This window comes from Thamnophis elegans, chromosome 1 (assembly GCF_009769535.1).
Source record: "Thamnophis elegans isolate rThaEle1 chromosome 1, rThaEle1.pri, whole genome shotgun sequence".
NCBI classification, from domain to species: domain Eukaryota; kingdom Metazoa; phylum Chordata; class Lepidosauria; order Squamata; family Colubridae; genus Thamnophis; species Thamnophis elegans.
Genome location: NC_045541.1, coordinates 63,054,077 through 63,297,390, shown reverse-complemented (window position 1 = coordinate 63,297,390; position 243,314 = coordinate 63,054,077). Strand labels below are relative to the sequence as shown.

Here is a 243,314-nt window from a genome sequence, read left to right as displayed (position 1 = left end):
CAACTCCCAGAATTCCCCAGCCAGCATGGCTAGCTCTGGAATTCTGGTAGTTGAAGTCCACAAGTCTTAAAGTTACCAAGGTTGGACATCCCTGATCTATTCTAGAGCATTATTGTGCTGGTGTGATTTGCTTGGGAGGAGGAAGCCTCCTTTCATCAAGATGGCTGCATTGGTGCAGTCAAAATGTGGCATGCTTTTTATGAGGCACATTAAATACATGTTGCTTTAATTGTCACCATCCAGGCTGTTTTGATCACACCCTGTGGACCAGGGGTGGGATTCAGCCTGTTCAGACTGGTTCGGGCGCACCAGATGCTAATTTTGCATCCAGTTCGCTGAACCGGTAGTTGGAAGGACTGGCTGGCCCCGCCCATCCCTCTACTCCCAGGAGTCGCCACGTGGCTCCTTCATCATGCCATGTTAGTGGAGAGCCCACGTGGAGGCTCTGGGAGGGCAAAAAACGGGTCTCCTGAAAGTTCTGGGAGTTTGGAAACAGGCCGTTTTCTGGCCTTTGGAGGGCCTTCGGAGCCCAGTAGAGGTCATTTTTGCCTTCCCGGAGGCTCGAGGAAAGACTCCAGAGCCTGGGGAGGGCAAAAATGTCCTCCCTGCTGTGGTGCAGGAGGCTGAGTAGGCCATGACCCCCATGGCCATGCCCACCCAGCAAACGGGCAGAGAAACGCTTGCTAACATTTTTCAATCCCACCCCTGCTGTGTACCCCTCTTCCATGGTATTTTTTATATGTGGAACACTTTAAAAAAAGAAAACCAAGATAACCAGCAAAGCCATCACTCAGAGCAGCTAGAAAGCCACAGAATATGGCAAGGAGACAAGGAGTGTGGACAAAGTGGGTGTACTGAACATTAACCAACTGTCGACTGTACAGACATGGGGGAAAAAAAAAACCCTTGAAAATCAACCTCCACTGAACAGGTAGTCCTCAACATACCATTCATTAACGACCATTCAAAATTACAATGGTAGTGAAAAAGGTGATTTACAGTCAGTTGTCCCAGTGACAACTGTTGCAGTAGCCCCATGGTCACATGATCAAAATCATGTATGTATTTATGGGATTTCCTGGGGTCATGTGACTACCATTAGCTACCTTCCCAGACAGCTTCCAATGAGCAAAGTCAATGGGTAAGCTGGATTCTCTTAACAATCACATGATTACTTAATTGCAGTGATTGACTTGACCATGACAAAAAAACTTGTTAAATTGGGTATGCCTTGCCTGGTAATGTTAAATTATGGTCTCAATTGTGGTAGAAAGTCCAGGATTACCTGTACATTCTCAGCAGCACAAGCCCCACCTATCCTAGAAACACGAAAGGGCATTAAATGGTTAAATCTTAGATTGCTTGTGGTCAGGTCAGGAAATGAACTTGGTTTCTGATTTACCTGACATAAAAGGTAAAAGGTAAAGGCTCCCCTACATATGTGTACTAGTCGTTCCCGACTCTAGGTGGGGTGCTCATCTCTGTTTCAAAGCCGAAGAGCCAGCGCTGTCCAAAGATGTCTCCATGATCATGTGTCCAGCATGACTACATTCTGAAGGCGCAAGAACCACTGTTACCTTCCCACCAAAGGTGGTTCCTATTTTCTACTTGCATTTTTACATGCTTTCGAACTGCTAGGTTGGCAGAAGCTGGGACAAGTCCAGCGTGGCACTAGGGATTTGAACCACCGAACTGCCGACCTTTCTGATTGACAAGATCAGTGGCTTAGACATTGAGCCACCACGTCCCTCTTACCTGACATACTGACCCATAAAAGGACAATGACTGAGATCATTGCTCACTGAAGCACAAATCACGCCACTGCAACTTACCCTTGCATGCTGTATGACTTATTCTTAAAATGTCATTGTGGCCCTTGATGACGTCTCCAGATGTGTGATGGCATAAGCATTTCTGGAGGTCTTCTATGTAGAATATTCTTCAAAGTTGTTAAACAAAGATCGGGAGTCCTATTTTGAAACATGTCTTTGCTTTGGCAATGTGTATTCCACATTCTGATTCTTACCTGCACATCTTTGGGACTTGGGAACGATCAAGCTATATTTTTGCAAGAATGCATAAGAGCATATTATTGATCAAGGGAAAAAGGAAAAAAAATAGCACAAGTTCTTGTTATGCCAGTCTAAACCGAATACTGGGCTATTCCACAGCCATCATTAATTCTTGCAAGTTTAGGTAAATATTGTCAGTTTGTACTCTGCTCTAAATTGAAGTCAAGCAGTTGAGATTCTGTTGGCCCATTTGCATAAACACACATGCACACATATGTACAGAGTCATCTACCACACAGAGAGAAGCTGGAAGTTGATCTTTGCTCCAGCCCAGGAAAGGATTAGAGGAGCTACTGAATTTCCCCTCTGTAATGCTTGTCTCTCTTTTGTCGGACTTCGCATCTCTTCACTGCTTCCAGAGTATCTGGAATGTGAGGAATTTCCTTAGAAATCTCCCATTTCCCCTCACAGATGTGAAAAAGTTTCCCCAGTCTGTTCTTTTTGTCTGCCTCATTTTCATTCCCACTTGTCTTTCAAGGAGTACCAGACTCTTGATGTGGAAAGGTGCAGAGTTCACACATTACTTGACTCATATTTTATTTTACTTATGTCCATTTCTTCACCTGCCTATCTCAGCAATACAAGCCTTGTTCTGTACTGACTGAAAAAGAATGTTATGCATTTGATGGATGTATTATAATACCCCATTTCCCTGAAAATAAGACCTTCCCAGATAATAAACCCAACTGGGCTTTTGAGCGCATGCGCTAAAATAATCCCTTCCCCGAAAATATTGCAACACAGCAACAGCCATAAAGTGATCATGCTCGCCACCACCTGCACCTCAAAAAAGGCCAAGGGCTTTTTTCGGGGGTCAAAAGAAAACAAGATCCTCTTTTCTTTTCGGGGAAACGCCTTTCCTTTTTTTCTCAAAGGTGCTTTTTCAAGAGACAACTAGACTTTCTGATTTTTCTTTGAAGATGTTTCACTTCTCATCCCAGAAGCTCCTTGGACTGGAAGCAAAACGTCTTCAAAGAAAAACCAGAAAGTCCAGTTGCCTCTTGAAAAAGCACCCTTGCGACAGCCATGACCTGGATGTCTGAGAATCTCCATGGACACACTGTCTGTTTTCTTAGTGGTTAAATTTTCTTTCTCTTTTGATTAATAGCAACGAACTACATGGAGGTAGATAGTTTATCTTGGCAGTAAAATAAAGACATGATATGGAGACTGTAGGAAAAAAACCCTGCCAGATTAAGCTCATCCACTGCCTTCCCCATAGGAAGCCACAGAGGTAAATTTTGCTCAATCATAGCTTGTTGAGTGACCCATAAAAGACTGGGTTATACTCATCAAGTGAAACCATAAGGTTTATGACCGCATCAAGTGACTGAATTAACCCAAGATCCTATGCGTCACAAACAAGAAAACCATGTGATGATGGTCAATGGAGATTCTCCGTCATCCAGGTCATGGTGATTGTAATCATGTGATGATGGCTTAGCATGAGCCCAATCTTGTCACTAGTCTAAGCACTTTGGTCAATCTGTTTCTGTGTTCTCTTTTGAGGCAGAGACTTTTGGGGGGAAAAGAGACATTTCCAGGTTGGCCAAAATGGCCAAGGATTAACCCACCCCACCCCATCCCGAGCCATTGGATATGCACAATAAGCCTGCACTTTCCTTCAGTGCTAGAATTGCATCCCAACCACAGATAGGGAAGCAAAACACTTCTGCCTGGTTTCCTTAAAAGGAAGGAAGACACACAAAAATGAGAAGAGAATCAGGCAGGGTTAAAAGAAGTCATATTAGCAGTTCTAGCTGGACAAGCAGCAGTTCTACAGGGCGGAGAACTGACCAGCATATCCAGCCCTCCCCACAGGAGTATGACTGGATCATCTCAGTGCAGATTCAGAGCCAAGCAGCACCTCAATTTCTATGTACTCACTGCCCAATAACATTTACTTAAAAAAAAAATCAGAACCGTAGATCATAATAAAGGAAAAGCAGATAGAGATCCAGTCCTGTCCTCTTATTTCCCTGCAGGCAGCAGTGCCTAAAATACCTAAAGGGGGAAAAAAACCTGCAGATGATGACATCATTATGCAAATGACATACCATTACAGAGTAAGTGACACATAGTTGTAAGCCACAACATTTGTGTAGTTGTGTCATCACAAATGCCATTTGCCTTCTCCCTCGTAGCTTGTGCTTAGAAAAGAAAATATTAGAGACAATTGCACAGAAAAGGAAGGAAGGAAAGAAGGAAGGAAGGAAGGATCATAGGAAGGAAAAAAAGGAACAGGAAAAAGACCACCAAGATGTTGATTGCGTTTGTGTGTATGTGTGTGATTCCTCCAAAGAACATATTACATTATATTTTTGTTTCCTAAGTTTGTAATCAGTTTTAGCAGCATGGTTATGATACAAAAGCAAAATGTTTTCTGTGATCTTAGCCAAATGCAGGTACCTCGTACACTTGGGAGGAGCAGTCTTTGAAGTAGGTAAGTTGTATACAGAGCTTATTTCCCAGTTTGCAAGGATTTAAAGAAGGAAAGATTCCTTTCCAGGTTAAGATGCACTATAGATGGAACACTTATAAGGTGGGAAACTGAACAGGGCCGCTCAAAACGAAGGCTTCTGTATCTTAAGAGGAGCCTTGCCCCAAAGGAATTTCCAAGTACATATGAATATAAACAGGGCAAAGATGAGAGACGGAGGGAGAGAGAGAGAAAGAAAGAGAGAAAGAAAGAGAGGAGGCAGAAATAATCTCACACAAGATGCTGACTGTAAAGGTTATGGTATATTTGAAGGGAGGATTAAGATTGTGGAAGGGAAAAATTCTGTAAATATGTAACATAGACACATCCATTTCTGATGTTGCACAGGGCAATAGATCTTGGATACCTTTGGCTGATTTGCAGCCCAATTAACCAAGTTGAATAGCAAACAGAAGGAGGACTCAATATTTCAAAAATGTAAGTTTTCCCCTCAGAAAATGAGTGCAAATATTATATTCCCAGTAAGCAGAACCAATTAGTAGAAATATAGCTTGGAGTGTAATGTAAAAGGTAGGATCCAACCATCTAAGAAGTCCTCTCTCGGATCAGACCATGGCTCATCCATGGTAGTATCCCTTTCTGTTTCTCACATGGGTAAATGGGAACCCTCTGGTATGTTGGGGCATCTTTTTCTCCTGTCGGGTTCCCCTGCACCCATATTTAGACGCAGGCTGGACACTGGGGAAGGCCGCCTCATAGTGTTTATGGTTTGGCTTCTAAACTAAACATTGTAGCAGTAAGATTTGTTTTTCTTTCCAATGCCATCACTCTGCTTAACAACTAATTCCCATAACATTGTCAACTAATTTACTAAGACTATATTACTATTATTCTACTCTTCCTTCCACTATAGTATCTCTCTCTTCCCTGTAACCATGTTGCTTGTATCTTTCAATTTATATTGTTTTTATTTGTTTATTTGTTTCCTAGTATGATTTGATGATTATTAGCATATTAGTAATCTTGCCTATCATTAACACTAAGTATTGTATCTTTTTATTTTGATGAATGTATTTTTTATTCTCCTTATGTACACTGAGAGCCTATGCACCAAAGACAAATTCCTTTTGTGTCTAATCACACTTGGCCAATAAAGAATTCTATTCTATTCTATTCTATTCTGTTCTATTCTATTCCTTGTTTTAATTCAGCCTGCTTTCAAAGTATCCTACAAAATTGTCAATATGTTTTGATTGTTCACTGGCTAACAGAACAGTCAGCTTCCTAGTCATACATCAACAGTGAAGGATATTATATATACATTCTCTATGAAATTTTATCCCGAGGAATTATCATTGGTACAGTATCTTCCAAAGCACACTGACGGATGTGGTAGCAACAGAAGGCGAAATGGAGTTCCTATTTGTTTTTCTAACTGTAAGCACATTTCTCGTTTTTCAATGTCCACGGAACAGCTTGGAACAAGGAGCGATTGCTCACCCTCAATTTTATAATCCTAAAGACTCGTCTATGCGATAGAATACAGTACGCGCGGTTGTCGCTCAGGAAATTACTTTCCTAATGGCTGTAACTGAGCTGGTTGCTACGTTGAATCCAACGCCCGAACCACATTTGCCTCTCTTTTTTTCGTCTTTTTCTATCTCCGCTGCCATCGGGTGCAACCTATACGCATGTTCAACCAGCACTTGATTGGGAACTGGGAGGGAAGTGGGGTTGTGTCATTCCTAAATCTATAATTTTTTTCTGTGTGTGCGCGTGTGTGCGCGCGCCCCCGCGCGCAAACACGAAACAGCTTCTGGCGGGTCCCTAGTGCAATCCAGCCATTGCCCTTTTAAGGGAGAAGAAATTCTTCGCATAAACAAGCTTTTGGGCCTGGAAGCTGGACTTGGGAAGATTCGACAGGAACGGGCGGGAAACAAGAGGCGAGGGAGTCGCTGCCTGCTAAACCTTTGTTGGGGGGGAAAGGGATGCCCATTCTCCCCGAAACGGTTTGCTTTTCGCAGCGAAAGCGGCCATCAAATCCGGGACGCAGCGGACTGGGAGGCACCGAACGGCGCTTTTGGAAAGGCGGGAGGGGAGGGGAGACTTGAAACGGTCAAGGGAGCGTCTTTCAAGAAGGATCCGCAGTCGCGGGCGAAAGGAAAAGAGGGAGGGGAGTATAAAGACGCGAGCTGAGGAAGTGGGGCGCCCTGGGTGCACATTTTTTTTTTAACAAAGCCTAATCCACAGCTTCGTAACAACCTGCAACATTTTGTTCCTTTGAAGCTGGCATACCCACATTCCTCCCAATTTAAATATAAGGAATCGTATAAAAAGCCTCTAAGGAGGCACTGGGGGAGGTGGGCAGACGGGGGGGGGGGAAGAGTAGGAGAGGAAAAGAAGGAGGTGGAGGGAGAAGGAGAAGAAGAGGGGGAGAAGGAGAGGGAGGGAGACAAGGAGAGATGGAGGGAGCAAGAGAAAGAAGGGGTGGAAAAGTGGTGGGAGAAGGAAAGGGAAAGGGAGGGAGAAGGAGAGGAAGAGAGAGGGAGAGAGAAGGTGAGAGGGGGAAGGAGAGGAAAAGAGGGCGGGAGGAGAGGAAGAGAGAGAGGAAAAGAAGGAGGGAAAGGGAGGTAGGAGAGGAAGAGATGGAGGGAGGGAGAAGAAGAGGGAGGGGGAGAAGGAGAGGAAAAGAGGGTGGGAGAAGAAAGGGAGAGGAAGAGGAGGAGGGAAAGGGAGGGAGAAGGAGAGAAAGGGAGGGAGAGGGAGAGCAGGAGCGGGAGCGAGAGAAAGAGGAAGGGGGGAGAAGGAGAGGAAGAGGGGGGAGGGAGAGAGAGAGAAAGAGGGAGAAGGAGAGGAGGTGTGTGGGAGGGAGGGACAGAAAACTCTTTCAAACGACGAAGGACGCAAAGCCCTCTTTTTCAAGAGTGGAGAAGCGCCGGAATCTTAACTAAGTTTGCTGCGACGCTTCATTAGCGCCGCGGTCGGCGAAGCTGGAGAGAAGCGAGTCAGTCCCTGCGGGAAGAACATATTCCCCCCCCCCACTCCCCCGGACTGCTTTCCTTGATTCCCACTCGCCTGGACGTAGAGTCGGTCCTACAGTAAGGGATCGATTGCAAATTCTTTCCCTTTCCTTGAGACGCACAGGGCCAAATTCTCGACTTGGACCTCGCTGCTCCACCCATGGCGTCTGTGTGTGTGTGTGTGTGAGAGAGAGAGAGAGAGAGAAGGGAAGTTGTCCTTTTCCTACTTTCAGGATCTCGGTTCCTCCGGCCCAGATCGACGGAAGGGTGGCCAGTGGCATGAACTCCATCCCACTTAACTTCATGGATAGATTTCTTCTTGTATTATATTACCAGATCGCGCCGGAAGTGCTGGAGGATAGAAGAAGGCCTAAAAATAGACCCACAAGGACGCCTGTGGTCCTGGATAGCGGAGTGTAGATTTTCTATTCTTTATAATTCGAGGGAGAACGGAACAGGCCCTTGGGTGTGACATAATAACTGCTGTTGCTTATATCCCCGGGGGATCTGCCTCTCTAATTGCTGCATAATTAATTCCGGCGCTATAGCGTTCAACTTTGTGACTGTCTCTTGTATCAGGCAGTTCCACCAGCTAAACTGCACCACACATACAGCTAGTCCTCAACTTACCACCATTGAGCCCAACATTTCTGTCGCTAAGCGAGACAGTCTTTAAGTGCACTTTGCCCCAATTTTATGACTTTTCAAGCCACAGTTGTTAAGTGAGTCTTTGCAGTCATTGCTAAATTAGTAATAGGGTGGTTAAAATGAATCCTGGTCCCCCACCCCACTTGACTTTGCTTGTCAGAAGGATGCAAAAATGGGATTGCAGTGACCCTGGATTACTGCATATGACGTAAATCTGAGTCGGTTGCCAAGTATCTGAATTTTGATCACGGGGATGTTGCAACAGTTCTAAGTGTGAGGGTGAAGATTTGTTCTCTGAGCTTGTGGGTTGCTTTCTGAACGTTTTGTTACCAGGCTAGGTAACATCTTCAGCGAAGTTTAGGGAATGTCGGTGTCAATGTTCTTCTGTTTATAAGGGCTTCAGGTGTGGGTGTGTCAAGTGAGGGTCTTGTGATGGGTCAGATGTGAGTCAGTCTTGTGATGAGGTTACATCAGGTCAGGGTAATTGAGAGTTGAACTTCTGGTACGGCTTGCGTGAGTTGGTTGAGGTCGGTGCTGTCTCTAGTTGGCTGTGCGGTTGATTTGGATTCGGGGGGGGGGGGTCGTAGGCTAGGTTGTAGTCAATGTTTCTGTTGATGGAATTGCTTGTGGAGTGCCAGGCTTCGCTGAACTCATGGGCATGGCAGGTGGGTAGCGTGTCCGATGATTTTTTTGTGTGTTGCTATAATCGAACTGCTACTGGTTTGGTATCGGTTGGTGTGGGTAACGATTAAGGATTTGGGATCGTGGCATTTGACCGCCAGCCGATGTTCGTGGATCCTGGTTTTTTTAATTGACGTGATGCTTGTCCCACGTAGAAGTGGTTACAGTTGATTTTGTAGATTGTATTGTTTCTTTCGGCCCTCTGCATTTTGTCTTTTAGTTGTAGGTGTGAAAAACAGTCATAGCTCAGTGCTATTGTAATTTCAAACAGTCACTAAGTGAGTTGTTATACGTCGAGGACTCCCTGTATTTGAAATACTGTAGCCTCTGCTCCAATCTTGACTCCTGATGACTGGACAAGTCCATGCAATTTTCTTGGCAAGATTTCACAAATGATTTGCCATTGCCACCTCCTTCCCAGAACTGACTGGCCCAAAGTTGCCCAACTGGCTTTGCACATAAGGCAGGATTAGAACTTGGGACCTTCTCCCAGTTTCTTGCGTGGTGCTTTAAGTGCTACTGCTTGTCCTTGCTCTTTTTTGTTATTTATATACTACAATCCAGGTATGTAGTATTTGAAAGATGTTGGGCTTGCCAGGCTCCTATCCCAATTGCAATCTCAAAATAAAAATAAATGGCAGAAAGAGGAGGGAGATGATGAATGAATAAAAAGAGAAAATGTAATTGTTTTAGATAGACATATTTGGGATTATTGTAGTCACAATGAAGTGTCATCAGTATAAACTCTGGATATCAATGCAAAGATATATGCATAATGGCAAATTACTTTAAAAAAAAAACCAAGTAGGTTTAGACTATCCAAAGGCTTTTGAATCTTGCATTATCTCCCTGTCTCTTTGTAATCTGAAAGATGTTCAGTTTTTGCTTTCCTATTTTCTAAACATATATTCAGAGACCAAGGATGCCATTCATGGGTACTTAGTATACAATATAAGATAAAACAACCCTGAGGATTCCTTCCAAATGCTTCCTAAATTGTCTTTTTATGCATTGTAAGAGCTGCCCCTCTGTATTCTCTCTAAGGTTTAACCAATTCACTTAATTAGAGTAACATTAACCCTTGCGATCTATTTAAAATGGATCTCTAAAATGCCACTGTGGCATCAGTGATAGCCTATTAATGGCAGCTCTCACAGGAGAGTATGTTGAATTCATTTTGCACATTCTGACTCCACCTCGAATGCAATAACTGTGGAACTTTCAAGATATATTCAGAATATATAGTGTTTATGGAGATTCTCAACCATCATGGTAGCTGTCCCAAATGTCTTTTTCCAAAAGGCAACTAATGTCTTTTTAAAAAAACAAAAACGTTTTGCTTCTCATCCAAGAAAAACTGAATTGAAGAAGCTTCTTGAATGAGAAGCAAAAAAAAAAAAAAAAAAAAATCCAAGGAAAAAAAGAAGAAACTTCAGTTGCCTTTTGGAAAAAGCACCTTCGGAAGAGAGTATATAGTAATCCCCTTCAAACAGATTTTTGGGATCCTGTTATCTATTTCCCATTAGGCAGGCCAGAACTGTAGGGCTTCTTCTGAACCTGTTTCACTGCAAGGAACAAAATAAACCAGGAAAGCAGGGAGGAATCCAGCAACATTGTGGGACATAGCAGAAAAAGGAAATTGCCAAACTATGTTTTTGTCTGGTTAGGTACAAGTTGGAAATGGTGCTATTTAGTTTGGGGGATTTCAAACATCCCCTTAGTTCAGGGGATTTCACAGATTTTCAGGCCACAAAACGTTTTTTTAAAAATATTGTGGAACAAGAAACAGAGATGTAATAAGATCAATGAACTTTTTTTTTCTGTTATTGCTCTTAATCTCTTTTCAGAACCAAATCAAATTCAATCAAATTCTCATGAAATTCCTCAGAGGATTCCACAGAGCCTTGATGTAGTGAACTATGAAATTTCAACCACCACAGGGATCGTCAATTCAGCATGGCATTTTGGATGCAGTGTTCTCATTCAGGACTGCTAGTTCTTGGGTTACCAACTTTTGAACACCAACAATGGACTGGTAGTCTTCACTTAATGACCATAATTGGGTCATTAGCAACTCTGTTGGTAGTTAAGTGAGACATCATGTGACTTCAACTTCACTTCTGCCATGTTGTTAAGACAGTCCCACATGATTGTTAAGTGACATTATGTGATGGCAACTTGTGATTGTACAATTCAGTTGACTTCTCCATCTACAACATATGTTGTAAGAACTGTAATAGCCACTATATAACACAGACAAGTAGAAGACTAGGAGAGCGAATCCATGAACACCAACTAGCAATCAGAAGACATGATGAAAACTCCTTATTTCACAACACATGGTCAGAATTAATCATAATTTCAACTGGGAAATTGGGCATTCTAGCTCAGCTAAATCCAAAGATATTAGGGAATTTCTGGAAGGGTTGGCATCCAGAGAATTCAGCCATCAACAGACGCATAGAAATAAATCAGATTTCCACCATTTAAAAGAAATAATTAAAAAACCAAGAAGGAAACAAAAGCACATCCTCTCCAGCAGCCTCTCCAGTCCAGACAAGCAGGGATGAACACTAGACAAACCAGAAGAAAACAATCCCCTTATCAAAAACTTCTAAAGATAAAACAAACCACACCAACAGGCATGACAAACTGCTGCATATAAATGGGGAAAATCTGTTTGCTCACTTTCTTGCACTGATGACATTACCTAGTTGAGCATTAAAAACATCTGTAAGCAAACAGGACTTCACAAAAGATGAAAAGAAGGGAAAAAAAGAAATAGTCATCATACCTTCCTGTTTCTTTATCTTGAGTAATTATTAATCTTTGCCCCGTCCTCTTTGGTTTTTTTATATGTTCCTTAAATGCGATAAACCAAACCTTTTTTTAAAAAAAGCTCTTTAATTCACCAGGCTTAAAATGGAAGACTATGAGTTCTAGTGTGCCTTAGGGATGAAAGCTAACTGGGTGATTTTGGGTACTCACTCTTAGCCCAACCTACCTTACAGGATTGTTTGTAAGGAAATAGAAGGAAGATGATATTAGGTATGTTTGCCAACTTGGGTTACTTATAAAAAAAATAATGAAGGCAAAGGCCTCATTTTGCAATTTTTTTTTTTTTTTGCTATAGTTGTTCAGCAAATCACTGCAGTTGTTAAGTGACTCATACAGTCATGAAGTGAATCTAGATCCTCCCACTAACCTTTTTGGAAACCAGCGCCTGTTGCCATGTGCCCAAATTTTGATCACAAGAGTAGGTAGTAACTCGGCTGCCCACGTACATAAACCGGTTCTATTGTTAGCAGCACCATCTTGATTTTTGGTTCTGCGCATGTGCAATACAATCTCCTTTGCACAAATGTAATCCCCACGCCTTTTCTAACATTCTGCACATGCCCAGACCTTTTTTGGTGTAAATGCGCACACGGCAGAGTGTGCGTTTGGCATGTGTGTGAGTGAAGTACGTGCATGCGTACAAAGTTTTTTGCGCCCCGAACTGTTAGTAATGCCAGTAGTAGCAACCCACCCCTGCACAAGACCCTGGGGATCCTGCAATGGTTGCGTGCAAAACTATCACACATTACTTCTTTCAGTGCCCTTGTGACTTCAAATGGTCACTAAACAAAACGAATGGTTGTAAATCGAGGGCTACCTGTACTGTAGTTGCATATACCCGGTGGATGTCCCTTGATTTTCTGGGGATTAGAGCCCAGCAGCAAAACTTGCTAACTCTGCTGAGAAAATCCCATTCATTTCCTCAGGTTGTTTTTCTGAGGCCAGCGGGAGCTGCTGCACCCTCATCACTTCCTGTTTCTTGCCTATTCCCACTAACGGGGTGGGGGTGGGGGGCTCTGAACTGGTTGCATTTCATCAACCGCTTCTTTCTTCCCTCTCCAGGCTTGTGAGTGAAAGAGCGAATCAATGGCTCCTGCATGCTTAGCAATTCCTGGCTTTTCTTTCCCTCCCTCTTCATTCAGTTCCTGACTCTCCTTACAATACCCGCATTGATGGCCTGACTCTTTCAGGGTAAACAGTAGTGCTATGTGGATGTGGAGGGCTTTGGAAAGGGGGGGAAAAAAATCAGGGCATCAGCAAAATTGTCCTGTGTCAGGGGGAAAAAATCAGAGCCCGAGGTTTCAATGTCCAGGGAGACGCAAATGGCAAAGTGTCGTTGTGAATGGTATTTAGTTTTAAGTTGTAAATGTAGGGATTATTTTTATGAAATGCTTCTCCAGTGGCAAAGGTCAAGAGGAAGAACCCAGTACAATACATACAATAACATAAAAGGAAAAAACTAGGCCGAAGCATGATTCCTCTGATATGCTACTTTTTTTTTAACATATAAAGAACATGTTTCACGGGTGAACACGGGGGTATGTGGAGAATGTAATCTTTTCCTTTTTTCCCCTTTGATTCTAGGGAACATTTGCACAAGCCTCCCCCCCACCCCCGGAAACAGAAATCTATGATGGCCTGTTTCATCTTTCTTAGGGTAGCCTGTTTTTGCCCCATTTTTTGTGGCGCTGTTAACTTTTCTGGCTTCCTGCAGTTGAAGCTGTTTAAGCATCTGGATGGAGTCCTCAAATAGACCATTTTAGTAAGTGGGAGAAAAAGGCTAGAACTTCGTGCTCTTGAATCCGAGAACTCTCAGATTCTGAAATTAGAATATGCTGTGAAAATGGAATGCTTAATTTATTCCAGCTGTACAAATGTTGACTCCCCACATAGAATTTGGAAATATTTGGGTTTGGATATGTGACTAAAACTTTTTTTTTTTAGTTTGCAGAGAAGTTTTAGATCCCTCAGGTTAGGTTGAAGCTATATCTACAAGGAGGTGGAACATTGATTGTGTGGGTTATAAATGCTATTACTTTTTGTGACGTCTCCTCTGGAGTGGATGCAGCCCTGCTCATGTTAAAATATCAGCAAAGGGGTATAAAAGGCTTTTCTGTATAGGCAGTCCTTGATTCATAACCACGATTGACACTGAAAAGTTTGTCATTAAGCATTGCAGTTGGCACGTGTGCCACAGGTGGCAAATGGAGCCCTCTCTGCGGCCATACCAGCTGTCGCCCCAGCCCAGCTCCACCGCACATGTGCGCACACCTCCCACCAGCCAGCTATCCTTCAGGTCTACTGCGGGGGGCGGGGGCATGTAGGGGATGCATGCACGCATGCACAGGGAGCAGAGCAGGGTGCATGCACGGGGGGAACTTGCATTGCATTTTGGGGCCTTGCGCAGCACCCCCGTGCTCCATTTTGGGCCTGGAAAGCTTTCTGCACCAACCTGGAAGCCAAAACAAGATGTGGGGGTGTCACATGAGCCCCGCACACCGTTTTGGGCCTGGAAGGCCTCCTGGAAACCAAAAATGGGTGAATGCATGGGGGAAGGGGAACACAGGGTCACGCATGCGGCGGGTGTGTGTGTCAGGCGTGCATTGCATTCGGGATGCGACTACAAAAAGGTTAGCCATCACTGTGTTCAGCAAACCATCACAGAACTGTACCCAGTTTTACAATCCCCCCCCTCTGCAATTGTTAAGCAAGACATTGTGTGATGATGAGTCCTGTCCTTCCCTGATGGCTTCCTCATTGATTTTGCCTGTGGCAAGTCACCTGGAAAGTGAATAGGTAGTCCTTGACTTACAACCATGGCTGAGCCCAAAATTTCTGCTGCTAAGTGAAACATTTTGAATTTTGCCCCATTTTACGATCTTCCAAGCCACAGTGAATCACTGCAGCTGTTAAATTAGTTAAGTGAAACTGGCTTCTCCATTGACTTTGTTTGTCTGAGGATCGCAGAAGGTGATTACATGATCCTGGGCACAGCAAAGACCATAAAGATGGTATGAACCAGTCTCCAAACATCCAAATTTTTGTCACATGACCATAGGGATGCTGCAAAGGTTGGAACTGAAAATTGATGATAAGTCACTTTCACTAACTTTGAATGGTCACTAAATGAACCGTTGTAAATCAAGCACTACCTGTATTTAATCCCAAAATCATATGTATTTTAATATGGTTTAGATGAACACTTCTCTCATTTTAATTCATGGGAAACTTACTCTTTATTCCACATGGCTATAAGCATTTTTCAAGTGGTAACTGGACTTTCTGGTTTTTCGTTGGAGACGTTTCACTTCTCATCTAAGAAACTTCTTCAAATCAGAGCTGAAGAAGCCTCTTGAATGAGAAGCAAAATGTCTTCAAAGAAAAACCAGAAAGTCCAGTTGCCTCTTGAAAAAGCCCCTTTGGGACAACCATGGCCTGAGGTGAGTGAGAATCTCCATAGACATGGCTATAAGCACATTCCAGCCAGCTAAAGCGGAAGGTGGCCAAATGTCCAATAATAACCTTTGGTTAACTTCCTTGCCTTGTATAAAAGCTGCTTTTCAGTATATGCAAGGCAAGCATTCCCGTCAATTTCACCATCAAAAGGCTGTATCAGTAGATTTTAAAAAGTCGATCTAGAAAGTTCCAGTTTGATCACCTTTGTGAAAAGTATGTTGTGGTTCTGGCTGGAGAGACGTTGATGTTACATGCTCAGAGTGCATTTGTCAGTTGGAGCCGGTGAGCATGCTAAAGCAGGGGTCTCCAACCTGGGCAATGTTAAGAATTGTGGAGTTCAGCTCCCAGAATTCCTCAGCCAGCTTTGCAGCCAGCAAAGCTGGCTGAGGAATTCTAGAAGCTGAAGTCCATAAGTTGCCAGGATTGGAGAGCCCTGTGCTAAAGAATTCCAAAACTACGCAGTGGGCATTCTTGTGAAATGACCACTGGAATAATGGTTTGTCCATTCATGAAATGGTAGCAAGCTCCCAGAATTCTACTTGTCACTCCCACCCTTAAGAACTCACTACCAGTCTTGTTACCTTTATTCTGGGCAGGTGGATGCCCGTCATAAAATTCTAGTTTGTAGCTATCCATATTTTCTAAGAAACTTTGTGAGACTCTCTATGGAGCATAGAGGCTTTCCTGGGGCTAAATATAATGCTGGACGCTCTGCTCTGAATGCCAGCTTATTATTTTTTTAATTAAAGAAAACAAGGAGAAAACCCAGGAGCCTTTTGCCATTTTGATGCCATGTTGGAGACTGTGGGTTTAAAGGGTTCTTCAGGGTTAGTGTTAGGGACCATGCTGGTTTCCACCAGCTTTATTTGGCTCACAGGCCAATCCCCCCAATTGTGGGAGGCTCAGTTGTCACTATCTATTCCCCCTGAAGTCCCAGATCTATAAGGTGGAAATAGTAATTAGGAGCCACATTGGCTAAGTGGAAAAGACCCATAGGTCTGGTTCTCAGATAGAAAGCTTAGTCCCTGCAGAAGGCACTAATTGGATAGAAGCATCTCTAGGGGCTCCTGATTCACCTAGGCTGATGCTGGAAATGCTGTAAGAAACATGAAGGATTTTAGCTTGCACGCCAGAGCATGCAAAAGAACATTTCTCCTCATCGGGAAATGCCAGCTGAGGGACCCTCCTGGGAACCAGACCACACATGATGGATCAGAATGGGAAAGCTATATGGCACTCTTGAATGACTTTGGAGTAGATGTCCCATCCTTCTTGATCATTAGCTATTGCCAAATGGGGCTGATGGGGAATGACTTAATGACACATGGTGGAACATTGATCAGGGGAATGTAATGTAATGAAAGAAAGATATGCAAGCAATACAGGAGGTAAATAGTGGAGTTGCTTACTTGGCTGTGTGTAAAGAAGAAAGCTTGATTTTGCATAACATTAATAATTGTCAGTGCCAATTAAAGTGCTGATTGTTGATTGTGCCACAATGGATGGAATGTTTTAGTTGGATCTGAGATGTGCCAGGTCCAAATCTCTACTCGGTTCTGAGGATTTGATTGCTGTGGTAACAGTGGGTTTGCATACTGTGTTAAATCATGTTTATTTTAACCATGGTTCGTAGAGTACAACAGTCAGGCGAACAAGCAGACTCCACATTGCATAGTCCTGATTCTCCCCTTAACCTAATCTTCTTCTACAAAATCCCAAATGTGCTTTTTCAGGAGGCAACTAGACTTTCTTGTTTTTCTTTGAAGACTTTTCGCTTCTCATTCAAGAAGCTTCTTCAGTTCTGACGGGACAGTGGGGAATGGAAGGCATTGATGAGACAGGTCCAAATCTGGAAGGGTGAGAGATATGACAAAATCTATTCACCACTGTCCTGTCAGAGCTGAAGAAGCTTCTTGGATGAGAAGCGAAACATCTTCAAAGAAAAAACAGGAAAGTCCTGTTGCCTCCTGAAAAAGCCCCTTTGGGACAATCATGACCTGCATGACTGAGAATTTCTACAGACTACTTCTACAAAGATAAATCCGGTAGCAATATGGCATGCCATTCCTTGCCAATTTCAAAAGGTTTATGTTTTATTTTAACGATGTAGAAGAATATTTACTTGATTTGAACATCTTCGGCTATCATATTAATACCATGCAGTTCACGTCTTTTGATTCTTGGAAATCTTTTTTACTGGAGAAAAAAAAAGTCCTTTAAAATAGTGGTGGGGTGGAATGATACAAAGGACCCCCAAACATTAGTGTTAATATAGATGGTCCCAATTATTTCCATGCCGTAACTAATCAGTTTAATGGAATAAAAAGTCAATTAACTGAATTTAGAAGATACAATCGGTTTATAAGGCAGATATTAAAAATAGGCCAATTCTTCCTGCCTGCAAATAAGACTGCTTTCAGAAGGATTCAGACGCTACTCTTGCTACTGGTTGCAAGTCAATTAAAATAAGATGAACATAATCTGCTGCACATATCAAATCTGGCACCTATCAATTTCTGTACTTCATCAAGTTACCTTTTTGGAGAGAGGAACAGGCAACTGACAACCATTCTCTCTGATGAAAGTAATCAGATATCAAGAAAGCTTGGGCTCCTAGAGCTTTGCTAGGCCTGCAGGTTGAAAAAGTGCAGCAGGAAATCCTCCTTTTTTAATGTATCAAGGATAGAGGTCTCCAGCTTCTGGGAGAACTTGAACATATTTGGAAAATTGAACAAGCTGGCTGAGTACTGTGCTACCACAGATTGGCAGCCAAGAAGGGCAGGGCCAGCCACAAAATGTTGGGATGGCCTTTCCCTGTGTATATAAAGGCTCTCTGTTTGTATGTTGAAGTATGTGGTTTTTTTCATCTGCTCTGGATATCCTCTTCATTCCCTCTGCTGATTTCTGCCCTCCAGCTTTTCCAGACATTTTTTGTTTCTCCTCTGGAATTTATTGAATTCCTTCCTATCTTCTCTCTGACCATTCTCCTGGTCCTCTAAGCATAAATCAAGAGTAATTTAAAAACACAAGCATCACTTTGGGGCTAGTTGGCCCAACAGTTCATTTTCTTTTCTTTGGGTCAAAACCCAACTGGGGGAATATATGAAAATGAGAATGTTGCAATGTTTTGGGAAGCTATCTAAGGGCTTAGTCTTTATTTCATTGCCAAACTCAGATTTAAGATATGGGAACTTCATCCTTTTTTACATCTAATACTTCTTACAGAACAGCACTTCATGGTACACAGAATACACAGTTTTTGCAAAAAAATGAAAAATGAAATTCGTATTTAATTTTCAGTTTTCGTCATTCCATCTACAGATAGACCTACAATAACATTTAATAAGTGTTTTCAATCATGATAATCTCGGGGGGGAAATGCTTTACAGCGTATAAAGTAGTTTCGGCCATCATAAAACATTGTGTTGGCACCTCCAAAGTCACATAATAACATTTTGGGCGCTTGACTGTTCAAATTTATGACTGGTCACTAAGTATGATCATGTGATCACCATTTACAATCTTCTTTGTCGGCTTCTCCAGAAAGTCAATGGGGAAACAACTGAGAAGGTTGCAAGTAGAGAGAGAGGATAATGGATTTGGAAGTCCTCTCCGCTGGCATGATAAGTGATTTCCCCTTCCCTCCATGTGGGAGGAGGGAGGGGAAATCCTCATGTGCTGGAGGAACGAGCTTCAAATTTGGTGAGAATTTGGTGAGAATACAAACAAATGGGAACATTCTGAGCCTTCCAGTTTTTGCCAGACTTGAGGTCCATTCCTCCAAAGTGACAAGGGATTTGCCCTCTAGAACTCCATTGTTCTTGCAATCGTTCTCCTTGGTGAGGCAGAGAGAGAGTCTGGGCTTCCCCTTCCTGGTCGTGGTGGGAGACCTGGGTCCTTTTCCCTGCCCCACCATGCACTGGAGGTCGGGGCTTCTCCCTGGTGTTCTACTTAATGACCTGAACAGTTGCTTAACAACCACAACAAATGGTTACATAGCAACTTGTTTAACCACTTTACTTAAGATTCCAGCCTCAATTGTATTTGTAAGTTGAGGACTACGTCTATGTTGTAGTGCCATGGCCACATAGGAGTTTAAACACTGCAGGGTCTGAAAGATGCTGATTTGAAAAGGAACTGCTAGAATTAGTGTTTTAAGATGATGAGAAAATCCAAATTATGTTAATAGCATTTGTTATATAGGCTTTGAGAATCCTATACCTTCTCCAGTCCCTTACACTAAACCATAAAGTAGTTGTTTTGCTTTGCTTTGGTGTACTGTGTAAGCCCAACATTTGCAATTTGTAAATCCCACATCATGTTATGTCAAAAAGCCATTTCATATTAGTCAATAAACCATAGTTAAATAAGTCATGGCTTAGCATAATGCATGAATTCACACATTGATGGGCCCCCTTGTTCTAATTCAGATGACTCATTACTCCAGCTGTCATTCCCATTACTGCTTTCATCCTGAGGGCAGAAGCCAAGCAGCAACAGCGTGGAGAAGGTAAGGTGAGATGGTTGATCTACATAGTGGATCCTCTAGATAGTAGCCTTTAGATTAAAATTGGGGGGGGGGGGGAGAAGGAGTAGCTACCAGATCCTGCAGTATGAATATTAGGTATATATTACTTTGAGGGATTTCTCACAGAGAGTCACAGGCCAGAGTATGCAACTTGAAGGACAAAGTCTAAAGCAATGGTTCTCAACCATCTCAATGCTGCGACCCTTTAATACAGTTCCTCATGTTGTGGTGACCCCCAACCATAAAATTATTTTCGTTGCTACTTCATAACTGTAATTTTTCTACTGTTATGAATCGTAATGTAAATATCTGATATGCAGGATGTATTTGCATTATTACAAATTGAACATAATTAAAGCATAGTGATTAATCTGCCAATCTTGGTTTGGGAGAAGATCAGCCAGGCTGGGATTTTCCAGGATAAAATGACCTCACTGCCTGCTTCCAGCAGCAGTTTGTGGTTTACATGAGTTTCATTTTACTAAATTTACTTTTTTTACATTCTATTCCCCCCCCCACCCAGATTTCTTTTTCTTTCTTTCTTTCTTTCTTTCTTTCTTTCTTTCTTTCTTTCTTTCTTATTTTCTTTCTTTCTTTCTTATTTTCTTTCATATTTTCTTTCTTTCTTTCTTTCTTTCTTTCTTTTTCTCTTTCATATTTTCTTTCTTTCTTTCCATTCCTCCCTCAACCGATTTAACACAGATTAAGATGCTGCTCTTTAAATGGGATTTTAAACAGAGGCTTCAGTTACATCGAACTGTGCTTCTGTCCTGAGTGGAATTCCTCGGGACGGAAGGAATGGGTGGGTGGGGCCTGTCCTCCCCTCCGACCTCTCCTGCCAGCCCTTCCTGGGGGCCAAAAAGCCTACGAGCTCAGTTTAGCCCACAGGACAGGAACGACGGCGGGGGCGGCAAAGGCAGCGTCCAGGCCCAAGGCGGCTTTAATCTTGGCATGTGCCTGCTTGGGCGAGAGCCCATCCCGCCAGCTGAAGCGGATGGCCCGACTGCCCCGCCGGTCTCCTGTTCTCCAGACGCCTTCGAGCCCCTGTGCAGGCATTGGACATCCGTTGGAGCCAAGGCTGATCCAGAATAACCCGTCTCTCTCCCCCTTCAGTGGCTCGGCCTTTCCCTGGCGTGGAGACTGGGCGGGGCGGCATCTGGGTTGCGCCCAGAGCCAGGAGGAGGCTGCTTCGCCACCCAGCACTCTTCATGCACCTGCTGCTTCAGGACGTGCTCCTGAGCATGGGCGATGCTGGTGGAGGTGGATGGTCTTAGGTGACCCCTGTGAAAGGGTCATTCGACCCCCAAAGGGGTCATGACCCACAGGTTGAGAACCGCTGGTCTAAAGCAATGGTGCAAAAGTAGAACCAAAGGGATGTGTGCATTCTTCCATCATTCCTTTGTGTGGCCCCCACCAATGGTGGAACCAAACCCTCATTCCTTAAGCTCCTAAACCCACCTCTCCCCCCCAAAAAAAGACTGTTCCCCGCCCACTACTAAAGTGGATGCCTTGATGTTCCACACAAAGCCGATCTAGGTCTGAAGCTGGTGGACCGTGTGCACATTTGGTCATGAGTATCTAGAATACTTTATAGTTCTTTCTTTACACTCCCCCCTCCCCCCAACTTGCTACATGTCATCAGGATTAAAAAACAAGAATGCATCAAGTCTTAAACCCTCTTTGGAAGTCACACCACAGCCATTCCAAGTCTGAAGGTTCTTTAGGAATGCCAGAAATTTTCTCTGGAACTTTTGGCCTGCAAGGCAGGCGCTGTGCTGAGTGATCACTACTGATGCTGGAGTTCATCCTTTGCCAACAGAAACTCTGCTTCTGACACCTTTGCTTCCTGGCAGATCCCCAAGAGCAGCTGCTTCCTGTTTTGTTGGGGAGACATAGTGATGATTCATCAGCTTCCAGTGGCGATGAGTGGGATGTACTATCATTGTAGTCCATAACTGAACCGAGTATGGGGCCCACGAGTTAGGAAGACAGCTCCATGTGAAATGAGACAGGTCCAAATCTGGAATAGTGAGAGAGATGACAAAAATCCAAGAAAAAGTTGCATGCATTTGTACACTAGAGTCATGGAGTATATGAGATGGGTGGCTATATATGTATATTAAATAAATAAATGGGGGAGAGTTTTGACTGTCAAGCCAAAGAACCTTCCTTATATACTCCATCTGCCTGCAATAGTAAGGAAGCTTCTGTGTCCCTGTGTGACTAACCTTTAACAATTCTTTTACATTCTTAAGTTACTTCAAGCTTTTGCCCTTCAGATACATTGGAGTGACCATTCTCAGAATTCTCAGCCAACATGTTTGCCCAAGAGATACTGTATGTCTGAGTTACTTTCCTTTCACAAAGTACTTATTTATCGTTTCCCTAGGACCAGTAGATCTGTTCCAGAAATTCTGCTAAGTTGAAATTTGCTTAAAAGTGGCAAGTTGAATTTGGCATGACATACTGTCCTAAAGTCAAACAACGTTATATAGCTTAGCAAGTTATACAATTTCAGACCATTTCTGTTCCCTCTCCCGAAATGTCATTCTATTGCTTCATAAACACCTATCTTTATATAACATCATTTTTAGTTATGATAAGGAATGGGGGAAGAGAAAGAGCTGAGCTGACTGAATATTCAGGATAAACTGGCATCGCTATTTCATCACTACGACTCAGGTTACTGATTATCTTCTCTGGAGATTTTGCATTAGGAACATCTTAATGCAATAGATTCCACAATCTTATCTGTTTGAATAGGTAATCCCCAGAACTGTTAAATCCAATTTGGGGATAAACAACTGATATGGATGATGCCCAATTTGCATACAAGGTTCCTACCAGGTAGCAGACGAAAGCAACGTAAGCAAGGAGCACGAAAGATATGCCAATATAGTAGGCCAGGTAGTTCAAACTTATGATGCTTGTCACCACGAAGTATAAATTGATTGCACAGATTAATCCGGTGATCAGGATCATTATAAATTTTCCAATGCTAAGAAAATAGGAGGAGAGAGAGAAGCAAGTGGGGGGGAAAAATACATGGATTGAGGTTATTGAAGCAATTCCATCTCAACCAGAGAGAGCTACATCTGCCAAATCGCCTAAAGTGAAAAAGATTAATCTCTGTGGGGAGTAGAAGACTTCCTCTTCTTAGAACACTTCATACCTTGATTTCTTTCATTTTTGTCTTTAAAGAAAAGGAAACCACGCAATCCTCTAAATACTATAATTAGCGTAAATAATGCCTATGCGTATTGAGATTTATTATTGCCAAAAAAGGAAGGACGTATCCACAATAGTCACCAGAGGTTGAGCTTGACATGACAGGGACACCTCCTGAGCATCTTCTATTTATGGAACAACCTAATGAAAAAGCTGTTTATATGGAAGAACAAGCAAGTCTGGCTAAGTTGAAATTGGATGGAAGATAGAGATCTGGGTGATGTGGTTCTGTGAGAGGTTCAACAGTACAAATTTAAGATGGAAACGGTCTTCGGATTCACCAAAGAGTCCCCATCCAAATTGAGCTACTTACATCCCATTGACAAAATCCTTCATAAGAGGCTCCATGCTGGTGAAGGTGAGAACAGGTATGACTGCAAAAGGTAGCTAGAATTAGGTAGAAAAAAACAGATTGAGCATGCAGGCAGATAAAAGTGAGCACTATGTTTTCTTTCTGTATTCCTTCTCAGAATTTTTTATATGGGCGAACAACCAACACATTTTTAAGGGACTACTGATTGATTAGTTTGTTTATTTATTTATTAGATTTGCTTGCTTCCCATCTCTCCTACAGGAATTCTGGGTGGCTTACAAACATTAAAGGGTAATAAGCCATGGACCAAAGGTGGTACTCAGCCACTTCTCTCAGTTTTGGGCAAACTGGTAGCGGTGGCTGCGGGAGGCTCTGCCCACCCTCCCTGACATAATGTGCGAGCACTGCACATGCACAGAAGCTGGTGCGTATGTGCAGACGAGGTGTGTGCTCTCACATTTGCGAACTGGTAGGGAAGGTAAGTGAAGCCCACCTCTACCATGGACATCTACAATTAATCTACAATTAAAAAGATGGAGAGAAAAGGAGCAGGATACACACAGTAGGGTGGAAGGAGGTGGGGTCTTGCCTTAGTCACTTCCAGCGTGATGCACCCTCCAAAGGGGCCCCAGGTTAACTGGCAGAACCAGGTCTTCAGGCCCTTACAGAAGGGTGGGTGCAGATCTCACTTTGGGGGGAGGGAGTCAGGGGCCACATGAGAAAAAATTGTCCTGGATCCCACCAGCCGAAATTCCATGATCGTTGGAGTCTGCACCATGCCCCTTCTGCTGGCATGGGTAAGGCAGACCAGTTCCATTATGGTAAGATAGTTACTCTCATAGCTTGAACCCATGCTATGAAGAGCTTTAATGGGGATAACCAGCACCTTGAATTGCACCCCAGAAGCAAAGCTGCAGCCATGCAGTTTGTAGAACAGCAATATAACATGGGCCACCTAAGAGCCCCATGAACCACCTGCACTGCCACATTCTGTATCACTTCCCACCTGTGGTGGGATTCAATTTTTTTTACTACTGGTTCTGTGGGCGTGGCTTGGTGGGCATAGCATGGCTTGGTGGATGTGGCAGGGGAAGATTACGGCAAAATCCAATTTCTTCCCGATCAGCCGGGACTCGGGAGGCAGAGAATAAATGGGGGCGGGCCCAGTCAGAGGTGGTATTTACCGGTTCTCCGAACTACTCAAAATTTTCGCTACTGGTTCTTCAGAACTGGTCAGAACCTGCTGAATACCACCTTTGCTTCCCACTGTTCACAGACTCATGATACCATAGTTTCTTAAAAGTCTCAGAGGGTTGTTAGCAAACTAGCATTTCATCGTAGCAATAGTAGAAAAGGTTGTGCTTTCGAGATATTTTAGAACAGCTTCTATAATTCCTAACCAATGTTAATGTTGGATTTAATCTAAAAGGCATTTTGGTTATTTACAATTCTTATAGGAACATATAATCACGATGCTGGTTTGTAGTCCATCCCTTATCCGATGAAAAATATCCACAGCTAGCAGATTAGTGCCAGGCGTCAGCCTAAAAAGCCCTGACTGTGTTTTTACTGTAACTTGAGCTCTAGCCTTGACCTATAGAATATCAGAAAAAAATGTTTTTGCTTTATATTCAGGAGTGAAAAATATGGTATTTTCCAGATGTTGGACCATCTTCCAGCAGCCCTGCTCTCCATGCCAATGGAGTGGAATGCTGGCAATTGTAATCAACAACATTTGCTGGTTGTGGGATGCTGGTTGTCACAGTACTTTAAGCATTTGATACAAGTTCTAGAATATATATATTTTGAAATCTTTTCTTTATATCCCTATCAGATAAAGATCATTGTCACTATTTTTAATTTTTTAATTTTGCAAATGTGGTTAAATAAACTAGTTTATTGCAAACAGATCAGCAATGTTTATAGAGGTGGTCCTCAACTTACGACAAAAAATGGCACTCAAAAAAGTGGCATGACTATTTTTCACACTTACGACTGTTGCAGCATCCCCATGGTCATGTGACTTACATCCGGGTGCTTGACAATTGACTCACATTTATGATGGTTACAGTGTCACGGGGTCACCTTTTGTGACTTTCTGACAAGCAAAGTCAAGGGGGAAGTCAAATTAACATAGCAATTATGTTATTAATTTAACAACTGCGGTGATCCGCTTGACAAATGTGACAAGTCATAAAAATGGAACAAAACTCACTTGAGAAATTTCTAACTTAGCAACATAAATTTTGGGCTCAATTGTGGTTGTAAATTGAAGACTACCTGTATCTGCATTTCCACTGGGAGTCTACATTCACAAAATCCTCTTAACCTGGTTACTGAATTAGCTCATTTTCTGCATTGGCACAGTAAACTAAACCTTAAATTAAGCAAACAAGCTTGCACTTCAGGACACATTAAGCCACAAAAGCAAACAAATAAACAAATTAAGCATGTTGTACAATCTGTTTAATCTTCTGACCTGGCATGCCATGTGAATGTAGTCGTGGCTATTGAAGCTATTAAAGATGGATATTTTATCTGGCTCTGAATTTGCAGAATTGAAAGAAAAATGTGCCGGGAGTTCCTTCCTCGAAAGAAACATTGGCAGGAAGAGGTCAATAGCAGTCATCCCAGATGAACAACCTCTAGGTATGTTGGATTACAAATTCCACTATTACTAGGATGGCCAAAAAGAAAGGAAATAATGGCAGTTTTAATGGGAGTTATAGTCCTAGAAATCTGAATGAATTTGAGCACATACCAGAATAATAGATTTCAGCACTCAGAATTCCCTATTTAGATGGCACTGCAGAGAATTCTGGGACCTGAACTCTCTATATCTGCAGGATGCCAGATTCAGAAAGTGGCTGTATGGGATTAGAGGATTTATATGAAAGTCTACAGCTAATCAGATCTTTGAGAATCTACAGTAAGGCTGTACTTGACTTACAACCACAATTGCGACCAGAATTTCCATTGCTGAGCACACTGGTTGTTAAGTGAATCACACCCTTTTCTGCTACAGTTGTCAAGCAAGTCACTGCAATGTTAAATGAATCATATGGTCCTTAAAGAAATCCGGCTTCTTTTATTGACTTTGCTTATTGGAAACTGAAAGTCAGAAATGTTGATCACATGACCCCAGGATGCTGTAACCCAGTGGTGGATTGCCATTTTTTTTTACCACCAATCCGGGTGCATGTGCAAAAGTGTCCAGGCAGTTAGGTGGAGCCTCCTGCCACTGCTATTACTGGTTTGCCGGATCCGGGTACAACCGGGAGCAACCCACCTCTGCTGCAACCATTATAAGTACCTGCCAAGTGCCTGGATTTTTATCATGTGACTGAAAATGCTGCAATGGTCATAAGTGCAAGGATCAGTCCCAAATCGCTTTGTTTAGTGTTGTTGTAAATTCCAACTGTTGCTAAATGGATGGTTACAAGTCGAGGACTATCTGTACTGCATCTTGAGAGAAGAATGCTACTGGATTAGAAACTCACCAGAATGCTCTGGAGTACATTTAGAAGGTCGTTGAGGCCTGTTAAATCTCCTACATTCCTAAAGGCAGCGACAAAGACAGTGGGAAGAATGGCGAAGGAACGAGTGAAAACCACACGGGCAAAGCGCGACCAGCGCATTTGTAAGAAACCCTGCAGGAAATAAAAAGAGAGTTTGTAAAGATCAAGCTACTACCAGTCATTAGTCGGTCTTCTATATTTATCCATCCTCCCCTTCTCCCTTGGTCATCTGAAAAAAATCCAAGTTTAACCCCCTTTGCATAACTTGAGGCTCTCTTTGGATGGTGTCAGATAAAAGATGGAGTGCATAACTGCACCAGCGTGCCTTCCACTGGTGGAATATGACCGGTATGCCCCAGTACGGGCGTATAGGTGCCTGCTGGGAGCACCAGGTACTGTTCCGGTATGGTGCTCCAGAGGGCCCACCCACCTGCTCGCTCTCCTGCTATTTGAGCTGATCAGGACTTTGGCGCATGCGCACAGAGCTTACAGCACCTGTGCGATGCTCCGCCGAGCAGCTGGAGTGTCGTGGATGGTAAGTATGCATGCCCGCGCTGTTCATGTGCTGTGCACGTTCACATGGTGGATGCCGGGTCCTGTTGCAGCGTACCGGTTGCGACAGGATACGGAACCCACCACTGGTGCCTTCCGTCCCTGTCCTACGGTGTCCATTTATTTGTACTCATTTCCCTTGTTCATGTCCATGTTTATACTTCTACCTGTTATCTTGTACATGTTTGACAAACTAAATAAAATAAAAATAAATAAAATAGAATAAGAAGGAAAACACTTCTTTAAGTCACAGATGCAGCTAACAACTACTTAAGCCAGTCTCAGCTATGGGCTGGGGTTGAAATGGAAGCAGCATCACGGGTGCCAAACAGAAAAATGATACTTCCTGGGCATTTTTTTAAAATCACGATTATGAGCGAGTAGGTGAAAGCCAGTGGAAGGAACAGCAACTTCAAGAACAGTTCATCTCTAACCGAATGGCAACTATTTTGAAAAAAGATTGCAACCTAGTGGTCAATTGAAATTATTGCAAAAAATATTTGTTTAAAAAACAGCAAAATGTTGAATTATTTGACTATATTTGGAATGTAGACAGAGTAACAGAGCATTTCTAAGAGATCAAATTGGTGCTCTAAAAGAACAAGCCATTTGCTAATTGCCTAAGAAGCAGAAAAGATGAGCATTTCACAAAAGGCCTCTTTTGAACTTCTGTTTCAATTTTTTTTAAAAAATGAAGAAATGGACAGCCTGTTGTTGAATCATACCCACGCCCCCCATGGAGGAATAGGCTCAGAACAGAACACTGGAAAAGCACCACTGGCTAGAGGCTGAGAGAACAATCAAAACAATGGGAGAGATTAGTTTTGGTTCTTGATGCTTTTAATAGTCACAAGAATCCTTGGAACCATTCTCTGTCCTTCAACTTTCACTTGAATCCACACCTTCCCACACATCACTCTTCTGCCAAAAGAGGATCTGCTATAAATGCATTGAAATCTATGCAGTATTGAAATGTGGACAAGAATAAAGTTTTGCTTAAATTACAGCTGTTGACCCCAAACGGCCCCAAATCAGTTATGGGTTCGCCCCATTGGGTTCGCCATCACTAAGGGTTCACCTGCTTGCCCCAGTGCAGAAACACTTCGCTAATTAATTAGTTTACTTTAATTAGTTTACTTTATTGTCACTGCACTTTGTACAACGAAATGAAATGGCATCTTCTGTGTACATGATAATTATAAAAATGAAACACAAACACACATCCTTCACTTTCTATACAATTGAAAACTCCTGATATTGCATTAATATTGCACTATACAGTAGAATTCAATATAGTTACTTCTCTGGGATAGAAGCTGTTTTTCAGCCTATTTGTCCATGTTTTTATTATCCTGTACCGTCTGCCAGAGGGTAATAGTTTTTAAAAAAGGGTGCCCAGGATGAGATGGATCTTTAAGAATGTTTTGAACTTTCTTAAGGTAGTGGCAGCTATAAAGCTCTTCCAAAGAGGGGAGAGGGTAATCAATGATCCACTGGGCAATGATGTTAACCCTCTGGAGCGCTGTCCTACCTGCCACTGTGCAATTGGCAAACCATACTTAGGTGCAGTAAGTTAAAATACTCTCTATGGTGCAGCGGTAGAAGGTTACCAGCAGTTTTTCATTCAGTTGTTGTTTCCTGAGAAGCCTCAGGTAGTATAATCTCTGCTGCGTGGCACGACATAACCGCGGTAGACAACACCGCGGCGCTAAAACCGCGATGTCAAAAGCGCGCCCACAACAGCGCGCCAACAACAGCGCATGGACAGAAGCGCGATTTAACTTAAGATAAGGTTTAGGGTTAGGTTTTGGGTTAGGTTTAGGGTTAGGTTTAGGGTACGTTTAGGGTTATTTTTAGGGTTATGTTACAGCGCGCTTCTGTCAGCACGCTGTTGTCGGCGCGCTGTTGTCACGCGGTTTTGACGGTGCGGTTTTGACACCGCGCTTTAGTCACACGCGCTTTAGTCTACCGCGGTTTTGTGGTGGAACCCTCTGCTGGGCCCTTTTAGGTTGAAAACTGTTTTATTTCATTTTCATTTTCATTTTATACAATCACTTATATACTGTGCATTTTAAAAAAGCAATAAACACAACACATCTTCCACCATGGAAAACCAACATAACACTTCAATCCTCCATACACCCTTTCTTCTCCCCCTCCAACTTTCATTTCTCCCCTCCAACATTCCCCTCTTCTACTTCCCTTCCCCCTCAGACATTCCTTTCTCCCCTTCCCTCCATCTCACCCTCCTTACATTCCCCTCTCACTCCCTCTTTACTTCTCCCTCTTCTTTCCCTCTACTCCTCACTTTGGTGTATTTCTACTATTCATTAATCTATTCAATTTATATTTTACACTCAAATTGAAAAAAAAGAAAAAAAAGGAAAATAAAAGGAAAAAAGAAAAAAAAGAAAAAAGAGCAACAGTATATAAGTGCGTTCTTATTGTTCTGAAAATTGAAACTATATTTCCACCCTCCTCCCCTCCCCCCATAAACCCCCCTCCCTAACCCCCTTCCGACTTCCCAGGTCCCATACCCGGCATAACTCTTTATCAAGCACAGCCTGGAGTATATTAAAACCAAATAGATTAAAAATTAAAAGATAAAAGATAAAGGAAAAAAAAGGGAATTAAAAAAAAATGAGAAAATCAATAAACTCTCTACATTGAGCTCAGCTTCCCATCATTATTAAAACTTAAACAATGTACATCATTCCTAATCTCAGTTAATTTATTACTTGCAGGATTTCAAACTATGTTGAAACCAAGTAAGTTAATCAAATGGAATTCTCTAGCTGGGGGCCTTATCTCTTTATCTAAATATCCAAACCTTTAATTTGTCCCTTTTACCTCCTTCTCTATAAAGCAATTTAAACACATCTCAAATGCTTCTCTCGGTTTCCTTTTCCAACTCCTCTCGTCCTGCCTCTACCCATGTCCATATATATATTTTATTTTCATCCGTACTCCTCACATATTTGCTCCGCCTTCCTGCAGACTCTCTGGGTATATCCTTCCAAACATTATATTCAAATAACAGTTTATACAAAAATCAACTTACTTTCTGGCTCAAAATAAGCTCTAATTAAACCTTCACTACCCTCCCATCTACACCCCACTTCCCAACTCCATTCATCCTAAACCACAATCCAAGAACATCACGATCCCCGCCCTCCTCACCCTAGAGAATAAATCATAAACAATTTAAATAAAAGTTCAAAGTTATCCATCAAGTCTTTTTTAAGTCCCATACAATATATTTTCCGAGGAAATCAGCATCACTTCTTTCAGCCTTAATGTCTCTTCATCAGTATACAACTATACCATTTTAAAGTATTATTCAAGTTAAAAATTAAGCAAATGTTTTGGAAGCATAGCTAAATCCTTGTTCTCTGCTCTTCTGCCCTTCCGGAGGGGGAAAGCGATACCTCCCGCCTTGTGGTTGTGTGTTTTGTTGTTTCTCTTCTACTTCTGCTTGTCTTTCTCCAAGTCCGGGTGATTCAGGAAGTCCCGCCTTCAGGATCCTGTAATAAAAATCTCGGGCTTCCCAAACAGAGTTGAGGCGATGTTTTTGGTCATTAAATGTAACTGTAATACCAAATGGCACTTCCCATCTATACTGTATCTGAGAATTTCTGAGTTCTTTAGTTAGAAAAGCATAGTCTCTCCTGGCTCTTAACATTTGAGATGGTATTTCTTTGGAAACAATCAGGTCCTGTCCATCAATTCGCAGCCTGTTATTATAAAACTCTTGTATTATCGCGTTTCTGGATTCTCTTGTAGCAAAATATATAATTATATCTCTCGGAAGCTGTCTCTGTTTTGCTATGCACGAATTATGGCGGTAAATATTTTGGATCTGCCAATCAAAGTTGAGTCCCGGACTTCCCACCGAACGACTAAAAGCCTCAAAAAAGGTCTGTTTCAAATTCTCCTGTTCATTTTCACGCAATCCCCTAACTCTTATTGCAAACGCAGTCTTCTTATAATTTGTCATAACAAGTTGTTTTTGTGCGTTTTCAACTTCCTGTTGTAACATTTCAATTTTAGATGTCAGGTTAGAATTAGCTTCTTCCAAAATCTCAAGTTTATCCTCCATTCCAGCAATATAATCTGTCATTACAGTTATAATCCCGATCATATCCTCCTTTGTTTGAGCAATCTTGGCATCAAGTTTGTCACATAAGTCCGAAATAAGTTGCTTCATTTCCTCTCTAAATTCTTTAAGGGTTTCAAAAAGAAATTCTTTCGTTAACAAATCTCCAGTAGAGGGCGTAGAAGGCAAGAGCTGCAGCTTTATCGCAATTGCTTGGGATGTATTGTTAAAAAAATGTTTAGATTGCTTTGACTTCGGAGCCATTATAAAAAGGAAACAAACAAAGTCTCTGCTCACCTTGATTTAGGATAAGATACTTTCAATAAGCTTTGGCAGTTCGTAAAAAGAAGTCTTCAAGAAAACAAGGCTGGTTAAATATATCATATATCAAATGCGGAAGCTATAAAATCGCCATTTGGAAAAGCAGTTAGACAAAGGAGTTTTTTATAAAATTGAAGCTGGTATTTTGAATAATAATAATAAAAAAGGGTTCTCAGGAATGGTCGCTGCTCGGATTGATTTTAAATAGCTTAATTTTGTCCTGAGAGGGGGGGGGGGGACCTGCCTTGAGCTGAAAAAAAACAGCTGAGAAGATCTGGCTGGAGTAAAAAACAACTCAGCTTTTGTTGAACCTCTTCTCCGTTCACAGCGAAAAACAAAAAGCTGTGAACTACAAAGAGAGTTCTAACGACTGAGTTCCTCCCTGCTCCTTTCTTGCCTGAAAGGAGAGATATCTATAGATCTTTTAGATATACAGACCAGGACTCTGAGGGCAGCTCCGTTGAGCCACTGACAACAGCAGGCCCCTCCCCCGGAAGCCTCTGCTGGGCCCTTTTGACCAGTGCTGCAATGTGAGCACCCCTCTTTTATGATAATACCCAGAAACTTAAAACTGGCCATTTGCGCCACTCGGTTTCCATTAATAAGCAAGGGCTGAATATCTGATCTATTCCTTCTATAATTATAATTATTTCCTGAGGACATGAATGCACAACATTATATTCCACCAGTCCTTGCTCCATTTGTATGGCAACCATCCTCCCTTGTTCTCTTCCTTGTGACATTTTCCAACTTCTGCTGGCACAAGCTGCACTGCGGTGAATCCTTCTGAGGTAAATTTGGGTGGATGGGGGACTCCCCAGCTGATTCCTGATCCCTGATTTCAAGGCCACTTCTGACTAGACAAAGTCATCTTCCCCACGTCTCTTGGCAACCATGAGCAAAAGTAAAGCAGGAGGTAAGAATGGAAATCTGGTCTTTTGAAGTGCCAGTTCTCTAGGCCCCCAAAGATCCACTTCCCCCTACAGAGAGGAACAAGGCTGAAATCAAGCCTTCGGTCAGTTCTCCAGTGCCCAGAGGATCAGGAAACTGGCAGCAAGGAGGCATTACTCCAGACACTTATTCCACTTTCTGGTGATTCATGGTGGAGAAGCAGAAGGATATTTTCTTATATATCACCCACCTTGTGGCTTAGGTTCTCCAGCATCCAAACTGCAGGTGAGTGGGTGGGTGGGAGGGAAACTTCAATGGAAGACTACTGGCTGCCAAACTGGATCCACCCCACTTTTTCTTCCTGTGGAGGGAAATTGGCTCTTCCTAAATTTCCCTTTCTTTCCTTCAGGGGGAAAGGCAGAAATAGGGGGGGGGGGACCATCAACCTGTTGCCAGTTCTTTGATCCCAGAGCAGTCAGATTGCAGCGCAGACAGCAGAAGACCAGTTACTGGCATCCAAAGAGGCTTTTCCTGCTTCCCCGCTTCTTCCTCCCACTTCTCATGCAGACAGAACTCCTAGTCTTTTTCACGGTTCAGCAGATAGTGAGTGGAAATTTGATTAGCACTTCTTTAAGGCAGCAGATGTCTATGGAGATTCTCAGTCATCCCAAGTCATGGTTGTCCCAAAGGTGCTTTTTTCAAGAGGCAACTGACTTTCTGGTTTTTCTTTGAAGACATTTTGCTTCTTGGATGAGAAGTGAAACGTCTTCAAAGAAAAACCAGAAAGTCCAGTTGCCTCTTGAAAAAAGCACCTTTGGTTTAAGGTGGCAGAGTTTTTTACCGGGGTGGAATTCAGTCGGTTCGGACCAGTTTGGATGAACAGGTAGCTCCAATGATCAGCTGGGAGTGAACCAGTTCGCTTCGACGATCAGGTTAACCCGCCCCTGCGCTTTAATTACCCATATCCTCTCAGTTGATTCGCGTGGCAGAGCTGATTGCCACGCCTCAGCTGTGTTACTCCCCAGAAGTAATGTGGGAGGTAAGTCTTGCTAAAACTGCGCACGTGCGTGCAGCGCAAAACACACAATCACCGAACTGGTTGTTAAACCAACAGGATCCCACCACTGGCTCCCACCCTGCATAGCAGCAGTTAGGTTTGCCACATGGAAGAGCCATACAAATGGAAAGATCCCACTTCATCTATGGAAGCTTAGTGGCCAAGCCACTATCTCTCAGCTCAGCCTCTTCCCCACTCCCCACTTCTTCTGGGAAAAAGAGAAGATAGACTTTGTATGCGTGCCTTGTCTTCCTGAAGAAAAGGCAAGTGCAGGTAGTCCTCAATTTACAACAGTTCATTTAGTGACCATTCAAAGTTACTGAAAAAACGGATTTATGACCATTGTTCACAATTTAAAACCATGGCAGTATCCCTATGGTCACGTGATCAAAATGCAGACGCTTGGCAACTGACTCATATTTATGACGGTTGCCACGCCCTGGATTCATGTGTTCCCCTTTGGCGACCTTCTGGCAAACAAAGTCAGTAGGGAAGCCAGATTCACCTAACAATTGTGTTACTAACTTAACCATTGCAATGATTCGCTTAACCACGGTGGCAAGACAGGTCATAAAACGGGGCAAAACTCATTTACTCGTTGTGTTTCCCTCCCAAAAATTTGGCCAATGTTCCAACACTTAGGCTGGGGGGTCAAATTTTATACCCCTCAGATAGGGTCCGCAACTTAGGAGTCCTCCTGGACCCACAGCTGACTTTTGACCACCAGTTGTCGGCTGTGACCAGGGGGGCATTTGCCCAGGTTCGCCTGGTCCGTCAGTTGCGGCCCTACCTAAACCGGGAGGCCCTCGCAACAGTCACTCGAGCCCTTGTGATCTCTAGGCTGGAATACTGCAATGGGCTCTACATGGGGTTGCCCTTAAAGTGCATCCGGCGACTGCAGTTAGTCCAGAATGCAGCCGCACGAGTGATAGTGGGCGCACCGCGGTTCGCCCACGTTACACCCATCCTCCGCGAGCTGCACTGGCTACCTGTTGATCTCCGGGTGCGCTTCAGGGTATTGATGACCACCTTTAAAGCCCTCCATGGTAGTGGATCTGGGTACTTGAGAGACCGCCTTCTGCCGATCACTTCCCTTTGACCGATTAGATCGCACAGACTGGGCCTCCTCCGCACTCCATCTGCCAGTCAATGTCGACTGGCGACTACACGGAGGAGAGCCTTTTCTGTTGCAGCTCCGACCCTGTGGAACGACCTCCCCGTTGAGATTCGTACCCTCACCACCATCCAGACCTTCCGCACAGCCCTCAAGACCTGGCTCTCCCATCAGGTCTGGGGATAGGTTTCCAATTTACCCGCCCGAGTGTTGACTGTTGAATGCAAGTTGTGTTTTTATTATTTTCTTTCTTTTGTTCACATATTGTTTGTCTTTGATAGTGCACCCCCTTCCCTTTGATTGTAAGCCGCCCTGAGTCCCCTCAGGGAAAAGGGCGGCCTATAAATCTTAATAAAATGACTAAATGACTAAAAATTTAACAAATGTCTCACTCAGCAACATGAATTTTGGGCTCCATTGCGGTCGTAAGTTGAGGACTGTGTGTAAATCTAACAAATGAAGCTCTCTTTCTCAGTGACCTTTGGCTAATCTATTTCTAAACTGGGTTGGGGCCTGCATTCCTTCACTTGCATTCTCAAGTCATCCTGGCTAGGGATGAAAATCTCAGGGCCCAAGATAACTGAAGGGAAGACCATCTTAAAATTAGGCCCAGAGCATCCTGTAGCCTGAGACAGCATGTGAATCAAATTAGGGGGAATCAGATAAGTGTGCACAAACAGTATGTTTGTGTGGGTGTAGTACAGCATAAGAATGGTTTTGGGAGGGAGCCCATTTTAAAGATTTTATCCAGAGGAAATGTATCCAGTGTTAATCATGATAAAGCTTACAGAGAACATATGCCTTCCCAATGCTGGTTGTTATGGAATCAAGTGGGATAATATTGCATTCCTCTTCCTCCATTTACAAGGTTTCTGGAGACATTTGGTGGCCTCCTGTGGAACACAAAGTTGCTTTGATCCATCTGGTCACTTCTGAATAGCAGACTAGCAATTATTAGACCATAGATGGCAGCATTGCAATTTCTTGTAGTTGAGGTTTACCACAAGTGTTTGCCCCAAGTCCCGTTAAATGTCTTCAGCTAGCTTTAATTGGGATTAGACCAAGGGTGTCCAAACTTGGGAACTTTAAGTCTTATGGACTTCAACTCCCAGAATTCCCCAGCAGGCTGGGAATTCTGGGAGTTGAAGTCCACAAGTCTTAAAGTTCCCGTTTGGACACTCCTGGATTAGATCATAGAGACTAATAAATTATAGTTGTCCTGTCTTGAAAAAGACACATTTTAACTAACTGCCTTTAATGATTTATAGATATATTTTCATTGCTTTTCTGGATTTGTTTTGAAGTTTGATGCAACAGACGCCATCTAAAAAAACTAACATCTATAACAAAACTCCTCTGACCGAGGACAAGCTGTGGTCTAACCTTACCTCCCCAAAACATCTTCATATAACAGTAGAAACAAATAAAAGCAAAGAGAGACTTAGACTGTAAGCAGGAAAACACCTTCTATGCCTGCGCCACAGACTCTGTTTTGCTGTATCTTCCTGCATAAAAATATAAAATCATCAACCGGCCCTGGAATGGAATTCAGGGGAGACCTGGCTCATGTTAAGCCCTTACATATGGCACCAGCAATAGTCTTGGTCTGCTGCTGTGGTATCAATCATACTGCACTTCCACTCAGTAATTTTTTTGGCATTGTGCACTCAATCTACCCATGCATATTAATTTTTTCCAATAGTTATAATGTAGCTCTGTTGTGGAGCATTGTGGGAAATTAAAATGATAGTTAGACTAGTTATGTGGGAATGGCTCAAGTGCTATTACCTGTGACCATGTTCAAATAATCTCAAATAATCAGAGAGCCAAGGTGGGCAGTGGTTAGAGTGCAGTACTGCAGGCTACTTCAGCTGACTGCTAGTTGCAGTTTGGCAGTTCAAATCTCACCAGGCTCAAGGTTGACTCAGCCTTCCAGCCTTTCGAGGTGGGTAAAATGAGGATCCAGATTGTTGGGAGCAATGTACTGAACTCTGTAAATCGCTTAGAGAGGGCTGTAAAAGCACTGTGAAGCAGTACTATTACTATCTCATTGGGAACACAAGTTCTCCTTACTGGATTAAAGTCTAATGAGTTACAAATCCCCAATGCCAATTTTGCACATCTAGCTGTCAAAACTTGCTCCATCTTTGCCCATGAAAGCACTTTGATCTGACTTGTCTAGGCAAAGAAGATCATTGGATTAGTCATCCGAAAAACTGCTAGCATTGATGGTAGATTGTATCACACTGTCTGGTGTGATCCCGAAAAGGGGAAGAGAAAGAAAGCTATAGGTCTTAACTAACAGTTTTGCTTGACATGCTAAGCAAACCCAAAATTCAGGGTACCACTTTAACTAGTAAGACAGAGCAGAGAGCATTGGGGCAGGAAAAAAGAGACAGCAGTAGTATGGAAGCAAACCTTAGACCAGTGGTAGTCAACCTGGTCCCTACCGCCTACTAGTGGGCGTTCCAGCTTTCATGGTGGGCGGTAGGGGTTTGCTGTACCTCTGCTTTATAAATTTTATAAAGTTACTTCCCTACTTTATAAATCACCATTACTGTGGAACCGGTGTGGGTGGTTAGAAAATTTTACTACTAACAGAGCAGTGGTGGGATTCAGCCAGTTCGTACCACTTCGGGAGAACCGGTTGGTAACTTTCGGAGTAGTTTGGCAAACTGGTTGTTGGAAGAAATCATGAGGGCAGAGAACCGGTTGTTAAATGATTTGAATCCCACCACTGTAACAGAGATACAAAAGTCGGCATAAAAAGGTTGACTATCCCTGCCTTAGACGAATAGTTTTCAACCACCCGAAGGACAGCATATGAACTGTGCCATGGGAAAAAAGATGTTCCAACAAGATAAAATGAGTCTGGACTTAAAAGGACATACGGACCTGGAAAAAAATGGGAGAAAATATGAGAAGAGGGACTATTTCAGCTGCAGGAGAGGTCAGGAAAGATGATGAGAGAAATGGGAATATTGGAATTCCAGCAGCTATTAAATGAAATAATAGCGACCAAGACCATATATGAACATGGAAACTTCTGGTTTCACACATATTTTGACAAAGGCATATCAAGACATAGTGATACCATTATGCATTGGAGATATATGTAAGGAAAGGAAGAAAGACAAAGTCTAGAATTTTGAGATTTCTTTCCTTCATTTGCATTTTGTAACTTAAAAGAAAACTATAGTTACCATACATTGCTTTATATTTAATGGCTTTTATAACTATTTTAGAGGCAGGCAGGCAGACATCATTATCTCATCCTTTACCAGAACTGAATGTCAGCCCTTCACGCTCCCCAATTTACTATACATCTCCAGGTATTTTCTCACCTCCATAACAAACTGTCCTGCATAGGTTCCTGTCATGGTTGAACTTTGACCTGCTGCAAGGATTCCAACAGCCCAGATATAGAGAGCAATGGGCCCAAAGTAGCATCCTAGGATAATTCCCTGCATAGAAAAAGGCAAACATTCATCGCTTGTATTCCACAATGCACATGCTCATTGTACTATATAAAAATGCATTAAATCATTTTGACTTCATCCTGCAAAGGTCCACACAGCTGCTCAACATCTCATTTGTCCAAGCCTAACATTATAGTGGCAATGGCAACAACCTAAGGAAGTAAAAATAGAAAGTAATTACATAACTCTAATTAAAGTAAAAATGATGGAGTGGAGGAGAGGGAATTTTAAATCAATCACAAGGCTTCCAGATAAGGAAATTTAAAAAGCAATAGAAGTGACAACCATGGGTCTTGGACCTCCTCTCCCTATTGTTTAACATCTTCATGAACCTGCTAGGAGAGGCCATCTATTTAAATGCATATCTCCATCCTTGATTAGAAAGGCAACTAGTGGAATTTGATATATTTGGAAGGTGGGGAGCAGAGGTGGTGTTCAGCCAGTTCTGACAGGTTCTGGAGAACTGGTAGCAGAAATTTTTAGTAGTTTGGAGAACTGGCAAATAGGCTGGCCCCACCCCCACCCCCTCCCATCCTCCTATCTGATCTTCTTTTGTTGCCCTGAACAGGAGAACCGAGCTGGAAAGCAGGTTAGTGGAGTGGGGAGGGAATGGGGATTTTGCAGAACCTTCTCCCAGGAGTGGGGAGGGAATGGGGATTTTGCAGTATCCTTCTGTCCTGCCCACAAAGCCATGCCCACAGAATCGGTAGTAAAAAATGTTGAATCCCATCACTGGTGGGGGGGTACAGACTTGGATTCAACCCCAGCAAGATGGAGTGACTTGCAGCATCAGAGTTAAAAGACAACTGATTCTAAAAACAGCTGAACAGCTCTAGTTCCTGAGAAAACGTTGGCTCAAAATCTGGGGGCACTTCTGAATAGCAGGTGGGGAGGCCATGGCTAGAAAGCCCTTTGTGCGATTATATCTTATATGCCATTTAAAACCATTTCTGGAAAAAGGAAGCTTTGTTAATGATTGCTCATGCCCTTGTCAACGGATGTCTGGACAACTACAATGCAAATCCACCCTTGCACACCGATTGGGAGCTTCACCTGGCTCAGCATGTGGTGACAAAGTAATTATGGACATTCCTAGGTTTGCCCATAAAACATAATTATGTGAGCTGCATTGCCTGTGAGTTGCTTCTCAGTGCAAGTCCTTAGAAGAACAGAAGCAGTTGAGCGTTCATCTGAAGCAGGGGTGTCAAACTCAAAACTTGCAGGCCACATCCAGCCCATGGAGTGCTTAATCTGGCCCACAGGGCCACCCTGGAAACAGTGAAGGACCAGCCTGCGGTGCCTCTGCCAGTGAAAATGGAGCTCAGGCGGGCCGCACGCAGCCCACCCAAGCTCTGTTTTTGGCTGCCACAGCCTCTGCAACCCTCTGTTAGGGAAAATGGAGCTTGGAAGAGTTGTGCTTTCGCTGACAGAGCACTCGGGGCACCACAGGTGCCCCCAACATGAGTGATGTTCAGCTGGCCCTGCCTATGCTGGCCATGCTGCTTGGCCCTCCTGAGGTCAAACACAATCCTGATGTGGCCCTCAATGAAATCAAGTTTGACACCCCTGATCTGAAGGTTCTATGCTGTTCATCTGTTTTGTATTGGCACCAATTTGGTTGATAGCCATCATTTTGCTGGATACTTACCCCTTGGAAAATATCTACAGTCACAGTCTCATTATTTTCAGGAAAGTTGGGGAAAATGCTCTGATTCAAGAATAAACTCTGATTGGCACAGACATCATGCTGGATTATATAAAACAAAAGAAAAAGAAAACCAAAACTGTTTCATTAGAAATCAGAAACAGGTCTATTACAAGCACCTTGGAGCAGCAAATTCCTGCACTCTTTGCTCTGCCATAGAAAGACCAGCCTGCTGTTTGAGAAATTGTAGGATAACTCTACCTTAAATCTTTTTAGTGCTATTAACATCTTCCAATATTCCTTGTCATCCCATTTTGTATCACTGTGTATCTGTGTAAATTCTCTAGAACAAATTACAACTCTCACACAAATAGGTGGGATCCGCAGGTCTGTCGTTATGCTCCTTACCATCACTTGTACCCCATTTTTCCAGGCTTTGTTGCCTATAAGGGCAAGCTTCCTGTATTTAATGGTAGGAGCACTTCTGTTATATGGCAATGCTGTAAAAAATTGCTTCAGTTTTCTTCCTTTTTCACAACTGGTAAAAGGAAGCTTTTACTACATTGGTTTGCATGAATGGGTTCCTGTTTCTTTGACTATATCACTGATACATAGTATAGGACATTCTACCAGATGGGCTAGGATAGGCAAATAGGACAAGTATGGCCAATTCCTATTTGGCTGAAGAAATAACTCTGGGTCACAGCGAGAGAGAGAGAGAAAGAGCGAGGGAGGGAGGGAGGGAGGGAGAGGGGGGAGGGAGGGAGGAAGAGAGAGAGAAAAAGAGAGAGAGGGAGAAATATGACTTTAATTGCCACTGTCTAAGTGCTTCTCCCATGGGGATGCAGTGGGTGATTTTCTTTCCTGGTTTTAAAAACAATTTTCTATATCCTCCCAGCTTAATCTGACTGTTTCCTAATTGCTTGATTGATTCATATCTATCTATATTTTGCTTTTCCCTCCAAATTTGACCCTCTTTAGTTCCCTTTGGGAAAGCTCTTAGGCTTATGGACAGACAGGATCCCCAAGTCCATTTCTATCATTTTCTATGGTCAAAAGAATAAAAGGCTATATGTAGGGGGAAAGATATTATAGGTGTTAATGTCAGAATGGGCTTTAAGGGAAAATGGGTGTGTGTGTGTTTCCCTCACTTACCGCTTCCTGGTTGCTGCGTTGAAAAAAAGCCTGGCCAAACACAGACATGACAAAGAGATTGATGAGGAAGGAAACAAAGAGTGCAATGGTGGATTCAATCAGAAAGTACATATTGGCTTCTTTCACTGCTTTCTGGTTGGCGCGATCTACTTCTCGGGTCTGTTGGGAAAACAATACAATGTTGTTAGTTGCGAAGTTGTGTCCAACCCTTTGCAACCCCATTGACAACATTCTTCCAAGACTTCCTGTCCTCTAACATCCTCTGGAGTCGATTTAAACTCATGCCTCATGCTTCAATGACTCCATCCAGCCACCTCATTCTCTGCCGTCCCTTCTTCTTTGGCCCTCAATCTTTCCCAGCATTAGGCTCTTCTCCAGTGAATCCTTCCTTCTCATTGGATAGCCAAAGTATTTGAGTTTCATCTTCAGGATCTGGCCTTCTAAAGAGCAGTCAGGGTTGATCTCCTCTATGACAGACCAGTTTGATGTCTTGCAGTCCAAGGAACTTGCAGGAGTCTTCTCCAGCACCATAGTTCAAAGGCCTCAATTCTTTGGTGCTCAACAATGCAATAGCTTCTACTTTTATGTATGCCACAGGATGTTCCAGTGGTCTTGCCCCCTCCCCATAGGACACAGGTTGTTAGGGCAGAGAGGACTGCTGCATTAACAATATGGGTTGTCTTTGGGCATTTCCAAACAGAGCTTTGGAGTTAAGTCATTTTGATGTCAAACTGCATTGACTTGGAGTAGCAGAGACAACTATCTTCCACTATCTATCCCCAAATATCAAATTGCAAGAATTCTGTTTTCCAGTTGAAGGTGGTGCCTGGGTGGTGACAGCTGTGGCCAAAAAAAAGGCATAATGCTTGTTAGCATTATGCCCCCCCCCACCACCACTGACAGTGGTTTCCACCAAGGTCCTCTGTTCCAGCGGGAACAGAGGTTTAATCCCATTGGTCAAAGGGTCTGACAGACTCCTTTAAAAGGGGCTGCTGTCCGACTCATCTCTCCTGGACTTTTGCTGTTTGCTTACTTGCAATAAAAATCTAACACTGGCGACGAAGGTGGGATTGGAAGGCAACTAGGCGAACAAAAAGAGCAAAAGAGATTCTGCAAGTACATCCAACCTGGAGTCCTGGAGGGCATCGAGCAGCCATCGCTGAGTGGCAAAATTGAATCACCCTCTCTTCGTAGGATGGCTATGCACGCCCCACCAACTCCGTATGATCCAGTCACCGAGCACTGGGAATAGTACAAAATTGACAAACTCGTGAGCCAGGGCATCCTAGAGCCAGTCGATCACACACAATGGGAGATTCCTATTGTGATACCCGTCAAATCTGACGGGTATGTCAGCATCTGCACGGACTACAAGTGCACAATAAATAAAGTGTTACAACAAAGCGCCTACCCTGTACCCATTGTACACCACCTACTACATTCGCTAGGCCCAGGGAAAGTCTTTGCAAAATTGGACATGGTGCAGGCATACCAACAACTGCCAGTAGATGGCACTACAGCAGAGGCCCAAACCACTGTGACGCACAGGGGTGCATTCAAATGCCACCACCTGCAATTTGGAGTTAGTATTGCCCTGGGACTGTTCCAAAGTGTCATGGAACGGCTTTTGCAGGGGATTCCAGGAGTCATCCCCTATTTCGACAACATCTTGGTATTGGCTGCAAACGAGGTGCAACTTTTAAAACACATATGAACAGTTTTGGCCAGAATTAGAGACAAGGATTAGAGAATTAGAGCCTCAAAAAAGAAAAATGCCAAATTAATGTATCAAAGGTTGAATTCCTAGGGTACCTGATTGATGGGTCTGGAATTCACCCGACCTCACAAAAAATTAAAGCCATTCAGGATACCCCCACACCTTGCAATCAAACCGAACTGCAGGTGTTCCTCGGGCTCCTTAATTTCTACAGCATCTTTCTCAAACAGAAAGCCATCATTGCTGAACCATTACATCACCCCCTGGCCAAGAAAACGAAGTGGTCCTGGGGCAAAGCTGAGACTACTCTATTTGCTGCAGTAAAAGGACTCCTGTCAGCAGATTCCTTCCTAGTCCAATACAGCCAGACCTTGCCGTTGGTGCTAACCTGTGACGCTTCTCCTTTTGGCGTTAGTGCTATCCTCAGCCACCTCATGCCTAACGGAACCGAAGCCCCTATTGCATTTTACTCCAGGACCTTGTCTGCTGTGGGGCGGAACTACAGCCAATTGGACTGTGAGGCTTTGGCTGCAGTGGCCGGAGTTACGAGGTTCCACGAATATCTCTACAGTCGGGACTTTGAACTGGTTACGGGCCACAAGCCATTGTTGGGTTTACTGGCTGGGGACCGCCCTACCCCGGTATCATTATCTCTCCGCATGACCAGGTGAACTATTCTCTTGGCTGCCTACTCCTACTGTCTCATTCACTGACCCAGCTCCACTTTGGGGGCACGCTGATGCCTTGAGCCGCTGCCCATTGCCTGAAGTTCTCGCTGACCCCATCCCCGAGACGCCGGTCCTTCTCATTAACTGCCTGGAGACCGGGCCCGTCTTGTCTAGTGACGTTGCACATCATTCTGCGAAGGACTCCACAATAAAGCAAATTTTGAACTGGGTGTGGAGGGGGTGGCCCAAGGGGCCTGTTGGGGCTGATTTCAAAATGTATTTTGCTAAACGCGATGAGTTGGTGGTGGTTAACAGGTGTTTACTGTGGGGAGACCGGGTAATTATTCCCACCAAACTGCACATTGCAGTATTAGAAGCTTTATATGTAGGGCATCCTGGAATCATCAAGATGAAGTCTCTGGCTAGGAATTACGTATGGTGGCCTAACATGGACAGGGAGATTGAAGAATGGGTGGCTACCTACACGCCGTGCCAGGAATCCAGACCGTCTCCCCCAGGGGCGCCCGCTAAGGAGTGGGAGCAACCACAAGCACCATAGTCCAGGGTACACATTTACTTCACTGGCCCCGTATATGGCCAGACATTCTTCATAGTTGTGGACGCTTACTTGAAATGGTTAGAAGTAGTCCTGATGACCTCCACTACGGCATCAAGGTGCTATGGAGACTTTTCTCCACACACGGCCTGCCCGACGTCTTGGTCTCTGACAACAGGCCCCAATTTACGGCCATGCAATTTGAGACCTTCCTAGCATCTCAGGGAATCAGGCATGCCCTGGTCGCGCCATTCCATCCGGCCTCCAATGGTCAGGTGGAGAGAATGGTGAGAGCTGCAAAACAGGCCCTCGCTAGGATGGGCCCAGGTGATTGGCAAACATGGGTTGACCACTATTTACTGATCCAGCACATCACACCCAGTGCCACCACGGGGAGAAGCCCCTCCAAACTTCTCATGAGGCGCTAGTTAAGGTTACACTTAGACTGGTTACACCCCAATTATTCTGCCTCATCACCCCCAGACTCCACAAGTAAGATTCAGTCTTTTAGCATAGGGGATTCAGTATACGCCCATAACTATGCCAGGGGAACTCTGTGGATTCCTGCCACAGTAATAGGTATTACCGGCCCTCGATCATATCTGGTAGAGCTCGAGGACAGTAGAAATTGGAGAAGGCATATTGACCAACTCTGTAGCCACATTTCCAACTCCACTCTTAGACAACTAGTGGTAACTCCTACACAAGTTAGCCAAAGCCCTACCCAAAAAGAATGAAATAGCAGTCCTTCAACGACCAACTCAAGCCCGAGAGTACCGGAAGACTTATCTGATTTTGATGCAGGCCTGCAGCGAGCTCCGAGCGAGCCAACTCCAGAAGCTCCAGCTGCGGCCTGTGAAAAGTTCCAGGAGTTTCCACCAAGCGGGGCTGCGGAGCAAACAAGTCCGTCCAACTTGTTCAAGGAAACCACTCCTATTGAACTGTGCAGGTCAAGCAGAGCTACCCAAAGGCCCACCTACCTGTGTGACTATCTTAACAGTTGGATTGTTCTATCCTAGAGGGGAGGGGTGTTAGATATCCCCCCCCCACTGGCAGTGGTTTCCACCAAGGTCCTCTGCTCCAGTGGGAACAGAGGTTTAATCCCATTGGTCAAAGGGTCTGACAGACCCCTTTAAAAGGGGCTGCTGTCCGACCCATCTCTGCCGGATGTTTGCTGTTTGCTTACTTGCAATAAAGAGCTGTTGTTACTGTAGCCTTTGTGTGCCTATCCATTGCCCGATCTAACAATGCTGACTGGTAGCCATGTTGCCGCTCTGCTCCTTCTCTCATTGTTCAAGGCTAGGTGAGGAAGAGCTGGATGGCTCAGCTTGAGTTGTTGGAACCCGTGCAAGACAATCATGAGCTGTTCGGAGATGGGTTTGGAGGAAGACGGGAGTATTAAGAGCATTTGTGAGGGATAAAAGTGCCCCAAACCTGACAATGTGTAGGGGGACAATTGAAATCGATCCAACCATTTGAGAGTGTAGGTGAGGTCATCTATCAGACAAATCTAGGGATGGGTTGATGCTTCACAATAACCTCTGTTTAGAAGCCCCAACACACTATCCCAAACCGTGAGAAGTCAAGGACAAGGTTTAGCTAGGTTTTTATTCCAAATAAGTCATCCTAGTATTGACAAAAATCTACTGAGTTTAAGAATCTTGTTATATATTTGTGTGTGTGGCCTCAGGGTTTAAACCCTGGATTCCTTTCTCCTGCCGTCATCAAAGATTTTTTGTAGTCTGTTTCCCAGGCGTCATGTTAATGGCACTGCGCTGTGTTTACACAATCATCTGGTGTATTCTCGGGCTTCTTGTTTCCTGCCTTGTCAGCTTCAGTCCCATGAAGCTATCACATGCTTTGCTTTTCGCCCAGCATGACATATAAATGGCTTTGGGCTATGTGCAACCATTAAGGCTTCTCCAATAAAACATGCTTTAAAATAATATTGGCCGAGCATTACCCAGACTGCTTTCACATATACAGTACTTATATCGCGAATGCCATTTTCAAATAATTTCTTAATATCTGGGCATTATGTATTGTTTTAGTGATAAAGAATTTAGTGATAATTAAACTTTTGAGTTTGAATACGGTAGTTAATTATTTTAACTGAAAATACTGCAGTAATATGTCAGATTTACTATATTATAATTTTGTTCATATTCTAGGTTTTAAAAATAATTATAACTACACTAACGAAGGATTTTTCAACGTAGTAAGCCAGGAAAAGGGAAAAGTTTGAAACTAATAAAATTTTGGGACATCTAGTTTAATGGTGGCTATTCTAACAAGAAAACATCTATTTCAATTTACCACAAAATATTATAATTTTAAAACTGGTATCAACATTTTCTAATAACTACTCCTAAATATCTAAATCCATCTTAAGTTAATATGCAGACTAGTGGGTTTCCAAAGGCATTTTTTGCAACACCCCGATCAACATTAATTAGCACACAAATGATTTATGAAACTTTATATCTAGTTATGCCACTGTGGGAAATGTATTTAAGTTGCAATCAGAGAATATCTTGGTCAGAATTTGCAAAAAAATAATAATGTCATCTGCAAATAGGTTTATTACATGATACATCCTTTTTTATATTAAGACTTTGAATATTCTTATTCCACTTAATACTCTGTTGATTTGATGGTTTGGTTCTGCAACCCAACAAGACAGACACGGACTTCAGAGGATAATTAGAATTGCAGAAAAAACAATTACAACCTGCCTTCCAATGAGGACCTGTATACTGCTCAAGTCAAAAAGAGGGCTGTGAAAATATTTACACACCCCTCACATCCTGGACATACATTATTTCAACTTCTACCTTCAAAACGACACTATAGAACACTGCACACCAGAAAAAACTGGATACAAGAACAGTTTTCCCCAAATGCCATCACTCTGCTAAACAAATAATTCTCTCAATACTGTCAAACTATTTACTAAATCTGCATTACTATTAATCTTTTCATTGTTCCCATCACCCATCTCCTCCCACTTATGACTGTATGACTGTAACTTTGTTGCTTGTATCCTTATGACTTATATTGATTTTTCCTAGAATTATTTGATTGCTTATTTGTACCCTATGACTATCATTAAGTGTTGTATCTTATGATTTATGACGAATGTATCAACTTTTATGTACACTGAGAGCATATGCACCAAAGACAAATTCCTTGTGTGTCCAATCACACTTGGCCAATAAAGAATTCTATTCTATTCTATTAGCACTTACATAGTCATGTCTGACCATATGTTCAAATCCAGATTGATATGTAATATGTAATAAGGCTGTGCATTTGATGAGGGACTTTAGTTGTGAAGGAAGCATTTATGTGGCTTCAAGCTATGAAGCAACTTCTCTGAATTTCAGAATAGTTACTTCAAAGGTCTCTCAAAGCTTCTTTGCATGCATAGCAAATCTCATGACATCAAATAGATGTCCTTTGTATTTTTGCAGTGTGGATCCAAAGGGATGCTTGATTCATACATGAAGTGACTTTGTCAACTGTTCTGTAGAGGCTAATTACTTAAACTTTCTTATGCCTATTGTATAGTAGAGCAGTCAATACTGGTTTGTTATGATGTAAATGTGCAACTGGAAAGTATTCTGACACCGTTAGGACTCTTATTAGATTAAAACAGTTTCTCAGCCTTGGCAAATTTAAGATGTATAGACTTCAATTTCCAGAATTCCTCAGCTGATTATAGATAACTAGAAACCCAATTGGTTTCCAGTCAGAAATTTTTGCTTCTGCAAATACCCTGCTGCATACCTAGATTTGATTTTTTTGGGGGGAAAAATCTAGTCCAACAGCATCGATTCATGAAATCTAGCCATTTTAAAATTCATTACATTAATAGTCTTCAGTTTCTATTATTGTTTAATTAAGATATTCTGCATGTTTCTCAATTAATTTAATAATGTAAGTGTTTATTAGTCCTTTAGTTAATGGTTTTAGCATTGTCTGGACTGACTTATACACAGAATAATATTTTCTAAAAGTATTGTTACTTACTGTATAATTTGCTTCCCACAAATGCTTTCTAATACATTTTCATGTCATCCATTTTCAGCCTGAATGTTAACTTGAAAGTAATTTTGTATCCCCTTAGATATAATTATCTTTGGTCCAATTAATTAAAGATCCATTACTTAATAATTAAGAATCTGATTTTTATATAAGTGTAAAGGAATAGTAGAGCTCAGATTAAAATAATCTAATACGACATGGCAGGATCAGAAATGGTTGCTCTTCAAATGTACGTTTTAAGAAGACTTCCTGCCTAAATACTAAGATGCGAGCAAAGTTACCCAAACCTTTCTTTGACATTATGGATGACTTTGAATTGAGAGATATTTGGCGAGAAAGAAATGCAGAGGAATATGACTTCACTTTCTTCTCGGACAGGCATCAATCCCTTTCAAGGATTGATTTTATACTAACCACTAATGATTTGCTTTCTAGGGTCAAGAAGACAAAGATTGCGGCTAGGGTCCTTTCGGACCATAACCCAGTTTGGATGGAGTTGGGAAGGGTAGCGCAGGCAAGAAGGTCTTGGAGATTGAATGAAAACTTATTTAGATATGAAAAGTATATTAATGATTGTAAAAAATTACTATCTGAATATTTTGTTTTGAATATGAATAAGGGTACATCTATGGAATTTGTATGGGATGCAAGCAAAGCGTATATGAGAGGAGTGCTGATGAATATAAATAAAACACATAGAAATAAACAAGGGTTAAAACGAACAGAACTGGAAGAGGAAATTAAGAGAAAAGAGTTGGAGTTAACAATGAACCCAGACAATACAAAGGTTAAGGAAGCTATTAATATATTAAAATCTCAATTTGACATGTTGATCTCTGACCAGGTAGCCACTAATTTATTATATGCAAAACACAATACTTTTTGTAATGCAAACAAACCTGGCAGATGGTTAGTTTATCAGATTAGGAAAAAAGGAAAACTCGAAATATATCTAAACTGATTTACAGAGGGAAGGAGGTGTTTCAACAGGAAGAGATTCAAAAGGCTTTTCGGGAATTTTTTACAGAACTGTATAAAGGGGATAAAATTAATGGTTTAGACATAGACAAATATTTAGATAAAGAGAAAATACCTTCAGTTAGAGAAGAGCACAGGCAAAAATTGAATCAACCAATAACCTTGGGGGAAATCTTGCAGGTAATTAAGCAATTAAAGTCAGGGAAAGCACCAGGTACAGATGGCTTGACAGCGGTTTACTATAAAAACTTACAGTTAGAAATGGTAGAACCTCTTAGAGAATTATTTAATATGATTCAAATGGAAGGTAAAGTGCCTCCATCTTGGAAGACAGCGTTTATATCTTTGATACCCAAAGAAGATCAAGATACTACTCAACCCAAAAATTATAGACCTATTTCATTACTGAATGTAGATTATAAAATTTTTACTAAAATATTAGCAAATAGGTTAATGTTGGTTATTCAACAATTGATACACACTGACCAAACAGGTTTTCTACAGGGGAGACAGATGAAAAGTAATGTCAGATTAATTATTAATGCATTAGAATATTTGGGAAAGAACAATCAGATCCCTGCTGCGTTTATATTTTTGGATGCTGAGAAGGCTTTTGATCGAGTTAACTGGCAATTTCTGCTGAAGATATTGCAAAAAATGCAGATAGGAGATAATTTTTTACAGTCAATTAAAGCAATATACCAACAGCAAACAGCACAAATCATAGTCAATGGAAGTTTAACAGACTCTTTTCAAATTGGAAAAGGTACAAGACAGGGCTGTCCTTTGTCCCCATTATTGTTTATTATAACTTTGGAAGTATTGTTGAATAAAATATGGGGCTTGGATGGTTTAAAAGGGATCAAGATTAGGCAGCAAGAATATAGAGTCCACGCTTTTGCGGATGATTTGGTCATAATATTGGAACAACCACAGGAATCCAGTATGGTTTTAATGAATACGATTAATCAATATGGTCAAGTGTCTGGCTTTAAAATAAATTTAGGAAAAACCAAAATATTAGCTATAAATATGAATATTAAACAAAAGGAAGAATTAGGAGTGATGCTAAGATGTGAGGTAGTTAAAAAAGTCAAATATCTTGGAGTTAACATTTTAATTTCAAATGGGAAATTATATAAGCATAATTATGAACCACTTTGGCATAATATACAGACGGAGATGAAAAAATGGGAGAAATTGCACTTACCTTTGCTGGGTAGGATAGCGGCAGTGAAAATGAACATTTTACCAAAATTTCTTTTCCAAATGTTACCTATACTTAAAAAAGATGTGAACCTTTTAGAATGGCAGAAGGGTATCAACAAATTTGTGTGGGCAGGAAAGAAGCCGAGGGTAAAGATGAAAATAATGCAAGATGTACGTGAGAGAGGAGGATTGAAACTACCTAATTTAAAAATATATTATGATGCAGTGGCATTATCTGTAATTAGTGATTGGACTCATTTAACCAATGATAGAATATTGAATATTGAGGGACATGATCTGGTATTTGGTTGGCATGCTTACCTGTTATTCAACAAAAAATTGGATAAGAATTTTAAAAGTCATATTTTAAGAAATGCTTTACTGCAGGTTTGGAAAAAATACCAATATAAATTAAATGACAAGATACCCATGTGGGCAATTCCTAGACACGCAATTGAAAATATGAATATAGCACAAAAACAGGACAGAATTACTTACAGACAGCTTCTTACCTCGGAAAGGGGGGTATTACAATTAAAATCTTTAGAGGTATTAAAAGAGGAGAAGGTAGTTCAAACATGGTTCCAGTATGGGCAATTACAGGCGAGGTGGAAAATAGATCAAAAAATTGGTTTTATCCAAGTTGAGGATAACTTGTTTAAACAAATAAGAGATCAAAGCTTAATGCATATAAAGAGGATATATAATGTATTAATACAGATGGATTCGGAAACAGAATTAGTTAAAGATTGTATGATAAAATGGGCTCAAAATATTGAAGAACCAATAATGTTGGATACATGGGAAAGAATCTGGGTAAGAAATGTGAAATTTACACAAGCTCAAAATCTGAGAGAAATTTTTTACAAGATGTTCTATAGATGGCATTTAGATCCTAAAAAGTTGGCTTCTATGTATCCAAATGTACAGCCTAAATGTTGGAGGTGTGGTTCTCTTGATGCTACATATTATCATATATGGTGGACCTGCCAAAAGGTTAAGGCATTCTGGATAAAAATATGGTGGGTTATGCAAAATATTTTTAAAAGAAGGATAAAGTTTACTCCTCAGTTATTTTTATTAGGTATATGTACTGACTTTACAGTGGTAGAGACTAACTTGATTCTGCACCTAATAACTGCAGCAAGACTGTTGGTGACGCAATACTGGAAGAAGGAAGACTTGCCTACAATCCAAGAATGGACATTGAAAGTCACAAACTTAGCCGAGATGGCTAAAATATCGGCATATCTTAAAGATCACTCAAATGAGAGATATAAACGAGACTGGAAAAAATGGATTGACTATATACAAAATAAATATGGGACCAAGAAATTCCAGTTAGCCTATGCTTAAGATCAGAAATGATTTAAACTGTTTAAAGTTAGTTCAGTAAGAAGAAGCTAAGGTCAATGTAGAATGTCATTAATTTCTTTATTTCTTTTTTCTCAATAGATTTTAGACTGTGTTAGTTAAAAATCCATACTGTGTACGGGTTCTGGGAAGTCGGGGGGGGGGGGAAGGAGGAGGGGGGCTGGGGGGGTGGAGGGGTGGAGGGGCATACACCAAAAAATTGTACTTCAATGTTTTAATGATTTACGAATGATGAAATATTTGTGTTTTTTAAAAGAAATAAAACCTTTTTATTTGTAAAATAAAATAAAATAAAATAAAAAACTACAAATGTACGCTTACTAATCAAATCAAATTAAAGTGCTAGCTAATCATAATTAAGTTTCATAGTTTAGTGCTGTATTATGTATAATATTTAACTGCTGAATTACTCCTCCTCCAGACATTAGCCCTGATAAACTTTGAGCAACTCTGTTCATTTCCATAGATAAAACATGCAACTGAATGCTTTATCTACCTGTTAAGAATTCCCTGCTAATACAAATTTCAACTTTTATTTATTTATTTAAAATAAATAAAACCAATTCAATCAAAGTCACTCTTCATGACTTAACAGAAAAAATCAACAGAACCTAACAGAATTCAGAACCACAATACATAAACCAGACATCCATAATGAAATCCCAAAATGGTAGTCCAAATACACCATCATCCGAGCAGGGCCCTAGCTCAGCACAACTGCAAAGACGAAGGAAAGAACTAGGTTTTGTAGTTTTAACACATTGTACTTTTAAACCAGTTGTGCTTTAGAAGTACAGGTAGTCCTTGACTTACAACCACAATTGAGCCCCAAATTTCTGTTGCTAAGTGAGGCATTTGTGAAGTGAGTTTTGCCCTGTTTTCTTGCCACCGTTGTTTTGTAAATCACTGCAGTTGTTAAGTTAGTAACATGGTTGTTAAGTGAATCTGGATTCCCAATTGACTTTGTTAGTCAGAAGGTCGCATGACCCCGGGACACTGCAACCGTCATAAATATGAGTCAGTTGCCAAGCATCTGAATTTTGATCACATGACCATGGGGAAGCTGCAACGATCATAAGTATGAAAAATGGTCATAAGTCTTGATTTTCAGTGCTGTTGTAACTTCAAACAGTCACACAATGAATTGTTGTAAGTCAAGGACTGTCTGTAGTACTTTAAAGATGTTTAGACAACAACAAAACACAAAACAAAACTCAAGAGAAGAAGACTGAAAGATCTTGAATGGCACATCACCTCTAGCCTATGTAAAGTGAGAGGGTTGGCTAACTGAAATTACAGGCAGTCCTCGATTTACAACAGTTCACTTAGCAACTGTTCAAAGCAGTGGTGGATTGCAGATGGTACGCCCCAATACAGGCGTACCGGAGCCTGCCCGGAGCACCAGATACCGTTCCAGTATGGTGCTCCAGAGGGCCCACCTGCCCGCCCGAGCTTCCTTTAAGTTTTCGGTACTTTTGTGCACAGCGCGTACAGCGCCTGCACTCCGCTCTGCTGAGCAGCTGGAACGCTGAGGAGGCTTGCGGAGGCACTAAGAGGCATGCGTGCACTGCGTGTGTGTGCATGCATGCTGCGCACGTACATGGGGACGCCGCTGGGCCCATTCCACCCATACCGGTTGGAACAGGATCCGGAAATCACCACTGGTTCAAAGTTACAATGTCACTGAAAAAAGTGACAGGACCATTTTTCGCACTTATAACCATTACATCATGCCCATAGTCAGGTGATCGAAAATGAGACACTTGGCAACTAGTTCATATTTATGACGGTTGCAGTGTCCCCAGATCATGTGATCACCTTTTGTGATCTTTTAACAAACAAATTCAATGGGAAAGCCAGATTCACTTAACAACCACATTGCTAATTTAACAACTGCAGTGATTCACTTAACAAATCTGGCAAGGAAAGTTGTAAAAATGAGGCAAAATTCACTTAACAACTATCTCAGGAACAGAAATTTTGGGCTCAGTTGTGGTTGTAGGTTGAGGACTACCTGCATGGAGCAGCAGTATTTTATGTTCATTTTTACAACGACTATAGTTAGGCATTTTACAATAAATATCAAATTCTTCCGTCAGCAAATTATTTAGCTGGATCTGTACAACACATAGTTTATAAACAATAGTGGGTTAGGGTTAGGATTACTTTGCAAATCCCAAAACAAGTCATGTGATTTAGCCCAATGTTTGAACCAAGCTTTATCAGCCTAAAATCTATCCTCAACCAAGTTGTTTCCCTACCTACAGAAAGAAGTAAAAAAAACCTATCCTTTTCTCTGCAGCCTAAAGAAAAAATCAAGTATATATTTGGTTCTCTGTTAATTCATAACCTTTACGAGTAGTCCTCATTTAGCAATCATAATTGTAAATGTCAACTTGGTCATTAAGTGAGGCAGTTGCTAAGTGAAACCACAAATGTGCTTTCGACCTTACTTCAGCTTTCCTTTGCTTTACAGGTCTGTGAAGACTATCAATACAAGGACTGGTTGCAAAGTTACATTTTCATGATTGTCATAACTATGAACTATGTCGCTAAACAAGGCAGTTCCTAAACCAGGACTAGTTGTATTATCTTAAATCTTGAAACATTGCAAAATCTGCATATCCCATCTCACACTGATTAGGTAGGAGGTGCTAAAAACAAGGAATTTGACTTACAGAGAAGGTACAGGGTCTATGCAAGACACATGGCCTAAATCTGGCCAGCAGGTGGCTAGCCTGGTTAGCTTTGCTGGTGTTGCAAAATGCAGCCCCCTCCCCCCCAACAAATATAACATAAATTGAAATAATGCTTTAGATTAGTTACAAGATAGTACAAGATAATCTTGTACATAATCTTGTACAAGATTATATACAACATAGTATATATTGATAATGTTTTTTTTCTCTTTGCCTTCGCCCCCTTTACAAGTGCATCACACTGTCATAAACCATCAGATACAGATATGAGTATCTTTGAAGATATAGATAACATCTTCTTATCCAATACACAAGGAACTGTTGATCTATGCCTCAAAGTATCTACGTGTTAGACACTGACCTTGACGAGGGAAGAATGTAAATAGATGTTATGGGGCATAATGATGGCTCCAACCAACCCCACAGCCTGCAGAAGCTGCTCGTGTCCACAGTTCTTGCAGTAAGGAATAAATATCCCTTTCAGCACCTCTTTTTGGTCAGGTTTTACAACCACATACTGCAGAAAGAAGAAAGGAAAATTAGGTATTACACAGAAAGGCAAGGCACCTATTGCTTTCTTTTGGAATGGGATCATACCGCACCCCACATTTCCTCTACCTTGTATGCATCTTCTGAATGCCAGACACTATAAAAAGGAAGATGGACTTACAAAGAACCTTGGAAGAAAGGTTAAGAGGGATTAAAATAAACAGTTGTTTACTAGAGGTTGGGGAAGGTGTGTGCAACTAAGAAGAGATGAGACACCCCCAACCAATGCGGCTGTATTATGAAGCGAATTAAAATGTCAGTATAGTTGCTTATCTTGATTTGTCTGAAAGATGCAGAAATGTGCTGCAGCCTAATTCATTTGTGAGTCCTGGTGGCAAAACTGTATTTAAAGTAAGAAATTCTTAATACACGGAACAAACCACAAGCAATTATGTTGGCCAAAATTAGCTCCCATGATTAACTATTGCTTTGATGACAGAATACACAGAAATCTTTTCTCCCAATTCAATTTCCTTCTGGCATTCATTGTCACCAGATGTGATCAGGGGCATCTCCCTGGATGTTTTTAAGTAATAGACAAATTCATAAAGCACTGGTTATTGCAGGCTACTTGAAACTTCATCCTCCAAATAAAGTGGACCAAAATATCTTTTAAAAATCAGGTAGCTGGGTACAAATAAGAAGGAAGAAACAGCACACACATTTTTGTTATGAGTTTTCCTGACAGCATTGCCACGGTTATCCACTGAATATTGACCTAAAATAGTTTGATCAGATATTCCCACCCAATATTTCTCAGTCATAGGTCCCTTCCCCAGATTACATTACTGGGGATTATTTTACAATAATACATGTCGGGTATCAGGTTGGAGAAGACCACTCTGCTGGATGCTTGAGACTGTGTGGAGTTTAGGTTCTAATCTAGGGGACTGGAGGCTAAAACATATGAAGAACGGCTGCAGGAACTGGGTATGTCTAGTCTTATGAAAAGAAGGGCTAGGGGAGACATGATAGCAATGTTCCAATATCTCAGGGGTTGCCACAAAGAAGAGGGAGTCAAGCTATTCTCCAAAGCACCTGAGAGTAGAACAAGAAGCAATGGGTGGAAACTAATCAAGGAGAGAAGCAACTTAGAAGTGAGGAGAAATTTCCTGACAGTTAGAACAATTAATCAGTGGAACAATTTGCCTCCAGAAGTTGTGAATGCCCCAACACTGGAAGTCTTTAAGAAGATGTTGGATAGCCATGTGTCTGAAATGGTATAGGGTTTCCTGCCTAGGCAGGGGATTGTGTGATGATTTAATACAAATAAGACAGACAGCAAGGAGCTGGAACCAGAGGCTTGTCTTTACTCAGCAGCAGCCATCTTACAACAACTTACTGCCCCCCAGATCACATGACTAGAAATGTTAACTGTTTCCTACCATGCATAAAGAACTGGGTGTAACAATTGAGATATAACATAAAACATACACATCATTACAGATTGGACTAGAAGACCTCCAAGGTCCTTTCCAACTCTGCTATTTCATTATTGTATTGTATAAGCCTCAGACTTCTAGCCTGTCTAGGGAAGCATGGTTGAGGTTCTTACATGTGGGAGGAGAGAACATGTTTTACCTCATAGCCAAACGTTACTGCCATGATAGTAATGAGGAGGGCGAAAAAGGCTTCTAACTTCCTGAGACCTGCCAGGGAAGACAAAAGAGAAAGAGGTTTATTGTCCATAGGAGGCCTTGGGATTCTCAATTAGATTATTTTCAATCCGGTGCTCTCCTGAAATATTTTTGAGCAAAATTCTGAGAGCTTCCAGCAGGAAAGACTGCATTAATGGCTATTTCAAACAGTAGTTAACATTTTGCTTGGTGCTCCTTATTGTGGCAAGTAAATACCATGTTTCCCCAATAATAAGACAGGGTCTTATTTTCTTTTGACTCCCAAAATAAGCATTTGGTCTTATTTTTGGGAAGGTCTTATTTTTGAGGTGCATGAGGTGGCGAGCATGGTCAACTCATGGCTGCTGCTGTGTTGCAATATCTTCAGGGAGGGCTTATTTTCAAGGGAGGGCTTATTTTAGTGCATGCGCTCAAAAGCCCAACTGGACTTATTATCCGGGGAGGTCTTATTTTCAGGGAAACAGGGTATATTAGGTGTTATTTTCATGAAATCACTCTGAATATTTATATGTTTATAATACTTTGAGTGTTCCTTACCGTTCTGGTATAGCCAAAGATTCTGGGCTCACAGAAACAAATGCAGATTTACCATACAGACTTACTTTCTGAAATAAAAAACTTTATTTGCTTACATCTATACCCACTGATGTCTACCTACCAACTCAAAGTTGGCTAGTCAGGTAAAGCTCGAGTTCCAGAAGAATCAAAGTGGAATGCCCACCATCAGAATGCCTTGTTTTGTGACGCAAAACACAACTAATACAATTTTCTATCAAAGATTGGCCAGTCTTGGTTTGGCCAATGCTGGTTTGGCCTTCTTTTCATGTTTTTTGTTTAGTTTTTTTCATTCGGAGCCACTGCCTCATCTGGGTCACATTTGCACCATCTATTTTGGAGGTAGGGGACTATATTATATTTTGAGAAGAGTCTCTTGTGCCTTCAGAGAAAATTTCATTCTGGTACTGTACTGTAGGGTTAGAAGCATAAATGTACCTTGATAACCTTATACCTTATATGGGTGACATGTACTCTGACTTACATACAGGTCCATTATACTTGCTGACAAGTACATAGCAAAAAATTCCATAGCATTCATAACTACACAGCTCAAATCCTCTAATATACAGGCAATACACGATAGTGATATTAGTTTTGGCATGACAACATATGAGTATATCATTAGTAACACAGTAACCAAACTCTCATAAACTTGAACATCTCACTAGATGACTCAACCATGTATACCTCCCTTCTCTCTGGCCTAGTATTTACCATATTTATCTAAGAAGAGGAAGAAGAAGGTGTCCACAATTGTGATCAAGACTCCAGCCCACAAAGGGATACTGCAAAAAGAAAAGTAAAATTTTATCATTCAAATAGAATTGCACACATCTGACTGTTTCTCAGAGTACTATGAAGACTCAGTGTCCTGCTATCATAAGCCCATGTCTGATTAAAATGGAAGCACCCATAAATACAGGAGGGTTGGTGCTTTCTATGCCAAGTTGAATTGCAAAACTTTAGTCTTGTAGGATTTTTCTAATGATATAGATGGGTAGCTAAGGGATAGACTAGGTACATGAACCATGGTGGTGCAATGGTTAGAGTGCAGTATTGTACTCTACTTCTGCTGACTGTCGGCTGACTGCAATTGGGCAGTTCAAATCTCACCAGGTTCAAGCTTGACTCATCCTTCTGAAGTGAGTAAAATGAGGACCCAGGTTGTTGGGGGCAATATGCTGATTCCATAAACCTCATAGAGAGGGCTGTAAAGCACTGTAAATCAGTATGTAAGTCTAAGTGCTATCGCTGCTATTGTTGCTATTGCTATATAGTTGTGAAAACAAAATATTTCTTGAAGGGCTTTAAGTTTGCTAAAGCTCTATCTGTAGTGTCTTTAATTCAAAGAATTATAGAAAACAGCTTTCTGCTAGGCATAGTCAGACTTTTGGCATTGTCTTTTACTGGTTTATAATCAGCACTGGATCTGTACTATGTCATGCCATCAGACCTTTTCTAAGAGTGGTGTCAATGCACTGCTGGCTCAGTTACACTTATCTGCTTTTGGAACAAAGCTGGGTTGTTGTTTTCTACTTGAAAATGGTGCAGTTCTGCAGAGTTTATTGACTGTCCATTTTCCCATAGGTGCTTCCCATTTTCCTCTTGGCACTCACCACCAATGTCTTTTTCTGCCAATCCTTGCTTTAGAGACTAAAAGGCCATAACATCTCAAGAAGGGTGAAAGTGAAGTGCACTAGCTTTTGAGAAATTGGGAGTGCAATCAGTGATTGTCAGAATCTCTTCAAGTTTTAGATCGGAAACTTTCCCAGTACTATCTAGAGAGGTTAGGACCTGGGACTGTGCTGTGCCACTGGATTATAGCTCTTCCCCAACCCTCACCCTCCAATGATCCTTTACAGTACTTTGGCTTAACCTCTGATAGCCATCAAATTGGAGAAGGCTGTTCTATATCCTGCAACTTTGAAGTGCAACATTCTTTGCTTCCATAATTGCATGTCTTGGCCAATCTGAAATATATCATTAGGCAATATATGACAAAGGTTTCAGTGCCATGCACTGGCAATTCCTCACCCCAATCATTCTGCAGGAGGATATTTAAAATGGGAAGGAATTATGCCTGATGTGCAAAGAGCAGAGAAATGATAGCATTGGTTTCACCTTATATTTAGTCCAATCTTTCCTGATTCTAGGAATCTGTAGAGACCCAATGGTAGAGTCTAGTGTTTGGTAGTCCCATAGCACTCAGAGCACTTGTCTCTGAAACCTGTCCATTGCTTTGTCTTCTGCCTATAGAAAATCAGGGATCTTACCGTCCAGCTGAAAGGAGGTTGAAAGCAATTGCTGTTCCAATAACTTCCTGCATATCAGAGCCAATTATAGCAATTTCGATCATAATCCAGAGCAGCACCCGTGGGACCTATAGTGGAAAAGACAACAGTTGGACTGTTAGAAGGTACAGAGGAAAAGTTGATAATCTAAGATCTCTCAACGCCTCTTTCTAATTTTGGCTATAACATATTAGGAACTCAGTGATCATCATTCACACACGACACTAATCTAAGGATGGGATATAACTGCAGCAACCATATGTATTATAAAGGACAGCCCTTTATTTCAGAGAGCAGTCCTTTTGATTTAATCTTCAAAAACTCACTTCTCTCCTTCATTTTGGTCATATAACCTTTACTATACAATCAGTAGCAGCTAACACAAAAGTATTTCATATTCATGTGGAAAATGTGGAAAAGTGAATTGCTCTTTAAAAAACAATTTATATGTACTGTTTGATGTTATAGATTTTTATTATTGTTTTTGTAAGGTTTTAGTTTTGTTGTTGAATTTTCCTTTGTAAACAAACCAATGTTTTTATCCTTATGAACCCCTTTCATATTTGCCTCCTTTTCAGGTTTGTCCTTTATCCTCCCACCCACCCCAAATAATGAGGCATTACTTGAAAGTCTGTGACCAAGCATTTTTGGCTCATTTTTAACTTTGCTTGTGTATGTTGCGTGTTAAGAGTAGGCATGTGAGTGGGAAGCCTTTCAAGGGTTGGAAAACTCCCATCCTACCCTAAAATAAGAGAAAATGCCATACTATTCTTAGACACATGTTTAATATACAGAAGATCACTAGATACATGCTCAGAAATAGCCTGAGAGGGGTTGGACTAGAAGACCTCCCAGGCTGGACTAGAAGACCTCCAAGGTCCCTTCCAACTCTGTTATTCTCTTCTCTTCTGTTCCATTCCGTTCCATTCCATTCTAATTCTGAGCCGCGGTGGTGCAGTGGTTAGAATGAAGTACTGCAGGCTACTTCTGCTGACTGCTGGCTGCCTGCAATTTGGCAGATCGAATCTCACCAGGCTCAAGGTTGACTCAGCCTTCTAACTTTCTGAGGTGGGTAAAATGAGGACCCAGATTGTTGTGGGCAATATATGCTGACTCTGTAAACCGCTTAGGGAGGACTGTAAAACACTGTGAAGTGGTATATAAGTCTAAGTGCTTTTGCTATTGATATTCTTCTTGGGTGTAAAGCATCTCCATGCAGGTCTATTACTTGGGCCAATTTAAAGGTGTAAAATTATCATGAGGGGTGATCTAAATCTTCTCCAACTGCCCACTGCACATTAAAGAGACTGTGGTTGCTTTTCTTCTAGCTGCTGATACTCCTGGAGGGGAAATGCAGCCAAAGGAATCCACCAATTTCTGCCCTTAAATTGTCCCATGTTAAAGCTGAAAAGAACAGCTCTATTCATTGACCTTCTTAATGAAGCATAAAACAGCTAGGTTGTGGGAGCAGTGCCGATGATGTTGGTGTCCTTCTAGGCCAACTCAAAGCCTGGAGGAATCCACACTATTGCAGCAATAAAGGAAGAGTCATAGGATTAGTTTGTCATCTGTCATCATGCCTCAGCAACTCAGATTTAGCAACAGTTACCCAGAAATTAATCACCTCCCTTCTTAACAATTACAGCATTCTTTGGAAAAAAAGTAAACATTTCTGGAACTGGCAATTAGTGTAAAAAAAAAAGAAAAAGCAGGTAGGTTGATACAAAACACAATACAACAAACACAACAACCACAACCACAACCACAACAACAACAAAAGGGCCCAGGAATCACAAGATACCAATGGACAAACATCTGAGCAATTACCAGTTATTTGCTAAGCACATGGTGTTAATTCCAAAGCCTTAAACCTTTAAGGCCTGATCATCTGAGGGAACAAGAATACTGTACAATCTGTACGACAGATCTTTCTGAAAATGCTCCTGTTCTCAGATTAGAATAGAATAGAATAAGAGAGTTGGAAGGGACCTTGGGGGGTCTTCTAGTCCAACCCCTACTAGACAGGAAACCCTACACTATTTCAGACAAATGATTATCCAACATCTTCTTAAAAACTTCCAGTGTTGGAGCATTTACAACTTCTGGAGGCAAATTGTTCCACTGATTAATTATTCTAACTGTCAGGAAATTTCTCCTCAGTTCGAAGTTGCTTCTCTCCTTGATTAGTTTCCACCCATTGCTTCTTGTCTTGCCTTCAGCTGCTTTGGAGAATAGCTTGACTCCCTCTTCTTTGTGACAGCACCTGAGATATTGGAACACTGCTATCATGTCTCCCCTAGTCCTTCTTTTCATTAAACCAGACATACTCAGTTCCTGCAACCGTCCTTCATATGTTTTAGTCTCCAGTCCCCTAAACATCTTTGTTGCTCTTCTCTACACTTTCTAGAGTCTCCACATCTTTTTTACATCATGGCGACCAAAACTGAATGCAATATTCCAAGTGTAGCCTTATTATGTGGGATAATATTTTTTCCCATCATTCCCAGCTATGACTTGCATTTCCTTGGAAGCTGAATCCCACTTTCTCTGTTTTTAGAAAAGGGACGACATCTTTACAAGATTAACAGTGAATGATTTTGCTATTTTTTAAAAAATGGGAATCTTATTTAGAATATGTATTTACTGAGCATAGTTTCAAACAGAAAGGCAACATATAACTCAAGTAAAATTTTTAAAAATGCTATTGTTTATGACCGATATATTAACATTTTGCATAAAACAAGCAATAAACCATGATCATAAACTACTGTGGCTTAATTTGGCAAACACATGAAATCAAATCATGCTTTGTTTACCCATGGTTTATTGTGTAAACCACAGTTATTTGATTCATAGAACCATCAAACTACATTGTGGCTTAGGGGTCAAGTGCAAAGCCAGAGAAAGAAAGGCAGATGGAGATCAATTTAGTTCCATTTGCAATTATCACTGTGCCACTGCAGTCACCGAATAAACCAGAATTTGGAGCCAATGTTGCCTTATTGACTGCTACACATTCATACTCACCTTGGGATAGTAGTGATAACATATCTCTCCCAAGTCCTTGCCTGTAACTACTCCAAGCCGTATAGCCAACCTTTGGCAGAGTAGACCCAAAATTGTGCTCCAAAGCAGGACCCAGAGCAGCTGTGTAGGGAGCAGAGGCACATGGTCACAGAGCACATAGGAGGTTCTGTATCAATACAACAATAACTAAACAGGACTGAGACCCACGTAGCTTTAGGATATTGGGAGAGAAACTCAGAAACACATGTCTATACTGAGTCCACCCACAGCAACTTTTGATCAGATGAGCAGAAGTACAAATATGATAAACAAATAAATAAATACAGCATGGAGGGTCAGTTACAGAGAGTAGAAGGAATGGGGACAACTTTGTAAAGTCCCTGTGAATCTAGAACAGGAGTGTCAAACTCATGTCATCACGGCAGTGTCATGTGACGTATTGGGACTCCCCCACCCTTTGCTAAACCGGGCAGGAGCATATGTCACATCCAGGCCATGGGCTGTGAGTTTGATAGTCCTGATCTAGAGGCTGAGCAATGAAAACTGGAAGTATGCAGGAATTTTCCTGTTTCCAGCCTTGAGATGGGCTTCAATAATTGGGAAAGATGAATAAGAATTAATTTCAAAGTAAGTCACTGCAGGCTGTTTGTTTGGTTGGCCTTCTCCATTTCCTCACATACTCACTTGGAAGCCAGCAACAGCGCCACATTGTAAGTCTGACTCAATATTTCCTGGATCTAGGTAGGCAATACTCATGAGGAATCCTGGCCCGGTGAAAGCCCAAAGCTTTCTGAAACTGAAACCGTACTGGAGAACAAAGATATGGAAAATTTAACTAGCGCTAGAGAAGAAAAGTCACAGTAATGTTATTATACTTGAATAGCTTATTCTACTGAATCAGACCTACAAGGCCACTTTTCTTGTCAACCAACAAAAGTATCACTTAGAAAAACCTGACATAAGACGTACCACTTTGATCCCAATTAAAGAATTTGCTCCTCTCTCTCATGCAGATCAATGCTCTTATGTGTGTGTGTGTGTGTGTGTGTGTCCGTCCGTCCGTCTGTCCGTCTGTCCTTATATATCCATCTGTCTTATCTGTATGCATGTATCCTGCTTCTAAATTGCTCCTAGCTTTTTGGGGGGCCAAGGGTGGGCAGCTGTGGTTTAGAAGCTGTACATGGTCTGGGCCACAACAGCATGGCCCATGAAGAGTCAACATCTCATATTGGCCAGCCTTTGGCGGGAAAGGAAATTGCATGGCTCCTGCCAACCAGATGCTTCCATAGTGACAGCAGAAGCAAAGGAGGGGAGGACAGGACTCAGAAATTGGCAGAAGAGGTGAGGCAGGGATCCATTCCTTCCAGAGAGCAGCTGCCTGCCCTGCAAAACTATCCTTGTGGCATTATTTTTTCTGAAGCAGCATGCAAGCCAAAAATTGATTAGCCCCACCTGCAAAGATCAATAGCTCAGGGACACAGCCTTGATCTTGGATTGGTTCACTCCTTGCAAATGAAAATCACCTTGGCCTGCTATGCCATGATCTGTTTACATCTCCCATACTTTCCAATAAGCTTTTTATTTCCCTGTGTTTCAAACAAAGCCTACCTTTTCCTGGTTCCTCACAAGCCAGGTACTGTGTTAATTCTATGCAAACAATTTCAGTTTCAGTTAAGCTCCATTCCTGGGGACTGTGCATATATCTGTGGGATTTTCTTAACAATAGTATGAAAGGAATTTGCCATGGCACTTATAACTGTTGAAGCATCCCCACAGTCATGTAGTTAATAGAATAGAATAGAATAGAATAGAATTCTTTATTGGTCAAGTGTGACTGGACACACAAAAAATTTGTCTTTGGTGCATATTCTCTTAGTGTACATAAAGAAAAATAAAATAGAATATATTCATTAAGAATCATAAGATACAACACTTAGAGATAGTCATAGGATACTAATAAGCAATCAAATCATACTAGGAAACAAATAAAACAATATAAATTGAAAGATACAAGCAATATTTTTATAGTCATAAGTGGGAAGAGATAGGTACTAGGAAGAAGGAGAAAAATAATAGTAATACAGCCTTAGTAAATTCATTAACATGCTGTGTGAGCCCAATTATGCTGTGGAGCTGATAGTTCCAAAAGGACTTTTCAGTCAAGAGAAAAATCCCAGGAAAACAATCCATGTGCAAACTCGTAACCAAGGCTTACCCCACCAACATCTGGAATAGCGATCCTTTCATCCAAGTAGGTTTGATCCTGGTCCTCCTGGTGATCATGTAGGTTTGGTGACTCGGTAGCACCATACTGACTTTTCCTTCTAATTTTGTTCCCTAGGAAAGTTCAAAAGTAAGGAGGGATCAATATAAAGAAGCACAAATGAATGGAACCTTAAAAAATATTCTGTACTGTAACGACTGAAGCCTATGGAGATTCTCAGACATCTAGGTCATGGTTGTCCCAAAGTTGTTGTTTTTTCAAAAAGCAACTGGGCTTTGTTTTTCCTTGAAGATGTTTCACTTCTCATCCAAGACGCTTCTTCAGTTCTGATTGTAGTTTGGAATAATGACTGAAGCAATATCATTATATTTCTGCTACAATCACAGCACCTAACATTTTCTTGTAGTACAAACATTCCTTCCGTCCCCAGTTTCGAGCTCTTCAGTTGGAACACTTTTGATACAAGATGAAATATCAATACCTTGCAACTATTTAAAATCTCAACAGCAGCAGCCAGTAATGGAAGGAATGGGGAAGTTCATGTGTTATTAAACAAACACCCCCTGGATCAAAAACAAAAGTACACCAACATCTTTTCCTAGACTTAGTAGAACTTGAAAAAATAAAACTAACTGCATAGTAAAAGATATGTCTCTAGGCAGCTATAGAATGACTTCCAAGAAAATGAGAAGTATTTTGCCAACTCATACTTCATCTTGCGAAAAAAGATGAAATATGTTCAACAAATGTAAATGCATCTTTACATCAGTTCTGAGCCTATTAAAGAAAGATTAACTTTACCTTACCCTGTTCCTGCATATCTCTTCGCACTTAGTTCCTGCACAGTCCAAGTAACTTTAACAACCATCTGTTTTACAAGCAAAATTTATTTTTGATGAGTCTCAAAGTCTGGAAAAACCTGTTTGGTAAGTCCATGATGATACCTCCTAGCCAGTGAAATCTTGTTTGCATATTCAGCTGGGGATCAGCAGTTCATTTCAAGATCTGAAAATATTCTGACCACGAAGGGGTTTACGTAAAACTCATATGCTGGATATCTGCATAAAGTGTGTTCTGTTGCTTACAGATGTTCTGAGCCAGCCATCAAGGGATATATTTAAAATAACTATGTGCGATCTTCTGCATTTCAAAAGATGTAATAATGTATTGGCAAACAAGTTAGATAAAGAAAAGTTATTTATTTATTTTCAGGTACAAGCAAATTATTCTTAAGAAAACTTGGGCAACTAATTTTTTCTAGTTCCAAAAATTACAAAATCTATTTTCCAGCATCCTATCTGTTCGTTCTACTTTTCCTCATATTTAAAGATATTTCTTTTGTTACCTAACTTTTGGAGATTAAAAACACTTCGGTATATTTTTATTTACCTAAAGAAAACCATCTGATGCAGAGGTGGGTTGCTACCAGTTTGCACTGGTTCAGGCGAACTAGTAGTGGAAATTGGGACTGGGTCGCTGAACCAGAAGGAATGACAGGCTGGCCATGCCCCCAAACCAGTTCCCTGATCACCTCTGCCATTGCTGGCTTGTTTTTTAGTCATTTTTTCATGTTCTGTGCATGCACAGAATAATTTACAGGCAACTGCGCATGGGCGCAAAGCACACACAAAGCGAAGCAGCAGTAACCCACTCTTGATCTGATGCCAAAAATAAATAACAATGGATTCTTATATACTCAACTTATGAAGCACAAGGTGTGAATTCTTAGTTTAGTATAGCTCTGTGTTAGCACAGTCTACCAAATACAAATAATGCTAGGAAGTATGACCAAGGCATACATGCATGCATATCCTTTATGACTTCCCTTAATGGAACCATTATATTAAACAGGTTTTACAGCACACCTTAGCACAAAGAAAATAAGTTCCCTAGTGGCCATCTTATTTAAAAAAGCCCATCTATTGTGTCCCACATTTGGTGGGGCTTCATTATCTGTAATTGTTGGAAAGTGGTACAGAGGCATTGTGATGTAGTGGTTAAGTTACTGGTCTAAGACTGGGTTCAAGTCCAACTTCAGCTGCAGAAACTCATTAGGGGACCCTGAGTCATTTTGGTGTCTTGGTTCCTAAGACCATCAAAAATATGTGTTTTCCGATGATCATAGGCGACCCAAAGGGGTCCCAACCCACTGGTTTAGAGATTTGTAAGCAGGGTCTTGGAATAGGTCGGACTACCAAGCCAAACTATCCAACCTACTCCAAGACCCCGCTTACAAACCTCTAAACACAGAAGCCACCACCTACCTAGAAAAAACTACCAAATCCAAAATAAAAGCCTCTCCCACCAGTGAAGAGATCCAGCAAAGAATCATCCCCAGAGAGAAATCTTCCAGATGCCCCAAACTCTATGGCCTCCCCAAGATACACAAAGAAGGAACACCACTCAGACCCAGTCAGCTCACCTCTACGGAATCTTGCCAAATAACTCCAACCCTATGCAGAATCCATCACCTCACATGTACAAAACTCACTCCACTTCATAGAAACAATAAAGAAACAAAACCTACAACCCAGTGACCTACCCGTGAGCTTCGATGTCATATCCGTCTTCACCCAAGTGCCTATAAAAGAAGCCTTGACAGCTATCCAGAACAAACACAACGCTCCTAAACACATCCTGGGCCTGACCAACCACTGCCTAACCAACACGTACTTAATCCATAATGGACAAAGATACAAACAGATAGAAGGAGCACCCATGGGATCACCCCTCTCACCCGTCATCGCAAACTTATACATGGAACATTTTGAAACTAATGCCTTAGATAAATCTGAACACAAACCCAAACTCTGGCTTAGATATGTTGATGACACTTTCGTGATTTGGCCACATGGGAAAGAAAAACTGGACAACTTCCTCGCACATCTCAACAGCCTACACCTCAAAATACAATTCACTATGGAATTAGAAGCAACCAACTTCCCTTTCTGGACATCCTAATCTACAAAAAACCCAATGGCTCCCTAGGACACAATCTACCACCGGGAAAAAAAAACACACCAACCACTACTTAAACGCAAAATCCCATCACCACCCTGCACAGATCAACTCCGTAGCCAAGACCCTCATCTCCAGAACCAAACGCCTAGCCAACAAAGATCACCTGAAAACTGAATTGCACACTCTCACAAACGTATTAATCTCCAACGGATTCCAAAGAAAAACAATTCCAACCTAATCCAAAGGGAGACTCCCCCCAAGAACTGAGACACAGAACAGGACAATGGCATCGCCCTCCTCCCTTACATCAAAGGCACCACAGATAAAATCAGCAAAATTCTCCACAAAAATAATATCAAGACAGCCTTTGGGACTGACCAAAAAATAGCCAACATCTTAAAAAAAACCAAAGACAAAATCCAGCTAGAAAACCAAGAAGTCTATGAAAAACCATACAAAATCTGCCCTGCAACATACATAGGACAAACGAACAGGAGAATAAATGCACGCATTGCAGAACACAAGAACACAGTAAGAAAAAAAGACGGCAGTTCCGACCACGCTTTAAGCTGAAAACACCAGCCTGAAGATGGCGAGTGAGAACTCGCCGAAATGTTGCCAAGACAATCTCATCTCAATCTTACACTGGAAAAGTCCCGAATATAACAATACCAGCATACCTACACCTGTGAAAATCTACATGTATGTATGTATGTATATGTACATATGTCTTTCCTTGGGGTCTTGAGGATATATATATATATACATACATACATACATACATACATACATACATATACACACACACACACACACACACACATACACACACATATATACATATACATATACATATACATATACATATACATATACATATACATATACATATACATATACATATACATATACATATACATATACATATACATATACATATACATATACATATACATATACATATACATATAATATACATATACATATACATATACATATACATATACATATACATATACATATACATATACATATACATATACATATACATATACATATACATACATCCTAAGCAGGCTTGGCTCTGGGAGAAGGAAGGCAGATTTGCTTGATGGGAAATAAAAATCAAGTTACATTCAGGTTGCTCTAGAGCAGGCATATCCAACCCATCACCAATGAGCCACATGAGGTCCTGGACAACTAGTAAAGTGCCTTACAAGATCATAAACTTTTAAATATTGATTTTATATTCATTAACTATACTATATAGTTTGTATGTGGTCCAAGACAATTCCTCTTTACTCCATGTGGCCCAGGTTGGACATGTTGTTGTGGCCTGCCAGCAGATTTGGACAGTGAGGAGGTTGGGGAGGAGCATGGGCCAGTCCTTGTGTCTGGGGAAGGCTCTGATGAGGGCTCTGCGTCAGAGGCAGAAAGGGGGCGAGGGCTGTCTGACAGTTAGCGGCTGCCTTAGGAGTCAGACATTGGTGAGACAGATAAACAGCTGGAGCCTGTTCCCAGTGTGTGCGCTTGTGCAGAGTTGCCAGATGAACGAAACAGCTAAGGAATAAAGGTCGACTTGGAAGTAAAGCCACAGGTGGATGGTGAATGGCCCCTCCCATAGGGAATAAAAGAGGAGCGAAAGGGGAAGGGAGGGGAGTTTGCAGGAGACAATTAAGTTGCTTAATTGGTTTGTGAGTCTCTGAGATGTCTTGCCAAGTGCTGAAGACATTGGCCTGGCAGCTCTCCAAGCCAGATAAGGTCTGTGACTGTAAATTCACCCCTGAAAGACTTGGATGTGAGTGAGAGGAATTCACAGTAACTTAATAAAAAGGGGTTTTTGTCAGGATAAGGAGTCTACTTCGTGGTTTGGGGAAACCTAGGTCAGAACACAACCATACTCTAGAGCAGGGGTGTCAAACTCAAGGCCCGGGGGTCGGATCTGGCCTACTTAGATCTGGCCTGTGGACCCGCCCTAGAAACAGCAAAGGACCGGCCCATGGTGCCTCTGCCAGTGAAAATGGAGCTCTGGAGGGCCTCATGCAGCCCACCCAGGCTCCGTTTTTGGCTATGACGGCCTCCTGCAGCCCTCTGCCAGTGAAAACAGAGCCAGGGCAGGCCTACATGCGGCCTCCCCGAGCTCCGTTTTGGCTGACAGAGGGCTGCAGGAGGCCGTCGAGGCCAAAAATGGAGCCTTGAGGAGTGACGTCAAGCTGGCCATGCCCCCATGCCCTCCCACAAGGTCAAACACAACCCTGATGCAGTCCTCAGTGAAATCAAGTGTGATACCCCTGCTCTAGAGAGTTGTATATCTATGCTTGCTTTCTCGGCATAATATACAAGAATGCTAATCAGTGACATAGTCATGTTGCAATCTTGATAGCCTCGTCTACAGCATACTGTAGGAAGTTATCACCCAGCCCTCTCCCAGAAAAATGAAATATCCTAGGAAATATTGAAAAGGCAGAATATTTCTCTGGATGTGAAAAGGGAGAAACATGTTTTAAAGACAGAATAACTCCATGTAGCTTCCTGCCCACCCCACTTTGTCAATGGGCCATTAAGATCCCCAAGCAAGTATCTTTACATAATAAAGAGTTCTCCCCTTCAGCTCCAGAGTGATGTGATTAAGGCATGATTAGCCTTTACCCACTCACCACATGGCATCTGAGAACTCAACCAAACTTGGATTCAAAACACAGCCTAGACAGTTGCCCCTGCATGGCCCCATTGGATTCTGACAACCAATCAGAATACAAGCTCAAGATCAAAGGCCAGAGAGGGCATAAAACCAGGGACTTTCAGCATCTCACTCCTTTCCTTCTCTTCTTCTGCACCCAACATTGAAGCATGTGATCACTTCTTCTGTTCAGGACTCAAGCCATGTGGTCCTGTCCACCATTAAACCATCTTTCCAAGCAGCCCCCATGTCTCCAGTGTCTTTTTCCTGACTTGGAGCCGAACCCAGAAGGACATTTTTTCCAACAATACCAAAAATGGCTTGGTAACACAAATATTATCCTTTAGTCCTTGTCAACGCCTTGATCTTGACTTCAACTACAGTCTACAAAATCACTTCCTTCTGTCCCATAAAACAAACCAGACTGGAGAAAGTTAGAGCAAGACAGTGTTACACCACATAGTCTTAATATTGTTCTAACAAGGCTTGGCTGCTAAGTGAGGAAAGACCATCTCCCTCCCTCCCTTTGATGAATTAGAACCAGAGCCTTTGATCCTCTTTAAGGGAATGATGAGAGCTAGTTGACTGCAGTTCAATGTTGTGGCTGTGAGATCTATGAGCATGGACTTATCTTCATACTTCATACTTATCTGAGCTTACCGCTACGTTTTTCAAGGAAATTGTTGAATATAAGTTTTTGGATTTTGAAATCACTGTTGGGGTGAGAGGTTCTGAGCAACACATAATGGTTTCAATTTGGTTCCTTGGCTTGGAACTTCAGAGATTAAAAAGAGAAGTCCTTCTACTGCCATCTTCTGGTTTGGGCATGAAAACATACATTGCGTTAACCAAGCATGACTTAAGAAGATGGGTAAACTTAGTCACTGAGTCACAAGATTTGGAGATGTTTCCTTGGTTTAACTGAATTGTAATTCTTAAAACAACCATTGAAGTGATGCAACTTCCCATCTCTCTAGGGTGAAGCTTTGGACTTGTATAAAAGGCATGGTGTTTTGACAGAAGGAAAAGGGAAAGTGCATCTCCTCCTGCCTGTAATTTAGCAAAGGAAGTTTTGAGCGTGTGGTCCTCTTTTCTTCTGTTAGGAAACAAAGGAAACGCACTGGAATGGAATCCAAGAAAAGGATGAAAATAATCAGCTTTCCGACATCCTGGTTGCCTCTTCTCTTCTGTAAGTATCATTTAAAAATCAATATAGGTACCAGCAGTTGGTTGCTGCCGGTTTCGCGCATCTGACGTGCACTGCAAGTGCGGGGACTGTTCAATGTAAGTTGTTCTTCGCACATGCACAGAACAATTTACAGTGACCTGTGCACAAGCAGTCACTAAAATCCAAAATGGTGGCGGCTCAGCGCAGCAAGGGAACCATTTCAGGGGCGTGGCAGGCCTGGGTCACTGCTTGTTCTGGGATCCAGGCCTGAATTCCACTACTGGTTCTGCCAAACCGGGCCAAACTGCAAGCAACCCACCTCTGATTGGTACTATCCAAAACAAGAGATATTAACCAACACACACTTACGGCTGCTGCTGATTAGAAACATAGAATGTTTCAAGATTTCAGATTTCAGAATTTAATCACTTCCAAAGAACTAAATTCTGTTTCTGCAACTCATGTGGTTACTGTATTGAAAAATGCACAATTATAGCATAGTTCAAAGTTATGGGACCTTTACAAATCTGTATTTATATGTTAGGCAGAAATTCTCTCACAGTCTTATTGTTACATTTCTTGTTTGTTCATTTTCTTAGCATGCTTTGGTGATTTTAACAGCTGGGTAATAAGCAGACTTTTAAAAGCTACAGAATTACATAAAAATGGGTTTTGCAAAGTTGAGTGATCCCAATAAAATAAATCCTACATCCCAGAATTAAGTTCCATTGAATTAAATAAGGCTTATTCACAGCAACTGTATAACGATTACAACCTGTAAAGTTACTTGGTATAAATCAACCAAAAGAACAGAAAAGTACAGTAGATGAAATTGAAAATGTAAACTGTTTTCTAGAAATCATTCTAATGCTGCAGTGATTTATATTTTCCTTCTTCTGAATAAATAAACAAATCAAATACATGTCTATGGAAGAAATGAATATCAATTTTTAAAAAAAGTACAAGAGGAACAGAAGATGTAATTTTTATCACTGAAAAAATGAGTACGATTTGGTGAATCTACCTGCATCTTGTGATCCCATTTAAAAGTTTGTTCTGTCAAAAGTTATCTTCAGATCAGAAGCAGTGCAAGATCTTCACAAATGATGAAAGCTGAAGAGAAGTCATCACATGCCCTAGAATTCAGCAACAGAGAAAAGCCATGAAGAGGAAGGAACTCATTTTGGTTACTCTTGGATTTCACAATAACATAAAAGGAGAAGTGCATCCAAAAAGAAATCAATAGCGTGATTTTTCTCTTATACACAGTGTTTGGCACTGAGAAGCAGTGCCTCAGCAGAACAACTCAAGCATCATGACCGAATTGTAATCTATCTTGTTTTGTTTTGTTTTGTTTTAGGGAAAATTTTAGTCTCTGGCATTTAAAGTGATATCTTTGTGATTTTCTATGTCAGGTGCTAAAATAACATGACCAGCGACATGTGCCTCAAACTGCTAAGCATTTAGGGAAAGATAAAACTTTGTCAAGGAAGTAAGCTTGAAATCCAGCTATCAAAAAGGAACCCTGCACACACATCCTTCTATTTGTTCAGTGAAATCTTCAGAGGAGACCTACCATAAATAGAAGAAATTCATTTTGGATTTTAAAAAACAGAGCCTTTGCTATGAAGATTATTCTGATCTTGGAACATCTGAAGAAGAAATGCTTGGAAAGCATACCTGAGGGAAACCCCAAGAATTCAGAGAGCCCAAATACGTTTCATTGATTGACCATGATTATAATTGTAATTTTGTGTAAACTGACCTCATGGGCACATACAGCAGTGGTGGGATTCAGCCAGTTCGCACCAGTTCAGGAGAAACGGTTGTTAACTTACTGAGCGGTTTGGTGAACTGGTTGTTGGAAGAAATCATTAGGGCAGAGAACCAGTTGTTAAATTATTTGAATCCCACAACTGACAGTATAACTATAACTATCTTTATGCTGGCAGGAAGTGTAGACCTTTAATAACTGTACAATAACTACTGTGGATTGCCCCCTAGATGAAGCGTTAGTAAATCACAGGCAGAAGCTGGCCCTGATTTATGAATTGCCTTTCTCTGACCCATTCCTGTCTTAACTTACCTAATCCTTTGCTGTATTGAATTGCTTTAAGAAGTGGCTTGCCAGCACCTTCTTTCCAAAGCTAGAGAGAGAATGGCTGGCCCCAAATCACCAGGATTTTTGTGTTTAAGGCAGGACTAGTACTTACAGTATTGCGGCTTCTATTCAGCATCTTTAACTGTTACACCAATCTGGCTGTTGTATATATAAGAATAGCACACATTAATTTTATATATAACATTAATTTATGCTGCTATTCTTATATATAAAATTATATATAACATTAATTTATGCTGCTATTCTTATATATAAAATTATATATAACATTAATTTATGCTGCTATTCTTATATATACGACAGTCACTTTGGTGTTTTATTTTCTGTCATTGTTATATCTCAACGTAACAATGATGGGAAACAAAACACCATAATTGCCAAAAGAGCTGCAATAACACCTTCACATTTGGTTAAGTAGATGATCTTGGTTCACCTAGAGTTTTCCTAAAGGCCTGCTATGCATTTTATGGTTTTTCATGGCAGTGGCTTACTGAATAGCTTCAGTGATTCCTTTGGGGAAACTTGCAGTAAAGGGATAGCGTCCTGCTCCAAGGAACCCTTCCAGGATTTCTGAAGACACAAACAGATCAAGCCAGTTCAGTCATGCTTAGGGCATCTGCAAGAAAGGAGAAATATTCAAGGTGTTTCCTTGCCTTTTCTGTCCCCCGGTGACAAGAAATCGAACCCAGAATGATTTACCACTTTTCCTAGCATATGATTGCGAACTTAAAGCATGCGTTCCATAGGGGGCATGTGGAGTCTTCTCTGTGGGCACATGAGCTTTCGCCCAGCTCAGCTCCACCGTGCATGCGCACGGGCCTCCCACCAGTCAGCTGATTTGGGGTCTCTGCCATGCATGCGGGAGACACACGTGCATGTGCAGGGGTGGGAGGATCCTGCCCCCCCCCCCCCGTGCCCCATTTTTGGTCCCAGGAGGCTTTCAATTAATTTTTTACTAGCAAAACATGAGAGAACTTCCAGCAAAGCAAGGGATATTAAACAGTTTTAGAACCTTTGAGGAAGTGGGGGAGGGAAAAGAAAAGGTTTCCCTTTGTCCTATTTGTTTTATTACCGCTTTTCTCAGAACTTGAACACCTTCAGTTTCTGCTTTTGGTTCTTGTTATCTTGGACTGAAAGTGTAGTGATTAGGCAAGTATTCCTGCAGGCAGAAATGAACTACAGTAGGTTTTGTGCATTAACATGGATCAGTCCTGAAAATGATGGAAAAACACCCCACCATAAAATTCACTTGAGCTAACAACGGTCTGTTGTTAGAGGAAGTGTTTACAAGAAATGTAAACTGGGCTGCCTCTGAAAAACTTTACTCCTGCCCAGTGGTGGGCTGCTGCTAGTTCGGACTGGTTTGTCCGAACCAGTAGTTCCGAGCACTGGTTGCCCACCTCCCATTGCCCTGATGCTATTCACCCCTAGATATCTCATTTTCCAGCTTGCTCGCCCCACCCTGCAGCCAAGCTGATTTGAGTGCCTCTCATGTTCTACTAACCATGGCTGACCTAGTAGGTGTGCAGGAAGCCCCATAAAAAAAACCTTGTTTTAGGTGTTACGCACTAGTGTAGAAAATGTGAGCACACATGCACATTTTTGGTGAACTGGTTGTTAAAGTATGTGCAGCCCACTTCTGCTCCAGCCTAAATATGGGATTTCTTTCGGCTAATTGGCCAGTAGCCTTCAGGTGGTGCAACCAATGGGCAGGGTGTTCCTCATACAGACATTTAGAGTTACTCTGCTCTTTGGTCCAGTCAACCTCCTAACTTGCTCTGATATGGGGCAGTACTTTTCTGATTTATCTCAAAAACCTAAAGAGAATCAGACCACAAAGTCATCAGAAGCTGATCTGGAGTCAAAGGAGGATCTATCGGGGGCTCTTGGTCTATCATGAGCTCTATAAGCAGACAATGATTCTACAATGATCAGTCATTACATTTAGTTACATTAGTTAGAAAACCTTTCTTCACTATCATGGTCACTCCATCAGACTCACATAAGTCTTTGGTTTATTTAGAATTGTTGGAAATCTTAGCTAGAAACTGTACATGTTTATTATTATGGTTCGTTGTACAGTCAGCCAGACGTTCAGATGGGATTTGGCATTTTTATTCACCTATCTAGTGTTAAAGGTATTCTTGCATGATGTAATAATAAAATATAATTATTTTATTGAAGACTATAATTGCAGTAGTAAAAACAAATGCAAACTAAAAAAATGTGTGCAAAGAAGAAAGAAATGTTGAGAATAGAAAAAAGAAACAAAAGTAAGAATACAATAAGGAAAAAAAGAAATATATATAAAGGGTTCCACCACAAAACCACGGACGACAAAATCGCGGTCAACGAAAGCGCGTATGTGACGTCATCACAGTGTGACGAAAAAGATGGAAAAATGTAAAAATAAAGGGAAAACCTTACCCTAACCCCCCCAAACCTAACCCTAAAGCTAACCCTAAACCTAACCCTTAACCTAACCCTAAAGCTAACCCTAACCCTAACCCTTAACCTAACGAAAAACCTAACGCTAACCCTTAACCTAACGCTAAACGTAACGCTAACGCTCTAAACCTAACCCTAACCCTTAACCTAACCCTAACCCTAACCCTAACCCTAACCCTAACCCTAACCCTTAACCTTTATGTGAATCGGCTTGCTGTAATTTAATTTTTATTTCAATTTTTCGATCTTTTTCGTCGCGTTGTGATGACGTCACATACGCGATTTCGTCAACCGCGCTTTTGTGGAACGCGGTTTTGATGGGTCACGATATAAAGAAGTGACATTCATCACAAGTATAAACAGTTTTAGTAACTTTTCACTTCTAAATGTACAGCTAAACATCTCTTCGTGCCATGTCTCATCTCTTATCTATAAACAAATGACAAAGCATTGTCATTTCAGTCCTGATCTCAGCAAATTGTTTAAGGTTGCCAGAAATAACAAATATCTATTTTAACCTTGTTCAGATAAACAAATTTCATATTCCTTCCTTTTAGTCTTAATCCATTCAAATGACTTCTTTTCATTTCTTTTTCACCCCTTCTCACAAGATTTGTCCAAGCTTTAGCAAACGTTTTTGTATGTTCAATATACAAAAGAATTATCTAGGTCACTCTCTTGTGTATTATTTGTAATTCCCTTTCAATTTTCAAGCATCAACTGTTTTCTTTTGTAAGTCCAATGAAACATTTTTTCCATGTTACATAAAAATGCTGCCAGCTACTTTTAGATCCACTTTCTGCAACAATTATGTTTCTTTTCTGCTATCTTTTCCAAAATATCTTTTGGACACAGTCTATTATAGAAGCCATTATCACTGTTGACATATTGGATATTAACATTTGATTCTCAATTTTTCAAAAGTATCCTTCAATATTTCAAATTTTATTTATTTATTTGCTTATTTACATATCAAACTTCTTAACCGCCATCTCCTTCATACACAATCCTCTGATTTGGATGATCATAAAAGGGGAAATGAAGCATAATCAGAATTGTAAGATTCTGTTACAATAGTCATCTTAATAAAAACAGTTTCAGACTTCCATTGAATTTGTTTCTTGGCCTGATCTATGTCACAGAGCTGACAAATACAGACTTTGAACAAGAATACCTTAATAATATGGTTTTAGGTTTCTCTGTGACAAAGGTCTAGCATCTAATTTTCTTTCTCAGTCTGATCTGAAATCTCTTCTTAGACTATATGCAAGCCAGGAATTGAGATTGCAATAGACCAGTTAACCATTTACAATGAATTCTGATACAGTATAGAAGGCTAATCTTACAATGTCTATAGCAAATTTCTTTAGAGAACAATAGTCATATGTATCTCTCACCTTTCACAATTTTATACCTCATTAATTACAACAGGATATTTGAGCTACCTAGAATGGACAAGTTGTAGGAAGAGGAATGACGTTATCCCAACATTTAATATTTTTGTAATGATCATTTGGTTAACAGAAGTGGGCTTGTTAAGATTCAGCTTTTTTAAATATCCAGAATCATGTCTTATTAATGCTAATCCAAAAGCAAAGTACTATTGGTTTGTATTGTTTGAAAAATAGCTGAAATACAAACACAGCTCTTGAAAATAAATCATTAACAATTATCAAAGTGCTATAACATGGACAATGTCTATGGATTCAGAGAACTGGAATCTATATGCTTTCTCTTTAAATGATTAAATATTCTAAATCGATTGCATGTGTAATGAATGAATCAGCAAATTAAGTTCCTTGACCTTTGTGCCTCAACATTTGACTGTCACAGCAAATTTGGAAATTCCGTGAGTCATGAAACTGTTGATAAGGCCCATAAACAGAGAGCTAAATAAAGATACATGGTAAAGCACTGGGTGCTAAAATGTTGATGCATAGTTTCCGTCACTTGTCTCTCTAGTAAGTTTGTGCGTGTATCAAAACTATACATTTCTTAAAACAGAAAAAAGAATGACTCTGCAGTGTTGCAAACCTTTCAACATAACCCAGACTAGGAAACCAAACCAAGAATATTGTTACTAACTTTATTGTAAGGTCAGAGAAGCAAAATCCTGCAAGTCTAAAATGGCTTCCACCTCCCCTGTCTTTACATGCCAGAGAACTAGAGAGAGTCAATCATGTTTGAGATGGAGTCTCCCACACCATTCCTGCTTCAGATAGATTTCTCTTAGCAGACCATTTTCTATGGGTTTATTCCTGCCTCCTATGATTATTCTCACAACCCATCACAAGTTGCTTTATTATTTTTAATGTATTATTATTGCTGTTGTTATTGTTTTTGTTATCATCATCTCTTTTATTCATTAAACATGAAATTCAAACAACTGGACATTTAAAAATGTATCACAAATATCATTTATTATTAAATTAAAGTTTAATTAAACATGAAACTCAGTCAATTGAACATTTAAAGTTGTGTCACAAATACCATTGACTGGTGCTAATGGTTGATACGGATTGGCTGCCAGTGTCCTAGGTATTAACCAAGTATCTTCTTAAAATATAGGCTGTTCCTAGTAGCCCAGTTTTTGCAGTTCCGCCGGCGTTATTGCAGGAAGCTGCAATTTCTTGATGTGTTTTATTATATAGTTTATTCATTAAACGTGAAAGTCAACTGAAAATTAAAAAATGCATTACAAATACCATTGACTGGTACTAATGGTTGATGCCAGTGTCCTAGGCACTGTTCCCTCTAAGGTGCGCGGGTGCGCGGCCGCACACGTGGCAACAAAACACAGCGCAGCAGTTTCCAACTGCTGCCCAGTGGTTTTTGTGAGACGCCTTCCACGATAATAGGAAAGCCAGCCTGGAGACAGCAATCACAAGGCAGGAAGTAGCTGAGAGAAGGAGTGTGGGGGTTGGGAGAAGGCATGGGATCGGCTCCCAGCAGGGGCTGCTCAGATTTGCCATTTGAGAGAGAGGAAGGGAGGGAGGAGGAGGGGAGTGAGTGAGTGAGGGAGAGCATGAGCGTGTGTATCCCTCCTTCCTTCAGCCCAACACTCTCGCTGGCATCCCGGCCAGATAAGAAGGACTGCAGAGGGTCTCCTTGAGTCTAGGGCAGCGAGTCATTCGATGGGAAACGTGCCTCTTGGAAGGAATGAACTGGCTTGGCTCTTGCTTCGTCTCTCCTGTCTCTTCGCTTCTCCGTTCGGTCGTTGGATGGCAGATTCCTTCCAAGAGGCAACTTTTCCACCAGATGACTCGCTGCCCTAGACTCGAGGAGACCCTCTGCAGTCCCTGTCATCCGTCCGGGATGCCAGCAAGAGTGTTGGGCTGAAGGAAGGAGGGATTCTCTCTCTCCCTCTCTCTCCCTCTCTTTAAGAGAGAGAGAGGGAGAGAGAGAGAAAGAAAGAGAGTTAGTTAGTTAGTTAGTTAGTTAGTTGATGGGCAGACTTAGCACTTTGTTAAGTTTGTTTCTCTGTGTGTTGTGTATATACATGTCTCAATGGGCGCAATTGTGCAAGCATTTTTTTTCCTCTTTAAAATAATTTTTGGATTTCTCCTCACCAACCTTTAAGACTGAAAGAGTTAGAGTTGAAATATAAAGAGATTGTCAATTGCCATACTGTTAGATTGATAGGCAATTATGGACTATCTTGATTATATCCTCCTTAGAAAGAATATGCTGCTGTAGGTTGAGAAAAAGATCAAACTTCATTCCATGGAAACCATCAAAGTTCATAGGGAGGGTTTCTTTCTATGATGGGCTTCTTGGGTCAACGTGAAATATCAATTATCAAAAATGTAGGTAGAAAATTAAGCAGGCAATAGCAATTACAAAAAGGGAAGCCAACTTTCTGAATCTGTTTCTTTGCATTTAGTGACTTATAATAGACTAATCTTCTGAAAACCTGACCTAAATTATTATATATTTTAAATAGCTGTAAAGCTATGCTGAAAAAGTTGTTCTCACGATATTATGATAAATTCAATAAAAAGAAGGGAATTCTTGATGAACTTAAGGAGAAATGAGAGTATTATAGTAAATGGACAAATAAAATTACCAATCAAAGAGAATATTTGCATCTCAGGGTTGAAATGAGATGTTCTCTCTTACTCTTTCCTCTTCCTCTCTCCTGTCTCTGTCTCTCTCATCCTCTTTTTCTTTCTCTTTGTCTCTCTTCTCTTTCTCTCTCCCTCTTTTCCATTCTTCTGTCACTTTCTCTCTCCTTCTCCCTTCTGTCTCCTCTTTGTCTCTTTCTGTCTCTTTCACCCTCTTTCTCTTTGTCTTGTTTCTCTCTCCTTCTTTCCCACTCTTCTGTCACTTTCTCTGTCCTTCTCTGTCTCTTTCTGTCTCTCTTCCCTCTTTTTTCTTCCTCTCTCCTACTCTTTTATCACTTTCTCTCTACTGCTCAACCTGTCCCCATATGTATCTTCGATTGATCATGTTTGCAATAATTTATCTTCTTTCCTAAATGGGTGCAGTTCCCTTACTGGATCCCTCGCTCACTCAAACACACACACACACACACACACTCACACACAAAACCATTTTTCTCCATTCCAATTCGGATCCTATGAATCAATTGCTTTGTGAAACATCTGTGAAATGGTGCTCAGGCATGAAAATGTGCTGCTCAAATACTATACTTTTCCGCACACACTGAAAAAAAATTAGAGGGAACATTGGTCCTAGGTATCAACCGTTATTATTGTTGTTGTTGTTGCTGTTGTTGAATTATTATTGGTGAGAGAAAACCTCATCTAGAAAACTCAAAAGGTAAAAAGGAAAAGAAACCAAGAACCAAGACAAAGACAAACAAAAACGATACTTTTGAGTATAGATATGAATGTGCATATAATATTAAGCAAAAGTAACCTGTAATATTTAGCAGAAGTAACGTTTCCAATTTCCACATTTATTATTTCTTCCCAGAACAAATGAAGGTAATTTTTGAGAAGAAGCAGTGCTAACATAAGAAATGACCAATTTGAATGAATGTTTCCAGAAAAGATGTTGGCTGGCCCCTGGGATGAGTTATTGGGGAAAATGGATGTGCTTCTCATAAGGTACTTCAAGTCAGGGGTTCCTAACCCTGGTCTGAGGACTGGTACTGGTCTGCGGCCTGCTGGGAACTGCCCCACGCAAGCTGTGGGCGAATGTGCAAAGCTCCATATGCACAAGCAATAAATGCATGCATGAAACCATCCTTCCCCCCTCTGTCACTGCCAGTCCTCGGAGTGGAAAGGTTGGAGACCACTGCTCCAATTTATCAGGAGTTTTCAGCAGGTGTCATAATTTGGCAAGCCTTGGAATGCACAGTCACATGCCTATTTGCAGATGTATTGGGTCTATTGCCAAGTCTAGCACAAAGCAAGTCATAACAGCAACCTCTTTGTTCCTATAATAGCTTGTCTAATTACATATACCCCACCTTATCAGTTCCTGTCTTCTTTGGGTGTGCATAATAATAAGTAAATTGCTAGCCTTCAATAAGGACTTATTTTATCTCAAGGAACTGAGCAGAACCTATCCCCAAACTGCATCACTGACCATTTTGTCATTCTGGCAACAAGACTTGTGAGAAAGAGAGGGGAAACATCTCAATTTTAACACCAGAACAGCAAAAGATGAATGCAAGTTGTTTCTTCAGTGATCTATGAACAAGATGAAAGTTTCGTTGTGAGAGCATGACTGACAAAACAGTTATCGGGTAATAATTGAGCTATGGGTTGGGGACATGAGGTCATTCCTTAAAGCTCCATAAAACCTATCAAAACTTATCTAGCAATAGCAATAGCATTAGACTATATACCGCTTCATAGGGCTTTCAGCCCTCTCTAAGCGGTTTACAGAGTCAGCATATCGCCCCCACAGTCTGGGTCCTCATTTCACCCACCTTAGAGGATCTTCCCTCTAAGGTTGGCTGAGTCCAACCTTGAGCCGGTGAGATTAGAACCGCTGAACTGCAGATACAGTCAGCTGAAGTGGCCTGCAGTACTGCACCCTAGCCACTGCGCCACCTTAGCTTCTAGTCACTTTCTTGTTTATTACCATGGACTGTTTTCTCAGTGGGAACTCTTGCCTCCTTCTACTATGCTTTTTATGCTCCAGCCAGTCCTATAGATATTCAACTGCATGCCATCAGCCTAAGATGTTATGAATTTCACAGTTCTCTGAATTTCACACTGAAATTGTACTTGGCGAGTTTTGCTGGAAGGTGGGAGGAGGCCATGCCTGAAACTAAAAGCAGATTCAAATAGACATTTTTTGCCAATGGTGGTTTCTGATCTAGAAACATTCATGAGGAACCTGAGACAATGAAAATGAGAACAAGAAAAATACAATAGGAAATGCTACTGGGAAATGTGCCTTGGCTTGAAAAATGTATCCTAAGTATTCTTAATCTCTGCAAACGAAAGAGTTGCTTGGTGTGCTTCTTTGGGGCAATCTTAGTGTATAGTTAGTCAAATGACCAGGAATTTCATAGAAGGATGGAGAGGTATTGTTTTCAGGGGTGAAATTCAGCCGGTTCGAACCAATTTGGGCAAACTGGATGCTAACTTTACATCTTGTTCACCAAACCAGTAGTTGCAAGGACTGGCTCGCCCTGCCCACCCCATCCCCACCCTTCCCTGTTCCCTCCCAGGAGTCTCCATGTGGCCCATTTTAGATGCCAGGTAAGTGCAGGGCCCGCACAGAGGCTCTGGAAGGGCAAAAAACAGCCCCCCAGAAGTTCCAGAAGTCCAGAAATGGGTCAATAAGTAGTATTATAATGAAGAAAGGCAGTAACTCCCAGCAGGTTTAGAGAAGCCAGACCAAAGTTTGTTTATAAGATTCAAGCAAGTGATGAAATATGCCACTAGGAGTGTAGAGTCTCTCCAAGAGCAAGATTTCTTAAACAAGAATAATTCAGGAACAACGAAAAAGCTTTAAATACGATGTCATTTTTAGCAACCAGGACCTAGAATTGAAAGCAATTGAGTCCTATCAGGATTAGGAAGGATCAACTTGGGTATGTCTAGTTTAAGGAAAAGAAGGACTAGGGGTAATAGGATAGCAGCATTCCAGTGTCTAAGGGGCTGCCACAAAGAAGACGGGGTCAACCTATTGTCCAAAGCACCTGAAGGCAAGACAAGAAGCAATGGATGGAAACTAATCCAAGAGAGAAGCAACCTAGAATTAAGCAGAAATTTCCTGACAGTTACAACAATTAATCAGTGGACTTACCTCAACTTACCTCAGAAGTTGTGGGTGCTCTAACACTGGAGGTTTTTAAGAAGAGATTGGTCAACTGCTTGTCTGAAATGATATAGGGTTTCCTGCTGGAGCAGGGGGTTGGACTAGAAGACCTCTGAAGTTCCTTCCAACTCTGTTATTCTGTAACTTTAAGCGCTTTCAAAGCCCCATTTCTTGTAAAATTCCTACTCATGACCTGAATCTTTCTCTTGGGGCTTCTTTGTTTACAAGAAATCCTGCCTTTTACTCTTCAAATATTTGGCAACTGTTTTCTGGACTAGGTAAGAATTAAGCTTCCTTCTGGAAGTTATTTTCCACACCTTGAGGAAGAGACTCACTCTCCTCCAAGAACTAAGATTCCATGGTCATTTTTAAGGAGTACAGTGTTCCTCAGAAAGCTCAAAGTGTTCCTCCAAACAGAATCCTGAATTTTGGTTATGATTTACAGTAGGAAATAAGCTGTTAAACAATAATAGTTAATTATTGGCATTCTGGAATTACCAGATTCAGATTCAAGCAGAATGTCCTGTACTTTGGGGAGTGATATAAAAAAATGGCTTCTGTCAAATGCATAAACCTTAAAAAGGTTTTTCAATACATTACTTAACTTTTTAATACATGACACACGGACATCCTTAAAAAGAAACGTGTACATGTGTAATGTATTGAGAAGTTATCCTGAGAATTCTGGTCAATAGAGAAATAGATACAGGACCCAATATTAAGTAGTGGAAGATTCAGGCAAAATTAAACTCCTCCTCATGTAAGATCACAGAATTCACAACAAGCAAGTTAGATGGCTGTAATAGGGCATGCTCTTGGAAAATTAAGCTGTCAACAACTATCAATCATAATTAATGCTGTACATGAAATGTTCCTGTCTCCTTGTAATCTTTCCATCATTTCTTGTTATCCATTATGAGAAATAGCATATCAAAGATAAATCTGTGGTCTGATTCAGCAATGAAAGTTTGAAAAAAGGCAGAGTGTCTCTGTGGTTGTGAAAGTTCCAAAGCACTTTTTCAAACCAGACACAGTCTTAACAGAGAGAGAGAGAGACAGAGAGAGAAAGAGACGTCTCAGGAACTGAATGATATGCTAAATTTAAAAAAAGTATTAAAAAGCATTCATCTGAATTGTGCTTCCAATGTTGTATATGATGGAGAGTACTGTATGTACTCTCCCGGATGAAGTTTTTTTTTAGCTTAATATTCATGCAAATGTGAGTCTTAATTCACATAATTTCATACAGTGCCCAAGGTGTAGAATTTCAATTGAACTTGAGAGTAAATATTTAGGGAACTTATTTACAGCAGCTTTGGCATTGGAAGAAAAGCCCCTGATTACAGATTTTCCGTTGTGCTTGTGTTGCATGTCAAAGCCTGGCCTCACAATAATGCAGCATTGTCCTTGTCTAGTTTTACCAAATCACCTTCATAGCATCAAACCTAAAACCAAGCACAGATGCAGCACAAAATGTTCATTCTATTTTGATCACAAATGACTGGTGAGAAACACACCCATCTCTGTCCTTGCATGAAAATATCTAAAAGACTTAAAACAATCATGATGAAGAAATGGCTTATCACAATACAGTACAGTACAGTACATTTGTTATCTCAAGGCTAGGCCAAGATTACACATTTTTGTCATACTTCTGATTAAAGAGCTTGCAATAGACATTGATCATGAATAAACCAATCCCGCTTAAAGGGACATAAACCAGACAACAGGATAGCAATCAATTCTATTAGCTACATACTCTGTGAAGTAATTCTCCTGGGAGTTTCTTTTTATCCTTTCTGAATTGATTTCTGTTCCCTTTAAAAGAAAAACAGAGTTCCCCACAAAATCCCATTGTTTTTTCCTCATCCTACTTCATCTCCCCCCTCGTAATTTGGTTAGCTTCCTTCCCACCCACCCAGGAACATCAATCATAATTTAATTTAACCAAACATAATGTAATTGAGAAGCAACCATCTGAGGATGTTCTATTACTGACAATCTCCTTCCAGCCACAGCAAAAGAGAGGAGAGGGCAGATTTATTAGGAATTTACCTCTTTCCCGAATCTTTATTTTTCGAAAGGCTATTTTCTAATAAAGCCAATGAGGAGAACTAGCTGTGTCAGCTCTATTACTGACAAAGCTGATCGGCTTGATCCTGGGGCCTCTGTTGGGGGGAAAAAAGCAGCTTTGCCTATAAAAGGCATCTTCCTGTTCTTTTGTAAAAACCACAGAGTGGGGCTTCTCCAGCCACTTCATGCCCATAAAGCTTTCATCAGGTATATGCAAAGCTCCCAGCCTGAACATGCCTCCACCTCTGCTGACAGAGCTCCTGTACATCACTTCCTCATTCAGTTCCCCTGAAGCCACCAGGTTGAGAAATTCGGACTGTCATTTTGTCTGAAAATTAGAAATCCAACTAAAAGACGTAAAATCCTTTTTGCCTTCCATTATAAAGGAGGGATTTCCAACCTCTTTGCTTCCTCTCTCCAATACTGCATCCGAGTTTTATTAACCAGAAAAACTTTGGGAATGGGCAGCATAGCCCCCTCCTCCTCAAGCGAATACACGCTTGAAGTCCCACACAATCAGTGGCAGGAATGTCCAATGCAAAGCATGAGAAATGAGATTTGTGAAACAAATTCACATGATCAGGGGCAGAAGGAAGTTTCAGAAAGGACATATGGTTTTACTTCCAGGCCCATTAGTATTTTCAATTGTTTTGATACAATTTTCTGCTACACTGCTCCTGTGTACAATCTGGGAGCCCTCCTGGACTCGTGACTTCTTCATGAAGAACAGGTGACAGGGGTGGCTAGGAGGCTAGGTGCACCCTGGTGTGCCCATTCCTGGATCAAGATGCTCTGCTTAAGAGTCACTCATGCTCTGGTCGCCTCCTGATTGGACTATTGCAATGCACTCTGTGTGGAGCTGCCCTTAAAGAGTATCTGAAAACAAATGCCATGGCTTAAGCACCTGTTTCTGGTAAACCACACATCACACGTCTGCTGTATGAGCTGCCTTGGTTACATTTGCTTTGGGGTCCAATACAAGGTGGCGGTGTTTATCTTTAAAATCCTTCATGATATGTGACGGTTTATTTCAGGGCCCTCCTCTTCCTGATGTCACCCTGCCTATCCTACCAGATCCAACAGAAATGGGTATCCTACAAGTTCCACTGTCTAGGGCCATGATGGCAAACCTATGGCACACAGTGCCCTCTCTGTGGGCACGCAAGCTGTTGGCTTAGTTCAGCTCTACCACGCATGCATGCATGCCTCCCACCAGCCAGCTGGACTTTGGGACTCTACCGCACAAGTGTGACAGTCGGGAGCCATGTGTGGGCCATGTGCACATACACGGGGCGCATGTAGGGGCACTCATGCATGCACAGGGGGCACAGGTGGGGAGGACACACGTGCCTGTGCTGGGGAGGCGTGCTGCATGCGGGGGCTGCATGTGCCTGCACGGGGAAGAGCCGCATGCGGGGTGTGTGTGCATGCACGGGGACCGCATGCACATTGCATTTTGGGGGTTTGGGGGTGCACGTGTGCACTTTGTCTGGAAAAGATTAGCCATCACTGGTCTAGGAAGCTATGTTAGGCAGACTAATGATGATGGCTCTTTTCTGCTATGGTGCTCATATTGTGGATCTCCCCCTCCCCAGAGATTAAGTCAGCCCCATCAATCCTAAACTTACGAAGGTCCATCAAGACCTAATTCTTTCAGCAAGATGGGGGAGCCAGGTGAACTCGTGAGCTGGCTCCATTATTATTACATCCCTCCATCTATTATTCTCTTTTCCTGTTTTAGGTCTGCTTTTATATTCTTAATGCTCTTTTAATAATGCTATAATGGTTTTAGATAATGATTGTTTTATTTAGTTTTATTGGATAGTTGTATACCACCGAAGTTACTTTAATGTGACTAATGTGCTTTAATGTGCTAATATTTCTAAATATTATACTATGTCTAAGTGGTCAAAATAATACATCAGATGTCCTTAAATATTGACTGAAGGATGTTTCTAGACAAAGCACTCCAACAACTTCAAGAAATAGCTTTCCCAAATTCCCAAGTTATTCCCGGATCTCATTATTTTTATCAGTCTCATCTTAGACATGGCTGCGAAAGGGGCTGGGCTTGTCAGATGACTGAAATGATCTGCATGGCGGTTGTTGGGCAGAAAAAGGGAGCGAAGAATTCAGCGGCAAAGGTGACCACATCATCGGGTTTGCGAAGGAGAAGCAGTTGCATGAAATCTGCCAGCAAGGTGTTGAGTTCTGGATGGCGACGCACGTAGGTGGCATGGCTTGCTTGTAGCTCTTCCTGTGGAAAGCAAAGCAGCCCACTCTCTTTTTAGGACTGTAGCTCATCAATGGCAGTAAATGAGGATCAAAATAAGATGTTCATTTGCCCCCTACCCCTGCAGTGCCATTTTAAAAACTCTCCTGTCTTGTCCTAAGAAATGTATAGCCTAATCAGCTATGTGTTTTGTTATGAGCCATAATCCCGAATTGTTGGCTATGCTACTAGCAATTGCTTTCAAAACATCTCAGGTTGCCTAATGTCTATGGATATTCTCAGTCATTCAGATCATGGTTGTCCCAAAGATGCTTTTTCAAGAGGCAACTGGGCTTTCTGGTTTTCTTCGAAGGCATTTCACTTCTCCTCCAAGAAGCTTCTTTAGCTCTGTCTGGATGGTGGAGAACGGAGGGATTTATACTCCTTGCAGACAGCTGGTCATTTGCATTCTTTTAGCGAGTCATTAAGACCACTGGAGGTTTATCTGTGTCATCAGGTCACCTGAGTGATGCTAATAGGTGTGGAGCCTTCTTGGACCTGTTGAAAGGCTTGTGTTGTAGACTTTCAACAGTTCCAAGAAGGCTCCACAACCATTTGCACCATTCAGGTGAACCTGATACAGCTAAACCTCCAGGTGGTCTTAATGACTCGCTAAAGAGACCAACTGTATGCAAGGAGTATAAATTCCTCCATTCTCCACCATCCAGACAGAGATGCAGAAGTTTCTTAGATAAGAAGTGCTTTTTTGAAAAAGCATCTCAGGTTGTTTGTTATCATCTTCAACATACACTATATTGCCAAAAGTATTCGCTCACCTGCCTTTACTCGCATATGAACTTACTGTTAAGTGACATCCCATTCCTAATCCATAGGGTTCAATATGACGTTGGTCCACCCTTTGCAGCTATACCAGCTTCAACTCTTCTGGGAAGGCCGTCCACAAGGTTTAGGAGTGTGTTTATGGGAATTTTTGACCATTCTTCCAGAAGCGCATTTGTGATGTCACACACTGATGTTGAATGAATTTACATGGCCTACTACTTCGTGGCTGAGTTCCTGTCGTTCCCAAACACTTACACGTTCTTATAATGCAGCTGACAGTTGACTGTGGAATATTTAGGAGCGAGGAAATTTCACGACTGGATTTGTTGCACAGATGGCATCCTTTCACAGTTCCACGCTGGAATTCACTGAGCTCCTGAAAGGGACCCATTCTTTCACAAATGTTTGCAAAAACAGTCTGCATGCCTAGGTACTTGATTTTATACATCTGTGGCCATGGAAGTGATTGGAACCCCTGATTCTGATTATTTGGATGGGTGAGCGAATACTTTTGGCAATATAGTGTAAGTATGAACAGATGCTCTTGTCTATTTCTTGTGTTTCTATCCCACTGGCATTTTGGTCATACAACCACACCACTCTGTCAGCCCCATAATGCTCACTAGGACTTTCCTCCAGGACTAGATTATGTATTACTGGAGATTTGTGATACTGGGTGCCAAAGTAAATTTATTGAAATCAATGGCATTTGTTAGTTATGAAAGTCCCATTGATTTCATGAGAATGAAGTATAATTAATTTATTTTACATTCAACTGTTGTAGCTTTTTAGCATTACCTCCATATCAAGGCAGCACATATTGACATTTTTATTCAGTACAAGTTCCAAACAAGTCAGCCTTCCATTTACTAAATAAGCCAATTGTGAAATAGTTATCTATAAGCCTCAACTCCTTCAATGCTGGGCAAAATCAGCCTCCCTCCCTCATTATTCTTATCTCTACAGCATTTGTTTTTAAATAAAAATGTTGTAAAATTTAGAAGTGATTGCACCTTGTCACAGTGGGGAACATAAGTACCTCAGGTTTGACTTGTTGGATTCTTGGTGTTTTCTGAACTTACTTTGGTTCCTGCAGACTTTTGTGACCAGGCTAGAAACATCATCAGTTCATGCAGGAGTACAGTTTGCTGGTTGTTTATATGATAAATTGTCTTGGGGAATTGTTTCTTCCTTGATTGTCTTGTCCGGGTATTGATTAATAGGTGTGTGGTGGGAAGATGTGTATTTGAGTCTTTGACCTTTGGTTGTTTCCTCTCTTGAATGATTTGCAGACAACGCTTATCTCAATGTGTCTGTTAATGGATGATTCATCAGAACCATGGTCCTAGGAATACTTTGCACTTTTGGAACTGGCTTGGTTTAGTATGTCTGTAATTTTACAATTGCAGTGTGTTGTAAATGACTCCTTTGTGTTCAATGGCTGTTGGTTTTGGTTAGGATAGTTTGGCTGTATTTTGTTGGTTTATGGACTACCAGGATGCCTAGAGATTGTAGCAGTTTGCTGATCATTTCAGGGAGGTTTTTGATATATAGTAGTTATCCTATTAGTAGGTTGTGCAGCTTGTGTAATTGTTGGATGTACGGTTAGACATTTTTTGTTGAAGTTGCTTAGCAATAGCACTTAGACTTAATACCGCTTCATAATGCTTTACAGCCCTCTTTAAGTGGTTTATAGAGTCAGCATATTGCCCACAACAATCTGGCTCCTCATTTTACCCACCTTGGAAGGATGGAAAGCTGAGTCAACCTTAAGCCTAGTGAGATTTGAACTGCCAAATTGCCTGCAATATTGCACTTTAACCACTGCGCCACTGTGGCTCATTCATTGCATTGTAACATGGAATAGAATAGAATAACAGAGTTGGAAGGGTCCTTGTAGGTCATCTAGTCCAAATTCCTGCTCAAGCAGGTGACCCTATATCAGGACTTTCAAACTTGTGGCCTGCGTGGTGGATGCATCATGTGTTGGCCTCTCCCACATCTGGTTTAGCAAAGGGAAAATAGTCACAATATGTCATGTGACGCTGCTGTGATGACACAAGTTTGACACCTCTGCCCTATACCATTTCTGATAGATGGCTGTCTGTTGTGGCCCAGCAGGAGCCGTTGGAGCTGCAAAGAGACTCCGACAGTGAGGGGCCCTATGAGTCGGCTCTGGAAGATGTGGAGGACCCTGGATAGGGTTCCGACTCCGGACAGGGACCAGAGAGGCTGGTTGGCCACCAGGAGGCGCCTGAGGCATGGAGCAGCGGTGAAAGCCAAAGGGAGTGTGCCCATGACGTCAGGGCTTGGAGCAGTGGGGAGGATACAAGGGAGTTGGTCCTGGATGCCAGGCAAGGGCGGGCAGATAGATGCAGAGAACAACTACGCAGATACAGAAGATAATTGGACCCAGGTGGTTGTAATTAGGCTCCTCTCAAGAGAGTATATAAGGAGAGACTTTGGGAGGAGACTGTTTGCAGGATTCAACTTCATTACCATCGCTGGAGAAGCTCTTGTGTATATTTCTTATCTTGGAAGTCTGGATTGCTGCCAAGTCTGGTCAGTTCAGTGTGTTGATTTACTGTTGCCTTGGTGTACGGAGAGGGGGGGTCAGAACAGCTGTCCAATATCTTTTTGAAAGTCTCCAGTGACGTTGTCGTCTCCCACAACTTCAGAAAGGCAAACGGTTCCACTGGTTGGTTGTTCTCACTGTCAGAACATTTCTCTTTATTTCTAGGTTGAATCTCTCGTTGATCAGATTCCATCCATTATTCCTTGTCTGGCCTAAAGACATGTATACATAGTATATTTCAGGTTTTGGAATTCTAGGTTATTGCAGAATATCATGCCTCTAGCAATTCTTACCCAACTTCTTTTCTGTGTCATTGGGTTGTTGCTAGGATAGTTCAGTGAACTTGACTGTTGTTTTATGGCACACCAAGAGCCAAACACATAATTGGAGTCATTTACAGCACATAATAAGCAAGGTCTGTGAAAATTACTATGTGGGGCAAAGAGGAAGAAAACCCAAAGAATGCATTCACAAACATCTTCTAGAAGTCAGAAGACTTGAAAACTCCTTAATTTCACAACATGCAGACAAGTTCAACCACAAATTCAATTGGAAAACTATAGGCATGTAAGCCAGATGTAAAAATGCAGAAGAATTCTTAGAGACATAACAGTAACAGACATTTCTTTAATTATCTAATTTTTATCCTGCCTTCATTACTTTATAAGTAACTCAAGGCTGCAAACATACATCATACTCTTTTCCTCCTCTTATATTTTCCAAAACAGTGACTTCATGAAGTGAGATGGTTTAAGAGAGAATGACTGGACAGAAGTGACCAGCCGACTTTCAGAGTAACACTAAGGAAATGTCTGCAGGAAGCAAAGCAAGCTTCGAGGGCGCTAAGAAATCAATGACCAGACACTACTCAGAGGTTTTATGATATTACAGGTAGTCCTCGACTTACCACCGTTCGTTTAGTGACCATTCAAAGTTACGATACTGAAAAAAGTGACTTATGCCTGTTTTTCATACTCTTGATTGTTGTAGCATCCTCATGGTCATGTGATCAGAATTAAGATGCGTGGCAACTGCTTCATGTTTATGACGGTTGCAGTGTCCCGGGGTCATAAGATCACTATTTCTGACAAACAAAGTCAACGGGGAAGCCAGATTCACTTAACAACCGTGCTACTAACAACATCTGCAGCAATTCACTTAACAACTGTGGCAAGAAATGTTGTAAAATGGGGCTAACCTCACTGAACTGCTTTTGGTTGTAAGTTGAGGACTACCTGTAGATTATGCAGAAGTAAAATGAGTTAATTATCCCATGAACTTAGAAGTCTATCATATGATGATCCATACTTCAGATATTACCCATATTTCTCCAAAAATAAGACTGGGTTTTATATTAATTTTGCTCCAAAAGATGCATTTAGGGCTTATTTTCCAGTTAGGGCTTATTTTAGGTAGATATGGTACTAAATGCATCCATCTGGCTGACAATCTTAACTGGGGCTTATTTGGGGGGAAACAGGGTACTCTGCCCTTAATCCCTGAACAATTCACCTTTCTGTCTAAGAACTTGGAATATAATTCAGCATCCTCTTCCCAGTCCAAAAGGACTTTTTCAAAGACAGGACGAGGGTCTGGTTCATCTGGAAAAATAATGGAAAATGAATGAGAATGATTCAGGATATATAGGAATGTGGAATATATAGACAGTGTATTGTACATATTTTGTAGTAAAAATTTGAAATTTTCTTGTTTTTAAAGACAAGGTGTTCCTGTTGTTTTCCTGAAACAGATGATCTACTCCAACAGTTATCTATTTCAGACAAAAAGATCACCTTATTCAAAAGCAATCCCAGTTCAATACTGGCAACAATTCCTATTTACAACACTGCGGGAACGCTTGTGAGGATATTACCTATGTCAATCAAAATGGGCATCTGCAGGATCACCATGATGGCTGGAGATCCAACTTGTATACGGCGAGATAAATGCCTGGATGGAAGAAGAAGGAAGGGAAACAAATTAATGGGAGTTTCTGCATTTGTTTGTGGGACTGCGTGAGAGAGGCAGTAGCCCATGGCAGAGCTGGGCTAAGAACCAAATTGTGATATATTGAATTGCAGCAGATCAAAGTAATTTATGATTCCCAAATATCAACATCAGAAGCAATAAGAGCTTATGTTCTAACTTATAACACCACTGAAAATAACAAGACTTGGCGTTACAAGGGAGGATGGAATATCTCAGGATAGGACTAAAGCCATATATGACTTCCATAGGTTCACTGTGAAATGTGGATAGTTTATTATTGTCATGCATACTTGCCAAATTCCTTTGGCTTTAAATATAGTGGATTCAGGTGAAATCATAAATCAAATTAAATTTGGTCTCTAGTAATTGATCCACTGACATGTTTTTCAGTACAAAAATTAAAAAAACTTCCCTTTTAGTTTTCTTATCCAGGTTGCCAAGACTTAAATTACCAAGCAAGGACTAACCTACAACCTGCTTATGAAGCTAACTGGTTTTAGAAAATATGGCAAGCCAAACCTAGACACTTTATGACAGCAGAATGTATACCCCCCCCCCCCCCCCCCAATGCTTGCTATGTGTTTAGCTATTGGTGTGCCACAAAACAACCCCCATCATGTTTTCTGGAAAAAAAGAAAGAAAAGAGATAGCTAGTGAGTCTCTTGCTACAGTATATTCCTCGAAAACATTTCCTCAGTTTACTAAAATTACTGCTTTCTGTCCCTAAAACATGGTAATGGACAGTTTGCCTTGTGGGAAGTACGAACTCAATGGCACTGACTCTTTAACACTTCGTGACTTACTGACCACAAGAGGGCAGTGGGGCATAGAGTGTTAAGGATTTACTCTGGGTCATTTCTTTAGTACATTGTGTGATCTTTGTCTAACAAACTGCCAGGCTCTGATCCACTTCTTCCCAAACACTTATAGTGTTTGACTGTCTTCCTAGTAGTGCTAGACTGTCTATTCCTATCACATATTTCTGGTAAATAAATCTTACTCCTATAATACAATAGTTATTACCCTGTTTCCCCCCAAATAAGACCTCCCCGGATAATAAGCCCAATCGGGCTTTTGAGCGCATGCACTAAAATAAGCCCTTCCCTGAAAATATGACCTCCCCAAAAAATATTGCCTCACAGCAGCAGCCATGAGGTGACCATGCTTGTCGTCTCCTGCACCTCAAAAATAAGACAACCCTGAAAATAAGGCCAAGTGCTTATTTCAGGGGGGGGGGGGCAAAAGAAAATAAGACCCTGTCTTATTTTGGGGGAAACACGGTGGACCTGCTCCACTAATCATTATTGATATCAGGAATACTGTTTTTCTCTCATGCACAGACAGAATGCTTCCATCTCCAACAAGGCAAAGGAAACATGGCTAAATGTATTGTAGCTTTATTCTCTTTACCGCCTGCTGGAAACCGTCAACATACTGCCTGCTAGAAGCTGTTAACCCAAGCCTCAGACTATCTTACTCAACCAAAGAGTTATAGAAGATCTAGGGCAGATACACAACATTCAAAATCAGCCTTTGGATTGAAAAGCATCCCAAACTGCAAAAGTACTGTAGATGAGGTGTGAATTATCTGGATGTTGTCAGATTATAATTCTATTCTCTCCAATCATTGGCTATGTAAGCAGAGATGGACGCAGAAAACATCTAGAGGGTCATATGTTATCCTTGGAATATTTAGAGAAATATTCTTTAAATACTTCTAAGAGTGGCAAAAGGAAGAGGAGACTCATCACAGCTATCAGTGTGGAGTGTCATCAAATGCTTTGGAACATCTTGCCTTTGGAAGTAAAAGTGGGATCCTATCTACTAGCACTCTGTAAGGTATTTTGTAAGGTAATTAAGATCATCGTATTGGAATTGACATTTGGGAGTTGTCACTGTAGGATTATTTGATAACTGAACAGCCAAGTATTTGGTTGACTGTTTACATGTCCGATTTTGATGCCCAACTGCTCTAATTTTTAACTTTGTAAATCCCTTAAAGGTTATTTTGATCTAGGTAGTATAAAATATACATATAATAAATAAAATATTACTATGCATTAACTCAAGCCATTTTTATTGGAAAAAGTAGTTTGAGTTAATTGGTAGTACTTGAAAAATTGTAAATGCTTTAAAGAAAACTAAGCTTCAACAGCAGGAGGCATCGGTGGGCCTTACCATGTGGCAATAGCAAAGGCTGAATATACTGAATATACAGAGGAAAAGTCTGATGATCACATTGAATGCAGGAAAAGTCTGAACAGGAATGGTTACAGGTAGTCCTCGACTTATGGCCACCACTGAGCCCAAAATTTCCATTGTTAAGAAAGTCAGTTGTGCCCCATTTTATGATAATTTTTGCCATGCTTATTAAGCAAATCACTACAGCTGTTAAGTGAAACATGCAGTTGTTAAGCAACTCTGGGGTACCCCATTGACTTTGCTCATCAGACGTTCCCTAAGAAGGTTGCAAATGACAATCCTACAACCCCAGGAGCCTGCAACAATCGTAAATACATGCCGTTTGTCAAGCACCCCAAATCTGATCACACAACCGTGGGGATGCTACAGTAGCCGTAAGTGTGAAAACTGGCGATAAGTCACTTTTTCCCCCCAGTGCTGTTGTAATTTTGAACTGTCATTAAATGAATGGTTGTAAGTCGGAGACTACGCATATACCAGAGCTTTCTTACCCATCTGGCAGGAAGTAGTACTGCCAATTCAGTGGGAGCGCTTCCACGGAGTGTACAGTCCTCTCCATCACAAACACATCCACTTCCTCTTTTTTCACTCTCTGCTTCTGGAAGCCGAGGCTATTCTAGAAAGAGATTGGCATAAATGGGAAAGAGAGATGCACAAGGATGGCTGTTCAGACCACGTCTTAGTTGCTCCACTGAATAAGTAGTTGATGTCAACATTTCATCCACGTATTGCACTTTAGTCTGGACAGCTGGTAATCTTTCTTCCCTGCCTTAAATATTCTAGAGACATTCAGGGTTTATTTTAGGTAAGCAGAAACTTTGGGCGGAGGTGTCTGGACTTCATTTTTATCCACCAACATCAACACAGGCTACATCCTTTATCCCCTGCCCTTTCATCCTCTGCCTCAACATATACAGATAGTCCTCGACTTAACAACAGTTCGTCCAGTGACTGTTCAAAGTTACATCATCACTGAAAAAGTGACTTATGAGCATTTCTCACACTTACGACTGTTGCAGCATGCCCCTTGATCACGTGATCATACTTCAGATTCTTGGCCACTGACTCATATTTATGACGGTTGCCGAATCCTGGGATCATGTGATCATCTTTTGCGACCCTTTGCCAAGCAAAGTCAATGGGTAAACAGGGCTCACTTAACAACTATGACACTAATCTAACAATTGCAATGATACGCTTGACAACTGTGGCAAGAAAGGTCATAAAATGGGGCAAAACTCACTTAACACATGTCTCACTTAGCAACATAAATTTTGGGCTCAATTGTGATTGTAGATTAAGGACTTCCTGAACTTTTTTTTTGTTACCAATTATAAATACAGAAGAAGAAAAAGATACTGTATTTTCAGAGTATAAGACGCACCAAGATTTTGAAGAGGAAATTAAAAAAAAAGTGTTTGCACTCTACAGTTCTCCCAAAAATGGCACATTTTTCATGAAAACAGGCCCATTTTTGTAAAAAGAAAAGGGGAGGGGGCATGCATAGCCTTTAGGGGGTTTGTAGAGTGCTCCTGGGGGCTGGGGAGGGCAAAAATTAGGAAAAAACAGCCCGTTTTTTAATGAAAACAGGCCCATTTTTTTGTCAGAAAAAAAGGGCATGCAGAATGCTCCTGGAGGCTGGGAGGGCAAAAATGAGCAGAAAACAGCTTGTTTTTCACTCATTTTTGCCCTCCCCAGCTCCCAGGAGCACTCTGGAAGCTTCCTAAAGGCTATGCATGGCCATTTTTTGGAAAGGGGACAGGGTTTCAGGAGGCCAAAAATGCTGTATTCAGTGTATAAGACGCACCCAGAATTTCACCCTTTTGGGTGAAAGGTTCGTCTTATTCTCCGAAAAATACGGTAAGTCAAAGTACAACAAGAGAGCTACAAGATACTGCTTTATAATGAGGGACACTGTAAATCCAAATAACTTTCTACTGTCTTAAGTTGATTGGTGGTCATTTGAGATTCAGACAGATTTCCCCAGTTTTTATCCAGGGATGTCAAGGCTAACATTGGCATCTTTTGTGGACAAAACATGTGCTCTACTGCTCATCTATAGTTGTTTTCCAAGACAGAATTCCCACTATATTTCTGGATATCCAGTGGTTCCATTATAATATACCCACAACCTGAGCTTACATAGGTAGAGGTACAGACATGTTGGTCAGAGTCGAATGAGAGGAAAACAGCATTTTCTGGTAAGGATTGCCTCCTGGCCATCACCCGTAGTATCAAGAAGTTGGCAGATTCTGAGATGAGGCCCTCAAGTTGTGCACATCTATAAGAGAATGTGCTGACGTTGATCTTTTCCTGAGGAAGACAGAAAAGGTTAGACATCCTTCACAAAAGCTCAGACAACAACCAGAAAAGCACACCATCTTGAAGAAAAATGTTTGGGGTTTATAGATGGCATACCCAAGACCAAGCTACCATTTTTGGCAAGACAGAGGAAGAGGAATACAAGATCATAATTCTCCTTCCCTCTTCACCCAAACTGATTCAGACTAGGAGTTTTAGTGTTCTCATTTCTGAAAAAAGCAATCTGTTTATAATTTGACATTAAATCTACATGCTCCCTTCCAAGCACATCCTTATTTATATCCCCTAAACCTTCAGAATTAGTTTCAAGTTGGCTTGTAGCCATCCCCCCTGCCTCAGAAAATAAGAAATGCCATATAAGACAATATTCTCTTCAGCAAGCCAAGAGGACAGTGGAAGGAATGATGTCCAAGCAGGAATTCCCACCCACATGCCATTTTTTTTCCACACTGGGTGTTTATCTCAGAAGGCCAATAAAGAACCAAGAATAGTCCGGCCATCAGTATTTGATTTCTGCCATATGAGCTTCCATGCCTTTGTTTTCAATGAAAAGGAGCCTTTAAAAAATGAAATGGGATAGGGCAGCAAGCTAGCAAGTCCCAAGAAAGGTGTGAAAAGGCACATATTTGCTCAAGGCCCTTCGGAGAATAAGTGTTAAAGAGATGCTTTAATATGCTCTGAAGACCCTTCAGCAAATTTGACAGGATTAGGGATAGTCACCTGGTATCAAGCACCAGGGAAATCAGGAGATCTAGACAGTTCAAAGGAGTATAAAGATTTATTACAAGCTTAAGCTCTCTACAAGAATCTGAACTACTAACAGTCAAGGGAAATTAGCGGGAGTTAAGAATAGAAAGGAATTTAAGGACTTAGATCTCTTATGGGCGTGCAGGGACTCCTGACTGATGATGCGTTTGACCCCTCCCTCGGGCTCAGGCTGCTCATCCCCTACACCTGGCTGAAAATAGCCTGGCTGGGAATACCAGTTATGTTGTCTTAAGGGTACCATCAAGAATTAGAAGAGAGATTATATAGTCCAATTGTTCAGGTGTTCACTACTGCAACAGCATGGAAGCGAAGGTGAAGCACAGACACAGAAGGGAAATAAAATACCATTTGTCACTCTGCCCAGGATGCAAAGTGCTTTTGCAGTCCTTAGCTCCAAGGTCTCTCCACCTGTGCCACCACATTAGCTTTCATAAGGCAGTTAAATAAAAGATCAACTAGGGCAGCCTTCCCTAATCTATCTTACTGTGGTTAATTTGATTTAACAGGATTCATAGCAACAAGTTAGGCAAGTTTCATAGGCTGGCGACACTCTCACAGACGTCTGGAGTTTTCAGCCTGGCTGGCTGGGTGTGGGGATCTTGATGTAACTGAAGGATGGGTGAAGGAAGAAGGGTTAGTCCTGTCTTCATATCTTGGTACAGCTATAGATATTATAATCAACTAATTCTCATGAATTGTGAGGACAAGGGAACTGGGCTAATATTCCAGGTTCTTTAGGCACAGCTCATTTTACTCACATCTTTTTCCACTATAGTTTTGGTCACATAAAGCTGGCCGTGCCGCTTTACCACTTTGGTCCTGGTTTCCACTGGATGATCTCTAAGCTGCAGGAAAAGCAAAAAAAAAAGGAACAGGAAAAGGTGGCACAGCTATGCTAGGATTGGCCTCAACTATGCAGGCATTTGCTTTCCTGAAAAGGTGGAAGCTTCACCACTAGTTGAGCTGTGAGTTAACTTTCCCTTATGACCGTGATGGTGAACCTATGGCACGTGTGCCAGTGGCATGCAGTGCCCTCTCTGTGGGCACGTGAGCCGTCGCCCTAGCTCAGCTCCACCGCGTGCAACTCCTGCAAGCCACCTGGCCTTTGGGTCTCTGCTGTGCATGTGTGGGGGACATGGTGTACATGGGCGGGGGGGAGGCACATGCACATGCGGGGGCCACACACACATGCAGGGATGAGCACATACTGGGGGCTGCACAAGCATGCATGTGGGCCCGAGCATGCATGTACAGGGGTCTGAGACCATGCATGGGGTTGTATGCATGAATGGGGGGGTCAGGGGGCATGCGCGGGGGCCAAATGTACATTGCATTTTGGGGGTTAGGAAGCGTATGTGTGCATTTGTATGTTCACACACGTGTTTTAGGCACTCGGTCCAGAAAAGTTTAGCTATCTCTGCCCTATGACCTTCCTGAAAGCATTTCTTACTTACTTGTTATATCCTGCTTTTCCTCCGAGAGCTCAAGGTGACACAGCAGAGCACTCCTTCCTATTTTATCCCTGACCATGAGAACAGCCTTTGAGAGGCCAGTTGTCCACGAGCATCCTCCCATCCAAATCCCTCTTTGAAGCCCTTCAAGTCAGTGGTCACTATTACGTCTTTTGATAATGACTTCATTATTTGGAAGGAAAGGTGATCCTTCTCTATTTTTATACCTATAATTTTTCTTCATTAGATGTCTCTAATTTTATTGTTCTAACAGAAGCTTCGCCTGGTACACTTTTCTCATGCCATGCATTATTTTATATCCTTGGATCATGACCCTCTCTCAAGCTGCCTTTTTTTTCAAACAAAAGAACCCGAACATTCACAATAACTTTTTCCTTGTGTGGAAAATGCTCATGGCCCCAATCATTTCAATGCCCACTTTTAAATGTTTTTCTTGCTCTATTATGCCAACTAAAATTGTACATGATATTTCAGTTGTAGATGCAGCACAAATCTAATGATCTCTATCGGTACATTGGTCCTTTTCCCAGCTGCTGCAGAGTAGATCTCGTCACTGAGCAATCTACTCCAGCTTCAAACTCTTTTTCCTGATTAGCTGCAGATACGTCAAACTTAATTAGTGTATATGTGAAGTGCGTCCCAATTTATCAACATATATTTATGATTAAATTACGTATATTTAAATAAATTGCATTTGCAGTTTGGTTGACCAGTTTCTCAGTTTAAACAGATCTCTCTTGAACCTTTCAGGATCACTTTTTGATTTTCCCACTCTAATAATTTAGTAAAAACTCCACAGACTTAGCCATCTCATTGAGTCTCTTACTCTTGAATCAAAATCATTTATGAGCAAATCTAGAAAACTTTATAAAACCCTACTGTTGTAAAACCACACCTGGAATAGTGTAACCAATTTTGGTCACCATGCTACCAAAAAAAGATGTTGAGACTTTGGAAAAAGTTCAGAAAAGAGCAGCTAAGATGATCAAAGACTTGGAGACTAAAACATATGAAGAATAGCTGCAGGATTTGGGTTTGGCTAGTCTAAAGAAGAATTTGGGGTGACATGATAGCAGTATTCCAGGATTTGAGGGATTGCCACAAAGAGGGGGTCAAATTATTCTCCAAAGCACCAGAGGGCAGGACAAGAAACAATGGTTGGAAACTAAGCAAAGAGAGAAGCAAGCTGGAATTAAGGAGAAGTTTCCTAATAGTGAGGACAATTAACCAGTGGAACAGCTTATCTTCAGAAATTGTGGGTGCTCCATCACTGGAGATTTTTAAGAAGAAACTAGAGCAGTCACTTATCTGAAGTAGTATAGGTTCTCCTGCTTGAGCAGGTGGCTGGACTAGAAGACCTCCAAGATCCCTTCCAGCTCTATTCTATTCTTATAAATTCAAATTAAAAAGCTTGTTAATAAACTACCCTTTTATTGTTATTCATGATTTTTAAACTATTTAGTAAACCATACAGGACAAGCCATCTTTTTCCACGATTTTGCTGTTTATTCATGAAACTATGAGAAACTTTTTTGAAAGGCTTTAAAAAAATGTTAATTGGGTTATCTCTAGCCACGTGCCTGCTGACACTCTAAAATAGCTTTAAGGGAATGGCCTCTGCAAAACTCCTAAATCTTTACTGCCATCTAGCAGCTATTCAGAATTTTGCAACCCAGATCCGGTGGCCCTCTTCTTGTCCCTTGTACTTTAATATAATACAAGACAGGTTTAAAAAATGATAAAAATATGTCCCTGCAGGTTTTTACTCTGCTAGTGGTAGCTGACCTAAGAGGATGATGCTCATCTCTGTTTCTTTAAATTATTGGGCCAGCACTGTCCAAAAATGTTTCCAAAGATCTGGTCATTAGACTAACATGATATCATGCCACAGCACAGAGTGTGTGGCAAAACAAGGAATGCTGTTACATTTCTATCAAAATTGTGTCTATTTATCTACTTGCATTTACATGCTTTCCAACTGCTACGTTGGCAGGAGCTGAGGCAAGTGATGGGAGCATCATGTGGTGGTGAGACTCAAACTGCAGGAGCACAAACCTTCTCCAATGTATTTTATGTTGGAGCCTCTTTAATACAAGACAGAGGTTGAAGGGATCTGGATCCATCCTCCCATCCTCTTTTTCTGAAAAGCAACCAGCATTTTTTGCTACTGAAATTTACCGGTAGCTCTTCTCCTACTCTACCCAATGATTTTTCCCATTTCACTTTGCTACTCCTCTCGCCTGCCAACTTATTTAAGCTTTTAAAGGGTTGGGTTTTGTTTTTTGTTTTTTTGCACATTTTAGCTCTTTGGGGAGGGGAGTAGAATTTGGAGGAGGCTGCAGATGTTCTAGCACTGCCAGATCCCTGCTGGATAAGGAAGCCAGAAGTTAGGGGAAAGTAAAATACATAAGATACTCACCCTCATACTTTCCTGAATATGCTGCTCCAAAATCTCCAGTTTCTTCGATACATATCCTGATGGAAAAAAAGGACATTTATAGGAAATCAAGGCAGCGACACAGTTGTTTTATTTCCTGTTGGGCAGCTTTTCCCAATTTAATGCCCCTCAGATGTGTGCAATTATGACTCTGAATGGCCGCATTGGTCCAAATAATGGGAATTTTAATCTGTTAGAGAAAACTGTTCTGGGATATTTTGGCATGTTGGTGCTACATGGAAATTTCTTACGATTCTTGGAAATGTTTCGTCTTTCACCAGCAGGTTATGAGTGTGTCTAATCTTCTGGTGTGAACTGCTTGTAATGACAGCTTAACCAACCCTGCCCAACAAAGTCTTATTTGTGCATTTGTGCAGAAATGAAACTTAGTTTTAAACCACATTCCTTGTTTTGTCCTATTGACTGTCCAATAAGAAAAGCAGCTAAATTGGGATGCTTGGGGAAAAGAAGACATAAATTGTTTCAACTTTTACCCTCAAAACGACGCTATAGGGCACTGCACACCAGAACAACTAGATACAAGGACAGTTTCCCCCCGAATGCCATCACTCTGCTAAACAACTAATCCCCACAACACTGTCATATTATCTACTAAGACTCTATTACTATTATTCTTCTCTTCCTTCCTAGTGCCTATCTCTTTCCACTTATGACTATAACCATGTTGTTTGTATCTTTAAATTGTATATTGTTTTATTTTCCTAGTATAATTTGATTGTTTATTAGTAACCTATGACTATCACTAGGTGTTATATTATGATTCTTGATGAATATAATCTATTTTATTTTTCTTTATGTACACTAAAATTTTAAATTTATTTAAAAAATGTCATTGCAATAATAAAAAATATTTAACCACATTCTCCTAATCAGAAAGGAATAGGAAATAATTAAAGAGATGATTGCTGCAAGGAACACACATCACACAAAATGTGTAGACCACTAAGGAATGCAATTCTAAACTTAACTTTTTTGCTACATGTGTAAGTTCCATGAAAATTAATGCTAGCCGCTTCTAGTATCTATTGTATAAATATTTACTTAGTTTTTATTTATATTATATAGTATTTACATTACATGATAAAGCAATTAAAACCAAAAAGCATTCAAGAAAATTTAATGGGACTTATTTCTAAATAAATCTGATGTGATCCACCAATTAGGACAGGAATTAAAATGTTTTAATTGGTCTAGTGAAATATTAAAAGTGTAAGTAGTGCAGTAGATCAAACTTTCTGTGCACTTCAGAAGACCTATGCTCCAGATGCATAAAGGAACCCTATGCAATCTTAGATCAAGTATCGGGATCAGAGTATGAGAGAAGAGTATCAAACTGAATAATTCTAACACCATTATTATCTCTTATGTTTGGAAGACTGCATTTAGGCATAGCAATGTGTCCAGTCCTTCTCTTCTTCCTACCATCCTCATTATGTTAGTTTGAGGTTATGTGTGTGGCTTCAAGTCAGCGTTGGCAAGATTTCAGAAGTGGTTTGCCACTGCATCCTTCCTAGGGCTGGAAAAGAGCAACTGGCTCGAGGTCACCTAGGTGGGACTAGAATTCATAGTCTCCTGATTTCTAATTTGGTGCCTTACCCACTAGACCAAACTGGCTTATGTCGAATTAGTGCACTAAATTTACCTGTAAGGGAGATTTTGCAAGATACCCCGTCGATGGTCGCTTTGCTGTTTGCACAGACCAGGAAACAGTCTTCTTCTTGCCAGCCATCCAGCGAATAGCAGGCCCACTTCACCGAGATGGAAAATGTCCCTATAGTTTCTCCAGACTCTGAAATAGCCACCAGTGATTCTTCAAAAAGGCAGGGCTGAATTTCTTTTATTTCTGAGAAACGAGATGTAGCAATTTCAACCTCAGGAAGACAGGAAGAAAATTTTACTCACTCTCAGATGGACAAACTGGGATGACCCAGTTGGGTTAGAACCTCTTTTTAGCACTTTCTTGTCCTTGTTTCATCCTCAATTTACCCATGTAGGGTATTCCCTGTGTTAAAGCAAATGGGGGCGGGGGGAGAGAATGCAACCCACTTTTTGCTTCCTTCCTCTTTGTCTACAGATCAGATGAGGACTTAACTTCAAATAACCCTCTCTTCTCAGAACTCAGGGAATTGAATTACACAATAATAACTATGTGTAAAAACTGCGCTTAAGGCATATTATGTCTGCTTAGTATCATGGAAACATAGTCAAACATCTGGCCATCTTTTATGGAACTGGACAGCTCATAAGTTATGTAAATAATTTAAGTCTCTTGTCTTTCAACCAGCATTTGGACTACAAATGGCTCACAAAAGCTCTTATTTAGGAGAATATATTTTCAACAGACTTTTCTGTTCAAAGACAGAGTTGTCTCAAGGAGCCAATGAAAAACCGGAATTGTTAAAACCTGGATTGATGCCAGCATGGATTAATGCCAAAATACAAGTTTGGAAAACTATTAGATCAAAATCTGGGCGTAAAAGAGGAACTTGAACGTGCGTGGAATCTGGATGGGAAGGAACCAACTCAACCTTGGTAAGATGGAGTGATTTTGGATTTTTGACTCCCATATTGCAGTGATATGCCATCTTTGACTCTGGATGGGGTAGCATTCCCCTGGACAGAGCTAGTGCCCAATTTGGGGGTCTTCTTAGACTCATAGCTAACACTCAAGGAGTAGATGGCAGCTGTGGCTAGGGAGGCCTTCCCGTATATTGGGAGGCCTTGATCACACCACTCATGCCTTGATCACTTCCTATTGGCAGTGAGTTCTACATGAGGTTACCTTTGAAAACTATCCAGAAACTACAACTGGTGCAGAATGCAGTGAATTGTGCAGTGTTGGGTACTGTTGGTTACTTCTAGGTTCACCCATTTTACACTCATGCTGCTCAAGCTGCACTGGATTCCAGTCCCCTTCCGGATGTAATTCCAGGTGTTGGTTATTATCTTTAGAACCATATGGCATAAGACCAGGTTATCTGTAGGACACCCTCTCCCACCAGAATAGGTACACTCTATGTCCCTTCCCATCAGCATTATGGATTCTTGGAAGCCTGTATTTTCCATGGTAGTCCTTGCCTTATGGAACACTGTCTTCCTAGAGACCTGACAACCCCTCTCCCTCTCCTTTCAATCTTCTTGGGAGCACACAGAACCTGGCTGTTCCCATAGGCCATGGGTGTCAAACTTGCTGCATCACGTGACGTATCATAATATTTTCTCCCTTCACGGAGCTGGGATGGGCCTGGCCTGTGCATGACCCATTTGGCCCACGGGCCATCAGTTTGACACGCCTGCCATAGGGGCTGTGATGGCTAAGATCATAGGAAGCAAGTATGGTTGCGACACCAGGTTTTTTTTCTGTTTTATTTCTTTTTGGGTTTTATTGTTGAGTATAAGCCTCTCAAAGCTTGGTTTTAAGATGGGTAGCTGTACTAATGTTTTAAATAAAAGTAATTAACAAATTAATGTGGATTGGCAGTTGGAGACTGGAATGTTAACCTTGGTAAACTCATACTTCATGCTGATTGAAAACATTCCTTAGCTGTTTGGAATGAAGGGCTAAACTAGACCAGCCTAGTCTCAAAGATCTTAGGTCTTAATAGGTATTTCGGTGAAAGAATTCCCTCCTCTAACTACAGTTGGATAGGAGAAGGTGACTAGTTCTCTTCTTGTGCATTTTGTTCCTAATATAAATCTCTCGCTTTACTGCATCTATTATGATTTTGAAAACCCAGGTTTCGTAGTACTGCATTTTGGGCATCCTTCTCTAGCATAACAACTTCCAGCTGTGTTAGGATGACAACTTCTAGGCCAATGTGGCCCATTCTCATCATAGCTATGAATTCGGGGAATTGTAGTTCCAGCAGAACTAGAAGGTGTCTGGTGTGAAAAAATCTGGTTTAAGCACCCTACCTACATTTCTCCAAGATACCTATTTTGTAAAATTCAGCATAGCAAAATATTCATGTCGACTATAGCTTTTGCTTAAAAGACACTTCTGAAATAAACAAGAGTACAGGTCGACCTCGACTTACAACCACAATCAAGCCCAAAATTTTGTTGTTAAGTGAAATATCTGTTAAGTGAGTTTTGCCCCATTTTACGACCTTTCTGGCCAGTTGTTAAGCGAATCGCTGCAGTTGTTCAGTTAGCCACACGTTTGTTAATTGAATCTGGCTTCCCCATCGACTTTGCTTGTCAGAAGGTTGCAAAAGGGGATCACATAACCCTGGAACACTGCAGCTGTCATAAATGTGAGTCAGATGCCAAGCATCTGACTTTTGATCATGTGACTGCAGGGATGTCATAACAGTCTTAAGTTTGAAAAACTGTCATTACTCCAGTGCTGTTGTAACTTTGAATAGTCACTAAATGAATGGTTATAAGTTGAGGACTACCTGTGTATGTCATACATTAAAGGGCCGCTCACCAACGAGTGAAAGGAAACGCACTGCTTCCTTGCTGGCAGCTGGGATTTTTTCTGTTAGTTCAACTTCTTTTGCCTCTTCTGAGGCCTTTTTTTGCATCCTGGAGAAATAGGAGCTTCAAGACCTGGAACTGATGGAAATATGCAGTTTTCAGTAATGACAAGTCTGTGAAAAGAGGTGGGTATTGTTAGTAGTGGCAAATTGTAATAATACTCTTTATCCGAGTAATAAGATTCCTAAACGGTAATATCATAACTTGGGTTGGTTGCAATTATAGTCATATGCTATGTGAGGAAGTGGGATAATTCAGTTTACTCTATTTCTGCTCACAGAAGTCCTTTTACAAAAAAGTCATTATGATGTTGAGATGATATAGGCTTATATGCTGAAGACTGGGATAACTGAGACTGCATGAATACAACTTATGGAAAAGAAGGTGACGGGGATAGGATCGTATTGTGAAATTATACAGAATTTTGTTTCAAACAAGACTTAGATCTTCCCCACAACATTTGCACAAGGTTGCTATATTCTGCAATACAAATTCTGACAAACGTGTGCATTATGCTATTAGTTTTGTGGCTGCACAATTGAGATAAAATTCTTGGCCAAATGTGCATCCTGAAATTTTATACGCATGTATGGCTTACATACATGTGTGCAGACAGATAGACAGACTCAGAAATGCTAGTGTCACAGTCACCAATTAAATAAAATGCATAATATCAGAAAAAAATAACCAGAAAAGTTGGTTACTTAGCAGGTGGTTAGGTAGGCAGGCAGGCAGACAGACAATTGAGTTTTGGCATTAGTTGTGTAGAGTATTAAACAATAGAAGAGCATAAGTCAGAATGTACATATTTTTCCCTTTGTGCTTACTTCTCCCCATCTAACAATTATGAAAATCTAAATTGTGTGTGTATGTGTAAAAGAAAGACTTTGAAGACTTTTGACTCCTGCTGACTGCCCGGATTAATCCCTGAAGTGTTCTTGGCATTATTTTTAGAAGTAGGTTGTCCTTGCCTTCTTCTTTGGGGTGGGAGTGTGACTAGCCCAGTTGGTCACCCAGTTGGCTTCCATGCCTAAGGAAGGACTAGAACTCCCAATTTAGACTGTCAGCTTAATGACTACATCACATTGGGTCAGCAAACTAGAGGAAGTAAATCCAGAAATTCAGAAAACACTATTCACACCATTTTAATCATGTTATATAATGAATGGATATTAGTTTTTCTGGACCTTCCTATAAGAGTTTGGCAGACTCCTCCATGAACATTTAAGAATGCTCAATATATCCACATTACAAATTTTAACAGCCACTGCCTAGGGAATTCTGAAAATGGAAAGCTTTCTTCCAAAATTTTCAAAAAGCTACCATGTTTTTCCGAAAATAAGACAGGGTCTTATTTTCTTTGGATCCCTGAAATAAGCGCTTGGCCTTATTTTTGGGGAGGTCTTATTATTTTTGAGGTGCAGAAGGCGGCGAGCGTAGTCACCTCATGGCTGCTGCTGTGTTGCAATATTTTCAGGGAGATCTTATTTTCGGGGGGGGGTATTTTAGCACATGCGCTCAAAAGCAATTGGGCTTATTATCCAGGGAGGTCTTATTTTCAGGGAAACAGGGTACTTATTCTCAGGATTATTTGAAAAAAATAATAATCTGCCAGTTAAACCAGCCTAATGGTGGCTTTCTATCTTTAGTCCCTTAATATTATCTACTTTTTTCTCCATCTCACAGACACAAGATTACATCATGAATCTCCATGAGGAACTCTGGAGAAAATATAAACGATAAATGACTTTCTATACATAGAATTGAGATCCCGGGAAAATGAAAAGAGCCCTGTGAAATAATCAAATGAAGACTTGACTCTCAACAAACACAACATTTAAATCCATATAAGAAATGCAAAACAAAACAAAACAGACCGGCCAACTGAGAAATGGAGTGTCATAGCCAAGGCGCAAAAGAAAAAAAAAAAAAAAAGGTACAAGGATAGAAAAGTCTGAAATATTTTATGGTATAAATAACTGAAAATAATACAGAGGTAAAGAAAGTCCACATTAATCAAGCAACCCATCCCATCAACCTACATAGAAAACAAGCCAAACCTGACTCCAATCCAGAGATGATTCTAGGAGTGAAATAAATCCAGGGAGAAGAATTAAGAAGCTGTAATTACTTTAAAACTGGTGGAACTGGCGGTTCTTGGTGGACAATCTCTTTGTGCCCTAAGTAGAGATGGAAGAGTTACCATCAATCAGAAATTGTTTGATAATAGACAGCGAGTGTCAGCTTGATAACAGGTTTAACAATGAATATGTGAATTCAGGTGTACAGAAAGAATGGCTCCAAAATTCAGATGTTTCCTGTCCCCCGTGCTTACGTTCACAGTTCTTGTTCTCACCTGTTACACTCAACAGTGGTCCCCATGCGATGGAAGACCACACAATTCTTTTAAACATATAAATAAATAAATTGTTTACAACACCCATTATATCTCTTTCCCAAAAGCCTTGAAAGAAATGAGGAAAAACTACCCCACTGCAAGCAAATCACCTTCTCTCATCTGCGTTTTCTTTCTTTTTAACAAGAGGTTGCAATGCATGTACTGGTTTCTATAGCAACATACTACTCTCTTCCCTCACCCCCCCCTCTTAAAGAAACATACCTTGTTAAGAGTTGACAATATTGACCATGTTTTTTTCATAAAAGAGTAAATAAAGCTAAATCTTTGAAAAGAGGAATAAACATTTTGGCAGGCACACTACTAAGAATCCCAAAAGTGTATTTTAATTTTTCTTACTTTGCTATAACTTTCAGTACAAACAAGACATGTCTCTACAAGTGGTTCCTTGATTAATTTTCAAGAGTTCTAATTTAGAAACAATAGAATAAGAAAGAACAGCAGATGAACCTGAACTTTCAATAATAGAATAATAGAATAGAATTCTTTATTGGCCAAGTGTGATTGGACACACAAGGAATTTGTCTTTGGTGTATATAAGGAGAATAAAAATACATTTCTCAAGGATAAAAAGATACAATACTTAGTGATAGTAAAGGTTACAAGAGCAATTGCTTTGGAAGCAATGCCTGATTGTGTAATGAAGTGTGGGAACAATTAAATAAATTGTATTTAATACAATTGTATTCACAATTAATCCCAATAATATTCCATTTGCAAACTGTGGCTTCTACAGTACCTCTGCAGACAGCTTCAGGCATATGATCAGGATTTCCAACACTCCCTGCCTGATTTCTGTAAGAAAACTCAGGAAGTTTTAGATAAAATCCTGACAGGTACCAATGAAAAGGTGATTTAAAAACTATATGGATACTTACTAGAGGTTAAACTAGAGGAAGAATAAGTTAAAGAAACAATGATTGCTTGGAGGGGAAATGGTGGTCTCAAAATTATAAAATGACAACATCAACAGCATACAAAGAAAATTTGTATACGATGTTTTACAGGTAGCACTTACCCCCGACAAGAATAGCAAGAATGTTTGAGAATAAATCCGAAAAATGTTGGAAATGTCATCAGATACTGGGCTCATATTACCATATGTGGCGGATATGTGTAAAGAAGCTAAAAGATACTGAACTAAAATTCACATGTGGTTGGAAAAAAATGATAGAAAAACATATAGACTTTAAACCAGGGATATTTTTATTGGGGATTTTACTGGAAACATATAGTAGAGAATTGAAATATTTGATTGTAAATGTGTTAACAGTGGCTAGAATTGTATTTGCAAAAAATTGGAAAAACAAGAAAATACCAACGCAGGAAGAAGTTATTCAGAAAATAATGGAATGTGCCGAAATGAGCAAATTGACATTTGAAATTAGAGAACAAGAAGATAAACAATTTTATAAGATATGGGATTTATTTTATCAATGGTTAGACAAAAAGTGTAGAAATGAAATATGCTAGAGAATTCTACAATTGTCAGCCTCTGCTTCCCTGGTGCTTTTCGGCTGCCATTGAAACAGGGAGGGGGGCATGGTATTTGGGAGGGGAATCATTATGTACTGGAGGATTGTTATTAGGAGCTGTCCTGACTATCTATCTGCGCATGTGGAAGAAGGGAGTTTCCCGCCAAGGCCAACTGTCCAGCATTCCACCCTGATGATGTTTTTTGAAGACATCTCCCACCTGACGATTGGGTGAATTATTATTGGGCTATGAAATGGGGTGCCAAGGGGAGGGGATTGAATTATACATGATATTCATTGTTTTCGCGACAATTTACTCAGACTCAGATTTGCTTTGCTACTCATCGTTTGTAATTAGTAAAAGTACACTTAATTCTAAGCATGGAGTTGAGTGGTTTCTTTTTTGATTATTAAATGAAGGAGCACCTGACAACAATACAAAAATAATGGAATAATACAGAATATAATATAAAGATGTACTACTACTAGATGGAGTTAGGATGATTTAATGAAATGCCATAATATAAATGAATTCAAAATTTAGAATATCTTGCATAAAATGAAGTAATTTTTTTTTCCTATACATTTTATTTATTTCATTTTCATTTTCATTTTATACAATCACTTATATACTGTGCGTAAAAAAAAGAGAAAAAAAAAAAACCCAACATGACACTTCATTCCCCCATACACCCTCTCTTCTCCCCCTCCAACTTTCATTTCACCCCTCCAGCATTCCCCTCTTCTACTTCCCTTCCCCCTCAGACATCTCCCTCTCCCTCCATCTCACCCTCCTTACATTCCCTCTCACTCCCTCTTTACTTCTCCCTCCTCTTTCCCTCTTCTCCTCGCTTTGGTGTATCCATACATTTCAGTTTGTTTTTTTTTTTTTTTTTTTTAAAAAAAAAGAAAGGAGAAAAAGAAAAAAAGAAAAAAGAAAAACGAGCCGCAGTATACAAGTGAATTCTTATTGTTCTAAGAATTGAAACTGTAATTCCACCCTCCCCCCTCCCCCCTATAATCCCCCCTCCCTAACCCCCTTACGGCTTCGCAGGTCCCATACCCGGCATAATTCTTTAACAAGCATTTGAGTATAATAAGGCCAGCTAACTTTAAAATTAAAAAAATAAAATAAAAGTAAAGCCAAAGAAAGAAAAAAAAAAAAAGAGAGAATAGTAAAAAATACAAAATAAAAAAAAAACACACACACACACAAAAAGAAAGGAGAAACAAGAAGGGTCAATAAACCCACTACGTTAACACAGCTTCCCATTATCTGTAAATCTTAAACAATGTTGCTCATTCCAAATTTCGGTTATTTTACTACTTGCAGGGTTTCAAACTGTATTAGAGCCAGGTAAGTTGATCAATTAGGATTCCCCAACTAAAAGTCTCATTGCTTTGTCTATCTATTCAGACCTTTAATTTATCTCTTTTTTATCCGAATATCCAAACCTTTCTATAAAACCATTAAACTCAAGTACTTCTTTCATTTTTCATTTCCAACACCTCCCTTTCTATCCTTACCCACCTCCACATATAAATTTTTTTACCTTCCACCCTGCCTTTATCCATATCCACATATATATTTTATCCGCATCCATTGCTCCTCCCATATTTACTCCACTTTCCTGAAGACTCTCCGACCAATCTTTCTTGACCTTATATTGAAATAGCAACTCAAACAAACATCAGCTTGCATTCTAGCCCCAGGTAGTCTAATTAAGCTTTTGCTACCCTTCCCTCTCCCACGCGCCTCCCAACTCCGTTCGTCCCAGACCACAACTCAAAAAGATCGCAATCTCCGCTCTCCTCGCCTAGAAAAATAATTCATGCGCAATTTGAGTTAGAGTTCAGACAAATCTTATATACAATATGTGTCCACAATCAGCAACGCTTCTTTCAGTCTCCATGTCTCATCATCGATATACAACTTTTCCATTTTATCCCAGACGGAAATCATAAAGCTTTAAGAACATCGCTAAGTCTTTATTCTTTAGTCTTCTGCCCTTCCGGAAGAGGAAAGCAACACCCTCCGCCTTGTAGCCACGTGTCTCGCTGTTTGTCTTCTCCTTCTCCTTGTCTCTCTCCAGGTCCGGATGAATCAGGAAGTCCCGCCTTCAGGGTCTCGTAGTAAAATTCTCGGGCTTCACAGACAGAATTAATGCGGTGTTTTTGGTTGCCAAATGTAACTGTAATACCAGCTGGGACTTCCCATTTGTATGGAATCTGAGAATTTCTGAGTTCTTCGGTTAAGAAAGCGTACTCTCTCCTTGTTCTTAATATTTGAGATGGTATCTCTTTAAAAACAATCAAGTCCTGTCTATCAATTCTCAACCTCTTGCTGTAAAGCCTCTGTATTATCTCATTTCTGGATTCCCTTGTGGTAAAGTATATAATTATGTCCCTCGGAAGCTGTCGCTGTTTTGCTACCCACGAATTCTGGCGGTAAATTCTTTGAATCTGCCAATCAAAGTTAAATCCCGGACTTCCCACCAAGCGGCTGAAAGCCTCAAAGAAGATCTGTTTCAAATTCTCCTGTTGGTTTTCACGCAATCCTCTAACTCTTATGGCAAAGGCAGTCTTATTATAATTTATCATGACAAGTTGTTTTTGAGCATTTTCAATTTCCTGTTGTAACGTTTGAATTTTGGATATCAAATTAAGATTAGTTTCTTCCAAAAGTTCCAATTTGTCCTCCGTTTCAGCAATATAATCTGTCATGACTGTCATTACTCCGATCATATCCTTCTTTGCCTGAGCAATTTTAGCATCAAATTGATCATATAAATCCGATATCAGTTGATTAATTTCCTGTCTGAAATCATTAAGCGTTTTGAGAAGAAATTCTTGTGTTAACAAATCTCCCGTGGAGGGTGTAGGAGGCAAGGGTAGCGGCTTCATAGCAGTTTTTGGAGATATGTTATTAAGGAAGCGCTTCTGTTTAGATTTGGGAGCCATTCCAGAGTAAAAATAAAAGACAAGCAATCAAGCGAGCCAAAAATCAAAGTCTCTGCTCCCCTCAGTTAATCTTTTAGCAATTAGTACGGAGAAGCCTTCAGGAGGGTAGGGCTGACTAAGTACGTCACATCAAACACAAAAGCTACGAGATCGCCATCTTGTGACGCAGCTAAAAAAGAAAGGGAGCCTTTTGCGAAATTGAAGCTGGTATTTTAGATAGTAATAGAAGAAATTCCTCAGGAATGGTCCCCGCCCGGATTGACTTTTAAATAGCTTAGCTTTGTCCTGGGGGGGGGGCAATCTGCCTAGGGCTGCAAAAAAGGCAGCGCGGAAAACTGGCCGGAGTAAAGGCTCAGCTAATGTTGAACCTCTTCTCCATTCACAGCAAAAAAAAGCTATGAATTACAAAGAGATCCTAACGACTGACCTTCTCCCTGCCCCTTTCTGCCAGAAAGGGGAGATATCTATAGATCTTATAAGATATACAAACCAGAATCCTGACAGGAGCTTCGTTGAGCTCCCGACGGCGGCAGGCTCCTCCCCCCGAAGCCAAAATGAAGTAATAATGGTTATAGTCAAATAAATGATTAACAATGATAATAACTTATACATATATACTAGATTGATAATATGAGATTTCATACAAATTGTAAGTGAGGACTATGGAGAGGATGCACAAATGTTTTGTAACCAACCGACACAATGTATGCAACTGGAAGATGGTTTTATGTTTTATGTTTTGTCTGTTTGTTCGCCTAAAAATTAAAAATTAAAAAAAAAAGAAAACTCAGGAAGTTGAAAATTGCTCTTACTCCCACTATTGTTTTGCCCATATGTGGTCATTCTGTTTATTTCTTTAGGGAAGTAAATATTGACAGAGGAAGATCCAACCGATCAGAAGTTGTCTGCTATTATACACAACTTGCAGACTACCATTTCAAATGTAGTTCAGTTGTTCAAGATTTCTGTGGATTATATTTACTCAAACCATATTTATTATAGCAGTGTTGCCATTGGTAATGGAAGGACAACTCGGAGAGAATGTCTGCCCCAGTACTATTATTACAATAATAAAAAAGAAGAAAATACTATAGAAAGTGGAATGTGAGAAAATAAGGTACTTTTTTTTGCTGAGAGGCATCTTCAAAGTAGAAACATCAAATCTTTGGAGAAATACTATCAGTGGAGCCTGAGTTTTAGGCTTAAAAGTATGGGTTTTTAATTGTGGATTTTTAATGTTGTATGCTGCCTGGAACTGTGAACAAATATCTCTCAATCGTTTCAAGAAAGCAATGCACCAGACAAATAAACCAAGGCATTCAAGCATTCTTTAAAAATAAACAAATCGTGTAGGCTTTGTTCACTGATTCTGGGAGGTGAGAGTTTCAATATTAGTTTAGGAGTTGGTATACCATCTGGTGATCCCGCACAGAAAGATAGCTCCATCAGAGTATCACAATAATTCCAGAAGAAAGTCTTGGATATGCCTTTGGTTTGGACAAAGGACACAAGGAGGAATTAAATGGGAATTGGCTCAGTTATATTTCCTGGAAGGAATCCCTCAAGAGCATGAAATAAAGGTGATTTAAACTGCTTAGGCCTTAGGCTTTACCTAAAAGGAGGAAATCGTTCCTGTTGTTGATTCTTCCCCTCAGCTGTTCCTATGGTAAATGAGAAAGAATTCCTAGCATTTGGCTAAGCTTGGGGGAACTGTCATGAAAGGATGGCAAAAATAACCCAGAAAATAGAAAGAGAAGAGGAAGAAAGGACAGAAGTGTGAAAGATCAGCAGGGAGGGTATCAAAAAAGTGAAAGTGATGCCTGCAATCATATGATTGAAGCCAACCTTCTTCTTTAGATGTATCACATGCCTGATATATGCAAAAACATGGGAAATTGCCAGCAGTCACCAGCTTGATTTTTTTGCCTCCCCCTCTAGAGAAATATAAAACAGAATTAAAATACTGATGACTCCAGGATGAAATGTGCAAAACTCAATGGACTTCTATTTTTAATGTGGCTTTTGTGGAGGCTAACGCAGGGGTGAAATCTACTTACCTTCGCTACCGGTTCGCAAATGTGAGCGTACGCACCACCTCTGTGCATGGCCAGGACCTTCAGTCAAAAACAGATGTGATGGCGCCTGGGCAGGTGGGCAGAGCCTGCTATCGAGCATGCCTGAAAGGTAAGTAGAACAGCAGGTGGGGGAGGAGATCCTTCTTTCTAGCTAATATAAATTGCACGTCCCAGCTGATCGTCAGAAATACCAATTCACCAGAACCAGTAGCATTTTTTTACTACTGGTTCGGGTGAACCGGTAGCTTTTTTTACTACTGGTTTTGGCGAACCGGTCCAAATCAGTAGCATTTCACCCCTGGGCTAACGAAGTCTGAATTCCTATGATTTCCATAAAGAAGGGGAAGCCCAGTCATCTGCAACATGCTTGGAAATTCAGATTTTTAGCAAGCTAGTAAAAAGAAGCTGTTAGATCCAGTAATGGATAGGCACACAAAGGCTAGCAGTAACAACAGCTCTTTATTGAAAGTGAGAAACATCTGGCAAAGATGAGTCGGACAGCAGCCCTTTTAAAGGGGGCTTTCAGACCCTTCCACCAAGGACCAGAGGACCTTGTTGGGAACCACTGTTGCTGGGGTGAATATCTAACAGAAGCCCTGTTAGTGTAGGATACTGGCGGAAGAAGAATGAAGGGGCGATCCACTAGCCTACAATTAAATTCTGCACTACCCAGAAAACTTCTTTTTTTGTGGTCAACAAGTTAACTAAGATGGGAGGTAGCAGAGCAGTCCTACTTTGCTCACCACCATGGAATTTGTTCTCTCTTAAAGTCTGATGATTTCTTGAGTAATTCAAAGGATGACAATGAAGAACATCATCTCCATGGACCCTACTGAGTATTGAGGGGATGGGAGGGAAGGAGGGAGAACAATTAACAGAAATATGCATTGTATTCTTAAAAAGAGCTGAAGAAAAAAAGGCTGTGGGTATCAGACTCACTCAGGAATCTCCAAGTTAATGCAACAATCATCATCACACAACTCCTCTGCTTCTAACATTTTGTGACTCATATAGCACAGCTTTCCATTCAGCTTTCTCCGTTATATAGAAGCAGGATACTTTTGCACTAGGGAATGGCTGGAATGTTTTTCATGCCAACTCTCAATCATTTATAAACCGATTCAAACCATAGATCCCTCTTTTGCAATAGAGAGATACTTATTGATATTACCAAATTCAATGACTCGCTGTGGAAATCTATATGGATTGAATATGTTGTGTAATATAGTATACTACACAGTATTATTAGTAATTCATATTGAAATAAAGCTGAAATGGTTCCCATCATTACAGTGGCTCTTTGTTACCCCAAGATAGTTCCATTTCTGTAGTTTAGAAAAGTGCAGTAGCAATCAGGTAACCATATTCAATAATACAGCAATAATGAAAAGACCAATGTAAAAATGTTAGCTCTAATCCGCCATCAACTAATTAGTTCATATTGAGCTGTTATGAGCACTGTCTGTATATAGAACAGAAATTTTGCATTTATGTGCAAGCGTGACAAAGCTAAACATGAATATCAGCATTTGGAGATAAAAGAATATGTGGGGAAAATAATCAGACAAGTAATCTACAAACAATTTGGAAATAAATCCAATTTAGAAAGCCTTACTTCACAATAGGTATGTAGGTGACTTGGAAAATTACAATACAAGCTGTATCTTTAAAGGTATTTGGCAAGGTTAATGTATATGCAAGTGCAATTTTACCTTCCAATAATTACTTTTCTTTGGGTTCCTTAATATTCATACTTCTTCTTTCCACCAGGTAGGATCCCACAATGCAGCTTCCTATAACAAAACTGTAAAATGCCCTAAGACAAAGTGCATAAGAAGATAGAGGTATGAATACAGATACACACACACAAACACACACACACACACACAAACTTCATAAATAAATCCAGTTGATTGAATAACTTAAAATTAGCCAAAAGCACAACTATGAAACAAATTGTATATATTTAAAAGACCTTTTAACATGCTCTTAAACAAGACTTTACATGTCAGATGTTTGCAATATCCACCAGACACCATTCATACATGCATTATCAAAATTAAAATACCCCAAATGAGGCCGAATGCACTTGTATGCTTGTTTGAGAGTTAAGAAAATGAAAGTTGCCTGAATGAGATGAAACTACTCAAAAGCCTCTGACAAAAGCTTAATGCTGAATTCAGTGGGGCTTAATAAAGGAGAATATTTGTAGTTCAGGGTTGATATGAGGGAGTCCTTGGTGCTCTCTCGAGCTTGGTTGTTTTATTGCAGGCATTTCATTACTAAAACTAGATTACCTAGTTTGAGTAACATCTCCAAGTAAACCAAGCAAAAACCAAGGATCCTTCAAATGGGGCTTATTTCTAAGGGAAGATCAAGTATACTGTGGTGAATTTGTGCAATGAATTGGTCCTATAAGGTAAAGGTTCCCCCAGCACATCCGTACTATTCATTCCCGACTCTAGGGGGCAGTACTTATCTCCGTTTCTAAGCTGAAGAGCCAGGGCTTCCAAAGATGTCTCTGTGGTCATGTGGCCTATTTTTCTACTTGCATTTTTACATGCTTTCGAACTGCTAGGTTGGCAGAAGCTGGGACAAGTAATGGGAGCTCACTCCGTTAGGGATTCAAACCGCCGAACTGCCCACCTTTCTGATCGACAAGCTCAGCCTTTTAGCCACTGGTTCTATAGACCCCTGCTTTAATCCAAATTCGAAATTGCTGAAACGAACGCCTTTTACAAGGGCATAAAATATGCATTTTCCAGATACCATAGTCTCATGGCCTGGAAGTCTGAGAGTGTTCAGAAAGTCTGGACTTCAATTCCCATCAGTCCAACCAGGAGTTGGCATTGGCTCACGGTATCAAAACAACCCGCTTCTTTGCCTGCTACAGCATACGCGCACCCATCACCCCCTACTACTCTCCCGTGGATCTGACTCCATAGTAAAGGCAGCTTCAAGCCAGCGAAAGCCACGCTCGATCGTGGGCTACCTATGCTGCAGATAACCGGGCGGGGCGGTGTTGAGAGTGGATTCTCCGCAATCGCGGCGCCTGGGGGTGGCGAAAGGAAAGCGGCGGCCACGCGCTTCGGCTTCAAAATCCACGGTGATCCGAGGGGGCGGATCCCGAGGATTCAGTGCGTGAGATAGGAGGGCTGCTAAGCCAGCGGGGCGGGTTGGAGGCTTTTCGTGCCCCCTCCGCGGAGCATGGCTTGGCTGCCTTGGTTGCTGTGGATTTGGGCTCTGGTAACCGCACTCGCCGTTTGGGGTCGCCGGGCCTTGAGTTACGCCTTTCACCGCTGCGGGAACAGCCAGCATTCCCCGCTGATGCCCATGGCTGTGGCAGGTCCCCTGCTGCTCCGCATTGGGTAAGTCGAGGGGGAACCGGAGCGTAACCGGAGAAGGGTGTGTGTGTATCTTTTTCGTAGTGGCTACTACAAGAACGTGCTCTGGGACTTAAGCACATTCTTGGGCTGACAAGGTGCATCCGCCGGTCCGCTGCAACTGGAAAGGATTTGGCTTGGATGGTCGGGGAGCTTGAGACGAAGATCTACCAGATCTGAATCGCAAAAACCAGGGCGGCCGCTAAATGGCAACCAAGAGTTCTTTCTGCGGATTTTTTTTGCAGCCTGGCTAGAATAGCCGGGATATATGCGGGTCGAATTTTGTCTGCTTCTTTTCAGGCTGCAACGAGACAGCTGAAGTCATTGTTCCAAGGGCTTCGTTCGTGTTTGGGGTTCAGCGGGGTTACATCTGCTTCGATCCTAAAAGGATGCGTACCGGTAGCATTTGCTTCAGTCTCGGGGAGAGGACAATCTGTTTAATTGTGGTTGTGGCGCGCAAGAGTTTGTGTGCGCCTGCGCGCGGGGGGGATTAACTGGTTTTTGCAAAAGAAACGCGGAGGAAGGAATTCGGCGGGTCTCGTAGTGGGCGAAAGGAAGGATAGGTCAATAGGGACGAGGCTGCTTGCAAGGGTTCACGGAGATCGGGTTGTGGGATTGGAACAGCAACCTTGTCCAGGGGCGTCGCAGCACCCAGAAGCGGAGACGAGGCCGACCGCGACGCTCTTGCAAGGCAGAGATTAGATTTTAAGCCGGTGTAAGAAACTGCCGGCGTTTGCTTTGCGGCCGGGAAAGACGCGCTTGTACCGCAGGCGTGGGTACTTCTGGAGCAAGCCTAGTGCGGGGGCTGGGTTGGTTGGGCATGATGGATGCCTGCGCATCAAAGGAACACCTGAATCCGAGCCTCTGCATGCGTAATCGGTGGCTTTGCGCAGGTAGCTCGCTCCTAAAAGGGTCGCGGGGCGGCCTGGGTGTCTGTTCCCCTCCTCCCAAATCGAAAGTTAAAAAGGACGAGATTCTGCTGTGCGCAACTTTTGTGGGAATTTTTTTTTTGCCTACGGCGGTTTGATAGTTTTTTTTCTGAAAGAGCTGGAGCATGACTAGCGTGTTTTCTGGAAATGCCTGTCATTGAAAAGAAAGAATAACAGAAGCATTACTGTGCTGTTCTCCCTTCTTTGCCATTTAGCATAAACGCATTTCCTTCTCTTCCAGGAATCTCCGTGAAGAAGAGTCTAAGTATGTATGTATGTATGTATGTATGTATGTATGTATGTATGTATGTATGGCCCGACCTCTTAGTACTTCCAGGTGGAGCCCTGGAAACCGGCTTTAAAATGCCAGAAAATCATTGTGTGAATCATACAGATAGTAAATGGTTCATCAGTGACTTTAATCTCTAAACCGGCCTATGCTTTATTAAACATTTAGCTCCAAATTCTGATCCTTGTAGTCATTCTATGTCAAAAATAAACAAATGGGGAGTAAAGGTTAATGCTGAATTTAGAGCTGCATGGAATACATTTAAGTCACAGTTTGAAAGAGGGAGAAGAGATGGTGAGTAAGCACGAACTGTCAAGATAAGACTGATATTCCAAGGAGTATCAAGTGAGCAGAATGCTTGCTTACATAAAACAAAAAGGGCACAGCCTCTGCGGAGGAAAAAGCATTGCAAACTATGCTGCATCCGATGTATTGTGCATGTGATATAGAGAAACACGCATGTTTTGTAATAATAGTTCTTCAAACTCCATTCCCCCATCTTTTGTGATTAAAAAGGCCTTGAGTAGATGGTTACAGATTAGGTTTCAGAACAATAACCATTTTCCAATAGGTGGAAGTAATAAGACACACACGAGCCATCAGGAACTTGGAATACTGTCCCCAAATCCTCTAACCTCTAACTGCTTTCTTACCCATCCATTACCAGAGACACTTGAAAATGGAGGTGGTTGGAGATACATACCAGTAACTCACTAAAAACTGAAGGCAACTTTTAGCTTTCATGGGAGAATGCCAGATCCTGCTGGGAACAAAGAAGAGGAAGTCAGAAATTATGACTTCCAGAAATTCGCTTAAATTCCTAATACAGAATTATCTTTTGTCCCTGGCTCTTCCAACATAGGCAAATACATTTACAATATCTTTTTGAGAATCCGTGAAGGAAAAACCTCTCAAACATTTTCCAGCCATATTTCATCTTCTCTCAAAAGTCCCCACTCTTGAGATTGGATGCAGATCTTACAGAAGCAAATCTGCGAAGAAGAAATTTCCTGTGTTCTAATTATTCAGTGAAATTTTATGTTACTGTATGGGTAGTTCGCTTATATGTTGGCATTCTGTGTTTGTGTCTGTCCTCCTTTCTGAAATATGTCCCAAAAGTGCTTTTGCCAAAAGGCAATTGGACTTCATTGATTTTTTCCTTTGAAAAAGTTTTGCTTTTCATCCAAGAAGCTTCTTCAATTCTAGCTAACTGGAGCGGAATGGTAATATTTATATTCTTTGCAGTCATCTGGTCATTAGCACTCTGAGAATGGGTAGTTAGCTCTCTGAGAGTAGTTGAGGCCACTTGGTGTTTTATCTGTGCCCTCAAAGTCACCCGAATCAGAGTGTAAACAGGTGTGAAACCTTCTTGGGACTTCTGAAATATGTGCTAGTCGTTCCCGACTCTAAGGGGGGTGCTCATCTCCTCAGTCCAAAGACATCACTGGGGTCATGTGGCCAGCATGACTAAACGTCGGAGGCGCATGGAATGCTGTTACCTTCCCACCAAGGTAAGTGGAGGAAGTGGACAAGGCCATGGGAGCTATGAGTGCCTCCACATGTGTGCTGGACCCGTTCCCCTCCTGGCTGGTTGCTAACAGCAGGGAGGTGACACGGGGCTGGATCCAGGCGGTAGTTATCGCCTCCCTTCGGGAGGGGTTCTTTCCCCCCGCTTTTAAGGCAGTGGTGGTGAGACCCCTCCTGAAGAAGTCATCCTTGGACCCAGCCGTTCTAAATAACTACCATCCAGTCTCCAACCTCCCCTATGTGGGGAAGGTTGTTGAGAAAGTGGTGGCCTCTCAGCTCCGGCAGTCCTTGGAGGAAACCGATTATCTAGATCCCTTTCAGTCGGGATTTAGGCCTGGCTACAGCACAGAAACCGCTTTGGTCGTGCTGACCGATGATCTCTGGAGAGCCAGGGACGGGGGTCATGCCTCCGTCCTAGTGCTCCTTGACCTCTCAGCGGCCTTCGATACCATCAACCATGGTATCCTTCTGTGACGACTGCGGGAGGTGGAGGTGGGAGGCATCGTCCTACGGTGGTTCTCTTACCTCTCAAGACAGGTCGCAGTCGGTGTTGGTCGGAGGACAGAGATCGACCCCTAGGCCCCTGAATTATGGGGTGCCGCAGGGTTCGGTCCTGTCCCCCCTCCTGTTTAATATCTACATGAAGCTGCTGGGTGAGATCATTCGACGGCACGGGATAAAATATCAGTATGCGGACGATACACAATTGTATCTGTCCGCCCCGTGCCAACTCAGCGAAGCGGTTGACGTGATGTGGCAGTGCCTTGAGGCTGTTGGGGTCTGGATGGGGGTCAACAAGCTTGCACTCAATCCGGATAAGACCGAGTGGCTGCTGTGTTTCCCCCCCACTAATTGGCCAAGTATTCCATCTCTCAGGCTGGGGGGGTCAAACAGTATGCCCCTCAGACAGGGTTCACAATTTGGGAGTCCTCCTGGACCCACAGCTGACTTTTGAACATTTGTCGGCTGTGACCAGGGGGGCATTTGCCCAGGTTCGCCTGTTGCACCAATTGCGTCCCTACCTGAACCGGGAAGCCCTCACAACAGTCACTCATGCCTCAAGACTGGACTACTGCAACGTGCTCTACATGGGGCAGCCCTTGAAGAGCATTTGGAGACTTCAGCTTGTCCAGAATGCAGCCGCGCGAGCGATTATGGATGTACCTTGGTACACCCACGTTACACCTATCCTCTGTGAGCTGCACTGGCTGCCTATTGGTCTTTGGATACGCTTCAAGGCGCTAGTCACTTATAAAGCCCTTCATGGTATTGGACCTGGGTACTTGAGAGACCGCCTACTGCCAATCACCTCCAATAGACCGATTAGATCCCACAGATTAGGCCTCGTCCGAATTCCATCCACTGGCCAATGCCAACTGGCGACCACCCGGAGGAGGGCCTTCTCTGTGGCTGCTCCGGCCCTCTGGAACGAGCTCCCCGTGGAGATTCGGACCCTTACCACCCTCCAGGCCTTCCGCAAAGCCCTTAAAACCTGGCTGTTCCGACAGGCCTGGGGCTAATGAGTTTTTTGTCCTCCCTCGAATGGTATGGTTGTTGAGTGTTTTAAATTGTGGTATTGTTTTGTTTGTGTTTTTTTTTCTTATTTGTAACCCCCCCCCCCCTTGACTTGGTTTTGAGCCGCCCTGAGTCCCTCCGGGGAATAGGGCGGCATAGAAATATAATAAACTCAAACTCAACTTACAGAAAGGAGATAGAGGGTGTCATGTCCCTCCCCCTCTGTTAAGGAAGGGCTGTTCCGTTTTAACACATATGGCCTCTTTGACCTCTCTTTCAAGTTAGTATCTTTGTCCAGAATATGAACTTTTTCATATTCCCATAATGAAACATTTTGAAAGAAAAAAAGCAAGAAAGTTCAGTTGCCTTTTGGAAAAAGTGCCTTTGGGACAACCGGGGCCTGGATGATTGAGAATCTCTATAGACATTCCTAAAATATGAGTAGTATGTATGAAATTCCAAGGAAGCATGTTATCCATAATATGGTTGTTATCCTTGAATCAATCTTGACTCCTAGTGATTTTGACAATAAGATGGGAATGATTTGCTACTGCTTTGAGTATTTGTTGATTTCCTACAGCCCTGGGATTTCTTATTGGTCTCCCATCCAAAATATCAATTTGCTTAGCTTTTTCAAGGTCAGTCTAAGTCAGCAAGGACTGCCACCAACTTGGTTTTGCATCTAGATATTGATCAATTTCAGTAAGATAGCTGAGTTGTTGGTTCCAAGTTAGGGTTATCGTTTGAGCAACGTCCTCTCTTCAGTCTTAGGGTTTAGTTCCTTTCTCCTCCTGCCACACTAGTACAAGTTGCAAAACCGGGACCTCAGAGAAGCCCAGATGAAAAATGATGGGGCACAAAAGGCTGAAAATATTTATAAATATTTATGTATGTAAATTGCATGTCATCTAGGTAGGAAGTATTGCCAGGGAATCTAATGAGCATGATTCTTTGCCTTTCCTGAAAGGTATTTTAGTTTGGTTTTTATTGCAAAGTCAGATCTCTGTGCTGATTGCCTCCAAATTACCAGTGTATGAATATATGTTTACACCCTACGTTTTAGGCTTACGGTGCAAAGGATTCATAGACTTATATAGGTAGTTTTTGACTTACGGCCAGTTGCTTAACAACCATTTAAAGTTACGATGGACTCAAAATTTTATTTATGAACCATCCTCAAAGTTATGACTGGTGAAACACTCCTGTGGGCCTGTGACAGCATTTTGGGTGCTTGGCAACCAGCTAGCATTATCACTGTTGCAGCATCCTATGGTCACATGATCATATTTTGTGACCTGTTTTCTAGCAAAGAACACCCATTCGATAAGCTGGATTCAGACTTAGGACCAAGTAATTATAACTCTGTGATTTGTTTCATGATTGATATAAAAAAACCCCAATAAATTAAACTAACAATAGTAGCAATAGTGCTTTGCAGCCCCCTCTGAGCGGTTTACAGAGTCAGCATATTGCCCCCAACAATCTGGATCCTCATTTTACCTACCTTGGGAGAATGGAAGCCTGAGTTAACCTTGAGCCAGTTAGGATCAAACTGCTAGGAGTGAGCTGAATTTGCCTGCAATACTGTTCTGTATGCAGTTTAGGAAGCTGTCACCTCTGCATTAGACACTTGTCTGCCTGCTTTATAGATAATTGTTGGAAACCAAGTAGAGATGCGTTTAGCTATTCAAGCATAATTATTTGTACAGGCAGTCCTTGACTTACGACCACAATTGAGCCCTAAACTAATGTTGCTAAGTGAAACACTTGTTAAGTGAATTTTGCCACAGTAGTTAAGTGAATCACTCCAGATTAAATTAGTAACACAGTTGTTAAGTGAATTGGACTTCTCCTTTGACTTTGCTTGTCAGAAGATTACAAAATGTGATCTCATGACCCCGGGACACTGCAACAGTCATAAATATGAATCCATTCCCAAGCAACTGAACTTTGATCACATGACCATGGAGATGCTGCAATGGTCGTGAAGTGTTAATACCACTTTATAATGCCTTGGTAAGGCCACACTTGGAATACTGCGTTCGGTTTTGGTCACCATGATATAGAAAAGATGTGGAGACTCTAGAAAGAGTGCAGAGAAGAGCAACAAAGATGATTAGGGGACTGGAGACTAAAACATATGAAGAACGGTTGCAGGAACTGGGTGTGTCTAGTTTAATGAAAAGAAGGACTAGGGGAGACATATCTCAGGGGTTGCCACAAAGACTATTCTCCAAGGCACCTGAGTGTAGAACACGAAGCAATGGGTGGAAACTAATCAAGGAGAGAAGCAACTTAGAACTGAGGAGAAATTTCCTGACAGTTAGAATAATTAATCAGTGGAACAGCTTGCCTCCAGAAGTTGTGAATGCCCCAACACTGGAAGTCTTTAAGAAGATGTTGGATAGCCCTTTGTCTGAAACGGAATAGGGTTTCCTGCCTAGGCAGGGGGTTGGACTAGAAGACCTCCAAGGTCCCTTCCAACTCTGCTATTGTATTGTCATAAGTGTGAAAAGTGGTCATATGTCACTTTTCCCCCTGCTGATGTAACTTTGAATGATCACTGAATGAACTGTTGTAAGTCGAGGACTACGTCTGTTCCGGTTCTGTGCTCATTTGGGGAGTTGTCTTCTATGTGTTTTCATAAAAATTCCTGCCATGGGCGTGTTTTTCCTAGGAGTGGTCATCTGTACTTTGGACTTTGCCTATTGACAGGTCAGTCTGATGCCTGCTTATCTGACCATTACCTTGGATGCAGAGTTGTTTCTACAGGTCAGGATCAAAAACACAACTTGAAAGCAGCTGCTGCACATGGTAGAATGAACAAACCAGCTGGTTTTTTTATATAAGGGTTGATAAGTGTTGGTTTACTAAGTAGTTTGCCAGTCACTCCCTCCTCCTCTGTTCCCCTAGAGAACATATTTCTTCACTGGTTCAATTGTTCCATTTGCTTAGAATAAAAGGTTGTGTATTTTTTGGGTTTTTGTTTTACATCCTCTTGATATTGGCTGTCTGCAGAGTGCATGGAATCTGATTGTATATCCATTTGATTGTATTGTAGTGTATTGCTGTCATGATTTTAAGATGGCTAGTCCTATCCAGTTCCTCTCCAGTAATATGGTATTGCAACACCCATCCTCCCACATGCTGGGTATTTTCCCTGGGAATGTTTACAATAACAATTCAGCACTTCTCTAGTTCACCAGGTTGAGGAAAACTAATTAAAGATGTATTATTAGTCAAGAAATGTAATCCCGTAGAAAAACTATCCCTTTCGGAATCTGCATGACTTCATGTTTATTTTCCTCTGATTTGGTCTGACATATTTTCCATCAGCTGCTCAGCTCTTATAAGCCCTTCATTATATAAATGGGAGTCTTCATTTTATAAATAAGTACCAGTAATTTGAAAGAGTGTTCCCATAATGTTTTGAATGATATACTTAAATCCCTTTTCTACTCATTGTTGTGATCCCCATAATACCTTTATCAATATCATATTAAAAGAGTTCAGCTGTGCTTTCTAGTAAATTAAAGGTTCCTATCCATTCAAAGAAAAGATGATATTCATTTTGAGCAGAATATTCAGAGCTTGTGTTCTGAATTTAATATTGCTAGATGTACCTAGTTTTCCTAACCAGCTAGAGAAGAGCCTAGTAATAAAAACTAAAAAGACTATACTGTGTTTTCGTGGGATAAGATTTGCATGATTGACTGGATGTAGCACCGAATGGAACCTGCTTTTTTTTCTCCTTTGAAAAATGCACGAGAAATGGGGACTGCCTTAATGCAGGTAGTCCTTGAATTACAACCACAATTGAGCCCAAAATGTTTGTTGCTAAGTGAAAAATGTGTTAACTAAGTTTTGCCCCATTTTACGACCTTTCTTGCCACATTTGCTAAAAGCATCACTGTAGTTGTTAAGTTAGTAGCATGGTTGTTAAGTGAAGCTGATCACATGACTCCAGGATGCTGCAACCATCATAAATATGAACCAGTGGCCAAGCACCTGAATGTAAATCATGTGACAATGGGGATGCTGCAATGGTTGTAGATGTGAACAATGGTCATGTCACTTTCAATGCCATTGTAACTTCAAATGGTCACTAAACAAACTGTTGTAAGTCAAGGACTACCGGTATAAGCTCTTTTTGTTGTTTAAAAAGTAACAAAAGATTATTCCATTTGCAAGGATGGGCAAGATATCCCATCCCAGTTTTCTTCCTCCTGGTTGTTTTTCCCCCCATTAAATGCATGTGATCTTTTCCACATGCCTTATCTGTTTTTCTGGGCTCCTTATCCACAGTTTTATTCCTCACCATTCCTACACATGGCCTCTATCATACCATTGCTTATGCCGTTCACTTGGTTCCTTCCATTGCTTGGCTATCTCCTGGGTGCAGTTGGTTTCTTCCTTCCTCTGTCACATCCTTCCCGTAAATCAGCCATCTGGGCTTTTTAGCAAATAATGAGAAATCCCCCGTGATGAGGAAACTCCAAGGAATTATAAGCTTTTGAGGGGGGGAAAGTTCAAAGTGTTTGTTTAACTTCTTCCCTGTTACAGAACTCGCAGAAACAAAGGGTGTTTTTGTATTCATTGATTTGGTTCTGGAAAGTATATTACACACTATTTGCTACATGAAGCTTACTGTGATAACTTGATTGAACTTAGTTAGAAGTTAGATTACTAGCGTGTCTGCATGGTGATAGGATTGAATTGTGTGCTTATCTCCGATGCAAGCTTATTATAACTCCAAAGCTGAATTGGGAAACCTTGACCACACATTTACTAGGTGGCATGGCACGTTAGGGATGGGGTGGTTCAGTGGCTAAGACGCTGAGCTTGTGTCGGCAGTTGGGCCTTTCGAATCCCCAGCACCACATAAGGGAGTGAGCTCCCGTTACTTGTCCCAGCTGCTGCCAACCTAGCAGTTTGAAAGCATGTAAAAATGCAAGTAGAAAAATAGGAACCACCTTTGGTGGGAAGGTAACAGCATTCCATGCTCTTTCGACGTTTAGTCATGCTGGCCACATGACCCCAGTGATGTCTTTGGACTGAGGAGATGAGCACCCCACTTAGAGTCGGGAACGACTACCACATATTTGCGAAGGGAACCTTTACCTTTATGGGTATGTTGCCTGTCCTCAGTCTTTCGTATATGCACAATATGGGGATCAGATACAGTATTGTTATGCCTATTGAGAGAATTTAGAATAGAATATTTAGAATAGAATTTAAAATAGAATATTTAGAATAGAATTTAAAATAGAATAGTTAAAATCTATACAGCTAGGTTTCAAAACGATAAAATCTCTACAGAATGATTAGCCTGCGAGCTAAGAAAAAGAAATGTATGGAAAATGTATCTTTGAAAGACTTTTGACTGTGATAACCAGGGACCAAATGTGGATGTTTATCACTACAGTTGTGTCTTTTGGAGGCTTCACAGTGGTCCTTGACTTCCTATTCTTGGATCTTAGGATCCTGGTTAAGCAGTTCCTGATAGAACAGGCACTGCTACCTAAATGCAAGATTTTAGATCTTTTCCTTCAGAGATTTGAGCCCATCTGCAGACATTTTGGTTAAAATGATTTCATTCCTGCAGGGAAAGAAGGTTTCTTGTATGTGTGGTTTGCCTGTCCCATTCTCCAACGTTGGTGGAGACAACAGTCATGCATGGGTTAACTCAGTAACCAATAGAACTGAGTCTACCAAAGTGATGTCGTCGCCTCAGAGGAGTGTCCTCCTTTTTTAGACTCAGTTCGATCTGAACTGGCTGTGCTAACTGCTTTCTCCTCAACTTTTGTAGATATTATGATTGCCTTTAATTGGATTTTTTTTCTAAATTTCACCTAAATTACATCCAAATTGGGAAGAATTAGTGGATAGCTCCTCAGAGCTCTCAATTAGCCCCCGGGCTTCTTTTTCGTATTAAATGTTTTATTCATTTTCATTTTCAATTTTGTACATTCACTTATATACTGGATATTTGCAATAATAATAATACTTCTCCCTCTTACTTTCCTCTACTTCTCACTATGGTGCATTTCTCTATTCCTTACGCCAAAAAGAAAAAAGAAAGGAAAAAAGCAATAAGAAAAAAAAAGAGAAAAATAAAAAGAAAAGATAAGGAACAACAGTATACAAGTGTATTCTTCTTATTCTATATATTGAAACTATATCTCCACCCACCCACCCACCCCCAATGAACCCCCCTCCCTAACCCCCTCCGACTTCCCAGGTCACACACCCGGCACAGTTCAGTACCATTCACCTTCAAAATATCTTATTAACAATAATAAAAAGAACACTCCGAAAAAGAAAAAAAAACAAAAACAAAAAAGTAAATTAAAAAATAAAATAATTTGGACTTCCTGTGGGAGGAGCCTGTCGCCGAGAAGCTCAACGGAGCCCCTCTTAGAGTTCTGGTCTGTATATCTAATTAAGATCAATGGATATCATCCCTTTCTGGCAGAAAGGGACAGGCAGCAGCTCAGGTGTTAGGATTTATTCGTAGTTCACAGCCCTTTTCCTTTTTTTTTGGGCTGCGAACAGAGAATAGATCCAGCGTAACTGAGCTCTTATCTCCAGCCAGTTCTTCGCAGCTGCCTTTTTGCAGCCTTAGACAGCCGACTCCCACACTCAGGACAATGATAAATTGTTTTTAAGATAATACGAGCGGGTCTCACTTCTGTGATGTGTTTTTTTTTTAACTATCTAAACACCAGCCTTGTTCTTCCTTTGAACTTCTCTGCGCAATTGGGATACAAAATGGCGTTTTTACTGTGTTGGTGATTGATGACGTAATTAACTGGCTTTATTTCCCCGGAGACCGCTACTCATTAATGAGCAAAATCTACAAATAATTTATTGAGAACTGACCAGCTGAAGACACTGTTTATCTGTCTACTCTCAGATTTTATCTATAATGTCTCCCAGGTCTAAACAGGCAAAAAAATCCTCCCCCCTCGTGCTTAAAGAACTTGTTACCAAATCGCTGCCTTTGTCTCCTACGCCATCTACTGGAGATTCTTTGACACAGGAGCTTCTCTTTCAAATAATTAATGACTTTAGAAAAGAAATTAAAGAATTTGTGTTGGATTTATGCGATAAAATACAGACCAAAATTGCCCAAATAAATGCGAATATGTTTGAAGTCACGTCTACTTTAACAGATTATATTGAAGAAATGGAGACGAAATTGGAAACTTTGGAGGGGGCTAATTTTAATTTGACTTCTAATATTCAAGCTTTACAACAAGAGATTATTAATAATCAAACACAACTTACAATGATAAATTATAACAGAAAGGCGTTTGCAATAAGAGTCAGAGGACTGCCTGAAAAGAAAGGAGAAAATTTGAAACAGACTTTTGTAGAAGCTTTCAGCCAAGTGGTGGGAGGTCCGGGACTTAATTTTGATTGGAACATTCGAAAAATCTATCGCCAAAATTCGCATGTAGCAGAGCAACGACAGCTTCCAAGAGACATAATTATATATTTTTTCACAAGAGAATCCAGAAACGCGATCTCACAAAAGTTTTATGATAGCAGGCTCCGAATCGATGGCCACGATTTGTTCGTCTTTAAAGATATCCCGCTTCAGATGCTGCAAGCAAGGAGAGGTTATACTTTTTTAACCCAAGAACTTAGAAATCATCAAATAAAGTATAAATGGGAAGCTCCAGTTGGAATCACAGTTACATTTGAAAATCAAAGATTTCGTATTAATTCTGTTTCGGAAGCTCGGGACTTTTATTATAAAACTCTGAAGGCGGGGCTTCTTGACTCACTCGGAAGCGCGGAAGGACAAGGTGAAGGAAAGATAAGCAGCAAGTCACTTGGTTACAAGAAGGAGGGAGTTGTTCTCCCCCTACTGGAGAGGCAGAAGAGCGGAAACTGAGGATTTAGTCATATTTTCAAAGCAGCGGGACACGTGGTTATAAGGCAGAGGGTTGCCTTTTCTTTCCGGAAGGGCAGAAGAGCAAAGAATATAGACCCAGCGACGTCTTTAAAATACTTTCTAAGCTTTTGGACTGATTAAAACTTTAGGATTTCTGTTTGGTATGAAATGGTAAAGCTGTGTACTGATGAGGAATGGAAAGAAGCATTGCTTATTCTAGACAGATATTATACGGGACTTTTACAAGACTTATTTGAATTTCAATCCAAACTGCGCATGAAGTGTTTTCTGTGAGGAAAGCGGGGACTAAGATTTATTTGAATTGCGGTTTGGGATGAATGGAGTTGGGAAGACTGGGGCAGAAAGGAAGGTGGAGCGGAATATTGATGAAGGGATCTTGGGATTGAACGAACTGGTATGGATTTTGGGCACACATTTTACGAATTTACATGTTTGAAGTATAACATAAAAAGCTCAGGATTTTAAAGTGAAGAGCGAGATCCTAATCTTATGCAATTTGGGCTTGGGAGGAATGGAGACGTGAAACGAAGGATAGGAAGATGAGTAGCGAAAGTATGAAGATAAATTGATTTTTGTATAAACTAATATTTGAATATAAGGTTAAGAAAGGCTATCTGGAGAGTCTACAGGAAGATGGGGGTAAATATCAAAGAAGTAAGGGACGAGGACAAAATATAAATGGAATGATTCACACTGTTTAAATTTTAGGAATGATGGGAGGCTGAGCATAATGCAAAAGATTTTTCAATTTTTTTTTTTTAATTTACTTTTTTGTTTTTGTTTTTTTTTCTTTTTCGGAGCCCCCGGGCTTCTTGAAGAGACTCACCAGGGCTTCTTCGAGGCTTCTGCCTCCTGAGCTTACCGGCAATTTCAGAGGCTCTTCTGCAAGCAGCGCCTCCCAGCAACGGCCGTTAGAGGTTCCGCTCAGCACTGCCGCCTCTGCTGGCCTCCGGGCCTTTTCCTCGTGCCGCCAAGCCCTCAGCCACCTCCAAGCACCGCCAAAGCCACCAGCAGCCGAAAAAAATCCTCTACACGCTTCCCCCGCCCCTCAGCGCTCCCGCCTCCACCGGATCGCCACTGCTACTCTTCTCAGCCTCTCCGCAGGGCCTTTGACACCCCCCCCTCATTCTGCGGCCTCAGCTACCTCATGGCGCCCAGCCCATAGGCTCTCAAAATGCCTCAGTGGCCATTTTGTTTTGGTGCGAAGATCTCCGGTGGCCATTTTGGGCATTTCAAGGAGTTGTGAGTACAGACCATGGCCTCATCTCCTGCCCCTGAGGCACAAGTGCCTCTACCCACCAACAAGACCCCTTCTTCTGGGACTCACAAACGCAGGCCTGTTCCAGAAGCCTCCCCCATGGAACCCTCTCCCAAGGCCCCCAGGGAGTCCCATAGGGGTGCAATCAAGCCACAGGCAAAGGACAGTGCCACCCAGGTTCCTCCCAGCAAGGCCAAGACCAACCACACTGAATCCCATCTATTTCAGGCCCAGAGGCATACTCAGCCTAGGCCTCCTCCTGACCTATCCTCTGATTCGGAGGATGACCCTCCCCTGCTGCATCCATCATTCAACCTGAGGATGCCAGGTGCTCAGGTGATCTCGCCTGAAGTGAGGATGAATCTGAGGATGGCAGAAGCATCACTCCAGATGAGGAGCCTCTCTACCAGCAGGAAATTTCCCCTCTTCCCCGCCGCCGCTGCTCTTACTCACCTGGCATGGCAGATATGATACCTGAGGCCATTGAATGTGGCGTAGCAGCTGCCCTTAAACATAGGTCTTCTAACCACTCTATTCCACATAGGTCTGCTTCTTTTTCTGGTTCCAGACTCAGGGGTGGTGATCTCTCGGCTTCTTCATCGCATGAGCTCCTTGGCACGTCCAGTCACCCCTTCGGTTTTTGGAGAAGCGGAATGTCCGGCAAGAGATTCAGATATCTTGAAAGACGATGGTCTTCCCCCTGACCCATCTGCATTTGTCGGTTTGTTCAAAACTGCTGTCTTTCGCTCTCTCCTCTTTAAGGCCAAGAGGATCGCTGGGACATCCCTTCCCCTAATGCACCTCAAGGAACAGAAGTGGACAAGGCGGACACTACTGACCCCCTCTTCATCCAGCCTAAGGTGGAAAAGGAGGTGATTCTGTCTCCCCGACTCTTCATAGATTGGTCCAGAACCAATGGGCATCACCAGGTACAGGTCCCATCCCCAATATCTTTTACAAGCGCCTGTATAACATAGGAGCACAACTCACCAAGACTTTAGAGGTACCTTCTATCGACTTACCTATAATTGGCCTTTCTTCTCCTAATGCAGCCTCAGCAGCTCCTGAGGAGACTGTTCACCCCAAAGACAAGAGAATAGAACAAACTCTGGTCAAGAGTCACCAGGCCTCGGCTTGGGCTCTGCTTCGTTCTTTAGTTGCTCTGCTCTCTTATGTCTAAGGCAACTCCAAGCGAGGCTCCCAGCCAGGGATTCTAGGGCTCGCAGGGATATTAACAAAATAAAAGCGGCCCTAGAATACACTGCAGATGCCTCCTTGGACGTGGCCCGTTTTGCATCCAAGGCCATAGCATCCTCCATCTCCACCTGTCGCCTGCTTTGGCTAAAGCGGTGGTAGGCGGAAGCCCGTGCCATGTGGAGGCTTGCCTCCTCTCCCTATTCTTCATCCCTTCTCTTTGGGGCCCCATTAGATCCTGTAGATCCTCTAGAGTCCAAAGATAAGTGGAAGGTTTTGCAGCCGGCCACTAAGAAACAAGAGGGCCGCAGTCAATCCTTTTATTGCAGGCAGCCCTTTCGGAGTCAGGACGGGGGTTCTTCCAGCTCCCGTCCGCAATGTCAGGCTCCACCCCACCCCCCAGACAGGGCCCTTCCTTTTCCAACAGGTCAGACAGAAACAACCAGAGATTCCAGCCCAGAAAGTCATTCAGGGACAATACCAACCGATCCTACAAGAGGCAGAGGTTACTGCCTGGAGGATCTCCCCATAGAGGGACGTCTGTTGACCTTCGCAGATTGTTGGGACAACATCACCAACGACGTGTGGGTCAGGTCCGCGGTCAGATTCGGCCTTCTCTTTGACTTGTACTCCAGCCCTCCAAACCACTTTGTCCCATGCCCCATATCCAGGGATCCTCAAAAGAGGCTCCTAGTAGAGCAGGTCATCCATCATCTGCTCCTCATTCAGGCCATTCAACGTGTGCCTCCAAGCCAGGTGGGACGGGGGTTCTACTCTTGTCTCTTTATTGTGCTGAAGTCTTTGGGGGGCTGGAGAGCAATCCTCAATCTCAAAGTCTTAAATCAATTCATCAGGTACAGGAGATTCAAAATTCACTCTCTCTTGTCCATCCTAGAGAGTGTGCGCAAACACAATCTCCTCACATCAGTGGATCTCACGGAGGCCTACCACCACGTACCCATTCACAAACGACACAGACGGTTCCTCCTCTTTGTCTATGCGGGCCTTCACTTTCAGTATCGGGCCCTCCCCTTCAGGCTATCATCAGCCCCAAGGGTCTTCACCAAGCTCCTGTCAGTCGTAGCAGCTCACTTACATGCAAGACACATTTAGATCTTTTGCTACCTAGATGACATTCTCCTGTTGTCCACGTCACGCAACCAGGCCCTGCGGGATCTCCAGCATACCTTACAGGTGCTTCAGGAGGTGGGATTCTCCATCAATCAGGAGAAAAGATACCTCGTTCCCACCTCTCGTCTAGTGCACTTGGGAGCCCTCATCGACTCCACTCAGGGGAAAGTCTTCCTGTCTCGGGAACGACAGTTCAGCCTCATGGACTTAGCCTTCAAGGTATGGAGGAGACAGCAGGCCCCTCTTCTCCAGGTGTCTCAACTGCTGGGGAAGATGGTCTCTTGCTTCTCCATTGTCCCTTGGGCACGGCTTCACAGCCGCTGCCTCCAATGGTTTCTTCTGCCATTCCAGAAGACCCAACAGCAGCTGTTCCCTAGTGAAGGTCAGGTTGACTCCAGAGGTCCTTCACTCTCTGGACTGGTGGATCTCACTGGCCATCTCTCAGGAGTCCCTCTTCAGGGAACCACCTCGTCTCGTAGTTACGATGGACATGAGTTTGATGGGTTGGGGCGCTCACCTGGAGGATCAGATAGCTCGGTCTCTGGTCTGACTCTGACCTTTCCCACAGTACGAATTGGCTATAGTTGAGGGCCTCCATCTAGCTCTCCTTCAATTCCAATCTTCAATTTGCAACACACGTGCTAATTCAGATAGACAACACAACAGACAAGGCGCATGTCAACCGCCGGGGGGGGGGGGGGCGGCGAGAGCAGTATCCCTCATGGAGTCCTAGGGACCTGGGCGGAAGCCAACCTTCTCTCCCTCCATGCCTAACACATCTTGGGCTCCAACAACACCAGAGCAGACTGGTTGAGCTGCACAACAATCGATCCTGTGGAGTGGACGCTCAACCATCGCATCTTCAAACAGCTGTTAACCAGGTATGAGGCCCCGGTGCTATATCTCTTCGCAACGGCATCCAACAACCAACTGCCCAGGTACCTGTCTCGCTACATGACACCAGGTGCGGAAGGGACGGATGCCTTAAGGTCCAGGTGGCCCCTCGGTCTCCTGTACGCCTTCCTTCCCTTCCCCCTGATACAGAGGGTCATTCAGAAAATGATAGAGGAAGAGGACGAACTCATCCTACTCGCCCCCCATTGGCCGCGCCATCCATGGTTTGCGGACCTAGTTAACCTCTCAGTGGACCCAGAGTGGCATCTTCCCCTGATACCGTCCCTTCTTCACCAGGGATCCATTCACCATCCCGACCTATCTTGGCTCCGCCTAACCGCATGGAGGATGAGCGGGAGGTCTTGAGGGCGGCAAACCTTTCTGAGGCTGTAATTCAAACTATTCAGGCTTCTCGACGCTCGGCCACTAATAGAATCTACGAATCAACATGGCAGACTTTCAGCACATGGTGCCTTTCTAGAGAGATTTCGCCCCTGGAGGCTTCAGTTTCCCAGGTTTTGGAGTTCCTGCAACAGGGACTAGATAAAGGACTTGTGCCTAATACCTTACAGAGGCAGGTGTCGGTTCTCTCTTCGGTTCTCTCTCTTCACCGGGATGAGCCTCTTTCCTAATCCTCATGTATGCTGCTTCATTAAGGGCAAATCTAATATCTGCCCTCCTGTCCCTCGTGGGATCTAACCAAAGTCCTTGACTTTCTCACTGGACCACCCTTCGAGCCTCTCAGGTCGGCCTCCCTGTATCACCTCACATTGAAAACAACCTTTCTGGTGGCTTTCACGTCTGCATGATTCAATAGGTCCTTCCCTCTTCAAGCTCCTAGCCCAGTCTCATTCCCACCCGGGGACATGCCCAGCTTTGGTACGTCCCATGCATGACTGCTGTCTCCACCAACGTTGGAGAATGGGGCGTTGGTTCCTACCTGATAACGCCCCTTCTCGAGGCAGATGGAGACAGCGGTCATCCCCACCCTTTGGTTCCTGGCTTAGTTCATGGAGGGAGTTCTGGAAGCTAGGCTGGAGTTTCAGAGGATTGAAAGCAGTCGACTAACGCACAGCAGTTTACTTATCTCCTTCGTCACAAAAGCGGGAGGACACTCCTCTGAGGTGATGACATCAATTTGGTAGACTCAATTCTATTCGTTACTGACTGAGTTAACCCATGCATGACCGCTGTCTCCACCTTGAGAAGGGGTGTATCAGGTAAGAACCAGCGCCCCATTCTGAGTTTGTGTGGGACTGCTGTCCCAGGAATTTTTTTTAAAAAAAACTGGATACTGTTTCATTGCAAGTTTAGTCTGAAGGCTCAACCATGTGAATGCTGCAGCTGATAACACAGGAAAACTAGATTCTCAGATGTTGCTTTGTTGAAGGAAGTTATTGTAGACTCAGCTTAGAGGCTGCTCAATCTTCCAGGAAATGGCTCTGGAGTGGGGGCACCTTGGGAGAAAAGCTGGCTCACTTTCAAACTTTTATGAATCTAATGTTCTTGAAACCTCCCCAGCCACTTTTAATATAAGTAGCCCTATTCTTCTGTTGCAAGACTCTTAGAAGTATGGGATTACAACCCATCATCCACCCTGAGCATGGGCTAGCTTGTGATCCAATGCATTTTAAGGCTGATGTACTGTGCTGTTTGATGGATGTACCTTTGACATGCAGCTTGTGGGATCTGTTTTCATTGGCGTGGTACAGCTGCTTTGAGCGAGATAGGGAATTTTATTGTAAGCGGGATCTACCTTCATGCCAACAAGCTGGAGTTCACAGTTTTCATGTTTCCTATGTGTTTCCAGTCTTCTCGCACAGAGGTTTTCTGAGCTCATTTCTCTCCCCATTCTCACCAGAATCCTCACCTTTGGCCATCTTTGGCAGCACCCACCACAAATTGCTGCAGAAAATCTTGGCTTGTTGGTGATTCCATATTTTTCTCCAGAAGTTTGTGGATTGATGGGGAGCTTTTAAGAATGAGACATAACTGTAGCCCTTGGTCAACAACAGCCATTAGTTGCTAAGTGATGCAGTTGTAAAATGTGATAGCACATGACTACAATGCTTAGCGACAGCATTCCTGGCACTTCTTGTTGCTGTTGTTAAGTGAATCCTATACCATTATTAAGTGAAATGTCGTGTCTTTGCCATTTGTGACCTCCTGGCTTTTCCCATGGACTTTGCTTATCAGAAGGCGGCAGTGAAAGTCACAAATGGTGATGTTGTGACCACAGCACACTGCAGCTTCGTAATTGTGAGCTAGTAATTGAGTACTGGGATTATCATCCCATGACCACAGAGAGACACTGCACAAGTATAAGAACTGATCATAAATATCACTTGTCAGTGCCTTCGTTTGAACAGTCACTCAGTGTGTTGTCATTAAATGAGAATGTGAATCAATTGCCAAGAGTTTCAGGGTGATACAGTAATGTATGAGGCGCAATTAGGGGTTCATCTCTCCATCAAGAATTCCCCAGAGGGGAACACTAAATTGGGGAAATGTCTTGGCTGCAGTTGGCCTGAAAAACTATTTCTCTGGATTTGTTCTGAGTTTAGATACTGCGCGTGCTTTTTCCAGTATTTTTTATCTAAGGGTCAAAACCCAACAACTTTTTCCAATTCCACTTAAAAAAAATCAGAAAAGCATGTATTTGGTAGGCTCCCTTTTTATTCAGCTTTTATACCAGTTCTGTTAACAGTTTGCAAATGTATTTTTACTAGAGCAATGTAAAAGACATTGCAATTCTCAGTCTTTTTTAATTAATAACCTCAGAAACTTGCAGACAAGACAAAATAAACATCAGTCAAAGAAAGAAAAATAAGCTGGGTGTATACTTGTATAATTTGAGTTTTCTGGCACCTTTGGCACAGCTCGAGGGTGCATACCTGTTTACTCCTAGAATACTGAATGGAGTCTAGATGATATGTTTGTCTCTTTTAATTACATGTACCTCTGCTTTCGGTTTTCTGGATGGTTCAGCAACTCTAGTGGTGGCTATTAATTTCTCTGCTTTGTTAAGTATCATCCTCAGGAATGTACTCTACCAAAGTCTTTGTTTGTGAACTTGTTCTGACTTGCCTCTCTATTTCCCTCTCCGATTCTTCAGGTATAATCTGTATGCCCACACCCGGCTGGGCTACCTGTTATATAAACGGCAGGTAAAGAAGGCACGGCAGCGTTATCCCCAAGGACACTCAGTTCCCCAGCCTGTGGAGTTCAATGGTGAGAGCTTGGCTTTTGCCATTGCATTTTTGGATAGAAGTACCTACTGCATTGTTTTGAGGCAAATTGTTTGTTTTAACTTCTGGACAATGAATTTTGAGAAGTAGTAACTGGATAGTGAAGAAATCCCGTCAGGGAAACTAGCTTCTTGAGATGGCCCAGAATGAATTAATGAGTCAAATTAGGTTTATATGTTTGGGATTCAATCATACTCATACTCCTGAATTGAACAAACAATTTGTACAGAGAAGACTTTTTGTACAGGTGCAAAATTCTACAAACTGACTTTGTCAGAAACCTTGGGAAGGACGCTGACTAGTTTCATGGTTTGCTCTTTGAGATCATCCGAGATTGCAGCACGTTTGATGGAAGAGACAGCAAGATTACTGTACTTGAACTTATATGCCCCCAGAACCCTGGTTGAAATTACTGAGCGTTTTTCTCTATTGCTCATTAGATAAAGTCATTCAAGGAAGTCTCATCTCTCTCAGACTTAGAAAGGTGCTGGGCTGCATAGGCCAATCTTTTAAAATCATTTTTTTGGTAAACATTTTTTATTTTTTTCCTTTTAAAACAAACATTTCATCATTCATTAATCAGTGTGTTGTTTAAGTACAATTTTTTTTTGGTGTCATAATAGTTGCAAGTTACCACTAAATTCTTTTTATATATATTCTTATTTTAACATTACAACTTAACATATCTCCTATTATAATATTTCTCTTCCTAAATTATTTAATTTTATACTTTTTATTCATATTCATGTTCTAACCAGTGATAAAATAATCCCCATATATTATAATAATCAGATTCTTCCTTTCCTTTAATTGCTAGTGTTAATCTATTCATTTCTACACAAACTAATATAATCACATTTTTATTTTTAGGGATTTCTTCAGCTTTCCAATTTTTTGCAAATACAATTCTAGCCACAGTTATTACATGAATAATCAAACATACATTTTCTTTACTTTATTTCCCTGGTAAGATACCCAACAAGAACAATTCCAGTTTTAAGTCAATATGTTGCTGTGTCATCTTCTTCAACCACATTCAAATTCTTGCCCAGTATTTTTTTGCTTTTATACATGTCCACCATATGTGATAATACAATCCCAGTGTTTGGTGGCATTTCCAACATTTGGTTGATTTGTCTTTAAATACTTTTGCCAATCTTTCAGGTGTCATGTGCCATCTATAAAACATTTTGTACAAATTCTCTTTACACGCAGTTGCCATTATTAATTTATAATTTTGTTCCCATAGTTGCTGCCATTTATCTAACTCTATTGAACTTTTAAAATCATTTTTGTTTCCTCTAATTGTAATGTCTCAATATCTTTTTTAAAAGTTCTCTTTTAAACAATTATTCAAGGTGGCCAACAAAATATACTTCCAAATAGCAATATAGATGTTGCAGGTTCAATGGAGGGTTTTCTGGGCTCATTTTCCTCCTTTTCTTCCTTCTTTGCTTTCTGTCTGTTTTCTCAGGTTTGAAGATCCTGCCTATCCCTGTCCTGTCTGATAATTACAGCTATCTTGTGGTTGACACTGGCTCCAACAGTGCTGTTGTTGTGGACCCTTCTGATCCTTTGGCTGTACAGGTGAGAAACCAGATGTGATACCTCTCTTCCAGAGGTGAAGATAGGAAGATTTCAGGAGTGGGGGTCTACTTTTTCTAACTTATTCAGGGATATGGAACCCATGAGCTCTCTAGAAGTTGCTAAATTACCTTCCATTTCTTCCCTCAAAATTGGACCTGTTGTTACAGAACATTGTTTTTCAGCAGCAACCAAGTTCTTCCGGTTCCCCACTCCTGTTGTGATTTGTAGAAGCAATCATATGGTGTTGGGTATAAAGTCTAGTTTTAAAGCACATAAATACTCTTAGCAGAATTAAGAAGTAGGACGTTTTTGTGCATGTGGCTGAGATAAAATAATAGATTTGGATGCTAGAACTGACTTTGAAGTCTGATCATATAAATATCCAGTACTGTTCATTTGTTGTTGTTTTTTATCTCAGTTATTTGAGTCAGCGATGGTGGGAAAAATACATTATTTTTATTTTTTGTTATTTTGTTGTTATTGCTGTTCAGCAATTAGCAATCAGATATTTTCAGATCTATTGCAAATCACCCACCAATCTAGTAACACGTCCTGTTTTGTTTTTGCCTCTTCTGCTGTATAAAGTGGCTCAAACATGGATGTTTGAAATCCAGAAAGGGAAATTAGGAATAGGAATAGGAAAGTTTATTTATAGGCCGCCCTTTTCCCTGGGGGGACTCAGGGCGGCTTACAATCCATAGGGGGGGGAACACAAACAGTGAAACATATAACAATACATAATTAAAAATAAAACACAACATTCATTCATTCAGGTGGGGACGGATTGCAATCTAACCCCAGGCCTGACGGGATAGCCAGATCTTAAGGGCTGTGCGGAAGGTCTGGAGGGTGGTGAGGGTACAGATCTCCACGGGGAGATCGTTCCACAGGGTCGGAGCTACTACCGAGAAGGCTCTCCTCCGTGTAATCGCCAGTCGACACTGACTGGCAGATGGGATTCAGAGGAGGCCTAATCTGTGTGATCGAATTGATCGCGAGGAGGTAATTGGCAGGAGGCGGTCTCTCCTACCAATGTTTTTAAATAGACTCAAGCTGTCCTGTTAAGAAGATGGACTTGGTAATCAGTTGGCCTTACGAGGCTCAAAGTTGACTCAGCCTTCCATCCTTCTGAGGTCCATAAAATAAGGACCCTGATTGTTTGGGGCAATATTCAAATAATGCTTATATTGTAAACCACCCAGAGAGTGCTGCAAAACACAATGGGATGGTATATAAGCCTAAATGCTATTGCTATTCTTTTCTCCCCTCCTTGCACAGTAGAGAGATTGGAGAGGAAGGGATTACAAAAGAATACGCAAGCATATAATGGGGAATACAACCACATTGTGATTCCTTCCTATCCAATATCTTTGTTCTGCAAGGGGAAAGGAATAAAAACCACAGGTCTAGTACAGGACAATATATACTGAATGAAATGATCACAAAACTCAGGAATGTTGCAAATGTCATAAAAGCAGACATTGGTTGTAAATTTATTTTTTTCAGCACTATTGTAACTTCAAATGGTCATTGAATGAGGCAATTGGTAAGCAAGGTCTACAGTATGTACATATGTAGAACCTGGGGAACTATCGCCATGGGAGAATATTAGGGTATAGCACTAGAAATAGCACTTAGACTTATATACCGCTTCACAATGCTTTACAGCCCTCTCTAAGCAGTTTACAGAGTCAGCATATTGCCACCAACAATTTGGGCCCTCATTTTACCCACCTCGGAAGGATGGAAGGTTGAGTCAACCTTCAACTTGGTGAGATTTGAACTGCGAAATTGCAGTCAGCAGGCAGTCAGCAAAAGTAGCCTGCAGTACTGCATTCTAACCACTGCGCCACCGAGGCTCAGTATAAGAAAGATACTTATAAGAAACTACATTATAAGAAATTTCACCAAACCAGTTCTTCAAAGTATTTCCAACCTAATATAACCTAATAAGAGCCGAGGTGGCACAGTGGTTAGGGTACAGTACTGCAGGCCACTTCAGCTGACTGTGATCTGCAGTTCAGTGGTTCAAATCTCACCGGCTCAAGGTCGACTCAGCCTTCCATCCTTCCGAGGTGGGTGAAATGAGGACCCAGACTGGGGGAGCAAGTTGCTGACTCAATTTGCTAAAAAATTTGTAAACCGCTTAGAGGGCTGAAAGCCCTATTAAGCGGTATAGAAGTCTAATAAATAAATAAATAAATAATAACCTTCCCAAACCTGGTGCGCTCCTGGATTTATTTGGATTGGAATTCTTAGCCAGTATGGAAATTCTTGGAGTTGGCAGTCAAAAAACATTTGAGGTGTCAGGCTGTCATTAAACTGAGACATAGTGCAATTTATTTTTATAGTATTGAATTACAAATCAGGAAGTTCCTGGATTTAACTGTCTCATTAAGCAATCTTAAACAAACAGCCATAATTCACAATGTGTGGAAAGTACCTGATCTAAATTCACTACACTTACAAATCACTGTAGAGATCAAAAGAAGATAACATAGCTATTCTTACTGTCTTTATATCCAAGCTTTCTATTTACTCCAACAATCAAGACAGTCTACAACAATTAAAATATATAGAGTATAAATATCAAAAAATTGGCTAAAACCAAAGCCAACATTAAATGCAGTCATTAAAAGAATTTACCGTATTTTTTCCCAAAAAAGGCATGAATAGCCTTTAGGAGGCTTGCAGAGTGGTGCTGGGAGTGGCCCCCCATAAAGCGAGCAAAAAATGGCCCATTTTCTGCCCAAACAATTGCATGCACAGCCTTTTGGAGGCTTATAGGCCCTGGGGGCTGGGGGGGGGGGGCAAAATTGAGCAAAAATGGCCCATTTTTCACTCATCCCCCCCTGCCCCCAGGAGCACACTGGAAGCCTCCTAAAGGCTATGCACGGCCATCTTGGTGAAGGGGCGGGGTTTCAGGAGGCAAAAAATGCTATATTTAGTGTATAAGATGCACCCAGGTTTTCAGCCTCTTTTGAAGGAAAAAGGTGCAACTTATGCTCCGAAAAATACAGTCCATGAAATGTTTGGTAAATGAAAGTGTTTTACCATCTTCTTAAATAGTGAGAGAGCATGAATCAAATGCATCTCCTTATAAGGAGTGCATCCATAGCCTGGAAGCTGGATAAGAGAAGGCATTTGTAATAAGTGAGTATAGTAGTTGCCCAGGTCATGCATGTGAGACTGGTGGTCTTACTAGAATTCTAACCCTAGAATTAAACAGATAAATACATGAAACATAACTCCTCATGCTCAAGGATAAACCGCCCATCTTACTCACCATTAATATTAATAGAGCTCATCTATTCACCAGGTCTTCAGAGCCTTGCAAAAGACTAATGTTAGATGATGCTGTCCAAATCTCAGGAGGAGGATGTTCCACAGGGCAGGTATTTGTCATTGAGAGAGCATGATTTATGGCCCTTCTACTAGATCTGGAGGGGTGGGCAGAAACAATAGAAAAAAGGAGATGGTCCCTGATGATCAAATTTCTGGCAGAAGGGGCATTTCAGTAAGGCATTGCTTCCTGATCAAAGGAACTGGCCAAGTCCATACTGAGTTAGGCAGTTTTGCCAATAATTGTGCCTTAAGCTTTAGTTCAATGTCTGCACCTTAATTTGTGCCTAGAAAGTGCTTGATAACTAGTGCAAACATTTGTTGGCAGTCTTGATATTTACATTCTACATCAGTTTTAATTTCTGGCCATTAAGTACATTACAGTGCAAGGATTGTAAACAAGGCATGGCTCACCTTCACTGACTGGCTCAGGGAAAGATCATAACTAGAACGCTAGCCATATTTTTGCCATGCACATTTTTCATCAGAATTGCCACCTGCTAATTGTGGGGGGCCAATGAGTAATCTTAAATCTCAAACTAGCGTTCTCTGGAAACAGCATGGGTGTCAAACTCGCAGCATCATGTTGCTCTCATGTGACGTATCGTGATGGTTTGCGGAGCTGAGAGGGCGTGGCCTGTGTGTGACGCATTCAGTCCATCGGCTGCCATTTTGACACCCCTGCAATAGAGCATGCTGATTATATCTTTTAAAGCTCTGCATGACCTCCAATTGTTTCATGTAGATAGCATTCAGAAAACAAAAATCTTGTAGAACAGCATATATGTGTGCCAAGGCATAAAATTACAGTTTCTGGGCATGCCCATACAAAAATGACAGAATCTCTTAGAATAGTATGCACAAGATTGCCCATAAATTTACCATAACCAGTGATATGAGAGATCTAAAGGATATAAACAGATTCCATATTCTAACTAGTTTTTTATGTAGGCTATCTAGTAAAGTGACCAAAGGAGTCTCAGTACCATATCCCAGATGAAAATAACTAGAACGTTAAGTAGAAGGCAGGGCAAACTGTTAATTAGTAAGTTATTGTACTTCTACTTTATTTTTCTAAAAGTAAATCCCTAGAGTTTTCTTGATACCTCTCTCTCTTCTCTACCCCCTCCTTTTTAAAAAAAACTTTTAGAGGATAGTCAGATCTGGTTTATGAACCAGCTGCTTCAGGTTTGACTGTTCATGATTTTTGCCTGGAAGTTCTGTTAAGGCTCTTATTATCATGAAGTTATTTTTATATACACTGGAGTAGACACATGCTTGGCTTGATAAGTAGTATGCCCTTTGACCTCCACCTACTGTCCCATCTAAGTGCACATTTGCTTGATTCTCCTTTGACTTATTATTTGCAATCTGCAAAGAACCTTAAGGGTATATACTCTAAGTCAGTTGGCTTCTGCCTTCCTCTTCTCCACTGTTTAGCATGAACGATACCATCCTATTAAGAAAGTACTCAACGACTCTTCAAGTTTGCTTCTTGCTGCCTCCCTCCCATCTGAAGGAAAGCAGTTGATTAAGTAATAGCTGGGGACTTCCAAGAGTATTCCAAAGTTAGAGCGGTAAGAGCAGCAGCAAGGTTATATGATCAAAATCCCTTCCTTCCTGCTTAAGTTTCTCTTCTTCAGAAGCACCTGCCATACTGGCTCTTCCTGTTATTCTCAAGCACCAGCTCTTAACTGTTGTTCAGATGTGGTTGGAATAAAATATCAAGTGTAGCTGTGAGAGGCCAGGGGGATGGCTTAAGAGAGAAAGATCAGGTATCCAGAGTCGGAATGAGACCGTGAGAGGATGCTATAAATGATTTTTGTCTCCCATCCCCTTGGAATCCCCCCCCCAGGGTTTCTATCAAAGCCAGCTTGTTCCAGGCAGACATCTCCAAACGCAGCTCCCAGCTGGCTGGGAGTTACCCAGGTTGTATATTTAGAGGTGGTCAGCTGGGGAAAGAGCTGTTATGATTTTGGTTAGTGAGCAGGTGCTGAGCAGCTACCTGGAAGCATTGGTTGCTGGGTGAGAACCAGAAAATTGAAAATCCTTCCTTTTGAAGGAGTGGGTTCATATTTCACAAGAGCTTCCTTTATTCGTTGCTGTTCCTAAGGGTGCCAAGGTTTTAGTTTGAGCCCATCTTTTCCTAGACTAAAAGAACATAGCTTATTGAAGTCAGGATAATATTTGCATCACTGGATTGGTGCAGTGTCTGTAGATTTGTGATAGGGTGCTCTCAGCAGCAGGGCACAATATGCAATCCCCTACCACTTAAAGACCGGTAGTTATCATGTAGATAACTGCGAAAAACATCTGCTCATTCAGATATTTGTGAGAAAATACTGCAGTAGCTGAAACCATTTAATGCTGGTTATGTTATTGTTAATTAGTATCTTCTGCTTTTTTTATTAGAAGGTTTAACTGCTATATTATGATATGGTGTTTAGTGCCCTTCTATGGTTCTTTTAAGAGGAAAGTTGATATCTAAGTAAAGTGAATAGTTTTCAGATATGAAGATGAAGCAACTACCTAGTATCATAAAGGCAGTTAATTACTCTCTTAAAAAAATAAACACCGTTAAATCAAACCAGATCATCTTAGCAGGCCATTTTGGTAATGGTTTGTGGTACAGAAATCAATAACACTACTTACGAGATTAATGTTAAAGGTATAATAAATAGAGCCCAGCACAGCTAGACAAAAATTCCCAAGTTAATGACAGTTTGAACACTAGATGGAGCAGGTACTTTTGTGTTTTGGATGGAATAATGGCCCACAATCAGAAACTTAGTATCTTCTTGGACACTGAAGCTTACGTATAACTCTCTAGGAGCAGTAGGCAAGGAAATTAGCTTGCTAAATCAGAAACGTCAGCAACTGGTAATACTTGGCATTGACGTGCAAACAGCAGTCAAGTGTGATCTTGTACAGGTGGAGCAATCATGTTTCCTATGAACTTAACTGCCCCTGCTATCAAACCCCTGTCCAAGACTCTTGCCCCCCCCCTCTCTATTCTGATAGAGCAGCGGTTCTCAACCTGTGGGTCGCGACCCTTTGGGGGTCGAACGACCTTTTCACAGGGGTCGCCTAAGACCATCGGAACTCAAACTCTTTAGACTCTAAAGCATGCTATGTCGCTCTCTCTCACGCGCGCACACATGCGTGCACGCACACGCCCACAAATACACACGCAGGCGCACACGCAGGGAAGTAGGAGAAACGCAAATGTAAAAAAAGAAGAGAGGGAGTCTATATGTGTGTATGGGGAGGGGGGAGAAATTGGGTTCCAGCTATTGGGTTCCAAGCCAATCGGAGCCGAGGGGTGGGGTTTTGGCATGACGGAGCATTGGTTGGGGGTTACCACAACATGAGGAACTGTATTAAAGTATCGCAACATTAGGAAGGTTGACAACCACTGTGATAGAGGAACATATTGGTAGTTCAAAATTGAAATGAGGAGTCCTTGGTGCTCTCTGTGCTTGGGTGTTTGGTGGCCTTTTATGGGTCATTTCTCGTAGCTTGATGAAGGCTGCTACAGAAAGCTTCCCTCTGCCCTGTCAATGTGGACATCTCTCTCTCTCCCTCTCCCTTCTTTTCCCAATCCCTGTTTTAATCTCGACTTGCTAACTGTTTCCTCTTAGAACACGAATACTCTGAAAATAGTCCTCAGAGAAGAATTGATAAAAGACCTCCTTTTTTGTTTGTGTCTGGAGCCCTCTCCAACCATTGTTCCTTTAAAAAAAAATATGGGCAATATATGGAAACTAGTTGGAACCTTATAGTTTTACAATTCTATTTTCTTTCTTGTAATGAAGAAATCATTTAACGTTGAAAAATCCTACCGTGTCTGCTAAGGTCCCTTCTAGTTAGCATATCTGTCACCCTCAATGCAGAGGTGGGTTCCTACCTATTTGGTTCGTTTTGGCCAAATAGGTAGTAACTCTAGCGATCATATGACTGTACCAGTTCTATGATCGGCGGTGCCATCTTGATTTTCTCTTCTGCACATGCGCAGAACAATCTTCATCGGGAAAATCTAATTTTTATTCCTTTTTAAATGATGTGCGCATGTGCAGATCATTTTAAGTGAAAATGCGCACACACGCACAAATTCTTTTTACTACTGAACCAGTAGTAATGGCGGCCGGAACCCACCCCTGCCTCAATGGTCCACTTCCATAAAAGAAAACTCTGGAGCCCCAAGCACCAAAAGGTGTGCTTACATCTGCAAAATAATGCATGCATACATCTGTAATCTCCCCCCCCCCTTTCGTCTTCTTCAAAAGATGATAATGTGGTGGGAGTCTTCCTGGAGCAAACTTCTATCATGCACCTGCTTAGTTAGATGCCATACCTGACTCCAAATTCAAGTGGAGGGAAAAAGGTATGTATGTAGTGGAATTATAGAACAGTGCTTGAATTCCCCCTTTTTTCACACAGAGAGTGATTCAGGAAGAGAAAGTGACACTGGAAGCTATCCTGTGTACTCATAAACATTGGTAAGAGATTTCTTTTCCCTTTTCTTGATGGGTTGCAGACAAGGGGAAATGTTGGAAAACTCTAAAATGTGTGTATATTAAGTAAAATCTTAGCAGAAGAGAGTTGTTGCTATCATTTGTTAGGACAAATGTGTGCACTTGAGAAATTAATCTTTTCCTTGGAAGAAATTATTTTAGCACTGGGGTGTCACACTCAAGGCGTGCGGCTGGATCCGGTCCACAGGGGTGCTTAGAGCTGGCCTGCAGGGCCACTCTGGAAACAGTGAAGGATCGGCCTGTGGTGCCTCTACCAGCGAAAACAGAGCTCATGCAGCTCTGCTGGCAGAGGGTTGCAGGAAGCCATTGCAGCCAAATACGGAGATCGGGAGCCCGTGTTCGCTGGCAGAATGCTCGGGCCACCACAGGCACCCCTGATGAGTGAGGTCAAGCTGCCCCCACCCCCCCACCCCGAGGTCAAACAACCCTGATGTGGCCCCCAATGAAATCAAGTTTGATACTCCTGTAGTCTAGCAGGTTTTATTGGAGAATATGCCTATAGATGTGGCATTGCAATCATGATGGAAGTGAATTAAGATGGACATGTGCCTCCTCTGTCAGGGATCACAGTGGAGGGAACACAACCCTGCGGCGATGGTATGGTTCCTGCCGAGTCTTTGGAAGCAGCTTTGATGACATTCCCGAGCTGACAGAGTAAGTGAGCTTTGATTTCTGCTCCCCTTTGGTGAAGGTGGGTATAAAACATGCTGGTCTTACAGTGTGAAGACAAATCCTCTTCTCAGCTAGACCTTTTTTGGAGATTGCATTAGAGAGATAATTGTATGGTCTTGAGAGTGATGGAGAACAATGGCCCTCCTCTCCTGCTGGTCTAAATATTATAAGACGTCTCACCTTATTGTTTTGTGTTCATCTAAATATTATAAGACGATTCTGCATTGGCTCTCTGATGTCCCTTTCAGCTTGTGACCATAAACATGCTGTTCCTTTTCAGTCCTGTCATGGACAAGGAGACTATAGTGATTGGGCGCCTGAACTTCAAGGCCCTCTTTACTCCAGGTCACACTCTAGGGCACATGGTCTATGTCTTGGATGGGAAACCGTTTGAAGGTCCTAGCTCTCTCTTCTCGGGAGACCTCCTCTTCCTCTCTGGCTGTGGTAAGTTTGCGGTTGAAGGAGGAAACCAGTTTGACTTCCTTGTATTTCAGGCTCACCCTCATGAATTATTTCCTTCCCTGATGGGAATTGTGAATATTGCCTCTGTTAGCCATTGGAGGGCAGCAGACACCTCTGCAAGCATCTGGAATGGCCTCTCAGTACCTAAAACATGGAAATATGGACCTTCCTATCTGAAATTATGTAGCGGTTTGTTTGAAGGCGGGGACAAATTTAAGGGGAGGGAAGGCATCAGTAGGTGCAGTATGTGAAGAGGAAACCAACCGTTGTATTGAAATGCAGGCAGCGAAGTGTCCCTCATGTCCTCCTCCTTGGTCAAATGAATTTGTTCCTTGTGATCTCTAGGTCGGATCTTTGAAGGCACACCAGAAACAATGCTGGCTTCATTAGACATAGCAGCTAACTTGGCTGAAGATACCCTGCTTTGGCCAGGTAGACCATGCATCCCTTTTTGTTTTGTGTTTCAACTCCCCTTCCCTCCCCCCCCCCCAGTGTTTGAACTTAGAATAAAAAAACTACATTCTCTCCCCTTAGAGTGCCGCCTTTACCTCCTTGTATGTTTTCTCTGAGCCTCATGGTATTACCTTTGGGAATCCTCACTGAGCCTTACCATGCTTCCTTTCCACTTTTCCCAATAGCAATAGCACTTAAACTTATATACCCCATTACAGTGCTTTACAGCCCTCCCTAAGCGGTTTACAGAGTCAGCATATTCCGCCCCCCTCCCCACAACATTTTACTGATCTTGGAAGGATGGAAGGCTGAGTCAACCTTGAGCCTGGTGAGATTCGAACTGCCAAATTGCAGGCAGCTGGCAGTCAGCAGAAGTAGCCTGTAGTATTACATACTAACCACTGCTGCCCAAGCCTTGCCTCACTCCCTCGTATCCTGATCCACTGTATCCTACCTGGCATTATCTACCTGCTTGCAAGCCCCCTGGGACATGCAATATCCTGCCAGCTTCTCCACTCACTTGGGTTCTGGAAAACTGGCAGGAAGTTGCCTCACCTAATGATCGTGAGATTCAGCTAACAATAGCAACTAGGACTGTAAGAATTGCCATTGCTAAGTGATGTGGTCATGTTTTATAACCACATCTCATTGTGATGGAGATTCCCATCCCTATTGTTATCGTATGTTGAGAACTACCTGTGTGTAAGCAAAGTCCCCCCTCCCCCCACGAATGACCTTCATCAATGATCCAGCAATGGTTCTGAAATGGTATTGGACCACTTAAAAAACTGCCTTGAGCTTGTCCCGAAGATTCTACTAGCACAGCCTGTGGGATTCTCAAAGGAAAACCACTGTTTGGGAATCAGAAATTAAGCAAAATACAGAAGTAGCAGAGATGTTGAGAGACCCTGGATGACTACACCGTATTTAGAGGTGGTACTCAGCAGGTTCTGACCAGTTCTGGAGAACTGATAGCGGAAATGTTGAGTAGTTCGGAGAACTGGTAAATGCCACCTCTGACTGGCCCAGCCCCCATCTATTCTCTGCCTTCCAAGTCCCAGCTGATTGGGAGGAAATGGGGATTTTGCAGTAACCTTCCCCTGCCATGCCCACCAAGCCATGCCCACAGAACCGGTAGTAAAATTTTTTGAATCCCACCACTGACGGTATTGACTGTTCATCCTCTTTCTTTAGGGCATGAGTATGCACATGAATGCCTAATGTTTGCAAGCCTTCTGGAGGCAGAAAACCCCATTCTAAAACAGAAGCTCCAGTGGGTGAACCAACAGCGGCTTGAAAAGAGAAGCACAGTAAGGAGTGGCTGTGTTTGTATCCATGGGGTATTTCTTTCATGGCAGGGGATCCATCCCTCACCACCCAAAGAAAACATGGGGTGGAGAGGTGGGAAGCCATTTTGGGGTTCGTAATTTCTTTAAGAACGACATACTTCAGCAGCTGTGTATGTTTTTCCTTTCCCCCTTTAGTTGCCACATAGCAATCAGATAATCCTCATTTAAAGAACACAGTTGGGACAAGCAACTCAGATCATTAAACTATACATTGGCTTGACAGGATTATATCACTCCCACTTGGCTGTTAAGCAAATGGCAGTCGTTAAACGACACACCACCTGACCCCGACTTGCCATTTATCTGCTGGCTACTCCATTGACTTTACTTAACAAAAAAACCTGTTTGTCAGTGTGCAGATGGCAATCCTATGATCACGGAATGCTGTGTTGGTCAGAAACACCCAGCGGTTGCGAAGTGTCCCAATTCTTTGATCCTGTAACTGTGGGGACACTGCAGTAGTCCTAAGCATGAGAATTGAGGATAAAGGAAACTTTTCAGTGCCATTGTAACTTCGAATGGTCACTAAAGCTCCTTAAGCGAGGACACCCTCCCAGATTAGATTAGAGGCAATACAGTCATCATGTCAGAGCAGTTTGAAGAGTGAGGTTTTATTATTTAGTGTTTTATTAGCAGAATATTATGCTGTACCCTAGGCAATTAATTTTTCCAAGGGGCCACAGGAGAAACCGGGACCATTGTGGACACTGTCGCCTTGCTCCCCCCCCCCCCCTCCTTCCAGAAGCTGCCGCTTCTGATGCTGACTTTCTGCTACTGACCACTATGGCCTGGTCAGGAATGTCCAGTAGGCTAAATGTGGCCCGTGGGCTATAAAGTGCTCAGGTCTGCTATACCTCCCTTTCCTTCTTATATTCCAAAGAATCATGGAGGTATGTCTTTAGAAATGCCCTTTTGTTTAGATAATAGTTCTTGCATGTTTCTATCATGGTTATCTTCTTTACTCTCTGAGAAGTATCTGCTGCTGTTTTTTTTTTCCATTCAGAATAAGTAACCAATTCATTCTCTGTCTCCCACAGTGTCCTTCCACCATTGGTGAAGAAAAGCAGTATAATCCTTTCTTACGGACTCACTGCCAGGAGATTCAGGAATCCATGGGCCTCCAGCGCCAAAGGGATGAGGATTGGGACACCTTCCGGGCCCGGGTACTGAAGGAAGTGCGGCTACGAAAGGATGTCTACAAAGCAAACCTTTAAGTGGAGAGTTCAGTCCAGTGTAGGGGCTGAATCAGACTTCTGTGAGGAGCAGTGCAGGCACAAAATGGATTTTGTCACACTGAGAAACATCCAACTTGGATTACTGGTCTTTACACAACAATATGATGGGAATGGCTGCCTTTACTTTACCTTTTTGTTCAAAAACACTGATTCCAGTGCTGCTTATCCATTTCCTATGATAAGTGGTGATATGATAATCCCTAGCATCGCGTAATGGAGCGAGCTCCTGTTACTTGTCCCAGCTTCTGCCAACCTAGCAGTTCGAAAGCATGTAAAAATGCAAGTAGAAAAATAGGGACCACCTTTGGTGGGAAAGTAACAGCGTTCCGTGATTAGTCATGCCAGCCACATGATCATGGAGACGTCTTCAGACAGCACTGGCTCTTGGGCTTTGAAACAGAGATGAGCACCGCCCCCTAGAGTCCGGAACGTCTAGCACATATGTACAAGGGGAAGCTTTACCTTTACCTTTACCTTATGATAAGTGGGATCACAGCCTCCCAGGAAGAGTCTCGTCTCATGGATGGCAGAGCAATTTTTTTTAAAAACCCACCATGCATCCCCAATTCCTACATGCTGTTTTTCTGCAGGAAGATAAAATATATAGCAAATTGATGCTGAAACAGTTTTTGTGAGTTTAAGCAAAGTTTCTTGCAATTCACTACAAGGGCGACTTCTCTTGTTTCCATTAGCGAGTAATCCACATTTGGAAACTGAGGCTATTTTTTGTCTTCCAGTTGTTGGCTGGCACTTGAGAAGGAAGTTTGGCCTCCCCTCCTTCCTCTGCCAAACTTTTCTTAAGAACCAAATCATCTTGCAACTTGCAGCCGTGTATGTTCACAGTTACTAGTGTATGCTTTTGTTCCACTTTCCCCTATTTTAATAGGACTGAGAAGATTGGAATAACATCTACCACTACACCATGCACAGATTTCTTGAAAGAAAATGTCCAGGCTCAGATCAAGCATGTCAGTGTTAATGTAAAGTCTCTCAGCTCTCACTCTTCATAAAACCCCAGGCCAAATTGCTCAAATTTCCAAGCGAGCAGGAAAATGGAAGAAGGAAGGTTTTTTGCAAGATACTGTTTGGTCTGTCAGCCTTCCTTCCACAGATCCCATGCAAGTTGCTTGCAGAGTGATAGTTTAGGACAACTTTGTGATACTTAACTCAAGTGTCTCAGGACCATTGTCTTGAACTTAGTATTTGTGTTATTGTAAGTAATTAAAGTTACCGTTATCTATAATTGAACTGAGCAAAGGGTTTGAAAGAGATGCTTTGTAACATGCAACAATGTGAGCACAGTACTTCACATTGGGTCATTAAAGCAGCCCTCTGTTTTTCTAAGCTAGTGTAGCTGTTTTGAAAGTGATCCCAGAACCAAGTGACTTAATCTACACACTCATGATTTTTGCACTTGTGAAGTACCTTCTGTGAATGCTTTGCACAGCCAAGTATAATTTAATTCCAGTTAGTCTCTTATTTGTTACAACACCAAGTCTTTATAAGACCAGTTTTTAAAATCCTGAATGAAATAGGAAATAGTTTTATCCCATTGGCTATTTTGTTTGGAGTAAGAGTTTTGTCAGCTATACTTTTCAGTTTGGACTTCTTTCTCAGAGTCTATAAACACTGAATTCTGGAACCGAGAAATTTGGAACACTTGATTTGTATGTACTACTGAGAAATGTTTGCCAAATGTTGACATTTTATGATACCACTAAAATGAAATACCCATTATTTATAACACTATCTTCTCTGCTGAATCTCAGGGAAAATATTTTTAGAGTCCTTAAAAATTGAACAATGACTTTTAAAGCAATCTTATTGTGAAATTGGAATCTACACAACTTTGTCAAAAAGGGAATCGCATCAGAAGAGCTGAACCTGTGGAAGTTACAGTATATGTTGGAAATAAATTCACTATGGAAGGGCAGTGATCTTCTCTACATTCTGCTTTGTTCAGGCTGCCATACTACATACATTTGTAGTAGTAGCTATTTCTCCAGTGTTTACTCTCTTCTTATATTACCAGAACAGAAGGGGAATCTCCAGCCATGAAGATTTAGAGTCTATTTAGGACCAAGTAAAGAATTCACCCTGCTGGAAGAAATGGTGACTAAGACATGGTGAAAGCAAATCTGTGGCTGTTGGTCACAAATGATGTAGATCAAGGATGTCAAACTCATGCCATGGTGGCATCACATGACGTATAAGGACTTTCCCCCTCTTCACTAAATTGGGTGTGGGCGTGGCCAGCACATGAGCAATTCGGCTCGCAGTCTGGGAGTTTGACAGCCCTGATGTAGACCTCCTTTAGATTCAGAAGCAACATGCTTTAGCAAATCAGCAGTTGGAGGGCAGCTGTGGGAATATGAACTATTGCCTTCAGATCTTGTTTCTAGACCAGGGGTGCCAAACCGGATTTCTTCGAGGGCTGGATCAGCATTGTAGTTCTCCATGGGCCGGCCAAGAGGGGCGGGGAGCAGGAAGGAGATGGGATGGACAGTTCCTGCAGCACCCTCCCCGTCAAAAAAGGGCTTGGGGGAGCTACACACACCCTACCTCATTTTCTGCCTCCCCATCCTCCAGCAGCTCTGCTGGCCAGAAATGGGCCGTATGGAGGCCGCACAGCCCATTTCTGGCTGGCAGAGGCACCGCGGGGCCAGTCGTTTGAAATTTCCAGGCCGGCCCCATGGGCCAGATTTAAGAACCATGTGGGCCGTATCCGGTGCATGAGTCTTGAGTTTGATACCCCTGTTCTAGATTTAGCAGAGGCACGAGATTGGAAGAAAGTTGTTCAATCCGATTAAAATGGATATTTTCCTAGGTACAAGTGGATTTGACTATCAAGATTCTGTTTTTACCAAATTATATCTGAAAAATGAAATCTGGAACAACACTAAATATAGTCACTCTGCTTTTTGGCTCCAGAATATTTATTTTGACATATAAAATTGATATTTATGTTCATGGTGCCATTAAGGAATGGGCTTCTTAATATTTTTTGAAGGTAAAATAAATGACAGGGAAAGTAAATGAGTTTCATAATATGGACTAATTAAGAATTCAAGTACTAGTCTTTCTTCCCCTGGCTGAGGAAGAATATTTTTGCTGAGTTCATATATTGTGCATTTAGTTGAATAATAGGTTTCCTTGGGTTTTGGCTTAATGTATTTTGCAAACTCAACAATTACTGTTTTGAAGTCATAGTTGTCTAATTTAAAAATATAAACCAGGTGAATAGCAAGCAGCAATCACACCATCAGAGTGTGTTGCAACCCTTTGCAATTCTCAGTGGGAAGCCACCTAAACAAAACATTTAGTCACTGCAGCTGAAAAAAAGTCTAGCTTGAAAAGAAAGTCTTAACAAAACCAGTCTTCCTCTTCCTTCATAATAAAAAGTTCTAGTATTGGGCTCCGTGTGTTTCTTTAGCAAAATGAGTCAAAAAAATGTATGATTGCTTTTGTGCTGTTTTGAGTTACTACTATTGTGAATAGTCATAGTTTCTCGGAGATAAAAATGCTATATTTACAATAATAACAAATGACTAAGGTGGTGATTTGGGATTCCCTCTGATTTAATTTTGCTCATTTAATATTTACAAAAGAAAAATGTACAAGTGAGGAAGACTCTTAGTTTCCTTTTAAACTATAAGAGCTAAGAACCAACCTCTCTTGCCTCCAGAGGTATCTTTTTTTCCTTTCCAACTGTTGCAAATCTTCAGTCAAAAGGGGGTGTGGAATTATCCTGTCTTAATTACTGGAAAATAAATATGGACCTGATTTCTTGAATCATGTAGTAGTTGGGGCTAACTGGAAATGTCTCTCAAACAAGATGAATATGAAAAAAAAATAGAAAATAGCTCAGGAAGAAGAAAATTTAAGAGAATAACATGAATGTGGCAGAAATGCTAATTAGTATATTGACACAATGAGTAACTCATGTTTCTTATTTTCCTGCTTTGATTCTTTAACTCAGATCTGAAGGTGCAAGGAAACTGCTAGCATCCATTTGCCTTTATTTATAACCAATTTCTAGTGTTAATAGAAGAGTTGGAAAGGGAAGTGGTGTAAATATTCCAGAAGGCAAGATGAGGAATGCCACATTAAAATTACAAGGAAGTAGATTTTCATTGGGCATTTTTTTAAAAAGCCTCATGATAAGAGCTGTTCAACAGTGGGACAGATGACATTTGTAAGTAGCATAATTAAATTTTCTTTGCTGAAGAGGTTTAAACAGAACATGGAGGGCCACCTTCAGAACAAAAGGACCAGAGTATACAAACGCTGTCATCTATTGGCTGAATACTATTGTACTTGTTGCATATAATAAATTCCAACATGTATTCCAATAAAATGCTTTCTGAAAAATAAATGAGGACACATAGACAACCTTTTCTAGATTAATTGCACATTTATGGCTGTAAATCTCTTATCAGATGAGTAATTTTTGTTTAGTTTCTCTGCCTAATTTTGCTTGCTTTTGGGAAGATTTATAAACTCTTGAGAGTATGAGGCTTCAATAAAGACTTAATATGATTGGTTAAGAAGAATACCTGATTTGCCTTGTTGCATTGTATTTAAGTATTATTTCAATATTAGCCACAAGAGGAAGCAATTAACTTTTAACAGAACTTTTAATAGAAGGTTGAGGAATTTAATAGAATTATTGTTTTTCTATAAGAGAGACCTAAAGGCAATAATACTGAAAAAATTGCTAGTAAGATTTTGCATAGGATTTATTATTATTTTTTATTGGAGGGAGCCAAAACTATCAGACTGTTCAGAATAAATAATAATAATAACAATAATACTAAATAAACAAAATATTGATTTTTGATCCAACTTAATATAAAATAAAACTTAAAAAAACTTATTAAATTTAATAAAAATTAATTAAGTCTAAGAATGACGAGAAAAACTACAGGAACAAAGAAAATCTTGTGAGTTAAATTTTATGAGAACTGTGTTGGAAGAACATCCAGCTAAAACAATACGAGCTGTGGAGACAAAAATCAAAGAGATTACATCAAATGATGCGAGAAATTTGACAGATAAACAAGAAAGTGGGTTTTCTGGAACATAGAATGGACACAGATACAAAGAATGAAGGTGATATGGATAATTTTGCCTTGAAGGAACAGAGAACAAATTGCAGTTATGATTTCATGTTATTCCAGAAGATGTTGGAGAAAATATAAAGAGTAAGATGGTTTAAGGCTTGGCACAACTACTGAATTGTCAGGAAGAAAAGAAAAATGGCAAAATCGACAAAATTTATAGAATAAAGCCCTGCTATGCTGTGATTAGAAAGGTCCCAAAATATTCATTGATTCATTTTGTAAAGAGAGGAATAAGAGATCAAGTTCTGGATTGCCATTTTAAAACTAAACTGAAGATTGATAATGTAATTATAATTTTCCTGAAATAAATTTCTGTCAGAAGCTTGAGGAAAAAAACAGATATTTTAAAAAGAAAAATAAAAAAGATTCCATTTTGCTAGGATAAATTGGAAGGGATGGTGTTCACATGTCAAGAAAGAAGATTTAGATTCTATAGAAGATTTCTATTTTAAAAAGTGAATAATTTTATTCTCAAACACAAATTAACTAGATCACACACAAGAGGTGAGAAGTACAAAAAATAAATCAAAATCAAGTGATGAACTTGGAAAACAAGAAGAGGCTGAAAAAACAAGGACACGGGATTTGGATGTGATTTTTTTAATGGATTATAAATATTTAGCAGGGAGTATTAATCCACAAATATACATAGTCCATTTGATTTTATTTAACATTCACAAAGATAGAATAATTTATCATGGACAAATGAACCTTCTGAAGGTTCTTTTACAATCCCCAGAAGTAAAAAAAAAAAACCAAAGGACTTTCTGCAAGTATTTTTGAACTCTGGTAGAATATCTACACAAGAGACCTTTTGTTGGAGTTACAATGATATTTATTTCCATTTTCACTATTGCTGCAGACCAAATCTTTGGGAAAATTCCCGCTGATAAAAATTCCTGCTGATAACAAATTGCCAGATGTGCCAGCAAGGATGTTCCTTAGGCTAGTGTGTCCACATAAAAGATAAAAGTTCATTACCCAGCAGCTGTCTCAATTAACCAGACAAGGGCAAGAAAACAACCAGTATTTATTTTGCAATTGCACAAAATAAACACATGATCAAATGTGCTGCTTTGCCAGCAAATGGACCAGGTGACGGTCCCCTAATACAAAGGCACCTAAAGTTTTATGCCAAAAAAAATATGCAAATGCAATTGCCTAATGATTTCCATATTGAAGTCAGGCTAACTCCAGAAATAACATTTATTTATTCAATTTCTATAGCTGCCTTCACAGCTAAGTCATTCTGAGCTGCTTACAATTCTAAAACAATAAAACAGTGAAAACAATTAAAAACAATAAAACATCATCAAAATAAACACAGCAGCCAGGATAGTTAATCAACTTGCAGTAAAGGCAAGAATCAGGGCTCTTGATACATTCTGAGGCTCAGGTTCACAGCCAAGTTTTTAGTCTCACAAAAGATAGTTTATACTTTTTACTGTATGATTGCCCTTAGGTTTCATACAGTTGCCCTCTAACTGTCATGAACTAATTTAAGATTAATAGTCAATCACCATCTTAAATATGTCAACCACCTCTTTGGATTTGATTCACACAAACACTCTTAAGCAGTAACCAGGAGTTATTCAATAAACCGCAACTGGCTGGGGCCATTCAAGACACTGAACACAGACCAAATGCTTTTGATTGGCAGGAGCTGGACTTAAAACCCAAGACTTGTCATGGCTTTCAAGTTCCTGTTTCTGGTTAAATCGAGACTAGCAGTTTGAGTTGGTACAGACCTAGATTATTAGGTCACTGCTGAGTTGTTTTTTTGGGGTGAGAAGTAATATAGCAATAGCAATAGCAGTAGACTTATATACCGCTTCATAGGCCTTTCAGGCCTCTCTAAGCGGTTTACAGAGAGTCAGCATATTGCCCCCAACAATCTGGGTCCTCATTTTACCCACCTCGGAAGGATGGAAGGCTGAGTCAACCCTGAGCCGGTGAGATTTGAACCGCTGACCTGCTGATCTAGCAGTAGCCTGCAGTGCTGCATTTAACCACTGCGCCACCTTGGCTCTTAATGTAAAGTAATGTAGAAGATCAGGTAGTTAAGATAATTCACTAAATGAACATTTTGTGAAGGTTGACTCAGCCTTCCATCCTCCTGAGGTCAGTAAAATCAGGACACAGATTGTTGGGGGTAATATGCTGATTCTGTAAACTGCTTAGAGAAGGATATAAAGCACTGTAAAGCAGTATGTAAATTTAAGTACTGTTGCTATTGCTAATCCCATTATGTGAAGTTGACTTCCCTGTAGCTAGCCTTTGAGAAAAGATGGCTCAGAATCCTTCATTCAAATCTCATTCCAGGCTTAATATTGGCAGGGCTTACTTAACATATGTTGCTTTTCATAACTCTACAAGAGCATTTTTGGCTAAACTAGAAATGCATGTATACAGTTTATATATTTTGTCTGTGATCCATTAACGATCATGCAACAATTATTAAATTAAGTTCCAAAATGGCCCAGAAATCTATCAGGGTTTGATGTGAGGAAAGAGAGGAGAGGAGAGGAGAGGAAAAGAGAGGAAAGGAAAGAAGGAAAGGAAAATAGAAGAAAAGAAAAACACCATATCTTTGGAAATTGACATTGGACTCTTATCTTGAAATTACCAAGGATAAAATCTTGCAGACCAATTTCCATATTATAGAGAACAGGTTTAAAGTGTTATTTGGTTAATTTAGCATTTAAAAAAACAAATATTACACTATATCTTTACTGCTCCAACAATTGCTTAAATGTGAATTACCGGTATATTCAGTGGTCGGATACAAATAATTTAACAACCTGTTCTGTGCCTTAATGACCAGCTGGGTACGTGTGGCTCAGTGGTCATGTGACTGGGTGGATGTGGCCAACTCAACGTCACTCAGGTCGATGGGCGCTTCGCCTTAGCTGTTACAATGTAATAAGGGTTAACCAGAAAAGTAGTTTCTGTAAGCAGGGCAATAAAGATTAGGCTAGAAACAACACCAGAATGTTTCCTTCCTGCCTTTCTTACAGGATTAGTCCTCTAAAGTGGAAAAAACAAAATGAGATTTTTTTCAACAACTGGTTCTCCCAACTGCTTAGAAAGTTAACAACCGGTGCGAACTGGCTGAATGCCACTACTGGGTGTATTTAGTACCCAACATTAAAGGAATTAAACAGACAAATATACATAAAATTTTAGGCTTTATTATTGCATTTTACTAAAGAAATTATTAGAATTCTAGCATGAATCCATGCCACCTTTTGAAGATAAAGATACAACGTTTTTCCTTTGAGCCAAAATTATTTCCTCTGATATGCAAAAATAGTTTTTTTAGAGTCCATCAATAAAACTAATAGAGTTGTATTCTGAAGTCCTTAAGCATTGCAAGTAGTATTAAAAGAACAAACCTGGAGGAACCCAAACTTAATGAATGTCATATAAATGTTTACAGTAATGGTATATGTTAGCTCGGGTAATGGACAGGCACACACAGGCTAACGGTAACAACAACTCTTTATTATAACATAACAAGTAAGAACAATCCAGCAAAGGTTGAGTCTGACAGCAGCCCTTTTATAGGGAGCTGTCAGACCCTTTGACCAATGAGATTAAACCTCTGTTTCTGCCGGAACAGAGGACCTTGGTGGAAACCGTTATAACTGAAGCTAGTATCTAACAGTATAATTTAAGCATTAAAAAAAAAAGTTAAGGAGTAGCATTATATGCCAAGGAAATACACATGCTGTATCCATTAAATTCTGAGAATCAGAGCATGCTAGTCCAGTCAAGTGTTTGAGTCAGAATATAGAAAACAGGAATCACAAATACATGTATACTGTATATAACTTTTGGACTGTGCTATAAAATGTCAAATCAGGCAGCAGTTCTGCTTCTGAATGAATTGAGGAAAACTTTAGGGGATCAGAGTTGTCACTATCATTGACAATTTCAACTGGCAAGATATTTGTTGGAAAACAAATTCTGCAAGGGGCCAAAATTTCAGATTACGGTAGTCTTGCTGAGTGTTTCATTTTCCATAAGGCTTAAGAGCAGACAAGGAGACCAGCATTCCTAGATCTCATCCTAATCCATGTGGATCAGTGGTGGGTTGCTCTTACTGGCACTACCGATACATTTATCATGTGCTTGCACCTTCTGTTCGTGCACGTGTCTGACTTGGGCTGCGCGCACATGCACAATCCACCGCCCCTGCAACAACCAGCTGATTGTTGGGACTTGCACAGGCACTGCCCGCTCTGCACGAGTGCGTACTTTTCCATTTCCCATAAAAACAGCTATAGAGTGCAGGCGGGCAGGTGGGCCAAAAGAGCCACCATACCGGTATGCTCTCAGCTGCTCCGGACCACTACCAGTACATACGTACTGGTACATCCCACCTCTGGTGTGGATAAGCTGGTTGAAGAGATAAAAGGAGTGGGAACCCTAGCAAGAACTCTGAAAGAAATCACCATGTAATTTTGAAATTTAAGACATAAAACAAGAAATAGAAAAAAAATGGACCATAACTGTGCAGACTTCACACCAGATTTCAGGCAAGTAAAAAAAAAAGAATATTTTTATTCTATTAATTATAAAATATGGTCACCAGCCAAAGTTGGCTTTGTTGATAGGAGCACCCATATGACTAGATGTAGATAAATAAATTCCACAAACCTAAATTTGAACAATAAGCGTACTGGGAATTTCTCTGAAATAATTTACCAGAAGTATATTCACTGGATAAGAGCCTAATGCTGGGAACAATTGAGGGCAAAAGAAGAAGGGGCCGACAGAGTATGAAGTGGCTGGATGGAATCACCGAAGCAGTAGGTGTGAGCTTAAATGGATTCCAGAGGATGGTAGAGGTAAGGAAGACCTGGAGGAACATTGTCCATGGGGTCACGATGGGTCAGACAGGACTTCGCAACTAACAACAACTTATTCACACCCTGTTCCAATGAGGAAAATTACATGGGGAAGAACTTAGGAAACTGCTCTGGATGCCCTGGGGTTGTTTGACAGAATTGAGAGTTAAAAGGGGCAGGTATAGAAAACAGATGATAGGTGAAATTAGCAAAGAGGTTTATCAGCATAAAGGTTAAATTACAAAACAAAGTCAAATTTCAAGGTAACTGAAGTTAAAACAGCCAAAAGAGCTTTTGGAGCCATGTCAGTTGTGAAAGGACATGCTAATACAACAGCTAGAGGAAGACAGGTGGAGTCTGACTTGGCAGTAGTTCCTGAGAGAAAGATCAGCTGGAATACTATATGTAAATCAGGCCAAGCAATCTGGTCTTCTTTTCTGGGAGAGTCACCTGTTGGGTTGACCATGGAAAATGTGGTGGACCTAATGTAGCCTGAGTTTATGCAAGTTTCCAACAAAACCTTCCAAGAGAGCCTAGTAGAGAAGAACTTGGATAAGAAGTTAAATAATGATTTGCTCTGACCCCCACTTCTCCGTCCAGGAACAAAAGCCACAAGCAAATGTAAATAAGAATACTTTTAATCAGTCCAGATTCTCGTTGGCTGCAAGCCCAAAATAAACAAAGAGATAAGCACTCTGGCAGTAAGTCTTACAAACCTAGGCAATGCAAACAAACTCTCACAGCAAACCACTTCTCCAAGTTGGTTTCTCTGAATCGTGAACGTTGACTCCTGCAAACAGGGTGTGGCACAAACAGTCTCTTTTATAATCAGGAAAGGATCTTAATCAGCATCAGCTAAGCGCAATCATCTCCTACAATTACGCAGTTGTTCCTTCCGCCGAGTAGCCCTTCGACGGCGTGCATCCTAAAACAACTCACAAGTGTTTTCCTGGACACTCCCTCTGATCCAAGGCTCCGCCGCCACTTGGTGGCCAACCAGTTTCTCCTCGCCCTGCTCGGAGTCGGCACCCTGTCCAGGGTCCTCCACCTCCTCCAGGGCCGACTCATAAGATCCCTCACTGTCGGAGTCTGGCAGCAGCTCCAACGGCTCCTGCCGGCCACAACAATGATTATATATCAAATTTGTGGACAACAGAAATATAGGGGGAAAAGCAAACACCTAAATGTTTCAGAAAGACTTTGAAAAGGACAATTGCTCTCATGAGTAAGAAGAAGATTGCAGAGAATATAATATCTGTCTTTATCTTTTTGAAGGATTTTTGTATAGAAAATGGGAAAGAAAGCAAGATAAGGAGTAATAGATTTAAATTACAAGGAAACCAATTTTCATTGGGCACCAGGGAAGAAAGTCTTCATTATAAGAGCTGTTCAATAGTGGAACAATGATATTGGAAGGCAATTAAATCATTGCTGGAGAAATTTAAATAGAAGATGGACCCTAACCCTAATCCTTCAGAGTAGCTGCAGTAGTGAATTTGTGCACTGAGCATAACATTGGATTGGATGATTCCTAAGAACATTTCCATCAGCAGGGTCTCCTGCTTGACTTTGGACTAGATGGCCTATCAGGTTCCTTCTATAAGGTTAATCTGTTATCTGTTGCTTAGAGTCTATGATTCCATGTGGAAATGCACATGGACACACACACACACACACACACATGAGCCAGTTTACTGTTGTGATTTATGCATCAACTAGCAAATTGGCTAACTGGGTGACCTTGGATAGGAATGAACTTTCCACAACTGTGAGATGTTTTCATATTCTAATTTATGAAAGTGGATTTCTGATTCAGAAACTATTAGCTCCTATTATCCCGGTTATATAAAAAGGACAATAAATAATATATTCATTAATCCTAAAGTATACAAAACCTGAATCTTCTCTTTTGTACAGCTGAGGTGGAATGCAATCTTTGTTTTTCTAATTTATGTAAGGTTGATGTAGATTTTATTTCTGCTCTCTGATCTTCGTGATTTTTTTAAAAAAGATAACAGGAATGGAAATCATAAACAAATGTTCCCTTGGGATACTGTTGCAATGTTCAGCTGTATGAAGCACAACATCCACTGCAGTGTAGCAGTTAAATTGGTTTATGGGGACTAGACAATCAGAGAGCAAATAGTCCAGGATGAAGTAGTATCTTAATATCCTATTTTGGCAAAGTGTTGCTCACCTAAAATAGGGTTGTCTTCCTATGGATGAAGTTTATTAGTTCTGGGGTGGATGAACTTTATTGACTTTGAACAGATGAAATGTTCTAAACTCAAACATTTCTTTATCTATTTGTACCCTCACATTAGTCCAAACAGCACAACAATTATTGAATCAAATGGCCTAAAATCCACAGTAGTTTCAATAATAGTAATGATGCATCATAAAAAGCAGGATTACGTTGAAATGCTTTCTGGTAATAAACAAGGATAACTAGACCAGGGTTCAGCAACCTGTGGCTCTGGAGCCGCATGTAGTTCTTTCATCCCTCTGCTGTGGCTCCCTGTCACCAGTCGGCACCACAATTTTGAGAGGAGCTTCTGTTTGGGGGCCATGCAGGGCGTGCCAGGAGGAGATTCTATGGCAAGGGGTGGGTTTTCCGGTCAGCTTCACAATTGATAGGGCTTTCGGTTAGGACAGGTAGAGAAAAAAGGAAGCCACGCTAGGAAGAGACTCTATGGTGAGGAAACCAGACTTCTGGTCGGCACCAGAATTGAATGGGAGGCTTCCGGTTCGGACCTTTTTGGCTCTTTGAGTGTTTAAGGTTGCCAATCCCTGACCTAGACCAACAAACAGTAAGAAGAGCATTCATGAGCTTTTATGCTTTCCTCTATTTAAGCAGTAAAGTTCACATTTTATTTATCTCGGGGGTTTAGGGTTTTGTGGTAAACCAAAGTAAATATCAGAATTAGTGTGCAGGGAAAGATGCCACACAACAAATCCAGACTATGATCAAGACTTTGTCTGAATTCCTCTCCAGATTCTCAGGGAGACCTTGAACTCCATCTAGAAGTTTTGGTCCATAGGTCTAAACAAATATTTCCTGGGGATATTGTCGCTGTGTCCGGGTGTATGAAGCACAACATCCACTGCAGTGAAGTAGTTAAATTTCTTTATGCGAACCAGATGCTCACGAAGCAAAGAGTCAAGAATAAAGCTGTACTTTAATGTCCCAACTTGGCAAAGTTTTGCTCACTTAAAGCAGGGCTCTCTTCCCATGGATGGATTTTATTAGTTCTTGGATGGATGAACTGTATTGGCTTTGGGTGGATGAAATGTTCTAAACTTTGAACATTTGCTCTCCTTTTAAAATGCACAAATAACAGCTTCCCCTTGAGTTCTAGTTCATGCAAACAGATTAAGCTATCCTATATATTTTGTTTGGCAGGAATTGGAAATGACAACCCAAAGCTTATCGTTGCTTTTAATGGTCTTCTGTTTTCTGGCATAAGTATGCGCACTGGCCAGCTGATAGTCATGAGCACCAGTAATTGGAAGACTTGCTGGCCGCCATGTATTCACACACTGGAACTGAAAGTTAATTTTCTGGTGCACATATGCCCCCTGAGCAGCTCATCTTTCTGGTCGCGGCCCAGACAAATGCATGCAAAGTACTCCCTTTTCGGTACTTGGTGCCATGCATGTGCTTGCACTCCCTTTTCAGCACTTAGTGCTAAAAAGGTTCACCATCACTGTTCTAGGCCAAAGAGAACAGCATCTTTCTCACAGAAGCCAATACCACTGTGTAACCCCAATTATACGTCTCCTCCTGGACAGTTTTGAGCACCCAGGAAGTATCTGAATTTAATAGGCAGGTCACTAAACCCACTTTTTGGAGGCCCCTATCAACTTCTTCAGGAGTCACAGATTCAAATTCATCCCAGATAACTGTAAAAGACCATGTTTCAGGCACCTCAACTGAATCGGCCTACTCCTTCAACTCCACATGGATTTGAATGATTTTGTCTACCAGATAGTTAGAATCTTCTTTACAATGCCCCTGCAGAGGTTATCACCTTAAATAAGGTCATTAGATGATCATCAGCAGACACAATAAGGGCTGAGAAATATTGAGATTTTTCCATCTGTATTCAAGCAATGTAACCCAAACACTGTGCGAGCTGTTACTCATGTTTGATCAGATTCATTCCTCATTTTCCTCCAATGGCATTTCAGGCATTTCATCTCCTGAAGTTCCAAGGTAAATCAAAGTAAATACCAAGATTAGTGTAGCATAGCAGAGTGATAATTAGGTAATCAAAAAGTCATCTACCCCTAGCAATAGCCACTGAGCCATGCATATGAAATGGGCAGTCTATTAAGTAAACAAATAAATGTATGTCAATCTCCTCCAATGGCAAATCATATTGAAACTATCCAGAAGGTAACTACTAGTAAGCATTGGACATTTGATGTCTTGGAACAGGTTATCATGGAAGCCATGAACTTCTGAATTACCCTGGAAGTGTAATTGGGAAGTGACAAATGGAAATCCCCACAGAAGTACAGCTACTAAATCCAGCAGATCAGACAGGAGGATGTCAAGCAGCGGGCAAAGCAGCCCACCAGCAATATTCTACTGTTGCCAAAAGCACAACTTTAACTAGAGGACCTCACAACTAGGTATCTATATGGGGAAGTGCTTCTGAGAACCCTAAATGATTCATTGAGGACAATGGCCACATCTTTGTCCCTTCCTGGAAATTTCAGTTGCTACAAAACTAATGCTTTTTTCCCAAAGCAATAGTGAAATCAGTTTGTTGCAGTACTTGTTTTTATTCCAAGCATATACCTCTTCCCAGTAGTGGGATTCAACATATTTTTACTACCAGTTCTGTGGGCGTGGCTTTGTGGGCTTGGCAGGGGAAGGATACTGGAAAATCCCCATTCCATCCCCACCCCACTAACCTGCTTTCCAGCTCTGTTCTCCTGTTCAGGGCAACAAAAGAAGATAAGCTGGGGGGGAAGAAGGCGGGGCTTAGCAATGAGAAGACGGAGTTTCAGGCCATTCCTGAAATTCCCCTATTCCGGAAGAAATGGACGGGCCGTTTATGACCCTAGCTGTCCTGGAGAGACAGTGAAGGTTTGGGGAGATCCAGTGACCTCAGAGACGTTCGCAGGTCTCGGGGGGGCTCGGAACTTAACCCCTTTTGCCATACCTTCCTGGATTAGCTCTATGCTAACCGAAACTGCAGGCAGCCCCTAAGAATGGTAGAAGTGTTTCCATCTGGTAAGCTGATTTTATTACTCAAAGAGAGAGACGGTCCGCACTAAAATTTAAGCTAATTGAAACCAAAGAACAGAAGAATCTAGTGGCGAATTGGTTTTTTTTTAATGGATTTATGGTTGGTGGTTACTTTATTTCTTAAATGTTTTGAATGCTGTTTACGTGGATAAAGGAAAGTTTATTTTACTTCAACACTCCCTCACGGCTCTCCTTAAGTGGGCTGTAAGCCAATTTACTATAATTTGACACCTTTATTGCTTGGCTGTGTTGGTCTAAGATCAGATAAGACTGCATAGCTCCCAGCGTGTCCCTACTTGCAATTTCATCTGCGTCACATCATCATGGCATCTGTACTTGCTTCAAGTGATTCATTTCAAAAGATTTTCTCTGCTTTCCAGAAGTTGTTTGATATTTATGAAAAATCTGAAAAGAAATCTGAAAAAAAAATCGACTATCTCTTGTTTTTAACATCAAACTATGAAAAAAAGAGTCAGAGCGTTGAATGTTTGAGTGTTCCTGAAATCCAAATGAAGAATGTCAGAAAGGAAGTTTCTCAATCTGCTGACACGCCGGGCGTCTGTTTTACTTCGGAGGCAGAAAGAGAAAGAGATGTAACGTTTGAAAAAAGGGGGGCCATACAAAAAATTTATCTCAAAAGACAGATTCCAGGAGGAATGAGTAACATCAAAGAATTTATACTTTATGAAACATTATTTGCAGAACTTTCGACACCACCCTTGAAAGTCAAAGATAAATTGATTGGAACAAGCCAAGGACAAAGTTATTATGTCAGAGGCATCCTAAGCAAAAAGGTGCGAAGATATTTCTGTTTGGACTTGCTTATAAAAACGTTTGGGGAATTTGTTTTAGGAATGGTAAGAGGACTAAGGAAGTTTTGCTATTGGAGAGACATAGGCTGATAGATTGAAGAATACAATTGAAAATTAGCTAAATCTAATTACTCTTTTTTGTAATAGATATAGCTGAATAATAATTGATATTGATAGTAATGTATATAATGTGGAGTTGATATGATAAATAACAATTGGATATGAGAAAACATTTTTGGATTATACATAAAGGGTATTAATTACAATAATCATCACTATTAAAAAACTAAATAAAATATATACAGCTAAATGTTAATTAATATGGGGAAAATGTTATGATATATGATATAACTAAATATTATGGATGTTCAGCTAAAATAGGATATGAGGATTTGATGTTAATAGAGGATTTTACAAACAAGTAAATGAAATGTCAGCATGTGTTATGGATTAATTCTTTGGCATAGTTAAGGATGAAGGATGTTTAAATAAATATAGTTAACTAAAAGTGGAGGTATAATGATGTTAATATGGTAAACATTTGAGTTAAGATATTTGAATTAATATGAGTTAATGGAAGAGAAGCACCAAAGCATGTTGTAACCAGTTGATATACTTTTTCTTTTTTATAATAGATACCTGTGTTCTTTTTTTGTTTTGTTTTTTGTTTTTTCTTTCCTGCCTTGTTTTTTGTCCTTTTTGTCTTTTTTTTGTTTTATTTTTGCTTTTTTTTTTTTTTTTTTTTGCTTTTTCTTTTTTCTTTTCCCACTGGTGTGGGCATGTATTGTTCAAGATTATTACTTTTATTAATATTTTAAATAATAATTACAGTCAAATGAAAATGGATATATGACGATGGTGATATGTATGAATATCTGAGTTAAAATGCTCGAGTTAATATGAGTTATGTTTGTTGACTGTGGAGGAGATGTACCAAAGTTTATTTGTGATCGACTGATACATTTTCTATAGATGTAAAGAAAGATGTTGTACTTGTTTCAAATTAAAATTAAAAAACTTTCTAATAAAAAAAAAAGAAGATAAGCTGGGAGGCAGCAGGGGCGGGGCCAGCCTATTTGCCGAGTCTCTGAACTACTCAAAATTTCCGCTACTGATTCTCCAGAACCTCCCAGGACTGGCTGAATACCACCTCTGCCTCTGTCCCTTTCTTTCTTTAATACTCAGAGTCTACTCATTCTTCAGGCATTTTAACATCAGGGGTGAGAGCCAATCATTTCCCACTAACTCAAACTTAGAGCCACTGGCACCCAGACATCTGTATCACCCCAACCAGGGATATGGTTCATCATGCCAGCCCCACTAAAGAGTGGGATGTTTGCTTCAGAATGGTATTCTCTCAGATTCTGTTCATGATGCCAAATGTTAGGCTACCCAACAGCTAGTTGAGAGCCAATAAATTCTCTTGGAATTCAAACCAATAAATTCACTTGTAGAGCAAAGAGCACCAGAGTTTATTCAAGTACTACAAATCATAAGAGAAGCTGCATATCTTAATGTCCTTTCTGCAGAAGGGGACTCTGATAAGGTGGAAATAAGGAACACATGTCTCGGACAACTAGTGCATGTGCGTTATGGTCTGTACAAGATAAGGGTATCAGAGAGTAATCAATGTTCAATATGGAATGCACAGGTAAGTAATTCAAATAATTCAATGTGGGGTGATGCTGTCACCCTTTCAAAGGTACTTCGAACAAAAAAAAAAAATCAAGCCATGAGTACTAACACTGCTTTTATTGTAAGGTTACAGTGACTGAATCTTGCAAGTCTGAAAGCACTTCTCCCCACCTGGCTTTTACTTTCCAGGGAACTGGGAGGATCCCTTTTCTCTGCACTTACTCCTTCTGTGATTCTGTGAATTAGCTTCAGTATGACCCTTGTCTAGACTATGATTCTCCTTCTCCTGTCTCCCAAGATTATTCTGTATCCCATTAGAGAGACAGAGCAATACAGGTAATCCTCGATTTACGACCACAATCGAGCCCAAATTTTATGTTGCTAAGTGAAACATTTGTTAAGTTGAGTTTGCCCCATTGTAAGACTTTTCTTGCCAGAGTTCTTAAGTGAATCATTGCATTTGTTAAGTTAGTAATGCAGTTGTTAAGTGAATCTGGATTCCTCCTTGATTTTGCTTGTCGGAAAGTCACAAAAGCTGCTCACATGATCTTGGGACATTGCAACTTTCATAAACATGACCCCCTTGCCAAGCATTTGAATCATTGTTCATGTGACCATGGGGATATTGCAGCAGTCGTAAGTGTGAAAACCAGTCATAAGTCAGATTTTTTCAGTGCCATTGTAACTTGGAACGGTCACTAAACTGTTGTAAGTTGAGGACTACCTGTATAGAGTTCTTAAGGTAACCCAGGGAAATGTGGATCACATCTCTACACTTTCTTATCATTTCTTCCCCAATGATTTGCAGAAGTTATGTACAGTTGTGGCAGCTTTTTCTGCAAAATCGTCAGAACCGGGGAAAACTCCAACTGCTCTGATTTGGTGTAGACACAGGTAGACATAAGAAAACCCCCATATTTTTATTTGTTTTTCAATCACATACCACATTCCACTTTGCTCTTGGATTTCAAATGAATCACATAAAGCATCAAGGAATTGAGATCTATGAAATTATTGAGGAGGTCTCTAGATGAAAATAAACACTTAACGGTTGCAGTCATCAGAGTCACAACAAATGACACGAACAACTAGTTTTACTACAAATTTTAGAATTTGACATATAATCGCTGTGCTACATTTCTTCATAATAATTGGTTTCTTACTTCCTATGGGGGAGGAAAAAAGTGACTTTAGTTAGCAAAAAATAAATCTAATCATTCACTTCACCAACTTTTATCTTTTGTTGACGATGAAAGATCCTAGATAGATTACCCTTTCCTCATTTGGTCAGGAAGTCATTACCTGCTTAGCCAGGCATGGAGCACATCCACATTATTCCAAATTCTTGCTTCTTTCATATGAAAAATGTGTTTCACATGAACAGCAAGGCAGGGTGGTGAGGTCTGAATGTGACCTAGATGCTCCCTTGAAAACAACCCTGATATCCCAAAAAATCAGTGGGCTGTCTGATAATGCGCTGGCAATCCCACTATTAAACATTTTGCTCACCCAATGAACAAAGGCTTGTAGAGGAGCCTCAATTTGAAGAAATGAATAACATTGCATAAACTATTGATAAAGAATTGTCCCTCGTTGTTCCTCTTGAACAATACTTAGTGCAACCCTTGCAGTTGTTCCTGAGTCCAGATTAATCTAGTCCAGGAGTGCTAAACTCAAGGCCTGTTGTCTGGATTCGACCCATGAGGTACTTAGGTCTGGCCCATCGGGCCACCCTGGAAACAGTGAAGGACACGCGTGTCCCTCCCGAGCTCCGTTTTCACTGGCAGAGGGTTGCAGGAGACAGTCGCAGCAGAAAACGGAGCTCAGGAGCCTGTTTTCACTGGCAAAGTGCTCTGGTCACCACAGGCATCCCGACACTAGTGACATAAAGCTAGCCACGCTCCCTGGCCACCCCTCTCCCTGAGGTCAAACACAAACCTGATGCAGCGCTCAACGATTCCAGGTTTGACACCCCTGATCTAGTCAGTTCTATTGTATGGATACCTGAGACTCTAATGCAAATTTTGGTGGGCTCTGGAAGCTACTTATTCCAGGATTCTTTCAATCCTGAAAGGTGCCACCTGAATTCAAAGAATCCCTGACATGTTATTGCTACAATGGCTGACTCCAAAATGATGGTGTACAATATTGCCTAACTTCAGAGAGAAGCAGAAATTTTGTTAGACGGGGATGTACTCATCTCTAGTGATTTATGCTCTAAAATGTATTGTAATAGCATTGCTAAAAAAGCACTAAAAGTTGTGAATTGAATTCTGCAAAAATAAAATTTCTGGAAATTCCGTATTGCTCACTAGAGCTTACAAAACATACATTATGTCAATCCTAGAATATTGTACAACTGTTGAACATTTGGAATCCTTAACCCCTCTTGGACATTAATACAATTGAGCGAGTTCAGAACTACTTTACAAGAAAAGTCTTACACTCTTCTGTCCAATAGAATATTTTATGCTACTAGGTTTGAAATTTTTGGTTTTGATAGTTTAGAACTGCAACACTTATGGTCAGATCTAGGTATTGGATACAAAATTGTATATCTTACCTGAAAATGATTTTTCTTTTTAGTTTTAATCATAATATAACACATGCGAACACCACTTTAAATCAGGGGTGAAATGCTACTGGTTCGGGCTGGTTCGCCCGAACCAGTAGTAAAAATGCTACTAGTTCACCTAAACAGGTAGTAAAAAAAATGTTTTAAAAAGTTTTTTTTTTAATTGTGTGGCACAGCTGATCGTAGGAAACTTTTTTTCTTTTTTAAAGCATTTTTTTTTACTTCGGCTCAGGCAAAATGCAAAAAATAAAAAGGTTAAAAAAAGGTTCCAACATCAGTTGTGACAATCAGCTGTGACAATCAGATGTGCTGCGTGATCATTGGAAACTTTTTGTGTGTGTGAAGTCCAGCTGCTTTTGCATTATGCATGAGTCAGTTGTGTAGCATTCTTGTTATTTTTGTGTAAAGTGTGTTTTTGAGCTCTCTGTGACTCTGTGAGACTCCTGCTTGTTGTCGTCCGGTCACATGATCACCAAGCCATAACCACCCAGTTACATGACCACCAAGCCACACCCACAGAACCAGTAGGGAATATTTCTGAATTTCAATACTGCTTTAAACATAATATAAACCGCTTTAAACTTGATTGTAAAAAATTCAATTTTTGTAACAGAGTTGTCAAAATCTGAAATATTTTACCCAACTCAGTTGGCTTAGCTACTAAGTTTCACAGTTTTAATTCCAGCTGAACTTCTATGGACCTCGTCCCATATTTAAGAGGTTCCTAAGGGGGCATATGTAAATGCACTAATGTGCCAATCATCCTTGTCAAATTTTAGTTTTTGCATTTTGTTCATTCGAATTTGTAATTTTTGTTTGTCCAATAAATAAATAAAATAAATAAAACACATATTCCTCACATGTATCACTGAATAGGACTGCACCTTTTGCAAGATTTGTGCAGCTCTATTGGAATCTTCTCCCTTTTATCTTTGCCTATGTGTCAAGGGACCTTCCGATGAAAACTCACTGAAGTATTTTTCCCCAATTAAGAAAAATGAACTAAATATAATTGTTTCTCATATTTCTCATGCTATTCTACTTACAAGGAGTTTTCTGAATTATGGTGACACATTTTTCCATAAAAATAGGGCAAGGGGTACTCCTTAAACAATTTGTTCTGCGACAATTAAAGCAATTCAGAGCATCCATCACTATAAGGGAGGAGACAAAATGGCAACTAAATCTGTAATTTTCATAGACCATATCCTTGTGAACATGTTTCATCAATGAGACTTTTGAATAAAAATGCAGGAAGACATTTGCATCAAAGGTTCTAGAATGTTTAGGCTCTGGGCTTCAAATTCAGTAAGATTTGAGATTGAAACGTCATGTTTTCTCTTTACGAATACAATAATTAAAAAAAAGCTATGATGTTTTATTCTGTTATGAATCTGATTTTATATTGAGAACTAGTAAGCAAAATCGTTAAAAGCAAGATGATAAAGAAATGGTTAAAAATTGTCTATGTTTACCCATCACTATTACAGGAAGCTCTCGACTTATGAACCATCACTTAGTGACTGAAGTTACAACAGAGCCTGAAAAATAGGCAACCTGTATTTGATGTTCCAATGTCTGTCCCCCTCAGTCACATGACTGCATTTATGGCCATTTACAATGTTCCACAGTCGCGTGATTGCAATTGAGGATGTTTTTGATGGAAATCGACCCTTCTTTTATTGTTGTAGTTCAGTCGCTTCACTCAACAACTTTGGCATTAACTTAACAAAAGCAGCATTCTGTTAACAACCACTGCAAAAAAAAAAGCTCACAATGTCAGATGCGGTCACAGGGTGACCCACTTTACAACTGTTATGACTTATGACCAAAATTGCAGAGTCAATTACGGTCGTAGGTCAAGGATTATCTGTATCAATCCTAGTTTTGCCAGTTGACACTTTTGTAGAACACTTTTGTAGTAAAAGGAAGGTTTTATAGCAACAAGCAGCTCCAACAGTAATTCCTCAAACTGAATGGGTTTGCTTAACAGCCACAATGTTCACTTAATGGCCATTCTGTTTGCTTAACAATAGCAATGAAAAAGGCTGGAAAATGACTTCTAATCAAATAAATGGTTGCCTTGACTTTTGATTGCAATGACTTATGACCATAATTTTAGGCTCAATTATGGTTGTAAGTCAAGGACTACCTGTGACCTGATACAGGTAGTTCTCGGCTTACAACAGTTTGTTCACTTGAAGTTACAACTGCACTGGAAAAAGTGATTTATGACCGTTTTTTATGACCATTGCAGCATTCTTGGGGTCATGTGATCAAAATTCAGATGCTTGGCAACTGACTCACATTTATGATGGTTGCAGGTCCTGGGATCATGTGATCACCTTTTGTGAACCTCTGACCAAGCAAAGTCAATGGGGAAGCCAGAGGCACTCAACAGTCGTGTAACTAACTTAACAATTGCAGTGATTCACTTCACAACTGTGGTGAGAAAGGTTGTAAAATGGAGGCAAAACCCACTTAACAACTGTCTCACTTAACAACAAATTGGTGTCAATTGTGCTCATAAGTCGAGAGCTACCTATATTATGTGTGCCAAATTGGTGGCCCATGGGCCGGATGTGTCATGCGCAGGCTGTGCAAATCCCAGCACCATGAAGGTAAAAAACGTTGTGATACGTCACATGACATCATCATGATATGGTGAGTTTTACACCTGTGACCTATATAGTCTTGCTTGCATCTCATCAACTTGGGTTTCCCCAGTGCCCTGACATAGCAACATTAATACAGTATGTTGAAAATGTATTTGAGTTAGGCCCGTGATGGCAAATCTATGGCACGTGTCTACAGATGGCACGCAGAGTCCTCTCTGTGAGCACGCCAGTCGTCACCCCAGCCCAGCTCCACCGCACATGCGCATGCACCTCCCACTGGCCATCTAGTCTTCGGGTCCCTGCCACACATGCATGGGAGTGGGGCGCATATGCAAGGGGCACTAGCATTGAATTTTGGGGGTTTGCACATATGTGTGTGCCCCCCATGCCCCATTTTGGGCCTGGGAGGCTTCCTGCACCAACATGAAAGCCAAAATAGGGTGCAGAGGCACCATGCAACCTGCACCAACCTAGAAGGCAAAAATGGATGAACGGGGGCGGGGTACATGCACGTGGGGATGCATGCGCATAGCACATGCACGTGGATGCGCATGTGCAGCGGCGCTTGCATTGCCTATTGGGGTTCTGCCTGCACACACACAGCATTTGTACACACACACACACACACACACACACACACACACACACACAGACACTTTGGGCACTTGGAACCAAAAAGGTTAGCCATCACTGAGTTAGGGTATGAATTTGTTCCCAGCCTTCTTTTTGTAAAAGAAGAACGGTCAGTGTTGAGTGATCATGAGTGGTAACTTACCTTGTGACCAAAACATTACAGCAAGAACGCATAAGACAATTTTTCTCATCCTTTTTCTGCAAATTGGTTGCCTGCAGTCAAAGGTTGGAAATTAGGGTCATTAGCTGTTTGGAGTACCCTTTCTTTTGATTTTTACAAAAGACTGTGCACATTAATACATAATACAACTTAAATTGCAGGATTAGCCTACATCACATATGTTCTGAGGAGTTTTATTAAAATAATTTAAAATGTATATTTCTGGAAAAATGATTGACTTTGTTTTACTCATTGGGAAAAGGATACTATTTGTAACTATTACATAAGGCAGTTTTACTTGGGACAGTTTACATCCTAGAATGATACCTTGAATGTTATTAAATAACATATGCCTATCCAAGGTTATTGTAAAACACTTGAAATAGAGATAAAATGCCAAACCCAGTATAAACATCTGGCTGAACCATAATTTATATATATAAAAGCTAATTACCAATCACTCATCACGCAATCTCCAGAACTGTAATGCCTACAAACTTGAAATTTGGCACGTATGTTCCTCTTGGCTTCTAGGTGCTTGCTAAGAAAGGGTTTTTCGAATCGACCATCAGATCATTAGTATTTCTTATACGGTAAATAAAATGCTCTGATGCTAAGGAGTTCTACTCCCCCTTCCCACCTAAAAAGAACTCTGTTGCAACTGCCAGTTGCCTCACATTCCATTACCTCAGTTCAAACTGGCAGATGTTCCACTCCTTCACTCAGGAGCGGTCTGGAGTTCCTTACAGTACTAAATGTCGATACCTCACTGAAAGGTTTACACCTTCCACCTATGGAACTGCTTCCGGACTCAAGGAGGTGGATAGCAATATTCCCCTATGTGTTTCAATCACCGACCACCACTGAGCCAACAGATTGTGTACCAAATTTCTCCTGCATAGCCTGATCACATAGTTTCATTGAGAAGCATGGGTAATCAGCTAGTAATAATTATAATTATAATAATGCTGCAGTAAATAGTAAAATCATGTTTTCTCTGGAAAACCAAACCTGTATTTTTTCATCTAATTTAGGACACAAGGTCCATTACTCAATTTTAATTTTGTACTGTACATTTATTGCATAAATAGGCAACAAATTACTTAAACTTAATGTCTAAGAAGAGGTGAACCTTACCTTTTGTATAGCTGAAGTGAAACAAGGTTTTGTTCTCCTAACAGTTGCAAGTGTATGTGGTTGTCCTCTCTTCTCTCCTCATTGTGCTAGGAATTGCTTGGGTAACTGTCAATTAATTTGTTTTTGCATATAAAATGCAAAGGTTTTAATGGTGGTAAACATCTTGGAACTCTCCTTGATAGAATTTTCTGCATAAATCAACAGCATCAAAATTCTCCATGCTTTAAAGATGATTACAATTGTATGCAGTAGTCCATTACACTCTGTTCTGACTTCTAGAGCAAATTATGTATGTTAAAAAGGAAGCTGAACACCGAATTAATGGTCTGCATCTGGAGAAATCTCTCAGCTGCAAGATCAAATCTAGTGAAATAGAAATTGATGTTCAAATTTTGCTGGGGATCTGTTATAGGCTCACCTGCCCCTTCATATGAGATTGGTTTTTGTTTCTCCTTAATCACATTATTTTTAAATTGAGTTTCCATTCCTGCTTCCATAGAAAGGAATGTGCATTTTCCAATATTTTCATTATTTCTGGAGTCACCCAGATTTTTTTGATGTGTGTGTGTGTGTTCTAAATAATCAACAGTTTCCTTACCATTAACAATTTCTGCTGAAGTTGTTTGCTTGTGAATTAACTTCAGGGGGAAAAAAACCGCACCTGATGCCACAACAGTAACCACAAATTCAAATTTAGAAATCTTAATGGCCAAACCTTCTGCTTAGATTTGTGCAGAATTACCAGATGAACCTGTTAAGGAAATGTCATTTGACATTGTAAAAATTACTCAAGCCCAACCAAGCTGGCACTTTCTTTCTTTCTAGAAAGCGGCTTTTGGCTGCTCCGCTGCTATGTCCGACATAGAGTCGAGACGCCTCTATGTCGGACATAGCAGTGGGGCAGCCAAAAGCCGCTTTTTTTTTTTTTTGCCTCACCAGCCATAAACCTCACCACACGTTGCTGGTTCTCAGAGACAGCACTCCTCAGATAACTGGATATTAAATCATATGTTTAAAGTTGTAATTTAGGCAACAGTTAGAATGGTAAGTGAGCCAGGTTTTTTTCTTTTATTTTTTTAATGTATTTTAAAATAATATTTTATTTATTGTGCATAGGATTTTTTAAAATAGTTTTATTCTGTGTGGCAGGGACGTCACTGATTGTTAGGTGAATTTTGCCCCATTAAAACCTTTCTTGCCACAGTTCTTTTTTTTAAAATTAAAATTTTTATTTTTTTGTTACATGGACAACACATACCCACAACAATGAAAAGGAAAACAAACAAAAACAAAACACAAAACAGAAAAAAAAACACCATCACATATAGCATGTCGTTTGGTTACAAATGTTTTAGCATTTATCATTCTTATACATTTATTATTTCATTTAATAGGTTATAATATACAGTTTGGGTTGCTTTATTTACCATCCCTTCCTCCTGTTATAACACCACCTTTCTTTTCTCCCTTCTTCCCTTCTCTACTTTCTTCCTTCCTGCTCTCCCTTCCCTTCCTTCTTCCTGTACCTTTCTCCTACTCCTGCTCTTCCTCATTCCCTTCCTACCCTCTCTCCTCCTCTTTCTCTCCTTTCCATCCTCCTCTCCTTACCTCTTTCTTTTCACCCTCTCTCCCTTCTCTACTTTCTTCCTTCCTCCTTTCCTTCCCCTTCCTTCTTCCCTTACCTCTCCTTTTCTCCTACTCTTCATCTTTCCCTTCCTACCCTCTCTCCTTCCTTTTCTCTCCCTTCCATCTTCCTTTCCTTTCTCTTTCCTTTCTCCCTCCCTCCCTTCTCTACTTTCCTCCTTCCTCCTCTCCTTCCCCTTCCTTCTTCCCGTGCTTTTCTCCTACTCCTACTCTTCCTCTTCCCCTTTCTACCCTCTCTCCTCCTCTTTCTCTCCTTTCTATCCTCCTCTCCTTACCTCTTTCTTCTTTCCCCCATCTTCCCTTCATTCTCCCCTCCTTTCACCCTTTCTTTTTCTACTATTATTGGCGTGTCTATTTTAAATCTCATTTTATGTTTTCTTGGGATGGTACTTCCGCCAACCCAAATATAATTTAGTATCATTTCTTATTCCCTTACCTTTGCTAATCTATCCTAACTATATTTCCCCCCACAGACACACTTTGTATCTCTCTATTGTATATATACTTATATATTTGATACACACAACAATAAAAAAACACAAGAAAAAACACAACTAACATATGTTATAAAAAGTATATCAGCTGGTTACAAGAAGTTTTTGTGCATCTCTTCCATTAATTCATATTAATTCGAATGTCTTAACTCAAATATTTACTATATTAACATCATCATACCTCCACTTTTAGTTGACTACAGTTATTTAAACATCCTTCCTCCTTAACTATACCAAAAATTCAATCCATAACCACACGCTGGCATTTCATTTACTTATTTATAAAATCCTCCATTAACATTAAGTTATTTAATACCAAAGATTTCTAATTTCTAATCCTCCATGTATATAATTTATTATCATTCTCCTTTCTTTATTTAATTATATCCTATATCATAGCATTTCCCCCCTATTAGTTAAGATTTAACTGTATATAGTTTTATTTTATTTTTTTATAATAATTATTATTGTGATTAATCTTTATATATAGTCCAAAGATATTTCTAACCTTCCCTTCTCATATCCAATTATTACTTATCATAGCAACTCAATATTATATACATTACTATCATTATCAATTATTATTCAACTATACTTATTGCAAATGAATTTAACTAGGTTTAGCTAATTTTGAATTATATTCTTCCATCTATCAGCCTGTTTCTCTCCAATAACAGAACAGTCTTATATCTGCTGCCATTCGTGCGTCCAGTTCTCCAAACATCTTTATGAGCAAGTCCATACGAAGAAATCTTTGCACCCTTTTGTTTGCAGTGCCTCTCATATAATGTTGCCGCCCTCTTTTTATTTCCTTTATCAGCTTGTCTTTAATTTTCAGTAGTGGTATCAAATGTTTTGCAGATGGTATTTCATAAACTATGAATTCTTTAATGCTTCTCACTCCTCCTGCGCCCTGCCTTTTGAAGTAAATTTTCTGTGTGTCTGCCTCCTCTTCAAACATTCCATTCTTTCCTCCCTCAGAAGTAAACCAGTTGCCCCGAATATCAACAAATTCAGAATCTTTATCTCCGACATCCTTATTTTGTATTTGAAAAACATTCTCAGTTTTTTCCTCGTACTTTGTTGCCAAAAACACCAAATAATCCAATTTTCTCTGAATTCTATCTTGTGTGTCAGACAGCTTCTGTAGTGCTGAAGAAATCACTTGAATAAACACTTGAATAGACGCCATGTTTATACACAGTTAGTATTTTTTCTTAAGAGCTCTGAAGTATTTGCAAGTAAAAGCAGACTGAAAGCTGTACAATCTTATCAGATCTTAAGCCAATACTGCCAAGCAATAAAAGTGTCAAGATGTAAACAGCCAAATTATAGTGAATTGGTTTACAGCCCGTTTGTGGAAGATCAGAGGAGTTTTTGGCGTAATCTATCCATTATCCGTGTGAATAACATTTAAAACCACCGTCCAAAACCATTAAAAAGATCAAAATCGCCGCTAGATTCTTCTGTTCTTTAATTTAAATTAGTTTGAATTTTTAGGCGGTCCATTCTCTCTAAATAATAAAATATTCTTACTGGCTGAAAACACTTTCTCTTTCTTTAGGGCTGCCTGCAGTTTCAATTAGCCTTGTGGCTAATCCGAAAGTCACTGGCAAAGGAGGTTTTTCCAGGGTCCCCAGAGACTTTGCGAATGTCTCTGGGACCACTGGGTCTCCCCCTACCTTTCACTGTCTCTCCGGGACAGCTTGGGTCCAAAAAGGGACTGTCCAGATGCTTCGGAATAGAAGGAAATCCAGGGAGAGCCTGAAAGTCCGTCTTCTCACTGCTAAGCCTTCTTCCCCTCTTGCCACAGTTCTTAAGTGAATAACTGCAGATGATAAAGTTAGTAACATAAGTGAATCTGGTTTTGACTTTGTCGAAAGGTCACAAAAGAGGCAGTTACATGACCCCAGGACACTGAAACCATCATAAATACGAATCTGTTGCCAAACATCAAAATTTTGACCCCGTGACCATGAGGATGCTGCAATGGTCGCTAAGTGTGAAAATGGTAGCTAAGTGTGAAAAATGATAATCAGTCACTTTTTTCAATGCCATTGTAACTTTGGTCACTAAATGAACTGTTTGAAAGCTAAGGCTAGCTTGCATTAATGCCTTATGCTAGCTTACATTTTCAAGAGAGTGAAGCTAAACTCCTTATTAGAATTGAAATAGAAATGAATAGAGTAGAGTAGAGTAGAATAGAATAGAATAAAATAGTTTATTAGCCAAGTGTGATTGGACACACAAGGAATTTGTCTTTGGCTCTTAGTGTACATAAAGAAAAATAAAACATAAATAGTCTAAGACCATTTAAAAAAAGAATCCACACAGAATAAATTGAAGTAAAACTATTTTTAAAAATTCTATGCACAATACATTTCAAAGTATTGAGTATAGAATTTTTAAAAATTGTTTTACTTCAATTTATTCTGTGTGGAATAGTTTGAAATGGTTACAGTGTAAATTATTGCTGGTGTAATACTTAACAATGGTTTTTAAGGATTTCTTTTATTTATAAAATACCTTTTTAATTATTTTGGGGGAATTTTATTTTTTAATTGTTTATAAAATATATTTACTACAAGAAATGTTCCTTTTTGCAAATGTTTTCTTTGTGATGCAATATGTTCAGACCAGGTTTATGTGTCTCAAAGTGGCTGCTATTCTATGGGCAGGCCAGGTTGGTGCAAGGCAGCTTTGCCAGATTTAGTGTGTTTCATCCTCATTGAATTTTATATCGTATAAAATCATATAATTTTATTTTATTTTAGATTATTAACATAATGAGTAAGAAAAGAGGATGCAAATTCAATGATGATTTAAGAAGTGAATTTCCTTTTCTTAAAAAAACCAAAAGCGATCACATAGTAAAATGTGAGAATGTAATGGTGAATTTTCTATTTCACACGGTGGGAAGAATGATATTACAAAGCACTTGGAGACACAGAAATATAAAAGATATTTAGATGCTGCTGCATCTTCCACCAGAATACAGGATTTTTTTCGTAAAACAACGTATGGATACGAAGAAAAGAAATTAGCATCAGCAGATGGACTTATGTCTTTTCATGCTATTAATCACAATCATTCTTTCAAATCTATGGATTCTACTGAAGAGACAACGCCCGCAAGGATTGCGGGGGTCCCTTCAACCAGCGGTCCACTTTGCGATCCAATTCCTTAGACGGCTCCCCAATAAGACACGAAGGCTGCTGTCTGGGCAAAGTGGCAATTTCTGTTTCTCCAGAATGCCTTTTTATTAGAAGAAAGCTAATTACATCGTCATCAGAAGGGAATGTATCAAAGGACATATATAATCAACAAATGGCACAAATAAACTAACAAAAGAGTTCACAGTATTCTACAAATCACATCCTGGCAAAAGGGAGGGCAGGAAGGGGAACAAAAGATTTACAGCTGAATGGCATTGAAAAGGAGATAGAGAGTTGTAAATCACAGCAGGGAGTAACAGGTTTTTGTTACATGAGGCTTTGCATAGTAAATTAGGTCAGAAAGATGTCTTTTCATCTCTGTGTGTTTGTGTTTCAGATAACAGAGGTTGCTTTTCACATAAACACTTGAAATGAATTCCAACACCTTTTCCTCAGGGCTGTTTCTTTGATATGGCTTTGGTAAATTTCCACTAGGGTTCTTAATTCAGATAGCTTTTATTCTATCCTTTTTGCTCCCTAGCTAATTCACCTAGCCTGTTATGGACAGCCCTGGCTCCTACATTCTACATCACAAGTTGTCAAAAAGTTATTCAACAAAAAATTTACCTGTGCTAGAACAAAATCCGAGGCAATTGTGCGTAATGTGCATTCCCCATATGCATTTTCAGAATTAAACAAAAATCTAGAGAAAATTAATTTTATATCCATATATTCTGATGCATCTAATCATAAGGATATAAAATTATTTCCAACCATTATTAGATTTTTTGATTCGGAAACTGGAATACAAATTAGAATTTTAGATTTTGTTTCTTTGCCCGGCGAAACTTCTGAAATAATTTTCAGTTCCATTATTAATATTTTGGAACAAAACAATTTAAAACATAAAATAATTGCATATTGTGGAGACAACACGAACGCAAATTTTGGAGGAAAAGCGAGAAGAGGTACAAATAATATTTTTTATAAATTAAACAAAAACCTTAATCAACCTTATTGGTGTTGGTTGTGCAGCGCACATAATACATAATGCCATTCAAACAGCTGCTGACTTGTTGCCCGTAGATGTGGAAAATATTATTGTTAAAATATATTCTTATTTCTATATATACACACTGCGCATTGAAATGCTTAAATAATTTTGTGAAAATGCGGAAGTCAAATATCACAAAATACTTAGATACAGTAAAACGGGCTGGTTAGCTCTTTTGCCAGCTGTCAAAAGAATTTTGAAAATATACGATCCTTTGAGATCCTACTTTCTATCACAGGATAAATGTCCTAGAATTTTAGAAGAGTTTTTTGAAAAAGAATCTTCAAAAATTTGGCTAGAGTTTGTACACAATCAAGCAGCTGTTTTTCAAAATAGTATAAAACTTATTGAAGGTGACAAAATTTCGGTAATCGAAGTAGCAAATGAAATTAATAATTTAAAATTTCAGCATCAAGAGCGGTTAGAAAATATTTTTATTCCCGTAACTATCCATAATAGTATAAGCCAGCTAGAAGAACAAGGTGCAATAAATCGTGCAGACATCATGAATCACACTAAAAAGTTCTATAGTAACTGCGTAGATTATTTAGAAGAGTGGACGGTACATTACAATCAGAGGTGGGTTTCAAAAATTGTTCGAACCACCTCTGTGGGCGTGGCCTCCTTTGTGGGAGTGGCTTGCCGCCCATGTGACCGGATGGGAGTGGCTTGCCACCCATGTGACCGGATGGGAGTGGCTTGCCGCCCATGTGACCGGATGGGAGTGGCTTGCCGCCCATGTGACCGGATGGGAGTGGCTTGCCGCCCATGTGACCGGATGGGAGTGGCTTGCCGCCCATGTGACCGGATGGGAGTGGCTTGCCGCCCATGTGACCGGATGGGAGTGGCTTGCCGCCCATGTGACCGGATGGGAGTGTCCAAGACGATGTCACTGAATTCTTTCCCCCAACTACAATATGATTAAAATAAGTACAAAAACAATAAAAGAGCTACTTACAGATGGAAGATGCCCGTTCTTGCCAGTCTTCAGAATCACGGACTCCAATGAATGGGCTGCACAAAGAAGAGACACAGAAAGCAAGACTTTAATTGCAAGGACTGCATTGGGATGAAACCAGCACACAAAATAATAGAAAAGGAAAATTACTCTCCTTTTTTGCGTCTTCTGCACCACCACCTCACCATCTTGCTCCAAATACCTGCACAAAGGACAGACACGGAAAGAAACGCCTTAATTGCTGGCACTTCACTATCTCAAGGAGGAAGACAACACAGAGCACACCACACCCAGCAATAAACACAGGTACTTACAGGGGAAGCATCTCTGGCTTGCCGGTCTTCTGCACACCACCGTATTACATCTAGGCTGATTGGCTTTGCTTGGCTCCAAATACCTGCACAAAGGACAGACACGGAAAGAAACGCCTTAATTGCTGGCACTTCACTATCTCAAGGAGGAAGACAACTCAGAGCACACCACACCCAGTAATAAAGACAGGTACTTACAGGGGAAGCATCTCTGGCTTGCCGGTCTTCTGCACACCACCGTATTACATCTAGGCTGATTGGCTTTGCTTGGCTCCAAATACCTGCACAAAGGACAGACACGGAAAGAAACGCCTTAATTGCTGGCACTTCACTATCTCAAGGAGGAAGACAACCCAGAGCACACCACACCCAGCAATAAAGACAGGTACTTACAGGGGAAGCATCTCTGGCTTGCCGGTCTTCTGCACACCACCGTATTACATCTAGGCTGATTGGCTTTGCTTGGCTCCAAATACCTGCACAAAGGACAGACACGGAAAGAAACGCCTTAATTGCTGGCACTTCACTATCTCAAGGAGGAAGACAACCCAGAGCACACCACACCCAGCAATAAAGACAGGTACTTACAGGGGAAGCATCTCTGGCTTGCCGGTCTTCTGCACACCACCGTATTACATCTAGGCTGATTGGCTTTGCTTGGCTCCAAATACCTGCACAAAGGACAGACACGGAAAGAAACGCCTTAATTGCTGGCACTTCACTATCTCAAGGAGGAAGACAACCCAGAGCACACCACACCCAGCAATAAAGACAGGTACTTACAGGGGAAGCATCTCTGGCTTGCCGGTCTTCTGCACACCACCGTATTACATCTAGGCTGATTGGCTTTGCTTGGCTCCAAATACCTGCACAAAGGACAGACACGGAAAGAAACGCCTTAATTGCTGGCACTTACACCTTACATAAGAATAACACAATGAAAGAGATACACTCAAGTACTTACTTGTCTTACTGCTTTTCTGGTTGTTGATATCTCCATATTTTTCTTAGGCTTCCCGATTCCTCTGTTGCAGCTTTCTTCTTCTTTACGCGTGGATCATCAGCCGTGTGGTGGTGCGCTCTGAGCCAAACTTTCACAGTAGGAATTGGATCCCATCTCTCAACAGGTATGCCAACAACACTTATCACCATCTGGTTACTGATGTTTGGAATGCTTAGGCTTGTTCTTTGGTGTGAACATATGAGGTTCATTTTTGAGAACCCCCTTTCCGCCTCTGCTGAACTCACAGCAATTGTCCTGACAATGTCTCTAGCTCTTCTGACAGTGTCAGGAATTTTGTAGTTCTTTGGATTTTTCAGCACATTTTCCAAAAAATCCCTGTAGTCGTTCAAATCAATTTCATAATTAAAAACGCGGCCAAATTCAACCAATGCTTCCTCTCCATCAGCCCATGGAACGACTACATCTTTCATGTCCCAGCTATCTGGCTCCAAATAGGTGATAAAGTGTAACTTTTGTGCTGCTGGCAATAGGCTACCTGTTCTTAGATGGTCGCAATCCATCAGCCTTTTCTTTAAGTTGGTGATGATGCTTTCCAAAAGTTTTTCACGGGGAAGGGCAACAAACCGTTGATTTGGAGCTAAATTCATGTTTTGGTAGGCTTGTGTTTTTAGCAATTCCACAAGTTCTTTCTCATATGTGCCCTTTCTCTGTAGTAGGAATTCAACACCATCGATTGCTCGCAACACTAGCTTTTCGGCCACGATGATATTTGTCGCTCTCTCCTGTAGGGAATCTGACAGGGCAGCAATCTGACGTAGGATGTCAATCATCAGGGCCAAATCCTGCAAAAAATTTAAATTTTGAAAGCGGGAAGCCATGCCTGGGAACCTTTCGTTGCCTTGAAAAAACTGATATAGCGCTGGATAAGTACGCCACACAGCCATGGTTGCCCTTAAACTACAGGCAGCCCATCTTGGTCCCAAAACTCTGCCAATCTTCACTATTTCGATGCCCAATTGCTCAGAAATGTCGAATAGGTCCCTCTGGCTCTTGCAGGATTTGTGGAAGATGGTGTGCACTTTATCCAGGAAGATCTTGAAGTGGTTGACCTGCTTCACTTCTCTTATTGCATCATCCAGCACAAGTTGCAGGCGGTGGTTCAAGCAGTGCCAGATGATGATGCTTGGGAATTCTTGAGTTATTCTGGCGCTGACTCCAGATTTTCTTCCAAGCATAACGTTGGCGCCATCGGAGCAGAAAGCGATTAAGTTCTTCCGTAGATATTCGGTGGTGAATCCAACTTTGTGCAAGCTTTCCATTGCTGCGGAATATATGGTCTCCGCATCTTGTCTCTCTAATTCCAGAAGCTCAACGAAGATGGTTGCTGGGCATTCTGGATCCTCAACTCTAACAAAAACTATCAGCACTGCTGTCATTGAAAGTGTTGAGGCTTCATCAATTATTAGGCACACCTTTCGATTATTTGCAATAATCGTTGAAAACACGGTGGTCTTGATCTGTTTCGCAATGAAGTCAATAATTTTTACTGCAGTTCTTCGTGAATGCAAGCCAACTCCAACATCCACTCCAAGCGTATTCAGCAAATTTACTTGCGCTTCGATGTCTGAGAATGGATTACATCTCTGCGCCAGATCGTAAACGGTGGAAAATATTGTGCAGGTACTGGATAAATGTTTCTCAGTTGACTTATCCAGGGATTTGGTGAAAGCTTCCTGCTCCTGTTGCTTACTGGTCTCCATGCAAATAAGGTGTGCCTTTGACTGAAAATGTTCCCTTAATTTTTTTCTCAGTGATGCTTGTTGTACATCCTTGCTTTTCCCTGATGTTGACACCTGGAAATGTTTCCACTCTTTGGAAACATGAATACCTTTCTCCAACGCGAACATGGGTTTTGCACAGTATGCACAACCCAGCTTCTTGTTGGATACTTCCAGTCCATCAAACCTCTCCTTGAAGTGTGTGTATTGCTGCAAATTCCAGCAGTCAGGAAGTTGTAAAACTGCAGTGGAGTCGATGGACTGGCTGCTTTCTCCGACCTCAACTGGTGGTAGTGGTTGTGCTGGCGGTGCTGGTGCGGCTGGTGGTGCTAGTGCAGCTAGTGGTGCTGGTGCAGCTAGTGGTGCTGGTGCAGCTGGTGGTGCTGGTGCAGCTGGTGCGGCTGGCGGTGCTGGTGCAGCTGGTGCGGCTGGCGGTGCTGGTGCAGCTAGTGGTGCTGGTGCAGCTAGTGGTGCTGGTGCAGCTGGTGGTGCTGGTGCAGCTGGTGCGGCTGGCGGTGCTGGTGCAGCTGGTGCGGCTGGCGGTGCTGGTGACTGCTTTGGATCAGCTGATTCATCAACTCTTGGCTTTTTGCAGAAGAAAGCGGTCAAACTCTGTTGCCTCTTCTTCATTGTGCTAAGTAGATCTAACTGCTGCCAAAGAAATAAAACAATATTGGACTCAATTGTGGTTGTAAGTTGAGGACTCTGTAGGTAACAAGAAGGGACCTCTGCTTTCAACCAACAATGTACAGTCTTTTCAGGAAGGATGAGAAACAGGAAAGATATAAACAAACAGGAAAGATATAGTCTTTCATCCAAGAAGATAGTTCAAGAATGAATGTCATATTCCCAGAGCAATACAGATTTCCTTTTTCTGAAATTTAGTTCTCAGTTCCAAAAGACAGGAATATATGAATGCATATGAAATTATGAATTAGTACTTAGGTTGGTCCAAGAAGCTATTCAGAAGTTAGTGGTTAGAAGAGCAATCGTAAAGGTAGATTACGTGGGATGTGTTTGCACAACAGTGGAAAAACAGAGATATGTAAATGAATAAATATTACAATGTGCAGGAATAAATAAATTGACAATTAAAATCAAGAAGGCTTTGAATACTTTTTCACGTGGGATTGGTTTTAGCTATTGCCAACTAACGGAAACAGGAATTAGAAAGCCAAAAGTATGAAAGAAAAGACCAATTATGTAAAGAAAGGTCCCTAAAATGTATAAGGAAATATTACTAGATCATTATTAATGCGTAGATAACTGCGGGACATTACACACACACACACACACACACACAAACTATGATGGAAAACACAAAAAAATAAGAACCCCCCCCCCCCCAAAGACTGCGAATGAAACCAGGTTTTTTTTCCCTAAGCCTAAGGACAGGAAAGACAAAGCCACTGGAATAAAAACCATCAAGGCATTGCGGGCAATTTTAAAGGACAGGCATTCACAGAACCATCAACCACCTCAGAATTACCTAAACAATGAGGGTGAAACACACTAAATCTGATTTTCTAGGATACATACACTTAGCGACCATGTTTCACACTTAGCGACCATTTTCACACTTAGCGACCGTTGCAGCATTCTCATGGCCACGCGATCAAAATTTTGATGCTTGGCAACAGATTCGTATTTATGCTGGTTTCAGTGTCCTGGGGTCCTGTAATTGCCTTTTGTGACCTTTTGACAAAGTCAAATGGGGAAACCAGATTCACTTACTTATGTTAGTAACTTGTCAGCTGCAGTTATTCACTTAAGAACTGTGGCCAGAAAGGTGGTATAGTGACCAAAGTTACAATGGCATTGAAAACAGTGACTGATGACCATGTTTCACACTTAGCGACCATTTTCACACTTAGCGACCGTTGCAGCATTCTCATGGCCACGCGATCAAAATTTTGATGTTAGATCCCAAGGTTTCAGTAAAACTATTCAATCATAATTAGTTTCATGCATTAGGATTATTTCAAAGCACAAGCAATAATTCATATTTCATTTCAAACTATGCCAACACACAATAACATAAATGAAACCATTACTAATATTCCACACACAATAAGTTACAATAAAACTATTATAAAAAATTCAATGCACAATACATTTCAAAGTATTGAGTGAAGAATACTTTAAAAAGGTTTATTTTAATTTATTTTGGATAGAATCTTTTTTTAAATCATCTAAGATGATTTAAAAAAATATTATATCCAAAATAAATTAAAGTAAACCATTTTAAAGTATTCTACACTCAATACTTATATGTAAAACTATTATAAAAAATTCTATGCATTAAATAAAATATTTTAAAATACATTAAAATAATAATTAAATAAAACCGGGCCACTTACCAGCAGCAGGCAGAATCAGCAGCACTCCGATGCGATGGATGGATCCTCGTCGCGATGGCAGGCAGCAGGAACAGGTAAGAAACCTGACTGGAGGGACAAGGCTAGGTAAAGTCACTTAGGTTGCCTGGCATGCTTAGCAAGCCAGGCGAGGGTAGAGGGGGGGTGGGGGGCTTGCTTCCCTAGCGAAAACTAGACGGCCGCAGCCACGGCCACGCGTAGTACGCGACGCTGCGGCTTTTGCAAGGGAAGGCCTGGAGGACTTCCCTTTCGCAAGCGAGGCCGCCGCGGCGCCGCCGCCGCCCGCACCACACGGAGGGGGCCACGCGGCCTACGCGAGGCCGCGGCTTTCAAAAGTGAGGCCGCCCCCCCCAACGACCAGAAGACGGCCACGCGTAGTACGCGACGCCGCGGCTTTCGCAAGGGAAGGCCTGGAGGACTTCCCTTTCGCAAGCGAGGCCGCCGCGGCGCTGCCGCCACCCGCACCACACGGAGGCGGCCACGCGGCCTACGCGAGGCCGCGGCTTTCGAAAGTGAGGCCGCCCCCCCCAACGACCAGAAGACGGCCACGCGTAGTACGCGACGCCGCGGCTTTCGCAAGGGAAGGCCTGGAGGACTTCCCTTTCGCAAGCGAGGCCGCCGCAGCGCCGCCGCCACCTGCACCACACGGAGGCGGCCACGCGGCCTACGCGAGGCCGCGGCTTTCGAAAGTGAGGCCGCCCCCCCCAACGACCAGAAGACGGCCACGCGTAGTACGCGACGCCGTGGCTTTCACGAGGGAAGGCCTGGAGGACTTCCATTTCGCAAGCGAGGCCGCCGCCGCCGCCCGCACCACACGGAGACGGCCACGCGGCCTACGCGAGGCCGCGGCTTTCGAAAGTGAGGCCGCCCCCCCCCAACGACTAGAAGACGGCCACGCGGCCTACGCGACGCCGCGGCTTTCACGAGGGAAGGCCTGGAGGACTTCCCTCGCGAAAGCTAGGCGGCTACCGGCGGCCCCCCCACCCGAAAGCGGCCACGTGGCCTACTCGAGGCCGCGGCTTTCGCAAGCAAGGCCGCCGCCCCCACCACCCGGATGCAGCCACGTGGCCTACGCGACGCCGCGGCTTTCACGAGGGAAGGCCTGGAGGCCTTCCCTGGCGAAACCTAGGCCGCTACCGCTGCCACCCCTATCCCCCCCAGCTTCCTACCGCCGCTACCACCGCTGCCGTCGCCACCGCCCACCCGAAGTCCCGCCGCTAGCGTCCCGAGTCTTGCCGCCAGGGCTTGGTTGCTTACCTGTGGGGAAAGCAGCAAGCTCCTGGAAGGCGAAGGGAAGGCGTGAAGCGCGAAACGAGGCGTCTCGGCAACAAACAACAAACCCTTTGGAAAAGACTCTTTGAGAGAAAGATTCTTTTCAAAAGAGGAATGTTAGCCGTTGGCGCCACACTTTTAAACGAAGCCAGCCCGCTCACTGATTGGCTGGACTCCAGCCAAACAGTGAACGGCAGGCTGCGCTTAGTCCAGACGGGCGGGGGAGCGCGCGACAGGGCCCAGGACTGGTACCGGCGTTCCCGGAAGTTCCTTACTTCCGGGTTCACCGACGAACCGGATCGTGCGATCCGGTGCGAACCGGTAGGAACCCAGCCCTGATTACAATGATATTGAACATTTTCATTGGGTTGCATTAAAACAAGAACTTAATTGGCATGATGTGCAAAAATCATTCGATCGTATTAATCAAAATTTCCCAAATAGTAATATTTCTCAAAATGATCTTTTTGATGAGGTATCATTATTAAAAATATATATTGATAAGGAAAAGGTTGAATCTTGGGTATCAGCAAAAATCACAATAGAGAACAAATGGTTAGAAATATTTCATCATTTGGAAACAAACCATATTCCATACAATAGTGCACTAAAAATTGTGGAATACACGCTGTCCTTACCAGGAACTAATGCTGCGACTGAACGCGTTTTTTCTACGGTAAATAAAGTGTGGACATCAGAAAAATCACAATTAAGTGTTGAGACTTTGAAAGCCATTTTATGTGTGAAATATAATTTAATTTCATGACCTTTTAAACAACGACAGCAATCTACTAAAAAAAATTCACTCAGTGAGAAATATGCCAAAGAGTAAAATTATACTGTACATAATTTTTGTCAATATATTTAATAAATATAAATGTAAATAAATGTATTATATTTATAAATTGTAGTTATGTTGAAAAATATTACAATACTATTTTTGCATTGTATGAGAATTTTTGTTGCTCCGTATAAAAATTTTAATCAAGCCCCCCCCCCCCCAGTCAAAGGTGTCCCTCTTTACCAATCTGAAAATCTGGTCACCTTACCATAGGGCCATGCAGGTGCAACTCTCTGGGCTGTGTTTTGAATCCAGGTTTAGTTGAGTTCTCAGATGCCATGTGATCAGTTGAGTAAAGGGCCAATATTATCATGCCTTTACTCCCATCCCCCCTGGGGCCGCAGTGGAGAAGTCTTTATTATGTAAAAGGGACTAGCTTGGCCTTCTTAATGGCCCATTAACAGTGGGGATGGGCAGGAAGCTACAGGCAACTATTCTGTCTTTTAAAACATGTTTCTTTCTTTTCATATCCAGAGAAATATTCTGCCTTTTCAATATTTCCTAGGATATTTCATTTTTCTGGGAGAGGGCTGGATGATAACTTCCCACAAAAGGTAGAAAAGTCTCCAGCCTAGCCAGTGTTAATAGATGCTGGAACGTGTGATCTGCTATCTGGAAACACTGCAGCTACCCTGCCTAATTCTTGCTATAGCATATTTCTCTAATATATTCAGGCTAAGGAAAATGAAATAATTCAAAAGAATAACAATCATAATAGTCATAATGCAGAAATAACATAAAATCCTTGTTTTCTTGGGCCTACTAAGCTTTCATTTCTTCCTCTAACTTAGAATATATGGTCCACTCTCAATAAGAATTTTCCTCTATATATTTTATGGTATAAATAACAAATTAGATCTATGCCTGAGAAAAGCAGAATCTTATCTTTAGTGTAGCTGAGATAAAACTGAACTACAGTTTGCTAACCCTCTGTACAGCTGCAAATATACTTGTGCTTTCTTACTTTCTCCTTTTTTAAAGGGGGAGGATACCACCACTTATTCTGCAATAATACTGTTATGGGAGTGGTAATAGGAATAGAAAACCGTTTCTTATTTAGGTAAATAACTTTGTATGGATCACAATGCAAACTTTTGGACTTGCAAAACACATCCATGCTGCAACCAAGTGGCTTTGTTTATTGATGGAGCTCAGCTCATAAGGTGTGAAAACAATTTCTTGAAGATTGGGCAGTAGGGAGAACAAACTAAAGATTACAATTAAAGAGAAGAATGCTTAAATTTGATTTGCTTTTTCAGAATGGAGTAAAATATTTTAACATTGAACATGTTGAAGGATATTTTGGAACAACTGACCCCGAAGTTAATTTTAAGAGTTTCTACCTAAATAGATAGAATGTGTGAGTTGGGTTATGGAGTCATCTGTTATGTTTAAATAAAACTGATAAGTTATTAAAATTGTTTATATTTGTTGAGTAGAGGGAAGTCATTTCTTTATATATTTCTTTTCTTTTGCCTTACTATATTCTTATTTTTATTTTTTTCTATTTTATTTTTTCCTGAACTTTCATCTTTTATTTTTTATTTTATTTTTTTCACTTTGTATGTTATTTTATCATTGATAGTATAGATTTTAATTAAAATTTCTATTGGATAATTCAATATGAAGCTTCCTGTTTAAGAATCTAACAATTTTAAAAATACATTTTCTTCTGACATGTTAGTATTGAAAGTATGAATTTTTATAAAATTGAAATTAGAGATTTAAGACATGAAGTTTCTCTTTAGGTATTTAACAATTTAAAAACACAATTTATATTTTCTTCTGTTAAACTTTCTTCTGAATAGGTTACATGTCACACAATATTTACATAGGGGCCAGGGAGGCAGTTTATACATACACACAAGTGTATGTGCCAAATATGCTGATGAGGATTGGGGGAAAACACAGATTGGAATCACAATTCTACATTCACAACTTTCCTGCCTAGCAGATTAAAAATTACATAGTTGTTATTTCTGATATCTTTTAAGCAATTTTTGATAACTGGCATAATGTTGTGATGTTCAGGAATATTATGTACATTTGTGTAAGCTTTTGTGCAACATTGTCAGTAGCTAAGGAAACTCCAAAAACACTGATTTTGTGTAGACACAAGATAGATAAAAACAAATCTTTATTCACAGTTCACAATGAAAGATGACATGCTTTATTTATTTTCCCATTCATATAGGACGGATTGAGAATATTATTGGGCAGCACATTCCAAATCGCTCTTCAATTTCAGACAAATCACAAACAATGCAATCAGTTGAAGCCAATGATGTCATCGAGAAGGTCTCCTAGTTGAAAGTGAACACTAACCGTTGCATAAGTCATAGCCACAACAAGTTGCAGTAACTCCTGACACTGCATTCAGAAGTTCACAATCATACTGAGAGCCGCACCTGCTGCTATAGCTTGGTTGCTCGAATCCTACAGGGGAAAAAAAAGGCCTTCTGGTTGCTTATGGAAAAAATAAATTTAATTTTTCACTTCACCAACATTGTCCTTTGTTAACAATGGAAGCTCCTAGATAGATTACCCTTCCTTCATTTTGGAGGCTGGGCCAGGCATGCAGCACATCCACATTATTCAAAATTCTTGTTTCTTTCATGTGAACAATGTGAACAGCAAGACTGAGACTGGGGCAAGGTGGTGAGATCTCAAAATGACCTATCTACTCCCGTGAAAACAACCCCAATATATGAAAAAATCAGCAAGTTGTCTGGTAATGCATTGGCAATCCCACTATTAAGCCTTTTGGTTGCACCATCATCAAAATCTTGTAGAGGAGCCTGAACCTGAAGTAATGAGTAACATTGCATAAACTGTTGATAAAGAATTGTCCCTTCTTGTTCTTTTGAGCAATACTTAGGGCAACACTTACCTTTGTTCCAGGGTCCAAAATAATCTAGTCAGTTCTGTTTGTTTGGATACCTGAGACACTAATGCACATTTTGATAGGCAGTGGAAATACGGTATTTTAGAGTTCTTTCGGTCCTGAAAGGTGCATCCTGGGCCACATGATCCCTGGACTTATTGCCATAATGACTGGCTCAGTAACAATGATAACAAACTATTGCCTAGGTTCAGAGAGAAGTAGAAATAAAACCCACCCTAGGACTCATGGGCCTCTTGAGGTGAAGGCTATGGCTCTTACACAAGTAGAGTTAGTAAAGATCAGGACTTGTAGAGCAATATTCCTTGCGAACACTTCCAGGAGAAAAATTAATCATCATATTATTGGGGGGAAAAACATTTTCTTTTTATTTGGGGAATCGGTTAACATAGTTTACTTCAGATTCAAGCCAAGGGTCATTATGTTCCATGTTTGAAGCTCATTTATTTGACTCATCCATCTGTGGGACCTTTCCGAAGATGACCACGGGTATTCCACCCATCTATTACTGAATAAGGCCTTATACAGCCTTTGAAAAAGACACTTAGCAACTCAAGTGGAAAATAGCATCCTTCATAGAGCTGCATCTTTTGTAAAGTTTGTGCAATTTGGAGACTTGGAATTTTCTCCCAACTGGTTCTGTCCATTAATGATTCTCCATAGCCTTTTTCAAAGCTCATTGAAGTCCCCTCCGAAAAAAATTAAAGAACTAAATATAATTATTTGTTCACCCCATACTTACCATCTCCTGTAAAGAATATGGTGATACATTGGTCTTGATTACCAGAGCAGGTAGTTGTGCTAAAACAGTTTCCTCCATTGGGACAATAATAACATTCCAGAGCATCCACAGCTGAAAGAGAGCAACTCAATTACTAATTTCCATCAGCTATTTTTAGCTAATGTTACTTCAATGGGATTTGGGAGTAAAAAAGTTTAAAATTATTTGCATCAAAGATTTTAGAAATTTCAAAAATCTCAATTTCAAATTTGGTAAGTTTTGAGAATTCAGACCTCTGGGAGGAGGGAATGGCAAACTGAAGACAGTGCTGCTAAAAGTGGAATCGCTGGCCAGGGCAGAATGAAAAACCACATAGTAGTAATTCTCTTTATAATTCCACTCCAGAAAAAGAAAGGACTTGAGATTGCTCACAAGGACTCCAGACAATTCCTGCTTACAAGAGACCCATAAGACAGTGTTCTCTCAGCCAGAATTGTATTTGCAAAAAATTGGAAAAATGAAACAATACCAAAACAGGAAGAAGTTATCCGAAAAATAATGGACTGTGCTGAAATGAGTAAATTGACACTTGAAATTAGAGAACAAAAGGATGAGCAATTTTATAAGATATGGGATTTGTTTTATCGGTGGCTAGGGGGGGGGGGAACCTGGAAATGAAACATGATATACTTATGCTTTAATTGAAGAAGTTAAATGATGATACAACTATGCTGTGAAATAAACTAACAATGATACAATGAAAAATTAATATATCAATGAATTGAATATTTTAGAATTTTTTGCTTTAAAAAGGATAAGGATAATAATGATTTTATGTATATTTAATAGAGGTCTGGTGATATAATGTATAATGTTAAGAACGTATTATAATGATATTTTGCTGCTGATAAATAATTTTAATAAGGGAATAATTGAAAACTGGTACATATATGTAGTGGCGTTTTGTTGAAAAAATGAAGGAATAAGATCACTGTTTGAAAGTATGAAGTACAAGGATAATAATGAACATAAGTATATTTTCTGGGGAAAAATAATACTAATGGTAACTGAATATATATTGAAGAATGAAAGTGAGGTATTTAGTTATACTAGATGAAAACTCTGATATGGTAAATATTATTCAAGGTTGTGGATGTTAAAACACCTGTAACCAAACGACATGCTATATGTAATGATGGTTTGTTTTTCTTTTTGTGTTTTTTTTCTTTTTTCTTTTCTTTTTTGTGGGTGTGTTTTTTTATTATTATTATTATTGTTGTTGTGTGTATTAAGTATATATATAACAGAGAGATACGGTGTGTGTGGGGGGAAATGTAGTTGGGATGGATTGCCACAGGTAGGGGAATAAGAAATGATACTAAATTATAACCTATTAAATGAAATAATAAATGTATAAGAATGATGAATGTTAAAACACCTGTAACCAAACGACATGCTGTATGCGATGATGGTTTTTTTTTTTTTTTGTGTTTTTTTTTTCCTTCTTTCTTTTTTGTTTTTGTTTCTCCATTGTTGTGTGTATATGTTGTCTATGTAACAATATATATATATATATATATATATATATATATAGATAGATAGATAGATAGATAGATAGATAGATAGATAGATAGATATAGATATAGATATAGATATATACACATACATACATACACATATACATATACATATATATACACATATATATATATACACACACATATATATATATATACACACACACACACATATACATATACATATATGTATATACACATATATATATACACACACATATATATATATATACACACACACACACACATATATACATATACATATACATCTACATATACATATACATATACATATACATATATATATATTTAAAGTCACAACCCCTGGTATGGTTCGATTCCCAACAAGGGTGTGGCTAGCTGATGAGAGCTAAATAGCTTGAAATAGATCTATACTAGTCTCCCTTTATTTATTTATCAGCATAAATATAACATACATATATATATATATACATATATATATATAGCAATAGCAATAGCAGTAGACTTATATACTGCTTCATAGGCCTTTCAGGCCTCTCTAAGTGGTTTACAGAGAGTCAGCATATTGCCCCCAACAATCTGGGTCCTCATTTTACCCACCTCGGAAGGATGGAAGGCTGAGTCAACCCTGAGCCGGTGAGATTTGAACCGCTGACCTGCTGATCTAGCAGTAGCCTGCAGTGCTGCATTTAACCACTGCGCCACCTTGGCTCTTATACATATACATATACATATATACATATATATATATGTGTGTGTGTGTGTGTGTGTGTGTGTGTGTGTGTGTGTGTGTGTTTTATTTGTGCTGATAAATAAATAAAGGGAGACTAGTATAGATCTATTTCAAGCTATTTAGCTCTCATCAGCTAGCCATACCCTTACTGGGATTCGAACCTGTGCTGTATTGCATCTTAGGCAAACATCTTAGCCATTGAGCCACAGGTCTCCTCCTTATCATATATATGACAGTGTTCTCTCTGGCATGTTTATGGCTATGGGAGAAGAGGGAATAGCCATCTTGCTCAAACTGTTAGCACGTTGCATTTGCATATTTCCTTTTCAATTCATATTAAAAAAATAATTTATTAACTGCTTTTCAGCTCTTGGGAACTTTGGAATAAACAAGTCTAAAAACACCAAATGAGTCTCCTACCCCTAGTGAAAGAACTGCAAAATACAAGTTTATTATTTTTTTTTAAAAAAATAGCGTAAGGATGATTAGAATTTTGATTTGGAAACTTATAAATGGAATAAAGGTCCATGTTGATTTAAAATAAGAGATTGGAATTAATTGTAAGAATTCTTCCTGTGGGACAATGCTTTTGCTTTTAATTCTTTTGATTTTTAAATGATAGGACTTTGAAACTTGGACAGTAGGAAGAAGTAGAACAAACTGTTAGAACGTTGTGTTTGCATACTTCCTTTTCAATTCATATTTAAAAAATGTTTGTTAACTGCTTTTCAGCTCTTGGGAACTTTGGGATAAACAAGTCTAAAAACACCAAATGAGTCTCCTACACCTAGTGAAAGAACTGCAAAATACAAGTTTATTAATTTTTTTTTAAAAAAAAAACAGCATAAGGATGATTAGAATTTTGATTTGGAAACTTATAAATGGAATAAAGGTCCATGTTGATTTAAAATAAGAGATTGGAATTAATTGTAAGAATTCTTCCTGTGGGACAATGCTTTTGCTTTTAATTCTTTTGATTTTTAAATGATAGGATGGGAGTTTGAAGATGGGGCAGTAGGGAGAAGTAGAACAAAGTAAAGATTACATTCAAAGAGAAGAATGCTTAAATTTGATTTGTTTGTTTCAGAATGGGGTAAAATATTTTAATATGGAACATGTTGAAGGATATTTCGGAACAACAGACCCAGAAGTTAATTTTAAGAGTTACGACCTAAATAGATAGAATGTGTGAGGTGGCATATGGGAAGATGGGATAATCTGTTGTGTTTTAAATAAAACTGATTAGTTATTATAATTGTTTATATTTGTTGAGAAGTGGGAAGTCATTTTTTTATATATTTCTTTTCTTTTTCCTTATTCTATTTTTACTCTTATTTTTTTCTCTTTCATTTTTTCCTGACACTTTCATTTTCTATTTATTATTTTATTTTTTAGTTTGTATGTTATTTTATAATTGATAGTATAAATTTTATTTAAAATTTCTATTAGATAATTCAAATATGAATCTTCCTATTTAAGAATCTAACAATTATAAAATACATTTTCTTCTGATGTTATATTATTATTGAAGGTATAAATTTTGACAAAATTGCTATTAGAGATTTATGATATGAAACTTCTCTTTAGGAATTTAACAATTTTAAAAAATAATGTATATACTTTTTCTGTTATACATTCTTCTGCATATGTTACATGTCACACAATAATTACATAGGGCCCCAGGGAGGCAATTTATACCACACAAATGTATGTGCTAAATATGCTGATGAGGAGAAGGGGAAATACAGATTGGAATCAGAATTGTACATTCACAACTTTCCTGCCTAGCAGATTAAAATGTTAAAAATGTTATTTCTGACATGTTTTAAGAAATGGAGAAGGCATTCTAGACAGATGGTCCATGAAAGATACTAGGTGGAGACAATAAATAGCCTAAATTACAGTTTTCAGTGGAAAGCAGTGGACAAAATCATTAAAAGCAAGAGATAAGGAAACTGTCGTATTTAAATAATATGCTTTGAGTTCTTTGACATTCCTTGACTATGAAAGTTTAAAAAGTCAAGTCCATATAGCTTTAGGCAAGGCAGGAAAAATATTCATCTTTGACGTAGCTCTGTTGTACACAATACTTTAACAACTGGTTCTTGTAATTGCAGTGAAGCACTTGAATTGGACTGCCATGAGTACGGTAGAATTGGTGAGTGCTGGGCATTGTGCCCCAAATACCACCAAATCTCCTTCGATCTCAAACATGCTTCTGCTAGCTTCTGCATGTAGGACCTCCAATCTAGGACCTCTCAGTTTGAAGAGGAAGTGACTGGGTCTGTGAATTGGAAAAGGTCAGTGTTGAGTGATCATTGCTGATAACTTACCTTGTGACCAAAGCAGTACAGCAAGAACACACAAGATTATTTTCCTCATTGTTTTTCTGGAAACAGATTGCCTGCAATCAAGAGTTGGAAATCGGGATCGTTAGATATTCAGAGTATCGTTTTTTTTACATTTTCACAAAAGATTCTGTGTTCAATGAATCTGGAAGAAGCACCTTAGTACATAACACAATTTAATATTCGGAGATATTCAATATGTTTAAGATCAATTAAAATATATACCCTCGCAAGACCATTATCTTAACTGTGTTTTAAATGCTTTGTGACATTATGTTTTAAGAATTGTCTATATTTGTAATGGGAAATGCTCCTCATAAAAAGATCCTGATTCTTATATAGAAAAGGTAGCAAAATGTAAACCTCCAGCCTAGCCAATGTTAATAGATGCTGGAACGTGTGGTCCACCATCATCTGGAAACAGTGCAACAGCCCTCCTTAGTTCTTGCTATAGGATTTTTCTCTAATATGTTCAGGCTAAGGAATATGAAATAATTCAAAATAATACTAACAATCATAATAATTGTAACACAGTAATAAAATTAAAACCTTGTTTTCTTTGGCATAGTAAGCTTGCCTTTCTTCCTCTAATTTAGAATATGAGGTCCACTCTCTGTAAGAATTTTTGTTCTATATATTTATGGTATAAATAAGAACAGAACGAATTAAATCTACGCCCGAAAAAAACCTGAATGTTACCTTTGGTGCAGCTGAGGTAAAAACTGAGCTATGGCTAGCTAATCCTTTGTACAGTTGCATATATATGTGCATTGATTCTACTGCAGGAGCGGTAATAGAAAGAGAAAACAATTCAATGGGTAAATAACTTTGTACAGATCACAATGTAAAGTTTTGGACTTGCAAAGTTTTATCTATGGAGCTCGGCTGATAAGATATCAAAGAGTTTCTTATTGCTGATTCTTTGCCTATTCCTGACTGCTTAAAATGAAAATATTTTCTGAAGTATTCTAAATATTTGATATCCTGTTAAATATATACGCTATGGCCATTTCCTCTTTAGATTGAATTTATGTGCAAACACATAAGCTATACTTTATGTAATGGAAATTATTCAATAAGCTGTAACTGGAGGGCTGTCATTGTTTCAAATTCCTCGTCCTGGTTAAACAAAGATTAGCAGTGAGGTGATTCAAGAACAATGTCTTGCAGTCAGACACAGATCTGGATTATGGGGCCATTGTTGTTGAGGGTCAGGGAATAAAATAAAGGAGCATGTGGTTCAATTAACCCTATAAAGAGCTTAATGGGTCTTCTAATACTGTCTATCTAGTTTAGGGTCTCAATGATTTGGAAGAGGTCAATGGCCACCTGTCCTCTGAATATTTAAATCTTTCCAAACTCAATTCATTTGTTCATTTGTGTATTTGTTTATTTATTTGTACAATGTATTGGCCACCCAACATAGCACAAGAGTAACTATGAGCGTCTTACAATATTAAAAGATAAAACTATGCAAAACCTAGATGATAGAAATAAAATACTAGGATCCAATTATTCAGCCCTAACTAAAAGATGAGGAGGGATGGAGAGAGTAGGATGAGAAGTGAGGAGGTTGTATCTGTTATTAATCTATCAGCCACCCCAAATTTGAAAACCCTCCACTGGAGCTCCAAGTCAACAGGCAGAGTCAAGTCTTTAAGCTTTTGTGGAAAGTCAGGAGGGTTGGAGCCAACCCCACTCAGGGGGGAGGGAGGGCAGGATGTTCCAAAGGGAAGGCTCAGCCTGTGCTGGCAGAGAAAGCCCTTCTCCTGGACCCCACCAGCCAGAACACTCTGGCTGATGGGGCCCACAGCACATCTCCTCTGCCAGCACAGGTTGGGCGTGCCAATCCCAGTGGGATGAGATTGTCTTTCAAGTAGCCTGGATGTTGGACCAATGCCATGAAGGGCTTTAAAGATGATTACCAACCCCTTGAATTATATCTGAAAGCAAACCAGTAGCCTGGGCAGCTCACTTAGTGGTGTTACATGGGCCACCCTTTGGGCCCCAAGAACTGCCTGCCCTGCTGCGCTCCGTGCTACCTGTAGCTTTCAAATATTTTTCAAGGGCAGCCCCATATAGAGTGTGTTGTAATAGTCCGGCCGTGAGATGAATAGGGCTTGAGAGACCAAGTGCTGACACTCCTGACCCAGGAGGGGCTGCAACTGGTACACAACATGACATTGTGTAAAAGCTCTCCTAGCTGCAATTGCCATCTGTTCTTCAAGCAGGAGTCACGAGTCCAGGAGACCCTCCAATTTGAGGTCTGGATCTGCCTGGGGTAGTGCTAAGCAATCCAAAGCTATAGATGTCAAAATCCTGGATCTTGGGACACCATGCACCCAAAGCCATTTGGTCTTGCCAGGGATCAGTCAAAGCCTGTTGTCCTCCTTCCAGGCCTACACAGCCTCCAGGCATCATGAGAGGGTAGCAACAGCATCACGTGGGCCACCAGAGGTGAAAAGTAGAGTTGGATCATCATAATTTAGATAGCTTAAATAATGGTTACATATGGTCTGACCCAGTGACTTCATGTAGATGTTAAAATGGAATGGAGACAGTACTGAGCCCTGCTGCATGCCACAGGATAGTGGCTGAGGGCTGAATCTCTCACTCCCTATTGATACTGATTGGGAACAGCCTGGGAAAATGAAACAGCACAAAACAATGCCACCCAGCCACAGCCCTCATAGGCAGCAAAAAAGGATACCATGGTCAATGGTACTGAAGGCCACTGCCAAAGAGTGAAAGAGAGCAAGGATGGTTGCATTACCCCAATCACACTTTCATCAGAGACCAAGCGTGACCAATGTCCATTTTGGTCCAATGACCAAGCCTGAATACTGATTGAAAGAAGTCCAGGTAATCTTTTTTATTTAGGACCCTCTGAAGCTGCCAGGCAACCACATTTTTCACCACCTTACCCAAAAAGGGAAGATAGGAAACAAGGTGAAAATTGTCCAAGCAGGCGGGTTCAAGTGATGGTTATTTAATGGGGGGGTTGAGCCAGGGCCTCTCTAAAATGCCCCAGAAATTTCCCCTCCTGTAGTGATGTGTTAATCACTGCCTGAATTAACCTGCCAGTCACTATCTTGGAAGCTTTCACCATCCAAGTGGGACAAGGATCTAACTGACAGGTGGTGGTGCTGGCAGCATCAAGGACCTTGTCCACTTTCTCAGGTTCAACAGCGTCAAATCGTTCCCGCATAACTGGGCAAGACTAATCCTCAGGCATCTTGCATGAACTTGCTCCACACATGGGAATGAATCTGGTTGACTTTATCTGTCAGAGGTTAAACAAATTCTGCTGCACAGCCTGGCTGAAGATGATCACCTGAGCCGCCCTGTCTCAGGTGGGGCCAAATGATCTGGAACAGGGCCATAGAGTGACACTCCGAGGACACAATAAGCAAAGAGAAATAAAGCTGTTAACCACTTGTAAAACCATGAGGTAGGCCTTAATAGCATCTCTATGTTGTGTCTGGTTGGAATTATCCTTCATTGATCCCTAGAAGGCCATAGTTCTGTTAGGGGAACATCTCATTCTCGGCACAGCCAGAGATTCATTCTAAATGTCAGGTTTGCTCCATATCCCCACCAAAATGGTAGGTTTGAGACAATTTATTGTAGACCAACTTGGCATTTAAAGGCAGCATCTGAAGCCCAGGGCTTCCCCAAAAATCTGCTAACCAGCTATTGAAGTTGGTAAAGAGTAAGAAAAATGATGGAGATATGAGCATGCATATTGCTGTGAAATAATGTTGAGGCTCTTTTTTCCTTTTCATCTTGAGTTTTGATAACTGGCATAGTGTTGTGATGTTCAGGCATATTATGTACACTTGTGTTAGCTTTTGGTGCAACATGATCAATACCTGAGGAAACTCCAAAAACATGATTTGGTGTAGACACAAGATAGATAAAAACAAATCTTTATTCAAAGTTCACAATGAAAGATGACATGCTTTATTTATTTTCCCATTCATATAGGACGGATTGAGAATATTACTGAGCAACACATTCCAAATCGCTCTTCAATTTCAGACAAATCACAAACAATGCAATCAGTTGAAGCCAATGATGTCATCGAGAAGGTCTCCAGTTGAAAGTGAACACTAACGGTTGCATCTGTCATAGCCACAACAAACGGCACTAACTCCTGCATTTGGCACTGAATTCAGAACTTGACACTCATACTGAGAGCCGCACCTCTTAGCATACCTTGGTGGCTGGAATCCTACAGAAAAAAAGCCGTTGTGGTTGCTTATGGAAAAAAATAAATTTAATTTTTCACTTCACCAACATTGTTCTTTGTTAACAATGGAAGCTCCAGATAGATTACCCTTCCTTCATTTTGGAAGCTGGGCCAGGCATGCAGCACAACACATTATTTGAAATTCTTGGTTCTTTCATGTGAAAAAAACATGTTTCACATCAACAGCAAGACTGAGACTGTGGAAAAGTGGTGAGATTTGAAAGTGATCTTGAAGTACTGTATTTTTCAGACTATAAGATGCACTTTGTTCCCTCAAAAAAGAGGCTGAAAATCTGAGTGCGTCTTATACACTGAATACAGCAGTTTTTTTTCCTCCCCAAACCCTGCCCCTTCACCAAAATGGCAGTGCAGAGCTTCTAGGAAGCTTTTAGAGAGCTCCAGGGGGCTGGGAAGGGCAGAAATGAGCAAAAAATGGTCCATTTTTGCTCAATTTTACCCCCCAGCCCCCAGGAGCACTCTATAAGCTTCCTAAAGGCTATCCATGCCCTTTTTTAAAATGAAAAACAGACCTGCTTTTTAAAAAAAAAATAGGCTGTTTTTTTTTTTTGCTTGCTTTTGCGCCACCTCAGGAGCACTCTGCAAGCCGCCTAAAGCCTATTCATGTCTTTTTTTGGAGGAAAATGGGCCGTTTTTGGGAGAATAGCATCCTTCATAGAGCTGCATCTTTTGTAAAGTTTGTGCAATTTGGAAACTTGGAATTTTCTCCCAACCGGTTCTGTCCATTAATGATTCTCCATAGCCTTTTTCAAAGCCCAAAATAATTAAGGAACTAAATATAATTTTTTCACACTATTATACTTACCAACTCCTTTAAAGAATATGGACATACATTGGTCTTGATTACCAGAGCAGGTAGTTGTGCTAAAACACCTTCCTCCATTGGGACAATAATAACATTCCAGAGCATCCACAGCTGAAAGAGAGGAGGCAAAATAGCAACTCAATTTCTAATTTTCATCAGTCATATTTCCATATTTTTAGCTAATATCACACCAATGGTATTTGCTAGTAAAAAAGTTTAAAATTATTTGCATCAAAGATTTTGGTAATTTCAAAAACTCCATTTCAAATTCGTTAAGATTTTAGAATTCAGACCTGGGGGAGAGGGGAATGGCAAACTGAAGAAAGCTGTGCTAAAAGTGGAATTGTTGACCAGGGCAGAATGAAAAGCCACACAGTAGACGGCTCTTTGTAATTCCACTCCAGAAAAAGAAAGGACTTGAGATTGCCCACAAGGACTCCAGACAATTCCTGCTTACAAGAGACCCATAAGACAGTGTTCTCTCTGGCATGTTTATGGCTATGGGAGAAGAGGGAATAGCCATCTTGCTCAAACTGTTAGAACGTTGTGTTTGCATACTTCCTTTTCAATTCATATTTAAAAAATGTTTGTTAACTGCTTTTCAGCTCTTGGGAACTTTGGGATAAATGTCTAAAAACACCAAATGAGTCTCCTACACCTAGTGAAAGAACTGCAAAATACAAGTTTATTAATTTTTTTTTTTTTAAAAAAAACAGCATAAGGATGATTAGAATTTTGATTTGGAAACTTATAAATGGAATAAAGGTCCATGTTGATTTAAAATAAGAGATTGGAATTAATTGTAAGAATTCTTCCTGTGGGACAATGCTTTTGCTTTTAATTCTTTTGATTTTTAAATGATAGGATGGGAGTTTGAAGATGGGGCAGTAGGGAGAAGTAGAACAAAGTAAAGATTACATTCAAAGAGAAGAATGCTTAAATTTGATTTGTTTGTTTCAGAATGGGGTAAAATATTTTAATATGGAACATGTTGAAGGATATTTCGGAACAACAGACCCAGAAGTTAATTTTAAGAGTTACGACCTAAATAGATAGAATGTGTGAGGTGGCATATGGGAAGATGGGATAATCTGTTGTGTTTTAAATAAAACTGATTAGTTATTATAATTGTTTATATTTGTTGAGAAGTGGGAAGTCATTTTTTTATATATTTCTTTTCTTTTTCCTTATTCTATTTTTACTCTTATTTTTTTCTCTTTCATTTTTTCCTGACACTTTCATTTTCTATTTATTATTTTATTTTTTAGTTTGTATGTTATTTTATAATTGATAGTATAAATTTTATTTAAAATTTCTATTAGATAATTCAAATATGAATCTTCCTATTTAAGAATCTAACAATTATAAAAATACATTTTCTTCTGATGTTATATTATTATTGAAGGTATAAATTTTGACAAAATTGCTATTAGAGATTTATGATATGAAACTTCTCTTTAGGAATTTAACAATTTTAAAAAATAATGTATATACTTTTTCTGTTATACATTCTTCTGCATATGTTACATGTCACACAATAATTACATAGGGCCCCAGGGAGGCAATTTATACCACACAAATGTATGTGCTAAATATGCTGATGAGGAGAAGGGGAAATACAGATTGGAATCAGAATTGTACATTCACAACTTTCCTGCCTAGCAGATTAAAATGTTAAAAATGTTATTTCTGACATGTTTTAAGAAATGGAGAAGGCATTCTAGACAGATGGTCCATGAAAGATACTAGGTGGAGACAATAAATAGCCTAAATTACAGTTTTCAGTGGAAAGCAGTGGACAAAATCATTAAAAGCAAGAGATAAGGAAACTGTCGTATTTAAATAATATGCTTTGAGTTCTTTGACATTCCTTGACTATGAAAGTTTAAAAAGTCAAGTCCATATAGCTTTAGGCAAGGCAGGAAAAATATTCATCTTTGACGTAGCTCTGTTGTACACAATACTTTAACAACTGGTTCTTGTAATTGCAGTGAAGCACTTGAATTGGACTGCCATGAGTACGGTAGAATTGGTGAGTGCTGGGCATTGTGCCCCAAATACCACCAAATCTCCTTCGATCTCAAACATGCTTCTGCTAGCTTCTGCATGTAGGACCTCCAATCTAGGACCTCTCAGTTTGAAGAGGAAGTGACTGGGTCTGTGAATTGGAAAAGGTCAGTGTTGAGTGATCATTGCTGATAACTTACCTTGTGACCAAAGCAGTACAGCAAGAACACACAAGATTATTTTCCTCATTGTTTTTCTGGAAACAGATTACCTGTAATCAAGAGTTGGAAATCGGGATCATTAGCTATTCAGAGTATCATTTTTTTTTACATTTTCACAAAAGATTCTGTGTTAAAAAAAAAAAGAATTTGGAAGACCCACCTTAGTACATAACACTATTTAATATTCGGAAAAATTCAATATGTTAAGATCAATTAAAATGTATAGCAATACCATTATCTTAACTCTGCTTTAAATGCTTTGTGACATTATGTTTTAAGAATTGTCTATATTTGTAATGGGAAATGCTCCTCATAAAAAGATCCTGATTCTTATATAGAAAAGGTAGCAAAATGTAAACCTCCAGCCTAGCCAATGTTAATAGATGCTGGAACGTGTGGTCCACTATCATCTGGAAACAGTGCAACAGCCCTCCTTAGTTCTTGCTATAGGATTTTTCTCTAATATGTTCAGGCTAAGGAATATGAAATAATTCAAAATAATACTAACAATCATAATAATTGTAACACAGTAATAAAATTAAAACCTTGTTTTCTTTGGCATAGTAAGCTTGCCTTTCTTCCTCTAATTTAGAATATGAGGTCCACTCTCTGTAAGAATTTTCTTCTATATATTTATGGTATAAATAAGAACAGAATGAATTAAATCTACGCCTGAAAAAAGCTGAATCTTACCTTTGGTGCAGCTGAGGTAAAAACCAAGCTATGGCTAGATAACCCTTTGTACAGTTGCATATATATGTGCATTGATTCTACTGCAGGAGTGGTAATAGAAACAATTCAATGGGTAAATAACTTTGCACAGATCACAGTGCAAAGTTTTGGACTTGCAAAGTTTTGTTTATTTATGGAGCTTGGCTGATAAGATATCAGAGAGTTTCTTATTGCTGATTCTTTGCCTATTACTGATTGCTTAAAATGAAAATATTTTCTGAAGTATTCTAAATATTTGATATCCTATTAAATATATATGTTATGGCCATTTCCTCTTTAGATTAAATCTATGTGCAAACACATAAGCTATACTTTATGTGACTTGAATTTATTCAATAAGCTGTAACTGGAGGGCTGTCATTGTTTCAAATTCCTCGCCCTGGTTAAACAAAGATTAGCAGTGAGGTGATTCAAGAACAATGTCTTACAGTCAGACCCAGATCTGGATTATGGGGCCATTGTTGTTGGGGGTCAGGGAATAAAATAAAGGAGCATGTGGTTCAATTAACCCCATAAAGAGCTTAATGGGTCTTCTAATACTATCTACAGTTTAGGGTCTCAATGATTTGGAAGAGGTCAATGGCCACCTGTCCTCTGAATATTTAAATCTTTCCAAACTCAATTCATTTGTTTATTTGTATATTTGTTTATTTATTTGTACAATGTATTGATCACCCAATGTAACACAAGGGTAACTCTGAGTGACTTACAATATTAAAAGATAAAACTATGCAAAACCTAGATGATAGAAATAAAATACTAGAATCCAATTATTCAGCCCTAACTAAAAGATGAGGAGGGATGGAGAGAGTAGGATGAGAAGTGAGGAGGTTGTATCTGTTATTAATCTATCAACTACCCCAAATTTGAAAACCCTCCACTGGAGCTCCAAGTCAACAGGCAGAGTCAAGTCTTTAAGCTTTTGTGGAAAGTCAGGAGGGTTGGAGCCAACCCCACTCAGGGGGAGGGAGGGCAAGATGTTCCAAGGAAAGGCTCAGCCTGTGCTGGCAGAGAAAGCCCTTCTCCTGGACCCCACCAGCCAGAACACTCTGGCTGATGGGGCCCACAGCACATCTCCTCTGCCAGCACAGGTTGGGCGTGCCAATCCCAGTGGGATGAGATTGTCTTTCAAGTAGCCTGGATGTTGGACCAATGCCATGAAGGGCTTTAAAGATGGTTACCAACCCCTTGAATTATATCTGGAAGCAAACCAATAGCCTGGGCAGCTCGCAGAGCAGTGGTGTTAAATGGGCCACCCTTTGGGCCCCAAGAACTGCCTGCCCTGCTGCGCTCTGTGCTACCTGTAACTTTCAAATATTTTTCAAGGGCAGCCCCATGTAGAGTGTGTTGTAATAGTCTGGCCGTGAGATGATTAGGGCTTGAAAGACCAAGTGCTGACACTCCTGACCCAGGAGGGGCTGCAACTGGTACACAACATGACATTGTGTAAAAGCTCTCCTAGCTGCAATTGCCATCTGTTCTTCAAGCAGGAGTCACGAGTCCAGGAGACCCTCCAATTTGAGGTCTGGTTCTGCCTGGGGTAGTGCTAAGCAATCCAAAGCTATAGATGTCAAAATCCTGAATCTTGGGACACCATGCACCCAAAGCCATTTGGTCTTGCCAGGGATCAATCAAAGCCTGTTGTCCTCCTTCCAGGCCTACACAGCCTCCAGGCATCATGAGAGGGTAGCAACAGCATCACGTGGGCCACCAGAGGTGGAAATGTAGAGTTGGATCATCATAATTTAGATACCTTAAATAATGGTTACGTATGGTCTGACCCAGTGACTTCATGTAGATGTTAAAGTGGAATGGAGACAGTACTGAGCCCTGCTGCATGCCACAGGATAGTGGCTGAGGGCTGAATCTCTCACTCCCTATTGATACTGATTGGGAGCAGCCTGGGAAAACGAAAATGAATCAGCACAAAACAATGCCACCCAGCCACAGCCCTCATAGGCAGCCAAAAAGGATACCATTGTCAATGGTACTGAAGGCCACGGCCAAAGAGTGAAAGAGAGCAAGGATGGTTGCATTACCCCAATCACACTTTCATCAGAGACCAAGCATGACCATTGTCCATTTTGGTCCAATAACCAAGCCTGAATCCTGATTGAAAGACGTCCAGATAATCTTTTTTATTTAGGACCCTCTGAAGCTGCCAGGCAACCACATTTTTCACCACCTTACCCAAAAAGGGAAGATAGGAAACAGGATGAAAATTGTCCAAGCAGATGGGTTCAAATGATGGTTATTTAAGGGGGGGTTGAGCCAGGGCCCCTCTAAAAGGCCCCAGAAATTTCCCCTCCTGGTCCTAAGGTGACCAGATTTTCAGATTGGTAAAGAGGGAAACCTTTGACCAGGGGGGTGGGGGGCTTGGTTAAAAATTTTATATGGAGCAACAAAAATTTTCATATAATGCAAAAATAGTTTGGAATATTTTTATTTTATTTCAGCATAACTACAATTTACAAATATAAATTGTAACTGTTGCCAAACATCAAAATTTTGATCACGTGACCATGAGGATGCTGCAATGGCTGCTAAGTGTGAAAAATGGTCATCAGTCACTTTTTTTCAATGCCATTGTAACTTTGGTCACTATACCACCTTTCTTGCCATGTTCTTAAGTGAATAACTGCAGCTGATAAGTTAGTAACATAAGTGAATCTGGTTTCCCCATTTGACTTTGTCAAAAGGTCACAAAAAGCAATTGCATGACCCCAGGACACCGAAACCATCATAAATACGAATCTGTTGCCAAACATCAAAATTTTGATCGCGTGACCTTGAGGATGCTGCAACGGTCGCTAAGTGTGAAAATGGTCGCTAAGTGTGAAAATGGTCATCAGTCACTTTTTTCAATGCCATTGTAACTTTGGTCACTATACCAGCTTTCTTGCCACAGTTCTTAAGTGAATAACTGCAGCTAGTATTTTGTATTTTGGATAGAATCTTTTTTTAAATAGTGTAAGACAATTTAAAAAAAGAATCCACACAGAATAAATTGAAGTAAAATATTTCAAACTATTCCACACAGAATAAATTTAAGTAAAACTATTTTTAAAAATTCTATGCACAATATATTTCAAAGTATTAGCTGTTCAAAGAATTATTTTTAAAAAATCACAAAAGATTCTGTGTCCAATGAAAGACCCACCAAAAACACCCACCAAAAAACATAACACTATTTAATATTCCAAGCTATTGGATATGTTGAGATCAATTAAACTTTATATCCTAGCAATACCATTGCCTTAACTGTGCTTTAGACTCTTCAGGAGATATGTTTTAAGAATTCTCAACATTTGTAATGGGAAATGCTCCTGATGAAAAGGTCCTGTTTTTTACATATTAAAGGTAGAAAACTGTAAAACTCTAGCCTAGCCAGTGTTAATAGATGCTGGAACATGTGGTCCACTATCATCTGGAAACACTGCAACTGCCTTCCCTAATTCTTGCTATAGTATTTTTCTCTAATATGTTCAGGCTAAGAAATCTGAAATAATTCAAAATAATACTAATAATCATAATAGTTATAACACAGTGATAACTTTAAAACCTTGCTTTCTTTGGCATAGTAAGTTTAAGATTCTATTTTAGAATATATTATTTCCCCCCCTGTGTAGTCATTGTATAAATATGCACATAATGAATAAAACATATGTGTTAGAAAAGCTGAATCTTACCTTTGGACAGCTGAGCTATGGTTTGGTACCTGGTGGTACAACTGCAGGTATATATATATATATTTCTCCTCTCTCTTTTTTTCTTTGATTTTGGGAAATTCTTGGGAAATTCTTACTCTAAAATCCCTTATTCTGCAACAATTGTGACGTAGGAGATCTTAACATAAAGGGAAATCCATTTCTTACACAATGGGTAAATAACTTTGTAAGGATCATAAAGCAATGTTCTTCAAAGCACAGGGCATGTTGCAATCAGGTGATTTTTAAAAAATTTATGGAGTAAGCTGACAAGCTGACAAGATGTCAAGATTACTGCTGATGCTTTGTCTGTTCCCAATCGCACAAAAAGAAAAAAAAAATTCCTCCACCTGCCCCTCTAAAGTACTCTAAATATTTGTTCTCCTGTTAAATATATACTGTGGGAAGAATTTATAAATTTGTATAGGTTGTAGAAATATATAAGGAGTCATATGTTAACTAACCCAGGACTCCACAGATTTACAACAGCGTCTGAAATCCTTTAAACCCAAACATAAGAATTAAACACTTATTTCAAAAATATACAAGCAAACACCCAAAACGCAATTAACACAAGGTAAATGTAATTATAATGATCACAGTTCAAACAAATAGACTCAACCCAAATCACTTGATCTAATCAACCACTTCACTGGCTCAACACATACACACGCCCATGCCCTTCAAGTGTCATCCTAGAATCAGCACGTACACACTTCCACACGCAGGAAAAGCTCCCCTATAAAACAACTTTTATGTACCCCATTTTCTACCAGTATGTATCTACCCCCATAGGCAAACCACTTTGCTTTTGGGAATAAAAGAATTCTCCTTTCCTCACAACTATCTGGATTTCATTTTATATTTATTCTTGCACAACTCTGGCTTAGGTTGCAACCTCAAATTATTCTTCTGAGAATAATATATGGCCACTTCATCTTTGAATTGAATTGGCACAAACACACAAATCTGTGTTTCACTTAACTAGGGCTTACTTAATTAGCTATAGCTGGTGAGCCTGTACAAGAATTTTGCCATGGTTTCATGGTTTCCCAACTTGATTAAAAAAAGACTAGCAGTGAGGTGCTACAAGAGTCCCAGTCTGAGCCAGACACAGATCTGGATTATGGGGCCATTGCTGTGGAGGGTTGGGGATAATATGAAACAGTGTAGTTCAGTTAGCCTACCAAAGAAACCTGACGGTCCTTTTAACACCACCTGGAGCTTAGATTACTATGTGAACCTGGCTTCTGTCTAACCTGAGGCTACTCTCAAGCTTATGTTGGCTGTTCCACCGTGTGAACGGACTTAACCATGCTAATGTATCTATATCTTTGCAAATTATCTATTATGTTGATGGGAAAAGAAAGGTGGATATAAGCAAAGAATCTATAGTAGTGATGGCTAACCTTTTTATCATTATGTACCACAAGTGTATGTGCATGCTTGTGACACCCCCCGCATGCCCCGCCTTCCTGCACACATGACCCCCTGTGCTCCCCCGCCCTGACGTATGCACACATGTCTCCTGCATAGGCCCCACCCCCTGCGCATGCGCAGCAGAGACCCAAAAATCAGCTGGCTGGAGGGGGCATGTGTGCATGCCTGGTGGAACTGAGCTGGGCAACAACTTGAATGCCTGCAGAAAGGGCTCTGTGTGCCACCTGTGGCATGCATACCATAGGTTCGCCATCACGGCTCTAGAAAAAAAATCTGGATATTTTTTTTATAACTACTGGTAATTTTTATCTGAATTATAATTTTTGTGAAAATCTATGTTCTCGAATATAAAATTATTCAATCTTGTGTCTGTGTCAATGCGTCAGTATATATGATCAAGTGTATCTCCACAAACGCATATATGTATAAACAATTTATTTGTTGTTTCTTCTTTTGTTTCCATATTGTACTAAGATTGGTTCCAATATTTTGACACACTGAGTGATCTTAAATAAATGTATGTTTGAAATTCATAGTAAAAGAAAAATGGTGAACCAAAGCAATCAGATAAAGCGAATAAACTCTGCTTCTCAAGATTTCAGATATGATTGAGATTGCTCTTCTAGGATTTTTATTGTTAAACTAAATATACATGGTAAACTAAAGGAATAAATGATCTAATCTCAGTAAGAACCTGCTTTCGTTGGGATGTGATACAAGTAAGTTATGATCCCTTTCTGTGCATTTTTCAAAGCAGAAACACTTAATACATACATATTCCTCTGTTATAGTATTTAATATTTTCTTCAATTTGCTTTGGCTTTTGTCTCTGCTCATTGTTTTTTCCCACTGTAAATTATATTTTATATTTTGTTGGTTGTTCCTGTTAGATACCAGAAACATTGGTAATGGTTTACACCAAGGTCCTCTGTTCTGGTGGGAACAGAGATTCAGTCTGATTGGTCGAAGGATCTGACAGTTCCCTATAAAAGAGCTGCTGTCAGACTGAACCTTCGCTGGATTGTACATAGTTGACTTGTGCTAATAAAGAGCTGTTTGTTACTCTGAAGCCTGAGTGTGCCAGTCTGAAGGTTCAGACTGAACCTTCGCTGGATTGTACATAGTTGACTTGTGCTAATAAAGAGCTGTTTGTTACTCTGAAGCCTGAGTGTGCCTTCATTCACCCGATTTAACACTGGCGACGAAGATGGGATTGGAAGGCAACTAGGCAGACAAAAAGAGCATGACAATCCAGCAAGTAAATCCAGCCTCATCTTTGAGTGGCAAATTCAAACGTGCTCAGGAACACAAGATGACAACGCACACCCCACCGACTCCATACAACCAAGCCACCGAGCACTGGGAATCTTACATGATGAGGTTTGATTGCTTCCTCTAAGCCAATGACCTCATGGGCTTTTCTGAAGGCCAGAAAAAAAATATGTTCCTGAGCTACTGCAGACCAGAGGTGTTTGAGATGGTGAAGGATTTGTCCAAGCCAACGCCACTCCAATCGGTCGCTTGGTCGGTTCTACAACAGACATTGAGGACACACTACATTCCCAGACCGTCTAAATACATCCGGAGGCACAAATTCAACATCCATAACAAAAAAGAAGGGGAATCCATCAACGAATACGTTGCGGCGCTCAGAAAGGCTGCAGCGTACTGTGAGTTTAGAGATCTTGATGAACTACTACTTGACCGCATCATATGTGGTGTTAGGGACATTGGCCTGCAGAGGAGGTTATTAGCAAAAACTAATCTTACTCTCCAAGTTGCCCTAGACGAAGCCAGGGCTACTGAGTCTTCAATTAAATCAACGGAAACCTTGCAGCGCCAAAATAGTCTAAAGAGCGCGCGGAAGAGCGCAGGCGTGCATCGTGAGGCCACAGAGCCTGAAGGCTCGGAGAGCGAAGATGACAGCTACCACATGCGCAGTAATTGCACTAAGCTGGCACGAAAATGTGAAGTGCGTTTCTCGCCTTGTTCCAGCTGTGGAGGAAACCAGCTCAGAACACGTTGCTGTTTCCGCGATGCCATCTGTCAATGCTGCGAACGCAGGGGGCACATCATCAAGGTCTGCAGAAGCGATCACCCCGCTACAACCTGGAAGCCCAGAAGCATACCTAACCACCATCAGAGGCCCAACCAAGGGGCATGGCAGCCTCCACCACGGCGAACAGAAGGCGATACCAGAGTCATCTACCACACCTCCGTAGGCCAAGTCTGCACGAAGCGGCCAAAAAAGCTGAAAGTCACAGTCCTCATTGAGGACTCTCCATGCAATATGGAGATTGACATGGGGTCATCCTTGACCATAAGGTCTTGGGCAGCGCTCAAACAGGCTATCCCTAGCCTTAAAAAGTATCAGCTGTGGATTCCAGACATCTGCCTTCGCGACTACCAGGGGAACTGAGTCCCCATTGTGGTCCAGGGGACCTTCCGGGTGAGGTTAGGGTTAGGGTTAGGATTAGGGTTAGGGTTCGAAGCCCTGGGCCTAGAAGTGACGGGAATCAACGCCATACGAGACGAAAGCACTGAGGAATTTGAGGAGGTCTTTGGCACCAGTCTAGGTAAGTATGAGGGGACTCCAATATCTTTTAACTTGGACCCCAATGTAGTCCCCATCAGGCTAAAACCCAGGAGAGTACCTTTTGCTCTCCACCCTAAAATTGATTTGGAACTCGACAAATTGATTGGCCAGGGAATCCTAGAGCCGGTAGATCATGCACACTAGAAGACCCCTATAGTGACACCTGTCAAGCTTGATGGATATGTCTGCATCTGCGCAGATTACAAGTGCACAATAAACAAAGATTTGCAGCAAAGCACTTCTCCTGTATCCATTGTACAGCATTTACTGCACTCATTAGGCCTCGGAAACATTTTTGCAAAATTAGATATGGCTCAGGCATACCAGCAGTTGCCTGTAGATGGCACCATGGCAGAGGCTTAAACCATCGTGATGCACAGGGGTGCATTCAAATGCACCCGCTTTCAATTCAGAGTTAGTATCACCCCTGGACTGTTCCAAAGCGTCATGGAATGGCTTTTGCAGGGGATTCCAGGAGTTGACATATTGGTATCGGCTGCAAATAAGGCGCAATTATTTAAAAGATTTGGAACTGTTCTGGCCAGAATCAGAGACAAAGGCCTCCACCTCAAAAAAGAAAAATGCCAAATTAATGTGCCAAGGGTTGAATTCCTAGGGTACCTCATTGACAGCTATGGGATTCACCTGACCAACAAAAAAATTTAGGCAATCCAGAATGCCCCCACACCTCGCAATCAGACCGAACTGCAGGCGTTCCTCGGGCTCCTTAACTTCTACAGTGTTTTTCTCAAGCAGAAAGCCACAGTTGCTGAGCCTTTGAATCGGCTTCTCAGCAAACATGCCAAGTGGTCCTGGGGCAGAGCTGAAGCAGCTGCATTGGCTGCAGTGAAGAAACTGCTGTCAGCAGACACGTGTGAGAGTGAGCTTGCATTGGGAATACAAGCATTCTCACAATCCGATGGACCACTTCACGAATTCTAATTCCTAGGCTGCTTTGGCAATGAGACACGCACACACTGCAGACTGGGTGAAAAATGGTGGCTTCTGGCTAAACCAGAACACTTTTTATTAGGAAAGTTCAAAGAAAGCTAGTCAGCAGTTAATACAAAACAAAGGATCTCACAGTATGTTACAAATCACTTCTTGATTACACATTCTGGCAGAAAGGCAGGGAGGAGGGACAAAAGGTACTCTTTGATAAGGGGAAATGAGGAGGTATGGAATTGTAAAACACATCCTGATAAGGAGAGCAGGAAGGAGGAACAAACGGTCTTACTGTTGTTTTGATTAGAAAGTATAGAGTTGTAAATTACACAGAGAGCTACATTAGGCATATGGGAATGACTGATTTGTTACACGAGGCGGCAAAAGGATGCAAGGCTAATTCTGTGTGTTTATATCTCAGATAATAGAGGCCTCTCATCTCTGGTGTATCTGTGTATTGCTATTCACATAGACACTCGAAATGAATTCGGCTTCCTTATCTAAAAGCTTTCCCAGGACTGTTTTCTCCATATGGCTTTTGGCAAATGTTCACTGGGATACTTTTGATCCAGATAGATATTGATCCAGATATTCTATCCTATCCTATTGATCCCAGCTAATTTCACCCAGCCAATTATGGGATAATTTCCCACATCTCCTCCTTTTTTATTTTTTAAATGGAAGCAATTGCCATGGGTTGTTTCTTTCTCACAAATCCCCCTTCCATTGGATATCCAGGGATTATTAATTCTGATGTATTGACACTTATTAATAATGCGTGATGCTTCTGGATAGTTGCGTCCGCAATACTCTGCATAGTGGATCTCAATAATGGTATTATGCATGGCAACATAGTTAATCCCAAAAATATCATCCCAATAAAAAATAAACCTTGCTTCCAATTGTTAAAAATACCTCCAAGCCAACCGTCAGTGTCCAATATGCCTTTCCAAGTTTGTACAGGAACATGTGCAGTTTGTATCATAGTTCGAGTTATTTTTTCTATCACAATTCCAGAATCATCAATTTGTATACAACAATTACTAAGATTAAATTTACCACACACTCCGCCTTCGGCAGCGAGCAAATAGTCTAAGGCTAAACGATTTTGCATAATATAAGTTCTTGACAATACACTTTCTTTTGCAAGCTTAGTTAATGCCAATGCAGTTTCATTTGTAATTATTTCTAATACAGCTTGTAATCTAATAATGCGATTTATCATATATATCGGCGTTCTATATCCCCACGATCCGTCTTGTGCCCACGTCGCAGGATCATAATATGCAATAATTCTCTCAGGGGGCCACTCATCATCCTTCCAGTTACCTATTTTTATCCCTTTAGCAAGATCTATTGTACGTTTACGTCTTTCAAGAGTATCATATACAGGGACTCCCAGTTTTTGTTTTTTCTCTATAGGCATTAGGAAGAATGAAGGCTGAATCGCCCCTAAGATGCATGACCCATACCAACCCGCGGGTAACATATTATAGGCAAAATTACCACATATCCAATATAACCCATCAGGTGAATTCCACACAATAGTATCATTTTCAGGGTCTGAAAGTCCTCGTAACTTAGTTACTTCCAGCAATGAGTTTTCAGGTTTGGTCATATTAGTTTGTGAAACCCAAGTGTTATTTTCCCACTCATTAGAACATTTTAAAAATCCCATAGGTTTATTTCTTTTAGTCTGATTATTTTTATTTCTGGTATAACATATGTGACCTATTATATGAGAGGTAACTTGCCAGGTTTCATTGAAGTTATTATTAAAGGTGAAGTTCCCTTTCCATTGTGCTATTTCAGTATAGTTTGCTTCTTGTACATGCCATGGCCAGCGATCTCCCATAGTGGTTCCTCCACATACAAAACAATTTTTTAACATAAGTTCTGTAGCAACTTCTTGAGCCAAATTAATAAACATATTTTTTGCTTTTGGAGGTGTAGGTAGATCGTTAAGTTTAGCAATCTCCTGCTCATAACTCCAAAAAAACTTTACAGGTTGATTTGTTAATTTTGTTGCTTCAGTCTTTACAATGATGTATCCATAAGGATCCTTTCCTGCTTTATCTATACCAATACCATAATGATAGTATTGGGTGCCTAAAGTACCTGCTACCTGCGCAGTAAGGCAGAGTGGTGTGCAGTGATGGGATTGACAATCAGTAGTGACTGGAGTAATAGAAAGATCGAAATGGTTAGGTCCATAGCCACTTGTATACCAATATACACTCGGTTGGGTATAGCCTCCATGTGCTGAGAGTGTCGAGCGAGTAAATAAATATCTATGGTTTTGGATGTATGATTGTTCCCACGACTGTCCTCCACAGGTTACCCCTGCGGATCCTGTTCCTTGCCCTATAGCAATTGCTAAACATGTATCAAAACAAACAGTAATGGGTGCCATTCCCTTTGAAACATTATGGGCTATGTACCCTGATAATCTTTGTGCTGTAAGAAATTGATGTTTTAAACTAGTTGATCCTCCTTTATAGCCATAAACATAGATGCTACTTGTTATAGGTCCTACCGCTTTTGGTTCATAACATTGTATCCCATTTGGTGTATAGCACTGATTGTATTGTGTATTGTTATGTGTGCATGGTGGTATTAAGGTTCCATTGCATTCAGGTTTCATAGTATAATATATTAAGGTCATGGAAATTGTTTTGCCTTGTTTGGTTTTTTGTAAACAGGCTGTGCAAATGTCCTCTTTTATCTCTCTTTTTGTTAGGTGGTGAAAGCTGTCTCCTCCTATCTCTTGTTGATAACTCAATAGTGTTAAGAACCACTCACTAACTGGGGGAAATTTTATACTTGCTCTTGAGGTTACTTCTGTTTTTATTATTTTATTAGGTAACCCTTTTTGGTATTGCGTGCATTGATACCAACCTATAGAATTCTCTGTAATTTTTACTTTAATGTGTGATAAACAGCCGTTCTCTTTCGGGTGTGAAATACCTCTCACATTTTGGATTGCCTTTTTGAATTTTGCAGGCAAAAATTGCCATGTAATAAAACACGCTGCAGCTGGATTTTTCAAATAACAAGTTAAGGTAACTTGTGTATTGGCTTCTCCGTATGTATTGTGAGGGTAGATGCATATCCCTTGAGAATTGCAGTTTTCCCCATTGGAGTATGGAATGATCGCTCTTTTTGAGTGGTTGTGTGTGAAAGGAATTTCTTGAATATCCTCCACTAGTCCCTTCTTATTTTTGCGTTCATATTCACATGCCCCCCATATGATTAAAAGCACAATTCCCATCCCCAACATCATTAGCAAAAGGTGCAACAAAAAATGCTTACAAGACATCGGAAGAGCCCAAAGATCCCAAAATCCCATTTCCTGTCCAGGCGAAGGTCCTCTGAAAAATGGGCATCGGGGCTGACGTACTCTGGGAACATATGACCGGCCAACGACCTGTTCCGGATGGATTTTCATCTTGAGTACTAGATGTCAAAAGAGGGGTCAATAGATCTTACGTGATAATCGTTAGAAAAAGGATTATCGAGAGCTTGTTGTACTGTGGGTGTAATACGAAGTTCAGTAGTGGTACGGGAGGGATCGGTGTAGTTAAAATATTTCTGAAGATACTGTTCAATTATCACAATGTCACACGGGATCCTGCAGTCAATGCACAGCTCACAGGAATAACAGTGGGAGCAGCAGCAATTCTAGTCGTCTGTTGTTTGAAACAAAAGGGATAGGCTTGCTTCGGGATCCTTTTTATCATCTGTCTTCACTGGTCTCTCATGAAACGGTCGTATGCATCTTCCAGGAACCCACAACACTCTGTCCGGGAGTTGCACAGCAGCGTATCCACGTCCCCAAGTAACGAGCTCCACTGGGCCCTTCCACTGAGGGTCTGGCAATTGTCTGTAATAAACAAGAGGGCGGGGAGAAACTACGCTATGCTGAAAATGTCTTTCCCCAGCTGTGGAAGCTATGGGTGAGCCTGTAAGATTCAAAAAATTCTGTGTGTATAAGGCTTTGCTTAAACGGTTTTGGATTTCAGGCAACCCTATCTTAAAGGGGCCTTGCTGTTTATCAAGCATCATTTTTAGTGTTAAATTTGCTCTTTCTACAATTCCTTGTCCTTGGGAATTGTATGGGATGCCAAATTTATGGACAATTTTCCATTGATCACAAAAGGTAGCGAATGCAGCGCTACTGTATGCGGGTCCATTATCTGTTTTAATCTCCAGGGGGCTTCCTAAGACTGAAAAAGAGCGCATACAATGGTTGATCACTTGTTTGGTTGTTTCCCCCCGCTGTGGGCTTGCAAAAATAAAACCTGAAAAGGTATCCACTGTGACATGAATATATTTCCAGGGTGCAAAGGAAGGGTATTGTGTGATATCCATTTGCCATATCTCACAACGCTTAATTCCTCGGGGGTTAACTCCCATAGGAATTGCGTTACCTTGCCTGCTACAGGTTGAGCACTGCTGAATAATCGCTACAGCCTCAGTTTTTGAAATTCCAAACATCTTCACTAAGGCTTTTGCATTTTGATGAAAATACTCATGGCTTTCCCATGGAGTTGCAAATCCAACAAAACTTTCCCTAGCGGCTTTGTCTGCATAATCATTTCCCTCTGTTAGCATACCAGGAAGTGACTGGTGACTCCTAATATGAGCCACAAAATATTGAAATTTTCTATCCATAATTAATTGCTGTAACTGTAAAAACATATCTAACAATTGCTTATCTAGGGCTGGTGAAAGATAGGCATCAAACAAGTTATTAATCACTTGGTAAACATACAATGAATCCACAATTAAATTAAATGTTTGGTCTTTTAATTTCTCAAATGCTAATATGGATGCAGCCAACTCAGAACGCTGTGCTGAACTCTGAGGGTGCGTGTGGTAAATCACCCATTGTCCTGAGATTTGATACACACATGCACCCCTGTTCTTAGTTCCGTCAGCAAAAACTGTAACTGCATTTTTAATTGGCAGTTTACTTTGTAAGGAAGTCAATTGTAAATGTTGTAGATTCAGTAACAAAAACCTATAATCTGTGGGATAGTGGTATTTAATTGTCCCTAAATAGTCACTTAAGGCCAATTGAAGTGCGTCTGATATTTGAAAATATTTTTCCCACCAAGGTAGTGGATATGGGATATAAATGGTTTCTGGATCCGTTCCCAGTGTAGCTCTCTCTCTCTCTCTTAGCTTTATAATTATCTGGGATAACAATAGAGGTTTTGTTGAAACTGTTCTCCCCGGGCTGTTTGCTAAGTGTATCCATTCAATCACTAACACTTTGTTCTGCTGTGTTTGCAGCAAACACCCTGTGGGCAAGTTTTTGGTATTGAAAATAGCAGCTGAGATAGGAACGTGTGAAACCATCCTGTCTACCCAGGTTTTTGTTAAGGCTGCCTCAATCACCTGAATACACTCTTTTTCTTTGTCCCCTATGGTTAGTATAGCAGCAGGCTCCTTTCCTCCTGCCAGCAATGCAAATAAGGGTTGTAATTGACTCGTAGTTAATCCCATGTAGGGACGTGCCCAGTTAATTGAACCCAAATATTGTTGTAACTGCACCAAACTACATTTATCCATCTCAGGTAGTTTTGGAATTACTGGTGAGGCATGAGATGTCATGATTCTATGTCCCAAATATAAATATGGTGGCATAGTTTGAATTTTTTCTGAAGCAATTTTAAATCCTTTATCATTAAAATCTTGTATGATCTCTGTTAAAATCTGTGGATATGCACTTTGTGCATCTTTTTCTATTGCTAGCAAGATATCATCCATGTAGTGGTAGAATAGGATACCTTTATACTTGGCTCTAAAATGTTTTAAAATTTTATTAATGTAATATTGACAAAGCGTTGGGCTATTTAGCATTCCCTGGGGTAAAACTTTCCACTGATACCTTACTGTTGGCTCACTATAATTTAGTACAGGAATTGTAAATGCAAATAATACTCTGTCCTTTTTATGTAAAGGTATTGAGAAGAAGGCATCTTTTAAATCAATGACTGTTAAAGCATAATTTTGAGGAATGATATTAGGATTTGGTAAACCGCACTGCAGGGGCCCCATGGGACAAATTACTTCATTTATCTTTCTTAAATCTTGAAGCATTCTCCACTTCCCTGATTTTTTCTTAATTAAAAATACAGGAGTATTATAAGGGCTATTTGACAATTCTATTTTTTTTATCTAATAACAACTGTTGCACAATTTCTTTTAAGGCTTCTAATTTAACAATAGGGAGGGGCCACTGTTCAATCCAAATCGGGTCATTGTTTTTTAATGTTAGTTTCATTAAAGGGTCCATTTCATTTATTCTTAATACAAAACATTCATTACCATCAGTTCAAAGAGCTATATGTAAGCCAATGAGCTCTATTTTCTTACTGTCTCTCTCCCTCTAGGTCTGAAAGCAGTTACATACACACGCTTCTCTCTCCCCCCTTCTCCTGTTTCCTTCCAAGGAAAGGCTCAGGGGGAAAAGGGGGGGGTGGAACTCACCCACGCAATCACTTTAAGTTAGCTCAAGGCTGAACAATTCTACAAACGGCTATCCTGCTCTTTAAAACATGCTTTCTCTCAACAAATTTGGAGATGATAACACGCAAACATACACACATACCATTAAACAATCTTTGCAACTTACTGTTTCTTTATATGAAAGAAATCAAAGTACGTGCATACCAACTTTTACCATTTAACATATATCAACACTGCAATCAAACTGCTTGTGTAAATTAACTTCACATGCAAAATCCTTTGTCATGCATTCTTCAAACAGCGAGGAATTTCAGAGAGCAGTTTAAATCCTAACTACTCTTCTCACCCTCACGGCTTCAAGCCAAAAGCCCATTTACAAACTTCAAACATCAATTTAATTCAATTCTCCTCTTTCTCTTTACCTTTATTCACTTCCTTTTTTCTCTCTACCTCTTTCTCACTCTTTTATCACTCTTTCTCTACCTTTATTCACTTCCTTTTTTCTCTCTACCTCTTTCTCACTCTTTTATCACTCTTTCTCTACCTTACTCCAAAGTTAGGGTTGCCCCAAACTGAGACAACAAATCTCTCCCCCACAAATTAACATGCAATTTTAAAATAACCGGTCGGATACGTGCCTTAATTACAGAACCTGGGATGGACACCTAAGAATTGTTTTAACAGACATTACATCAAAGTAATCAAGTCCAATTACCTAGGTCTTCCCATTCAGTCAGGCTTTACCTCATTACTTACTAAATTTCTTACTTTTCTTTTAAAAGACAACTATTACAGCTGCAACAATTTTCATCTGATGGTGGCCAGAAAGTCAGCAAATTTGTTACAAAATTGAACACTTTAAATTCCCTGTCTTTTGGATTGAAAATATCTTATCTACAATTACCTTGAGAGTGCACAAAAACTTAGGCACACATTCATGCATGCATAAAAACATTTTTTCTCCATTCCAATTCAGATCTGACACGGGCTTTTGTAATTAGAGCTGCAAAAGGTGCAGGTTTCTGAGAAATGAAACATCTGTGAAAAAGTTTCAGGTGCTCAGGCAGAAAAGTGTGCTTAAAGCAATCAGAAGAGAAATTAGATGAGTCAGTAAGAAAGGGAGTAACAAGAACTCCTTGAGACATGAAATGAAATAGAGGTAGCCAGAATCACCGGAAGAAATAGGAAGAGCCAGGCAGATTCACTTGCCAAGAGATTGAAATAAGAAGGAAAATAAAAGACAGCCTTTTGTGTGGGGCTAGCCGAATGCCCCAAAATTAATCTCCCGAAGTGTAATGTTGAGGAACTTCAAAGGATAAAGATAACAAAGGCATGCATACAAGGGAAAAGAAAGCCTTGGATTCAGAATGAGAGTGTGAATTTAGCAAAGAGGTTTTCAAATATAGCAGGGGGGTGTCTGTTCCCCCCATCACGGCTTGTTCATGAGTTTTTAAACATTCCGCGACGATCTGCCAAGTGGAAAGTATTTTTGCTGCTGAGTACCATTCATTTGGCAATAAAACATCTACAATTTCTGTTGTTACTTCTTCAGATTTTTCTGGGGTGTTAGATTTTTCTTCCTGAGGAGTTTGCTTTAAAATCTCCTCTTTGCTTTCCCTTTTCTCTCCCCCTATAGCCTTTGTTGTTATTTCCTCATACTTGGGAGGGGCAGTGGGTTTTAGAGATGTTAATTCATCTGCCTGCTTTTTGGAAAGCGTGAATGTGTCTCCGTGATGAAGACAGAGAGCAGTTAAAACAGCTTTACAGCTGATTAATATAGGTGTCGGTGCTCTAGGCTCCTCGTGTAAATAGGAGCCTATTTTCTCCCACGTGTCTATATTAAGAGATCCAAATGTTGGGTAACACGGACAGTATTGCCAAATGTATCTCATTAATTCTCTAACTTCTTTTTTTGTGGGAAGTTCACTTTTATCCTTTAATATAGTTTTATGAGCTCCAATAATCTGTCCAATTTCCTTAAGGTGAGCCTTCTGCTCTCTGGACAGGGGTCCTGTTTCCTTAAGATGGGCCTCCCGCCCCTTAGACAAATCTTTTCCCATACTTACGGAAGGTGCGCTGGGTAAGAGATGGGAATATTGGGCACGCTGAAAGTCCGTTCGACCTGTCCGGGCCTCCCTGCGTCGCACCTCGACTGACTCCTGGTGTTGTAAGATGGATCACGTCGGAGGTCACCACTTGTGAGAGTGAGCTTGCATTGGGAATACAAGCATTCTCACAATCCGATGGACCACTTCACGAATTCTAATTCCTAGGCTGCTTTGGCAATGAGACACGCACACACTGCAGACTGGGTGAAAAATGGTGGCTTCTGGCTAAACCAGAACACTTTTTATTAGGAAAGTTCAAAGAAAGCTAGTCAGCAGTTAATACAAAACAAAGGATCTCACAGTATGTTACAAATCACTTCTTGATTACACATTCTGGCAGAAAGGCAGGGAGGAGGGACAAAAGGTACTCTTTGATAAGGGGAAATGAGGAGGTATGGAATTGTAAAACACATCCTGATAAGGAGAGCAGGAAGGAGGAACAAACGGTCTTACTGTTGTTTTGATTAGAAAGTATAGAGTTGTAAATTACACAGAGAGCTACATTAGGCATATGGGAATGACTGATTTGTTACACGAGGCGGCAAAAGGATGCAAGGCTAATTCTGTGTGTTTATATCTCAGATAATAGAGGCCTCTCATCTCTGGTGTATCTGTGTATTGCTATTCACATAGACACTCGAAATGAATTCGGCTTCCTTATCTAAAAGCTTTCCCAGGACTGTTTTCTCCATATGGCTTTTGGCAAATGTTCACTGGGATACTTTTGATCCAGATAGATATTGATCCAGATATTCTATCCTATCCTATTGATCCCAGCTAATTTCACCCAGCCAATTATGGGATAATTTCCCACAGACACGTTTTTGGTCCAATATAGCCAGACCCTGCCACTTGTCCTAACGTGCGACACTTTCATGTTTGGTGTCGGAGCTGTCCTCAGTCACCGCATGCCCAATGGAACCGAGGCGCCCATTGGCTACTACTCATGAATATTGTCTGCTGCCAAGTGGAACTACAGCCAACTGGACTGTGAGGCTCTGACTGCAGTCGCTGGCGTGAAACAGTTCCACGAGTACATCTACGGCCGTGACTTTGAACTTATCACGGACCACAAACCATTGCTGGGATTGCTGGCTGGGGACCGGCCTACCCCTGTTTCTTTGTCACCGCTAATGACCAGATGGACCATCTTCCTCGCGGCCTACAGTTATCGCCTCGTCCATCGACCTGGCTCTACCTTGGGGCATGCCGACTCCTTGAGTCGATGCCCACTGCCTGAACTGCTTGCAAACCTACCCCCGAGATGCCAATTCTCCTCATTGACTGTCTTAAGGCTGGTCCTGTCTCGTCTTGTGATGTCACCTGCCACTCATCAAAAGACTCTACATTCAGACAGGTTTTGAACTGGGTGTGGAGGGGGTGGACAAAGGGGCCTGCGGGGTCTGAATTTAAAATGTTTTACTGCAAATGTGATGAACTGTCAGTAATAAATGGTTGTCTACTGTGGGGGGACCAGGTCGTTGTTCCACCCAAACTGCACATTGTAGTATTAGAGGTCTTGCACATGGGGCATCCTGGAATTGTCAGGATGAAATCTTTGGCCAGGAGTTACGTGTGGTGGCTTAACATGGACAGGGAGATAGAAGAATGGGTGGCTACCTGCACTCCGTGCCAGGAGTCCAGACCATTTCATTTCATTTTTTTTTCATTTCATTTATTTGGGATTTATAGGCCGCCCTTTTCCCTGAGGGGACTCAGGGCGGCTTACATTCATAGGAAAAGGGGGGTGCAATACAGAGACATAAACAATATGTGAATAAAATAAACAGTAAAAACACAACTTTCATTCAACACTCAACACTCGGGTGGGGCGAATTAGAAACTTATCCCCAGGCCTGACGGGATAGCCAGGTCTTAAGGGCTGTGCGGAAGGTCTGGACGGTGGTGAGGGTGCGAATCTCGACGGGGAGGTCGTTCCACAGGGTCGGAGCTGCTACTGAAAAGGCTCTCCTCCGCGTAGTCGCCAGTCGGCATTGACTGGCGGATGGAATTCGGAGGAGGCCCAATCTGTGCGATCTAATTGGTCGGAGGGAGGTAATCGGCAGGAGGCGGTCTCTCAAGTACTCAGATCTACTACCATGGAGGGCTTTATAGGTGGTAAGTAATACCCTGAAGCGCACCCGGAGATCAACAGGTAGCCAGTGCAGCTCGCGGAGGATAGGTGTTATGTGGGCGAACCGCGGTGCGCCCACTATCACTCGCGCGGCTGCATTCTGGACTAACTGCAGTCGCCGAATGCACTTCAAGGGCAGCCCCATGTAGAGCACATTGCAGTATTCCAGCCTAGAGATCACAAGGGCCCGAGTGACTGTTGCGAGGGCCTCCCGGTTCAGGTAGGGTCGCAACTGGCGGACCAGGCGAACCTGGGCAAATGCCCCCCTGGTCACAGCTGACAAATGATGGTCGAAAGTCAGCTGTGGGTCCAGGAGGACTCCCAAGTTGTGAACCCTATCTGAGGGGTGTAAAATTTGACCCTCCAGCCTGAGCGATGGAACACTGGCCAAATTGTTGGGAGGGAAACACAACAGCCACTCGGTCTTGTCTGGGTTGAGTACCAGTTTGTTAGCACTCATCCAGTTCTTAACGGCCTCAAGGCCCCGGTTCATCACGTCCACCGCTTCATTGAGTTGGCACGGGGCGGACAGATACAATTGAGTATCGTCCGCGTATTGATGGTATTTTATCCCGTGCCTCCGAATGATCTCGCCCAGCGGTTTCATGTATATGTTAAATAGTAGGGGGGATAAGACCGAACCCTGTGGCACCCCATATGTTAGGGGCCTCAGGGACGATCTCTGCCCCCCGACCAACACCGACTGCGACCTGTCCGAGAGGTAGGAGGAGAACCACTGCAAAACAGTGCCTCCCACCCCCACCTCCCGCAGTCGTCGCAGAAGGATACCATGGTCGATGGTATCGAAAGCCGCCGAGAGGTCAAGGAGAACCAGGATGGACGCATGGCCTCCATCTCTGGCTCTCCAGAGATCATCGGTCAATGCGACCAAAGCGGTTTCTGTGCTGTAACCAGGTCTGAAGCCGGACTGGAAGGGGTCAAGGTAACTAGCTTCCTCCAAGGACCGTTGAAGCTGGAAGGCCACCACCTTCTCGACAACCTTCCCAACAAAGGGGAGGTTGGAGACTGGACGGTAATTGTTAAAAACGGCTGGATCCAAGGATGGTTTCTTCAGGAGGGGTCTCACCACCGCCGTTTTAAGCGCGGCGGGGAAGTGCCCCTCCCGAAGGGAGGCGGTCACGACCGCCTGGATCCAGCCGCGTGTCACCTCACTGCTGTTGGCAACCAGCCAGGAGGGACACGGGTCCAGTATACAGGTGGAGGCACTCACAGCTCGTATGGCCTTGTCCACATCCCCAGAGGCAACATCCTGAAACTCATCCCAGAGATGGTTTGCCAAGTAATCCCCTTGTGACTCGGCTGGATCTGCAGAGGTGGAGTCCAAGTCCGACCGAAACCGAGCAACTTTGTCTCCTAAGAACTGGGCATACTCCTCAGCCTTACCCTGTAGGGGGTCCCCCACTTCCCTCCTATTTAGGAGGGAGCGGGTAATCCTAAACAGGGCGGCTGGGCGGGACTCAGCGGACGCAACCAAGGCGGCAATATGTGTTCTTTTAGCTGCCCTCAATGCCCTGATGTATTCCTTGGTGCATGTTGTCAGAAGTGCTCGGTTCGATTCGGACTTATCGGACCTCCACAAGTGCTCTAGGCGTCTCCTCCAGCGCTTCTTCTCCCGGAGCTCCTCGGTGAACCAAGGAGGCCTCCGGGATCCGCCGACCCGGAGGGGCCGTAGTGGCGCAATCCGGTCGAGAGACCCCGATGCCGCCGAGTACCAGGCAGCAACCAGAGTCTCCGCCAAACTGTGGGAGAGAGTATCAGGAATAACCCCAAGCTCCGTCTGGAACCTCAAGGGGACCATAAGTCGCCTGGGGCGGAACCACCTGGTCGGTTCCTCCTCCCTACGGTGGGGGTTTGGCCTCCGGAAGTCAAGCCTCAGTAGGCAGTGGTCTGACCACGACAGGGGTATGATCTCATTACCCCTCAGACCAAGATCACAAATCCACTGCTCCGAGAGGAATACAAGGTCGAGCATGTGACCCGCTGAGTGGGTTGGGCCCCGAATTACCTGGGTCAAGCCCATGGCTGTCATGGAGGCCATGAAACCCTGCGCTCCGTCAGAGTGTTCACCGAGCGAAGGCAAATTAAAGTCCCCCAGAACCATAAGCCTGGGGAACTCAATTGCCAGCTCGGCTACTGACTCGAGGAGCGAGGGGAGGGCTGCTGCAACGCAGTTGGGAGGCAGGTACGTTAGCAGCAAACCCACTTGACCCTTGAGGTCCAACTTCACCAGCAGGGACTCACACCCGACAAGCTCCGGAGCAGGGATCCTACGAGGTGCTAAAGACTCCCGGATAACAATAGCCACACCGCCACCCCTTCCCTGGGCTCTCGGCTGATGATGCACCTGAAATCCTTCTGGGCACATCTCTACGAGGGGGACTCCTCCCTCTGGGCCCAGCCAGGTTTCAGTAATACATGCCAGGTCTGCCCTCTCGTCAAAAATTAAGTCCCGGATGAGGGGAGCCTTGTGAACAACAGACCTGGCATTTAGCAACAACAGCCTGAGACCAGGGTCCTGACTACTCGCGCCATCTGGCCTCGGAGTGGGACTCATAGGGCCGGAAGGAGGGATCTCTGTGATGTAGCGAGCCCTCCTTCCCCGGTAATGGCCAGCCCTAAAGTCCCCGCCATATCTGCCCCTCCCTGTTACGACCGCAATGCTCCGACCCACTCCCGTGGCAGTAGTCCCCCCAACCACCCCGGTGACCCCCGCATTCCCCAGCAGGCCCTCCGAGTCAGGCATATTCATTCACTCACACAAGCAATCCCCACGTTAAAGTTAAAACAGAAAAATACAACGATAATTGCAATAAAAGTGGGAGCATTCACTCGATTACAAGCATACACATACATATCCCATGCTAAGGCAGAAGGAAGGAGAGAAAAGAAAAGAAAGAATTTGTTTAAAAGAAGAAATAAAAATGCGCAGCTTTTAAATTAAGATTGCGAATTCAAAGAGAGCCACATGGCTCTCAACAGATGGTTCTGCAGCTGATAGTAATGATGTTAAAGCAAAGGCTGAGTCACGGGGAAAAGCCGGGGGAAAGGAGCATCTGTGAGGGTTGTAATGATGGTAGTCACAATCACAGTCACAATCACAGTCAGTCCCATAAGGTGGCCAGTCTCTACTGACACCCGAACCACGTCCTCTAAAATAATCCTGGTTTACTAAAGAGACCGGGAGTTCAACTGGCCGGGCAATGTTGGTCAAAAGGTCCTGCGGGGGTTCAGTGCGAACACACAATGCTGCCATCATCTGTCCACCCGCAGCCCAGTCCCGGAGTCTTCTTTCTGGGGGTAAAACCACTCCAAGGAATTCCCAAAGGCTCACCACTAAGAGTAGATAGGGTGAAGAGATGGAGCAGGCGTTGGAATTGCCAGGAGACGCCGTCGCTGTTCTCGGGATGGAACTTGCTTCCTCAGAACTAAATGGCCGAGGCAACGCGAGAACCACCAGAGTCCCCAAAGCCAATGGGGTCGTCAAGGTCTGTAAGGCCCAAGGGTGGTCTTCCCGGTTCCTCGTCCCCGCCGCAGGCAGACAGAGCAGGGAGGTGGGGCAGGCGATGAAACCGCCAAAGAACGCCGCCGCTGCCACCGAGCTGAGGCTCCTCTCCTCGCCGCCAAACAGCTGAAACGGCCGAAACAGCACGGAGGCCGCCGGAGCCGCCAGAGTCCACGCGGTCCGCGGTCGCAAAGTCCGTACGGTCCGGGGATGGTCCCGGGGGTGGTCCCGCGGTCGCAAGGTGTTCTCGCTGTAGGCAGACAAGGTAGGGAGGTGAAATGGGCGATGAAGCCGCCGAAGAACACCGTCGTTGTTATTAGGCTGAGATTCCTCTCCTCGCTGCCGAGTGGCCAAACCAGCATGGAAGCCGCTAAAGGCGCTGGAACTTTTGCGGTCCGGGGTTGTCCCCAAAATGGTAACCCCTGCCACTGGCTGATCTTTTCGGGGGCCCTGGATCTTAAGCATCCCGGGTGAGCCTCTCATATTAATTTTAAAGTTGTTGCTCGCGATTTTGTTTGGCATTTTCGTCGGATAGTTCACGACGAACGGAGCCTCGCAGCCATCTCCCCCAGAGCGGAGTGGAGCTAAGGAGTGGGAGCGACATCAAGCACCATGGTCTAGGGTGCACATAGATTTTGCTGGCCCTGTTCATAGCCAGACCTTTATGGTAGTTGTGGACGCCTACTCAAAATGGGTAGAAGTAGTCCTCATGACCTCTACAGCAGCAGAAGCAGTCATCAAGGCACTACAGAGACTTGTCTCTACTTACAGCCTACCCGATGTATTGGTCTCTGACAATGGGTCCCAATTTACGGCCATGCAATTCGAGACCTATTTAGCAGCACAGGGAATCAGACATGCCCTGGTCGCTCCATTTCATCCGACATCCAATGGTCAGGCGGAGAGAATGGTGAGATCTGCCAAAGAAGCCCTATCCAGGATGGGCCCGGGAGATTGGCAAACATGAGTTGATCAATTCCTCCTCATACAGCACACCACCCCAAGTGCTACCACTGGTAGAAGCCCTTCCGAGCTTTTAATGGTCACCGGCTAAGGTCCCACTTAGGCCAGCTACACCCAAACTACTCTGCCGTGTCGCCCCCAGATTCAACCAGCAAAATAAGAAACTTTAGCATAGGGGATCAAGTTTACGCCCACAATTATGCTGGGGGAACTCTTTGGATTCCTGCCACAGTAATAGGCATCACCGGGCCTTGCTTTTACCTATTAGAGCTCGAGGTCGAAATTGGAGATGGCACATTGACCAACTCTGTGGCCGCATCTCCAACTCTAATCTTAGGCAACCAGAGGTAATTCCTGCACAAGTTAGCTAAAGCCTTACACAAAAGAAGCACGAATTCACTCCTTCCACAGATACATCAATCCCGAAGGTACCGGGACATCTGTAATTGTTGCAGGCCCGCAGCAAGTTCCGAGCGAACCGGCTCCAGAAACTCCAGCCAGGGGCTATGAGAAGTTTCAGGAGCTTCCACCAGGCAAAGCCACGGAAACAACAGGTCCATCCGACCCTGACTGAAGAAATCCACCAATTGAACTGCGCAGGTCTGGGCGAGCCACGAGAAAGCCCACCTATCGGTGTGATTACGTCACAAGTCAGTTGAGCCCATCTAAGAGGGGATGGGTGTTAGATACCAGAAACATTAGTAATGGTTTATACCAAGGTCCTCTGTTCCGGCAGGAAGAGAGATTCAATCTGATTAGTCGAAGGGTCTGACAGCTCCTTTAAAAGAGCTGCTGTCAGACTGAACCTTCGCTGGATTGTGCATAGTTGACTTGTGCTAATAAAGAGCTGTTTGTTACTCTGAAGCCTGAGTTCATTCACCCGATTTAACAGTTTCCTTCTTTTTTTTAATTAAAAAATGCATTATGCTAAACTTTGGGAATTGCCTTCCATCCGCCTATCCTTCATTGAACATGTGGATTTTTTCTTAAATTCATTCTTTTATTACTTTTTAAAATAATGTTAAAAAGAAAGTGTATTGTACTTTCAGCAGTTCGGCAGCTGAATGTTTGTTTTGCAGAAAAAGTGGGTCTTGTTACAAAGCTAAAAGCTAATTTGTTATTAGATAGGCTTTCACAGACTACAGTCCATAAAACGTATACAAAATATATTTGCACGTAATAATGGTAAATGATTAGCCTTTTGCTATTTACAATACTTAATACTTTTAAAGAAGTATAGATACCATAACCTTTCTCACTTTTTTCTGTGACACTTGTACACATTAAAAATGAAATTCTGATGCCCTCTTTCAAAAGAACATACATACCATATTTTTTGCAGTATGAGACTCACTACCCCCCCCCCCCAAAAAAACCCGGTGTGGAAATGTCTGTGCATCCTGTTTTGGGCCTCCCTGGCCCCAAGAAGCACTCTGCTGGCAAAAAAACAGGCACGTTTTTGGCCTGCAGGGTGCTTCTGGGGGCTGGGGAAGCAAAAAAAAGGATGTGCGGAGGGGTTGGGAGGCCAAAAATGGGCCCATTTATGGCTGACAGTGGTTCTGGGGCCCAGGGAAGGCTGAAAACGGGACACACAGAGCTCAAAAACTATTTTTTTCCTCCTCTAAACCTAGGTGCATCTTATGGTCCGGTGTGTCTAGTGTAAAAAATACGATATATACCCATACCCACACACACATATACGTATGATATATATGACACACAGACACACACACAGACACACACACACACACACAGAGTATATATTAATCACAGTCCATTTTGAGTACATAGCAAAAAAAAGTCTTGAGAGTTAACAAGGTTGATACTGTATGGTACAAAGCTATTACAGAATGTGGTTGTTCTGCTTCAGATACTACAATTCCTCCTCCCAGAAAGTAACAAATAAAACCAGACAGGGAGAGACGTGGAGTGTCCCTGACCATACTGTGGACCTTGATCAAGCAGTATGCATATGCCATGCCTTGAAAAGAAGGAAGTGAACTTCGAGTAATCTTTTCCCACATCCTAACCACTTTCTGCATAGCCTTCCTGTCCGAAATAGTAACACTTCCAAACCACACAATAAAACTATACAACAGAATGCTTTCAATCACCTCTCTATAGAAAGGGGTAAGGACAGGGGAAGGAAGATGTTTTCTTCTCATATGACACAGAAAATGCAGGCGCTCCTGCCCCTGCTTCACCAGTGTCTCACTGTTGTGAGACCAAGACCATAATATTGAATTATGAGTTCAAGAATTTTAGAGAGCAAAGGCTCAAACTGCAAGCATATTATGTCAACATTGAAGGGAAGACTCCACTTTTACATCAACATTATTGGATTTGCGACTAGCTGACCAACCACACTCAGCATATGGAATTGCTACAAGGTAGGAAGCATGCAGTGGGCTATGTCAAGTTTCTGTCTTAGCCCAGTACTCTTCAACATTTTCATAAATGATGTAGATGGGGAGACACAATGGGCACACACCCAGAATCCTCAGTTACTATAACTCTTGCTGAGAATTATGTATATTTGGAGGGTGGTGCCCAGCAGTGGTGGGATTCAAATAATTTAACAACCGGTTCTATGCCCTAATGACCAGCTGGGTAGGCGTGGCTTGGTGGTCATGTGACTGCATGGGCGTAGCCATCTCAGTGTCACTCATGTCCATGGGCACTTCGCCTTAGCTGTTACAATGTAATAAGGGTTAACCGGAGAGGCAGTTTCTGTAAGCAGGGCAATAAAGATTAGGCTAAAAACAACAACAGAATGTTTCCTTCCTGCTTTCCTTACAGGATTAGCCCTGTGAAGTGGGGAAAAAACAAAAGATTTCTTCCAACAACTGGTTCTCTGAACTGCTTAGAAAGTTAGCAACCGGTTCTCCTGAATAGGTGAGAACTGGCTGAATCCCACCACTGGTGCTCAGGCTGAAAAAGGCTATTTTTAGGCAGATAAAATACTCCTTCAAAAAGTAGTCAGAGCTGTTCACTGGAAGAAAGCACAAGTGTATGCACACCTATTGCTGTCCAATCTGGGATGTCCCCCTGGTCTAAATCATGCCAGTTCTTCTGTTATTTCCCTGCACTCTATCAAATCAGATCATATTTGATCTGGCATCCAATGTACTAATTACATTTAATACATTAATTGGGGAGTAAATGGCTAAATAATTACCTCATTCTCAATAAAAGGGGCAATAACAGCTAGACCTCAATCACCTAGCATTTGAACTGAGTCTAAATATACAGGTAGTCCTCAACTTACAACCACAATTGAGCACAAAATTTCTGCTCTTAAGCGAGACATTAGTTAACTGAGTTTTGCCCTATTTTCGTGCCATAGTTATTAAGTGAATCACTGCAGTTGTTGTTAGTCACATGGTTGTGAAGTGAATCTGGCTGTCCCATTGACTTTGCTTGTCAGAACGTCATAAAAGGGGATCACGTGACCCCAAGACACAGCAACCGTCACAAATATGAGTCAGTTGCCAAGTGTCTGAACTTTTATTATATGATCACGGGGAAGCTGCAAGGGTTGTAAGTGTGAAAAATGATCTTATCACATTTTTTAGTGCCGTTGTAACTTCAAACAGTCACTAAATGAATTGTTGTAAGTCGAGGACTATCTGTATATAAATAATACTGCTAGTATATAGCTGTTGGGGGTCGGGGAATAAGATGAAGTGGCATATGTAGTTCAATTAACCCTGGAAAGAAACCTAATGGGTCTTCCAATACCATCTATGATTTGCAATGCATCCATGGCCACCGTCCTCTGAATATTTTAACCATTCCAAACTCAATTTCTTTCTTTCTCTTTCTTTCTTTCTCTCTCTCTTTCTTTCTTTCTTTCTTTCTTTCTTTCTTTCTCTCTTTCTTTCTTTCTTTGTAAAATTTATTGGCCACCCACCTTACCACACGGTAACTCTGGTCATCTTACAATATTAAAAGATAAGACTACGCAAATCCCAGATGATATAAATCAAATACTATAAAATTAAAATCCAATTATTCAGCCCTAACTTTAAGATGAGGAGGGGTGGAGGGAGGAGGATGAGGTGGCATCAGTTATTAATCTATCAACCACCCCCAATTTGAAAACCCTCCATTGGAGCTCCAAGCCAACTGGCAGAGTCAAGTCTTTAAGCTTTTGCCGAAGGTCAGAAGGGTTGGAGCCAACCCCACTCAGGGGAGAGGGAGGGCAAGATGTTCCAAAGGGCAGGGTCAGTGGCAGAGAAGGCCCGTCTCCTGAACCCTGCCAGCCAGAATACTTAATCTAGTCAATTCTACTGTTTGGATTCCTGAGTCACTAATGCAAATTTTGGTGTGCTGTGAAAGCTACTTATTCCAGGATTCTTTCAATCCTGAAAAGTGCATCCTGGGCCACCTGGACATATTATTGCCACAATGACTCATTGACCCCATAATGATTTGAGTACAGTATTGCCTAAATCCAGAGAGAAGCAGAAATAAAATCTACCCCACGACTTCTGGGCCTCTTGAAGTGAAGGTTATTGCCTTAATAGAGCTAGTAAAGATCAGGAGTCAGAAGGCAATGTACTCTGCAATCACTTCCAGGAGAAAATTCAGTCATCATATTGGTGGAAAAAATTATCTTTAGTTTGGAAAGTCATTTAACAGAGAGTACCTTTCATGTTCAAGCCAAGTCCTTATGTTTTGAAGGTCATTTATTTGAGTCATGCATGTGTGGGATTTCCAGAAAGTAATTAGGTGTATTTTTCCCATATATTGTTGAATAAGGCCTTATAGAGCCTTTGAAAGCGGCATTCAAGTGGAAAATAGCATCCTTCATAGAATCTTTTGTAAGGTATGTACAACTTGAAAACTTGGAATTTTCTCCCAAATGGTTTCATGCATTATTAATGAGTCTCCAGAGCCTCCTTTGAAAGCTCATTGAATTTGTATTTAAAGAACTAAATATAATTATTTTTTCACACTATTATACTTACCAGGTCTTGCAAAGAACATGGTCATACAGTGGTCTTGATTACCAAAGCAGGTAGTTGTGTTAGAACATTGGAATTCTTTGCAGCAAATATAACATACCAGAGCATCCAAAGCTGAAAGACAGGAGGCAAAACAGCAACTCAATCTCTAATTCCCATCAGTTATCTTTTTGCTAACATATTGCATCAATGGGATTTGGGAGTAAAAATGCCAAAAATTATTTGCATCAAACATTTTGGAAATTTCAAAATCTCAATTTCAAATTCGGTAAGATTTGAGAATTCAGATCTCTGTGAGAAAAATGGCAAACTGAAGATAGCTCTGTTAAAAATGGAACTGTTGACCAGGACGGAATGAGAAGCCAGACAGTAGATGGCTCTTTGTAATTCCACTTCAGAAAAGGAGAGGACTTGAGATTGCCCACACAGTTCCTGCTTACAAGAGAACCACAAGATAGTGTTCTCTCTGGCATGTTTATGGTTCCAGGAAAAGAGTAAACAGCCATCTTGCTCAAATTGTTAGAATGCTACGTTTGCATCATTGGCATTCTTCAGTCTCAAAAGACAAAAGTATTGTGCTCTGGAAAGAGGTCCTAAATCATCATCTGGTTTGGCTAAAAAGACCAATTCGAGAGTGGCAATCCTTTCCACTCTGAGGGCAGATACATTCTGTCTTCCTACCGAGCCCCAGATTTTGCAGGTTCTGGGACTGCCTCTTTGCCTCAGCCTGGTGAACGAGTGTCTCTTGGAATTGGAGAAGACCATGCTGTGTCTTTAGCCTCCAAACTGAGGGTTTCCCAGCTGTTAATGTCCATTCCCAAGGCCTTTAGATCACTCTTGAAGATATCCTTATATCGCAACTGTGATCTCCCTCTGGGGCGCTTTCCCTGCACTAATTCTCCATACAGGAGATCTTTCAGAACCCAACCATCAGCCATTCTCACGACATGCCCAAACTAGTGTAGACGTCGCTGTTTCAATAGTGTATACATGCTAGAAATTGCAGCACATTCCAAGACTGCTATTTGAAACTTTGTCATGCCAGGTGATGCCGAGAATACATTGGAGACGGCGCATATGAAAGTTGTTCAACTTTCTCTCCTGCTGTGCAAAAGGGTCCAAGACTCACTGCAGTACAAGAGTATGCTCAGGATGCAGGCTCTATAGACCTGGATCTTTGTATATTCTGTCATGTAGCGGCCACGTTTATTGAGTTAGGTATCTAAAGAGAGACTGTCGGAGATAGTTGAGCTGAGGTACACAAAGTCATGGACAACCTCCAGTTCTTGTCCAGTGATTGTAATACAGGGAAGTGAATCCACGTCCTGACCCATGACTTGTGTTTTTTTCAGACTAGACTTTTTTTCCAGGCTGATTGTTAGTCCAAAGTCTTGGCAGGCCTTGCTAAAACAGTCCCTAAGTTGTTGAAGGCTTCAGCAGAGTGAGCAGTAACAACAGCATCGTCAGCGAAGGGGAAATCCCGTAAACATTTCAGCTGGACTTTAGACTTTGCTCTCAATCTAGAGAGATTAAAGAGTTTTCCATCTGATCTGGTCCGGAGATAAATACCCTCTATTGCAGTTCCAAAAGCATGTTTCAGCATGACAGCAAAAAAGATCCCGAATAGAGTTGGCGCGAGGACACAGCTCTGCTTCACTCCACTTCAAATGTCAAAGGAATCTGATCTTAAGCCATCAAATGAGTTTGCATACTTCCTTTTAAAACATATTTTAAAATGGTTTCTAAACTGCTTTTCAGTTGTTTGGAACTTTGGGATCAACAAGTCTAAAACACAAACTGAGTCTCCTGCGCCTAGTGAAAGAACTATAAAATACAAGTTTAAGATTTTTTATTATTATTTTAAATTAACAAATGGCAAAAGGATGACTGCAATTTTGATTTGGAAACTTATAAATGGAATAAAGGTCCCTATTGATTTGAAATAAGAGTTTGGAATTAATTGTAAGAATTCTTCTTATGGGAAAATGCTTTTGCTTTGAATTGATTTTTAAAGATAGGATGGGACACTAGGGGAAAGTAGAACAAAGTAAAGATTACAATTAATGAGAAGAATGCTTATGAAGGAGTATAGTGATCAAACTAATATTGGCTAGTTGCTAATGCCACCATATATTTGTTAAATTTGCTTTTATTATGGATTGCCTATGCATATATATATGCACTAAAGCACAATCAGCCTCTTCAAAACCCCTCCTACCCTCACAGGAAACACAACCCTCCAAACAATCAGAACAGAACACCCCTCCACCAAATAATGACACACTTCCACCTAATCAAGACACACCCAAGCCCCCATTCAATCAGTTTTAATCCCCTACTGGCAGTTAAAACTTAATCCCCTACTGGCAGTTAAAATTTAATCCCCTACCAGCAGTTATAAGGAACAAAACAGCCAAGATCCCACACTACTCCTGGAAACACCAAACCTGAAGTAGTCAGCAGCAGCCTGAAGATGACGAATGTGACTTCGTCGAAACGTCGCCAAGACATTTCCAATTCTACGCGGGAGAAAACCCGAACAACTAGAGACCTACATACTAACACCCGCGAAAACCTCAGAAAACATATATATATATATATATATATATATATATATATATATATATATATATATATATATATATATATATATATATATATATATATATATATATATATACACACACACACACACACACACACACACACACACACATACATATACACATATCATACTGCTTTCCTTTCTCTGTCTATCAGCTCATCACAAGAGACCATCCAGACAGAAAGCCATTATTTTTACATTTGCAACACAAAGGTAACAAAGGCAACAGTAAAAATAATGGCTTTCTGTCTGGATGAGCCGATAGACAGAGAAAGGAAAGCAGTATGCTTCCTCCCATATTTGGGCATACCAGGGGTTGTGACACAATATACATATCTATTTCCCTGGCTTAGCTGATAAAGGAGAAGAGCCTGTGGCTTAGTGGCTAACACAACTGCCTAATATGTAATACAGCACAGGTTCAAATCCCAGTAAGGGTATGGCTAGCTAATGAGAGCTAAATAGCTTGAAATAGATCTATACTAGTCTCCCTTTATTTATTTATCAGCACAAATGCAACACACACACACACACACACACGTTATTGATTAAACCAATATTTGCTGTTTTCTTCTGATATGATATATTGTTAGAAATCATTTGTTATGAATTAACCTTTGTTTTTAGCTCCTGATCAGAAGTGGGTTTCTGCTGGTTCTCTCTGGATCCGGTGAAGTGGTGGTGGCAGGAGGCTCCACCCACCCACCCGAAAGCTTCTGCTCATGTGCAGAAGCATCGCGCAAGCACATGCACAACTGTATTGGTAGTAAGATAAATTGAAACCCACCTCTGCTCCTGATTATACTGTCAGAAATTAGCTGTTAGGAATTAATCCTGGCTTGGTAAGAATTGTAATTTTGATACTGGTTGCCATTAGTGCAAAACTTGTTATCTCGTTTCTGTGTCTCTCTTCTGTCCTTTGCTACTTACATCCTTGAAAACATAAATTGTTACCCAGGAATAACAGGCCCATAGATAAAGGAACAGAGTAGAGAATAATGCAGCAGGGAGTTATCTGAAAACACTCTGCTGAATAAATAACTTGGCCAGGGAGAGAACCCCCCCCCCCCGCACCTTATATAGGGCTATAGGGATGCACCATAAATAAAATACACAGAGATAGGGGCCTGAATAAGGAATGCTTTGAAGATAAAGACCTATGTTGATAATGAAACTTTGTCTCTGATTGGGTAAACTTTGTCTCTAATGGGCCACTCTCACAGAGGCGTGGCTATTCCTTATATGCTTTTGCCTGTGTTTTGGACATAGAATTCCACCCAGTTTTTGCTTTTAGTCAAAAATAAAAAGCTGCTGCTTTTTTTGCAAGCCTTGTCTTGAGTCTTGCACTCTTTGGAATCTTGGTGGCGCGGGAAACTTCTGGGACCTAACACTTAAATTTGATTTGCTTTTTCAGAATGGAGTAAAATATTTTAACATTGAACTTGTTGAAGGATATTTTGGAACAAAAATATTAATTTAAAAGTTAAAAGTTAATTTTAAAAGTTACTACCTAAATAGATAGATTGTGTGAGGTAGGATATGGGAAGATGGGGTCATCTGTTGTGTTTGAACAAACCTGATAAGTTATTAAAATTGTTTATATTTGTTGAGAAGAGGGAAGTCATTTCTTTATATATTTCTTTTGTTGCAGAAAATCAAAGGACCCAGACTTTGAGATCAAGAAAAGCTTTATTTTGACCAAAAGGCTCAGACAGTGTAAACCCACATCTGACGTCTGAGAGAGGTGCTTCAAGATTCAAAAGAGGCTTTTGCACCTTACAAATAGATAATCTAGTCTGACCCTGGACAATTTCACTCTTATGTCCAAATCTCACTTTACGTCATACTTTACTTTTCTTTTGCCTTACTATATTCTTTTTTTTCTATTTTATTTTTTCCTGCATTTTCATTTTCTATTTATTCTTTTTTTACTGTGTATGTTATTTTATCATTGATGATATAAATTTTAATTATAATTACTATAAGAAAATTGAAAGTATAAATTTTGATAAAATAGCTGTTAGAGATTTAAGATATGAAGTTTCTCTTTAGGAATTTAACAATTTAAAAACCCAATTTATATTTTCTTCTGTTACACATTCTTCTGGATGTGTTACATGTCACACAATATTTACATAGGGGCCAAGGAGGCAGTTTAAGCATATACATAAGTGCATGTGCCAAATATGCTGATGAGGAAAGGGGGTAAATACAGATTGGAATCAGAATTCTACATTCACAACTTTCCTGCCTAGCAGATAAAAAATTATATTGTTGTTATTTCTGACATCTTTTAAGAAATGGAGAAGGCATTCTAGACAGATGATCCATGATATTGGCTCCACCAGATACTAGGTGGAGCCCATACATAGCCTAGAGAAGAGTTTATAGCATAGCCTAAATATAGTTTCTAGTGGGAAGCAGTGGACAAAATCATTAAAAACAAGAGATAAGGAAATGGTCATATTTAAATATGACATCATGAGAGGGCAGCAACGGTATCACGTGGGCCACCAGAGGTAGAAATATAGAGTTGGATATCATCATATTTTAGATACCGTAAGTCGTAGTTACATATGATCTTACCCAGTGGCTTCATGTAGATATTAAAATGGAATGGAGACAGTACTGAGCCCTGTTGCATGCTACAAGATAGTGGCTGAGGGCTGAATCTCTCACTCCCTATTGACACTGATTGGGAACAGCCTTGAAAAATGGAGCAAAACAAGCACAAAACCATCTCACCCAGACACAGCCCTCATAGCCAAGAAAGGATGCCATGGCCAGTGGTACTGAAGGCCACTGCCAAAGAGTGAAAGAGAGCAAGGATGGTTGCATTACCCCAATCACACTTTCATCAGAGATCAACAAGCACGACCAATGCCATTTTGGTCCAATAACCAAGCCTGAATCCTGATTGAAAGGAATCCAGATATTCTGTTTTATTCAAGACCCTCTGAAGCTGCTAGGCAACCACATTTTTCACCATCTTCCCTAAAAAGGGAAGATAGGAAACAGGATTAAAATTGTCCAAGCAGGTGGGTTCAAGTGATGGCTATTTAAGGAGGGGATGAGCCAGGCCTCTCTAAAAGGCCCAAGAAATGTCCCCTCCCTGTAATGGTGTGCTTGAATCCACCTGCCAATCACTGTCTTATAGGCTTTCACCATCCAAATGGGACAAGGATCTAACTGACAGGTGATGGCGCTGACAGCATTGAGGACCTTGTCCATTTTCGCAGCTTCAAAAACGTCAAACCATTCCCGGATAACTGAGCAAGACTACCCCTCAGGCATTTTGCATGAACTTGCTCCACACATGGGAATGAATGTGAGTAACTTTGTCTGTCAGGGTTTGAACAAATTCTTCTGCACAGCCCTGAAGATGATCACCTGACACCCCCACCTCCCATCCCAGGAGGGGCCAGATAATCTA

The 243,314-nt window shown here is 41.1% G+C and overlaps 3 protein-coding genes and 2 long non-coding RNA genes across 6 annotated transcripts; 2 read left to right on the top strand and 3 right to left on the bottom strand.

The window, feature by feature from the left end:
• Positions 1-20,358: 20,358 nt before the first annotated feature.
• SLC11A1 (solute carrier family 11 member 1) lies at positions 20,359-74,113 on the bottom strand. 2 transcript variants are annotated; one of them, XM_032217239.1, is made up of 16 exons: positions 74,009-74,113; positions 72,420-72,531; positions 64,578-64,699; positions 63,047-63,169; positions 62,363-62,482; positions 59,318-59,424; positions 57,759-57,829; positions 56,431-56,498; positions 54,662-54,817; positions 41,053-41,211; positions 39,901-39,999; positions 38,118-38,237; positions 26,725-26,874; positions 23,225-23,298; positions 22,528-22,681; positions 20,359-21,703 (listed from the first exon to the last, which is right to left on the bottom strand). In XM_032217239.1, exons 2-16 carry the CDS (start codon positions 72,436-72,438, stop codon positions 21,623-21,625), a joined length of 1,623 nt encoding a protein of 540 aa, XP_032073130.1. In that variant the 5' UTR covers positions 72,439-72,531; positions 74,009-74,113; the 3' UTR covers positions 20,359-21,622. The 2 variants fall into 2 exon arrangements, with proteins under 2 accessions (XP_032073130.1, XP_032073138.1); XM_032217247.1 differs by lacking the exons at positions 72,420-72,531; positions 74,009-74,113 and adding an exon at positions 65,393-65,528.
• On the top strand, positions 71,195-108,672 carry LOC116508646. Its single transcript, XR_004255391.1, has 3 exons — positions 71,195-71,416; positions 104,487-104,656; positions 108,293-108,672. It is a non-coding gene; the product is annotated as an uncharacterized LOC116508646 (long non-coding RNA).
• On the bottom strand, positions 87,091-108,737 carry CATIP (ciliogenesis associated TTC17 interacting protein). Its single transcript, XM_032217274.1, has 10 exons — positions 108,667-108,737; positions 106,557-106,719; positions 103,767-103,967; positions 102,086-102,141; positions 98,953-99,039; positions 97,247-97,417; positions 95,596-95,720; positions 92,787-92,863; positions 92,426-92,514; positions 87,091-87,540 (listed from the first exon to the last, which is right to left on the bottom strand). Exons 2-10 carry the CDS (start codon positions 106,651-106,653, stop codon positions 87,358-87,360), a joined length of 1,086 nt encoding a protein of 361 aa, XP_032073165.1. The 5' UTR covers positions 106,654-106,719; positions 108,667-108,737; the 3' UTR covers positions 87,091-87,357.
• A 9,915-nt stretch (positions 108,738-118,652) lies between these two features.
• Positions 118,653-152,492, top strand: LOC116508627 (probable hydrolase PNKD). The gene is made up of 9 exons (XM_032217262.1): positions 118,653-118,901; positions 138,693-138,808; positions 140,300-140,412; positions 148,195-148,253; positions 148,851-148,943; positions 149,242-149,405; positions 149,769-149,855; positions 151,071-151,186; positions 152,263-152,492. Exons 1-9 carry the CDS (start codon positions 118,741-118,743, stop codon positions 152,437-152,439), a joined length of 1,086 nt encoding a protein of 361 aa, XP_032073153.1. The 5' UTR covers positions 118,653-118,740; the 3' UTR covers positions 152,440-152,492.
• A 43,279-nt stretch (positions 152,493-195,771) lies between these two features.
• LOC116518571 lies at positions 195,772-201,111 on the bottom strand. Its single transcript, XR_004256569.1, has 3 exons — positions 201,078-201,111; positions 200,364-200,434; positions 195,772-195,870 (listed from the first exon to the last, which is right to left on the bottom strand). It is a non-coding gene; the product is annotated as an uncharacterized LOC116518571 (long non-coding RNA).
• Positions 201,112-243,314: the final 42,203 nt, after the last annotated feature.

Coding starts and splice junctions, on each gene's coding strand:
- LOC116508627 (XM_032217262.1), top strand. CDS start 118,741: ATGGCTTGGCTGCCTTGGTTGCTGTGGATTTGGGCTCTGGTAACCGCA. Junction 138,809..140,299: donor CCAGCCTGTGGAGTTCAATG/GTGAGAGCTTGG, acceptor CTGTTTTCTCAG/GTTTGAAGATCCTGCCTATC. Junction 149,406..149,768: donor CCTCTTCCTCTCTGGCTGTG/GTAAGTTTGCGG, acceptor TGTGATCTCTAG/GTCGGATCTTTGAAGGCACA.
- CATIP (XM_032217274.1), bottom strand. CDS start 106,653: ATGCAAAAAAAGGCCTCAGAAGAGGCAAAAGAAGTTGAACTAACAGAA. Junction 102,142..103,766: donor TTGCAAAATCTCCCTTACAG/GTAAATTTAGTG, acceptor TTTTTCCATCAG/GATATGTATCGAAGAAACTG. Junction 87,541..92,425: donor CCAAGTTCTTAGACAGAAAG/GTGAATTGTTCA, acceptor TGCTTTCCACAG/GAAGAGCTACAAGCAAGCCA.
- SLC11A1 (XM_032217239.1), bottom strand. Junction 62,483..63,046: donor GCGCTGTTGCTGGCTTCCAA/GTGAGTATGTGA, acceptor CTCCCTACACAG/CTGCTCTGGGTCCTGCTTTG. Junction 57,830..59,317: donor AACCTCCTTTCAGCTGGACG/GTAAGATCCCTG, acceptor TTCTTTTTGCAG/TATCCCTTTGTGGGCTGGAG.